The sequence below is a fragment of the Bacillus rossius genome, chromosome 8, assembly GCF_032445375.1.
Source record: "Bacillus rossius redtenbacheri isolate Brsri chromosome 8, Brsri_v3, whole genome shotgun sequence".
Classification (NCBI taxonomy): Eukaryota; Metazoa; Arthropoda; class Insecta; order Phasmatodea; family Bacillidae; genus Bacillus; species Bacillus rossius.
The window spans coordinates 36,688,241-36,915,830 of NC_086336.1; the positions used below are offsets into that span (position 1 = coordinate 36,688,241).

At 37.4% G+C, this 227,590-nt stretch overlaps 4 protein-coding genes across 9 annotated transcripts in view; 2 read left to right on the plus strand and 2 right to left on the minus strand.

The window, feature by feature from the left end:
- Positions 1-54,243, plus strand: part of LOC134534736 (amyloid-beta-like protein) — a 409,943-nt gene extending 355,700 nt beyond the window's left edge. The window contains exons 5-11 of the mRNA XM_063373237.1: positions 32,104-32,522; positions 34,862-35,116; positions 41,492-41,682; positions 42,901-43,061; positions 45,463-45,707; positions 49,316-49,462; positions 51,366-54,243. Coding sequence (XP_063229307.1) covers positions 32,104-32,522; positions 34,862-35,116; positions 41,492-41,682; positions 42,901-43,061; positions 45,463-45,707; positions 49,316-49,462; positions 51,366-51,476 — 1,529 coding nt within the window. The 3' untranslated portion in view covers positions 51,477-54,243. The remainder of the gene's footprint in view (positions 1-32,103; positions 32,523-34,861; positions 35,117-41,491; positions 41,683-42,900; positions 43,062-45,462; positions 45,708-49,315; positions 49,463-51,365) is intronic.
- Positions 54,244-68,520: 14,277 nt separating this feature from the next.
- LOC134534737 (uncharacterized) lies at positions 68,521-102,305 on the minus strand. 3 transcript variants are annotated; one of them, XM_063373240.1, is made up of 6 exons: positions 102,136-102,305; positions 90,171-90,709; positions 88,938-89,116; positions 86,439-88,779; positions 84,427-84,559; positions 68,521-82,109 (listed from the first exon to the last, which is right to left on the minus strand). In XM_063373240.1, exons 2-6 carry the CDS (start codon positions 90,341-90,343, stop codon positions 82,050-82,052), a joined length of 2,886 nt encoding a protein of 961 aa, XP_063229310.1. In that variant the 5' UTR covers positions 90,344-90,709; positions 102,136-102,305; the 3' UTR covers positions 68,521-82,049. The 3 variants fall into 3 exon arrangements, with proteins under 3 accessions (XP_063229310.1, XP_063229308.1, XP_063229309.1); XM_063373238.1 differs by lacking the exon at positions 102,136-102,305 and adding an exon at positions 101,787-102,043; XM_063373239.1 differs by lacking the exon at positions 102,136-102,305 and adding an exon at positions 101,486-101,887.
- A 177-nt stretch (positions 102,306-102,482) lies between these two features.
- LOC134534738 (integrator complex subunit 1) lies at positions 102,483-225,172 on the plus strand. 3 transcript variants are annotated; one of them, XM_063373241.1, is made up of 37 exons: positions 102,483-102,588; positions 105,797-105,972; positions 106,068-106,279; positions 107,646-107,915; positions 111,984-112,243; positions 122,020-122,155; positions 125,288-125,484; positions 126,902-127,064; positions 132,203-132,361; positions 136,637-136,762; positions 140,684-140,797; positions 144,904-145,050; positions 146,414-146,589; positions 148,117-148,269; positions 152,228-152,405; positions 153,207-153,418; positions 154,929-155,127; positions 158,546-158,622; positions 161,615-161,801; positions 166,927-167,058; positions 170,238-170,382; positions 182,001-182,232; positions 185,764-185,936; positions 193,501-193,682; positions 196,136-196,303; positions 202,510-202,699; positions 206,686-206,891; positions 208,376-208,509; positions 210,969-211,098; positions 212,494-212,651; positions 213,034-213,152; positions 215,012-215,162; positions 216,090-216,282; positions 217,038-217,162; positions 221,465-221,658; positions 223,360-223,638; positions 224,981-225,172. In XM_063373241.1, the coding sequence occupies exons 2-37, from the start codon at positions 105,807-105,809 to the stop codon at positions 225,094-225,096; spliced, it is 6,159 nt and encodes a 2,052-aa protein (XP_063229311.1). In that variant the 5' UTR covers positions 102,483-102,588; positions 105,797-105,806; the 3' UTR covers positions 225,097-225,172. The 3 variants fall into 3 exon arrangements, with proteins under 3 accessions (XP_063229311.1, XP_063229314.1, XP_063229313.1); XM_063373243.1 differs by having other exon boundaries at positions 102,489-102,563; XM_063373244.1 differs by lacking the exons at positions 223,360-223,638; positions 224,981-225,172 and adding an exon at positions 222,602-222,981.
- On the minus strand, positions 172,706-177,043 carry LOC134534739 (uncharacterized). Of its 2 annotated transcripts, XM_063373245.1 has the most exons (4): positions 176,842-177,043; positions 176,447-176,718; positions 175,118-175,254; positions 172,706-173,670 (listed from the first exon to the last, which is right to left on the minus strand). In XM_063373245.1, the coding sequence occupies exons 1-4, from the start codon at positions 176,951-176,953 to the stop codon at positions 173,445-173,447; spliced, it is 747 nt and encodes a 248-aa protein (XP_063229315.1). In that variant the 5' UTR covers positions 176,954-177,043; the 3' UTR covers positions 172,706-173,444. The 2 variants fall into 2 exon arrangements, 1 of the variants encoding a protein (XP_063229315.1); XR_010075531.1 differs by lacking the exon at positions 175,118-175,254 and having other exon boundaries at positions 176,447-177,043.
- Positions 225,173-227,590: the final 2,418 nt, after the last annotated feature.

Sequence of the window (227,590 nt, forward strand, 5' to 3'; positions counted from 1 at the left end):
CTTAGCAAAAAGTAACATTATTCAGTGGAGAGAAAAAATCCTGTGCATCAAGTTACTTTGCTACTGTTCTGGCACTGTGAAAATATATCAAACTTGTAGAGATTCTTTTATTTCTGGCTATGGTTGGTGAGATGTGCTTTTTCACGCTTCACTGGAGCAATGATAATGAAGCCAATGCTCTACCGAACGTCTATTATTCGCCACATAAACCGAAGTAAAATTGCTGTACCAAACATAAAGGTGAGAAAAATAGCTTGGCATAAAACATTTTTCTGCAAAATATGTGTGCCTCTACTCATAACCTATAGGAGCAAGTTACATAGTGGCATTAATTTTTTTTAAGTGGTCTTCATTAAAATGATGTGGCACAGTGATAACTTAAAATTTATAAATTCCTATATATCATATAAAATTAAAAATCACATGAATATGAACACTTAAAATGATTGTACAACGCTCATATTTCCTATTTTCAAATGAATAAATACATAAACATAAAAAAAATTAATTCTGAACAACACATGATTAATGTTTCTTTAAAACAATTTTTTTACTTTTACTCAATTCTGAAACATTCACTTTTATTCATACCTTACATGATATATGGTTACATAAATTCAAGTCTGTAAAACAAAGCAAAAGAAGCGTGAAAAACAAGTATAATTAAACGTTCTACTATTTTAAAGAAAAGAACTTGACTCATAAAGCTTCTTTTTAACAAGAAAGGTTGTAAAACCTTTCCATGGCCTTTTACCAAGTATTCGAGGTATACTATTTTATAGTATGAAATATTGAATCATATACGTTTTATTTCAGTTTTAATTATTCTTCACTTTAGCGGAATGTGTTAAGTTTCCTCGTAAGTTACATACTTACTAGAAGTATAAATATGTAGGCATGGCGAGATCATAAGTGTAGGCCTATTCAAAAAACTTAAATTTCTTAGGAAAATAGAGATGGCTACCTAGGAAAGATAGTCTTAACAATAAATCGTTAGCCAAGTTTTCATCGGTGTTATTTAAAAGGGCTAGTTAAAGTTATACAAATTAACACATCACTACACATGTAGTATTTTATTTTTAAAAAAGTAATAGCAGTTTCCTTATAAAAAGTAAAATGTATAAAGAGTTTTTCTGTTACATCTTTTGAAATAATAATGTTGCTTAAAATGTTATCAAAAGAAAATCGTTGTTCTTTTTTTTAAGGAAATAAATAGCTGACTTCCTTGCTAGGAGTGCGAATTTTAAATTTTTTACTTCATATTTCAGAACACTTTATGTTCTAAATCATACATTGGGTGTTCAGTGTCCCACACATGACATTGAAAAATAATCTGTAACTTCTCAAAAACCTTTTTACTTTGGTTTTTTTCGTACACTTCATGAAAAAGCAAACCATTTTGAAGATAATTGTAAAAATATCAGATGTTACCGATCTCTTTTAAAATTGCTTATTTATATCCGTTATAAGTTAGAATAAATTGTAGTTAATGCATGTCACGCACGAGATTATTTTTATTTTCCTTATAAAGAAAATAAGGTATTTTATAAAAATCCTTTTATGAAATTACTGCATTGTGAAATATTCCTGTTGGTATTTGATGCTCTAGATAAAATGTAACTAAAAATAGTTCGACTGTCAAAGACGTGACGGTGTCGTTACATTGGCGATTACTACTATCTTCAGTGAACAGTAAGATAATAGCAATAACATTATACTGCCTAAAGTTGTAAGCTAATCTTTTTTCTAATTCTTAATAATAGTTTTCCATTTCTTAAATAAATAGCATTTAAAAGCGAATGATGGAAATGGGCGTATAATAGAAACGTTGATTAATTTGATTAATAAAGATAACAATAATATATAGAGTTACATATAATTTTTTGACGTGACACCGTCTAATAAATCGATGAACGCTGGCTGCACGCACGAAATTGTCCCACTACGGATGTCCCTCCCGCCGCGCGCCGCTTGTCATCACTGGGGCGAAGCCCCTCAGCGCGGGGGAGGTACAAGTCCTGTGAGGGGCTCTTGTCCTCCCTTTTATTCATCTTACAAGTGCGTGAGGGGTTAGAGGAATATTCCCCCTCCCCCTCTCGTCAGTCAGTGGTTTTTCTGGGTAGCGAGCACACTCCCAGCAGTTATCTAACAGGAGAAAAGTGTTGGCAATTTTCCCCCGGGTTACTTTTTGTTTTTCTCCCCCCCCCCCCCCCCCCCCCCCCGCACAATGAGGATGAGGGAGAGTGCAGGATTACCCTCCTGCACATTTTCCCTAAAACAGTCGTAATTTGGAATATTGTGGGTCTTTCGTACGTGAGTTTAAGCATTTAGCCGAAATTATTTGTTGCAAGTTAGTCTGTGATCGTGGAATACGACCATGTCTCCTATATAATAATAAAATTTGGTTGTTAATTTTTAATTAAATAATATATGAATTAATTAATTTGTGTGGAATTTAATTAGTTATTAATGGCCGGACGTTTGTCGAAGTCGGTGCTTCGTCAGGTGTGAAAGGGAATTGGTTCTGGCCAATTATTTGCTCAGTTTTTCTGACTTAACATTAATTTAAACTGCGTGCGGATTTTTAATAAATTTTTAATTCCTGTGTATTTATTACTATAAGTATTAATATTGTGTATGCGAGAAGTACCGCGTGTTTTTGAGTTGAAAAAACTGGCTAGAATTCGTCGAAGTCGGTGCTTCGCTCTGATTGGCTGTGTGTATTTGGCTCCAGCCAATCACAGCTCAGTCCGCTCTGCGGGCTGGCCGCGGTGTTTTCCGTGGATTGATACGCGGTGCGGGATTCCCGTGGCGTAGGAGTAGGTATTTACGGTTATTTCAGGGAATTCACGACCTTACTCGCAGCCCGTGAAGGTTGCCAGGGCCTGAACCAGCAGGAGAGTTTTCATGGAAGGATCAGCGACAGTATTGGCGAGGAGCATGAATGGTTTTAGGTGTGCCATGAAGGAAGCAAAATTGGTTTCGCGAAGGAATTTTAGCAGGTCTTGGAGATCGGAGAGTGCGGACGGAATGCCACCACAGTCGCCGAGAGAGGATGGCCCGGGGGAGTGGCAGGGAGTTTGGGGGGGGGGGGGCGGTGTGATCGCCAGTTTTCGTACTATTGTTAGCCACCTGTGCGTAATAAACTGTGGGCCGAACTGGTTTTGTAGGTGGTACTGTTGCGAAAAGTGGGAAGCTGGCTGGCGTGATCTGAGGGACACTGCTTAAGTTTTTCAGCTCGCGAGTTCGCGGAATCCTGTCTGGCCTGGACATGTTTGAGGTACACTGGGCAAAGTTTACAGTTTCCCTCATGTATTCCTTTCCCTTTGCAATTGGCGCAATTTGGGTTTTTGTCAATATTTAGGCAGGCGGCGTGAGTGTGGGGCCCGGCGCAGTGTTTGCATCGTGTCGCCAGGCGGCAGAAGTGCAAAAACTGCCAGCATTTATTGCATTGGGCGACATCAGAAACTCGTTTTTTGTATTGTGTGACAACGACTTTCGTCATATTGATGACAGATAGTGTCGTGAGTGGCGGCAGTGTGTCATTTTTACTTGCAGTTACACAGAAGCGGGGAAGGGGCTCCTCCCAGGAGTGAGTGGGATCGACAGGGTGTGTGGTTCGAGCCTTGAACTGGTATACATCGAGGACTGAGTACCCGCCCGCCTCGAGGTCCTCTTTGATAGCAGCTGTGGGTGTTTGTTTGGCCATTTTTATTACCACTTTTTGTGGCAGCTCTGATGCCGTGCTGAACGTGTAGTACGGAATGGGGGCAGAGTCGAGAAATAGTTTGATCAGTTGGTAGGCCTGCTCGTGCTCGCAAGCGATCTGAAGTCCCTCCCGCACAAGAGCGATTTGTGCGCCGCCAGGGGCCAAGGCTCGCACGCGAGTGACGAGCTGGTTGTAGAGAATGGTATCGGGGATGACCAGCCTCAGAGCATGTTTGTTAATTTTCTTGGCGCGCGGGGTGGCAGGCTGTGCTGCAACGCCCTGTATGCCAGGGGAGGCTGCTGTGTTTTGTGTTGTCACTGTCTGGGTGGTCGATGCAGCTGACACAGGCTCGCGTGTGATAGCGCTGTGTGTGCGAGGCGCTGACTCAAGTACTGACCCTGTCGTGGGGAGGGGGGGGGGGCGCTGTGTCAGCAAGTGGCGCGTAGCGGTTCGAGTTCGAGACCGTGGTCGCCTGCGGAAGTTTCCGCTGCCTTTTTGTTTGCTGTTGCCAGTCTTGGGTTTTCTCGTGTTGCTCCCTCTCCCACCTTGCACGATCCCGCAAAGATGCGCTGTACGATTCAGCTGACACTGTGATGGATTTTACAGAGGACCTAGAAGACCTAGATGCAACAGATTCGCAGTCTGAGTCTGGGTAGTTTGCCGTATCCATGGTTGTATCTGTATTGTCCTGGGAGGAAACGAGTAGAGTCAATGTGCTGAGCTTGTCGGGCTGGAAACTGCCGCCAGGATAGGCTGCACCGGGCGGTATTTGTTCTGGCATGGACCTAGCTGGGAGTCCCTGCTCGTTCATTCCGCTGACCCCCCTCAGGGCCGGTCCAGAGGCTCGGTCGTGGGAGGGGTGGGAAGCCATGGGAGAGTCCTGTGTTCGGTGTTTGCTAGGGGCAGTCTGAAGTAAATGTTGTAGTGCTATCTCGGTGTAAGAGGACTCGCCGCTGATCTAAACGGGCTAGGCTCGAGGTGACCTTTTGGGATTTATAACCTCTTCAGGCCGGCTGTAACTCTTGTGTCCGCGGAGCTAACGAGGCGAAGCGACGCGCAGAGAGGAGGCAGGGCCGCACTCCGACGATGCTCACGACTCGGTAGCTAGGATGGAAGTGGGATGTCCCGCCCACGATTTTTTATTTTTTTTTATTTTTCCTAACCTAAATTAAATCTAAGTGTGTTGGGGAGGGTTCCGGGTTAGGGAGGGAGACAAAGTGCGTCTCAGGACGAAGCCCATACGCTCTAATCATGCAGGGTATTAGCCATGCAGGAGGGGTAGCATGCATCGTGTGCTAGGAGGGGATTGGCCAGCCATGGCAGCGATTGGCGCTATAGCTAACTCCCCTCACTGACTATACTAGGCTAAAACTAGATAAGTTGGGCCCAGGTAAAACCTGCATAGACACAGGGAAAACCCTGGGCTCTGACATGCGGGATGCAAAATTTCATGCATTAATATCAAGCAGGAGGCTTACGGGAAAACAGAAGGATGGATCTGGAAGATGAGTTGGACAGAGTATAAAAGAGTCTACCATGTGGGGGGGTTGGGGGCTTGGACATTGCTGTCCGCATTGTTTTGGGTGGCGCTGGTTGTTTCGGGGGCGACTTTAGTCGTTTCCCGCCAGGCTGCCAGCCAGCCCAAAAATTACGAAGAAGGAAAAATTTAAGTTAATTAATTAATTTAAGCTGTAATTCAAAATCTCATGCCTTTCAGAACACAGCCGGCACTGGAGGTGAGGCCTGCCAGGCGAGCTGTGCCATCAGACATGAGGGTCAGCACTAACACAACAGGTAGAGAACCCCAGGGGGTCAACCATTCACCTGTGTGCTTCGCACTGTTTTGAATTGGCACTGTGTGTCCTTATCGCTGGTGGTGTTGTGGTGTGTTGATTTCGCATGTTTAACGCAAAATGTTGTGTACTTAAAGCTAGATGCCAAAAAAACTAATTTTTTTTGACACCTATAATCTAGATTGTGTGTGTTGTTCAGGGGGCAGGGGAGGAGTTTCGCATGTTTAACGCGAAATTTTTAGTGTGATAAAAGCTAGTAACTAAATCTATCTATGACGAACAGCCAGCAATACAAGTGTATGTGCGAAATTTTCCCACCAGTCCGCACCCACGTAGTTGGGGTCCGGCCTCGGCCGCCGCAGGCAGCAGTGATTGGCCGGCTGCTCGGCCAATCGCGCATCGCTACGGGGGGCGATGCGCGAGGATTGATTTCGGACCGTTTGTATTTTTGTGTTATGTCTGGATCATAATTCCCAAGTGATGAAACATGCGGATTTAAACTGTTAAAACATTTATCGTAAAATGTTTGTGTTGTACGAATGTAAAAGTCTTGCAAAGTTTCCGTTTCCGTTTCGCGATGCAAAGCTTCTACAGGACAATACACTGGGGCGTCTGTAGCGATTCGAAAACATTTGTTTTGAATTCGCTGTAGTTTCGGCAAGTGTGTGCGAGCTGCGGTTGCCCAGACAGGGGCTGCATATGTTATGATGGGGCGGATAAGGGCTTTGTAAAGCAGCAAGCCATTTTTGACTGTGCTGCCGCGTCGCCTACTCATGACTGGGTATAGGGCACTGATTCTAGCCTGCGCTTGCGTTCGTTTGGCGTCTGTGATTGCGCCAAAGCAGTTTCCTGTCCATTTATACGCCTTAATATTTGACTACATCTTTGTGAGGGATGTTTTCGTCAAACAAACTAATGTGTGGCCTGTTTTCGACAGGAGTAATGCGTTTGCGGGTAAACACAATTGCTTCAGACTTAGTTGTATTTACTTTGATTCGCCAGGTCGTGCACCAGTGTTGGAACTCGGTCAGTGCGACTTGTAGTCTGTCTGTGGCTAGCTGGAGGTTGTGAGACCTGCTATACAGCACCGTATCGTCTGCGTAGCAGCCTAGTTTGACGAGGCGGTGTGTGGGGCGTGGCATATCGCTTACGTATATGTTAAATAAGACAGGGCCTAGGATGCTACCTTCTGGTACTCCTGCTCGTATTTGTTTGATGTCTGATAGAGCTCCTTCTGTGAATACTCTGAATGTTCTGTCTGCTAGGTAGGACGCGACTAGCTTGATGTAGCAGTCTGGAAATCCTGTTTGATAGAGTTTACAAATCAGCCCCGCATGAAAAACTCTGTCGAAGGCTTATTCTACATCTATAAACGTTGCGACTACATAATCGTGTGCGTTAAATGCACTTGTTATCTCTTCTGTGAGACGCACTAATTGGTGTACTGTTGAGTGAGTACTGCGGAAGCCGAACTGTTCATTAGGCAGTATGTTGTTATCGCAAATGTATCTGTTGAGACGATTTAGTATAATGCATTCTGCGACTTTCGACACAGTGCTTAAAAGGCTGATTGGTCTGTAGTTTTGTGGTAGTGTTTTGTCTTTACCCGGTTTGTGGAAGACTATAACTTGTGCTTCTTTCCACTGAGAGGGGAAAATATTTAATCGAAACATTGCATTTATGCATTCCGCTAAGTATTCAAGTGTTTCGTTTGTGAGTTTTTTAAGAACAACAGCTTGTATGCCATCGTTTCCAGGAGCTTTGCGCGGCTTCATTTTTCTGATTAGATTGCTCGCTTTATTTCTTGTGCTTGTGTTCGCAAGGGCTCAGAGACTGTGGGCTGTCGCAATTTAACACGAAGTTCGCGGTAAATTTGTGCGGTGAATTGCCTGTCGCAGGGCAGCATATTAGGCTGGAAAGCTGTTTCCAGTGTGTCGGCGAAGGCCTGTGCCTTGTGTTGGGGCTGAAAAACTACGCCGTTGTTTGTTTGTAGGGGCGGGATTTTATCCGTTTTGTTTAGAATTCGTTTAGTCAGGGCCCAGGCACTGTCGTCCTGGGTCTTGAGTTTTGATATTTTTGTTTCCCACTGGCTGCTGCGCCAGACTGAGATTTCGTCGGATATGACTGTTTTGAGTTCATTGATTCGGCGTTTCGTCTGTTGTGTACGGCGCCGCGTGTATTCGCGCCGCAGTCGATTCTTTTGTGCGATCAAGCTGCGGTTGTACTCTGGCAGTTCGTCATGCGCTAATCTAGCCTCCTTTTCAGGGATGCACTGGCTGATACCCTCCTGGATTTCTACAGTTAATTCAGTTATCGCAGAGTCTAGATTTTCACAATTTTCAATATTAATTTCGGCCGCGTCAGGGAGATTAATCATTAAGTAATGTTTAAATCGTTGCAATCTGCGTTCTTGTAATCCCTAACTTTGCGCGGTGGATTTTTATCTACAGTTGCGTCATCGAAGATTAAGTGAACAGGGAAATGATCTGATGACATGTCGTGTACAACCTCGAGTTCGAATCCCGTGTTGACACGCTTATTTAGGGCGATATCTAATATATCGGGTATGCTATTTAGTCTGCCAGAGTCATGTGTTGGCTCTGAGGGAGCATGTACATGATAGTTTTTACTAAGCTGGTGAGTGTAGAGTAATCTGCCGTTCGCTGTAGCGCGCCTGCAGTTCCACTCTATGTGTTTAGCGTTTATGTCGCCTACAGCGAGGAAGCTCGGGGCCGCACCATACAGAGCGTCCAGATCCGCCACGCTGAGGGACCTACCAGGGATCGCATACATTGAAATGAGGTTTATTTGTTGGCGGTTAATAGTCAAATTAATACCTATTGCTTCTAAATTTTGAAAATCGGGGAGCTGGCAGGCAGAGTGCCTGATACTGTTGTGTACTGCCAGGGCGACTCCGCCGCCTCTGGCATCGCGGTCGCGCCTGTAGATGACATAATTTAAAATGGTTAGCCTATCAGTCGGTTTTAAGTGCGTTTCACTTATCGCTGCTATTTTTATTTGATATGTATACAGGTGGTTTATTAATTCCGTTAATTTATTTTTAATGCCACGTGCATTCCAGAATAGGAGGGAATTTAACTTAAAATTACTGGCCGAGTTTGTGTTGTGAACCGGGGCCGCATTATTCATCGCCGCCATGGATGGTGTCGGCGAGCGCACACACGCAATCCATGGTTGCACGGATTTTATCGGCCATGGATTTCGCTGGGTCGAGCCAGATTGCCATCAGTTGGCAAAGTGGGCCGATGGCACCGCGCAATTGAGTGTTGGCCCTTAAGGACTTATTGTTCAGGAGGAAGGATTGGACATCCTCCAGGAGTGGCACCTGCGTGTCGGTGGCGGGTGAGGGTGGGGGAGGTGGTGACACAGGTGCTGTGTCAACAACCATGGTCTGGGCAGCTGCTGGTGGCGTCACTCGTCGCGGGGCCGCGGCGGGTTTTTCCTTGGCCGGGGCAGCTGGGGCAGCTGGGGCAGCTGGGGTCGGTTGTTGGTGTTGTTGTTTTTGCTGTTGTTTGCCATTGCCCTTCTTGTGGTCCGTCCAGTTTTTCGTTGGCTGCTTTTGTCGCGGCCTGCGCTGCCAGGGATTGTTGGCGACGACAGGGAAGTCCAGCTCGTTGTAGCTGGGTACACCGTGGTGTGTCAGTGCCTCGAACCTGTTGTTGGTGAACTGCGTGATGCCCGGAGGCGGGTGGTGCCTCGGGGGGCCCCATGGTTGGGGGCCTGGGGGACCGAAGAAGCCCGGTGGGGGTTGTTGCTGGGGCGCGGGCTGTGTCGCGGCTCGTCTGTTCTCGCGGATGTCGCGGCGAGACTGCTGTTCGCGCGCTTTGCGGACCTGGGGGGGAAGGTGCCTGCGGCTTTCCTCTTTGTAGGCACTGCAGCCCTTGTAGTTGGCGCAGTGCTGCTGCTGGCAGTGTGTTCCTGTTGCCCGGCCAGAGGGCAGTCGGGGGCGCGGTGCGGGCCACTGCACCACCTGCAGACTGGGGCGGCTCTACAGCCCTTGCCGACGTGGTTGAATCGCTGGCAAACACTGCATTGACTAGGGCCTGAGGGGCGGTGGTAGTCGTCGACGCGGATCTGCATGCCAGCAAATTCTGTCAGGGCGCGGATTTTCTCGGCGTCGTACGTCTGCGGCACCTCTATTACGAGCACGTCACATTTTTCGCGTTTCTGCCGGTTTTCAAGAAACCAGAAGTTTTGTACCGGCAAGTTGGCTGCAGCGAATTCCTGCTGTAGGGAGTCGTTGGGCGTGTGGCGGTGCACGCCACGCAACACGAACTTCTGGGGCGTCTCCTCCCGCTGGAGCAGGACGGAGTGCTGAGCGCCGATGACCTGAAGGGCCTTAATGGCGCGGTGGTACTCCGTGATATTGGCCGTATGGACCATGAGCTCATCGCGGCCGCGGTTCTGGCAGACAAACTTCTCTGCCAGGGCTGATTTCAGGGCGTGATAGACCCTCGGATATTGATGCCCGGCATCCAGGAACACAAATAATGGCTTCATTTTGGGAACCTTGGTCGCTGGCGCTGAAGGCGCTTGGGGGGCGGGAGTAGGGGCGGGGCCCTCCTCGTCGCTGTTGTCCGCACTTCTATCGCCGTGGGCACGCTTTGCCCTCTTGTTGGACACTGTGGTCCAGCCTGGCTGCTCGCCACTGCCTGAAGGGCCTTCGTCCATGTCGCTGATGTCACTCAGTCCTAATCGCTCAGTTGCACCCACTGACCACTGCCCGGGGCTAGTTAGCCGTGTTCGTGGCTAGGCTACAGGGGTTCTAACACCCCGTGTGTCGCTGAGTTCGTCGGTCGTCAATACCTTTACCTGTACAGCTACAACTGTTACCGCCTGTGCGCACTAGGCACACAGGCACCTTTCTAGACTGTCTGCTGTCGGCTGTGATAGCACTGAGAAGTGCTATCAACAACTAAACAAGCGAGACTGCAGGAGCTGCTCCGGGACACGTCCGTCCACCTCCGCAGCGCAGGTACGCATGCGTGGCATCTCTCTGGTATGTGGCGGACGGTACAGAGAACTCGGCCGGCACGTGGCGGCAAACCAAGGTTATTGTTGTACACCGCGCCTCGGGAGTATATTCGCAAGGAAATGACGTTGTTACAAGTACGTATTATTTTAATTACTAGTGTAAATCAGTATATTTAAACAATTTTGTATGAGTATTGTTTTAGCTGTGTAACTAAATATTTATTGCTGGTGTGATACTTTTCACGCTTTAGTTTGACATTGGTAATTATTTGTCATGAGTTATTATTTGATCAACTAAATCACACACCGTATTATAGTTATGAGCCCACGAGCGTGTAAATATTTCGAGTCCAACAGAGAATATGCTAGTTAAAAGAAATTCAAACAAATATCGTGCGTGGAATGATTTAAATTTATACTATCTGTAATCGATATCTCAACATGACTTCGTGGCCGTGAGGTTAGAATGGCTAATTTACAATCCAAATATTGTCGGTTCGAATCCCGGCAGCTGCGAATTTTTTTTTGTACTTGTAAAATAAATACGGCGCACGCAACATTTCAAAAGTAATAAATATATTTCAATTAATTAATGCAAAAAAGTTAATTTATTAATTAAATTGTAGATTTCATTTCACTCCTTTGTATCCATACAAAATAGTGATAATAGAATAAAAATGATTCAATTTTATTCATAAAAGGTATGCATAGGTAGATTTTATCATACAAAACATAGAAAAATTAAAAAAAATTCTTCCTCAAAGAATATAATATTTTTAATGCCTAAATGGTTTGGTTGCAAAAACCTATTACGGCTCAGTCTCAGGCCGAATATATTTCCTTTTCTTCTGGATCAATCATTTCATCAATGTTTTGTTATAACGTTGTCACGTTAAACTATCGTCCGTAAACCGACTTTACAGACAACCAATTTTTTTTTGGCGCGAAAATTTATAGTTCATACTTGTTCAGGTATTTTAGGCATCACGTAAAATATACGTTACACAAAAACTAACAAAATGTTGAAGTTTACTTCGCGTATGACGTCACATCACGACCACCGCCGTCCTACCCCCCCCCCCCCCCCCCTCTTACCTTCTCCTCCCTTGGTTCTCGCCGCCCTTCTCCTTTCTTCCCCCCTCCTGATCAATGCGCTTGCGCGGTGAACCGGGTGATAAGGTATTTAAGCCCCGGAGAGCTTCGAGTTGTCCATAAATAAATAACAAAAAATACTGGACGAGGGCATCTCTCTGCTCGAATAATAATAGAATAGGACGACATTCATTTATTAATTTCATTTTCTATTTTTCAGTTATAGAAGACAACAGCCTGGGGGCTAGCTACAGCAATACTGGTTTAGCCTAACTTTGACCGAACTATATTGGAACGCAATAGTTCGGTCCTTAAGGCGGCCAGTTGTTTACTAATCTATGTATTTTCTTTTACCGTATCACCAACACGACCACACGATGATATGCCTGTGCGAGTGACGGCCTGAACTACCTTGTTACATGCAATAATGGGCTAACTACCCTAGCATGTTTCTGTGTTCCCAGCTTTACACTACACGCCACACCCGAATTTAACTAGGTCACTTGAAATTACAGCACACAGACAAGCCTTATTGCACACCAACACGACACTACATCACGCCAGCTAGCCGATCTAACTGATGGGGAGCTTCTCTCCCCCGCCGAATTAGGTACACGTAACTTTTCTAGCATTACACAACATACCAGCGCACACACAGGCCCGTGGCCAAACTTATCCAACAAGACACGCACCCCGCCCGTTGATCCAAGTGATTCTATAAAAGTGTGGGGTGCACCTGATTTACAATGCACTAAGCGAGTTATAGAAACTTCGGTTTCTGGTCTCGCACACACTAACTGCCCCGGATGGCAATGTGATGGATCGGCGGCGAGTCGTCCATGTTAATATTTAAATTTCTTGGGTACGATGCAATATCTTAAAACAATTTGAACTAAAAGTTTCAAACTAGCAATAGTTATAATAAAGGAATAGCCCAGTCAAAATTTGCTAAAATTTCGCTCGTAGTCGAATTAAATCTGATATTTTTGTTACACTTTACACGTATTTAGTAGTGTCCAGGGGAATTAAAACAAAAAGTCCTGATGAATAGGAAGTGAGGTAGAGTCAGAAACTAGAAAGAATTATAGAAAAAAGGCATTTCTTTTTATTTTTAAAGAAATATCTCGTAAATGATTAACCTTAAAAGAAAACTTTATTAATAAAAAATGAAAGAGCATTAAAAATCCTATAAAAGATTATTTCACTTTTTTCATATCTCCAAAATTGTTTGAAATGGTCTCACTTAATTTTTTTTTTTTTTTTTAAATTTTATCTCAAACATTTTTCCTATAGCCACTGACCTATTTATTTCTGAACCGTGCCTCTCGTATGCCAAATGCTGTCACTTGACTTTATAAGACATGTTTAAGCTAGAGTCCATGATGACCCCAGAATTCAAAATTGTTGCATATCAGGGTCTTTTCTCAAAGAAAAGAACTGATAGTGTTTGGTCAGACAGACCAAAGAACCGACTTAAATTTGTAACATGAAAATTGTTGGGAGCCTCACACGAGGACGAGGATTCACTGATAATTTCTTGAGCGAGTGGACCTTGGGTATGACTGCAACTGCATCTGCTCATCATTGAAGAGTTATGCGGTATTCATTTTATATCTTTGAACAACTTGATTTCTGACAATCTCGAATAAGTAGGGATGCCACAGATCAATATAAGATCTCTGCTTAGCTAAATAATCACCCACCATTTCCTGGATCACAACAAATCATGTCTATAGCAACTGGACTAGTAGGGGATGCCACAGTTACCTTTTTCAATGCTATAGTAATTGGCAAGCAATCAATACAGAGTAATGTTGGAAAAATTCTAATCAAGTATTGTCACGAAAAGATCAAGCTCTCACTCTGGCGAATATTAGCTACACTATTACTTTCAATTGTAATAGCTCATTTATTTATAATTTGTTAGTTTTCCAGAGGATAACGATAAGTTAAGAAAAATAGGATAACTTGATCATGTATATGCAGTATGAGTTGGCTCCATTTCATTTAGCTCTCTTTGACGAAGCTGGGATACGCAAAACCAAGAAAGCAACCCCGTACATGTTTCATGTGACAAGGGAGAATTTGGACTTGGAGAACGCTGACTTTGTTCTTAATGGTGGATTCTTACTACACAGTCATAGCCGACAAGTGGTACTGATTCATCTATTTGCCCAAAATATGTCAATTACATTATCATTTCCTATTTATCATGACTGTTGATGTGACATTCCGTGCAGACCACTGAACAACTGTAACACAAAATCATAAACATCGGATTGAATTTGAGCACATGATTTACTTTGACTGGGCTAGTGTCTTCCATGCTAATTTTTTTTCTGTATACATAATAAAATATTTTGGAATTTAAATTGTTCATAACTTAGGTAACAACAGTAGAATTAAGCATTTTAAACAGTTTTAGCTACTTAAAAAAAGTACTATGGTGGTTGTGTCGACCAATTTTTACCACGTTTTTGTTTTTATTTTTGTATAAAACTAAAGTTCGAATTTATGTTTTTCTTACACTAATCCACTTACAAAGTACGTTCTGTGGTAAATAAACGCAAAATTTTTCACCTGACCTTTTTTAACAGCGATCATTAAGCTACTATAATCTTAATATTGTAAAGTAATAAACAAAAAAATACTAATGCAGCTGCAGTCTATCTACTCACAAATAATTATTGTTTAGTTATTTATTAAGTACATTTTGCAATCAATCTTAAAATTTTATTTGAAACGCTTGCCAAACAAATGCATTTTATGTGAAACAGACGACGTGTGTAATACTTGGCTAAAACTTTGCGCTTATTGAAATTTACATCGAAAATTAACTAGCGTTCACTCGGTTTTAGTCAAAATGATGAAATTAAAATTATGTGTTTGTTGTAATCTAATTAGTTTTTTTAAGTAATTAAAACGTGGATATTTTAAATATAAAAGAAAAGAAATCTATACTAATTCATATTAAATAATTAGGACCTTCCTCGCATACTCGCGTCAACTTTTTCTTTACACAGTATCTAACTGATACATAATGTAAAACAAAATTGGCAAGTTATAATTAACAACTTCCCTGTCCTTATTCTTAACTGGAAAACGGAACATTAATGTGCCTCGTGAACTGATCCTCGTATTCTGACAGCCCGTTTACGCACATTTCTTACCCGTCAAAATGTTTGGCACTATAAAATTATCAATGCGAAATAAAGTTAAAATAAGTATGTATTTAACTTTTTAATTAAATAATATTTTAAACTCAACACTGACTGTAGGCCTGATACAAAGTTCTTAGCAGCTAATTTTCATGTTACTAGGGTACACAATCCCTCCATACAGTGATCCCAGTAGTGATGGGTCGTTCGTGAACGATTCGTTCGAAAAGAACGAATCTTTGAGAGAACGAAATCTTGCGATTCGTTCGCGATGTAAAGAACCGGCTCACAGACTGGTATTTGAGCTGAAAAGCTGGTCAAAAGTCAAAAATGTCAACTTGAATGATTAGCTTTGGCCTTGGGTCCCAAAACAGGCAGATAAATATGACATCATGTGGCAGTGTCCCCAACTCAGTAGGACTAACCAGACTTCTGTACAAGCAGTTGGAACCCAGCACTCGCGTGGCATGGTTGTCTTTGTTCGCGGCATTACAGTATGCTAACGAAACTGTTTTGTGTTGTTTTCGTGTTATGAGTGGTTTTGGTGAAATAATTTACTATGGATGTGTTTGAGTAAGGTATTTACCTTTTTACTGACCATTTTTTATTTATTTAAAACTGTTATTTTTAATGTTCATGCCATTCTACAAACCTCACAAAAATTACGTAAATTTGTTTCGTGATTTTTACATAAGTGAATGTTTTTAAACATGTTGTACTCATTTATACTACTTCAAAGTTATACTTTATGATACTTCAGAATGTCTATTTTCAGATTGAGAAGTCAAAGTTGTCCCCAATTTTCACAAAAAATAATAATGACCATTAATAGATAAGATTGCGGTTATTCATTTATTTTTATTTTTTGATTATTTTCAGGTTCTCAGGCTTCAGTGATGTCTATGACTCGAAAACAACTACACGAGCTTATAAGAGGAAGTGCAGAAAGGCTCTTTGATGCAAAGCTCAAATAATTAGAAAAAAAATAGCTGAAATTATAAAGTGCCCTTCTGAGAAATTATCGGAATTGACAAACATCATTAACAGTTTTAAGATTGTTTACAGGCGAAAATGGACTGCATGTAACAGTACAGAAAGTCGTTTCTTGGAAAAGGATCGAGACTGGTTAAATGAAGAAGTTTATTTACCTACTGCCGCAGATCCTTTATTAAAAGGGCGACCGAATAAATAATTCGGGGAATCAAGTGATCGATCAAAGCGCCGAAAAACAATAGAACTTAGAAATAATGTTCCTGTAGATGAATTGACTTACGCAGCGCAAATGAGTAATCGTGCGGCAGGCAATAAAGATGTGGTTAAAGTACTTAAACACATAACAAAGTCTCCAACCAGAGCAACAAAGTTTCGTAAAGCAGTCGCTGCTGGTAGTCAATGTACTACTACCAAAAAACACTCGCCGGAAGAGGCTTTGGCAATATTTGTGGAAGCTAACTTATCAACGAGTCAGTACGAAGTTACACATCATGCTAACAAAGATGTGTACCCCTGTTATAAATATGTTCAAAAAGCAAAACAACATTGCTACCCGAAAAAAGATTGTCGGTGAAACGTGTGCTGAAGTAAAATTGCAAGATTTGGTGGATCACACAACAATTATTAGATGCCTAAAGTCATGAAGTAACTAAAGATTTTGTGCTAGTCTTTAAGTGGGGATGTGATGGATCTCAGCAAAGCCAATACAAACAAAAAATTAAACATAATGAAGACAGTTCCCTTGTGCCTTTAAGATTAATGTCTGGTAAAAAGGTCATCTGGCAGAATCCGTGTCCATCGTCACCTAGATTCTGCAGGCCTATTAGAATTAGATTTATTAAAGAGAACAAGGACATCACAAACGAAGAGATTGAATACATAGAAAATCAATCAAAAAATTTGATAGCAACAAATATCAGCAAAAAAATAAAAATAAAACTCTTGTTACTTCCCACAATGGTGGACGGAAAAGTGTGCAACGCAGCCACTCACACTGCTATATATGTGGTAGCACGTCAAAAACTTTTAATGATTTATCAATAAGAAGCACGGAAGATCCGGAGACTTTCAAATTCGGATTATCCATTTTGCACGCTAAGATTCGATTCTTTGAATTCCTTTTACATTTATCGTGTAAGATAAAAGCAGAAGTACACAAAGGTCACGTCACAACTAAAAATGACAAAGAAAAAATAAAAGTCGCCAAAGAATAAATCCAAAAACAATTTAAGGAAAAAATGGGATTGCTGGTTGACGTACTTCAAGTTGGTTATGGCAATACAAATGACGGCAATACATCCCGTAGATTTTTCGGTGACGTTAATGTAGCAGCTGCCATTACAGGGATAGATCTCGAAGTGATTCTCCGATTTAAAATAATATCGGAGGTGATATCTTCGGGTTACGACACAAATGTCGAAAAATTTGGTACATACACAATGGATACTGCAAAGCATTATGTATAATTTTATGCCTGGCAACCTATGACAGTCCACAAGATATTAACTCATGCTCCGAGTATTATATCGCATGCTTTGTTACCAATTGGTCAGTTGTCGGAAGAGGCTGCGAGGAACAAACATTTTCGCCAGTACAGAGAAAGCTTCTCCAGAAAATTTTCCAGAATAGATTGTAATGAGGACGTTTTAAATAGGCTCTTGTTAACTTCGGACCTATTTTTGAGTGGGATTAGATCTAACTTAAAAAGAAAAAGGCAGACAATATAAAAGGAAGCCTTCGTTTTTTTACAACCATCAGCCGGTTCTTTTGATGATAGTGATAATGATGATGAAATGTTGTAAGTTGTATTATTACTTTTGATAACCTGCGTCTGTTTAATATCTATTAATTTATGTACTTTAAAATTATTTCATTAATTTTTTTGGTATACACCCAATCAAACATGAAAGCAGTTTAATTTATATGGGTTTTGCTTGAGTAATCAGCCAAGAGTATCTATATAACTATAACTATCGTGAGTTTATTGATATACATAAAGTTGTATTGTAACTTTTGTTAACCCGTGTCTATTTAATATATATTAGTTTTGCACTTAAAAATTATTTCATTATATATTTTTGTTATACACCCAATCAAGACTGTAGCCAGTATAATTTATATGGTTTGCGCTTGAGTAAACAACTGGGCTATATGTATGTATATAACTATAACTTTATTGATATAAATCGTTTTTAATTGAATAATTAACACCTGGGCACAAAAACCCAAAAAAATATTTTTGGCCAGCTTTTTAGCTCAAATACCAGTCTGTGCGGCTCTTTGAGAGCCGGTACCTTGAAAGATTCGGAAGAAAGAAAACGCGGAGAGAACGAGAGAACGAGAGAACGAGATTAGAGAACCGGCCACGCGCCCGGTCTGATTCGTTCGTGAAATGATTCATGACGTCAAGAGTCTGAAGAATTAGTAATCACAACGTGCGCATGTTCACAAGAGCAAACGATAACTGATAAAATAAAACAGGGTAACATGAAAAGTATCTATACCTGAAAATGTCAACTGTTAAGTAGTGGTTTAAAATTGCTTTTTCATATTCACATACACAAGTTTGGAAATAAAAAACTAAAAAAAACCGTATGAATTAAAAAATAACAGGGAAAGTAACTACAAATGATCACACTTACCATTTTTGGGTTAATTAATGTACTTCATTTGTTTCTCTTCATACTGAATCGCAGTAGTAGTATTGAATTTTTATCTTTTTTCCCTAAATGTGTTGGTCTACATGTAAACACTTTACTGTCACTAGAGTGTAAATAGCCTATATATAAATATTTGTAACTTAAAAAGTAATAAAATATAAATAATCTTGTTTCATATACGCAACTGTGATTCACTGGCTACGGAAAGCAATGTTCAAATTCAAATACAAAAACACGTACGTAATACTCTAAAGGATGAACGAGTTACGACACCTGATAAAAGAGCCAGATCCCATACACAGAAAAGAACGAATTGACCGAGATGAACGAATCGTTCTGGACGAATCATTTCACGGAACTGATCCAAAAGAACCGATTCGGTCAAAAGATCCGTTCTGCCCATAACTAAAAGACAGTGGTAAGGAATACTTATCGTCAAGGTCGCCGAACTGTGCTGATACCAGCTTCCCGTATATGGGAGGGTGAATGGCTGGTTAACCTAGTACGCCCTAAGACCGCTAGGGGCGTGCGCTGTCGATACCCAGCGATTGAAGCGATCGCAGCGGTGGAGCTTGGAACTACAACAATTCTTCTGAGAAACCGGGCAGAAAAATTAACCTGGGCTCGCGACTTCTATACGTTACATATATTCAATGCTAAAGCTCAAATACCCCTATCAGCACAGAGTTGTTTCTTCTTCTCGTACCGACATAGAAAACATAATACCCAGCTGTTTTACTCGTGGGAAAATAATGGGAATATGGCCTTTATCAAATATACGCTTATTGTTTTTGCACAATAATTATAATTAAACTTATAATAATCTTGCTGTATATAAAGTTTACTTTAAGTTTAATTTTGGCTGTGATTAGCATTAATTGAGCACTAACTCGTTACATTGAATTTTTACAAAATAATTGATATTTTTAACGGGTGGTCCCAAATTGACGAACGTACTATACACTATAACGTTTTAAATAATGCAGCTGAAATTATGAAATTTTTGCTATTATCAGCAACGATTGAGCACTAATTCGAGATATAAAATTGATTTCAGAATATTGATATTTTTAAGAGTGCCGCCAAATTGAAGTTAAGTTGGATAGTTACATACTATATGCTATAACTTTTTATGTAGTGTTGCACAAATTCTGTTAATTACAGCACAAATTAACACAATTGAGCACTATTTTTTGACAAATTTTGAACATTTAATTCCAATGTGTGGTCGCCAACTAGACACATGTGCAAAACGAATTAAGGGCTATAACTTTTTAGTTTACGGTGATATAAGCTCATAATTATGGCATCTCGCAGCACAAATTCAGCACTAATTCGTGATATAAAATTCATTTAAAAAAATTGATATTTTCCTTGGGTGGTCGCCAACTTGACGTCAAGTTGGCGACCAACTTACTATATGCTATAACTTTTTACGTAATACAGCACAAACTCTGATTTCTACGGCAAAAATAAGCACAAATTGAGCACTAATTCGTGACAAATTTTGACCTTGAAATTCCAATGTGTGGTCGCCAGCTGTCAATTCGCTTCAAACATATCAAGGGCTATAACTTTTTAAATTACGTTGCGATAAGCTCGAAATTTTGGCATCTGGCAGAACAAATTGAGCACTAATTCGTGATATCAAATTCATTCCAAAATATTAATATTTTCCTTAAGTGGTCGCCAACTTGACGTCAAGTTGGCGACCAACTTACTATATGCTATAACTTTTTACGTAATGCAGCACAAACTCTGATTTCTACGGCACAAATTAGCACAAATTGAGCACTAATTCGTGACAAATTTTGACCTTGAAATTCCAATGTGTGGTCGCCAGCTGTCAATTCGCTTCAAACATATCAAGGGCTATAACTTTTTAAATTACGTTGCGATAAGCTCGAAATTTTGGCATCTGGCAGCACAAATTGAGCACTAATTCGTGATATCAAATTCATTCCAAAATATTAATATTTTCCTTAAGTGGTCGCCAACTTGACGTCAAGTTGGCGACCAACTTACTATATGCTATAACTTTTTACGTAATGCAGCACAAACTCTGATTTCTACGGCACAAATTAGCACAAATTGAGCACTAATTCGTGACAAATTTTGACCTTGAAATTCCAATGTGTGGTCGCCAGCTGTCAATTCGCTTCAAACATATCAAGGGCTATAACTTTTTAAATTACGTTGCGATAAGCTCGAAATTTTGGCATCTGGCAGCACAAATTGAGCACTAATTCGTGATAGCAAATTCATTCCAAAATATTAATATTTTCCTTAAGTGGTCGCCAACTTGACGTCAAGTTGGCGACCAACTTACTATATGCTATAACTTTTTACGTAATGCAGCACAAACTCTGATTTCTACGGCACAATTTAGCACAAATGGAGCACTAATTCGTGACAAATTTTGACCTTGAAATTCCAATGTGTGGTCGCCAGCTGTCAATTCGCTTCAAACATATCAAGGGCTATAACTTTTTAAATTACGTTGCGATAAGCTCGAAATTTTGGCATCTGGCAGCACAAATTGAGCACTAATTCGTGATATCAAATTCATTCCAAAATATTAATATTTTCCTTAAGTGGTCGCCAACTTGACGTCAAGTTGGCGACCAACTTACTATATGCTATAATTTTTTACGTAATGCAGCACAAACTCTGATTTCTACGGCACATATTAGCACAAATTGAGCACTAATTCGTGACAAATTTTGACCTTGAAATTCCAATGTGTGGTCGCCAGCTGTCAATTCGCTTCAAACATATCAAGGGCTATAACCTTTTAAATTACGTTGCGATAAGCTCGAAATTTTAGCATCTGGCAGCACAAATTGAGCACTAATTCGTGATATCAAATTCATTCCAAAATATTAATATTTTCCTTAAGTGGTCGCCAACTTGACGTCAAGTTGGCGACCAACTTACTATATGCTATAACTTTTTACGTAATGCAGCACAAACTCTGATTTCTACGGCACAAATTAGCACAAATTGAGCACTAATTCGTGACAAATTTTGACCTTGAAATTCCAAAGTGTGGTAGCCAGCTGTCAATTCGCTTCAAACATATCAAGGGCTATAACTTTTTAAATTACGTTGCGATAAGCTAGAAATTTTGGCATCTGGCAGCACAAATTGAGCACTAATTCGTGATATCAAATTCATTCCAAAATATTAATATTTTCCTTAAGTGGTTGCCAACTTGACGTCAAGTTGGCGACCAACTTACTATATGCTATAACTTTTTACGTAATGCAGCACAAACTCTGATTTCTACGGCACAAATTAGCACAAATTGAGCACTAATTCGTGACAAATTTTGACCTTGAAATTCCAAAGTGTGGTCGCCAGCTGTCAATTCGCTTCAAACATATCAAGGGCTATAACTTTTTAAATTACGTTGCGATAAGCTAGAAATTTTGGCATCTGGCAGCACAAATTGAGCACTAATTCGTGATATCAAATTCATTCCAAAATATTAATATTTTCCTTAAGTGGTCGCCAACTTGACGTCAAGTTGGCGACCAACTTACTATATGCTATAACTTTTTACGTAATGCAGCACAAACTCTGATTTCTACGGCACAAATTAGCACAAATGGAGCACTAATTCGTGACAAATTTTGACCTTGAAATTCCAATGTGTGGTCGCCAGCTGTCAATTCGCTTCAAACATATCAAGGGCTATAACTTTTTAAATTACGTTGCGATAAGCTCGAAATTTTGGCATCTGGCAGCAAAAATTGAGCACTAATTCGTGATATCAAATTCATTCCAAAATATTAATATTTTCCTTAAGTGGTCGCCAACTTGACGTCAAGTTGGCGACCAACTTACTATATGCTATAACTTTTTACATAATGCAGCACAAACTCTGATTTCTACGGCACAAATTAGCACAAATGGAGCACTCATTCGTGACAAATTTTGACCTTGAAATTCCAAAGTGTGGTCGCCAGCTGTCAATTCGCTTCAAACATATCAAGGGCTATAACTTTTTAAATTACGTTGCGATAAGCTCGAAATTTTGGCATCTGGTAGCACAAATTGAGCACTAATTCGTGATATCAAATTCATTCCAAAATATTAATATTTTCCTTAAGTGGTCGCCAACTTGACGTCAAGTTGGCGACCAACTTACTATATGCTATAACTTTTTACGTAATGCAGCACAAACTCTGATTTCTACGGCACAAATTAGCACAAATTGAGCACTAATTCGTGACAAATTTTGACCTTGAAATTCCAAAGTGTGGTCGCCAGCTGTCAATTCGCTTCAAACATATCAAGGGCTATAACTTTTTAAATTACGTTGCGATAAGCTAGAAATTTTGGCATCTCGCAGCACAAATTGAGCACTAATTCGTGATATCAAATTCATTCCAAAATATTAATATTTTCCTTAAGTGGTCGCCAAATTGACGTCAAGTTGGCGACCAACTTACTATATGCTATAACTTTTTACGTAATGCAGCACAAACTCTGATTTCTACGGCACAAATTAGCACAAATTGAGCACTAATTCGTGACAAATTTTGACCTTGAAATTCCAATGTGTGGTCGCCAGCTGTCAATTCGCTTCAAACATATCAAGGGCTATAACTTTTTAAATTACGTTGCGATAAGCTCGAAATTTTGGCATCTGGCAGCAAAAATTGAGCACTAATTCGTGATATCAAATTCATTCCAAAATATTAATATTTTCCTTAAGTGGTCGCCAACTTGACGTCAAGTTGGCGACCAACTTACTATATGCTATAACTTTTTACATAATGCAGCACAAACTCTGATTTCTACGGCACAAATTAGCACAAATGGAGCACTCATTCGTGACAAATTTTGACCTTGAAATTCCAAAGTGTGGTCGCCAGCTGTCAATTCGCTTCAAACATATCAAGGGCTATAACTTTTTAAATTACGTTGCGATAAGCTCGAAATTTTGGCATCTGGTAGCACAAATTGAGCACTAATTCGTGATATCAAATTCATTCCAAAATATTAATATTTTCCTTAAGTGGTCGCCAACTTGACGTCAAGTTGGCGACCAACTTACTATATGCTATAACTTTTTACGTAATGCAGCACAAACTCTGATTTCTACGGCACAAATTAGCACAAATTGAGCACTAATTCGTGACAAATTTTGACCTTGAAATTCCAAAGTGTGGTCGCCAGCTGTCAATTCGCTTCAAACATATCAAGGGCTATAACTTTTTAAATTACGTTGCGATAAGCTAGAAATTTTGGCATCTCGCAGCACAAATTGAGCACTAATTCGTGATATCAAATTCATTCCAAAATATTAATATTTTCCTTAAGTGGTCGCCAAATTGACGTCAAGTTGGCGACCAACTTACTATATGCTATAACTTTTTACGTAATGCAGCACAAACTCTGATTTCTACGGCACAAATTAGCACAAATTGAGCACTAATTCGTGACAAATTTTGACCTTGAAATTCCAATGTGTGGTCGCCAGCTGTCAATTCGCTTCAAACATATCAAGGGCTATAACTTTTTAAATTACGTTGCGATAAGCTCGAAATTTTGGCATCTGGCAACACAAATTGAGCACTAATTCGTGATATCAAATTCATTCCAAAATATTAATATTTTCCTTAAGTGGTCGCCAACTTGACGTCAAGTTGGCGACCAACTTACTATATGCTATAACTTTTTACGTAATGCAGCACAAACTCTGATTTCTACGGCACAAATTAGCACAAATTGAGCACTAATTCGTGACAAATTTTGACCTTGAAATTCCAATGTGTGGTCGCCAGCTGTCAATTCGCTTCAAACATATCAAGGGCTATAACTTTTTAAATTACGTTGCGATAAGCTCGAAATTTTGGCATCTGGCAACACAAATTGAGCACTAATTCGTGATATCAAATTCATTCCAAAATATTAATATTTTCCTTAAGTGGTCGCCAACTTGACGTCAAGTTGGCGACCAACTTACTATATGCTATAACTTTTTACGTAATGCAGCACAAACTCTGATTTCTACGGCACAAATTAGCACAAATGGAGCACTAATTCGTGACAAATTTTGACCTTGAAATTCCAATGTGTGGTCGCCAGCTGTCAATTCGCTTCAAACATATCAAGGGCTATAACTTTTTAAATTACGTTGCGATAAGCTCGAAATTTTGGCATCTGGCAGCACAAATTGAGCACTAATTCGTGATATCAAATTCATTCCAAAATATTAATATTTTCCTTAAGTGGTCGCCAACTTGACGTCAAGTTGGCGACCAACTTACTATATGCTATAACTTTTTACGTAATGCAGCACAAACTCTGATTTCTACGGCACAAATTAGCACAAATTGAGCACTAATTCGTGACAAATTTTGACCTTGAAATTCCAATGTGTGGTCGCCAGCTGTCAATTCGCTTCAAACATATCAAGTGCTATAACTTCTTAGTTTACGTTGCGATAAGCTCGAAATTTTGGCATCTGGCAGCACAAATTGAGCACTAATTCGTGATATCAAATTCATTCCAAAATATTAATATTTTCCTTAAGTGGTCGCCAACTTGACGTCAAGTTGGCGACCAACTTACTATATGCTATAACTTTTTACGTAATGCAGCACAAACTCTGATTTCTACGGCACAAATTAGCACAAATTGAGCACTAATTCGTGACAAATTTTGACCTTGAAATTCCAATGTGTGGTCGCCAGCTGTCAATTCGCTTCAAACATATCAAGGGCTATAACTTTTTAAATTACGTTGCGATAAGCTAGAAATTTTGGCATCTGGCAGCACAAATTGAGCACTAATTCGTGATATCAAATTCATTCCAAAATATTAATATTTTCCTTAAGTGGTCGCCAACTTGACGTCAAGTTGGCGACCAACTTACTATATGCTATAACTTTTTACGTAATGCAGAAAAAACTCTGATTTCTACGGCACAAATTAGCACAAATTGAGCACTAATTCGTGACTAATTTTGACCTTGAAATTCCAATGTGTGGTCGCCAGCTGTCAATTCGCTTCAAACATATCAAGGGTTATAACTTTTTAAATTACGTTGCGATAAGCTCGAAATTTTGGCATCTGGCAGCACAAATTGAGCACTAATTCGTGATATCAAATTCATTCCAAAATATTAATATTTTCCTTAAGTGGTCGCCAACTTGACGTCAAGTTGGCGACCAACTTACTATATGCTATAACTTTTTACGTAATGCAGCACAAACTCTGATTTCTACGGCACAAATTAGCACAAATTGAGCACTAATTCGTGACAAATTTTGACCTTGAAATTCCAAAGTGTGGTCGCCAGCTGTCAATTCGCTTCAATCATATCAAGGGCTATAACTTTTTAAATTACGTTGCGATAAGCTAGAAATTTTGGCATCTGGCAGCACAAATTGAGCACTAATTCGTGATATCAAATTCATTCCAAAATATTAATATTTTCCTTAAGTGGTCGCCAACTTGACGTCAAGTTGGCGACCAACTTACTATATGCTATAACTTTTTACGTAATGCAGCACAAACTCTGATTTCTACGGCACAAATTAGCACAAATTGAGCACTAATTCGTGACAAATTTTGACCTTGAAATTCCAATGTGTGGTCGCCAGCTGTCAATTCGCTTCAAACATATCAAGGGCTATAACTTTTTAAATTACGTTGCGATAAGCTCGAAATTTTGGCATCTGGCAGCACAAATTGAGCACTAATTCGTGATATCAAATTCATTCCAAAATATTAATATTTTCCTTAAGTGGTCGCCAACTTGACGTCAAGTTGGCGACCAACTTACTATATGCTATAACTTTTTACGTAATGCAGCACAAACTCTGATTTCTACGGCACAAATTAGCACAAATTGAGCACTAATTCGTGACAAATTTTGACCTTGAAATTCCAATGTGTGGTCGCCAGCTGTCAATTCGCTTCAAACATATCAAGTGCTATAACTTTTTAGTTTACGTTGCGATAAGCACGAAATTTTGGCATCTCGCAGCACAAATTGAGCACTAATTCGTGATATCAAATTCATTCCAAAAAATTGATATTTTCCTTGGGTGGTCGCCAACTTGACGTCAAGTTGGCGACCAACTTACTATATGCTATAACTTTTTACGTAATGCAGCACAAACTCTGATTTCTACGACACAAATTAGCACAAATTGAGCACTAATTCGTGACAAATTTTGACCTTGAAATTCCAATGTGTGGTCGCCAGCTGTCAATTCGCTTCAAACATATCAAGGGCTATAACTTTTTAAATTACGTTGCGATAAGCTCGAAATTTTGGCTTCTGGAAGCACAAATTGAGCACTAATTCGTGATATAAAATTCATTCCAAAAAATTCATATTTTCCTTGGGTGGTCGCCAACTTGACGTCAAGTTGGCGACCAACTTACTATATGCTATAACGTTTTACGTAATGCAGCACAAACTCTGATTTCTACGGCACAAATTAGCACAAATTGAGCACTAATTCGTGATATAAAATTCATTCCAAAAAATTGATATTTTCATTGGGTGGTCGCCAACTTGACGTCAAGTTGGCGACCACCTTAATATTTGCTATAACTTTTTACGTAATGCAGCACAAATTCTGATTTCGACGGCACAAATTAGCACAAATTGAGCTTTGATATTTTCTTTGGGTGGTCGCCAACTTGACGTCAAGTTGGCGACCACCTTAATATATGCTATAACTTTTTACGTAATGCAGCACAAACTCTGATTTCTACGGCACAAATTAGCACAAATGGAGCACTAATTTTTGACAAATTTTGACCTTGAAATTCCAATGTGTGGTCGCCAGCTGTCAATTCGCTTCAAACATATCAAGGGCTATAACTTTTTAGTTTACGTTGCGATAAGCTCGAATTTTTGGCTTCTGGCAGCACAAATTGAGCACTAATTCGTGACATAAAATTCATTTCAAAAAATTGATATTTTCTTTGGGTGGTCGCCAACTTGACGTCAAGTTGGCGACCACCTTAATAAATGCTATAACTTTTTACGTAATGCAGCACAAATTCTGATTTCTACGGCACAAATTAGCACAAATTGAGCACTAATTCGTGACAAATTTTGACCTTGAAATTCCAATGTGTGGTCGCCAACTTGACACACGTCCCGCCCGCGTCACTGGCAAAGGGATGGGGGGGGGGGGGGGGGGGGGTTATATTCGAGGGCCGTGATTTGTCGTGTAGCAACGCGCGCCCCCCTGTCGCCCTGCGCTCTCCCCGCGCGGGGGGAAGAGAGACGGAGAGACCGCCCCAGGCCTAGGTCGCGCGACCTGCGCATGCGCGGGCCGGAGCCTGTATTGATCGGCCCGCGTTGCTTCGGCGTGAGGGGACAAGGCGACAGGCCTTACTACGTTCCTTCTCGTGGACGTAGGCGAGAAGTGGCGGATAAGAAAAAAAAAAAAGAAGGTGGTCGAAGGCACTTGGCTTTTACCCTCTCTCCCCAAACCCCAAAGCTTTGATGGAAAAGTTACTCTTATGTTTTATTAACATTTTCACTTTGGTTTGGCAGGGATTTACGTCGCACAGTGACGTAAATTTATTTCTTCATTCCTGGTTAGTGATCATGACTAGAGACCCAAAAAATTCGCGGGTTCAATGACCTCCAGGATAGACTCCAGTATCCTCTACACACTCGGGCCAATGCCAACTGTTCATTGGCTGCTGACTTGTGAGTCGTCTCGACTGGGTGGCCTGTGATTCGACACTTCTATGAGTGAGGGTCTCTAATTGGCCCCCAGTCCTCCAGATTAACAGTGGACCAATGACAGAAGCAGCACTAAAGTATACTTATTTGAATTTTAGCATAACACGAAATTAACCCGCGAATTTTTCGGGTGTCTAATCATGACCACCGTGCTTATAGACACACGTTAAATATCATTGTTGACAGATATTCGTGTGTAAATGAAGTGTCGCGAAAGATCTCCTGACCAGATTTGCGTTACAACTTTGAATGTAGCAATGTGTGTGTTTCATGGTTGGCAGGGTTTGTTTCAGGCGCATGTCTACTGCCAGCACACCAATCACAGCCATCCAGTGCGGAAGCAAATACGTCCTGAATGTACGGCCAAACAGGGAAATGGCTTCTCTTGCAGACGGCCGTAATTTACAACACCGTAAAACATATTTTGTACTGTTACAAGGAAAACAATTGGAAATGCAGTTGCCAACGGTATCACTTGTAAAATTGTAAGGCAGAGCTTTGTACCATTTGCAATTTTACAAAGTTCTGCCTTGCAGTGTTACAAGTAATATTGTTGGCAAATGTGTTTCCAAGGATTTTCCTCGTAAAAAGTACAAACGTTTTTTTATTGTGAAGGTCGCAATCGCTAGCGCGGACATACCTAATTTTAATCTAGTGAGCCGTCAGATTATTTCGCGAAAATACATGCCCACTCATAAGGCAGAGCAACATTAAATATTTTTATTTTCATTCAACTGACCCCTTATATACTTATATTCCCTTATTGCTGGTCCGTCTATAATGTCCTCGACGAAACGTTAAGGGAGATTTTTTCAAATACCGTGCCACAGTTTTCTGTACAGAAAATGTCTACAGAGCCAATCAGTACAGCAGCTTCGGAGTTCAACCCTTCCAGCCTCTCATTGAGACCGGCCCAAGAAATATCGCGTGCCCCGGAAAATACGTGTTTTCTTAACATCCAATAAAATATTCAATAGCCATAGACCAAGCGAATGTTTTGCTTTAAAAAAAAATCGAGTAACAGTTATACGCCGGGGTCTAGTTACTCTGTAAATTAGTTTTTGTAAATAGAACAGAAATATTAATGTAAAATTACAGACATTTGTAAATTTTGTACATTTACATTTAAAAAAACGTATCACTGCATAATAGTGTTCGCAGTTAAACTGTGTTAGATTTTTTATTCTGGAAATTTATACTTTGTGTGGTCCCAGAAACTACAAAAGTTAAAGCTATTCGCAAACCGTTCCCTGAATAGCTTCCCAGTATTAACTGCGCACACAATAAGCATTACAACAAAGTAAAATAAATTTTTTGAATATTCGATTGTCTTTTCGATGGTTTAAAATAATTATGTTTGAATGAAACATAAATTGAAATATTTTGAGAAATATCTCTAAATACGTATTTCATATATGCAAAAATAACCACAGCCGTGTGTTGTACAAATTTGCAATATCTCTTTTATGTGGCATTACAAACTATTTCCTTGGCAACTGGTTTCCAGAGGATTCTTCTGTAAGAGTACAGATTGGTGACCGCAGGCGGGGGCTGGGAGTCGGTGCAAGTTTGAGTCAGACGAAGCGCTCATGACGAGGCTGCGTGTTGCCGCAGCGCGCCGCGCCCTCGAGGTATGGGGGGGGGGGGGGGGGGGGCAGGAGAGGGCTAGTGTTAACGCCCGCAGAGCCGCGTCACTAATTGGTCGGCCCCTCTGCCAGTGCTGGCGCGGGATTAGCAGCAGGGCCGCTCGCGCTAATGTCCCCCGCCCCCCCTTTCCGCTCCTGGTGGGGGACTCCCGCCGACAACTTTCTCAGTTCTCCGGAGATTCTCTAGCTTCCCCCCCTCCCCCTCCCCGTCTTTCGCCTCTTCGACACACTGTCAATTTTTTTTTTTTTTAATGGAACAGAAATATTCACGTTAACTTACACATATTTAAATTCGTACATGTAACACGAAAACAACTGTATCACTACAAAATAGTTTTCGCAGTAATACCGGGCTCGTATTCTCACCCGGGCATTTATGCTTTGCGTTATCCCAGCACCTCCGGTGGTTGAAGTTATTTCTTTATACAAAGTCATGAGAGGTCACCGGAACATGTGAAGGGCTACGCGGTTGCTTTCAATAGGAGGTTGAAAGCGATTGGGCGAGTTGATACTGAGCTGAAACAACAGGTCGAGCGTCTGGAGCATTATTGGAGATCAGTGTTGAAGCAAATAGTAAATGTTATTCAGTTTATTGCCGAGCGTGGCTTAGCATTTAGAGGAGATAACTAATTGGTTTGATCACCTAGAAATATAAACATTTGTGGGTGTCCTTGAACTAATCGCCCAGTATGGCGACTTTCTTGCACAGCATATCAAAACTCAAGCCAGTCTCTGCAAGGGTCACGCAAACTACCTGTCATCTACAATAATGGAAGAACTTACCAGTGTAATGGGTGAACAATTCTCCGGAAAAATTATTCCTATAGTTAAGAAATCAAAATACTGTTCCATATATTTGGACTCCACACCGTATGGCCTCGTGGAACGCTTTGTAACATTCATGGCAAACAAAGGCCATGGCGCTAAAGACATGTTCAATGGCTTGGTGGAATCTTTGAAGAGACATGACTTAGACCTGGGAAACTGCTTCGGTCAAAGTTATGACAATGCCTCTGCAATGAGTGGAAAGTACAATGGTCTACAAGCTAAAGTAAAAGAGAAGAATAATCTTGCATCTTGGATTCCTTGTACGGCACATTCTCTAAATCTGGTTGCTAAATATGCTGTAGAAAGCTGCTCGAGTGCTGTACATTTTTTTTGACTTCCTTGAAAAGCTGTTCCTCTTCTTCACAGTTTCAACGCATCGACATCAGCTTCTGACTGAGGCTTTGAAAAATAATGACTCAGCATTTACTCTCAAATATGTCACAACAATGCGTTTGTTCTGCAGAGCTGAAGCAACTGAAGTACTTAAGCATGACTATCAGCAGATTAAGGATGTACTTAAACAGATTGCTGATGACTTCGAAGAAAACGGCTGTGTACGGTGTGAAACAGCAGTTAACACAGATGGATCAGCTTGAAATTGGTATTTACATCATCTGCTGAAATGATATCTTTCAAAGAACAGATGCTACTAGCAAACATCTGCAACTTGCAAAACTCGATCTAAATACTGCTGTGGCGTCACTGACCAGCTTAAAAACTATGTCGCATCAAATCGTGACTCCTTCGAAACTTATGAGAAGCAAGGCGAAGAGATGTCTGGTTCAACAGAGAATGTTCAGACGAAAACTCGACACAAGCGCCGAAATGTACGTCTTAACCCATTGGATTATGGCCCTTCTGAAAAAAAAATACAGAACAGAAACTTTCTTGCCTGTTATTGATCAGTATATCGCTTCTATTGACCAACGTCTTCAAGCATATAAAGATTATGAAGCCATTTTAGCTTTTTTAGCCATCTGAAAGAACTGTCTTCAGACGAGCTTAAGGTAGCAGCAGAGCAACTCTTCAGGTGTTATTCAGATGACTTGAACATTACATTTATCGATGAAGTCTGTCGGTTTGTAACATTTGCCAATATATTCAATGACGAGGAGCCAAAATATATCAGCACTGACAATTTCATGTACAAGCTTATCATGGAAAGGGGTGTGCAGAACACTTTCCCAAACATTGAGATAACACTAAAGATGTATCTAGTTTTGATGGTAAAAATCTACAGTGGCGAGCGCTTCTCCTCAATTCCCCCTCCCCTCATCCAGCGGGACAAAACGATGCATTTTAAATTCCTACGCCCGGACCTTAGAGTAGAGCCATTGTTGCATTTAAACTAACTATACAAATTCATGTCGTCATGCTATTATAAGATTTAAAAAAATCGTGTATGTGACATTTGTACTAAAGGAAACAGCAATGTTGTGTTTTAATAGTTCTTTGTGCATGTGCCCGAATGTGGAGATGCGTGTGTGTATGTGCAGACAACGTGAAGCCTCGGAAGCCCATCGACCTGGCGGCGCTGAAGGGCAAGCAGACGGACCTGCTGGACGAGGCGGCGGCCGACGAGGAGGACGAGGACGAGGACGAGGACGAGGACGAGGACGAGGGCGACGAGGAGGACAGCTACGCGGACGAGGAGCAGGAGGACGGCGCCGAGGGCGAGCAGGAGGAGGATCAGCAGGAGGAGGATGAGGAGGAGGAGGGCAGGTCGGCGACCAGCACGAGCGCCCCGCCGCCGGCCGGCGCGCCCAGCCCCAGCCCCACGCAGGCGCCCGGCACGGCTGCGGCCTCGCCCACGCCCGACCCCTACTTCACGCACTTCGACGCGCGGCTCGAGCACCAGGCCTACAAGGACGCCCAGCAGCGCCTCGAGGAGATGCACCGGGAGAAGGTCACCAAGGTGCGTGTACACCCACACCGGACCCGTCATATCGGTTGTTAAAATGCAGGGGCGCAACAACTAAATTTCCAAAGGGGGAGGGGGTGCAATATACCTTTTTATAAAGAATCATCGATCCCCCCCATATTGAAGCGGTGGGGGGGGGGGGGGGGTCCGTGGGTCCTCCCCCGGAAAAAAAATTTGTATTTCAAGGTGGAAAATGGTGCTATTTAAGCAGTTTTATCATCTAAAAATTGATTACACAGCACTTTATTTGCCCCCGCTTGCCCCCACTTCATGGTTTCAGAGGGAGGTGGGGCAAAATACCCTTCCCCCCACCCCTTGTTGTTGCGCCCCTGTTAAAATGTATATTATAGCTACTGAACTGTCTTTTATTTCCATTAAAAATCATGTTAAATTTAAGTTTTTATTAACACTTTTCAAGGACTTTTATATATATTTTTTAAGATTTTGGCCAGAAATCCTCCGGACATCCGCCCTCTCCTAAATTCGAAACTGGTTCCGCCACTGCAAGCGACTATGTTCTTTGAATGATTCTTGCAGTGGGGAATATTGATTTAAATGATAATTTAGTATGGATAGCATAGAGATTTCCGTGGAAGAAGGAATTTAGTCAGATCAATATCACAGCACAGACCAACACAGCGGGCTGACGACGTGGTGTCATTTGCAACAATAAAAACAGTACCTACAGAGGGGAAAAGAAAACAACCTTTGACAGGCAGAGGAACACAACATTGATACTAAACAGATAATCTGGGCAATACAGTGACACATGCGAACCCAGCAAGGAAATTAAACATGCATTCTGACAACATGACAGATGAGCACAGTAGGCTTTTCAAGACAAGACAGTTGCAGACAGTCAGGTGTTCTGTATCACATACAGTGCAAATTAGCAAGGATATATGTCCAAAAATAATAATTTAAATCAGCCCTTGACTACGCTTGCTTTATCGAGTGCTTTACCACATCTCCTTTTTTTTTTTTTTTTCCACACCTCATTTGTGCAAATTTATATTTTTATTTTAAGGTATTGTCGACAGAAAGGTAATTAGAGTCGCACAAAACAGTCCAGGTATGTTGGGAAAGGAATCAACCCAGCATTTGCCTGGAGAAATTTTGAGAAAGCATGGGAAACTGAAATCACGATGGCCCGACTTGGGTCCTCTGGTATGCTAGTGCCACTATGCCACCTCGCTCCGTAATGACCTTGGCGTCGACGAATGGGCCCAACTGCGGCACAGCGGTAAGATCACTTGCCTCGCAGGGGTCGGACCCTGGATTCTTTGGGCGAATGTTGCCATGACGAGGCGGTGGGTGTTCTCAGTCATGGCATTCCCCCAGTATGTGAATGTGGTCCCTGCAACATTCTCATCTCATGTCCTATTACCAACTCTTAACAATACTGATTTCAATTAGACAATTAAGCACATATTTATTCATACAATGTTAACAAAACTTTTTACATTAATTAATTATTTTATTTTGAACTTCATAGGTCAGACCCACATCACCATTTTCCATATCCACTGTGTGAAAGGAACATAAAATTATATAATTTGTTTTTAATTAATTAAAATTTTTAACTGCTTTAAAAGATAAAATTACTTAGTAATTATCACTAATTTATTTTAAGCAGTCATTTATATGGTAGAGGTTAAAATACAACACAAATGCTTATTAAAATTGGCATACTTCTAATAATTTTTCTTGCATAACAATTTGTAAGCTTCATAACATATTTTTGATTCATCATAAATCTCCAAACGATTACAGTAAGTATAAGATAACTGTTTACATAATAATTATCTCTGTACTAAAAATTTTTCCAAATTGTTAAGCCTATCTGGTTAGAGCATTGTTTCATATCTATAGTTAGCTTTTCTGAGCATACTTTATTTGGCAAAAGACTGATAATATACTCTTAAAGTATAACATAATCTCTACATGTAAGAGTCGGATGATTTTAGCATTGATACAAATGTAAACATGCACTTGTATAGCTGTGTCTTTCAAAATTACTGGACTTTTAAAGTGGCTATGGTGACATTGGAAGATTTATCTATCTTTGTGTTGAAAGGAAAGAATAGGAACAGACATTGGCATCCATACAATCAGGGGCATACACAGTTTTGTGGGGTTATATATTCCCTCTCCCTCCCCCGTCGAACCCTAAAACCATTTATCATTGCCACCAAAATAAAAAAAATAGTTTGAAAGCAAACAGCGGACAATGTGGTTCTACCTCCTCCCGAAATTAAATTCTGCACATGTTCCCGCATGCAGCAGCAAGCGATGTTATCCCTGTAATGTGAGTGCTGCCGTTTGCCTCCCAGGTGATGAAAGACTGGTCAGACCTGGAGGAGCGGTACCAGGACATGCGCTCGAGCGACCCGAAGGCCGCCGAGGACTTCAAGAAGCGCATGACCCAGAGGTTCCAGAAGACGGTGCAGGCCCTGGAGGAGGAGGGGGACGCGGAGAAGCACCAGCTGGTGGCCATGCACCAGCAGAGGGTCATGGCGCACATCAACGAGCGCAAGAAGGAGGCCATGGGTTGCTACACGCAGGCCCTCAACGACAACCCACCCAACGTGAGTCCGGCTCTCTTCCGCTGCAGCATCTTGTTTCCCGAGGCACCTGCCTGCTTAGGGCGTCAACTGCTCGGCAGCAGGGGCGCAACAACTAAATTTCCAAAGGGGAGTGGGCAATATACCTTTTTATAAAGAATCATCGATCCCCCCTATTGAAGCGGGGGGCCCGGGGATCCTCCCCCGGGAAAATTTGTATTTCAAGGTGGAAAATGGTGCTATTTAAGCAGTTTTATCATCTAAAAATTGATTACACAGCACTTTCTTTGCCCCCGTTTGCCCCCACTTCAAGGTTTTCGGGGGGGGGGGGGGGGGAAAAATACCCTTGCCCCTCCCCCTCCCCCTCTGTTGTTCAAGAAAAAACACACAAGAGCGTTACTATTGTAAAAAAAAAGTTTTTTGATACTACATATCACACAGAGGCGTACGCAGGAGGGCTGATCGGGGGAATATCTGTCTTCCTCCTCCTAAAAAAAATCTATCGTTTGCACCAACTGATGGAAAGGATTTGAAAGCAAACAGCGGGGAAAAGTTGTTCTATCACCCCCTCCACCCTCGTAATGAAATTCAAATCTCCTTTTGTAAAATATTATAAAATAAACATCGAGAAAAGTTATACTGTTAAGACAGTGTGTCAGAAAACGTCCAAATCCACCCCAAACTATCAGTACATGCAGGGCTCCATGGTGCTGGGTGACAGAATATGTCAAATCTAAAGGGCACTGCTTATATACTATACGAATGTTAAGTATCTATAGAGAGAATGTTCTTTTTTTTTCAACTAAGAAAAATAAAATTTAATATATTTATTCATACTAGAAACACTAAGTTTTAGCCCTATCTTGTCTCAGACTACATTTTCATGTACTTGAATACCTAAACCTTCCTTACTCTATGCATCAATGGAAAAAAAAGGTTAGAAGATTGCATTTGACTTTGCTACAGATTTTCTGTATCCTACACAATAGTAGAAAGTTTTATAATTGCTTGGAACAAATTAATAGATGTAGAAGTGAAACCACTTTTTGCGCTATTAAACATCACCCTTCGTACTCCAAACATTCTTGAGCCTCACAGACAAATGAAGTGTCCATGCTGGTAGGGTCTTTATTATCTATATCGTAAGCTTTCATGGCCAGTCACCAACTACTTCTGGCTTCTGGGTTGAAGCCACATCGTTGTAAATGATGAAGTGCTCGATGTTTATGCTTGCCGTGGGGCAACCATCATCAAGGCCTGGTCTTGGGGGAGAAATCTAATTGCCAAGACTGAGGCCTAGTTTGTTGAAGCAGTTTTTGGCCCACCTGCTACATAGTAGATTTAATATTATATTACTAACATAGCTATATTGATTGTGAGAAGTGATGCATAAGTTATTATCAGGGAAACAAACATGTAAAATTTAATTAACTTTACTTTGGTAGCCACATATTTTGTGGTTTGGCATACCAGAAATTTTGTATCTCTTACTTATTTATTTTTAACATGATTTTTTATTACAAATCTTTACCTCACAGTTTAAATCTCTGTTACTAAGATATTAGTCATCAAGTATTTAAATAAACATAAACCTAACATTTTGGATTGGTCCCTCCTCTTAGAGTTTTTTGTAGTAGTTACGGGCCCACCCAACAGACAGGGTTACATGTTGCACAAAACATGGTTTCAGTTGCCACAGTAAGAGTCGCATTGCTATATCTCCCTCCTTGTTCTATGGGCCTGGTGTTCTGGCGCGGTATTTATGTAGGGCCAGATCACAACTGTGCCGTGATTGGTCCTTGAGCTCAGCTGCAATCTGCCTCCTTGCACCGGAACACCAGGCCTTAGTTGTTGATCATCCTTGTAGATAGCTCCAACAAGGCATGCCGAAACATTGGGCACATCATCATTCACAAGGATGTGACCTCCAACCAGAAGCCAACAAGTAGTTTAGGACCTTTAATGGCTGTCACTATTTTAACATGAAATACTTGTGACAAGGAAGCAGCTAAGAATTTGTTTTGGAATTTTTTTGCATTTAATGGTTTATCAAACAATTTTTTTTATTGGTAAGCCTAATAACTACTTTTATCTGTTGACTCTGAGGTAAAAAAAAATTACTTAATGTTGTTTGAATGCACCTTATTTTAACAAAGTGCTACAGGGTGGCCAACAGCCTTGAATTTAGGGAAAAGTGGGAAATAAACATGAATTTTCATTGTCTGGAAAAAACCTGGGATTATGCTTGAATTACTTATTTCTCCGGGAATTTCTTATATCACTCTCAAAGACAACATGCCTGCTAGTTTTAAAAGTTATGTTTAACCCAAAATTTTGATGATATTGGAATTGTATTTCAATATAACAAAAAACCAGAAATAGTTTTTTATTTTTCATTTGATAATTATTGGTGGCAGTTCTACATTAAAGTGGTTTCTTCAACTTTTATTTAATTTTAACAACCACGGCCATATTGAAAATTGGCGGCTGAATACCGAAACATTAAATACCCTACTGTGGGGTGTAAAAAATTACCCCGTGCGGGGGCAAACAGCCCACGTCCATCTCTACCTGCACTGCCAGTTACAAGCATTGTTTTTCAACCCCGCTAACCTTGACTTCGCCAAGGCTAGTTGCGTAAACGCGGTAGAGACGCAAAACTAAATTACAAGTTTGATTGTGTATGCAGTAGGTTATTGCAGCGTTCAGACCAATTACTTTATATACAAACATTTAAATTTATTCCGGATAAATTAGAATACATGAACTACAGACCAGTGGAATAAAATACATAAAAAACGACATAAAATTTACAAATGCTATACGTGACGCCCGGCCGTAGCTATCACGTTACCTGCAGCACAAAAACCTTGCCATCGCATAAGTCTAAGTCTGTCCTTCATCGCCGCGCGAGGGAGGGGGGGAGAGTCCACATGAAATCTTGGCTACTGTCCCAAAACAACCTCTTCTTCCACCATTAATAAATTAAAGTTTTACTTACATTGGTGCTCGCCGTGCAGTAGAAATTTACCAAACTGTAGCGCCTCGGGTACCCGGGCTGTAGACTGGGCGTAGATGACCAAGTTGCACAGTCAAATGGCGCTGGTCGACGCACTTCGGGGCGTGGTGGATTAACACTCGTGACTTGCGAAAAAGTTTAAAATCGTTGATGCGAAATATGTTGCCGTACATTCCAAATTATCAAAAATATAATGCAGCTGATGCGGGCCGCGGCAACGATAACTCCGCGTAGCAGTGTCCATGGTTAACCGTTCATACCGAAGTGTGGGTCGTGTCCCAACTCCCTTGCACGGAGTTACCCTGGGAACCCATATTCACAACTGACCCGCCGTCGGTCAACGCCCGCAAGCTTCTCCTGACTAGACTGGACTGCCCAGAGTCCAAACAGTCCGCTCGCCGCATACGTCACACTCCCGTGACGTCATACACCTCCCTCCGCTAATTTCCCCCTCTCTCATGCGTGGACAAGTCCATTCAGCAGGGGTCAATAGCCGCACGGTAAACCACAGTACTTGATTAAATATTAACTAAAACTAGTAAAGACGTATATAAAAATAAATATGGAAACATAACTTAAAAAAATTACGTTAAAATTATAATTAAACATAATAAACACTAAACATAATCACATGAGACACCTGAAGTGTCTCACTACCTTTATTGTCCTTGTGCATTCACAGCTGAGATGGCAGTGTTGTTATTTTACAGGAGGTTTAAGGCTTAGAAGAGTGTGATTTTAAAATTATACATAGGACACCGAACTTATTGAGATGTTGCTTATGAGATATTAATTTTACTTAATAATATTTTTTAAATTTTCTATTCATTGAATTTCGTGTACAGGTTTCCACCGATTTTATGGTATAAATGATTTCAAAATGCCCAAAATTTTCTTTCATATTTTAATTCGTACAGACGAGCAACTATAGTGGTAAATATTTGTAGTTTTTGAAAAATATATTTTGTCAAAATGCTGTTCAGAAGAGTTATAATTATTTCTGTGCATGATGGTTAAGTTGAGACATTTATCTTCTCTTGTGTGTCAATAATCTTATGTTACGGTTTTGCATGGGGAAAATGTAAGAAATTTATTTCCTATCACAAATCATTTATACATACTTAACTGGCTCTATTAATAGACGTAAAAAATATATATTCTCACCATTTACGTTTAAGAGTTCAAACTATTTTTTTGTTGGCGTAAAACAATTTAAAGCCCTTGTACGATAGGACGGTCCTCAGACATGATGCTTCCTGATTCTGAAAAAAATATTGGATGTGAGCTGGCTTGCTGTACGTGTCGAGATGGCCAACTTCAATCTTTGGGATCATAATGTGAAGAACCTGGCCTTCCACCCGCCCAACCTTTTTGATTTATATATAATAGTTATTTTTTATGTAGCCAGGATGCATTCTATTCGGACGAGCCGGGTGAAGTAAGCTGGCCTCTGTCAAAGGTATGTCAAGTGTCCATCCTCCCATATTTGTCTACAGAGGGATAGGTGCTAATGTGGATCCCTGCACTCTTATATTGTTTTAAATTGTGAATGTATTTTGGGTCATTATGCTTTTCCCTATGCACCAACAACAAGGATCTACAGCATCGTGTGTGAGTGATTTAAGGAGCATGTGATGGTGACATCATGGTGTTTGAATAAATAAATAAATAAATAAATAAATATATATATATATATATATAAAACAGATGGCGATCTGGTGTTACAATTTAAATAATCCACAATAAATAAGCTAGTAAGAACTTATGAGCATCTTCTACAATGCAACTGGAAGGACAAAAATGAGCTAATACCTTATGTTTATGGTTTTTCTTTCTCTGTTTGGACTATTAATTAAAACCAAATGCTGTAATAAAATTACTGTAAAATATGAATTTTCCCCTGGGTTACGGCAAAGGCCAATTTTATTATAATTTAACTAGTTAGCTGACTGCTCACGGTAACCATAATTGGAATATTTGTAATCTTTATTTTTTTTGTGTTTGATATTGTATTCCCTTAATTTGTGAACAAGAAACGTAATTTTATATGCTTCAATGTCTGTCACTTAATAGTTTAATAATTATAGAAAAGGATGTTAACCTGGTGTAACATGTGTTTGGTCCTTTGAGGTAACCGTCAGTAACATGGAAAATGGTGCTGGTACAGTTAAATTTCAAATTCCTATTGTCATTAAATTTAATATAATTTTAAATACTAAATATCACGGACTATTTAGGTACCATTGTGATCACTGATTTATTTCTGATCTTTTATGTCTGATAACCATTTTTATTCATTTTATATTTAACAAGTTTTTTTTGTTCTAGTTAACCTCCCTTATTTTAATAATTATGTAATTGTGGAGATGGTGCCTTTTTGCTCTCATGTGAATGTATTGCCGGAAGTTGCATTGGCGGCCCACTTTCGTTCTAGAATGTTATGGGTGAAGAACACTGTTCCATGTTGCTGTCGGGTACAGATCCCTCCGCGGGACTATTTCTTCATCCGCACGTAACTTTAATCTTTGTGGCTTATCATAATGTTTAATTGTCATAGGTGAGCAGTCCAAAGTTGGTTAATATATCTAGATGTGTTTTACAACCAGTATGAGGAACTGTGTAATATTTAATTGTGATTGTGGGTGGAGCCAATGGTGTCCGCCATGTTGGATTAAAAAAGTGCTGTTCATGGAAAGGGCAGGAAGGAACTAGGTAGAGAGGCAGTTGTGTTGTGTGAGGCGAGAGGAATGGCTGAGCGCCGCTGTGCTGTATAATAAGTGCTGGCCAGTGACCTGGGGCCTGTGAGCATATGATAATAAATTAATAGAAACACCAGTAGTTCGGCTTAAATTATTCGTCCGGCGGCTCTTCTTCGGCCGGACCACAAAACCCGATGAGTCGGCGGTAAAGCCGGTACCATCACAATAAGCAGGCTGGCAGGGTGTGTGGATTCCATTCGCCATTGTTTTGTGATGTCATGAATGTCGTATGCCAAATCAAATGTTTACCCGATGTACAAAGGTGCAATAAACACTATTCGGTTCATTGAAAATATACATCCATGAAATCAAACATACTAACAAGTAAAGTGTATTATGCGTGGCGGTGGGGGGGTTGATGGAAAAACTGCACTGCCTCGTCACTGTAAACTGTTCTTTTTTGCTGCCTGGGGTGATCTTTGCGAAGATATCCTACATTTATGTAACGAAAATATTATCCAGTGCATTACCACGTGCTAACTGTCGTTTGCTCGGATGAAGAATACAAGGGCCGGATGAACGAGGTTTTGCAGTACCTTCCCTCAGATGTCCTGATGTCCTCCTTGGCCATGCCCCTGGAAGGCCGTGAGCCGGTGAGCCACCGGGGTGTGGGTGTTGCAGACGCACCGCGTGCAGAAGTGCCTGCAGAAGCTGCTGCGGGCGCTGCACAAGGACCGCCACCACACCATCTCCCACTACCGCCACCTGCTCACGTCCAGCTTCGAGCAGGCGGAGAGGGAGAAGGCCATCACGCTCGAGCACCTCACCGACATCGACAAGATGGTCAATCAGTCGCTCCAGATGCTGGACAGGTACGCACGCCACACACGCCATGTACGCGTCAAGGAGCATCATTTTAATTTTAATAAAAATTATTTCACGTATTACGTAGTTCGACAATCAGTAGACCGTCGATGTTAATTTTGTGTAATTTTGGCAATAACATCTTTTGTGCAGCACACTTTCTTTTATTTTAAATGAATTTTTTTTTCTATGTTGAGATTTAATTTTTTTATATATTTTTTGTTTGCGATCAATATATTCATTCCATGTACTAAAAGCTCTTACAGCATCCAAAAAAAATGAATATAGTGTCACGAAAATAGTGTGGGGAAAAATCTGGGTTTGTACAATTGAGTACAGTTTTATTTATTACTAATGTCTACACCATAAATTTAATTACTGCACTCAAGATCTGCCCACAACAATTAGTCTTACACAGGTCATTGAAACATTAATACTTTCCAGTGGCTTGCTCTTCTGTCCGCCTCTGTCCGCTTCCTTCGCACTCTCACCCACACCGCGCCACAGTGCAGTCCTCAACTATCGCTCGTAGCACCCGACTGGCTCGCCAGGCCTTCTCGCAGGTATCGCCTCCCGATAGGTCCGGTTCGCTCACCAAGGGCCACTTGCCCTCTTCATATCCCGCTGATCGCACGGGTATTGCCAGTATCACTTCCCAAGGTAGAGACTCTCTCCCCTACTCTCAGAACTCTCTGAACTCCCGCGAAGGCCCGCATTGTCACTTACATACCCATGGCATCCTTTTCGTATGGATGAGACCGGCTGTGATATGTTGCGTCATCCCGGGCCAACCTGACGCCCGAAACATCGAGAATGGCCCTAAGTCACACTCCAAGCACGGCGGCATCATCTGTGGGCCCGCAGAATTCCCAGGCCGCTTAAAGGATCAGTGACAAAGCTCAAGGCGTCACGGTGCGCGGGGAGCAGAGAGGTGGGTAGCAAAGACCCTCGTAATCTGGCCAGATATGCGTGTCATGCCTTATGTCAAGGGACAGTGCATGACTTCAGTTGCATGTGTGGCTGCCAGCCTGCTCAGAACCTGGTGCGCATCATGCTGTATTAGTGTTGACTGGCAAAGGTGCTACCAATCTTTCGATTCCGAAACAGTTTTTAAAGACATTATTTTTGACCTTTGACCTTTGACTGTACTGTAACATGTAGCACGTAGTAAGCTGGACTGCAATCGATTGTGTGCAGTCTGACATTATTTGAGTGTGGTTTGGAAGGTTTCCCGAGCTGCGCACAAAAATTGGTCAGCTTATGGAAGACTACATCCAGGCTCTCCGCAGCAAAGATGAGACTCCCGGATCTCTGCTAGCCATGACGAGGGATGCTGAGGCAGCCATCTTGGAAAAGTATAGAGCTGATGTAGCTGCTAAACAGGAAGGTATGGTGATCAAAATCATTTGCTGTTTATTTCTTAATAATATTGAGTTTTGTCTAAAGATTAAGCAATTCAATGAGAGTTTATTACCCATCACTTCCTCTTCTCCTCAAATACTACATCCTTCAGCTACATTACTGAACTACGTGACTCATTATGAGTGTGGCCCAGGTATTTGAGGATTAAAACACTTTTCAAATACATCATGAAATGATAAAAATAAAACTTCTGCGATCAATGAATGGTGTAAATCACCTTGTCAGGATGCCAAAGAAACATGATAAGTAGTATTAGCATCATGTCTTTCTTATTTATACATAATCAAGAACAATAATCAATGCAGTACAGAAAATGCTCAATTATTCTGTTAATAAATTATTATATTTTTACAGAAAACATATATGATACTTGCATCCACAGACAATGCACAGTTAAAAGTAATTCTGCATACAAGGTACACAGTGACTCACATTTTCTCATGGCTAATTGATACTGTGATTTAAAATTATGAAAAAATTAAATCGCCTCTGGGTGTGTTGTTTGTGGTTATGGCTACGTTAAAAATTTTTCTTAATTGTATTATGTGATGTTACTAATCAACAATTTATTATGTATTTAAACTGGTGGCCATTTATATAGGTTTTCTATATGCATACAAATAAGGGTTAGTGTGACTGAAGCATGCCATGATCTTGAAAATTCTTCAGTTTCACTGGATTGAAATGATAAAATATATAGGCCCACAGTCCAACAAAAAAAATTTCCTCTTGTCAACTACAAGGTAATGAGACAGACGAACAGTTATATGTCAGGAAAATGGGGGATAATGGTCTTTTTGAAAAATCATCCTAGAATTTCATTAGAGTGACTTCAGGATGGACGTATCAGGATTTAAACCCAAGTCCTCCTGAAAGCAAGTCCAATGTTTTACTATTGCGCAGGGCTGTAAACAGGTTATTGTGAAGAAAGGGGGTATATTATTTCTTATTTGTTTGTCTATAACTGAGCTTACTTTATAGTAAAATCTAGAAAGATAAATGGTAACTACACCAAAATTGAGGGAATGAGTTTTGAACTTCACCAACTCAAAAAATATTTTAAAATATTATTTGAAGAAAAAAATTGAATATTTTATTTTTATTTAAGAATTTAAAATATTTTGTTCTTAATTCATGTGTTTGATGATTTCGTTAAAAAAAAGTCATAAATATGTTCAAATTAATGTTAAGTTTTAATGGAGAAACAATTTTATAGTAATAACTTTCCTTTCTCTTCCTATTACTATAAATGCTAAACACATAGTCTGCTTTCAAAGGTGCAGATTAATGTATAGACATTGTTCTTTGGTCCTTTTTTTTTATAATTTTTTAACTTTATTGTGTTCTGAAAAAAAAATTATTTCAGCTTTACACGTAGAGAGACTGGTGAAGTTGCCAGTGTTGAATGGTTTCGGGTAGAAATTTTTGTTCCACGAGAATCCAAAAATCAACATGATCTGAGAATAGCAAGAGATCTCTCTGTAATGTTTCGTAGCCGAGTTGGTGTCACTTTTTTACTTCTTTATTCAATTTATCTTAATCGTTGAAAGATTGTGGGAGGGGGTCGGAACTCGACAGTAAGGTAAGGGAGTGTGTCGGAACTCGACAGTAAGGTAAGGGAGGGTGTCGGAACTCGACAGTAAGGTAAGGGAGGGTGTCGGAACTCGACAGTAAGGTAAGGGAGGGTGTCTGAACTCGACAGTAAGGTAAGGGAGGGTGTCGGAACTCGACAGTAAGGTAAGGGAGGGTGTCGGAACTCGACAGTAAGGTAAGGGAGGGTGTCGGAACTCGACAGTAAGGTAAGGGAGGGTGTTGGAACTCGACAGTAAGGTAAGGGAGGGTGTCGGAACTCGACAGTAAGGTAAGGGAGGGTGTCGTAACTCGACAGTAAGGTAAGGGAGGGTGTCGGAACTCGACAGTAAGGTAAGGGAGGGTGTCGGAACTCGACAGTAAGGTAAGGGAGGGTGTCGGAACTCGACAGTAAGGTAAGGGAGGGTGTCGGAACTCGACAGTAAGGTAAGGGAGGGTGTCGGAACTCGACAGTAAGGTAAGGGAGGGTGTCGGAACTCGACAGTAAGGTAAGGGAGGGCGTCGGAACTCGACAGTAAGGTAAGGGAGGGCGTCGGAACTCGACAGTAAGGTAAGGGAGGGTGTCGGAACTCGACAGTAAGGTAAAGGAGGGTGTCTGAACTCGACAGTAAGGTAAGGGAGGGGGTCAGAACTCGACAGTAAGGTAAGGGAGGGTGTCGGAACTCGACAGTAAGGTAAGGGAGGGTGTCGGAACTCGACAGTAAGGTAAGGGAGGGTGTCGGAACTCGACAGTAAGGTAAGGGGAGGAACGTAACGGCGCCGGCGTGTGCGGGCAGAGCGCGAGCGGCAGAGGCAGCTGGAGAAGCAGCGCAAGGAGCAGCGCAAGAAGGAGCGGGTGGAGCTGGAGGAGGAGAAGCAGCACGTGGAGGCCACGCTGGGCGACAGCGAGAGGTTCGACCCGGAGACGATGGAGGACGAGCACTTGAGCAGCGCTGCCACGCCGGGCCCGGCCGTCCTGCACCACCAGGAGGTGGCCAAGGTGGCCCACGCTCAGACGCACGCCGTCAGTCACGGCGAGCCGGTGAGTCCCCGTCGTTCCCACGACTCTTTCACACCGACAATGTTCAACGTTTCGTAACGTTGATTTTAATTTTAAAAGTCATAAATACTCAGGGGCGTAGCGGGGGGGGGGGGGGTTAGGGGTTCAACCCCCCCCCCCCCCGCCCCCTCTTAGCACCAAATCTTTAATTAAATTTCTTATTCATCACTCAAACAAATTTCATATTAAAAAATTAATAAAATTGTTACCATTACAATAATTTAAATTCAAGTACCGAAAACTGCTAAAATAGCACTATTTTACACCTTAAAATCCAAATTTTCCCAGGGGAGGACCCCCGGACCCCCTGCTTTAATACGGGGGAGGGAGGGGGGGGCATTCTTCCTAACACCCCCCCCATACGCCACTGTAACTACTCAAACATAAAAGGACCTCAAACATAAAGACAACCAGGAACATTGCACACCATAGAAAATTAGATGAACATAAGACAACCTCGGAACAACCCAACCTCTCAGAACATAAGATGCTTTTGAACGTAAGACATCATTGAATGTAAGATGATCTAGAAAATAAGACGACATTGAACATAAGATAACCTAATCATTTTAAGAGCCTCTTGCTTAAAGTTCACCATTATTTAATATGATTTTGGAAGTTTTAAGGAAAGTGGCCATGTTAGCTTGGATGGTGCTTGCATGAGTAAGTCGGTACAAGCTTTTGTGGTGAATGTGCTTTACACTGATGGTCTGAATATCTACAGGTGAAATCCTTCTTCGTGCATTGTACAGCCTCCACTCATGAAGCCCACTAAATTTCTTCTGGTCATGTTTTTTTTTCTTTCGAACTTGTCGACACCGAGGTAACTGAAAACAGTTACACTCAGTGACTCAAGACCGGGATGTAGGGAAAGAAACGTGCGATGCTCGGTTGCCTGTGGTAAGAAACCATCCCAGCATTTCCTTGTAGTGATTTTGGGAAAACATTAAAAAAAAAATTGAGAAATACTGGATGTGAATTCGAAATCAGCATTCTCTGAAATGCAAGTTCAGAGTCTTACAGCTGCCCCACCTTGCTCTAAATATGCCATTATATTTATTGTTGAACCAATTTTTAAAACAACAGCTTCCAAAAAATTAATTTTTCATTATGCCAAACCTACTAATAACTAGAGCCAAGATTATATGGTTTTATGCGAAATCGCGAATTTTCACGCGAAATTCATCCCAAACCGCGAAAAATGCGAAATGTTTTCTAACCACAAATAAACACCTCAATATTGATTTAAATCGTTAACTACCGACTATTGGTTGATTGACAAAAATTCCGTATCTGTTTGTAGAAGAAATGGTCGTCATCCAACTGCAGTGTGGTGGTTATTTAATGTGTTAATTATTCATCTTAAAAAATTACAAGATATCACAAAAATTGACGATTTCACGAACAAAAAAAGATTGTTATCGGAGTTAGGTTAGGGTTTTTAAACGCATCTAGCCACTAGAGATCACGCAATATTAACAACTGACGATCGTAACTTAAAATTATCAAGTTAACAAACACAACAACGTGAAAAATCTCAGCGCCTTGTTTGCTGTATCCTTTGAAAAATACACGTGAAAAAAACTGCATTCATTAAATAAATACGTATGAAAATAAAATAAAAGCGAACATTGATATTTAATGATCACTTAATATTTAATGAAATTTCACTGTAACGCAATTTTGTGTGCTTGTTGAATAAGCAGTTTACCGTGAAGCCTTCATTTTCATTTCACACTTCACAGGCGAGAGTGCCAAAATCGTAACATAATCGAAGTTTTCCGATCGCTAATGAAAAAGCACCATATTGCAAGAATTTATTTATTTTACGGTCATTAAATATTTTAAATAACGCTTACCTACCCAACCCTCCCGGAAAATAAATAAAAACATTTATTTCACTGACCTGACATAACCTAACCTTTTACTTCGGGTTGAGTATATGGCTCTCTCGCCTGTAAAAAGTAGGCTTCCCGCGGTTTATTTTTTCGCTAAAACTTCAGTAAATACTAGTTTTTGGTACCTCCGGGCTTTGTTTACAAATGACGTGCATAAATGAAAGCTAAATTTCTTAATCATGCCGAAAAATAAAGCTACTGCGGCATCACGTGCTGACGAGTTTAAGAATGAGGGATTATATGTCAGTGACGGAAAAATACTTTTCTGTAAATATTGTAATTGCCGTTTGGAGCATGAACGTAAGGACACGGTAAACAAGCACATAATTAGCGACAAACATGTAAAAGCTAAACGATCCCCATGCACTTTGAAACGACAGCTTTCTATCCCAGAAGCAGGAGTGGCGCAAATAGTATGCGCAAAAAAAACAAAAGATTTTGTTCTCGAAACTGTTGAAGCCTTTGTAGCTGCAGGTATTCCTCTTGAGAAACTTGACAACAGCAAGCTGACTGCATGGATGCAGAAGCATGTAAGTGGTGCTGGTGATCTTCCAACAGCGGATTGGATGAGGAAAAAGTACATTCCCCTACTTAGAGAGAAAAAAGAAGTGGAAATCAAGCAGCAGCTCTTGGGGCAAGATGTGGTCATACTCGCAGATGAAACCACTGACAAGAGTAATAATTGTGTTTTCAACATCTTGTTTAAAATTCAGAAACCAGGTGCTGAACAAGATGTTATCTTAGGGGCTTCTTGTGTCCTTGATGCAGCAAATGCTGTTTGTTGTTCTCGGGCAGTGATTGATGTATGCTCCAAATATGAAGTCAAGGAAGAAAACATAATTGCGTATGTTACAGATAGTGCCAGGTACATGACAAAATCTGCTGGTACCCTTGAAGGTGTATTTGGTGACCACATGTACCACATACAATGTTGGGCCCATAAAGTAAACAAAATGAAAGTGGATTATCCTGAATTTGCAGCTGCTGCTTTAAAGTTAATATGGATACCTGCAACGAATGTGGACTCAGAAAGATCTTTTTCTAAGTATTCTGTAGTTGTAAGTGACAGAAGAAGATCTCTAAAACCAGAGAATGCTGAACTGCTGACAATGGTGGCTTTTTCCTGAGCTTAATTATATTGCATTTATAGAACAAACGTTTACCTGTAGTTTCTATTTTAATTAATTTAGACTCTCTCCTGAACTCAGGAACAGTACTTACCTGCATAAGAATACTAAATATTTTAGTTGTTAATTTTTTATGTACTCTCAACATAGTATTGTTTAATGTGCATATTTTAAGTCTCTAACCACGAATTATTGAAGCATTTGATCAAGGCAGCTCTGCTAGATGTGTACATGTTATTACATGTGTTTTAATTTTTTATGACGATAAAGACGAAATCCACAATTCTTAATGACGAAAAGTCCTTTTTCATAACACTATAAAATCTTGGCTCTACTAATAACCTCTAGTATCTACACTTCAACAGTACCAACTTTCCATGCCAAATATTTCTTCCATACAGCCTTTTGACTGGAGATACTCTAAAGTCTAAACAAAATGTCTTTAACTGTCAGTGTGCTGAAAACAATTTTCTTTATTAAACGATCTTTGTTGCTGAACTGTGCAGTTAAAACTATCGCAAGCACGGGGCGTGCGGGAACGTGATGTCGTCGCGGGTGCTTTCAGACGTTCTCAGTGAGGCGCGAGGTGTACCACCGCGAGAGCAAGAGCGTGTACTTCACCCTGGCGTTCGCCGGCATCGCCCTGATGGCGGCCGTCATCGTCGGCATAGCCGTGCTGCGCAGGAGAAGCGCTCGTTCTCCCCACAACCAGGCAAGTCTTTCCTGCCGTCGGCAAGCGTTCCTTCGTATCCCGAGGCTCTTGATCGAGGCTGCCAACATTAGTGGTGAACAAGTCACACAATTACCATCCAATTACAGTAAATTTCCCCTAACCTCTAAAACTGGGTTAATAGTCAATGAACTTACCAAGAAACGTGTTTTGTTTTGAAAATTCAACTGAGTCAGCCTGGTAACTATGTTTTGAAAATCTATAATTAAATTAACACACTAGAATCTACTGCTTTTGACTAACTTAAATCACAGAATGCTAGACTTTTTTTTAAAATGGGTTTAGACTTTTTGACGTGACAACGTCTAATAAATCGATGAACGTCGGCTGCACGCACGAAAAAGTGTCCCACTACGGATGTCCCACTACGGATGTTTCCTTTTTGCTGATTGTACGCATGCGTGGGATCTCTCTTCATGCTCATTGTACGCATGCGTGGCATCTCTCTTCCACTCGATTGGAACAACCATCGATTTGACTTTTCAATCATATTTTTTAATTATTAATATTATGTAATTTAACGATTGTCCACCGATTTTCAGCACAATCGGTACGGTTATTTAAAAGTAATGTTGAAAATTCAAATACGTTTTGAACCAACAATGGTGTTTTACAGTTACACATAATAATTCAAATTACACCCGGGATCTTTTACACATTGTTTTAAAAAATATTGTAATACATTATAAATAAGTTTGGTGTATTTGGAATGCGTATTTGTTATAAAATCGTGTTCATATTATTCCCCTACCATGAACAAAATTTTTATAAATATATATATAACATCTGAAACTACAGTTCTTTAGTATGGCTTTGTGGGCGTGTGGTTAGCGTACCTAAATCTTAAAGCAAAGGTTGTTAGTTCTAAATCCGGTAGCTGCAAAAATTTTTTTTTGTACTTGTAAAAATAAATACGGCGCACGCAACATTTCAAAAGTAATAAATATATTTGAATTAATGAATGCAAATAAAAGTAAATTTATTAATTCAATTGCACATTTCATTTCACTCCTTTGTATCCATACAAAATAGTGATAATTCAATAAAAATGATTCAATTTTATTCATAAAAGTATGCAGAGGTAGATTTTATCATGCAAAAGATAGAAAAATTAAAATAAAATTCTTCCTCAAAGAATATAATATTTTTAATGCCTAAATTGTTTGGTTGCAAAAACCTATTACGGCTCAGTCTCAGGCCGAATATGATATTTCCTTTTCTTCTGGATCAATCATTTCATCAATGTTTTGTTATGACGTTGTCACGTTAAACTATCGTCCGTAAACCGACTTTACAGACAACCAATTTTTTTTATTTAAATAACTTTTTTTCACACTTAAAATATTTACTATGTAATAAAAATCTTCAGAGTTTACACTTGTTATAATATTTAAATCATAATTTTATTATTATTTTATTTATGTATACATGTATTATTATAATAAACTAAGTTTTACATAAATAAAAAATCCTGTACACACTTTATGTTATTCGATATAATGAAAACTTTTTTAAAATCCAGTTCAGTTATTGTTTATCACATACTTCTGAATAATCACCTCAGTATACTCAAATAATTTTTAGTTTATGTTATGAAAATTTTGACTTTGTATGAAACTTTTGGAAGCAACTTGGCACATACAGAGTAAAACCACATTCTTTGCACCACCGAGCTTCTGTCTTCAGTTGTTTATCACAATTGGCTTTGCCCACATTTGAACATAGTTTCTAGTATCTTGTGGGGTTGTATTTTCCACTGGCAGAATTTTCTTCAGAAAATGGCAAGCAGAAAATGGATAGATGGGGATTATGATTGAACTTCTGCTTTAGTAGTGCCTTTCCATTAAGTGTGGGATTGTAAATGAAAAGCAATTCTGTGTTGCAGGGTTTTGTGGAAGTGGATCAAGCTGCAACGCCAGAAGAGCGACACGTAGCCAACATGCAAATCAATGGCTATGAAAATCCCACGTATAAATATTTTGAAGTGAAGGAGTAAATTTTTTAGGTGAACGTAAAAGCCATTCCTTCCACAATATAGCAGCTAGCCGCTAGAGTGACTTGAACGTGTGAAACCGTGTTGTTTTTACTGCTGTTTGTTTGTTTTAATGTACATAAAAGTGCTATCCATATCCAAATATTTACTATACTAAAAATATTTACAATTTGAAAACAAAAATCTGTTACTCTTATAGCATTATAATTTCTGTGTTTGGATAAGAAGTAACCCCAACCTTTACATGCAATCAAGATGTTAATAAGTCTTGAAAGGTGGGACTATCACAGTGTCATGTAATCCAAACGTACCGTAATAGTTGTTGTGAAGGTAATCATGTTACAGGGGAGTTAATGTCATTTGTTTAAAATAAAACTTTGTCGAAGTAAGAAGAATCTTGCTATGCTGTATGAGCCATTTAGCTATTAATTTCAGATGTTTACAGATGGTAGCAAAGAGATTATTTTAAACTCTACAGTTGTAGCAGCTCTTTATTCTTTTACCCACTCTTAAATTAAGAGGAGTCGTAGATCAACAAAATAATTTCCTTAGAAATTTCTAGTTCTAATGGTTGCTAGCACTACCTTAGGCAGCTATACTTAAATGGATGTTATCAATATATTTTCATATAATATAACATACATTTTTAGTTATCATACAAAATTTATGCCTTGCCTTACTAATTAATACAGGCAGAATACCAAAGTTATTAGTCTAATTTTGCCATTCTTTAAGCAAGAATAGTAACTAATTGATTTTACATGAAAAGCACGTTGAAACCAGCTGCTGGCATTGCTAAATGTGTTTTCCTTGCATAATGTATAGATGTGTGTACAGATTTACAGATTATAATTTTTTGATAATAAAAGTGAATGCAAGTGGAATGAATATTTTAGTGGTCCTATCATTGTAGGATAGGAAACAATTCAATAATATATAACATAATATTTTACTGTCCATTATCTGAAAAAAACTTTTTAATGCAGTGTTCAGAATCCGGAAATGCACAATAACATTCACAATTCTTTGGTAATGCAGACCAGATGTGATAAAACATTTGTGCTAACCCATTCATTTCATACACATGTATGCATTATTTATACTTTCACTTAATGATAGTAGCAATTCTGTGTGGCAGGACCGTATCTTGGTACTGTATTCTATAAGGTTCCCACCTATAGTTGAATGCACTCAACATGTGTTAACTGTTCCATGTTCTGCGTTCCTTGTGTTCACCCCCATGTGTTTTTGTCAAGTTTGTACTTTGTAGACATCAATCTGTAGTATGTGAATCAAAGGCATTTCTGTGGTATATGCTTTATGCTAATTAATAGTAGCGTAAAAAAAAGTAAATTATTTAGTTGGTAATGACATTAATATTTTGCACTTTAACTTTTAAAGTTACTTTGTTGTATGTACAGGTATATTATGATGTAATACTTAAGCAAAAGAGATACTAATTTTTTTTTGTAAAAATCATAACTTAACTACCACGTAAATTCAGATATAAAACTGAACATATTTGAAGAGTTACACATGCTTGTAATACTCAAATGTTGTAATTTTGTGATATGTTTTAAATGTTTTAGTGTTTTATGTAGTTGAGTTTTGTGGTACATGGACAACAAATATTGTATATGTATACAGTGAATATAGCTAACTAGAGATTAGGATAGGAATAAATATCTTATTGATTTTATGAATATGGAAAAAAGGGTGAAAATGCCATGCAAGATTTGTTTGCAAACTCTTAACTTGAAATACTTACATGTATGTGTGTTGTACAGTATGTAAGTAACCAGTATTTTCAACCTGATTCTAATGTTCTCTCTTGTGTCTTGCTCTGTCTGCGTATGTCTGGAAAAATTATCTTTAAAAATGTGCTTTTTGAATATTTAGACAGTCATTCCTTACCCAATTTAACATTAAATCACAAATGGATTTTAAGACAGAGAAGCAACGTTCAAAAATTGACTGAATAAAATAGAGCAACTACTTTTACAATGACCACAGAGAACAAGGATATGTCCAGCTGGCTTAAGATTGGGTGTGAAATTATCTTTCATCATCAATATTGCTTCTCTGTCTTTAAAACCAAAGAACCATATTGAATGCCAACCAAAATTGTTAAGATAATACATGCAAGGCAGCTTGATAAGTTTTTCTTTAAAACTATATTTAATTATATAGCTGGCACAAATGTAAGTGTATCCTGACTGGAAAGTGTACGAGATAATCCTAATAACTATTTTATAGTAATATAAAGGGATTTGTCAGAAAACAGGAAATAAGAATTATATTCAGTATTCAACAGTACAACTTATTAGAGTGTTACGGAAAATATGAATAAGTAACGTCATAAACCGGAAACTACAATATGATGCCTAGTTAAAATTCTGTATTCTGCGACTTTATGCTGAAGTATTCACGTGGAAAATACAGTTTATATGCAGCATTTAAAAAAAGTATTGTAAAGTTAACATAACTTGCCTGTTTCTCGAGATGTCTTCACGAGCTCCAGGGCATGGGAGTCGTTTGACCAGACGTCCCCAGGCAGGACGGACGTGCTGGGAAGATGGCGGAGATCGCGCGAGACTTGGTGACTCTCTGTGAGATGGCTGTCCTCTTGTGTGGTTGTCGCTCCAAGCTGTGGTTGGCATCCCGCACATGTTCACGGTGTATTTTTCTTTCCTCTCTTTTGCAGCACCCGCAGGATATATTGTGTTCCGTGGCCATTGTAACACTACTAACAATAAAATTAATTTAATAAGTTGGCTTTTTTTTTAAGGTACCGTGTACACCCTCTCACATTTAATAATAGGGACAATAATATGTCGTGAATGGCGATAAAAAAAACACTGAAAAGATTGTCAATATACCAAATAACAATGAAATGCTACACAAATTATGAAATTAAACAGCATTTTTGAACTAAAAAATTAATTTAAATCATGTAAACATTATTTTGTAAAAATAATTTTATTAAATAATGTAATTTATTTAGCAGAAAGTTTGTAGCAAAATGTATGTACTGAATATATTAGAAAAATTCTTACTTATTTAGATCTTGCACACACAAATATTTGCCAATTTATTATTGCTTCAAGAAGTCAGACATGCTTATTAGAAATTATGTATTATATTGTAAACGTTCATCAAATATCTGTCAAAATGAAACTGTTTGGTAAAAAAAGTAGGTATCCTGAAACATTTAAGTGTAATATTTGTTTAACATCTTTAGGAATAAACAGAATTCTTAAGAAATAAAAACAGTAACACCGAAATCTCATGTTTTAATACTGAAATTAGCTTAAAAATAGTCTGAAACGGTAGTCGCAAAAGTTTCCAACCTCAACATGAAAATGGCAGCACTCATCAACAAAAATTGGGGAATGTGTTTGCTCAGGCTTTGGAACATTCCCTCTGAAATTTCAGCGATTTTGGTCGCGCAGTTGCTTTTTTAAGAGCTCGGTTTACACCCGCACCAGCGAAATGGTGGGATAGCGGCATACATGTTAAACTTAAATGCACAAAATTTTGTCAGTTTTTATGATAGAACTTTTAAATAAAATGTATAATCGTAGATATTCTAAGTACACAGCTCGCTTCGTGAACAAACTTCAAGTTTTTAGGTTTTTTATGATTGATAATGCGATGTTTATTTTGTGTTTCGTCACAATTTTCAGGCAGTATGTTCTACCACCTAAAACATCATATAGCTATCTTGGTCATATCTTAATCTTAAGAAAAGTCAGTGGCGATGGCATTGTATCTCTTTAAGTATACAAGAAAAAACTAATTCTTAAAAAGTATATTTTGGCAGCACCTGATGTATAGGCTGCTCAGCACACTGGCTGCACACAGGAGCCCGGAGGCCGCGGGAAGGAACTGCCTTGTTGCCCCTTCGCCCAGCCCTCATCCTCCTATCTTCCAACTGTCAAGCGATGGTGAAAGTCCGTCTACAACAGTCCGGACATGGTGTCCTTATCCTGAAGTGATTGACCTCACATTGTCACACAGAAAACTGCCCTGTGTACAATTGTGATGTCTGATTACACTGATTTATAAAGCAGTTACCAGAGCGCAGTAAATGTATAGCGCCAGAATAAATGTTTTTAGATTGTTTTTGTTTGTTTCCATGCATTGTAAACAATGAATACACAGTTGTTTTGAATATTCATTTAAGTTGTGAATGTTTTGGGAGTTCAATAACATTTAATTATTCGGTAAAGCTAAAGTAAATGCTAAAACATAAATTCTAATTACACTGCCAAAAATGAATTTGTTTTTTTGCCTTTGAAAATTGCCGGTCGCGAACAGACAGCACTAATCTATATTTCATCTTGATCTTCTTGGTTTCCTATTCCTATTACATTGTCAGTTATTTCCTGTTTACTTTTTTGAAATAGGAACCGGAAACAGCAAATATAAAGAGTGTTGTTCTTCTATGCTACTAAAGGACACAGATTGGGACAACAAGTTGAAGTTTACCAATGTATTTGGTTCAGGGAGGTTCGGACCATCGCCCACACCTTCAATGATGTCAGAGGGTCACGTGAAACAATTAGCGATCAGTGTCCGTCGAGCACAATTTAGGACTTTGCAATTGTAGACTGGCCTTAAACCTCTCACCGCATTCAGATCAGTTCTTTAGTTGCTACACTACAGTTATTGGAAGAAATTGGCGTAAGTGTTCTAAGAAACTTACTCATCATAGAAAGTCCATGAAGGGCGAATGAAACTTGTACTAGCATCTAAACATCAAAATGAACTGTATTAATTTATATGATTTAACAATTATTTTAAATTTTCGGGTTGGAACATTTTTTCAGCCGATAAATTAGGTCGAGGCAATGACGTAATCAGTGCAACAACAGTGTAATGCTCAGAAGGTGATGGAAAGTGCAACAATCAGGAGTTTGGCACTCGAAGCCAAATGGATAGGGGAGTGAGGTGCTCGATGACATGTTTGCATTATAGCAAACTCGCTTACTTGAATACTTACACACTTGCTCACTCATATACTTGCACAGGCTCTTTAACATTATTATTCCTCTATCACATATATTTAAACTTCAATTCTAACGCGTATGGTGACCCACACTGGTGTTTTTTTTATGGTTTTAAAGGCGAGGGTACCTATGCTTTCGTATGTAAAAAAGTCATAATTAAATTTGGCAGTTGAATAACTGGCTTAGGGCTAAATTTTTCCAGTGGGAAATAAATGTATGTATATTTTGTTCATATAATGTTTTATTGGCCTTATAGATAGTGTGCAGTACATGTAAGCTTAACAAAAAATACCGTCAATATTTTAGTGATTAATTATTTTGCCTGACTATAAGTACAGAAAGCCTTTCCAAATGTGCAACATGAATTGACCACCCATGTGCGATATTTCCCAGAACTGCTTCAGGTGACCATAGATTAAGTTGCTAAGTGCCTTTGGATGGACTCTGATCAGAATTTGGGGTATGCCATGAATGTGAGTGCCTTTTTCTTGTAATGTTTTTGTATAGTTTAGTTGGTCACCTGCTTCAGGCTTGCAGGCATAAAGTGAGAGCGTTGAAAAGCAACAATTTCATAACATACTTTCTAAGCTTAATTAATGCTGAAAGTAACAATGCGATGAAACTATTTAAATTTTCATAAACCTAATGACCTGAGCAGGGGTGCAACAACAGGGGGGGGGGGGGGGGGCGCAAGGGTATTTTGCCCCCCCTCTGAAACCTTGAAGTGGGGGCAAACGGGGGCAAAGAAAGTGCTGTGTAATCAATTTTTAGATAATAAAACTGCTTAAATAGCATCATTTTCCACCTTGAAGTACAAATTTTCCCGGGGGAGGACCCCCGGACCCCCCACTTCAATAGGGGGGGATCGATGATTCTTTATAAAAAGGTATATTGCCCCCGTTTGGAAATATAGTTGTTGCGCCCCTGGACCTGAGGGAATGAGACAAACTTTAGGCATTGGTGTTCCTAAAATTAGTTTATACGCTGAACCCCAATGAGCCTGCCGGAACAAGATGAGAACGTTTAATAACCTATAAAATAAAATAAAAGTTAAAAAAAATTTAAAACAAAGTCGGCACTCTAATTAATGAAGATGAAATATTGGGTGTTTTAAAATTGAGATTACTGATAGAATATTAATTCATTTTAATAAACTTTAAAAATATCTATTTACAGGACAATGTTATTAACATGCCAATCACTGCAATTATAATATGCGGAATGTTATTATGCCACCCTTTTTAGAACATAGCTAGATTTGGCTCGAACCACATCAGAAAATTTTTCCTGTTCACTATGCAAATTAAATTTACGAAAGCGAGGTAGTTCATCAGTCCCTTAACAATTACTTTGATATGATAGACATAAGGCCTACATAAAAAAAATACATGTAAGTTATTTCATTTATCAGTTCAGCTAGCATCTGGCAAGTTCATGCGTAGCCAGTGATTGGGAAATGAGTTCACACCATTTTGATGGCTCACAAGGCTGGAATATGATTTATGTAGTGTAAGATTGTCACTACAAAAGTTATTCATAATCCACAGTATAGTTTGCGCCAAAATTCTTGGTGGGCAAAACTTAAAAATTTTGTAATACATCTGAGCATTTAAAACCCAAAAGTAATTTAAATCTTTTTGTACAGGATACTGTACTTTATCTCACAATTAAATAAAAAATTTACCAAAAGCAGTATGTAGAATTTCAATTTAGGTATACATATCAGTAAATTTTTTTAAAAGGAAACATGCTATGGAATATTTGAACACAGTAGTTTACATCTTACACATTATTACGATGCGGAGGTTTAAATTTAATTTTAATGCCCTAAGAATGAAGCATTCTGGTCTCAAGTGATTATTATGAGATGAACAAACATTTTATGAAGAATTTTAGTTTATATACAGAGAAGGTTCTCCGGGGTCATTTTCAAACACAGTAAAGGAATATTTGTGGTTTCAAAAGACACTGACTAGGATAAGTGTTTGTCAACACAAACTTTGACAGTATTTTCCATTTAAGAAGTGTCATTGTTTCCTACAGATTTGTTATTCAAAATTGGATCCCAGAAATACAGCAAAGTTCTATTCAGGACGTCACTGTGTCATGAAAAGTCTTGCACCGAACTGTGTTTGAGGTTCCATGAATAGAGGAACTCTCTTCTTGTTCTCCAAATTCAAGGGAAGTTTTTAATTAATGAGAGTCTTTGTTTGTGCAATTATAGATTTTTCCAATCATTTACTTTGAGTGTAATCGTGTTTGAACCATACTTAGCTCATTGAAATATTATCTTGTTGCGGTCGGGGGTTGTTCGGACGGCTTTAAGGCGGTATGTTAGTGGGCGCCACCACGTGGTACGGCACGTGGACCCGGTGAGACTCCTAACTCGGGGCGTGACGTCGCCCATGTGAGACGTGATATTCCCCCTTGAAAACATCTAGCACTAATTCCTGCCCGCTCTCAGCGTCGGGCACGCTATTCCCTACGCAGTGGGCTCTTAGGCGTCCCACACGCCGTCACACTCCATGTGGTCACTCATAGTTAAAAGAATGAAATAATACGGTTAGATTTACACACCTGATTTATTCGGCTAACACAACTCACACATGTACACAATTAAAACTGCATAAAACGCCCGCGGCACGAATCGGTTTAGGTGTAGTGACCCACCACGTGGTCACATCTCGAATTACGTATTGCATGAAAAAAAAACCGATACTGGTTGTAAGACAATTAATCAAACAGTCCCCCGACCGGAAGTAGCTCCGAGGACTAAAAGAAAACAATTTGGAAAGAATTAAAGTTAAACAGAATTACTAAGCAGAGATGAACAAGCGGTGAGGTCCCCGGAATGCTGAAGCGTCTGCTCTCGGTCGTTGATGGCGGAAGACTGGGCTGAGCTCATGGCTCGGCTCGACTAACATGGCGTCCTCCCGCCGAAACAATTGCCGTTAAAGATATTTATGAATTCGTGCCACGGTAAACTAAAGTAACATGACAAGGATGATTAAAAAATTACGTGACGTTTTCTGAATAATGAAAAAGAATAATACAAATTACAATTGTTAAGAATTCCATTTAATTATTGTCTGGCTTCGGCTTCCGTCGGGAATGTCTGGAAACGCTATTATATTTCAATACACTATGTTAAAATAAAAGTTCATAAAAACCCTCCCGGCCGATCTGCCGTCACGTTGCATTTGGGAAACATTAAAACAAATTACACAATTAAATTTAATTATATTTAGGGGTGCGGCGCACTGGCTCGACAGCGCCCTCTTGCCGGGCGAACACGCACGCACACGTACGCACGGGTAGGCGGAAGGTTTGAATGGAGGGTGGGTGGTGTTTGGGCGGTGGCATATCTGACTTAAAAGGGGCCGCAGGCCCGGACGATGTCAATCTCATAGCCTCATTATTTTTTAGAGATATTTTCGCTTGGACTATAAACATAAAATATATGACTTTTTTTTAGGCCTAACAACAACCAGTTGTCTTGAGATTAGGAAATTTAATTACCCTAAATGTCTCTTGCATTAGCTAGCGTAATTCTCATGTAAAACTTTCTAATCAAACTAGTAGTAATTGTTTAAATTTGTGTGATTAATTTGGTAATTCAGGATAAAAAATGTATTATTGGTGATCAATTGATATCGTAATTAATACTGAGTGTCCTGTAAAGATGTAAATTTGTATTGTGGTTGAATAATGTTTTTACATTTTCATATATTTATTAACCCTTTATCACCCAGCGTCCTATTTATAGGACACACTATCTTTGTCCTTGAATCTTAAACACCAGGAAACATGAGACAGCGTGCTGAGTCACATGAGTTCTAGAGACCTTAGTCATCATGTTTTCCACCCTTTGTTCCATATAGTTCGCAGTATTGTGCTGACAGTGAGGAAGTGAAGTCGCTCCTTTTTCTTATCGTGTACGCTCTTCTCTTAGGTATTATTTTTTTGCTGATGTATTGGAGGTAAGTTTATCTTTTTTATTACTGATGTACTTATTATTGATGTAACTGTTTAAGAAAATGTGTAATTAATTTTTATTGGTTTTTATTTTCTGTAGATTTGAATATAAATACCAGTGTCCTATAAATATGACGCTGGGCGTTGCACATATTTTACACTTCACGGTGTCAAAATGGAAAAAAATATATTTTTTTGTATTTTTTTGCAGGGCAAAGTTACGAAAATGAGTCGGCAACAGTTTCGATCTATTGAAGAAGCGCTAGAGTATTTCTATTCCGATAAAATAGAAGAGGATTTAGCCGCTCTTCCTCCAGATGTTGACGAACTGACAGACGAAGAGACAATTGATGATGAAAATCTAGAAGCACCTTTTATTCAGGATATTGCAGGTAATATAGAAGTAATTATTCCGGAGGTAGAAGGGGAAAATGACATACCAACTGCTTTTTCGCCACAAGAGTCAAAAACAAAAAAGAAAAAGTTTGACAACCTAAACATAACTTGGGAAAAAAAGATTCCAGAATACACAAAGCTGCCTGAAGCAGGAAATTCATTTTTCAGACTTATTGAGTTAGTGAAGACTGACTTAGCAAATGCAACACCTTTAGAAATTTTTGAAAAGTTTTTTACAGAGGAAATCTTTGATTTTATTGTCGAAGAAACAATAAGGTATGCCACTACCCAGAAAAATATGCATGATTTAAGTATATCAACACAGGATATAAAAATCTTTCTTGGGTTTCTTGTGTTGTCTGGGTACCATACGTTACCCAGTGAGCGGGATTACTGGCGTGAAGAAGAAGACTTAGGGTTAGATGTTGTTCGGAATGCTTTTAGCAGAAATGCATATTGCACAATCAAATCTCTCATTCACTTCCAGGATCATTCTAAAGCTGAGGACAACAAACATGATAAATCGTTCAAGGTAAAACCCCTTATTGATAAAATCAATGACAAATTCCGGCAGTATGGTATTTTCGAGAAATACTTGTCTATCGATGAAATGATAGTCAGATATTATGGCCACAATCCACTAAAGCAGTTTATAAGGTCAAAACCGATACGATTTGGTTACAAGTTATGGGCATTGTGTGGTGAAAATGGATACTGTTATAAGTTTAGCCTTTACTGTGGCAAAGAACCTTCGGAAACATCTTCTGTTGGTCCACTCGGAAGTAAAGTTGTTATGAGTTTGTTATCTGCAGTTGAAGATCCTTCAAGTCACGTAGTTTTCTTTGACAACTTTTTCACAAGCCATTCACTTTTGATAGAGCTGCGGGAGAAAGGCTTTAGAGCTACTGGCACAATACGTGACAACAGAACAGCAAAGTGCCCTATAAAATCTACAAAGGAAATAGAGAAATCAGTACGAGGCTCATACGATTACCGTTTTGATACCAGTAATGAAATACTAGTTCTTCGTTGGAATGATAACAGATCTGTGACCTTGGCAACCAACTATGACACAGTAGAACCAATTTCATCTGCTTTACGGTGGAGTCGAGAAGCCAAGGAACGACTGCCTATTCCACAGCCTCTCCTGATAAAGTCTTATAATAAATACATGGGGGGAGTTGATCACCATGACTGGCTGTTGGAAAAGCATGGAATTGCTATACGAGGCAAGAAGTGGTATTGGTGCCTTGTAACTCGAGTAATTGATATGACAATCGTCAATGCTTTCATACTTTACCGTCTCATACATGGATCAAAGTCAATCTCAATAAAAGACTTCAGAAGATCCATAGCAGTAAAGTATCTAAAGCTAGGCCATGGGCAAAATGTGATGAAAGGTAGGCCATACTCCTTTCCCTCTACATCTAAGCAAGCAGTATCAGAGGATATTCGATTTGACAGGGAAGACCACATTATAGGGAAGAGAGAAAAGCAAAGACGTTGCCAATTCAGGGGATGCAAAGGAAAACCACTTACATTTTGTACAAAATGTGATGTTACATTATGTACAAGATGTTTTCCAAAATTTCACAACAAAAAGGAAAGCAGTAAGCCTAATTGACATTTTTCAGTGTACATGAACACACATGTTTTTTATGAACTAATCTGATGCTATAGGTCCTATATCTTGGAACACATATCTGTATCCAGTTCAAAATATAAATGGTAAACTAATTCTGTCCAAACCAATTTTTGAAAAATTCATAAACAAATAAAAATTCTTATTTTTGGTACATTGTCACTCACTCTCTCTGTGTAATGCATTATTACTGTGATTCCATATTGTTGATGCACTTTTATTTATGTGAATTTGTACAAAATTATATGATTAGAATTTTTGTTATATTTTATATAGCTTAGTTTTTCGTATGTCGACTTTGTGTGCACAATGTGTATAAAATGTAATTTAAAACATTATTGTAGTTCCATAAAAGTGTAAAAAATATATATTTTTCACAGTTATCCATAATTAGACTTAGTACAGCAAATTTTATAATGGACACATAAATTATTTTCTTATAATGTACGTAAAATTGTGTGTTGAAATTGTTATTTAAAAAATTAAGTTATACAAATTAAATAAATAATTTAAATGTTATAAGATTATTTTGTGAAAAAAAAAAATTACTGTGACTCACTTAAACCCAGCGTCATATTTATAGGACACCACTTTTTTCAAAAACTATAGCATGTAATTTTTTTTTGTAAATTTATTCATGCTTAGGGGTGTCAATTATACCAGATATGTAAATTTTATAACTAATTTTCAAAAATAATTAATTTGGGCATTAATGGGTTAATCACACATTCAGCATTAGAATATTTCTTTCCTATTATTTTTAACTGATAATACTGTCTGCTTTATGTGATCTTTTCAAGTTAAACATAGATATTATTTACTATGTACATAGCTTCACAGAAATAATGGTAATGTGAAATAAAGTTATCACAGCCATGGTCCTTTTGTAGAACTGTACATTTTCACAGAAGTCTGGGTATTTCTTATTCAGACCCCCACTCCCAGCCTCCTGATGTAACTACAGCGACACAGTAGCAGCTTTCTGTTTACTCTCTAGTGCAGACCTATTCAGCACCTCTTTCGATACTTAGATAATTTATTAGACAATTCATATTACAACAACAATTTTATTTTTAAAGATGCCCTACCCGGATTTTCTTGTAAAGTGAGACTGTAAATTAATATTACATCAAATTCTGTAATTAAATTGAGGGTTTGTAATCATTCAAAGGCCTATAATTCTTTAACACTGAAAACTTTTGTCAGTGTACTTAATTTTGTCTATTTACTTACCTAAACATTGCAGCACGATGAATGTTTGTGTTTGTAATGTCTATTTTGTACTTAGCATAATGCTAAGGACAACACTAAACAATTAAGAAAGAATATTTTACATAAAGAGTACACAATATTGTGAGAGTACAAATAATCACTAACCAATATCACATTTTGGATGAATATTTTATTACTGTCTGAATTGTAACTCAACACGTTCATTTCGGGAATAAAATATAAGTTGTGCTTTAACAAATATAACAAAATCATTATAAACCTTTGGTTTTTGTAGCATTTGATTATTTGTATATAATTTAGTTACATTTATTTAGTAGATAAAAGCAATTTTCTTAATGAAGGAAGAAAGTGAAGGTACATAATGAAAACAAATCGTAACTGTGTGCGATCAAGTTTATATAAAACTATTATTGCAACTCAGTTTCGATGCGAGTGATAATGTCGCTGTTTTAAATGACTAGCATTCGTGATTTTCCTGAGGTTCGCTCTCAAGATCCCGAGGTAACACCTTGTACAAAATACAGGTGCTTTCGGGCGTAATATTTTCATTACAGAAATTATTTCGATAAATGCTAACTTTTTTACATGGAATTATTTTAATAAGCTGTCTCTGCATTAACAGGAGTCGAATAACCAGTTTCCTGCGGAATGACTGTGATAAAAAGGGAGGTATGTCTATAACAATGAAGGCAACATTTTTACATCCAAAAGTTATATGACGATACTTCAGAGTACAAGCAACCCACTTGGCTGAAATATATTAGGTAAAGCAAGGAATAAGAATAACATTTCTGAGCCCTTGAAACTGGAAACCACGAGATGGAAATAAACTAACTGAAGAAAAAATACTGAAAACTTAGTTAATTTTTTAATTTTATTATTTATTACTGCATGATCTGGTTACATAGTATTCAAGCCTAAACAAACCTCGAGTCAATAGGCTTCAGTGCGATTTGTTTTATATTGGTGGCAAAACATTTAACCTGGATATGTATATGTATGTTGCACTGAAGTACCTATTTTAATTTGTTGCACAACTAAACGTCTTCTTTCAATCCAATGATAGTTTAATACAGAAAAATTAAAAATGCATATAAATACAGCAACACTTGTTACAACCAAACTGCACGGATTCTGCTGAATGTAGCACATATTTATTACCAGGCAGATTGTAAGATATAATCGTAATATTAGGAAACTAAAAAATTAAGTTGAAGGTTATCAGAAAATTGTATGTCAAAAATTAAATCACTGCAAAAAAAGTTTTATCCTTTATGAAAATAACTTCAAATTGACTATTCTCTCAGTACAGATTTCACAGAAGATTCTATTTTAATTCTTGAATCACTATATTTAGATTTTTTCCCTGTGTTCTACTTTTTTATTTGAATATCATTTGGTATTTAAAGATGTAATTAATTTTTTTCTCAATCATAAAAGAACCCCTTTTCCACAGACTGCCAGACCCACCAGCCGGCCAGATGGTTCACAGACTGCTATTCAGTACAGGAATGGTCGCAGAAGGCACTGCTTGGCTGCCCTCAGATATCTCACAGAGCAGCTACAGAACTGCCAGTCTTCAGTAGCCCACATGCATCAGGCACATTATAGCCCACAGCCCGTGAGAGCAAGTCTTACCCCTCATGGAACAGCCCTAGGTGCGAGTGTCATACGTCAGATAACGCTTGGCAATGCCACGTATCGTATCGTGTTCCTCCTTCTCCACACCAGACGAAAGTGGCGCCTGGGAAGATGATGTGTCTGTGATGAGTGTTCGACCACGCACGACTACTAGCACTCTCCAGCCGGACAGAATCACAACCGTGACCTTGAACCGACCCCTCAACAATTGTTTGTGTGAGTCTCTGCAAAATAGTTGTTTGTAATGATGATGGCCTCCACATTAGACAAAAATCTCTGTCCACCGAGCGCAAATTCTAGTCCAGGGAACAAAAAAAAAGTCAATTGGGTTCAGATCTAGTGAGTTAGGAGGGTGGTCAAGCAGTTCAAACCGCAATTCCTAGATTTTCACCATGGCAATTGCTAAGGTGTGAGCTGGTGCATTATCTTGGCGAAACAAAATTGTTTGTTTATGCAAAAGTGACCTTTTTCTGCAATTACTACTGCCTTCAGCTTATCAAGTAATGATGTAGGTATAGTATGCACCTGTCATGTTTTTACTTTTTCAAGATAATTGATTAAGACAAATTCCATGACTATTACAGTAAACAGTCACCACCACTTTCCCGGCCAAAGGAACAGTCTTTGCCTTTTTTTGGAGTTGATTCCCCCTTCGCAGTTTTTGGTGTCTCTAAAGTTCATCATCACCCAAGCTGGTACAGCCATATTTGAATTCAACTGCCCAAAATATTACTGTGGTATATGATAGTGCAGTTTCCCAGTACGTTAATTTAGCATAGGCATATTGCCTTTCAAAAACAAATACTCAATGACAGCTTGATACTCAATTTTCCATTTTCACAAATACATGCGCATCAACTCATGTAAATGATTGTTAAAAAATAAATGCACATCAAAAGTGGCTGAAATTTCAGAAAGTACATTCCAAAGCATAAGCAAACACATTCCCCAATTTTTGTTGCCGAGTACTGCTATCTTCATGTTCTGGTCTGAAGCTTTTCAGACAACCCTCGTAAAACCATGAAATTTTGTACTTTTTTTTATTAAATATGAAGATAATCTTTTTTTGTGCATGGTGATGTTTAAAAGGAGTATGTTGTGTGTGGAACATGCATTTAGGAGCAAATTTGCTGCACACCTGAATAATGAATGAATTTTGAACAAGTTTAAGAACCATGAGATTTTCTGCTTGCCAAAAAAGCAAGGGGTACTTGCTTCTAGTAAGTAAACCTCACTGGAGTTTGTAAAAAAATACATTTACAGAGTTCTTGCATACTAACTTTAATTGGTTTGGTATTTTTATTTTTACTTATTAAAAAATACTACATATACTTTTCTAATTTACTAACACCAATTATTAAGAAACCTCTGCTGCTAATATTTATAGACAAATTACAGTAGAACCTCATTTTTTTGAAACATAATTACATCTACGGCTTGCAAAATTACTGAATACTAGTACAGTTACAACTTTGTGCACTGCAAACAACACAATTTTATGTCCTAAAATGTTTATTTGTAAGTTTTATCTCTGATCATAGTGCAAGGCTTCTTTATTTGTTCCTCTAAATCGGTCCGTGCTATCCAGATATGCCAGCTACTTAAGCCTGGCTAGGTGCACTATTGGTGCTGCCTTGATCGCTGTCAGGTCGTGTGGTTCCTGCTCTCACCGAGACTCTGCCTCCACACCACTCCCATCTGCTCCACAGCACTTGAGAGCTGTACGCTGCAGTGCATTTCAGTCAGCACTTACTCTCTCTTTCCAACGCACAATTTCTGCCACTAGTCCTTGTTTCAGTGTGCTCTGTTGCCAGATACACACCATAGAGCACAAAAGTTTTAGACACAAATTTGTAGTGTAAGAAAAATTTTTTAAATGCGTCTGAAACTACGTATACCAATCTCTCACTTAGCACGTCTTCAGATTGCGCTAATTCATTTAGTGTGACGTTAATTTTACTTCCCCAGACTTGAATAGCACGTCTGTAAATTTCAATAACACGTAATTGCCACAGGCAAAAAAAAGTCGGGCATGACGCTACAAAGTTTGTTTCAACTATCGTGGCATACAGTTAGCCGTACGAGGGAGGAAGAGAAGTGATAGATTGTTGTATTTGAAAAGTAAAATTTGGAATAAAAATAGGCAAATAAATTTTCTTGTATTTCATCAAGACCATCATCTGATTAGGTATATTAAATTTTATTTCTAAGAAGTCATAATTGAAAAATGCCATTTTTGTTTCAACTTTTTTGAACATATAACATAATTTAATGGAATGCATTGTTATTAATAGTGACAGACTGATTAAAATAGTTTCTCCTGTGATATAATAATTGGTGTTTAGAATCATATTGATTTTCCCTTCTGTCAGAATGTCTACAACTATAATAATAAACTTAATGTCTTAGAAAAATCATTAAATAGAAAACTTTAAATAAGAAATTAATACTTATTATAATTGAATCAGCAAATGCTAAAATGACCTGTCACAAAATTTGGCAAAGTGAGTTCAGCATGAAAATTGCATGTAATAGGATAGCTTCAACTATATATGCTAAAAGGGATGCTTAGAGACAGATTTATTCGTTTTTCTCAAAACTGGGTTGCTTGGACTGAGGCCCTATTAGCATGTGCCGATTCAATTAAAGATGATCGCCAAAAAGATTTTTAATGTTAACAAGCCGGGTAGTCTGAATCTGGCAACAGTGGTTGCCATTTACTCTGTACTGCAATCTAGCCTATGAAACTCAATGGCAGAATGAAGACAGTGCCTTGTGAAACAAGCCAATGTCAGTGGAAAAGCCTCAGGTTGATTGCACTGGGTTATGAGAAAGTGGCGAAACACAAATAAGAAACTTTTGCTTAATAACATCAATTATTTATTTGGAGAACAGCATAGGTTGTTTGATTGTATTCGTCAGTGAAAGACAATATTAGCCTTGTCAAAACACAATATGAACTATTCATATATATATACATAACAATCCAGAACATTTACATAGGACTGACTCAAAAATACAAGTGGGTAACTTACAAACAACAATACTTTTTGTTAAAGAACTCTGAGGAACATAAATATTTTTTTTTCTTCTGAAGTACAAAATTGTTGAGTTTAAATTTCATAATTTTTGGCAGTAAAGTTTTAAGTAACCAGAGAGAGAGAGAGAGAGAGAGAGAGAGCATTTACATCACCTGGACAGTAACATTGTTTTAAGATTCAGCACATTAAAACACATAATCATAGCACATAACAATAATCTAAGAAAACTACTATTCAAATGTGTGTTTTTAAGACTTATTACAAACAACATATGAAACATAATAAATTAAATTTCTATGTTCACTACACCATACATTTTTAGTAAAAAAGTATCTGAAAAATTCAAAAATTCTTTATTTTTACATTATTATTCAAAAGTAGTTCACTTCTTTTTATCCATCTTATAAATAGTCAATAATTAAAGCAGACAATCAACATTAAAAAAACAGTGACATCTATATACAACAAAACTTTTAAAGTCTATGTTTTCCTATGTTTCAAAATCTCAATGTTGTGTACAAAAATTTTAAAAACATTCTCATTTAGATTTCAAAACTTAAGGTAACCTTTAACAGCAAGGCTATACAACAGTAGACTACAATATTCTGCTTCCATGTCAACAAAAAAGAATATGTCCTTAAAAGGATTTATAATTTCATTACATGCAAATGTGTACATCTCACAGAATGTTTAACATTTATGTTTGCTAAGTGATAGGTGAATCATTTCCTAAATTTAACCTTTTTAAATACAATATTGGAACAATAAAAAATAAAACTAAAAATATATATGTACTCAAACCTTAGGAATGTTTTTAAAACAATAAATTAGAGGATTCTTCTTAACATCAATATAACTGTTTGTAGTAAATTAACAGTACAAATACAAAATTTTTATTGAAAAAAATATGTAAGTTAGTATATTTAAAAATGTCAAATCTAATCATACATAGTGTAAGTTCTTGTTGATTCAAAGATAATGCAATGACGACATTTCAGATGAAGACTCACTACTAAAGCCAAACAAATATTGGGAACTCATTGTTATCAAATTACACAAGGAGTCAATTTGCAGTAAAAAATTAGGAAAATAAAATTGAACATAAAGTGTACTAAAATATAAATCATTTTGAGTCTAATGTTAAGAATATAAATACAAAAAGAAAAAGTGCCAACCCTATTTTGTGGAAACAGGGGATGAAAATTTATTACCTAACACTGTTTTGGAAGTGTGAAATCATTTTTTGCCAAAAGACAATACACTGATTTTTGTATATTTTTTATGCTTAATCAAAAAATATGTTCTGTAAAATCCTACTGTTAAAAGCATTTTTAAACTTGATATTTAAGGGTGCCATAACATCCTTAGTAGGATAACATTTTAGGAAAAATGTCATGCCTTTTCAATTTTTTGTTCCGAATAACCCATTCAGTCGAGTTTGCAGCATAATATGGAAAAATAACTTTAAATTTCAAAATATATTTGTTAAATAGGAAAATATAAAAGAATAAAGAAAACTTTTTATGTGAAAGAAAAGAGTTCAGTGATGGACTAAAATTTTAATTTCTGCTTTATGTCATTTAGAATTGCCAAACTAGGAAATGAGAAGACATGTCAGATTTAAGTTATACATTTTATCAGTTTAAGTTTTCAAGTGTACATATGGTACATAAAGTAACAACTTAAAACATTCACACACATATAATTACAGTTTCTCACTACCTAATTCTTAACTTATGAGCAGCATTCAGTTTTGGCTTCTCTTCTTATGGCACATTGAACTTGCTACCATATTAATTTTAAAAGGAAAATGGTTTTAAACATACATATTTATGCTCTGAATATGTATAAAAGATTTTATTGTTAGTCATTTATTACTGCAAAGCAACTTCAAATCAACAGGATTGTCGACTTCCAAAATCTCTCATGTGTCTGAATTCTGCAAGCAAGTTTGCTAATTATTTGGGTGAGTATTTACTAGCATAAGCTATGCCATTGCATAATTTTTACATCCTCTTCAAACGTGTAACTTGGTTTTATTATATTAACCTCATAATATCTGGACTTTTATATGAACATTCAGAAACAATAGGATTCTGTAATTCGTAAATAAATTCAAATAAAGTCCACTGTTTGTCTTAAAAGTTTTTCGAAGAAATAATTTCATCTACATTTAAGATATGTTAAAAAAACCATCATCCCTATATATGCACATAAAACATACAACTGTGTCTAAACAACTATCTTGCATTGTGTACAGAACTACACACAAATATGTTATTTTCAAAGTGTTTTGATAAGAATGATATTTTGAAAATTATATTTTCACACACAACTGCAATAAAGATACTATTCTGTAAATCAATACAAAGTTTTAAAAAAAGTGGTTCAATTTTACAAATTGCTTCACAAAAATAAAGCAAATATATCATTAAATATGAGTTGCATGAAAACTACATCTACAATACTAAAAATGCACCAACACACTCATGTCACTCATGGTTTACTTGTTACAATCATATTTAATTCAAGCTATTGGAGATTAAACAATCAAATACCAAAAAAAAAAACTGAAAAATGGAAGACTTCTGAGAATTGATAAGCAACACAATCATAGGCATAAAACAGATTACACCTTGGACTCCTAAAGATGAGTGTAGTAAACTGGCATAATGTAAGAATATTTTATATTTTTTCAGGACCTTTCAAAAGCATTTTTACATCACAGAGTCAATTTTATATGCAATAAGCAAAATTAAACATAACACCTAAATAGATCTAACAGTCGCAGGAATGTACAGATTTCCTCGTAAAAAAGCTAAAAAATTTTCAGATATAATTTCCACATGATCAAGAGGACAGTTTCGAAATATTTATATTTAGCGTGCAACTATAAATTGAATTTAAGAAGAAGAAAAAAATGTATTTAGTAAAAGGCAACTGGAGATGAAATCTGACCTGTGGAAACCTTGGTCATTCTCCAACTGTCATTAGCAGGGACATAACTACAAGGGACAGATGGGGCTTGTACCATGGGCGCTGCATTTGGAGAGGGGGGGGGGGGGGAGGAAGTGCTGGCAGAGTAAATTTTACTATAGAAACTTACTAGAATATTACAACACAAAAAAAAATATTAGTGGGCAGATGAACTTAATTATTTGTACTGAAAGATACAAACATACATTCAGATACATGTATATCGTAAAATATTTAGAAACTGGTATTTTTCTTGTACTATCCAACTGGCGCTGTATTAAAATTTGAAAGACTGTAAATAAATCTATTAATTCACCCTCTAAGTTCAATAAAAAAATATTTGGAATTAATGGAATTAATATGTGGTGGAGATATGAGATGTTGTCGGGAGAGGTTTGGTTGATTTGGAAAATAAGGGTTCTTGCCCCGGGTAGAAACTAGTCTAGTGACATCTCTTGTCATTAGGATTTGAAATGTGAGAGCCTGACAGTATGTGATCTCTGCAGCAGGGCCAACATGTCTAAATGCAGGTGTCACTAACTATCCTTAGTTTGTTAGATAGTACAATGTAAGTAATATGTACATCAAGACAAAAATACAACATGTATTTGAACATCCGCTTGTTCTTTTTTTTTTGTTTTCAGTACTCATGAATATTTGTTTTAAAATAAAAATTTTTAGGGTTTTCACATTTATTCCAAAAGTTTTTTAAAAACTACAGAAACTAATATTTGAAAATGCTGCTCAAGAAAATAAAAGTTCAATTTTGCTAGCAGTAAGAAGTAGAAACCAAGAAATCTTTAACAGCATAGTTAAACTAACAAAAAAAAGAATTCAAATAGTACACAGGATTATGTTCAAAAATCCCTGACACAGAAATTATATTTTTTTAAGTTTAGACCATTGATACACACACTTGCTAATGTGCTCACTAACAAGATGATAGAATTTAGAGTCAAGTGAATTAAATGCACAGTTATTAATGTAACTTACTACTTATAACCACTGACTAATTGAAGAGTAGTAAAAAAGATGATATTTGTTTTCATGTCGTGTGTTAAGAAATGGTTTAGAGTAAAAAAATAGTACATAACTTAGTTTCATTTAAAAAAAAAATAAGAAAAATAATTTTAAGAAATGTAATTTTTAAAGTTTTTATGTGGCTCCCTTCAAATCGGGACATAGACTGCACCACCCAAGCTGCACAGAAAATTTTTTTGAGTCAATTTATATTAGCTGATTTACCAATAATTTTTTAAAAAAAATTGTGTGTTGTGATGGATGTAGCTGGTATGTTGTTTAGGTTATAAAAATCTTGTATCATTCTGTTTGTCCTAGTTTGAATGCAAATAGTGCTCAAAATTTCATTAAAGACAAATTTTGAACATTTATACATCTAATAACTTCATAGTCAATAATTCAAACAAACTGGTAAAGAAGTATTTTAAGAAGAAAAAGAAATAAATAAAAAGAAAAAAAAAACACACACACACATACACATGTAAATGTTTATATCATCTGACTTTAACAATTGTCATGGGAAATCATAAATCAATATTAGCCTTTTGGAATTGGTTTACGCTGTATCTTTAGTATCTATATTTTGAACAGAAATATAGAAACTCTGAGAAGAAGAAGAAGAAAAATCCAGCACTTTTTTTTTTATACTGCATGCAATATTAAAACCCTGCTACACAACCACAAACTTTTACGATAACCTCTTAGGAGCACTGGAAACAGCAATTTAACACAACTAAAAAATACTTTATGCCAACAACTATTTGTTACAAATCAGAATAGCATGACACGTGCAACGCATTCACAAAATAATGCATTTTACAAGCGTTTTTTACCCACACAAAAAAAGTTTATTGCCATTATACACACACACCAAACAAACGACAGCCATCAATGTTTATAGGTTTTTGGAACGACATAATTGAGAAAAATATGCCAAGTAAACACCACTGCGAGTGAGCACAAATAAATTTTTAAACTAAAGCCTTTAAAAAAATAAACATAATAACAGCATTACCAATGAAATAGTTTAAACACCTATCGAAAAATAAAATTCTGAAGCTCATTTCAGTTAAGTTTTGCCAACAAAATTTTTCTCGTAAATGTCACAGATGTGTCGAACATGGTTGGTTCAAAAATTATTTTATTCGCGTCCCATCCACCACATTCCCCCATTTGCACTACTGTGATTACACATTATAGTGGATATACATTTAAAACACAACTCAGTTTTCTCTTACTGCCACGCAGATGGGCATTTAACAAATTCAGATCCTACACAACACAATAAAAAATATGTGAAATAATCTATAAGAAAAAGAAAACACATGGAACCTAAGATACTACATTAAACAATTCATACATAAATCCAAAATAACATTATATATTTTGCATCTCAATTAGGCTGCAGGATATTTAAATACTACATAGTCAACTTTAATCAATAACTGCTCTTTTCCCAAATGACAAACTGGACACCTGAAAGAAAAAATATATAATTACTCTCTTATTTTATCATATTTTGTCCTTTATTACAATCAAGTTCCAAATTCTTGTGATGATTGCTTCTATAACAGAAAATAATAAACATAGTGTCCAACTGAACATAAAAACCAGATTTACTAAGATGTAATTTTTTTTTAATACCAAGGTAACTATGGGCAGCCAAAAATAAAATTTTTAAATGAATTAATTTCAAACTTCTTAAGATACTTGAAATTAGGCAAGCCTTTTTTTTAAAATTCTAATGAAAAGGAAAGTAAAAAAAAATTGTGGGACTTCTGTTAGTAAAATTTGTGCTGTTATCCATCTTAAAACATTTATTAACTCGCTTTCTTGTCTGTCTGTTTGGTACAAATTTTGCAATCAATTTTAAACTAATTTCCCGATGAGCTAGAGACTTGAAAATTTGAACAAGCTCTCAAATGGATAATAAAGCAATTTTAACTTGATTTCTTTTCAGTTTGTTTGTTTGTTTGTTACAAATTGTTTGCGTTTATTTAGCAAAATTCCTGGATTCGTGGCATTAGGCTACGAGCACAACAGTACAGAGTTGCAGGATACATAACGCAGCACTCGCAGATGGTGCCTGTATCAAGCATACAGGACTGGGAGAAATGTTTGCCACATGGTCATTTAGTAAGGTCTGGAAACTGCCTACTGATTGTGCTAAAAATTTATGAATATGAATATACGAATAAACTTGTAGATTAAAAAAAATAAAGTGCACGCAATAGACAACTGATGCATGAATAGTTCACTAACAATTTTATTGCACTGAATATGATATGAACTGTTATGTGAGTTTTCACGACAGATACTCCCTACACTCTAAATATGTTTTTATATGTTCCAACTATGTTTTTATACTCTAAATATGTTTTTATATGTTCCAACTATGTTTTTATATGTAAAGAAAATCTTTACATGCAATACGTTGCATGCCAAACTATTTCCAAAATGATTGCATGTGCACAGCCTACATAACATCCATGTGTCTGTCAAATATTTTTCAGAAGGGGCTATTGTACGAAGGAAGAATGCAGTTGCAAAACAGGCATTAAAATTGGCCTGGAATTGTCTCAGGTACTGAACTTCAATTGTTTCATAAATAAAATAAAATAATTACACCCCTCCCTCCCCCACTTCCCAAACCATGCTTGGTGACTATACTTACATGCTCTGACAAATACACATGTGAATCTGCCTACAGTGGCTTGGGCAGCAACTTAAAGAACATTCGCGTAGCAGGCATATATTATCTACTAAGATACATACGTTACAATTTTGTATAAAATATTCCAGGTGTCACAGTACAACTTTCAATGTGAAAGATGGAAAAGAGCAATTGCTTTTCTACGATTGTAGTGCATATATTTTTGAACCAGTCTTTATGACAGCATTTACATCAACTGTCAATCACATGTTGACATATTCAAAACTTTTCCAGCCATCTGATAAAATATTTCATAAAGAATTCAAAACATATAGTTGAGAACGTTAAACCTAAAACATGAATAAAGAACAAACACACACACACACAAACACTTAACAAAATTCAGTGCATTGATTACACAATTTCAACTGCCAGGCTACTTTGTACTTGATGAATACTTGTTTATTTACATGCAGCATAGTTCACGTGAACGCATGACTAACTTTTTTGCTGCCAATGCAATGTCTACAATAAAAATTTTAACAACCATGTTAACACTTAACTTTATATAAAATAAAATAATGCAAAAAAAAAAACAGGTACAATACATATATGCCTCTCCCTGATTAGCATATGTTAACAAAAAAGTTACCTAAAACTACACATATCCTTAGTAAAATAAGTGGGCCTAAAATGTTTAATTTATTTTGTTTTGGAATTGGAACAGTAAGTTGCAACAAATCACTTTCAATAACGGGCCAAACCCTGTAATTGCTATATATTTGAATAACATAATAGTCAAATCCTCTGAATTGGCACGACCTACCCCCCCCCCCCCCCTCCACAACAAACCAAAGCAACTGCCAGTTTTTCAAATTCCAGACCAGAGACAGATCTTGCTCGAGCAGATCTTTGAGCCTCACATCACTAAGCAATCCAGCAAGCAGCCTCACTAGCAACCACGTCCCACCTCAGGCAAGCAGGCTGGTCGGTACGCAGGAGGGATGCTCGCAACTCCACGAGCAACGTTGGAAGCTCTTCGCCCGCTAGTTACGACCCCCCTACACCGGTCTATCTGCAATGAGATCGTCAGATGCACGCATCGCTGCTACAAAGAAACGAGGAAATGCTACTTGATTCCGTACAGACTAGAGGTGGGTTGTTACAGCAATTTTTGGTATCTGTTCCAAACTGATACTGATACAGTAATGTACCTAGTTACAAGTCTCTGATACTTTTGTATCAGAGCAGTAGCGGTCCCAGGAAGCGACAAGGTATCAGCATTCTCGTTACAGGGTACACATCCTCCGTGCCGTCATCACCAGCGTAAAAAGGTATTGGTGTTTCTGATACATTATTCATCACGCCCGGTAATTCTCTACCTCTGTTACTCTCATGCCCGCCTGATACAGCCAGTATCAATCAGTTCAACATTCACTGCAGTTCGTCCTGGCCGTGTATTAATTACCACCATGTACATTGTTGCGGGCTGTCATGCTTTGTAGTTAGTATCTTTATAGTGAAATAAGGAATGGATAAGTGCAGGAAAAAGACTTCATTTGTGTGGAATTTTTTTACGGAAAATAATGAGTTTGCTAATTGTAATTTGTGTAAACAAAAACTGAGTTATAAATCATGATTGACTAATCTGAAGAAACATTTGAAACGTAAACATTGATATAGTATGCTCACTAATGTACGTATCTGTTTTTTTTAATTTTTATTTCTTGATAAAATCGTAATCTTTTAATGTATGAAAACACTAGTTACTAATTGTTTTCGAAAAAAAAAAGTCCATATGTTGATTACATCTGTTATTAGTGTCAACTGAGAATTTATTTGCATTTTCATAGCTGTTAGGTGCACAAATATAAATATTATATATTGTATTAATGTACTTTTTAATATTAAAATTTCATTAGTTTTATTATTGAACGAGACTGTGCACGCACTGCGCACTGAGCGTACTTTGATGTGGGACAATCAAGGCCGCAACTAGGGGGGATGGGGGGGGGGGGGGGGGGGGCAAGCGGGGCATACGCCCCGGGCGCAAATCTGTGGGGGCGCCGAAATCGCTTGCATTGTAATTCCTACTACAACTGGTAACTGGTAAAAAGTTTTTGCATGGAAGTTACAGTAGCACAGAAACTGTTACAGGTAGGTATGGAAAATGCTTAAATAGCACCATTTTTCCGTGTGAGAGCCCCCGACCCCCCGCTTTATTGGTGTGGTATGTGCAAAAAAAATAGGGGGGGGGGGGGGGGAAGAATCCATTCATGCCCCGGGTACCAGAGACTCTAGTTGCGGCCCTGGGGACAATAACCAAACGACTCGTAACAATTTCGCTTTGCGCCTCTCCTTCAACGCCTTCCCCTGCGCTTCCTTCCCTACATTATTTCCCTTCTTTATCCCTTATTCGTCGTTCCTGCTCCCTCCCCTTTCACAAGCTCCGCCCAAGTGACCGTCATCTGCGATCGGGTTCTGCGCACATTGGCCGTGGTGTTGTTCCAGGTGAATTCTGAACTGATACTAAAGTACTTGATACTTTTCAAGTGTACTCATTTGCCATTACTGATACAGGCACATATCAGTAACAAAGTATCAGGTTGATACTTTTCGACCCACCTCTAGTACAGACCCGCGCTGAGGATGTTCCTGTTACGGCCTCTCACCCCTGTTTGTCACGTCCCAAACTCACAATTGTGTGCACTATCGTTGACTGTCCCGAGATGATGCGGCCGAGCCCGTGGACAGAGGGTGGTCTCGGGACTGTCCAGGTGGTGGTTGGTACACGAGTAACTCAAGACTGTCATGTACGTCTGGCGCTTTGGGCGGCTGTTCCTCCCCGAGGGTCCCACATGGTCTAAGTCGCCCGTTACTAAACTTACTCCCAGCACAAGCCTCGAATCTTCTGGTTGCTCGCAGACACTGTATCTACAGTGTGGTAAAAAGAAAAGCTCATCCCTCTCTGGTCCGATTAAGACTCTGCTTCTTCCGCAATGTCAGGATACTGCTTTTTCATGTCATTATTTCTAACACACTTTCTTAAGACTGGGTAACATGTGATTTGATAATTCTATATTTCAGGGTCTATATAATTGGCTTAGCGTCCTCTAGATTAACAGCGAACCAATAGCAGAAGCAGCACAAAAAAAATAATTTTTTGAATTTTAGCACATCACTAAATGTATCTGTAAATATTTCCGGTCACTAGCAATTAGCGAAGAACTAAATAATCAGCACGGCAGAGGAAGCAGAACCTTAACTGTCGCAAGATCCTCATGCAGCAATGAAGTCCTGAATGCTGAACGTCTCGGGTGGGATTGTCGTCGGTGGGTTAGGGAGGCTGTTGCTATTACTTGCATGGTTAAATGAGTAAGCCACCATCAAGAACCTATCTGCATGCTGCCCACGACTCTCATTTGATAACCTTACTTCAGGGTAGTCCACCTTAAACCTAGCTATTACTCTGGGGCCATTTTTTCCATTCCTTTACCACCACATCCCTCTCAAACTACTGAAATAGCTAACGTATTTTAGTTCAACCCTGCACCAGACTAGCACGGGGAAGTTAAAGCACCCATGGATGCAATCGGCTAGCACCCAGCAATCGAAATGTACACCATAGACCCAGCGTGGCACCACAACCTTGAGGCAAACATGTCACCACTCCTTGAAAACATTAATCCCTGCTATGAAATGTAGTTTGTTACCAGTGTTTCCTACACTTGAACTTGTGACCCATGGTCAGCAGCATGCGCTGGACTGGTATGTACAAATTTTAGACTCTTAAAAGAAAGTAATTTTTAGTGCCAGTAAATTTTAAAGTTTATTATAAGCTAAGTGTTTTTGATATTCTGTAGTTGGAAAGTGAACTGAAGTTGGTAAATGTTTAAGTTATATTTTTATAATTGTATTCAAGATTTTTAAGTACATTAAAGCTATTTAAATATTAGTTTTATTTGGGACTTGTTTAAAGACTATTATAACACAAAAACGTAATTATAATTGCCATTAGAGGTGGGACATAAGGGAAACTGACGTCATTGGCGTAAAAGCTCTGGGTAAATTCACGTCAAGACGCGTGGCAGTAGAGTTGGGCTTTTGGCGAGGGTGCAGTTCATGAAAGTGTAGTCCACGGCTAAATACGAATATGTGCGAACTTCGGACAAGTGTTTGGAAGAACAGTCTTGATATTTTTGTGAAGAGAGTGGCGCAAGTTTGGGTGTGCGCCTGACTTCACACGCCTTTGGTTCGGTGCGTGCTCGGAATGGCACAACATTGGTTTAGTGTTCTAAAATGCACGAGAATTTGGCACCTGCCCTCTCATTGGACTACCAAGTAAGTCACCTTCGCCCTGACATTTCAGCCCCGCCAAAGAACTACCTCTGCACAAATTAGTTTTCAAGTTTTTTTATGGATACTTTTGCAAGCTGTGAATGAGTTAATCAGTAGTAAACTTTTAAAAGCAAAGAAACTGTTAAAGTCTTTGTATACCTGTTTTAATTTTTTTTTGCAGAACAAAGGTTTAGGCTGCAAAAATCAAGGAATGTTAATTGAAATTAAACTAAGCATGTGCCCTACAAAATTGGACTATGATAATGAACTTAAAGCCCCGGCGATAATGAAATTTTTTTCTAGTACCACTTGTAAATTCACATAGCCTAATGTTACAAGAATGTAATAGTAATTCCTTTTTTTCTGGCCTTTATACTACTATTTTGAACACCTTAATTTATAGCACTTTAGTCAGCGTGCATGTTATTTGATTTGGTAAGTAAAATTAATGTGACAAAGTTTAAAACTGCAGATCTAACATATTTGAAAAGATATACAGTGAAAGCATAGGAAATTAGTATGACTACAAACCACCCCCAGTTCTTTAACACTGACCTAAAATGTCCGTGTTGGACGCATAGAGAAAGCTGGGTCTATAACATCTAGTCAAACCTCAATAATACAAACCTGTAGGGACTATGATTTTGCCACTTTGCAGTAACAATGGTTTTTTTTTTTTTAAACAAAACTATTACATACAATTTTATACCACACCAAATTTACATATTTTTTTAAGGATTGCAAATTACAATTTTAAGATGGCTTCACTGTGGCTGAAAATTTTTTTTTTACTGTATCAGACTTTAAAGGATTCAAGATATAATAATAAAGCAAAGGTTTAGAAAAAACCAACAAAAAGACATACATACTATCATCATTTTGGAAGAATACAATTTCCAAGCCTCGTTTCCCAAACTACAACGAACCAAAGCAATGGCATCAGTATTATTTTAGGTGTAACTTCAAATTGTTTTTTTTTATTTATTTTAATCTCGGATATTTTTCACCCTTGGTACTAGAACAACTTTGCATTACAAATAAACATTCTTTTTTTTTATTAAACAATTATTTACTTAGCAATATAAACCTTATGTAATTTCTAGGGACTGTGAAAACGCTTTGTATTAATGAGTGTTCTGCATTAACAGGGTTTTCATTAGTGAGGTTTCACTATGTCATCGCTCCTACAACCTTCCCAAGAGGAGCTGTGACCTCTTCCACGCCACACAGGACTCTGCTGCGAGGTCTGGTGTGTGCGAGAACACCATTCGACAGCCCCGTCTGGGCGCCTGGGCACAAGGGGTCGGTTCGACTGTACTCAAAGCAAGAGAAGCAGCCGGCCAACCACGTGGACGGGCAACCCCAGCAACAAGCAACTCGGCATGGTAACTACTGCAGGAGATGACGTGAAGCACAACTCCTTTACTTCCCACATCTGACCCATACGAGCCTCTCTCAGGGTTACCACCATATACCCCCTGTTGCACACGAAAATGTCAAGCTACACAATGTTTAGGTCTCACAGACAGTTGAATTACAGGTACTTGTAAAATAACCTTACTATGAACGGAAACTGAAGTTATTTCACACGAGAAAACCTCAGACTAATTTTGATCAGGATTAAGAAATAATATGATATTTTCCTGAGTAGTTATAAAAAACAAAATAAAGATCACAAATATTATCACTAAATACAAATACTGTGTATAAATATTTATGCATACATATATATACATACCTACAGACACATATATACATATTTTATGTACATAAAATATAATAAAAATAATCTGAACCGCCCATAAATACTCCATATTTCAACTTAAGAAAAAGTCCACTTTATTACTTTAAAAAATAAATTGGTTAGTTTAATCTGCCACTATGCCTAAACTTTCTCAACATTGAAGACAAAGAGATTAAAGACATTATCATGCACAGCGTGCTTCGATGCATTTGTACTAAAAAAATACTGCTGCTAAACAAAAGTAAAATAACCCCAACATGAGGCTGGAAGAACCTTAATAGAATTTTATTCAACATAACCCTTAATACTCATATTCACAATCTATCCCTAAACCCTGCGTGTTTTCACGGCGGTGCACAAATGTTGAGAATGCCTGTGTGTGTGGAACGTTAGGTACCCCTGACTGCACAAAATGGCAGCATTTCCACTAACACATAGTCAACATGTCTATACAGTGCGTAATACAAATTTACATCAAGTATGTTGCACACACAACAATAACTTTTATTACTTTATTACATGCAAAATGAGTGATTTTTTTACATTTTTTTTTTAAAAACTCAAATGTGTACAAAAACCGCTTCGGAAGTCAACAGATATAAAACTACATTTTTTTCCCCTGTGGAATGTGGCTACACATGCACAGTGCCTAAATAAAACAAATACGTAACTTAAGTTTCTATCGTACAAAAACATTCTTAGGTAAAGAAATCTTCAAGCACTAAGTACAAACAGAATGAAGTTAGAAAACTAGAAATTTTGAGCGAAAAAAAAAATTACATAAGACACATCAGTGTAAGCTTAAAATTCCTTGAAATTGAAGTTTAAATACACTGAAGATAACTGTGATTTTTTTTTGATAAACTTGATTGCTTTATGAAAGCAAGATGATTGAGGCAGCTTCACTAGGGTTGAGCACGAGTCGCGAACATCGGCGAACTGGCTTCCGGAGACTGAGGTTCATCCTGCAATAGCGAGGTCAGGCAACACATGCAACTCAAACAAACACCGATACCAGCCAACTACCAGTTCATTCGTGTACTTAAAACCTAGAACATAGCAGCAGTGTGTTCAGGGCCCACAATAACTATCATGTAGCTTCATTCTTCTCAACATTCATCCTGCTATTAAAAACCACGTGAGTTAAATTACCTACCCACTTAAAATTTTTATAACCTTTTTGAAGATAAACTTAAAATTTACCAATTTTGCTCATAGCAAATCTCATGCATCTTTCTACATTCACTTATAAAGAGATAAAGGTTATATCAAGGATGTGTCGCTGAGCCTGTTAGTTTAATAATGTAAGCATTATTTGACCATTTTTTTTGTTATGCTCTCATTATTTACATTTTGTCTAGTTAATCATCACCACAAAAGTAGAAATTTGAGCTGCCATTATAGAATGCAACAACAGTGGAAGAATTCAAACAACACCAATTTATTGCATCCATTAATAATATCACATCTTTATGTTTATGCAGATTCGAGGGATGTATACAAACTTGTGAATTAGAAAATGTATCATCTGGACTAGGACCCCAAGTTATATAATTAGGTATATTTTTACCCATTATTCATGCAGATAAACTACACTAGTAATATGAGCATACTTAACTTTAACCTACATACTGCAATACCATTTCATATTGTACATAATACTTATTTTTAATGAATTTCTTTCTGACTAAGTGCAGTCATGCAATAAATTCCAGCAAAGCTAAAGTCAGATTAACAATAGTCTGTTGCCTCCATTCGTTCTTCATCCGGCCATCAATCACGTGACCTACAGCCAATAAGATGGGCTGAAAAATTTCATCCGCCTGTCTGTCTGTCCATCAAAAGTTTGGTAAATTTATAGTTTTAATGGACGGACAAATAAAATTACAACCTCCAAATATTGCAATGTTTGTTTCTTGTTAGATACCAATAATGTTTAGAAGTTTGTTTGATTCTTAAGCTGCTCCCATTATTATTTTTTAACTTACATTTAAATACATTTTAATTTTTTTTTTCAAATGAAAATTGTTAGTGTCACAGAAGTATAGTTAATTATGCATGGTAACTCTGAACATTTTAAAATAAATACTAGAGTGAAAAAATATTGAGTTTAAAGTGAATAACTTAAATTATTGTAAAAATAATCCTATTATACAACTTTATTTTTTTCCAAAATTTAAATGTCTCAACAGTTGGCAGCGTTGAAATGAAAAAAATATGATGGATGAGCGGAATCTTGTAAATCATTTGGAGGCTGACGGATGAATGGATGACGAATGCACGGGCGATGGGATATTGTAATTCCGGCCTAAGCGGTTACACATTGTACAAAAATCAGTAAAATATTACCTAATGAAATTATTATAACCTAAAAAGAATAATTTACACTATAAATCCCCCCCCCCCCCCCATGCAAACAAATAATGGGACATTCCATTTCTCTAGAATAACTACTTTAATTTTTTTTTTTTTACATTTTGAAAGTTTTTGACTATAAAACTGAAGAAGTAAAATGCAACAATACTGAGTGATTTAGTGAAATGCTTATGTTCATAAAAAAACATGCCCGATGCAAAATGCAGCATATACTAAAAAACAAATATTAAATAAATATTACATTTTATGTACAATCAAAAACCAGTTGTATGTACAGTCAATGTTTCTAAGGAACCAATATGGAAACTAGCAATGCAAGTTTGGCATGAAACTGTTCACTTTTATCAAAAACATAGGTCCACAAGCTGGTTTGGTTGAAATGTGTAGCTCAGTTTTACCAACAGCCTACTTAATGACAATATCACCATGTTAACAAACACGACTATGACACAGCTTCTTGCTACGTAACACAAAGTTAAAATTTTGAAAGATATCGATACAAAATCTACACGCGTCTCACTAATTGATAACTGCCTTTCCCACGGTAAGATGGACTAGCTTGCAACATGTAATTTCTAGTGCCCGATATTGTGTGAATGGTCTGGAGTTGCAAGATACCTATGTCGAGAATATCATTAAAATATTAAAATTTTTAGAACTCATAAATTTTTACTAGATGGGTTCTGATATTTATGCATTATGGTAATTGCATTAACATGTTACAAAAAAGCAATTTTATTTTTTTTTAATGTAAAAAAAAAACTTGGAATGCCCCACCAAATTTTTAAAAAGAAATTTTTAACAATTATTTTAGTATGTGCATATTATTTGCACTTAATCTTAAACTAATACAATGAATAGTTAAACATTCAGTATCATAAACAGCAGTCAGTATTTTTATCTTACCTGTGAAATAATACTGCTACGATTACTAGACACATCTAGATCCATTCCAAATGGTTTCATAGGCTTCAAACCTTCCGAGTAACCAACTCCAGGCTCCAGGTAGGGATGTGCGTAGTCATCGTACAACACGTCGCTGCAGTCAATTCATAACGAAGTAAAGGTATCAGTAAGAAATGGTAAAAAATTAAAAACATTCCACATTGTCAACATAAAGAATTAAAGCTGAATATCTCCAGCACTTCATATTTTCTTTAATAATACTCCACTGACGTAGCCAGGGGTGAGATTGTGAGGTCCACACTCCTCCCTTCCAGGATTTAAAAGAAAAGAAAAGAAAAAAAACAAGCCAAGATAGAACAAGAAAATTAGCTACATTAGGTTACAGACAGACAAAAAGGATTATTGTAATCCTTAGTGGGCCACAATACTGCAGTTCCTTCCCAGTATAGCCCTCACACACAGAAGCGGCAGGTGTTATTTCCGCATAGTCTACATTGAATGGCGGTTTGCAAACTTGATGTGTGTTTCACGTTAATACAAATGTATTCATAACTTGTGTCAACAAAATCAAACAAATGTCTTAAGAACAAAGTATTAAAAACAATCAAATAAAAACCAAAAAATAAAACGTTCAGTTTTCTATTCTCAAACAAAATCATTATTTAAATTCATATGTGTAAACATTGAAGTTCTAAAAGTCTACTATTCCCTGATATTTCAGTTTGACAATAAATTTTCTTATAAAATTCAGTTATAAAAAATTACTTATAAAAAAAATTAATATGACTATACAGCACTTCTCCACGAAACCCTGGCTATGCCCCTGACAGCGTAAGAACCACTGCAGTTGAGATGGCAGAGCACTTGCCTCCTGCCAGGTTTGATTGCTAGCAGAGTCTAACTAGAATGTTTCGCAAGTGGCAGACGTTGCCCTAAGCCAATGGCTTTTCTCAGGGTACTCCTGTTAACCCCATCATTTCATTCCGTCAATGCTCCATTCAAATCTCGTCATTACTTAAACTCCCTAATGACCTTACTGTCAACGAGACATCAGTATGGATGCTAGCTGTAAAGAAAAAAATGAATGTTTAGCCACCATGACCATTAGAAATGAAACTTCACATTTCAATAAACTACTTAAAAAAAGATAGAACAAAATATTCAATAATTTAACTAAACAATAAAATATGTTCACAATAGCATACTAAAAAAACACACTAACAATATTAAAAATTATAGGAATTGTGTAAGCAAATATTCCAAATTCTTATTTAAATTTTAAGAGAAAACTTTTTGTCTTTTCCAGCATAACAAAAAGTGCAGCACTGTAGTGTCGCTTCACTAAATCACACCCAAAAGTGAGGAGTAGGGCACTCAATTATCTCCTCTCCCCCCTCGCCTATCGAGTGCCCCACTTCTGAGCAGTGTATTTTTCGTAATGATCTGATGAGCCATTGCCTTGACTTATGCTGCTGACTGTTAAGAAGTTTCACTTAACAAAAAAACTCCAATTTAAGCTGTGGTTGCAAATGCCCACAATAAAGGCACTCCCTTTCGGACTTGTACTGTGACGCGCACATACAAATACCTACAGTAATTGTGGTTTGAGTTTGCATCTGTACACATTTCAACCTGTTGGTAGATTAGTATTGCTGCTGGGGTGTCAAAATAAACACACATCCATTCACGAAGACTCTATTATTATGTACTCATATAAAAAATAAGGAACATAATTATTCCATTGATACTATAATATAATATAAGAATATTTCTGGAATGTCTCTGGTATTTGAAATTCGTGTTTGAACACATGAAAACCGAAGAACTTGCACGATAGAATTACAGTTAAAAGATATTTAACATAAATCAACTTTTAATTTTACCCAAATTATTTGACATAGTATTATAAATTTTGAAAAGTTGTATTAGATTTTAAATGCAAACCATAAAATATCACATATATTAGACACTGAGAATTGGCCTTTTAATGTTCAGAATATTTCATTCATTACCTGTTTGAAGAATTCTGCTGAGTGACAGAAGTCCCCTGATGAGAGCACTGTACTGCAGAGCTGGCCCCCTTCAAACTACCCTCGGTTGTTTTGGTCGCAGCTGTAGCTTCATGGCACTCACACTTACAATCCTCCGGGTTCACGTAACTATACACAACAGACTTACTACTCTCTACTTGTACTTTTGACGCCTCAGGAAGATCAACACTACCCCGCGAGGGAATCGTCTGAATTCGTTTGGCGGGCTTGCGCTTTTCTGGGATCTCGTCGAAGTTGATCCAGGTGGAAGGCTTGGGGGGAGGGGTGATGGGTAGTGGCGGGGTGGGCTGTGCCCGGGGAGGTAGCGGTGGCGGGGGCGACGTGGGGGAGGTCTTGCGGAACTCCCGGGGACTCTGCAGGCCGTGCTCCGCGAACTCCACCCACGACTTGGCAGTGATGGTGCCCCTGCGCGACAGTTTGTTGCGACCGATGGAGTCTTCTCGCGGGAGGCTGATGCGAATCTTCTCGACACCTTTGTCGGACTCATCTGGGGCACTACTGCACTGCACGTACTCTTCTAACAGTGATGGGTTGATGGGGGTGGTGCTCCGTGGTCTCTCTGTGGGACACGTGCGGACGTCCGACACCCTCTGCTTGACGGGAACTATCGGCACTGCTACCGACCGTTCCTGCGGCAACGTGGTCGGAACGTAAGGAAGCTCGTCCTCGAATGAGTCCTGTTGGAAAACCAGTCTTTTTCTCTCATGATCATCTTCTTCTCCTTCGTCTTGTTCCTGTTTCTTCAACGCCTCCACCTTGGCTCTCAAATATTCAACTTCTGAGTCCCGCTCCGACTCTGAAGAGAGATGTTCCACGTCTTCGCTTGCTGAAGGGGTCGCCTGCATACTAGCTTCGTCAATGAGAGACAGGTGTTCCTGCATTACTGCATCTGTTGGCTGGTTTTCCAGCTTTAGAAACTCTTCTTCCACTGGGAAAGACAAGTTAACTGAATGTTCCACAGGTTCAGGTGTTCTCAACTCACTGATCAACTGACTGGGTGCTGGTAGCATGACAGACTCCGAAGGAAGCAAGTTCTCCTGAATACCATTTTGTGGTTCTTGGACATTTGATACATTCTTATGGTCTTCTTGAAAGCTTTCTTTTCTTATAATTCCGAATTCCGAAGGTTGAATGTTGTCCACGTCAAAGGTAAATTCTACATTGCTAATTGGATCAACTGCTGGAAGTTTAGACTCTGGAGATGAAATTTCATTGGGAGAAATATTTTCACTTTCAGATTTGGTCCCTTTTTTCTTTTCTTTCTTCTTGAACAGATTTGAAAACACCCCTTTGTTCTTATTGTCTTTCTTTCCTTTGACATCTACTTTCTGCTCGACCTGCACAACTCTTTCACGACTTTTGCTTCGAGACCGACTTCGATCCCTCAAACCCTCACCAGCTTCTTTCAAAATCGTCGTAAAACTTCCAGATTTCCGTTTTCCTGGCGGAACCGTGGGAGATTCCGGACTGGCCATTGTTTCGTTTTTCTTGAAAATGCTGAACGAGCTCTTGCGTGAAAGGGAAGGAGAAGGTGTTCGTGACCCACTCTCTTCTTTCTTCTTCAAGATAGCATGTTTGGCCAACTTGGGCGAGGCTGATGGTGTGATGCTTGTGCTGTCAGGAGCTCTAGGCGTCACTGGTCTACTCTGAACAAAATGCGTACTTACAGAGTCTGGTGCTTTACTAACCAATGGCTTATTTTGCACCAGTTGAGAAAAACTTTGCACATTCTTTGTTGACTTCCCTGTTTCAGAAAGATTCAGCGACAGTGGCTTCTGCAGTTCTTTGTCCTGAATGACAGCAGCGCGAGTCGGGTCTACGCTTCGGCTCAGCAGCACCTTTTCCAAGGACTCAGTCTCGTGTTTGCTGGGAGATGATTCCAAGTCCACACTCTGTGATGGGATGGGCTTGTTTCCACAGAAAGATGTCTCGAGCAACATCTTGTGAGGGGAAGGAGAGCGGCCGCTCGAAGCACGGGACAGTCCCGAGACAACAGAAAGATGGGAAATGTGGGAAGCGGCCGAACCTCCGGAAGCGGCAGATCCCACGGATGACAAACGGCTCGTCCGACCACTAATGGACAAGAATCCCACGTCACTGCATGCAGAATCCTTACGCTCTTTCGCTTCCTTCTCACTCTGGGCTTCCAGTTCATATTTAAGTAGTTTCTTGTTAGGCATCTTTTCTTGCTTAGTCTCAGGCTCGTGGTAGTCTAATTCCTCTGTGCTTGAGCGCAGATCTGCAGTACCTTCCTCTTTGAACCCAAGACCCAGCTTCGCTCCACCACTAGCTTCACCTGTCCCTGAAACACAAAAATATTTATAAATAATTCCCATAATTAATATGAACATCCAAGGACCAACAGCATGCGAAGATTTGGAAAAATCAGCCTGGGGGACATCTAAACTAAAGTCACAATCAGGCTCATCAATAAATATTTAAAGTCATACATCAGCTTGCCTGTAAAGAGTTCCCTTTCCGGCGAACTGTTGTTGCTGTCGTGATGCGAAGAGCTACTGGCTCGCGATATATCAATGCGAGGTGTGGATGGCGTCTGCAAGCTGCCTGTCCCACCGCCACCCACCAAACTCCCGCTTGCTGTCGACTCTGGCGACATCAATGTTCCGTCAGCCGCCATCCTGTCCACACAAGGATTTAACACAAAAACTAAATAAAGATTCTCTGATAATTTTTTTTTTTAAATTTCTGTTTCAACTTGAGAGTTTAGTAAACCATGACCATATTGTCTGCAAGTTCTTCCCCAAATAAGCAGATAGGAGCACATACACATTTTACACAACCATATGTGTATAGTTACTTAGTGTTTTGGAAACTTTTTATATCAATAGTAGTACTTTTACATTTTGAACCCTACTTTCAAGCAGAAAATGAAGCGGTATTGCCGGTAACTTACAACAAAAATCTAATAGTCTGATTTGAATTGATAAATCTGCAAAAAGTTTATGAAAAAATTTAATTAGGTATGTATGAATTATTGTAATCATAAATATAAGCCTAGTTATGGAAGCATTGTATTTAATCATAAAACGAGATTCGTAAAAAATTAGCAAGTTGCTTAAGGCTTTGTTACAGTTGCATGCTCTTACAAAGTTACAAGCACGCCTGACCACAATAATAACTATTTCTAATCTGCTCATAAAATAGCAAACATTGAAAATGCATTCAATTGTTTTGATACAGCAAACATAGCAGTCATCTGAATAGTATAAAGACAATTCCTTGGATGAAGAAAAGAACATTGATTGTATCAATAACCACATACCACACAAAAATAAAGTAGACATGTCACAAGTGGTTTCTTATGATTAAGACCTGATTTATTTATTGTGTCTAGACATTAACATAAATAAAACCAAATAGTTATTTTGCAGTACAAACAAACATGGCTAGTAATATTATTTACTGACCTAGTATAGCCAATAGAGAAAAACTGAATTATTTACTAACTATAGGGCTAATTTTTAGCACAAATTCAAGAAACTGTATGCCCAAAAAAAAAAAAAAAATGGAATGCTCTTAACTATATCAAAAAAGATAAAGCTAAATATGTATAAAGTCTACCTATACATATATGTAATGTCAGCAAAATGTAATGAAAGTGTGAGAAGTTACCAACAACCAACAAAAGAAACATGATGACTAAAGAAGTCACCACACACTCCCCCCTTTTACCTGACATCTTCCTTGATCCCTGGCAGTGGCTGTGGGGCGACCGACTTTTCCTCCGGGCTCTCCAAATCATCGCTCAAATCTTCAAACGATGCGAACGGTGCCGGTCCCAAACGTCTCTGGCCGTAGCCCCCACGCTTTGTCTTCACCGTGACCACGCTCGATGCAGAAGCCATGGCACATAACCCACTCCTTAATCACGTATGAAATGCCATACGTACTTGCCAAGGGAACGATGTTTCACTACATTGTTTCGTTCGGAGATGCTCCGCAACCAAGGGACTTTCATCAAACCTGTCTTGCTATTTTTTAAAAGAGAAAATATTGGCTGAATTATGTACAAGCCAATGCTATGCTGCTTGAATAAACAAATATATGGCACATGTTTTTCTTGTGATGTTATCTTTGGAAAATGCTACACGTATCATTACAAGTTATTTATTTTACCTACCAAATGATAACTTCAAATGGCTTATGAAAATATATTTAAACAAATTCAGTTCCCGCAACACATTTGCGGATTCAGTCTGAATCATCTCCATCTGAAAACAAATAGAAAAAAAAAATATTTTGAAGTTAGAAATGAAACTCTTGTTTCAAGATACAAATAGTGTTATCACAGTTATACATATACAAATAGGCACAGTAATTAACAACTTCATACAATTGCATTCAACTTGCCACCTTAAGTGATTCTTAGCTTACATGCATGTGCAAGCGCACTTACACACACACTACCAATTTTCTTTAATTACATTCACTCCAGTAAGTGTCACAAATGATAATTTCACTTGTATTACTCTGCCACACTTACAATAGTTGTATAATAAGTACAGTGAAAGTTATTTAATCCGGCACGTTCTGGCCACTGCCATGCGAAATTAACAATTTTGTCACATTAAACATCTTTATACTTTAAATGGGGAGACCAAATAAAAATTAATATATAGTGAAGTATTTAAAAATTTTTTAGTATGCTGCTCTGTAGAAAGAAAAAAAGACATGTATGTTGGTTTTTTCCAAAACATTATGAAAATGTATCAGTGAAATGTGAAATGTAACTCGCTAGAAAATAGGACCAACTGAATTGAAATGAAAAATTAGTAAGCATAAACATTTGAGCGAACTAAAAAGGCCAGCGGCCAGTAACGTGACCTGGCAGCCAAAGTCAACAGTCGGAATCCACCCAAACAAAAAATTTGAATTGAGCGGCAAAACTGATTTCCAATTACTGAATATGCTGAACCATAGAATGACGAACTGAAGACCTTTCATTTTAGTGCCAGAATCTATAGTGTATAACGCGTAACAAGTAGCCTATATTAGCTACTAAAATGTATCTGTACAATCACTAAGTGGCTGTATGTAACACATTATCAACTTCTACATCAGGAAATCACTTTTAGGTTATCATTTTATAATTTCCTAAAGTATAGCTTACCAGGGGTGTATTCAAGGGGGGGGGGGAATATATATCTATATATATCTATCATTGATTACCACCAACAAAAGGAAAGAATTTGAAAGCAACAGCCATACCTCTTCTTTAATTTAAGCCAGCTACTTTGACGATCACACACATAAATTTACGAATTATCAAGATGATAATCTCATAATGAATTATTTTAATTTTTCAGGAGTTGACAGGGTACAACATGCATACTTTTAATATTCTTCAAACCACTACAAAAAAAAATCTCAGGCCTTAGTTTTATTTCTAGTATAAGTCTCTCTTTATACAACTCATTACAACATACATAAAAATCTATTAGATCTCTGTTGTTTTACCAATTTTCAGTATTGTTCTGTTAAAAAGCCATGGATCTGCTAGTAACAGATGTACTACATTAATCTATTGTATAACCAAAAACTATATATTATAAGCAATAAGAACATAATTTACTCTAATATAGAAAATATAAAAAGGGTAACTATCTAGGTCTTTTCAATGCTATCATGGAAAATGATTGATCAGCTTTCTATAATCTCAAAAATGTCAACTTTATTTTATGGTTGATTACTTAACTGATCTAATCAATTATTACATAAATTGTTTATATATAACAATATCCTAAAAACTTCAACCAACTTTCCACATTGGTACTTTTCTAGTGTCTATATTCCTTCTAACAATATTCCCAATTTGTCAACTTGAATCATATCCAATTTTTTCATTCCCTTGTTTAATTTTAGTTAGAGCAATGTATTTCTGGGGATCAAATCATTAAAATCATCAATGTCTACTGGTCCAGATGCTATTCCAAACTTTATTATAAAACCTTGTTCAAACCTTCCTGTGCCTCACTTGCAGAATAATTTTAATTCAAGTATACAAAGGGGTGTAAATACTAACAAATGGAAAACTGCTAAAATGATACGGACGCATAAAAAAGGTAGCAAACTTTGTGTGTCCAACTATAGACCAATATAATTTCTGAATAGATTTACCACGTATTTGATATAATATTTAGGAATATTAACTTCAACTTAAAAAGCTTTCAGATAATCAAAATGGTTTCAGAAAATTGTAATAAATAAATAAATAAAAACACCTTTTTATATTTTCTTAATCCTATTTATGTGAAAGTAATAACGCTAGTTAAGGTTGATGCTGTTATTTTGATCTTGCAAAAGCTTGCTACATAATTAATCATAATAAATTACTTGAAAAACTATCAAATCTTGAATTGACAAGTAGAAACATACTTAATATGATTCTCTCTCTTTACCATACGGAACAAGTTTTTATGTTTCAATCAACAATGCAGATTCTGATTTACAAGTAGCTAGTTCTGATATTCCACACCGAGGTACTTTATCACTTTTATTATTTAATATTTCTAGCAATGATAATGAATAGGCATCATAGCCCAGGAATTTTAGTGTTTTACCTAAAAAAAAAAAATGTAGTTTTGAAATTTGGCACAGACGTTCCTTTGGGTGTAAAAAATTGATCCTAAAAAGTCCCCATCTCCCAGATGCCGGCTTCATTCTTTTTTAAGGCAATAAGGGCGTAAGTGCCGAAATATGCATATCACGACTGTTGCGCGAAAAATATTCATTCTAATATATCAAAATTTGGTCAAAATTTTAAAAATAAGGACCATTAGTCCTTAATCATTCGTTTTTATTACTTTATATAAAGCAAAAATTATCTTATAACCTAATTTATACTCAACTAATGGAAGTAAAATGTATCACTGCTCTATACAATCACCAGTTACATCAAATCGACCACTGATAGGCAAAAATACACCCTTATAAAAGTTTTCCGTTATTTTATTACCTATACATTGGTGGGTCAAACATGTGTATGCGATAATAATTGACTGACATATTAAGGATTACAAGGAACTACTGCACAACAATGGGTTTTTGAGCAATTTAGGTTAATATTGACTATAGCATTTTACCAAAAATAAAAATAATATACGTTTTAAATTTGGCACAGACGTTCCTTTGGGTGTTAAAAATTGATCCTAAAAAGTCCCCATCTCTCAGATGCCGGCTTCATACTTTTTTAAGGCAATAAGGGCGTAAGTGCTGAAATATGCATATCACGACTGTTGCGCGAAAAATATTCATTCGTTGTATCGTAACTTGTGTAGATGTGAAGTAAAAGGCACTTAGTTGTTTAACATCCATTATTAATGCATAATACATAGCAAAAAATGAAACCTGATCAAAAATCAATTAAAGGAAGTACACAATAAAAAAATTAACCAGTCTATTAAAGGTCCTCTTCATCTGAACCATCATTGATAACAACATTATTGCATGTTGCCCCACGACATTTGGCACACATAATACCACACTGCAGTCCAGCCCGCACACACTCGCATTTGTAGCTGCATTCACTTTTACAGTTACATGATATCAAATTCAGGAGCTGTTCTGGAGCTGGAGGAAGGGATGTTGTTATAGGAACAAGTGTGCCACTCACACTTTTCCATCCCCACTCAACAGGATCTAATGAATGGCCCAGCCACTCTTGCACCTGTAGGTAAATCCGAAGAGAATGCTGTTCACATGCGGCACTGGTTGGTGGAAGAGAAGCTAGCTGGAAAGAAGCACTAACAGGCATCTTTGCTATCTTGCAGGTATACATGTATACTATCATTTCATCCAGAGTGGAATAGTTATCATGTCCCTGATACATTGCAATTGCAAACTTTTCTCCAGCTGCAATAACGATCTTCTTGTCCGCATGTGGACATGTAAAAACATATACTGTTCTCCGAATGGAAACATGGGTCTTGATGATGTTCTATGCTTGCTTCTTTCCGTTACCGAAGAAAGCACTGGTTGTATCTGATCTGGTAATAGCATGACAAAACAAAATATAGTTTTTAATTTCACAAATGTCCTGCTGAGTAGCTGATATACTGTAAATCTTTCCTTTTGTCTTGCTTGAGGGTGGATGGACAATTTCAATGTGTGCATCTTCTTCTGACCTCGCAGTCAACATTGCAAGGATGTCTGTATCAGTAGCTATTACTTTTACACAACAGCTTGTTGAATACTGAAGAGCAATAGCTGCATTAGTGGTATCAGCATCTCCTGAGCACTGAATGGCGTGATGACATGAAGTTCGAAAATAAGTTACTAATCATTTGATTAGCCCATTTTTGTTATGGCCATTCCTCAGAAAGTCCATTTGCGTCGATGTAACAACATTGTTAGCAGCTATTGAAATATCGGTGGAAGACCTCCCTGCAGAACGCCGCCTTCGCTCTTCCTCTTTAGTGGTTAACTCATCATAACCATCAAACACTACAGTTGCTGTCACAGAAAAATGTTTTTGGACGAATGTAACATAAGCCTCACATATTTGACCAAATGTAGCAGGTCTTGGCCACACAAGCACATGCAAGGTAACCTCCATCGATTGCTGTGCAGTAGTTCCTTGTAATTCTTAATATGTCAGTCAATTATTATCCCATACACATGTTTGACCCACCAATTTAAAGCTAATAAAATAGCAGAAAACTTTTATACAGATATATTTTTGCCTATCAGTGGTGGATTTGATGTAACTGGTGATTGTATAGAGCAGTGATACATTTTACTTCCAATTGTTGAGCATAAATTAGGTTATAAGATAATTTTTGCGGTGTATAAAGTAATAAAAACGAATGATTAAGGACTAAGGGCCCTTAACTTTAAAATTTTGACCAAATTTTGATATATTAGAATGAATATTTTTCGCGTAACAGTAGTGATATGCATATTTCGGCACTTACGCCCTAATTGCCTTAAAAAAGTATGAAGCCGGCATCTGAGAGATGGGGACTTTTTAGGATCAATTTTTAACACCCAAAGGAACGTCTGTGCCAAATTTAAAACGTATATTATTTTTATTTTTGGTAAAATGCTATAGTCAATATTAACCTAAATTGCTCAAAAACCCATTGTTGTGCAGTAGTTCCGTGTAATCCTTAATATGTCAGTCAATTATAATCGCATACACATGTTTGACCCACCAATGTAAAGCTAATAAAATAACGGAAAACTTTTATAAGGGTATATTTTTGCCTATCAGTGGTCGATTTGATGTAACTGGTGATTGTATAGAGCAGTGATACATTTTACTTCCATTAGTTGAGTATAAATTAGGTTATAAGATAATTTTTGCTTTGTATAAAGTAATAAAAACGAATGATTAAGGACTAAAGGCCCTTAACTTTAAAATTTTGACCAAATTTTGATATATTAGAATGAATATTTTTCTCGTAACAGTCGTGATATGCATATTTCGGCACTTACGCCCTTAATGTCTTAAAAAAGTATGAAGCCGGCATCTGAGAGGTGGGGACTTTTTAGGATAAATTTTTAACACCCATAGGAATGTCTGTGCCAAATTTCAAAACTACATTATTTTTTTTAGGTTTGCTCAATTTTTCCCCTAAAATGCCTGGGCTATCAACCTACACTCATGGTCTACTGATTGCAAATGTCTTAAAAATACATAGGAAAAAAACTTCTTTTAGAACTATGTGTTATTCCAAAATGATCTATGTGCAATTGCTGAAAGGTGAAAAATAAATATAGTAATCTCACCACGGAAAAACTACTATAAAAACCTTCAAAAGAGAATTTCACACTATTCAATTTGGTTATGACATAAAATCAAATACTTGACACGAGCAAATAGGTCAAAGATTTAGGCCTCACACTTGATTCTAAATTACTTTTCAATTATCGCATCCATCATAACTAATACAAATAGAACACTTGTCCTCATTAAATATAATGTTTACTATGCCTCTATTACAGATTCAATTATATGTCATTATATAACCAAAAGTCCAAATGAGATACAAATTACAGTACACTTTCATTATCTGGGGTAATCTAAATAAATCTAACTGTTGTATACTGTTGTGGTAGTTTGTGTGTGTAAATCGTGTTAGTAGGTTGACAGGCCTGTTGTGATGTGCTGTGCAGTCATTATGGATGTGAACAAGTAGAAACCAGAGTAAAGGGGATGAAGTGAATGATGTGTAATCTGCTAGTAATGTATACAAGAGAAGGTAAAATATAACACTAACAGTGAACAAATACATAAAAAAAATACATATAATAAACAAAAAAATTACAAATTACAATATAGATGTACACTCTTTTCTAGACTCTTTAGTAATAAGAAGGAATATTTTAGATGCAAATTTTGTAAGCAACTGCTTAAATACAAATTGGATTTTAATTATTTAATTGAAAATCAAGTATTAATGTTCCTACATTTAATAGATGCTATCACCTTTTATGTTTAACATTGGTATAAAGAATGACATGTTATACAGACTAATTAATCATTTAAGTAAATTATATATCATCTTCCCATTATTAGAAAAAAAAATAGTGTTAGTTCCTTACTCGATTATAATAATCTTCTCAGATATTAATTTATCTTAAATTATAATATTATAAAACAAATAATTATATTAAGAAATATATATTTATGTAATAATTTCAGTCAATATTCTGTCGTATTTTTTTTCTTTTAAAAAGTATGTTATTTTTTTGTAATCTTATGTTTACTGTCCAGTATTTGTCCATTGTCGTTCAAATCATAGTATTGTATTCATGATAATTTTAATTCTTAACTTTATGCTGTATGTCTTGTTTGAGTATTTCTTGTTTTGTCATAGTTTTGTCATAATTGTTAATGTATTTTCTGTCTTTGTTTTTGTGTTGTTAATGTACTTTAGCTTTTCGGGTGTAGGTAGACATGTAACCACTTGATAAATAAACAAAAACAAAAAAAAAAAAAGAAATTCTGCGTACACTCCTGTAGCCTACATGAAACATGCAGCAAGAATGTTGCCAGAATGGGCTCTAATTATTTTGTACTTCTAACATCTGTGTTTGCAAGCAAGTGACAAAGTTATTAACTGCTACAACAGAGCAAGCTTAACTCCCAGCATCTAGTAAGGACTGATTAAAAACCATTAAAAGCATCTAAAACACACTTTTATATATTTAATTTTTTTTTTAAAAGTCTTAAAACTCTCAACTACTGCAATTGGGCCTCAAAACTTAGTAAAACCAGTCTAGATATTCAAATAGAGAAGTAAGTCATGGGGCCCACTGCTGCCATGACTGGCCAATCACTGAACTAAGCAACCGATGGATGCTAACTTTTTGGCTTGGTTGCATGCCTTCATGATTAGATGTATAGGCTTAGTCCTGAGGTGCACTTAGACCCCTTCCACACATCACTGTACTACAGTTTGAAGGAAGAGACACCACCACTTAGTCAAGAGATAACACGAGCATTTTCAATTATTCCAGGACAAGACACTGTCTTGAGCCAACAGCATTTGAAAGGGGTAAAACCATTCTGTTAAAGGGCAAGGTTTTACACTGCACATTTATGCACAGAAACGGTTTCACATCACGAGAATAGCAAAGAAAAGTTTATGGCTTGGCTTTCCCCTAATTTTTTTAACATCGCAAAAAGGCATGCAAATAGAGTAAAAGGTCTTTAATTCGGCAATAATTGAGCTTCTTGCGTCCAGATTTTTTTTGTGTGGATTCCTGTTTGTTGACCTTGGTGCTAGGTCATATTACTTCTCTGTCTGTGTTTGTAGTTAGCTCAGTGTCTACCTGTTTTAATTTCTGTAGAGTGTTTCCTGTTTTCTAGCTGGTTACATTTCTCATTTCATGGGTACATTTCAATAATGCTCTTGAAGACCAATGCTCATCTGTATTTTTTATTTCTACACAGCAGCTCATTACAAATAAATTGTTTTAAATACCATTAACTAATGATTAATTTTCTTTGATATTATAACCCAGCAAAATCATTAATCCAGCATTGCCGTAGTCCTGAACGTGCCAAATTAATAGTGGCTGGAATTTTTTTCCCAAAATTAACATAATTATTTTATAAATTAGGTCTATTGTTGTACAATAAGCATTTTAAATACAATTTATTTAAAACTTATTACTTATATTCCTCAATGTTTGCGAACTAAATATTCATAGGTCCAAATACCTACAAATACAATAACCCTGTCTTTCAGTTTGGTACAATTTTTTTTTTTTGCTTTTAGGTATAGATTAAAACCACAAAAAAAAAAAAAAATAAAAAAAAAATTAATGCTTATTTTACTTCAAAAATTGGCAGTGCAATATCCTAGCAGAGATGAGTTACAGTTTTAATTCATATAATGATACACTAATCAACTAGATTAATTGGGTGCATCACAGAGACACGGCAGTATTACAAATCAAGCTGGTCATGAAAACTAGTGCAGGGAACAATTTCCAGAAAATCAACAGATTATTCAAGTGCAACTTTTGGGGGAACACCAAGTACCTTTAGCAATGCTGTCGTCTACTTCACACTTTTGCTAATGCAAAATGCAAGAGAAAGCAGCCTATTTTGTTTACATCTTATTAGCCAACCATACACCTTTCGTCTGCACCTAGACAAAATGCAATGTACGAATATAAGGTGAGAAAACTGTCAAAAAATATGTAGCTGTCAAGCAACATTTTATTAAGGATAATTTTTACAATTGAATGGCATTTGACACCAATTTAACTGGGAAAAAAGGCATTTATTTAGAAATATAGCTAAAACAGCATTTATATTGGAAATGCCAGAGCAGTTGCTTTTAAACTGATATGAATCCGACAAGAATACAAAAACAAACCATTCACTTTTGCCTAATTACAAGAGCAAGATGTTTCAGCAATTACAGCCACTCTACCAACTTAATGATCAAACAAGTTATAGGTTAGTGTTACTGAACATTTAGGTACTTTCCCAAGTTTCTGTTAACTGTATTGTCACATTGGTTAAAGTTTCTGCATTTAATTTTGTTATATTACAGTGCTCAATGCTGATAAATTGTGCATCATTGTGCTTACACTATGTTTTGGTACATTGATGCATATGTACAATTACTAATGGTACACATCTTATGTCATGACTTTTCTGCAAAGTAAAACTAAAATTACTAAAATACCATTTTGTGACACTAGAGACGTTCCTGTATTTACCTTGAAAACACTGTTAATAAATTCCTACTAGTTTCTGAGAAATCACAGTTTTTATCTCACATTACAATACCTGCACTTTGTCACTACCGCAGCCGTTAATTGTTTACTCGTGTTGGTTTGTGTGTTTGTTTACTTTCAAACATTGTAGACGGCTGGTTGGGTTAGTATAGCAACATTTAAAAAAACTATAAAATATTTCTTATGGTTGCTTAGGATGCTTAGGTTGCTTAGATGTGGCTATACTAACCCAACCTACCATCCAAAATATTTTAAAGAATTTATAACGTTGCTAACCTAAAGTAACACAATTTCACAGTATTTTTTAATGTTGCTATACTAACCCAACCAACCATCCACAATATTTTAGAGTATTTAAGTCGCTAATGTAACCTATGAATCATTCGTTACTACATGATTCACTACACTACTTTAAATGAAATGTCCCAAAAAAAACTTTCTTAATTTAATGACATTTGGACAAAAAACCAACAAAATGAAAATATTTCCGTACAACTGCAACACGCTGTCATATTAACTACTTTGATTATAAAACACTACTCCGTTGACTTAAGTTTTCAAAAATAAACACAGAAGTCTGTATCGTAAACAATAAAAGGGGGCAGCACAATGTATGCATCCGTATTGTAATGTAAGTTGAAAGTCTGATTTCTCATAAACTATTAGGTATTTATTAACGCTGTTTTCAGGGTAAATACTCTAGTTGGAAAATAGTATTTTCGTAATTTTATATTCACCCTACGTATGGCAGTAAAGCCATAATGTAAGATATTTACCCTACAAACTATTAAATTTAGAGACATATAGCAATTTTTTAGGTGTTTATTTTGTAATGATAAATAAGACTATTTTTATTTAATTGATAATAGTACAGTCTGAAATTTATGAATGAATCATTGGTTTGTGTTAATTTTCAATAGTTTAAGTAATAAATGATGTGGTATACTGAAGGCCACCAGTGAAAGTAAGATAATTAACAGTTCAGTGATGCATATGCTATAAATACCTAGGGGTAGTGCTGCAAGGAAATCTGGGGTTGGCGGAATAAGTGGAGAAGGTAGTCAAGAAAAGCAGACAGACCCTGGGCATGCTAAGAAGAGTACTTACGGAAGGAAGTAGATTATTAAAAGAAAAGGCCTACACAACAATGGTTCGCCCCATGCTGGAGTATGCAGCAGCAGTATACAGCAGTGCTTGATAGGGAACTGGAGGGGGTGCAGAGGAGAGCAGCTAGGTGGGTGAAGGGTAAGTGGAGGAGAACTGAGGGTGATGAAAAGGGAGAGTCATGTCCAACAGAGATGATGAAGGAAATGGGGTAGGAGAGCCTAGAGGATAGAAGGCAAAGGGAGAGGCTAGTAAGGATGTACCAAGTGCTGAGCGGGGTGTGTGGGTGGGGAGAGCTGGGCAGAGGAGTTGCGATGGGGAAGCCTAGAAGTAGGAGGGAGAACACCAAGGTCTTTAAGGAACTAAGAAATACGGAAAGGGGTAAAAATGCTATGGTTGTAAGAACAATCGGCGATTGAAATGTGTAAGATGAGGAGTGTGTATTGACTAGTACTGTGAGTCAGTTCAGAAGAGTAAGTGGGAAGTAGGGGTAATGCTTGCCATCAGGATTTTTTACCCATTCGCAGCTATACTACTACTACTACTACTACTAATAATAATAATAATAATAATAATGCAGGTGCAAACCTTCCTCTGAATATATTTAATGATTTTTCAATTAAAAAAAACACAAAAGACCTGAAAAACTTAAACATGCATGACACCAACCATAAGAAAATTACATTAATAAAAGGCTCCAAAATGTTTGTTAATCTCTCTTTCTCAGCTCCAAGAGAACACGATGACAGTTCCGTACACCATGTAAAATTAACTTTTATTAAAAAAAAAATCAATTCTTATAAAAAGCAAACTTGTATCTATTCAACAAACATAAACAGTTTGAAAATATCAAGATTAACCGGTTGAAATAAAAATATATAATACACAAATCCTACATAATTAGAAGTAGTCTTAAGACTAATGAATGCTAAATAACATTTAACTATTTATAAAGCAAAACGTAAATCATGTTCGAAAACTCACAAGCACACCCTTCACAATTTCGATTTATTAACAACATTCTTCTGCTGATATAGTTTCAGTTTTGAACACAGTGCAGCAGTGCAAATCAACATTTGCCGATCAATGTGATTTACTCGCTGAGTGAGCTAGTTCCAACTACTGCCAATACGGTGCGCATTAACAGGTTTCAAAAGAATGTGCAAAACGAGTGCAATAATTTCAACATTTCCTCTAGAAGAATCACTGCAATCATGGCCGAGGGAAAATAAGACCCCGTTGGCAAATCATTTTTCTGGCCCCATCCTAATTACTTAATAATATAAAACTTTTTAAATTCTTAAAAAAAAAAACTTAAAACTGTAAACATTACCAGTCATAACTGTAAACTTGATCTGTGTGTATTGTACAACTTGTACATTTTCCGTTCTACTAACAATAGGCTTGTAACTATCGTTTAATTATCAGGATAAAATCACACATAACAAGGCCCCCCGAATCCACAGCACCTCCCTGCACCCACCACAATAAAGTCATGAATGCAATTATTTCGGTGCAATATGTCAAACGACAAACATAAACTAGTAAAAATAAACTTTCCTCAAAATAGCTTGAAATTGTTAAAGAGCATGTAAAGGCCAAGCAGTACAGTCAAACTTTTGTCTTCAACTAAATTTAACTAGAACCTGAAAAATCATCATTGTTGGTTACCATCTTTGTGGTGATGCACTATGCACTTCTATGGTGATAAACAAGATTGTCGTGCGTCTTTTGCACAAGTCCGATGTTTACTATTTATAAGTATAAACACATTTTACTTGATTTTGTGAGTAGAGTACATGCATTGTGGATTTTCACATTATAAATTCTATTGCTTCGTTTTAGAGATTATGTTTCAGATGACTGTATTGTTTGGAAATACTTGGGAGGGAGGGTTACACGTTGCAGTAGGATTTAAATAGGCTGGATGAGTGGGGGGAGAGGAACGGAATAATGATAAATATGGGAAAAGGGGGGGGGGGGGGACGACGACGACAGTGGATAGGTTTGTCTCCAAAAGAGCAATTTTGATTTAATGCTAAATTCTGTGTGTTCTTGAAAGGGGAAGTTAAATTAAGTTGTGGCATGATCAGGTGAAATATCTTCTCAAACCATCTTTAAAATCCTATTTTCATAGACCTTAGACCGATTTCTATGGAAAGTGTAGCGGAGTGACGGTGGGTGAGAAAGGGGAGTTTGGGGAGGTTCATAGGTTATCAGTGATGTTTATTAGGAACCTGGGATGGAACACTCTTTAGGAGAGATTGCGGATGGAGATACTGTTGAGTTTCTTTACAGTTGTGATGAAATAAACAGCAGAGATGGGTATAGAAAGTGTTCTCCAGAGTGAATAGGGGACCATGAGAGTTAGAGAAGTTGCAGCACAGGGCACCAAGATGAGTCATGTATATAGAAGGGTGGGAGAAGAGTATAAGATACAAAGACTAGCTGTAATCAAAGAGTTGGATTGGAGCACTTTACAGAGGAGGAGGGGGGTAGAAAGACTGGTAATGCTGTTCAAGGCGGTCAAGGGACAGAAGGTTGGGAAATTCAAGGAAATAGGTTGCACAAAGATGGATCTGCAGAGAATTTTGTAAGGTTTGGGAGAGAGAAGTAGAGGAAGGACTCATTGCAACTGGGTGAAAGTCCAGTTGCAGGTGCAAATTTAAATCCAAATCTTGGGAAAGTTGCATAAGGTGTAGAGGACAGCAGAGAGTGGAATTCTGGTGAGAACAGGGAGGGATTTTGATGAGTTAGAGGGATGTGATGTAGATTGGTAGCTATGGAAACAAGAGCATGTTGAAAGAGGTTGTGAGATTAAGTGGAGGAGGTTTGGGAGGTGTGGTGGGTTGAAGGCCCCTTGCCACTGGGCAGTAACCTAATAACTAGATATATAATAAGTATTAACACAGTTGTTTAAAATACTGTCAAAATTTTCCTTTTAATTTTATATAGTTGACACGTCCCTTTTAACGAACATCAGAAGGTGTATTTATAGATCAATGTTAAGCTAACATACACTGGACAGATGGATTAATCTAAGACTACTGAAGTGTCTTAAAAAATTCACATTAAAATTTTAGATGATCTACAGAAATTAATACTATAATGGTAAATTATATATTGGCATCTATAAGTTGTTGGCAACTACACATTTAAACATATAGGTACCATTAGTAAAATATAATTTTTTTTAGGAAGAAACATGACTAATTTAGTTTAGCCAATACAAAAAAGTTTGTTTACATAGAATTAGCCAGTTTTTTGAATAATTTATCAAATAACAGGGAGAAACAAGAGCTGAAATGCTGCAAGTAGGTAAATGTTTATACCCCCAAATGCTCCTTGGGAAATACTATGTTACTCCCCTTCCCCAGTAATCCTCTAATTTGTAATTAAAAATTTTCTATAATTGGGAGAATGATTATCAGTACAATTACTACACAGCAGAGTGAAAAATTACAAAATAAAAATTATCATATTAATTTAATGATCATTTAATTTTTTTTGTATTTTTGTATAATGGGAAGTGTTCAATATCTTCATGTAAACTGTATGGACCAAAAAAGGTCTAAGTAACTAGAGGCTATAAACAACACTTTAAAAACATATTTATCCATAGTTAAGTTTACTTTTATACAGGCATTTTGCTGCCTTATAGATAAAAGAAATTTGAGGACATTCATGTTAGCTTCTTACACTTCAAAAAAATTTCATTTACTGATTAAGGGCTTGGCCACTGAATGCGATGAGACGAGATACTTTGAAGTACAACAATGCTTTTTTTTATGAGGGTGGCTACACTGAGTGAGGAGCAATACGACACCTAGCGACAAATATTAGTGCGACCGTCTCAGTTTACTCAGGAGACAGTTTTTTTCCTTGCCCATCAAACATAGATGCAGAAAAGTTGATGAGTGCAGATTATGTGAAAAAATGCTTTTGAGACATGATCTGAAGTTTTTAAAATTATTAAATCAAGAAGGATAAAGATAAACAGAGATAAACCAAAACGTACCCTATTTTTACCCCCTTAAAAGATGGATTTTAATAAATTTAAAAAAAAAAAAAAAAAAAAAAAACCTAACTCTACATGTATGCAGTTTATTACCTCTAATTTCAATAGATCCTGAAATATTATATTGTCTTTTTAAAACCATACTTACCCGGGTTGAATATCCCTAAATGGTAAAATTGCGGTTGGTAGTTTTGATATGTTTATTATTAATACCCAGTATCTTTTCTAATGCTTAATTAGCTTCCTAGACTTCCACCCAGTTAGGGATAGAAAATATATTTATATATAGCCTATTATTTAAATAATCCAGAGACCTCACTAACAAAAATGTTTTTTTTTTTTTTTTTTTTTTTTCAAAATACATTAAGGAGTTTTTGGTTGATGCTAGAACAAATATACAAATAAAAAACAAAACAGACAAAATTTAAAAAAAAAAGAACTAAATTTTTGAGTTTTAAATAATGTCTAGTAATTTCCAAAAGTTTTTTCATCACTTCAGTCACTGTCAGTAATCCACATTCATTTTTCTTACTGTCTACAATTGCATTTTTGATTAATTTATGGGATTAAGTTAGCATTTACTTTCTCATCAACATCTTTAGCATGTGTCTTGTCTGACACTGCGACAGTTCTGTGTGGCCAGGCTATTGTAGACAGTCTCGTCTGGTCTGGTGGTGTGGCATCGCATTTAGTCTGGCCAAGCCCTAACTGTTCCAGTAACTTAGTGATGATCTGTACAGTCCAGTGCGAACAATTATTCTCAAAGGCCTTTTTTGCAGAGTGAAAGTTTTTGACTCACAAGAAGTAGTTTTTTAGTGACTGAAGACTGATGGTATTCCATTAGTTGGTAGGCTTATTAGAGACGCATATTTGAATGTGCAAAATGCTGTTCTAAGTTTGAGAACATTAGATTGTCATTATTATTGAAATAATTGTGAGTGAAGAGGCAATGAAATCTTGTGTTTGTATTTTTTAGGAAATAAATCATGGATAGGGGTAAGATAATTCAAGGTCGAGGAGGGAAAGCGAAGACGCAACAACACCCTGCAGACTTGTACGTTCTTGGGCCGAAATCTTCGCGCATTGAACCGACCGAAGTGAAGCGCCCAACGGTGGTCCATGGAAAACCGGGACCCTCTCTTACGTTACCAGGTAAACTCATAACGTGAAATGTAAAGGTTTGAGCAACTTCTGAAAATATTTAATGTTTTTCTTAGTGTGCTGATGTGAAAATGGTTAAAATGCAGGGGGCGAGAGGAAGCGGGAAGCGGTTCCTCTACCCACCGCTGTCCCTCCCAAGAAAACAAAGCTGGTTGGTGCTGCCATTCTTAGTCGCGTTGGCAGCAGCGGCAGCAGTGGTGGAGCGGAAGCGTGGGAGATGGTAGCACTGGAGTGTGAGCCGTGTGATCTGGTCCAGTCTGTGAAGGAAGCATCGGATTTGGATGAAGGAGATAGAGTGGTAAGAGAGGAATGGTTTCTGCCTGTGTTTTTTTGTTATTAGCTTGAAGTTCCATTTTTTTTATCTTAAAGAACCGCATGGTTCGGCCATCATGATTTTGTTTTTCCTTTCCTTCCTGAAATCAGTTCGATTACAATTTTTCAACAGATATTCACTTAGAATAATATCTTGGGTGTAAAAATCATCAATCGCACTAATTTTTACACCCAGGATGTTACACTGGAAAATTTTTGTGGCAGAACAACATAGGTACGCAAGGGCGGTATAGAGTTAAAATTTTTTGACATAGCACTTAAAAAAAGTAATAATGAAAAAAAAATTAAAATAATAACGTGACATGTAAGATCAATCTTAAGCAGGGCTCCTTAAAATGTTCAGTTTATGAGGATTAAAAAGGGCGCATCTTGCATGAATGACTTGACAAAATTCGATAGGGTCTGTTGTGTTGGCTAAATATTTTATATTACAGAGGCATAAATGTTCAGAAATAATCAATACAGTGTTTTTTTTTTTTAAGAAAAATTAAAAACTGTTTTTTCATAAAATGAGGGCTTTAAACCAATAAATAAAAAACAAATATGAAAATGTTTTGGCTGTATGGTTATTTAAATCACATAAAATAATTCTTTGGTAACCAAATCTTAGAACGAAAAATATATTACAATTCTAAGCTTCTTTTAACTTATTAAAATATATTATGCAATTATAAAAGAAAACCATTGAAATATATTTAATTGAAATATATTTATTTCTAAGTTTTGGTTACTGTAAAGATTTTTCTTACATAATTGTAATAATTTTATAGCCAATATTTTTCATATTTGTTTATATTTTGGTTTCAAGCCCTTATTTTATGAAAAAAATGTTAGAATTTTTTTTTTTGGAGAACTATTCTCTGTATTGATTATTTCTATGCATTCAGGTCTCTGTAGTAAAAATATCAAGCTGACAAAACAAACCCCATCGAATTCTGTCAAGTTTTTCAGATTCTATTATTGTTTCTATACTTTCATTATTCAAACATAATGTGACCTTTCCTATCTTCTTAATTTTGGCTCAGTCTCCATTTTGAATTTTTTTTTTGCTAATTTAAGATATTTATGAAAAAAAAAAACTTTTAATATGAAACTCTAGAAGCTATTTTGTATGCATTATGCAACTGTAAAAAAAAAAAAAAAACCTTATAGGCCTAATGAGTGATAATGACACAATTATTCAGACAAAATTTTATTTATGACTTTTTCAAAATAGTATCAATTTGATGACATGTAGTGTTGCTACAAAATGCAATGATTATGTACAGTGTAACATCTTTAGAACATGGCAGGTGAAGCGTCAACCAGATGTACGTGATGTCGCCACGCAGGTGGGTCTGCTGTGTGGTGCCATACGGTCGCTCCGCGGCCAGCGCTGGAAGCCCGACCCAGTGCTGTACATGGGGCTCATCTACCTGGGGCGGGTGTTGCCGTCGCTGTTCGCGTCGGACTGCGTGTGCAACGCCCTGTGCAGCTTGCTGCGCCGGGACACGTCCCACAGTTTCAAGAGCAAGGGCAACCCGCTGGTCCCGGTGCTGGCCGCAAACCTCCTGCTGCGCGGCTTCCAGGACAAGCTCGTCTGGCCGGAGTCCTTCATCAAGGTAGCTCCCGCGTTCTTTCATCGAGGTAGCTCCCACGTTCTTTCATCAAGGTAGCTCCCACGTACTTACATCAAGGTAGCTCCCACGTTCTTTCATCAAGATAGCTCCCACGTACTTACATCGAGGTAGCTCCCGCGTTCCTTCATCGAGGTAGCTCTCGCGTTCCTTCATCGAAGTAGCTTCCGCGTTCTTTCATCGAGGTAGCTCCCGCGTTCCTTCATCGAGGTAGCTCCCGCATTCTTTCATCGAGGTAGCTCCCGCGTTCCTTCATCGAGGTACCTCCTGCGTTCTTTCATCGAGGTAGCTCCCGCGTTCTTTCATCGAGGTAGCTCCTGCGTTCTTTCATCGAGGTACCTCCTGCGTTCTTTCATCGAAGTAGCTCCCACGTTCTTTCATCAAGGTAGCTCCCACGTACTTACATCAAGGTAGCTCCCACGTTCTTTCATCAAGGTAGCTCCGACGTACTTACATCGAGGTAGCTCCTGCGTTCCTTCATCGAGGTAGCTCCCGCGTTCCTTCATCGAGGTAGCTCTCGCGTTCCTTCATCGAGGTAGCTCCCGCGTTCTTTCATCGAGGTAGCTCCCGCGTTCTTTCATTGAGGTAGCTCCCATGTTCTTTCATCAAGGTAGCTCCCGCGTTCTTTTATCGAGGTAGCTCCCACGTTCTTTCATCAAGGTAGCTCCCACGTACTTACATCAAGGTAGCTCCCACGTTCTTTCATCAAGGTAGCTCCCACATACTTACATCAAGGTAGCTCCCGTGTTCTTTCATCGAGGTAGCTCCCACGTTCTTTCATCGAGGTAGCTCCCGCGTTCTTTCATCGAGGTAGCTCCTGCGTTCTTTCATCGAGGTAGCTCCCGCGTTCTTTCATCGAGGTAGCTCCCGCGTTCTTTCATTGAGGTAGCTCCCATGTTCTTTCATCAAGGTAGCTCCCGCGTTCTTTCATCGAGGTAGCTCCCACGTTCTTTCATCAAGGTAGCTCCCACGTACTTACATCAAGGTAGCTCCCACGTTCTTTCATCAAGGTAGCTCCCACGTACTTACATCGAGGTAGCTCCCGCGTTCCTTCATCGTGGTAGCTCCCGCGTTCCTTCATCAAGGTAGCTCTCGCGTTCCTTCATTGAGGTAGCTTCCGCGTTCTTTCATCGAGGTAGCTTCCGCGTTCTTTCATCGAGGTAGCTCCCGCGTTCTTTCATCGAGGTAGCTCCCGCATTCTTTCATCGAGGTAGCTCCCGCGTTCCTTCATCGAGGTACCTCCTGCGTTCTTTCATCGAGGTAGCTCCCGCGTTCTTTCATCGAGGTAGCTCCCACGTTCTTTCATCAAGGTAGCTCCCACGTACTTACATCAAGGTAGCTCCCACCTTCTTTCATCAAGGTAGCTCCCACGTACTTACATCAAGGTAGCTCCCACGTTCTTTCATCAAGGTAGCTCCCACGTACTTACATCGAGGTAGCTCCCGCGTTCCTTCATCGTGGTAGCTCCCGCGTTCCTTCATCAAGGTAGCTCTCGCGTTCCTTCATTGAGGTAGCTTCCGCGTTCTTTCATCGAGGTAGCTTCCGCGTTCTTTCATCGAGGTAGCTCCCGCGTTCCTTCATCGAGGTAGCTCCCGCATTCTTTCATCGAGGTAGCTCCCGCGTTCCTTCATCGAGGTACCTCCTGCGTTCTTTCATCGAGGTAGCTCCCGCGTTCTTTCATCGAGGTAGCTCCTGCGTTCTTTCATCGAGGTAGCTCCTGCGTTCTTTCATCAAGGTAGCTCCCACGTACTTACATCAAGGTAGCTCCCACGTTCTTTCATCAAGGTAGCTCCGACGTACTTACATCGAGGTAGCTCCTGCGTTCCTTCATCGAGGTAGCTCCCGCGTTCCTTCATCGAGGTAGCTCTCGCGTTCCTTCATCGAGGTAGCTTCCGCGTTCTTTCATCAAGGTAGCTCCCGCGTTCCTTCATCGAGGTAGCTCCCGCATTCTTTCATCGAGGTAGCTCCCGCGTTCTTTCATCGAGGTAGCTCCTGCGTTCTTTCATCGAGGTAGCTCCCGCGTTCTTACATTGAGGTAGCTCCCGCGTTCTTTCATTGAGGTAGCTCCCATGTTCTTTCATCAAGGTAGCTCCCGCGTTCTTTCATCGAGGTAGCTCCCACGTTCTTTCATTGAGGTAGCTCCCATGTTCTTTCATCAAGTTAGCTCCCGCGTTCTTTCATCGAGGTAGCTCCCACGTTCTTTCATCGAGGTAGCTCCTGCGTTCTTTCATCAAGGTAACTTTTGCATCCTGTAGCAACACAGGTTACTGCGGTCCTCTGTGGAGTGCAGAGACATGGCAGAAGTCTCTCGGTAATGTCGGGGTTAGATGTTGTTGCCTGGTGCCAGCGCTCTCAGTAAGAGCATCCTCCCACAGAAGGTCAGTCATGGACCATTTGGCCCATGTGGGGCTTGCCGAGGGACGTCACCCGCGCTGGAGAACGATGCTATGCAGCCTAGCCTGAACCTTCACTGACCCACATGTTGCAGAGCCGCGGGTACGCCCTCTTTGCTAGACTAGACACTCTGTGAACACTCACCGGGATAGGATAAAGATTGGGAGTAAACAGTAATTGCACGTTGGGTAGTAGTCACACTGCAACACCCACATGTACTTACAAGTACAACTGCACAAACATCACTCTCAAATAAAAGATTAATTTGCAGTCCATTTTATTTACATGCAATTAGAACCCAAGGAACTTGTGTTGTCTATATGAACATGTATATGTATTTATATTGTATATTTTTGATTGTTTTTAGGTTGACACCTTAAAAGTTTCCTAACTGTTGGTGGGAATGGTACAAATTGATGAATAAATAGATAAAAAGTTGGGTGAATGTTTCAGTACTCGCCAGTCACGTGTAAATATCTAGACCTGGTAACGAACAAATACGAGTGTTCTTATGTTGCAAATAAACATATAATGCAAATTTAATAACCAAATTTAATGTATAATTCTTTAAAATAATGCAGAGAATGATACATATGCTATAATTGTGTTATGAACTGCACTTCTTGACGCGAATCCACTCGTAGTTTCCACACCCGTAGTACGAATTCACTACTGGAAGCAGCTACGTCGACTATTGAATCATTTTATGTGCTGAGCGAAAGGTTAAACTATATAATGAAACAGCTTCAATGAAAGTGAGATAAATTTGAAAAAATACTAAATCACTGCTGTGGGTCTGGTTTTCGACAAGAACTTATATTATATGTAATACTGCCCATCTTGTAAAATTCATTAAACAGTTAATACTATAAAAATTTCCATTTTGGCTTTATGAAAACTTTTTGTTCATGCCATCCACCACAGATGGCAGCCCCATGGTTACACATTTCCGTTCGATGCTACTTCCATTCCATTCTTGAAATTACTCCTACGAAATGCCGTATACTGAGAGCTAAGATGTTACACATCAATAAATAAATAAAATTCTAATCCAGTGATGGCTTAGTACAAAAAAAAATTGGTTGTCTGTAAAGTTGGTTTACGGACGATAGTTTAACGTGACGTCATAACAAAACATTGATGAAATGATTGCATACATACTATTATGATTAAAATTCAATCAGTTTTATTGAATTATCACTATTTTGTATGGCTACAAAGAAGGAGTGAAATGAAATCTACAATTTAATTGATAAATTTTCTTTTATTTGCACTCATTAATTCAAATATGTTTATTACTTTAACGAAGAGATTATTTTAACTATAACTTAAATACATGTTTGCTATTTTAACTTCTTCCAATCTGTGTTATTCTGTTAAGGATAGGACGATGATAGGAAAAGTAGGAAACGAATGGGAGTGTTTCAAGTTTAATGTGCCTTGAAAAAGTCAAATCTATGGTTGTTCCAATCGAGTGGAAGAGAGATAGATACGGCGCAAGCGTACAATGAGCGTAACGGGACACAACGTAATGGGACAATGTGCGTAAAGGGAAACTTTTTCGTGCGTGCAGCCGGCGTTCATTGATTTATTAGACGTCACGTCAAAAAAAGAGGAATGGTTGATATGAAATGTTGAGTGTGTGGTTCGCCGGCGTAGCTGTACGTGGAGGACGCCCTGAGCGACCGCACATGGGTGGACAACGAGGAGTGCGTGGGCTTCGTCAGCAACATCATGACCTCCATCGAGAGCAGGAAGCCCTCCCGCTCGATGCTGCAGCCGGACTTTGTGGGGCTGTCCGCCTGCCCGTCGCCCTCCGCGCCCTCCACGCCGGACGACGACGGCCCGGCGGCGGGGAGCGACTCCGCCTCCGCCCCGGACAAGGCTGAGGACAAGACCGAAATCCCCGTCATCTGCAGGTACCGCCCGTCGCGTGTTTGGATCGCAGCATGTAGTATGGCTACTGTCCGAGGACAAGACCAAGATCCCCGTCATCTGCAGGTACCGCCCGTCTCGTGTTTTGATCGCAGCATGTAGTATGGCTACTGTCCGAGGACAAGACCAAGATCCCCGTCATCTGCAGGTACCGCCCGTCTCGTGTTTGGATCGCAGCATGTAGTATGGCTACTGTCCGAGGACAAGACCGAGATCCCCGTCATCTGCAGGTACCGCCCGTCTCGTGTTTGGATCGCAGCATGTAGTATGGCTACTGTCCGAGGACAAGACCAAGATCCCCGTCATCTGCAGGTACCGCCCGTCTCGTGTTTTGATCACAGTATGTAGTATGGCTACTGTCCGAGGACAAGACCGAGATCCCCGTCATCTGCAGGTACCGCCCGTCTCGTGTTTTGATCACAGTATGTAGTATGGCTACTGTCCGAGGACAAGACCGAGATCCCCGTCATCTGCAGGTACCGCCCGTCTCGTGTTTTGATCACAGTATGTAGTATGGCTACTGTCCGAGGACAAGACCGAGATCCCCGTCATCTGCAGGTACCGCCTGTCTCGTGTTTGGATCGCAGCATGTAGTATGGCTACTGTCCGAGGACAAGACCGAGATCCCCGTCATCTGCAGGTACCGCCCGTCTCGTGTTTTGATCACAGTATGTAGTATGGCTACTGTCCGAGGACAAGACCAAGATCCCCGTCATCTGCAGGTACCGCCCGTCTCGTGTTTGGATCGCAGCATGTAGTATGGCTACTGTCCGAGGACAAGACCGAGATCCCCGTCATCTGCAGGTACCGCCCGTCTCGTGTTTGGATCGCAGCATGTAGTATGGCTACTGTCTGAGGACAAGACCAAGATCCCCGTCATCTGCAGGTACCGCCCGTCTCGTGTTTTGATCACAGTATGTAGTATGGCTACTGTCCGAGGACAAGACCGAGATCCCCGTCATCTGCAGGTACCGCCCGTCTCGTGTTTTGATCACAGTATGTAGTATGGCTACTGTCCGAGGACAAGACCGAGATCCCCGTCATCTGCAGGTACCGCCCGTCTCGTGTTTTGATCACAGTATGTAGTATGGCTACTGTCCGAGGACAAGTCCGAGATCCCCGTCATCTGCAGGTACCGCCCGTCTCGTGTTTGGATCGCAGCATGTAGTATGGCTACTGTCCGAGGACAAGACCAAGATCCCCGTCATCTGCAGGTACCGCCCGTCTCGTGTTTGGATCGCAGCATGTAGTATGGCTACTGTCCGAGGACAAGACCGAGATCCCCGTCATCTGCAGGTACCGCCCGTCTCGTGTTTTGATCACAGTATGTAGTATGGCTACTGTCAGAGGACAAGACCGAGATCCCCGTCATCTGCAGGTACCGCCCGTCTCGTGTTTGGATCGCAGCATGTAGTATGGCTACTGTCCGAGGACAAGACCGAGATCCCCGTCATCTGCAGGTACCGCCCGTCTCGTGTTTGGATCGCAGCATGTAGTATGGCTACTGTCCGAGGACAAGACCAAGATCCCCGTCATCTGCAGGTACCGCCCGTCTCGTGTTTGGATCGCAGCATGTAGTATGGCTACTGTCCGAGGACAAGACAGAGATCCCCGTCATCTGCATGTACCGCCCGTCTCGTGTTTGGATCGCAGCATGTAGTATGGCTACTGTCCGAGGACAAGACCGAGATCCCCGTCATCTGCAGGTACCGCCCGTCTCGTGTTTTGATCACAGTATGTAGTATGGCTACTGTCCGAGGACAAGACCGAGATCCCCGTCATCTGCAGGTACCGCCCGTCTCGTGTTTTGATCACAGTATGTAGTATGGCTACTGTCCGAGGACAAGACCGAGATCCCCGTCATCTGCAGGTACCGCCCGTCTCGTGTTTGGATCGCAGCATGTAGTATGGCTACTGTCCGAGGACAAGACCGAGATCCCCGTCATCTGCAGGTACCGCCCGTCTCGTGTTTTGATCACAGCATGTAGTATGGCTACTGTCCGAGGACAAGACCGAGATCCCCGTCATCTGCAGGTACCGCCCGTCTCGTGTTTTGATCACAGCATGTAGTATGGCTACTGTCCGAGGACAAGACCGAGATCCCCGTCATCTGCAGGTACCGCCCGTCTCGTGTTTGGATCACAGCATGTAGTATGGCTACTGTTGTTGCCAGATTAATACTACCCAGATTTAGAACATTATAGATTTTTTGAACACCATAGTTAATTACAAAAAAGTTATTTTTAATTTAACTATTTGTTGATTTTCTGAGACCATAAAATAGAGTCTTTTGATAGCACAGTATTATTCCTGGTAATCCAAAATGTTAAATACAATTATCAACATGTTTAGTAATTTTGTGCTTTTAAAATAATTATACGCTGTGTTGCATGTTAGGTTAGTCTATATTACTACATGCTATTGTAATACAGCAATTATTTGGCTAATCAAAAAATTGGTAATATGAACGTGTCTTGGCCCCAATTAATTTGGATAAGCGGAACGCTTCTGTATTATTACTGTTGAATTCATTATGAAAGAAAAAATCATCATATTTGCCACCAATTATTATTTCACAGGATAAAACTATTTGTAGCATTCGGTCACTATTAGTAATACAGAATGCCATTACCGTATATACTCGTGTATAGCGCGCCCTTTTTTCCCCTCAAGTAAAGGAAGTAAATAAGGATGCGCGCTATACACGGGAAAAAAAAAGTGAGTAGATGCGGCGAGTCGTTAACTGCCGGTGACGGGTGACGTTTCTGGCCAGCCCCCCACACATACGCACAAGCAACAAGGCCTCTCTTTCACACACACACACACACACATGCACACAACCTGGTCTCTCTCACACACACACACACACACACACACACACGTGCGCGCGCAAGCTCGCAGGTCTCTTGTTTATTTTTAGACCTCCCCCTCTACAGAAAGCCAAAGCAGCTAGTAAAATAAAAGAGAGAGAGAGAGAGAATGTTGACACCAGTCCCCCCCTTCCACTTCCTTCGCTTTGTCGCAGCTGCTACCGGTGAGTCATCTAGTCGTCCGTGTCACATTCCTGCCTGCCTCCCTCCCTCCCTTCCTCTCCCTTCCTCCCGCCCACGTACCAGTTGTGACGATACAGCGCTTCATTATCTTCCGTCTACACAGCAGAGTTTAAGTATTTTCCTGACGCATCACCACACATCAATTTAAATTATCATTTGTTTCATACGTAATTACTTAACAGGTACCACAAAATGTTAGTACAATTTATTTACGGGAAAAACAATTTTTTTTTCTTTGGAATTTGTTGCAAAAATCGTGGTGCGCGCTATACACGAGGGCGCGCTATACACGAGTAAATACGGTACATCCTGTGACCAAACAGAGCCAAAACTTTAATATTAAAAAATTTTATTACAAAAAAAAAAGGTTGAAATCAAAAGGGTCTCATTTGGTTATGATCGTCAGAAGTAAGATTTGAATATCATCAGATTATGCTCTTGATGAAATACAACAAGAAAATATATTTCCAAAAGTCTGTCGTCATAATGGCTCACACCTGAGGGTGGAGAGACAGGTTGGTGGCCTTCTTTTAGTGCTGCCCCGCCATAGGGCAGTATGGGGGCGGGTGGATTCAGCTGGCTACTGCAGGACAGGGTCGGGCCTCACAGTGGCCTGGTGAGGGCGTGACTGCTGTGCTCGGTCGGGTACCACATTACGGTGATTGTCCCAAAACCTAGGTGGTAGGGTTCTCCTCAGCTAGCCAGGCTCCAATGGGCTTTCTTCTGTTTCACTCCCCCCCTCTTCCCATTGCGGTGAGGCATAAGGCCAGGCTAGGCAGAAGCAAGGAAGGGATGTTGAAAGAGCTTTTGGCTGCCGACGCCCGTCTGACCGGGCCCTCAGCGGTACAATGTTCCTGACCATCCGCCTGGTTTTCTGGTGCGACTATTTTCCCGGCAAGCCAATTTCGTGGGGTACTCCCAGTCTTGCCTAAGCGTTCGAGTCGCGGAAGCTATGAGTGGTGGATTTGCAGTGGAGTGTTTTCCTGCCGGACAAAATTTGCGGGATACTCCAGCAACTGAAAAACCACCCATTGATGTGTCATCAGGGAACAAGGCAGGAAGCGAGGGTCACCAAGCAGTGTTACCGGTCCCTGCCTCTCGGGATCGGCGGGGCCCTGGCAAAGGGTCTAGGCGGGAGAAAGACAGCTTACAGTCAGTGGTGAATTTCCCTATCAAACAGAGAACAGCGTGAAGCTAGTGATGAGGTTTTTTTTTTACAATACTTAATTCTACACATGCCCCTTGACTGGCGTTAGAGGTTTGCCCTATATTGCCAAGCTGTCGTGAATTTCCCTACCAAACAGAGAACAGCGTGAAGCTAGTGATGAGGGTTTTTTTTACATAACGTAATTCTACACATGCCCCTTGGCTGGTGCTAGAGGTTTGCCCTATATTGCCAAGCTGTCGTGAATTTCCCTACCAAACAGAGAACAGCGTGAAGCTAGTGATGAGGGTTTTTTTTACAATACGTAATTCTACACATGCCCCTTGGCTGACGTTAGAGGTTTTCCCTATACACCAATCCCTCGCATAGCACGTCTTCACTTAATGCGAATTCAGTTAGCACGATGTAAATTTTACTGCCCTAGTCTCGAATAGCACGTCTGTAAATTTCAGTTAGCACGAAATCGCCACAGGCTAAAAAAAATCTCGGAAACGACGCGACGTCAGGTATGGAATTCGAGGGGGGAAGAGTGGTTTGGAATGCGAGGGGAAAGAGATGCGCACGCAGATAAACAAACACCGGGCCGTACTGTTGATGCCCGGCCGCAGACCAGGCCGTACCGTACAGAAACCAAAGCAGATGAAATTGGACACGTTTTTTAAAAAAAAGCAAGATGATAGTGTTAATTTCACCCCAGAAAATATTTAACTAACTTTTATGTTTTGTATATGTACATATTGTACATACAGTAAACTCCCGGTATATCGCGCCCCGATTGATCGCAGAATCGGGTATATCGCGGGTCAAACCATGTCCCCCAGTCAGAAATGAATAATAATAATGGAATAAATGGTTGACAGCCGATTAGGATAATTTTGCGTTGTAACTAACAAACTAAGCATCGGGCAGAAAAAAGCCTAGGCGTAGAAAATGTCCGCAGTAAAATTCTAAACAAGATATCTCCGTACATTATTCCTCTATCTTGTAGGGTTTTCAAATTATGGTCCAATCCAGCCCAGTGATATTTTCTGAAACACTAGTTCTTAACGTCGCTTTATCTCACAAATGAAGCATCGGACAGGGGACCTGATAAAGCCCACCATCCAGCGACATTATCCAGCGTGACTCGGCTGGGGATTGATGTTGGATAGGCTTGGTTGTCGGCAAGCGCTGGGTAGGGAGAGGCTAGCCGAGAACATGGAGAGAGGTAGAGATTAGAGCGGGCAGAAACACCAGGGGGAGTGGGGGAGGGAATGTGTTCACGCAGCACACAGGCAGAGCATGAGTCACTTGACTGAGCAGCGTCGCTGCGTACAAGGCAAAATCAGGTAGTCCGGTGTTTAAAATTCCTCTCCAGAATCTTAATTGGTACTTTACTGGACATCTGTATATAAATGTTTTGTTAAACTTAAACCTACAGACGTAATATTATTGGGTAATTCATTGTATTATACAAGTTCATCTTTTTACTTTGGTATAATGTTTTAACATTAAATAGTAAAGTAAATCGGCTAGCGTATTTTTAATCTTTGCCCAGGAATTCCCAGTGGTCCAATATTTACGTGAACCATACTGTACCACTTTTGCCGTGAGGTAGTAAACAAGTCCCGGAAATGTTTATGTGTAGCGGTCTCCCGACCTTTAAACAGAGTCTGGGGAATATAACACTTGCCGATCCGAGCCACACGCACTCAGCAACTCGACACAGCGTTTGGTGAAATAAGTAAAGACAAAGTTTAACACGGTTTTTAATACGGCGTCACTGATTGCGCTAAAATTAAATTGGCGCAATTTTTGTTTCCCACATGTGACCATTTATAATTTACTGTAAGCATGGATAATAAAGTTTAACCACTTGACACGATATACGATTCTTTATTTTTTATTGTACGAATGCTAGAATCGTTTTTTTCCTGTATCTGCGGCCTGCTTCTACAAAAGACAAGCTATCTGTAAGTAAATCTAGAATTTTTATTTTGTCAATCAAACTCGGTACTTTGCGATTCATATTCGGTTTGAAGTATCACTACGGCCTTTCTTTTTAGAAGACTTTGTCCACAGAATCGTGTGTAACCGCACACACTGCACTTACTTTTTTACGGACACTGACGAAGCAGATACTGTGGCTGACACCACGAGACTGGCAGCAGCTTGTGTGCCGCACGTGTGTTTGGCGGCGTTTGGCGCGCTCGTAGGCCGTGCGACAAACTGTGCGCGGCACGCGGAAAAATAAAAACAATTCAACATTTAATATTTATCTTTAAAATTTATTATTTTTATTTTTTCACCCGTGTTTAGTGGAAACTGCGGATGCAAAGTCCGCACAAAGGCGGGCCGTCTATACTGTGCGTGCTTGCCGACCTATTAGAACACAGGCGGTGTTTTATGCCTTTTGACCTTGGTCACATCGAAACATCGCGGTTATGCAACAACGCGGGTAAAAGTTATGTCCCCCGACAACCCCGTTAAATAGGGAGTGTACCCGTATTTTAATGTTATGTTTGTGCTCTAGGGAAAATCTAAATCTGTTTATCTGTTAACTGATTTGTTTACATAGCCGCTTTTATAAGAGGTGTGCATTACAAATTAAATGTTTACATATGGCTGTGTGTTTTAAAGTTATATAAAACCGGTTCTTAATTTCATAAAAGTGTTTTAATTTTGTTAAGTTTTAAACGTAATAACAAAGGATCCAGCTGCTTGCAACAGCAGGCAGACAGACGCGCGCGCGTGTTGAAGGTCACGCCTGGGCGGGCAAGCCAACCTGCTGACTGACGGTAAATATGTTACCACTTATCTCCCGTTACACTGTGCCATGTTTTCTTTATCTAACGTATTCGGTGGTAGGCTTAAAAAGATAAATGATATGACATATGCATTTTCAAGTATTATTCTACGCATTTATATTATGTAAAGATTACTTCCCTACACATCTTGGAACACATTAAATAATTTAGCCTTATATTTATGGGGACTAATGCTTCAGAATACGCGATTTCGATTAACACGAACATTTTTAGGAACGAATTAGTCGTGCTAAGTGAGGGATTGGTGTATTGCCAAGCTGTCGTATCTCTCGACCGTAGCAGTGGCGGCATCTGGATGTGGTGTCAGATGCCTGGAGGCAGCATCAGACATCTGGAGGGGGCACAAGTCATCTGGAGGTTGCTGATGGTGGAGGTGGCATGAGGGCTCAGGCAGCAAGAGTGCAGGAGGCTTGTCAGGGCTTGCGGCTGTTCTGGCATGGTCTACTGTACCATCCTGGCTGAAGAGGGGTGGTTTAGAGCAAGCACTAAAGAGTGATGAAGGGCTTCAGTGGAGGTTGGTGCTCTATGGCTCAGCTCGTTCTACCTTTCTTTCCAAGACCCTGGAGGGGTGGCGAGCAGCTAGACATGCACCGTGTTGCTAGCCTTCATGCACCGGCAAGGTCTCGGGCACATTACTGACGTTACCGCAGAAAAACTGACGTCACCGCCCTTTAATTGTGGTGCGGGCATGCAGCAATTCTGATTCCAAAATTTAGTTTTAAAAATATAATTTTTTCATTGCATTATAAATATAGTTGTGTCTAAAATGTTTGTGCATCCCGTTAAAATGTAAACTGCAAACATAGGATTAGACAAGATACAGCATGGAGCGAGATGCCTCAGGGGCAGGACTTGCAGGTTCCAATCCCTGTCTGACTTCCCAGGATCACTCCACACAGACATTGGGATGGTTCCAAGGGTGATATCCTCCTCCCCCCCCCCCCCCCCCAATTCTTTTCTTTCCTGTGTCTTTGTGTGTTAAGGCCCCTGCACATGATCAGTTCAGACTTAACAGAACTAAACAGTTGGATCTGCCATGTGTGAGCAAGGATGGTGGCCTGATCAATCGGAACTGATGTACTGACGAACTGATGGCTTTCCATCAAATCGGAGTCTAAGCTCAAGTACCCTCAGTCAGAATGCTGTTTGTGGAACAGCTTCTCTCCATTCCAAACAATCAGTCCATCAGTCCATCAGCTGAGTGTTGTGTTAGACATCTTCTTTTATACTCTTTGGTTGTTTTGGTATTTTTTCCCTCTTTTTCTAATTAAAATTGCTACTGCAATTGCAACATCCAAAGTTTTTTTTTCCATATTCCACGATGAAACTATAGATCCAACAGTAACAGCAACCACAAGACTGATCGTGTCTGGTGAAGGCTTTTGTTCAGTCCAAACTGTCAGTTCGGGCTGAGCAGTCCGGACTGGGAGCTGGACTGATTGTGTGTGAGGGCCTTTACAAAACGCTAAAGATCTTGCTGTCAACAAGACAGTGTTTCCACATTCTGGAAAGTCGGGGGGGAAATCAGGGAACTTATAATTGATCGGAGAAAGTTAAGGAATTTACTTTAAATCCTGGATAAATAGTGGAAATTCCCCTGTGGTAGTATTTTGAGAGGTAAATGTTACAATCTGCCATCACCCAGAATGTGAAAGAATATTTTACTTTTAAGATAATGTTTAAGTGCATAGTCACACACTATAAAATTGCATATGCTAAGTACTTTTTGAAGTAAAATATTTTTCTCATATAAATCTAAGCCAGCATTGCTAATGATTGAGGCTGTATTTTCATAATTTCTTTCAGAAAATTACAAAATAGGTCAAATATTATTTTTTAAAAATAGTCAGGGAAATTTTAATTTGTGATCATGGAAAAGTCAGAGAGATTTCATTACAAATTTGCATGGACACCCTGATTAGTAATAAAATGTAATGATTGGTTTATTTTTAGGTCAAATAGAACTGGACCATGAGATTATTATGATATGCCAGAGATAGTTTTTTTTTTTTATATCAACAACACACAGCCATTTATTATTCACAGTTGTACATTACTGATGCAGTGATGTGGCAAATTTTAGCAATGGAAATGGGAAATGGAGGAAAGATACCTTTTTTTTGTCAGCATCAGAATTGAAATTGTATCACCAACTGATAATAAACAAGATTAAAAATCATGTACAAAAATTTAACCCACATTAATGCTACTTAAATCATGAACTTAATCAGCATTTTATCAAAACTTAACTAATATTAGAATAATTTAATGTACTTAATTCAAAGAATTTTATTTTTTCAGCATGAAGTTTATACCAAAGTATATTAACCAAAAAATACAAAAAAAAAGTTTGTTTAAGTAATTTTCACTTTTCTAACATTGGTAGTTTTTTAAAACACACATGCATTTGCTTGCAGATTATATTAGTGTTCTGAATAGTTTCATCCATGCTTATCACTAATTATTTTATTGAAAAAAAAAGTTTCATATATTTAAATCAATATTCAAAATTTTTGTTGAAATAAGTATTAGGAAATATTTTAATGTTGCAATAGCTGTAAAAAAATACTATATTTATAAATAAACTGAATTTATAAAAAAAGAAAACAATAACACCAAAATGACCGGTTGTAAAAACAACAATAGGTTTTAATATAGCACCATAAAATCTTGTCTTCACTTGTGATGGGCATGCTCATTTCTTGAAGAGCTTAATCTTTTGTTATTGCTTGCAGGTATCCCAGCTCTCAAGAAAACGTGGAAACGATTGTCATGGAAGCTGTACGGGAGCAGCTGAACCGCCGGCAGCCAGCTGAGAACATCACCCGCAACTTCCTTCGCTTGCTGTCAGCTACGTGTGGCCTTGTGGAGGTGATAATACCAGTACAGTGCACCCTTGCCGTGCATTTTCAGTTAGGTTCAGCAGAACAATAAAAAGATAACGTATATGACTTGCTTGCATACCAGCTGGTTAAGACAAGTGTCCATGTAACACTTTTATTTCATAGTGTATTTATGCAGTCTTAGTAGTGTGAGGCTATACAATTTCAAAAAATGGTAGTATGAAGGTATGTGTGTAAAATATGTTTTCCTTCGTAAAACTGATATTAGTTTAGAATAGGTTGCTCATTGAATATGTTAATATTGCATTTGTTTATTAACCATTTGGCACAATTTTTTTTTTAAGTACTTAGCTTTCGTTACATATTGTGAAAACAAAGTTGCTGTGTTGGAGTCAGTACATTTAATGCAGTTGTAGCCAGGGATGACTTTCGGAAATTGATTCCAAGTGATCAGATTTTATGGAATCCATAACATGTACACATTTATTATATCATTTAAATAGTATGCCAATGACTGTAATACCAAAATTACTTTGTATTTATTTGCTACAGTAGAACCTTATTTTTACATATTTCAAGGAACCAGAACAAAAATATGTTAAAACCAGGGGGGGATTGAAATGTTAAAAAATTTTTCTATTGTCTCACTATGATGGGAACAATAAGCAAATGTACACCACACTAAATAAAATGTCAGCAATGCTTATGTTTTTATATATTAACCACAGCTGTGCTGATACAGATCGACCAGAAGCCATTTTAGCTATTTTTAATGGAGTCTGCGTTCCTGCCGATTCACAATATGCTTGTTAATTTTCAGCCGATATTACTGAAAACGAAAAGCGTCTGCCGTAACCTAAAAATTCACGAGTACCCTTTTTACTTTTCATAGTACTCGCATCGTTTCTTAACTATGTGTGCCAGTCGTACATAACAAACTTAAACATACTGTGCTTTAATAACATTCTTGAGTCTAATACATCGTAAATAAATACATCACCATTACGTTAAAGTTATTTAGGAACAAAAACTTGATTTATTTAGAGCATAGCTGCCATTACAAACAATGAAAAATACCAACTGCTTGAACTGCAAAGAAATGTTCGTAATATTGTGACGGAGATCTTTTTCAATAACTTGAGACAAATTTTTAGAATCGAATTTAAAAAAATAACGCAGTAATATAAGGCTTTACATTTGTAATTTATTTTACTGTTTCCTGTGCAATGTGACCACATGAAACACATTTCCGTACAAATATTTGGTACCATGAATTTTTGCCGCTGCATGTGTTAGTTTGGTATTAGAATTGCAGTTCTTGAATTGTAAACATGTATAAAGTCTCGCAATCTTGCACATTTTAAATTCTCTTTTAAACTTCATATTTCTTGTATCAATATGTTTCATAGTTACCTATTATTAATTTATATTATATGATTACATGAGAGAAGTTTTTTTTCCATTTATAAACAGAAAACTGACAATGTTGTTTTGTGTCTAGACTAAACACAGCTTTGCAGTTGCAGATATCAGTTTTAGAATAGTTAATGCAAATGAGCAAGTAATTTCTGTAAAACAGAATTATGTCTTTCTGCTAAAAATTACCTGTGAGTACCTGTTACTAGTTGTTACATCTGAGAGACTTTTCAGTATATGGGGAATTTTTTATGTCACTAAAGACATTTATTGGAAAATTAGGAATGTTTTCATAATAAAAATCTAGGAATTCTACAATCTGTGGTAGTTTAGTTAAGTGTTTTCTATAGTGAGCCAATGTATGGCTATGTAAATTGTGTTGAATTGTTTATTGTAAAATGTTTGACAGCACACTTTAGGCAAGCACTCACTTGTTTTTGTATCTATATTACTGCTGGTTTTAAAAAATATCTCTTTCAGTTCATCTTAGATTATCTTTCATTGTAACTAACTTTTGCTTACCAAAACTAAAATAAATGTGCATTTGCATTGCATTCTTTTCTAAGAAATAGACATTTTGAGTGATTTAGTAATTTTTTAAAAAATGTTTCGGCCAAAATATGTTTTCGCCCATATCGGTTCGGAATCTGTGAATCTCAAACAGTTTTAATTGGCGTTTCAGCATAGTGGCCAAATTTTGTGAATTGGTATAGCTCTAATATTTACTAGAACTTCATAATCCCACACAGTGAAAACAAAAAATCTATCCAATCTTTCAGTTCTTCAAAATTGTTTAAAATCGAAAGTGAAGTTTTTGGTTATTGAGTAAGAATTGAGGATGTTGAAGCTACTCAGTATGTCCACTTGTTGTGGGGAGATTTTCTTACACAATTCATTTTTGGACTTTTTATGTAATCACATGTGAACATTTAATTAATTTAAAATTTTTTTATCTGAAATAATTCTATTCAATGAACACTACTACTTTCAAAACTATTGTTTACATTTAGGAACAGAAAAAGGTAATATTATTTCCATTGCGATTCTTCAAAATTTAGTGCTGCCAACTGTCTTTCCAAAATATTTCAAATGTAGAAAAATGAACATTGCCGAAAATGCACGAAGATACCAAATTTACAGGAATTTGGTACGTTGCTTTAAAAACATGCATTATTAATGGGACAGTAATCCACTGTTTGTTTATGTGAAAACCACATCTACAACTTTATTTTCATGGATAATTCATTATTGTTTATGTTTAAAGGGGAGAGATATCAAAATTACTTAATTACGCTTTCACATTACCAAAGTTTTGGTTAATGGCTGTATGGATGATGTGGCTAGTGGCACAAAAAATGAAGCTGCAGTAACCACACGCTCACGCAGTAATTAATAGTAAATAAACTTCACACTATTCACTTTAAACTTTATTTATTCTTCCATCTTAATTTATCTGATGGTTTGCTATTAAATGCGGTGCTGATTCAACCTAAATTTTGGGAAATGCTTTCACATAAAGTGGGAAAGTAATGCATTAATACTAAAGGTAAAATGATGGTACAATGAAAAAAATACATTAAACATGGAAATTTGTAAATCTTGGGTGCATAAAAAAGTGGTTCTGCTGAATTTTTGGTTTGGGGGTTAATTTGTTTTGCTGTTGTTTACCACAGTATTGCATATGTCTGGTTATAGTTTTCATTTTTGTAGGCCAAACTTGTTTCACGTGGTCTTTTTCTTTCAGGTTCGGTTGGCCGCTACGCCACGCCTGGAGATGTGGTTTCAGAATCCGAAGCTGATCCGGTCAGCACAGGAACTGCTGATGTCTGTGTGTGTGAATTGCAACACTCACACCCACAAAGACGTGGAGGTGATCAGTCACCTGGTGAAGATTCGGCTGAAGACTAAAGGTTTAATCAGCCTGTACCTCTCCTGCATCAGGTGAGTTTTGTGGGTGCTTGTGGTTTGTTAACAGTCGCTAAATGAGCTCGGTGAGCTTCTTTCCTTGTGAGAGCCAGTAACAGAAGAAATGCTGCAGGATATATGAACATAGTGTTTTAAAGCAGTCATATTAATCTATCATAAATAACAACCTCTCTATAATTAGTGATGCACGTCACACACGCAACTACCGACAGGCGTCAATACTCTCACCCCTCCCTCCTCCTCTTCTGCCGCAACGCCGGCCACCCATCTCTTTTATAGCCTTCCTGGCTCAGAGCTGCTGCATGACCTTGAACCACTGCATCTCGCATGCTACATGATGGGAGGGAGGCAGTTCCTCTCCCTTCCCTTCCCCGCCTTCTCAGATCTCAGATGCCTCTTCGCGGCATTGTGTGACAGGGAGCCTGGAAGATCATCGCATGCAGTTCCGCCTCCCGTCCAGTTACATCTCCTTAATCAGTTGGCACTGAAGGGGTGGCTGTCAATGTGTGTCAAGGGGGGCCTGATTCTGTGATTTGTGTTGGGCACAATAAACGACCTTGCACCGGAAATCGTCTCTATGAATCATTTTTAGACTGGAACCTTGTGTATGCTCTGGCGGGAACCCCCTGCCATGTTAATAACCTTAGAAGAGACTCGGTCGCGCCACTCGTGCCTATTGTGCAACCTGCACCTTCCGCATCTTGGCTTTACTTTTCGCGACTCGGCCGCCTTGAGGCGAAGTGCCCACCCCGTGTCACCACGCTTTTCCTGGAAGGAAGCTGTAGGGTAGAGGAGCCATCTTCAGAGAAGGCTCATCTCATAGTAGATAAAACTACTAGGGATGGGCCAGTAAAATCCTCAAATCCCACCACCTTAGTATTTTTCATTTCTTGTACATTATTTTATTGTTGACCTAGATTCGGATTCAAAGGGTGTATTAGAGAATCTCTTTGGGATTTAAATTGAAATTCATATTTCAGAAAATTGGGCTGTGACCCATCTGTAAAAAAAATACCTTAGATAATTTACAAATACATTTGGTCCCAAGGGTAAATTAAACTGTGCATATATTTTTTTGTACAGAATGAGATGGTGCAAAAGTGAAATGTTGGACTCATGCAAGTGAGGACCTGGGTTATAATTCCTGTACATTCATTTTGATTTTGGTAATCTGTGGTTTCCTGAAAATTTTCTAGAAAAATGATGGGATGATCCTTACTATATATGCCATGACTGATTCTTTCCATGGTTCGTAGGGTGTATGTCCGGCTAATAACCTCACTGTCGACCTTTACATGAGTATGTAAGAAGGGCATACTCATTTTGGTTTTACTAGCCCATGATTTGTATTAGATTTTTTCTCGTGAGTCATTTTATATTTTGTTTGAAACATGCATACATAGTTGAGCACTGTTGCGTGCTATGTTCGCAGGGAACTGATGTCCGCCCATCCCGACAACTTGGCAACGCTGCTGAAGCACACGATCTACAACGAGCTCTCCAACACCCGCAACCCCAACAACATGGCAATGCTGTCTGTCATGTTCCAGCCGTCGCCCGAGACCGCGGCCACGCTCCTCGCTGATGTCTTCCTGGTTGGTGACCCCGTCAAGCTGCAACGATTAATTGATGCTTCATGTTTGTTCTTGTTTGCAAATTTTTTCATGCAGTAAATGACTGAATAATTGGTAGTGCAATGTCCAAAAGAACCGAATGTTACGAAAAAGTAAGGAGGAAATTGAAGGACTGGTTACGAAAGTCACGTAAAAGTAAGAAGGAAACTGAAGGATTGGTTAAGAAAGTCATGAAAAACCCCCTTTATAAGCAGCAGTAGTACTATACGTCATGAAACTTTGATTTCCAGCAGCATGTTTGCTAACTTGCATTTCATTTTTTCCTGCCTCTCTTCAGTTTATAGGAGCATGGGATCATCATCTATAGGTTCTTGTGAATTCTAGAAAATTTCATATTGCATTTATTATAATTATTATGTTTAATATTGGATGTATACCCAGACCTCCAGCTAGATGACAATTAGTCTAGATTTCACATACATAAACACTTCGAAAATAGTTGTGTTCAAAAAATACTACTCAAACCACGCAAAAACATGATAAATGATTTATGCTGAAGAATGAAGTGTCTGTAAAAATATTATGATTTTTACTGTTTTTTATTTAATCCTTCATGAAAATTCACAACTCATAATTAGAGGCACTGGAAAATCGTAAAAACGATATAGGCGCGAATAAAAGCGACAAAATGGTTTATTGACGAATAAACGCTAAAATCCCGTTTTTAGAAGTAAGTATTAAAATTTTAAGTAATATTAAAATTTCCAGTAAATTTTAGGTTTACCTAATATTTTTAAATAAACCATTTCTTATTATTAATGGCCTAACTTCATACAATAAAGAACATTCTTTATTTTATGCATCTTCTTACCGTGTTTGAAGATAACCTAGTAAATAGTGATGATGGCGAGCCATGTAAACAATCAACACGATCTATGAATCTTGTAAATAACACGAAACACAATTTAAATACGCATAGGCTCGCGCGGAAACATGGTTAACGGCAAACGTAACGTACGACCCAAACAAATGTAAACGATTAAAGAGAGACGTTTGTTTACGTGCATGAATATTTTCACGGGAAAGAAAGTGAAAACATTGAAGCAGCCATGTTAGCAAACGTGTGCGTGCATGCATGTGTGATATTAACACAAGCAATCAAATTATTTACTGTTAAATGACAACTAAAATATAAAAATGCATTAATTTAAGTTTACAACACATGCAGCTTATATTTGGCAACTACAAAAAAAAATTACGAAAATCTACTTCAGTGTTCAGTCAAATTCGTTAGCACTTGAACGGGAAAAAAAGATGGCAGCAATGTAGCTCTATGCTTTTGTCGCTCATTTGTTGAACGTACCTAGTGTTTTCCTAATTTCCTAACCCGAAAAACAAACGGTAATCTGTGAAACTATAATATTGCGCTGCTATTCACAATAAAATTAAGGTTATAAAAGTCGGTTTTCTGTATTGCGTTCGCGTGCAATGCAGTTAGAACTATAATTATTTTTTTTACCGTCATGGGACAGACAAAATCTGTTACCGTGCATTCACGTGCAGAGCAATACAAATGCACCATTTCTATGCTAGTGACACTAACATACTTATTTGCAAAGCTTGCAACATCCGCATAAACTGGGAGAAGAATTAAAGTTAATGCTATATAAATGCTATGTGGCAAAATATAAATGCTACGAACACCCATTATAAACGCTATTTTCCAGTGCCTCTACTCATAATGGCTGTCATCTTCAGACCACAACACTATTCTCAGCTTCTTCACAAAACCATCGCAAAACCAAGTTTGCTGCCGTAAAAAAATTTACATTCACTGACATTTACATTCACATTTACCATTTACAGAACTGTCCATCAAAACCAAGTTATTAAATTCCAAAAATTGCCTCTCAATCTTTTAATCTTTAATTTTTGAGCCTTTGCCCGACTGCGATCTTCCGACCCCACGACCACACGACTTTAAAGAGGCTACGTGACCGCCTGCAACCACGCAGGGAACAAGCAGTCACGTGACCTCGACAACCAATCACAACATAACTCTCACAAGAACACAGTAGTATTCATATTTCCTGCCCCTTGCATTGAGGCTTTTCCTGCAAAAAATAAAATATGATAAATCCTAAATTCTTTTATGATTGGCTGATGCAATAAGGTGATATTTTGACCATCTCCCATGTGAGTGAAAACACTGCTGATTTTCCCTTCATAAGAATTACATACAGAATGCACCAGTAAGACTGTACTGAAAAAAAGTCTACAAAATTTACACTGCCATGGTGTGCAACTAACTGTCTCTCATCCTTCCTTTTACCAACATAATACACAATGATCTAGAAAAACAACTATAGCTTTCAAACAAATCCAAACGTGAAATATAGATATAAAAACAATATTGAAAATAGATAAAATACTGATAAATGCATATACACAAACAATAACCTAGTGAACAAAGTTAACACCAGGAAAAACATAGCTAGATGGCTTTTATGAATAATATAATTAAATATGTATCAAAGTTGCTTACAAGAATATTAAGAATGATAAGAAAACAACAAACAAGTATGAAAAACCAGGTCTCTATGACCTTGGTCCATATTAATCAGCTGCTACACTGTCTTACTAGAAAATATAATGGCATAGGAATACTCTGCCAAGCTGGGGAGGGCAGGGGTCTGCAATGCTATAAGATTTTAAAAAATCATCCTTTGCTAAAAAAAATTTGTAGGAAAATGTTAGTTAAACGTTTCTAAAAAGGTACTAAAATTGATACACTAGGTTCACTTTGGGACCAATTTTATATCTTAGGAGGGTAAAATCATGAGGGGTGTACTAAACTTTGGAAAGTCAAAAGCAAATCAAAGACTAATTTTTTAAAAAAATTTTTGTGTTTGGGAAATTGTTATAAATGTAGAAGATTGCAAAGACTTTTCTTAGAGCAAAATGCATTAGAAGCTGGTTTTAAATCCGATTTTCGAGGCCACAGATATTATCCATACTGTTGGCTAACTTGGATTTTACAAATATGAGAACCATTCAAGCCATTAAAAATGGATTAGAAATGTCAGCATGTTTTTCTGGTGAACAATATACACCATTCAACAGGGTGGTTTGTCTAGGCAATTATATTCTGCTTAGTTAACAAAAAAAAAGGGTTGACTCAAACAATCACACAACCATTGGAGGAAATCTGCTAAGCATCTGTCTAAAAAAACATTTCAGCTTATCGTGAACAGAGTGTATCTCTTTTTTTCCCGATGTATAAGTTAAATCAAATAAATAAACATAGGATATAATACCTAATTGCGTGATATATCTTCTTTTGTCTCACTTATACTTTTCATTAAATCACCTATAGAATACATTTTACTTATCTGAGACCCACTTATAGGAAAAAAGATGATAATGCACAAACAACTAAATCTACAGACTATAAATTTTTTTATATTTTACTTGATTTGTTAATCTAATGAATGATTATCAAGAAATGGCTATTTAATTTATTAATTTACAATATTAAGGGCTCCGCCTACCTGGTCACACATACGGTGCGCAGAGCTTCAGGGAAAACAATGAGATTTCAAAACTAAGATATCCGAGTGCGGTCTGCTTACGAAAAGCATTTAAGAGTTCGCTGAGGGCCTAAAAGTACTTTTAATTTTGGATCATGTTTTTAAACTGTATTTCTAGAAGAGTTAAAATGGCTAAAACGCATGTTTTCAGAGTAATTTTTAGGCGTAAAACAACCTGTACAGATTATTAAAAGCACTTAAGGGACTTGCATTACACCTTTATCTTCATTTATCGGCCATATAATGTTGCGGTCACCGCTCAAATTTCACAGTTATCCTGTGACGACGAGAAGACTACGCGTCAATTCAGAGCCTTGCGCTTAGAGGCTATACCGCGCTAGAAATACCATCGAGCGTCACACTTTTCATCCTGCCTAACTAACACACATACACCCCTGACGAGGCGGGCCCCTTAAAATATAAGACTTTGATAGTTGAAAAGCTTACTAAGAACACTTGAAAATCAAAGATCCAAAAAATAGATAAGAAATTAGATTGAAAGACAAACATTATCTTATACAAATTCATAGAGATAAAACCTGAAAGTACAAGGAAGAAAATCTGAATAAATATTGAAGCCTAAATGTTCATTTATTCTTCTACAATCAGTTGACTTGAGGAAGAATATTTCTCGCAACTTATCATTATATCTTATTATTTAGTATGCCTCGTGTATTTAGTATGCCATATGCCTCTTAACAAAGGGAATCCTTGCACAGCAACTATTTTGCTCTTTATAAGGTTTTTTTTTAACATTAACCTGTATTTGCTTGATGTATTTATAGAGTAAGATTCTACCAAGTGCCTGTTACTGTTAAAAATCCCCCCCCCCCCCCCCTTCACCTGAAATCCCAAAAAATTTTAATAGCAAACAGAAGGCAAAGAGGTTCTATTCACCCCCTCCCCCTTCTTCACCAAATGAAATTCTGGGAATGCTCTTGCTGACAGTGTTTCAGATTTTACTACACGCAGCTGTTTTTAAGATTTAAAAAAAAATATGCTTATCTAAAAGCAATAATTGTAATGTGTTCGCGTTTTAAGTGTAGGTACATAAGTTATCTTGCTATTAAATAAATAATTTTTTATTTTTAGAATTGTGTCTTTTTATTTGAAAACAGTAGCAATTAGGTAACTTGCTGAATGTTTTCCACATTGTTCTTAATTAGGGGGTTATGTGCTGAAAAAAACTTCTTGAGCTCTATAAGTTTGATCCATAAATTTTTCTTAGTATAGTAGATTATTTAAGTGATCTTCAACTTCATCTCTGTCAGAGACTTAGATCTTCATCTTTGACTTTGAATCAAATTGATCAAATTTTCTTCCCCCACTTCTAAAAATGACTAGTGTTATTAGCGTGAATAAATGCAACCAAAGTCTTTGTAGATAATAAAATTTTAAGAATGTGCCCTTTGTATTGACATCATGGAGAGGTAAACATAATATCCCAGTCTTCAAATCTTCAATTATTTATATAAGAAAAACATCTAAATATAAATCCTATCTGCATCAAAACACTAAATTTTAACTTATGTTTTAAGTGTTTGCCATCCCATAAGTTTTTTTTTCCAGGAAGTGTTGATGAACCGTGAGGATTATTTGCGGTCCCTACGTGCCGTGCTCCGTGAGATTGTTCGGGTTGTACGCCACGACGTCAATCTCCCAGTGCTCTGTCGAGGTCTCATGGACAAGCGCGAAGGCTCACTGCAGTTCAGAGATTTCGAATTCAAGGTATGTTACATTCAGAAAATACTAATGGTTAGTCTCTGTGGTTTTGATTTTCCTTGCCTGCTGTGAGAGAAGAGGTTATCGTAATATTCATTAGTTTTTCACAAAGTCTTATCTATCTACTAAGGTCGACCTAGGTTGGAAGGTGGAAGGTAGTTGGGACGAGATTAATGGTTGGAGTAGCATGTGGTGGCTAGAGGCCAATCAGAGTGAGGTTTTGAGGTCTGGAGCATGAGGTGTGGTTATTGGCATGGTTGGGAGGAGAGAAGCCTTTGAGACAATAGCATATGGACGCGCTTGAGTTTTGAGAATAAAACAGGTGTTTCACCCAGAGGCTAGAGTCGACGGGCAAAATGAGATAAGTGAAGTCGTGTTAATATCATTACAGTGCTCTTGCTTTTAAAAATGTTTTAGTCTGTCTTGGATGCAATTGATGGTAAAAAGTCAGTTGGTTATCAGGCAGTCCTAGAATAGTTAAGAGTGACCACGTTTTGAAGTAATAAGATGTAATTTCATGATAAGTTTTACTTATTCTGGGGTTCCAAAATCAGTCTTTAGGTATCCAGTTATAAATAAGATGTGAGATTTCGACCATTTTTTTTTCTTCACAATAGGCATCATTATTCCATACTGATATACTTTTGAAAGAATTAACAGGTATGTATTTATGTATTTTTCAAAAACTTTTTAAGGTATAAAAGATAGCAGTTAGTTCCTTATTGCATAGCTTCTTTTTGTGTGGGGAATATTTTATTGTTTCCAGTGTTTTAATTAATTGCATGTTGTTTTATTATTTGTACATCGGTGCTGAGGTGTGTCTGAATACATCATCCGCTTTTCTAAGGCCATTTCACTGACTGTGATTGCATGTGTGAATCACCTCTTCATCTAATATTCCAATGCACTTATCACTGTTGATAATTATAGCTTTGTGTGAGTATTCAATTTTGCATTAAATATTGGAAGGTTCAGAACATTCATTTTTGATTTTCAATAGAAATTCTTGTAATGGATGGAAATCAAATGTTATAACAATTTTGAGTTAAATGAATATTCATGTGCCTTACACATGTCCATTTGGCTTATATGAAATTACAAATTACTGTAGTAGTTTGGGTTCCATTATTTCTTGATTTATATCTTTGAAATTTTAGCATAAGCATAAAGCATTATATACATACAGTCATAAATCATGACATTGAATAAAAATGCCTTAAAATGTAAAATAATTAACTGTAGAGTGACATCAGATATTGTCGGCTTACTATCAAAACCTCCTAAATCTGAATTTGAGACTTTGGTGTTTTAGATGACTTGGGTTCATAAATTACTGACACACAGGCCTGTAAAACCTCCAAAGTCAAATTATGAATGCAAGGACATCTGTCGGACTTAACTGACTCCTGTAGTTTTTCTTCATTTTATTGTTCAATACCACCTATGTCTTAAAAAATTAATATATAATTAACACAATGTATTTTCTTTCTTTATAATTAAATATCACTTTATTTTGACTTTTTTTGTATTTATTACAGCAAATCTGTATTTTCCAATTCATCCCAAACAAAATGTTTTTTGCTTCTTCTGTAAAAACTTGTGTATTAGACTTAGGAGCTTTTAATATTAATAGTAAACCAACGATATAAGACTACCATGAACTTAATACCTTCTATCTTAATTGTAAGACCACATCAAATTTAAGACAATGTCCATTATATGTCAACTGTGAATATAAAACATCCCCAAAGGCATTTGGAATTACGGGGAAAGGGGGGGGGGGGTGGGGGGTGGGGGGTTGGACTCCAACATAAATTTCTTTCTAAATTGAATTGGAATTTGAATTGGAATTTGAATCATAAAATAAAATAATTATGGTAACATTTTTTTTGTGATTAAGAATTTCTTTCTGCCCCAGGATTTGCTTTTTCTTTTCAGGTTTTTTTTGGTACAATTTGTATTTGTCTCAGGTCTGTGTGCAATTGGCCCGTCGAGAAAGAGTCTAGCGGTCTTGGCCAAGCAAGATTTTTGTGGGTATATATGAAAAATGTTTGGGCACATTTTCTTTCGGCGTGGCTGCAAGAGGTAGTCTTCCAGTTACCAACCTTACCTGCTCTCTTTCCCTACTCACTCTTCTGAAGCAGATTAGCAGTTTTACTGCACAGTGGCACTACGATTGGCAGGAGGGAGAGTAGCGGGGAGAAACTGTATAACGGTTGGTTGGAAGGTGGCAGGTAGCTGGGATGGGATTGGTCGTTGGATTAGTCTATGGTGGCGAGCGGCCCAATCAGAGTGAGTTTTTGAAGGTCTGAAGCGTGTTGTGCAGTTATTGGCATTGTTGGGAGGAGAGAAGCCGGTGAGATAATGTTGCATAGGAACGCGCTTGAGTTTGGGAATAAAACCGGTTTTTCACCCAGAGGCTAGATTCGACAGGCGAAATAAGATAATTGAAGTTGTGTTATAGCATCTTGCTGCTCTTGCTTTTAAAAAGGTTTTAGTCTGTTTTTAATGTAATTGATGGTATAGATTTGGCTGGTTCTCAGGTAGAAGGTAAGAATCACCATGTTTTGAAATAATACTTTATTTCATAATAAATTTTACTTCTTACAGGGTTTCAAAATTGTGCTTTAGGTATCCAATTATAAATAAGTTGTTTGTTTTTAACCATGTTTATTTCTTGTGAAATGAAAATGAAGCTGAAAGATGTAAAGTACAATACTTTACTTCAAACTGTGTACTCTGAAATAGTTTTATTATTTTCTTACAATTGTTAAAATTACATTTATTTTATTTTATTTTTTAGCATGATATAGCATTCAGAATAGTAATGAAGCATGCTGGAGCAGAACATCATGAAAATTATTTTATTTATTATAAATTTAAGTATAATTCTCAGAAATCACATCTCGGAGAAAACCCTGCGGATAGTTTTAAGACGTGAACAGAATTCTTAAAGCTGTGTAAAATTTGTAATGCCAGTGACACATGCCAGAAAGAATGTTGAGGCCCCATACCACAAATAAATTAACAGAATTTTCAGATAAAACAAGATTTAGTCATAAGATATGTTTACTCATGTTAAGATGCTTTTTGAATTTTCTCAGTTTTACTTTTGTTTGTGAAATTAGTTTTCTCAGTATGTTAACTTCTGATCAAGAGCCTGTTATCAGTTCCTTTCTTTTCTTTATTAAGGATTTATTTTTACTTTTACTAATACGTAATTAGTTATTTGCATTAAGTAAAAAACAGGAACTTTTCTTTTTTTGTTATTAATGTTTTTAAAAGTTGTAGCCCATTGGCAATTTTGGTGTTTTAAGATTCTCGGGGCAGAATATTTCTTATTTACTTTGTTGGGAACTGTAATAAAAAGAATTTAGGTGTTGGGTAATTATAAATCTTATTTTATTATTTATTTATTTGCGTAGGTAGGTGTTCCGGCAAAATGGATGTTGTTGGTTGTTTCTGTGTAAGATTATTGGATGTTTTTATGACCTAAGTTTAACATTGTCTAGATTTATTTTGTTAGTTATGTTTAATTGGTTAATTGAAAACCTTCAACCTGGCACCGTTGCCCCCATCTGAAGGCATAGAAAGTTCTTAGACAGATAAGGAGGTCTAGGTATCTGAAAACAAATTTTTTATTTTTTAGTTGTTGAATATTTCTCAGCTAGTCTATTTAATTATGAGTAGTTGTAGTAGTTTTGTAATTCACAAGAAATCTTCATGATGGAGTTGTTCTTGTTTGATCGTTAATGGGGGAGTCTGCCATGGTTTCCAACACTATAAGGCAACTCACGACTCATAATGACTTCATAACTATCTAAAAAGTGGTCAACTCTGGGTGAAAATATATTTTTACCCTTTGTTTAAGGCTTCTGTAATTTTCATGATTTTTAAATTTTTAATTCAAAAAAGTTTCATCATAATTAATTTTGCTGATTACATTGCATTATTATAAAATTAAAATAAAAGTACTACAAGTGTTGGATCAGTTAGTTTACATGTGGGCTTAGTTAACATTCTGTATTCAAGTGAAGTTACTTCAACCTGTTTAATTTTTTTATTCCATATTCATATTACATAAGAAAAAATTACTATTTATAATTCTGGAAAATATTGCCATTTAGAGGTGAACATTAATGTAGGTTTTTTTTTATGAAAGTTATCAAACTATTTTTGTTTCATTAAAGAATTGCAGTATTCGCAGTGCACCTTCTTCTATTAAAAGTGAATAATCTATTGTATTTCATATGCATGTAACACAAAACATTTTGATTGCAGGAGCGAATGTTCGTATCGATTGTGGACCTCTTGACACTCTGCATATTCCTGGGTGCGACATCGCAGGTGAAGGAAGCCTCATCGCTCCTGGCCCGCGGCGATCGGAGGGAAATAGCTGTTTTACAGGCATGTTTCATGACGTTGGTCTTATACACCCACTCCTCAAACTAACACTATTCACTGTTTGCGGTTTTAAAGTAACAACAACAATAAATTACGACATGATTTGAAGTAGCGCATTCTCAGATTCGAATCAGCACTTTTCCTTTTACGTAAATTTTTTACTTCTGTGCGCACAGAATGGCCACGGCACTTATGGTAGCATTAAATACAATGCAACTTATTAATAATGTGATGAATCAACAAACAATATTTTGCTCTTTCTTTTATAGCTATTCGCCTCCTTCATTGTGTACTTATTCCCGACGACGCCCGAGTGTTCAGCCAACGTTTATATTCCGCTATCCCGCATGTCGGGTATGTCATCAGCAGCTCTGGAGAGTAAAGTCAGAAGCTTTCAGGACTAGTTTACCATGCGTCTACTAGGATGCACTAGAGGAAAATCATTGCTTGCGCACATTTAAAACAACAGTGTCGGGGAATTACACTAACCGGTGAAATAAAATTTCTAATAATACGAAACTTTGAGTTTATGCTTTTTTAAATTTTATTATAACTTAAATACTTTTATAGTAATAACATTATTTATCTCAGAAATGTTGTTAGCACCTACTTAGGAATGTTATACCCAGCCCCTATTATGTAAGCACTGTGGTATGGAAATTTTTAAAATTTAATTATTTTTTAATCCCAGAATTTTATTCAACACTTATTTAAATGTACTTCAATTTTATTTAGTACTATAAACAAATTTTAAAGGGAGTAGTGTCTTGATTAAAATGGTAGTCAGCAAGTATGCAGACCTGAATGAAAAACAAATTATCATACACTCTTATGGAAAAAATGTATTTGATTAGCGCTGTTTTGATGAGCCCTCTGTATTCTTGGAACAAATTAAACTTATGAACAGGGCCATAGTGAAGTAAGGGCAGCGGGGTGGGGGCAAAATCCCTGGTACCCGGTTGAGTTTCGACATTTTTTTTTAATGCTTAGGTTTACCCTGATAGTGACGTGTCACGTGACGTGCACGTCTATGACCACTAAGCTGTCAGCCCCTTCCTTCCTAAACACGTGTGCAGGCCGTGGCAGATGGGTAAGTTGACAAGCGCTGTTCACCCACAGTTGCATCGTCCCTTGCCAGGTTGACCACGCCTATGTCTTCAGCAGTCCTGGGTAACCACCCGTGGACCGACGAAGCGACCCGAACCCTCTCGATCGGCTACTACCCCCAGCCTACCCCCTCTCTCACCAGGCAGGCAGAGTGCCCACGGCACCAGTTGCCTGGAATTCCCAGAAGCGGCTGGCGATTTCCAGAAAAACACCCTTGCCTACGTCAGTCCCAGACCCTCTGTGAGGCCATCCCTTGGCCAGGGGACACCAGGGGAACAACGCCAAAAGCAGTCGAGTTTGCTTACTGCGCCAACCCCCACACTGCTGAGAGTGTTCTCGCAGTGCTGACAACCGAAATGTCTGGCTACCCCCACGCGGCATGAGATCGGAGGACTAGCAGCCGGGAGCCAGACTACCAAGTAGTATCTGCCTAACTAAAGGCCATAGTCAACTGCCCATTGCGAAACTGCACCACATGTGAGTAGTGCAAGTGTGTCGATTCTGGACCAGTATGTATGGAGAGGCTGTCTTAACAAAATGTCAACTTGTAACTAACTCTGTGCAACATCATCTGTGAGTGTTTCGACAAACTACGTACTTGGCAACCAGTTTAACTACCCTCTCATCTACGGACACTGTATATCCCTATTAAAAAGTTCTTGCTCTGTTATTTCTGGCTCTTAATAAAGAGTCAGTTAACCATAGTTAGCTCAATGCATGGTTCTAAATAAAGGCACCTGAAATCCCAAGTTGGCAGCCTAAACAATCAAAATGGGATTAAGATGCATTACACAATAATTATTACAAGTCTCTTATTAACATAATTCACAATTAGAAGTAATGTAATACACACAGATCATGTTTACAGTTATTGGAACAGTAATGTTTACAGACTTTAGATTTTTTTTTAATTGTGGGGTTTGAAAAGTTGTACATTAAATTGTAGCCCCTGTGCCCTTAGATTCTCTTGATGACCCTGCTTTTGAATTCTAGCTGTTATATGGTCTGTTTATAACACGTATAATACATGGTTTGTTTAAAGTATTTGTTATGCAGTACACCTATCCCTCACTTAGCACGACTAATTCATTCTTAAAAATGCTTGTGTTATTCGAAATCACGTATTTTGAAGCATTAGTTTCCATAAATAGCAAGGCTAATTTATTTAAGGTGTTCCAAAATTGTGTAGGAAAATAAACTTTACGTAATATAAATGCGTAAAATAACACTCAACTATAAATATGTCACATCATTTATATGCCTCCCATTGCACTTAGTGTGACAAATACGACACCGCATAACGGGCGATACATGGTTTTATGTACTTTATCGTCAGTCGACTGGCTGACTTGCCCGCCCGGGCGTGACCTTCAACTCACGTCGTGTACCTTTCCAAACCATCATTTACTGACAGTGAAACCGATATTACTGTCCGGATAATTACATTTCAATTTTTCAAAAATTAAAGAGCTTATTCGCGTATCACCATCTGGTTCACACCAATCCTGTCTGGCCAATAATTATTTTTTTCATTGCAACACTCATTTAGCAGCCTTTTCCATGTTAATCATGTGTTAATTTCTGTTCCGGTATCTAATGTCAAATATATTCCCGCTAGTACAACCAACAGCATCAGACTTATATAAACTTTTCATAAGAGTCCTTATTTCGTACGATTGTGCGCACAGTTGACTTGCTTAAAACTAAAGTGCGACCATCATAACCTTCATGACAATCTGCGTGCTGTAATACTTCTAGTTTTGTCTCAAATACTTGAACACAATGCATTATGATTTATGAGTGATCAAGCACGTACAGTTACCGGCAGCTGAATGGGCAGACGTTGCTTTTGTTTGTGTGAATTCCCTGCCACTGGCTAGACTGAGTTCACGGCTCGGTTTGTGGCCACGTGTCAACGATACGGCACGGTGGCATACGCATGGACGTAAAAACATTTGGTCCTTTACACTCCATAGCCGCAATTTAACTTGCCATAGCTGATGTTTGTACAACAGCCGATAGCGTAGATAGAACTGCACGCGCATCTCTTCCCCCCTTGTTTGGCTAACTGTATCTCACGGCACATCTGTTGTTTACAGAAGTTGAAACAGACTTTGTGGCATTTTGCTCGACTTTTTTTTTTTGCCTGACAATATTTCGTACTAACTGAAATTTACAGACGTGCTATTCAAGACTGGGGCAGTAAAATTCATATCGCGCTAAATGAATCTGCGCAATCTGAGGACGTGCTAAGTGAGGGATAGGTGTAATTGAACTATCAGAGGTTGATTTGAAGATCTTGATATGTACTGGAATTCAATATAGCAGAGTTGTGAGTTTTCCAACATACTGAACTGTTACTGTAATTTTTAATGATCTTCGAATCCACTTTTTTCTTAATCCGAATCATGAATTTGATTCTTAAAAGAGTACATAGAATCCAGTTCTAGATCTCTAGAATCAGGAATAGTTTAGTAAATGAGAAAATCAAAATTCAACATGTTACATTTTTATTTTTGAAATAAAACAAATACATGTGCAAGATACAAGCAATTATTTTTTTATAGTTTCTATAGGGATAAATAATGTAGTCTCTGTTAACTACACAAGTGATAGTGTTGGCATGTCGGTATTCCTCTTACTCATATATTTTTCTTGAAATGTAATACTTTCAAGTACTTAGGATTTAATGATATTGGAAGATTTGATTGATATAATTATAGTAATTTTGGAAGGAAAGTGTTCCTGCCAAAGTCAGCCTATCATGAGGCACAAAAATGGTGTTATGAAGAATTACCCAAGTTTTTGTGTGGCCAGAACTTTCAGATGCAAGTGTCCACAATACAGAAGGAGGCCGTTTGGTGGCTGTACGAGACTGTTCCACGGCTTTACAGGCCGAGTGCATCTGAATTCGTTCATGCTCTTCACAAGGTAACTGCATTGATTTTCACTTGATCTTGGTTATTGTGATGTAAGCAAAGAAATAAATCAGAGCATGGATCGTAAGCATCATTGGTGTTTTAGTAATCATTTTAATTCTATACAATTTTATATCAAAAAATTTTATTTCACAGAATAATATTTTTCTCTCATTGTGAACTGTGTATGTATAACATAAACTGTGTCCGGAAAGCACACTGGTGAAGTATTTCAATCTTATCTTTTGGGTCCTCTAATGTTGTAATGCATAAAAATTTTTAACTTCAAGGACTCACCAAAAATGTCATGAGCATAAAAACTTTTTATTTTTTATATATATATTTTTTATATTTTCTCATGCAAATAAACATTTATTCCAAGTAATAATGATAATATTTCATATAATTTAAAATTTGGCTGCATTATTGCTTATTAGTGATAAAGTAAAAGCTATAAAAAAAATCACTTTTTTATATTCAATTAAAACTTCTGCCTGCTTCTAGAGACAAAATAAATTTAAATTTTAAACTACAGTGTACCAAAAATTAATCAAAATCTCCAACCTATGTTTTGATATGAGTTAATATAAATATTAACAACCACTGTATGTCCATACCTCACTTAAGAGCACTTCAAATCTAGAAATTAGTAATGGATTAAAGACTGCCAGTAGGTTTTTTTTTTTTCAAAACTTCAACCTAAATGTTCTTTGTAAGCACTAGGCAATGTACGGTACTAACTGCACTATATACCTTATATACTCGTGTATAGCCCGCCCTTTTTTCCCCTCAAGGAAAGGAAAAAAATCAAGGATGCTTGCTATACACGGAAAAAAAAGTTAGGGGGGGGGGGGGGGTAGGCGGGAAGGAGGAGTGGTAGTCGTTAACTGCCGGGTGATTGTTGACGTTTCTGGCCAGCCCCCACACATAAGCACAAGCAACGCCTCTCTTTCACACGCACACACACACACACGCACACAAGCACAGGCGCACCCACAGGCGCACCCACAGGCAGACGCGTGCGCGGGCAAGCTCGCACATCATGGTCTCGTGTTTATTTTTAGACCGGAAAGCCAGCGCAGCAGCTACCTGTGAGTCATCCATCTAGTCCTCGGCGCCAGCTTAGCAACGTAGCGTGACGGGAGTGGTGGTGTTTAGTCCTGTCAACTGTCAAGTTACTTGATGGTCATAGTCCCTGCCTGCCTCCCTCTCTCCCGCCCTTGTACCAGTTGTGACGATACAGCGCTTCATTATCTTCCGTCTACACAGCAGAGTTTAGCTTGCCCGGTCGTTTCAGATGGTACAGTATGCCACAAAAGTTTCGCTTTCAGGTGGAAGAGTATTTAATTTAAGTATTTTCCTGACACATCACCACACATCAATTTAAATAATCATTTGTTTCATAAGTAATTACTTAACAGGTACCACAAAATGTTAGTAAAATTTATTTATGGGGGAAAAAATTTTTTTAATTTTTTTTTCTTTGGAATTTGTTGCAAAAATCGAGGTGCGCGCTATACACGAAGGCGCGCTATACACGAAGGCGCGCTATACACGAGTAAATACGGTACATAATGTCAAATCCACAATGATTGATGTTAAACATAATATTCAGTCTGCCCTTGTTGGCCATCGTCGTTCATCAGAATGACATGGTTCGTTCGTAGCTGATGTTTTGACTGCATGGCTGTATGCACATGCAGACTGTTAGAGAAGTATTTATTGAAGATCTCCTCTAAAGTTTCCTGCAGTGATGCACAATTAGCTCCACAAATTTTGACCTATGTATATAAATACATTTGGTTTGGGCAGTAGTGTGTTTTGTATCTGTGTACAAAGCTATATTAATATTTTTCATTTCAATACAAGGAAAAATCAAAATGTTGATTTTGGAGTGAGGCGGTGCACTCGACGCACATTCCAAAGGAACCTGGGTTCAAATGCTTGTAGTGCAATGTAAAAATATTTGTGAATTCTAAATGCTAAAAAAACTATTCATTGCTGGTGCCAAGCCGGTTAACTGTTGACTGCATTTATGGCTGAATAATTTAAATAAATTCCAGTTTGGTTGATCCAGTTCAGCTTATTAGGCAAGCTACAAAAAAATATTTTACCCCCAAGGAGATTCAAGAATCCAAACTTTTATTATTACTAATATAAATCGTAGTACTTATTATTATTTTTTTAAACCTAGTGATTCCTTAGATCTGTGTAGTTTTTAACTATTTAATGAAAGAATTAGCTTATTACTTCTCTATTATCTCAAATTATAGGGATATTGTTATAAAGCTACTCTTCACATAAAAATAATTATATGTTAACCAACCAACAGCTTTTACCAGGTAGTACCAAACGTCTACAAATGCTCAGAAATTATAGATTAACTCACTAAACAAAAAGGTCCAAGAAAGAGAGGAGAGATACTGGAAGTATCTGGAATTTTCCTAACGACCCATGGCAGATGCCAACAGGTGGAGCCGATGGTTATATTCATTGCATTGTCTCAACATGGTGGCATAGTGCCTCTACACTTATTAAAAAAAGAAAGAAAGGCGATATGAAAAATCCCAACACATACTAACATTTATTTGGCCGCACCATAACCAACAACTCCAAGTCAAAAATTAAAAAAAACAACAGTGAACCAAACTAGGAGTAGAAAATAACAGCCACATCTGCTTACAAAACAATATTGGAGTGTGCACTCCATTACCAAAAAAATCAGAAATTAAACGTCATGTAATACAAACTTCAAAAAATCAACATTAACAAAGCATCAGAAAGAATACTACCATAACTGAACTTTGTAAAGACCTAAGAACACTAAAATGCTCACGCGATTAGATAACTCACACGAGTTATAAACAAATCCAAATCAAAACCAACAAAATATTTTGCCATTCTAAAACCTATCAAGACATTCAAGTAGCCTACCCAACACATGAGAGACGCCTGCCATGAATAAACAATAATGAATTTGTACTTAACTATATTTCTGAAGAGTTAAATACAGAAGTACTGAAATACATCTCTACTTATCGCATCCTGGCTATCGACTGCCGCCTCCTCTGGGCAGATCACCATTTCTTCTCTCATAATAATGAAAAACCTCAAAACACATCTACCACCTCCATTGTCCGGCTGCTATCTTCCCAATCGCTAGCTCCAAAACCCACACCATGTTAAACTCTACAAACCCATGCCCTTATCGGTCCAACCCTACCATGCGCTACCAAACTGACCAGTCCTGTCCTATCTTCCTCCCGGCCTCCACGTGACCTTCGTACTGAGTTTCTCCCCCCTGCCTTCCCTTTCACTAAGGTGCATTGCCATCGCTGCATTTAAAAGTGCCATCTACCAGTAAAGGGGAGTGGTAGGTGAGGTGGGTACCTGTAAATCTGCGCTTCGCACCCACGCCAACTGATCACATGCCCCTAGCCTGACTTAATGCCACAGCTCATAGAAAACTTGTCTAGCCACACCCATCTGCTACCTACTTGGCGAGCCCAGCACACAGAACCACAGCAATTACACTCCAGTGTTAAAACTGTCCCACCAATTATAACAAACAAAGCTAAATAAGATAAAAAATCTAAACACACAAAGAACTTTTTCACAATATAAAGTAAATTATAACGTAACAACCTGAGTTTGGTTTTATATGATATACAAAATCCACTCTAGGCAAAAATGGGGATCGTTCCTTACTTTATGTAGGATTGTAAAAATTTACGCTTTCAATGACCAGGATAGACTCTACGATCCCATGCATATTTGAGCAAACTCCACTTGTTCACTGGCTGCTGACTTGTGATGCGTCTCACTGGTTAACTTGTGGTTCAATATGTCTTTGATTGAAGGTTTATAGTTGGCCCAGAGTCCTCTAGAGTAAAAGTGAACCAATAGCAGAAGCACCACAAAGGTATAATTATTTTAATTTTAGCGTATCACTAAACGTTTCCATGAAGTTTTCCAGTCTGTAACAATAGGGTATGAGTATGACCTACCAGTTCCTTTCTTAATATCTGTGGTATGTTTTGTTGTGTGACCATGCTGTCAAAATGATGTTAAAAGAAAATAATTTAATTAAAAATAATTTAATTGTTGTTTATGTTACAGGTTCTGTTCATGGAGCATTTAGAACAGTATTATAACAAAGACATGTGGCCCCCTGAAGGAGAAAGGGCTCTTTTGATGCGTCTCGCTTCTGAGGCACCCCTTCTTCAGAACAGTCTTACAAGAATCCTACTCATTGGTTTATCCAAGGTAATTAGAAGCCACATCTTACAACTTATAATGAACGACAAGAATTTATGGTTTTATTTTTAGGCTGATTACTTTTTTGAATCATCAGTTTTCAATATTATTGTTTTGTTTTTTTTTTACTAAATAAATTGTATAAATTCATAAATAGTGTATGACTTATACAAAAATAGTTTAATTTTTACTGTGATGTTTCATACTTATTAAAATTTTTGACTATCCAATAAGCTATATCATTTGATTTATTTAATGAACATAATAAAGGTTGATATGGACAGTTAAAGGAAGATTTTTAATTCCTGTATTTTCAAGAAGATAATTACGGGTTAGATTATTTTAATAAGATTTCTTTACAAATAAAGTATTTAAAATATCTCTTCTAGACGACAGGGTTTCAAGACGAGAGTAAATAATATTATTAAAATTCCTATTTTGACTTATAATTTTAATTTATTTTGAATTTTTTCACTATCAGTTTTGCCAATTTTATTCCATATAATTTATCCATATTCAAGTTTAGTTATTATTAATGATATATAAAGACTGAGACAGGAATCAACATTACAAGCATTAATGTAATAAATTTAATGAGAGCAAGAGTTCTAGTCACATCAGATAACAAATAGTATCGAATATGATAATGAATTTTGAAATTGAATTACATTCATTGCAATATTTGTTTGCATGGTTTCAGTCTGAGTGTTTTTAGATTAATAATATTTTTAAGCACATACAAAAATTTTGAAAATATAAAATATTGTAACTATAGTGAAACCCCATTAATAAAAACCTTGTTATTACTAAACTCAAAGCATTTTCATAGTCCCAAGAAATAACATAGGAGTTACAGTGCTAAGTAAATTGTTTAATACAAAAGTATTTTTTATTAGGTAATGTGTAGTAAAGAATGGTTACTATAAATATCCCAGAATAATGTACAGAAACGTTGTGAAGTTTCAACTGAAATAATACTGATGCCATTGCTTTGGTTCATTATAGGTTGAGGAAAATTCCTATAAAAAATTTTATTCTTCCAAAATTATGGTAGTATGTCTTTTTGTAGGTAATTTATAAAACTTTGCCTTATTTATTTCTTAAATCCTTTAAAGTTGAATACTGTAGAAAATATATTTTTGAGCCACAGGTGTAGCCATCCTAAAAAGTACTTTTGGTGTGGTATAATATTGTGTGCAAGTTTTAACTTATTTGAATTTAATTTACAAATTATATAAACATTGTGATTAAATTTTGTAAATGTTTGGTTAAAATAATTCTTGTTATTTTGAAGTTATTGCCCCTTCAGGTTTGCATTAATGAGGTTTGACTATAAGGTTCCTTCTAATGAGTGAACTTGTCATTTTTTCAGGAACATCCATTGCAAGCACCAGACACCCTAGAACTGGTGGATCAGCTGCTGAAACGAGCTGCAATCTTACCATCCGAAGGTTTTCCCATGTTGCAAGTGGACAAGGTTGACATTATTGACCTCGTGTTCAATCTGACTGCCTATCGTCATCCAGAAAATATAGACCTACCCCAAGGGTATGTGTCTGTTTGCAGTAATGTGTTATTTAAACAACTTTAGTTTAATGTAGCTCTATTTAAAAGTCTGCATTGATAATGTGTATGTATTTTAAAAATGTAATTCATTTGTTTCTTTTAAAATCAGATTTACTGATTAAATATATGAGTTTGTTAGAATAACAATTTTTTTTTGTAGTCTAGATCCTGATGTCATTATTTTTTTAACTTTTTAATAGACATAACTGTAAAATTTGGCATTTTTATTATGTTTACATTGCAGAATTAAAGTAAAATTGTCATGATTATGATTACTATTATCTAAAAAATTACTTTTAAGGTTTTCTGTAAATTCTATTAACAATAGACTTTCAATTTTTCATTTTATCAGTTAACCACGAGCATTGAAAAAAATTCTCGAAAGTTGAACCAGCCACCCTGGAGCTTGGGCACCGGGAACTTTGCCCCCTCTGTCCCCTGTCCCGTCCTCTCGATGGCCCTGCTGGTGGAGGAACGGTAAAACGTTGAGTAATTCTTGCAGTGGGTGAGATAGATTTAAAATAATTTCATGGACATATTTGTATACTATTGTTTTTTTTTTTTTACACTAGTTTCCATATAAAAACTTTTGAACACATTAACACACAGAACACAAGCCAGTATCAGCAGATGTCAAATGTTACCTGTCTAGGCAGCACAGATAATTCCATGAAAGGAATTGAGGTTATAATAGACCATGATTAAGTCGTCCTCCAATTTTACTGTGTAAAGTGTTTGTCCATCTCTAATAACCTCAAAGTCAACAAGATGAAAACCAAAATTAATATAAAATTAACACTTCATATTTGTGATATTGGTCATATCTCCCTCTCTCTCTCCCTCTCTCTCTCCCTTTCTCTCTCTCCTTCTCTCTCTCTCACTCTCTCTCTATATATATATCCGTGTGTGTGTGTTGTATGTGTGTGTGTGTCTCTCTCTCTCACTGTGTGTGTGTGTGTGTGTATATATATATATATATATATAGAGAGAGAGAGAGAGAGACTGAGACTGAGACTGAGACTGAGGCTGTCCCAGAACTTATCAAGCTGAGAACAGTTGGAAAAAGTTTAGTATTGTTTGAACTTTAGGCTGTTTTTCAAAAGTTTTATAATAGGTATCTACCCTACACTAAATTATTTGCTAATGTATCTACAAATTTAATCACCCTACTAATGATAACATTAAGAAGTAAGGTTAAACACTACTATACATTTGGAGAAAAAGAATCTTTGCACGACTTATGCAGCAAAAATTTTTAATTAGTTATTCACACTGTAAAAAAAATTTACTATACTAACTTAGCAAGGTATTTGGAAAATAAATAAGTCTCATTTAAGCAATACATATAAAAGCTTTTGAGATAACAAGGATCGTGGAGTCTAGACCAGGAAACAAAGAAGTATGTAAAAAATTTCCGGAAGTCACACCACTGTAAGGCCTACAATAGATGTCTTCTTTGAAATGTACCTAAATATTTTGTTGAGCTTTGTGTTGTAAATTTTATTTCAGGTACTGCCCACCTCATTTTGCGGTCACCAACTCATACTGGAAAGCATGGATAATGCTTCTTATCCTGTCCGCACACAACCCAACTACGTTTGGAAGCCTCGCGTGGGAGAAATACCCAACTCTACGTGTGTTCATGGAAATGTGCATCACTAAGTATGTACCTTTCATCTTTAAGCTTGCTGGTTACTAAGCAACCACTTTACCAGAACACAATATTATTTATTCTATTAAAGTCATCTTCCAGCACTTAAATGTGGAAAGAAGTGTAAGAGTTTAATTTTGTTTTAAGTTTTGTCACATTAACTTGGAGTTCATTAGATATGTAATCAATGATTTCTTGCACTTGCACAGCTGGATCAAATCTAGTTACAAAGAGTGCCTTTGTTTTTTTATAAGTAGGTTTGGGTATCATTTTTAGAGTGGATACATTTATAATATCCACTTGCATGGTGTTTTATTCTTTTCAGGTTTACGTTTTGTTTCAGGGTGACTTGTAGTCTTGGATGTGCGTGCGCCCTTGTTATGCTATCGCTGTCGTCACATTGGTTGTGGTCCTTTGTGCTCTTAACGCTGCGTGAATCGTGCCGATTGGAATGTAGGTCATGAGGCGAACTGCGGTTACCGTAGTCGTTCTGAGAATACGTGCAGTCACCTGACTTTGTGACGAAAGGCATCTTTCAGGGCTTGACTATATGAAGTTTCTTGATCTCTTTTGGAACATAGTTTTTCTTTGATATGAGTCATTTCTTGCCTGATTTCTGCAGTTTCCGCTCTAGAGTCCATGAGTAAGGTTTTCAGGATGAAATTCTCATTCTTCAACTTTTTCACGTACGTTCTTCATGATTTTGAATAAATCTTCCATATTCACTTGTTCCAGGTTGTTTATTTCAAATTTGCGGGTATTATTATCCTGAGTTATCGAAGATTTTGAAGTTGTTTTTTTCGTCGGTAACCAAAACATGATTATCCTCACATCGTTGTCTATATATGATATAGATACATCACTACGGGATAGACTAAAATCCGCAAAATCAGATTGATAAAGTCTGAGGAATTAATTGTTATTAATTATGAGCACTAACAAGGAAGTTAAAAAAGGTAATCACTTCGAAAACATCAAGACTGGTGATTGTGAGCGAATCATGTCCGTTAGCTCTAAACACTCGGCCACAACTGATTGATAAGGTTGAATGAGCGTTTTTTGTGGTTCATATGTATGTTTTACTGGAATAGATATGCATAATACAGTCGTGCTCTTGAATCTGGGTTTCTTCGGTTCAGCACATTCTGTAGTCTGGCACAGACTGAATCATTCACGTTCAGATTATTTAGGGTGGATCCAAACGTTCATAATTTTTGGTGGGTGGATCCGAGAAATTGTTGATCTTGACTGCCAGGTTGCACCACTGTGTTGCACCCATGTTTTTTAGTTCACTCTCCGGTCCTTTTAAGATTTTCCGAAGAAGAGATCCGAATAAGGGTGCAACCTAATATCTGAGACATTTTTTAAACAGTATAGCTCATGTGTATATTTTGTCTTGCCATAGAGCAGTTTATTACTAATTTTAAATAAAAATCATTGTACTATGTAATAATTTTCTTTTGTTATCTATGGTAAAAATATATTGACTTTCAATAATTCAGCAGAATCGCTATAGTAGGGCCGCGACGTCTTGGCGGGTCGACTCCCTAGAGCTCAGCGACCTTGTAATCGACACGTCCCTCCTTGTCTGCTCCGCAGATAACAACAGCCTGGAAGTCTTCATGCCGTTCCGAAAACATTGGTCGAGAACAATCTCACGTACGGTGCAACACAGCGCAGATCTTAATGATACAAAGATGCGATAATGCTTTACGGTAATTTATTATTTAAAGGTAGTGCACCATTTGCTCGACTGGGCAGCTTAGTTAAACATAGTTAAACATAGCTATTCAATTCTTTAAAGTTAAGAACTAAATTTGTAATTGTGGGTTGCTGTAGGAAACACAATTAATTAAGACTTGCATGTAACTCCCTCGCTGATGCTTTCTTTTCCATTTGGTTTGGCTGAAATGTGAAGACGATCGACATGACACTTTTACGCACTTCAAGAACCTTACCACTTTTATGCACACGGGTTGGTAATTTTTCCATAACAGCACTCTGAAAGAACCATTTTAGTCATTTTGAGGGGGCCAAAAACCATATTTATAACAAACCATCCTCGCGTATTTTATAGTCTCCTGTTGTTGTGCTTGCTTTATAAACAAGAGAGGCTCCGGGAAGGAAGCCCTGCCTAGAACTAACGCTTACAACTATCAGTCTGTGCGCAGCATTTCCTGTTGCCATTACCTACACCTTCAACGTCACCTTTCTTTTGCCAACATTTCTGAAAGGTTAAATTAGTGTCAACACAGGATTCATCCATGTCAAATATCTTCTTCCCAGCCTCCCTGCACTGTTTCATCTGAGTCAGGTACCGTGATCGCCAAGCAACAACGTCAGATCTTTCGAGAAGAAGCATTCGCTTATTTTGGCTTCTTCTCCACACAAAACCCATTTCTTTGAGTATTTTACGCAGTGATGTCTTTCCCCAACTCCATCCGATTTTTTCTTTCAAAACTGGCAGTAGTTTCCTTGTTGTGGAACCACTTTTTTTACTGCATAAAATTCGTAGCTAGTGTCTCTGATCACTCTTCCATCAAAGTCATCAACTGACAACAAATGTTTCCCAGTTTTTTTGGCTTGAAATTAATAATTAAACATGAGAGGCTGTTTCACGGTAAAATAAAGGAGTGTTATATATATGTAAATATAAACATATAAATTGTAAATAAATAATGTATTAATATAATATACATTAATATTTATAATAAAATCATATATATAATAAAATATATAATGCAATATATAATGTATATGTATGTATAATGTACCATGTAATGTAATATATCATGTAATATAATGCAATATAATGTGTAGCAATATCGGCTACACTTGTAGCTAACAAATATTCTAACAAGCGGTGCAGAAAGTTTGGAAAATTGCCAAATGCAAAACAAACAAACCGCGTCTCTCTGTTGTGTTTTCGGATGCGCGAAACTGATCTTTGGCTTATACCTGTGTATCGCGCAGCTCTTTCGGTTGCTTTTGCAAGAGGTACTAGCAGACATTTGTTGGCAGATTCTTCATCACAACACTGGATTACACTACTTATAATTCCCCTCTCCCCACTATGTATTACTTTATTGTATCTTGAATGTCCTGCGTCGGGCTCCATTATTCACTTCAAACTGATAGCGTGGCGCCTGATGTTTTTGCTATGAACCGCATAGCTGCTGATGTGCGCGCGCAGCTGCTTCCCCTCTCATTTACTCTTCCCCGCTTCCCCGCAAAACGACACGCCAAGACGTCGCGGCCCTACAGTAATTGGTAGGGACAGGTGTATATGGTGACTTGCAATGAAACTGAAATACCACCGCAAAGATTGTCAATACACCATATAATACCAAAATGCAATTTAATAGACCATTTAACACCCAAATGTAACTAAAAACATGAAATCAATCAGCGTTTTGACAAAACTAAACCTAAATTACAACATGTATATCATTTACTGTGGTAAATAACTTGAATGTAATATATTAATCATGTATTTTGTACAAAAACTAAATTGATTGAAAAAATATAATATTACATACATAGTTTGATCCTACATCTCTTATTTTTTGACATTAATGAAATTGGGACATTTTTCTATCACAAAAATTTGCGGAAATATTTTTATTTTTCTGAAGGGTTCTGTGCTAGACATTCTTATTTTATTACTAATGATTTTATTGTATAAGTGAATCATGAATCAGTCAAAATGAGACTATTTTGGTGTAATAAGTATATGTATAACAACATAAGTACATTTAAGTTCAATTAAGATCATAACATCTACATAACAATGTGAGTTTCATATTATATAAAAACAATATCTCAGAAATCTCAGGTTTTAAAAATGCAATTGACCTAAGAGTAAAACCATAAAAACTTCTCTCTGTTAATTGTACACTTGTACTTGACGGTGTAGTATTAAGGAGCAATTATTTCACTAGTTTTAACTGGCATGTGTAATGTGTCCAGCCACTTCTCGTACCCACCCCCCACCATGGATAACACCGAGCTTTCTGAAGACGCACAGGCTAAGGAACTTCAGATGGCAGCCCAGGAGAAGGAGCAGATTCTGGAGTTCGAGTCGTACTTGGCTGCGGCGTCCACCAAGCAGACCATTACGGAGCAGACCAGTCTCCTGCTCACGCAGGTGAGATACACCTGGATAACCTGGATAACTTGAATAACCTGATTAACCTGAATAACCCCTCATTTTTAATATCTTATAATGAAGGTATTCCAGAACTTCAGTAAGTCTTACTTGGATCTCCAGGTGAGCGACACCTATTTGGAGTAACTATTAAGAAAAAGTAATGTGTTTGTAAGCTGCAAATATTTTTCAAACGTGTTTTGTGCAATCTAAAGGATATATTTAGTAAGAACATATTGACTTTTCCCTAATTATCCTTTCACAATTTATCCAACCTGACAAGGTTCTTTTGTTTTTTATACGGAACTATTATTAAATGTAAACCGTGTTCTGATCATATATATATAAATGCAAAACTATTTTAGAGCACACATAACTTTTATTACCGACTTTAATAGCCGAGAAAGACAACACAAATCATGGTTTTGTAAGGATACAACCGACTTCACAAAAAAAAACACTTCTGTACCAACATGACAAACATTAACACAAACTAATATAAATGTTAGAACCATACCCATACATAATAACAATAATAATGTAAACTAAGTCATACATAATGAATTGTATCGTTTTCAACAAAACATCCTGTAGCGATTTTAAAAATATAAATTTAAAAGTGAGAAATACAGTGAATTTGAAGTACTTTATAGTATTGTAGTGAGATTTCATTGTACTACATTATTATTTTAATGGTCACATATGTCTGTGTTTCCTTTTCCTCCCCCGTAAATGTGTATTGACAAAAATAATTTCCTGTATCCTAATCAAAAACTTGTGATGAACGTGTTGTTGTCACAGCTCATCACCCTGGACCCACTGGGGCCTCCTCGAAAACCCCCGCAGTCGGTCCTGGACCAGCTGAAGGCTCTGAACGCATCTCATCGCATGGGGCACCTCCTCTGCCGCAGCAGGCATCCTGACTTCTTGCTCGACATCATCCAGAGGCAGGGAACGTCGCAGTCCATGCCCTGGCTCGCCGACCTGGTGGAGAACTCAGAAGGGGATTTCAGGTACGTTAGCAACATGTTTCCGCAGGTAATTTGGTTTTGATTGCTTTTGTGACGTCTGAGGGCTGGTTTGCCTCTTGGTACTAGCCCAGTGCTTTGTGTGACAGTATCCAGTTATGTATATTATTATAGATTGGGGCCTTTAGGTAGAGACTAGTTTTTAAGTATGTATTTTTATTCCAATTTCGTTTTTAAAACAGATTACGTATTTCTGTGTTATTGTCTTTATTGTTATAAATTTCATTTTGTAGTACTTACTCCACAAAAATAGTGTATTTGTATGCTGCATTTTTACGATAAAATTATTTGTAATAAATTGATCTATAACTGATACATTCAGAACAATGAAAATAAATTGGCAAGCATATTTTATTTAAAAAAGTGATTCAATTAAAAATGCAAAATTAAACAAATTACATTTTTTTTTCCTAATGTACAGTAGAACCTTAATTAACCGGGGAATGTCAGCACGGATAAGCTAAAATTATAGATAGTCGAATTTAAATATATTTAGGCTATACAACAATACAGCAAAGTTTAGTAAGTAATGTATACAAAACAAATGTACTAGTATTACTGACACTAATTATTAATTTTTAAAAATACGTATTAATGAAATTATTATTTATAATTACCTAAAGGACAGAATTTTACTCCTTTATTGTTCCTTCCTTAATGAATTAAACTTTGCGGATATGACCTCCCCTCCCCCCTCAAAAAAGATGCTTGATTTTTAATTGAGAACACAGTTAACCGAATGCCTGGTTAATCCGGTCACAGATAATTGAGGTTCTACCGTATGTACTTTGGTACACATTTGGTCTGGAAATAAAAATTCTTCCTAGAACCTTAAACTTTAAAAGATACTTTTTTTTTTGATTGAAATTAAGTTTTGGTTAAATGCTGCTTAATTCCATGATAATAACGTAGTTCGGTGTTATTATGGTATAGTAACTTGTATTCTGGTGTTATGCGATGTGTTGACATGCTTTTCGGTGTTATTTCGGTTTTATCGTGATTCGCCACATAATTTTGTCCCTACATAAATATGCAATCAGAGTTAAATTGCCAGTAGTGAAACACAGAATTTAATACAAGTAGGAAATGTGGTTGGGTACTGCCATGAGTTGGTGGATTTTCTGATGGTACTCTCACTTCTTTCATCCATTAATTCTTTCAATTTTACATTCTCTTCTCATCACTCATCATCAGTCATCATCATCATCTCACAGTTACAGTGGGCACAGGATATCTGAGAGCCTGTTGACAGCAGAATTTATTTTTGAACTAGGACAACAAATTATAGTTCAAATTAGTATTTTGTGCTAAATAGCTTTAAAATTCAAGCTTTTTAGAAATAAATAGTTGTTTGTTAAAAGGTAACACTTTGCTCGTATTTGAGGGTGGGGTTTTTATGATTCACAAATCTTCCTGACACCTTTCGCCTACCGTAATTCATCGACGAACGAACGGACGCGGGGGCGAGAGGTCGGGATGCTGGTGCTGGTTGCAGCCACCTGCCGGTGCAGTGCCTGTGCGAGTTCCTGCTGAGCTCGTCGGAGAAGCAGAACAAGCACCCCCAGCTGCTGTCGCACCTGCAGAAGGTGCTGGGGGACGCCGGCCAGGACCCGCAGGCGGCCTGCGAGGTCCTCGAGTACTTCCTGCGGCGCCTGGGCTCCCCGCAGGTCGCCAGCCGGCTGCAGGCCATCAAGGTGCGCTGCTGTTCGCGCCGTCCACCGTCATCTTGCCGTTTACCTTTAGAACAGTCGAAGCTCAGCTGGCGTAAACAATGCCAAATACTACTCCAACAGACACATGTTACTAAATTCTGTTCAGGAGATAAACTTTTATCACAGAGGTAATACAGTCTTACAGAAGTACTTTATATTTCACGTTATAATAGTGTTTGGTATTTAATATTAAATGGTTAGTTTGGTTTCAGCTTTGATGCAACCAGCATTGTTACCCTACTTTATCGCATAATGGTTGCACTCCCATAATCGTCGCACCCATATTTTAGGGCGTCAAAATTGGGATAAAAAAAACTTCTCGCGTAAACGTCGCATGATGTTTTTGGTCCCGCTATTAGATGCTGAGCGCTTTGTGTAGGTATCTTTTCCGTATAAAATGATGTATTTTAAAGTAGAAATCTAATATTTATTCAGACATTACCATTTACTTATTTAATTAACGGAAATACAAAGTTGTCTGACATGTAAATTTTCTTTTAAAGAAGTTTTTAAACGTTATAACCTTTATCTGATTGTCTGCATTGCCGCGGTGTACTGTTTATAAACATGTAGCCAGCGCTAGTTGGCATCATTCATGTTTGGTTATGTTGCTGTCCGTATAGAGCGCACGCACGTAGTCGAATATCGATATCTTACCGATTACATGCAACGCGCGCTCTCGGTCAGGTGCCGAGTTAACTACATTTGACGGCCCGCACTCTTTTATGGCAAACGTGTACTACGACATTTACGCGTTAGTTCACGTCACAGATTCAAGTGGCTTGCGTTTGCGTCACAGATTTTTTTATTTATTTAAAGTTGAATAAAGGTTTTTGTTGCATAAATTATTAATTTAAATTGTTTGGTGTGCTCTTTTAAACTTCACTTTTTAAATAAACGTACTTTCCATGAATGGGTTTTGTTTTTATGAATAACTTTACCCGACAAAAAATTTTCTCCCCATAATCGTCACACCCCTACTTTTTAAACTTGATTTTAGAATAAAATGTGCTACGATTATGCGAGAAAATATTGTATCTGAATTACATATATTTTTTATTAACATAATATAATTTCTTAGAAAACCTTTAAAGTCTTGGAAAAAATTTGGAATTTGGTTTTGCCAATAGTGGCCACTCTGTACAATAATTTAGCCAGACATAACAGAGACAGTCTCTTACTATGTTGCCAAACTATAATATCTTGGTAGTATAAAACAAAGTTATCTGCCACTGTCAGTCGAAGTACTTCTTCTGAAATATACATTGGATTTTGATATGTTACCAATGCTTAGAAAATTTCTTCCAGAAGGTTTATGTGTGAAATACATTCATAGTAAGTTCAAAGATTGATGTCGCCGGGGGTTGTTGGGGCGTTAGAGAGATGTTGAATAAGAAGGGTGCCACAGTGTCTAGGGGGCACGGAACCAGGTGAGACTCTATTAACTCTGGGTGTGACGTTGCCCGTGTGGTGACATGACTCGACCCCCGTGCACTGCCTGCAGAATAGTTGACCTGGACCCGCTCTCTGCGACGGGCACGCTACGTAGTAACGTCGTGGGCTCTTATAGCATCCCACATGCCAACCTGGAGTGCACACATGGTCAAGTGAAAAGAGACAAGTTCGATAACGCTGTGATTTATTGTAGACTACTCGGTACAATTTCCTCTTGAGCGGGTTACAGAAAGAACTTAAAATATGTTAAAACTGTTTAAAAGCCTTGCTGCGTGATCGTTTTACAGGCTGTCCGGCCACCACGTGGTCTGACATTACGTTCGTGGTGATTTCTGAACTTACGGATTACAATTTAATTAATGAAACAGCTGACCCCCGAGGTAGACTCCGAGGATAGCGAAAACGATTAAGAAGAATTACACAGAACAGAATTACCGGGTCAGTATAGCGAAGTTTAAGTCCTCGGAGTGCAGAACGCATCATACCTCGGATAGTGATGCGAAGCGACTGGGGCGAGCGATGGCCGTTATTCTGAACCGTATCGCGCCGTGGCATATTTAATAAAAACAATTAAATCACCAAACACCCTTTTATATTTTACCCTGGCGGTCCATGAACCGCAACCACGCAATAATTACGTTAAAGAATCTTTTCCAACCGGCTGCTACACCCACCTACCCCCTCTTCCACCAGGCCATCTGAGTGCGGATAGCACTACTGGCTGAAGTACCTGGAAGCAGCCGGCGATTCCTGGAATCCATCCTTTCTTGACGTTGTGCCCAGGCACTCAGGGAGGGTATAAAAGGCCGGCCCTTGGGCGAGCTCAGGCAGTTGGTGTTCTACAGGCACCACAGCTGCTGGGACCCTCTCACGGTGCTAGAAGAAGTGAACGCCGATTAGCCCGGACGTGCGGCAGGCACAAATGAGTTGCAGAGTTAGAGTCCGACGAGTAAGGCAGGACTGCCTCTCCTACGGGTAGTAGGAATTCACAGCAGGCAAAGCAGGAGAATAGAAGTAAACAGCCGATCCAGGATTAAGTGTGTAAGCGGGGGACTGTCGTGGGAACTAGAACCGAGACGGTAAATAAACACCATAAATCGCACATTTGTGTCTCTTGTCGGGGAAAAGGGACGTCCGGGGGAAACCTCCGACACCACTGCCCAGCTGTTGATCCAGCATCAAGGAGTACCAGTTCCCGTTCTCCCACAAGGGTGTGGAGGAAAGAGACCTCCCCACCCTATGCCAAGCGCGAGCAGCCCCCCTCCTACATCATACCGAGACCTATCCCAGTAGGGGACGACTCCCCTGACGAGGCCCCCTCGGTATACACAAAGGCCTGGGACCGAGCCACTGCTGAGAGGAGAAGAAGGAGGAGGTCAGCCATGCTCCTACCAACAGCAGTCTTCTTCCCGAAGCCCATCCAGAGTGCCCCCGCTCCGGTCCTCGCTGCCAAAGAACATCTCCCTCGTCAGCAGCCCCATCAAGTACACATGGACCCCCCCAGTGGGCTCTTGCAAGGCATTCTGCACTGGGAATTTCCATCTGGACTGATCAGGCCATTCCCACTGACTCCACCAAGACAGTTGCAGTGAGGCCAGTTAGAAACCTAACTAAGTACATGTAGGCAGCAACCATTTCAGATTGTAAGCGTAAAGTGTTCCCCAGCCAGTGGGAACATTTTAATTACAACGAAACGCAATAATATATTCAAATAATCTTTGGTTTAAAAAACTAATATTGCTATGTACAACACAAAACAATCTCTTGGGTAAACCACCTACCCATAAGAGGGAGTGAGGAAGTTGGGGTGGAGAAATTATGTCAAGTTTAAGTTTATAAAGCAGCTGTATTGATGTACATTATGTCTAGATTTTCTGTAGACCCATACCTCTTGTAACCTCACCTTTCTACTTGCCAACAGAGTACGTGGAGATTTTTTTTTCAGGGACTTCGCATGATATTATCATCTGTTGTAACTGAAGATGAACCAATGGATGTGGACTCAGGAGAGATCAATGACAAGTAAGTTTTTAATACCTAAATATAATTTTAAATAATATTTATTTCTTTAAAAGTCAAATCCCTGTTTTATAAGCCCTCATAGTTCCATGAAATGAACTCATAAATTACTATAGAGATTAGAAATTACTTAAAATAATCAATGCATTGATAATTTTTCTATAATTGATGTTTTGATGATGAAGTGAAAGAATAAAATCACCCCCACCCCCTCTGCCAACAAACAGCTGTTCCTCACAATAGTTTTACCATTCTGACTTACTGAATCTTTCGCCCTGAAATCATATTTTGTAAATGACATTTACCAATTAAGTATGAATCATTGCTTAAAGTTGAGAAGAAAATTATCTGGCCTCAAATGGATAATGTTGCAAAATTAAAAAAAAAAAAAAAGAATAAAATTTTATTTATTAAACTTTCACCGCAGAAATAAAAAAAAAATATTTCTATATTTTTAATGCTTTTGGCTGGTTTTTCAGGTGGGAATAAAAATTATTAAATCAAACCATATTTCCATTAGTCATTTCCACTCTACAGTAAAACACATTTAAGAAGTTCTCACTTAACACATTTTCCTACTTGGTAAGTTTAAGAAACTTTACACTTCAGTTTGTCAGTACAGTAAAAACTCTTTATTTCAACACGTTCGAGACCACATTTTTTCCGGATTATCCCACATCAATATACAGTAAGTCCTCGGTTTACGTCGGGGTTACGTTCCTGAAAACCGCGACGTAAATAGAAACAATGCAAAATGAGCCATGTTTCATGCCACCGGCCGGCCACGGCCCAAGGTCAGCCGGAAGCGCTGGCATACAGACGTGACAACGGGCAATTTTATCAGCAAATGACAACCGACAGCGTGGGAAACAAGTCCAACTAGTACTTCTCAGCTTTATAGAATGGTTATTTAACCAGCTGCTTTATTACTTTTATTGATTGAAATATAAAAACAGATATATAGTCGTTTGGAAGACATCTTATGAAGAAAAAATCATGAATTGCAGTGAGCTGATACTGTAGGCCTACTACAAACGCATTTAATCACGATAAAGTTAACAACGGCACGTTTAAAACTCCGGCCAACTCAATGATATCATAGCGACTGAAGTGTAGAGCTGTAGCAAACCGTATGTATTCGTTACTGAGTAATGGGTGCGGCATCTAGTAACGAGTAACGAAACGTTACACACGAATGCATTTCGTTACTCGCATTTTTCGTATGTTTTACGCATGCGCGCGCTTATTCGTTACAAAGAACGATGTTTGTTTATTAAGAAAAGTTAATTTGGAAATTCGTCGTCCAAGTTTTTTACTGTTTATTAAAGGTATTGTGTGTGTAGACAAAGTTTGAGATTGGAACAGAAACAACGTAAGAAAGTATTTTTTACAAATTATAAATATGTATGTTTTTGTTTTTTATTATCGCGTATTTTCACGTTTTTTGTTCTTATCTTAAAAGAGATATTATAATAAAGCTGCTCTAATGAGATTTTATTGTTTCTTGGTTAACAAAAGCTGTTAATTATCAAATACTTTTAATTGTTTATATTCAATTTATTATTATTTACGCGACGTCATACTGCACGCGTACGAAATACGACTCGATTCGTTGCTGTTACATAACATAGCATGTTATGCGGTATCAGAAGTAACGAGTACTAATTGTTATAGTAACGAATACATACGGGTACACTTTTTTTAGTTACTTTTACACCTCTACTGAAGTGCCAAGGAGTTGGACGAAAAGGGGTAGGAGAAAATGCTGTGTCGTTGCGGGAAGTAGATAACACTTCTACGTGGGTGGCCGAGCGGGCGGGCTGGTAGTATTGCATCACCGCGCGGAGAGCAGCGGAGAGCAGGAAGCGTCCCTCATGATGTATGATAAGATAAGGCGGTGAACGTGTAGCTTACGCTACATAGCATAAATTAACTACCGAAGGAAACAAAGAATTATAAATGAATTATATACGGTGTTTTGGTTAAAATAAAGATTTACGGTCATTGTAAACGACGTTATTGTGAATCGGCGACAACTTAAATTGAAACATGAGTACTCAAACATTAGCGACGTTAATCCGAAACGACGTAAATCGGTACGACGTAAATAGAGGACTTACTGTACTTTTAATAGGAACACAACAGATAATCCAAATTCATGGATGATCTGGAACGTAATTGTGCATGAAATGCATAAAGCCTAATGAAGTAATGAAGCAATAAAGTAATGAAGCATATAAAATCACACTGTTAAAATATTTATTAAAATCTTCAAGTGGTTTCTTACGGAAGCGTTGGATGATTTGTTACTGAAACATTAATTTATTCGAATACATTAGGACTTCAGGATAAATTGATACTTTGGAAGGGCTTATACAATGTTTCTCATCATTTAATTAAGCATAAACACCAAGATGTGTAGGACTTCTAGCAATTGGCAAGTAATAAATCCATTTTCAGTGTCTCGTTTCTAGAAAATAAAAATTTTTAACTATCAAAACAATAAATTATTTAGTTAGCGACATCTTATGAGACAAAATTTTTTACAAACTACACTTGAATATTGTGTGTTTTCATCATCATGAACACAGCTTCATTTTCTTTACCAAGAAATAAAATCACACCACAAAAAAAAGAGTGAGTAAAAATTTTTCAAGTTCATTTTCTGTAAAGTACCAAGACATATAAATTAAGGACAGCGACAGTACAACCCCTCGAAAGAACATTATCAATTAATTTTTTTTCATTTTCGGTGTGTTTTCAAACTCCCGAATCCTCGGAAAAATCTGATCACAAGCAGCACGATTTGTGGGGGTAGAGGGGGGGGGGGGGGGGGGGGGGGTTGCGGTTTGTCGCAGAATTTGCTCGAACAAAAAAAAGTTTGTTTATTAAGGACGTTTTATGTAATACTAAAGTTTTAAGTTCCTACAGAAATATCCTGACAGTGTTTTCCCGCAACAGTTAAGTGTTAACTGTGCGGTACGTGTCTGCCCAGCACCTCTTGGCTGCTGAGCCGCCTGCCTCGCCTCCCGCACTTCCCCGCGGCGCGGCCCCAAGTGGTGCAGGCCCTGCGACAGGCCTGCCAGGTGGAGAACGATCCCGCCATGGTCAGTGGCTACATCAGCTTCCTGGCCCTGCACGCCATAGACGACCCCCTGCCGGAACTCTTCGACCTGCTTCTGGTGAGCGCCGTCAGTTGTTACAGGGTGGCCACTCACCGGGAAAACCGGGATTTATCAGGGAAATCACGTTGATCTGGAATTATCAGGGAAATGTCAGGGAATTTTTTTAATAACCGGGAATTTTTTGTGTCATGTATATTTCCGCAGAGCTGCCAACCATTATGGATTTTCCGTAATTATTACGGATTTAACACCGAATTACGGAACATCGCTGGTTTATTACGGAAACGAGGCTTTGTGCTGCACGGTAACGGAAAAAAATTCAGTTTCTGGTGTGCGTGTTTCGTGAACGCAGTTTGAATACATCACGTGGTTGCGCAATTAACGGAACTAATAAATGTGCGCATGTACTGTCAAAATAATTAGATTAATTCTTGTGTTTTGTAATAGAAATGGTACGGTATTACGTCCGTTGTACGATACAACTAGTACATATTCTCGGACTTTTCGTTTGTTAGCTACGTACATCACGATAATTTTTGTACGGTACTTTGGCTAAACTGTGTTGTGTTAATTACTTTCTTGAAAGCCATTTTTTTTATCAAAGTGTTTTTGTCATGTCTACAGACGTGAAACCTTTTTATGTTGTTCGATAGTGTGGTGTTCTTCAGTGCCGGTTGTAGAAATGAAGCGTGTGACAGAACAATGTGTATCTGGGGCAAAAAAAAAAAAGAACATTATTCTTCAGATCTTTCGACCAAACTATTCAAAATAATGGCCATGCTTGTCATCTTCAAATGTTTTGGAACGCCACGCGTTTTGTAATGTATGCACATGTGACTTTTCGATTGCGCATGGTGAAAGGGCTGACTGTAGACGGCATATTGAATCAAATAAACATGCAGAACATTTTAAAGCAGTGACGAGCAAAAAATCTATGTAGGCATTTTTCGCTACATCTGAAGAAACGAAAGTAACAAACGCAGAGATATTGTTTACAAGTTTTTTGGTAGAACACAATTTACTGATAGCAGTATCCGATCATTCGGGTAATTTGTATAGAGCTATGTTTCCGGACTCAACATTTGCACAGAAATACAGCTGTGCGAGAACAAAAACATCTGCCTTAGTGGAGTATATGGCTGGTGAAACTAAATTGAAACCGTTGAATCTTTAGTAAGTGGACCATTTGCTTTAGCTACAGATGGGAGTACTGATTGTAATGCAGTGAAGATTTATCCATTAGTTGTTTCATTTTTAAATCAAACACAAGGTAAAATTTGCACTGTACTGTTATCCTTTTTTGAGAGTACTAAGACTAAGAATATTTCACAACTAGAAATGTTACACTTCAAAAATGAATGTAAGAACAGTTATCTAAAGTTGTGTGAAAAAATGTTTGAGTGCTCGCCACTGAAATACCCCATTACTAGGGACAGGAAAAATTTGCGGGTTCAATGACCTGTAGGATGAACTCTATAGTTCTGCATACTCTCGGTCAAATACCACCCACTCATTGGCTGCTGTCTTGTGAGACGTCCCAACGTAGCAGCCTGAGATTCGATAAAGCTTTGGTCGGGTATTTCTCATTGGCCCAGAGTCATCCAGGTGAGTTGTGAGCCAATAACAGAGGCAGCGCTGAGGTATAACTATTTGTGTTTTAGCCTATCGCGAAATGAATTTGCGAATTTTTCCGGTCTCTAGACATAAAACAAAACACAGACTGCAGGTCATTGAAAGGGACGCTATAATATAAAGTGACATATTTAAAATGTATTATGTTATTTAACGAACTTCTGTATTTATATAATGAAGAAAATACAGCAGGGTGCTAAAATGTAAGTAATCTCTTTCTATAATATTTAGGGATGGGCCGGTCGAATCCTCGAATCCTCGAATCCCACCGAATCTCTAGTATTCGAAATATTCGAAATTCGAGGGAAAAGATTCGGGATTTGAGGAAAAATATTGATGTAAATGTAGTACTTTAAAAACTAATGCTTACAATTTACTTGGCCTGTTTACGTTTTCCTTGGAACACATCCTATTGAGGTACAGTAGAGCCTCGTTAATACGTGATGGTCAGGACCGAGATAATCACGGACTAGTGATTAAAAGCCCGGAAGGTCTTGTCAAGCTTCTCGGACACCGGCGAGAAGCTGGCCGTCTTCGAACTAGTGTCTCGGCAAAAAAATACAGCACTGCCTAGCCATTAGTTCACGGTCATTTACAACAGCCGAAGAGATAAAGATAAGATCGTGCTGACCTTGTACCCCCCCCCCCCCCCCCCACCCCGTCGTACAGCCGAATGCCAGCCAGACACGTCAGTCTCGCCAGACACGTCACTCGCCAGGCGCCTGCCGTGCGTTGGCGTTGGCGGGCGGAAACAAACAAAGGGAGACGGGAAGCAGTCAGGACATCCCTCTCAAGTTTAAAGAGTGACAAATGTGACAGCTGAAAGGGTGGCGACACAAAGGGTCGGTACAAACAGCGTTGCAGAGTTTGGCGGCCCACGCGATGATTTGTAGTGTTTGCCGGCCGCCGGCCCTCGTGACGTTAATTTTAAGCGCTGACAATTTTTACTTCTCTTTTTTTTCTTCTCTTTTAAATCGTCCCGGATTATCCGATTCCCAAATTAGCGCATCACGGATTAACGAGGTTCTACTGTATTGTACTTTTAATTCGTTATTATATAAAAAAAATTATGAAGCATGTACTGATTTGGGAAACTTACTTTATATTCATGAACATGGATGCATTGTCGCTACATTGGCATTAAATAAGGCATAAATCACATATGTATTCTCAGAATATGCTAAAAAATAAAATAAAGCACATTTAGGATCTAGACTAAATATGAATCTTTTTTTTTTTTTTTTTAATAACTTTACCGAGAAATCTGTTACTTAGTAATACAACAATAATGCCGACTTTCATCACAAGTTACGGCATCACAAGTTACGGTCGCACATGTAGTAATAACAATGAAATAATGAATGACAAAAATTAATACATTATACAATTATTATCTCAATCTCAATTCAATTTTAAATATTCTGATACACATTCTATTTATGAATTTTTTTTAGGACCAAGTTTGGTTTGTGTAGACTACCAACGTTAAAATATGTATTATCTGAGAATTCCATGATGGCCAACCAATGAATTTGTTAGGCAATCATTTTGAGCAACATAAAAAATAACTAATATTAATATAAAAAATTTTAATGGGTAAACTAGAGAAAACACCCCGTCACTTTTAACTTCGGGCATATTAATCACTATGCTTTAGTGAGGCTTAATTTTAAAAGACGCACAATATTTCTTATGGCCTAAAACCATTGAAGCCAAGATGGCGTCTTTCAGTTTCCATTAAATATTTCAGGAAAGCGTTTTCTTTCATTTGGGACTTTAAACAAATGTCAAGTTGGTAACAACAAAATATTGTTCCGTCGAATGTTGAATTTTGTTTTCCGATTTCCGTGGATACATGAATCACTGTACTCACAGATAATGCCTGAATGCCTTAAATCCACCAAGTCGGATTCTACAGCAATTGATGAAGTGACCAGATTCTTACGTGATCCTACAGTTAACCCAGAAATAAACATTCTCGAATACTGGAAAACTCAGTCTGCGTGTTCACCCAGGCTACATAAACTGTCCAAACAATATTTGTGTTCACCACCTGCGACAGTGTTCTCTGAACGTTTGTTCAGCACTGCAGGAAACATATGAGACCAAAAAACGGAATCGTCTTGATCCAGACCGTGTCAAAATCCTTGTTTTTTTAAATAAAAATTTAAAGGGTTAAATAATTCTGCCTAATGTTTAAATTTTTCTCTTAACTTATAAATTATTTTATAATTAACCCTTGAGAACTGGATTCGGATTCGAGGTACTGTTTGGGATTCGGATTCGAGATTCGGATTCGAGAAAAATGGGATTCGAACCATCACTAATAATATTATATTATTTCATCAAAAGTATGATTTTTTTTAATTGTAAATATCAGGGAAATTTTGAATTTTTGATCAGGGAAATCAGGGAAAAATCAGGGAATATTTTTGATGACTGGTGGCCACCAAATGTTAGTTTTCTGAAAAACTATTTCTGAATAAAATTTTACAGTAATTTACCGGAAAATATTCTGTGGAACGGGACTGACGCCGACACCTGGGGTCAAATTTCATATTAAATATTGTCCGAAAATACCTTAATAAAATAAAATTGAAATTTGGTCTGGCCCTGACCAGGAGGCATTACATTGTACCTTCACGGAGTTCTCATGATATGTTCATAAGTTGTCGACAACAAGACTGCACTCGGCGACAATCGAGCAACAACTTGCTTAGACCATGCAGTTACATTCCTTTACAAAGTTCAAAACAAAGGGAGGCAATCCCGTGGTCACCCTGGCCACTCACAACACAAAACCAGATACAAGACCATATAGGGAAAGTGGGTTGCTGCAAATAGTTCTCAGAAAGTCTGGAAATTCACATAACACCACCCCATGGTTCGTTCTGATTGGGTGATAGAAAAGCGCCCAGCGAACCTTCTGGACTATTGCTGCGCAGTCATTCGCTTACGTGATGGGTTTTCCAGCGACGTATTTCTTAGATACAAAAAAAAAATCACTTCAGGGCACCGGTGTGTCCCATTTCTGTCGTCCTTTCTTTTTAAACATTCTGGAACTTGGAAGTTTGTCCAAACGCAAAACATAATTTTACGCATCAGAATAAAACCATAGACAATAAAATAACAAAGAAAATACCTCAAACTATATGTAATACATAACCAAAATTAATAATAATTAATATTTATTTTAGCACAATCTAAATACTTTAAATACCTATGGATAATACAAGAAACATGATTACAAATTAATTATGAACAAAAAAATGATGCAAATTAGTTAAAATATTATTAGAAGAGGACAGGAGTTATACTATGTCACGCATGCTAGGACTGACATGAAGATTTGCTTGACTAAATACATACTTCTTTAGTAGACAAAATCTTTCTGGAAACAAATTAAATATGGTAATATTTTGAATGTGAAAAAATAGGAAGTATCAGAAGCAAAATAATTTATGATTAAACCCTTAAAGCTGACTCATTCGTTCTACTCGGCGGCCGTGATTTTGCGGGTGATGTGTAGCATCGGAGCGTGAACTTCCAGGACATGGCACAGCTGATAGTGGAGCGCAGCTCGATCGTGGCCGCCATCTGTCCGGGTCCCGGCAACGACTTCCCTGGCGCCGTGGTCATCCAGCACTCCCTCATGCTCATGTTCTACTGCTACCTGCAGAAGGTAACTGCAGTGCTCGTCACTCTGTGTTGGTCGTGGGCCTTAACATTGTCCACTGTGCAGCGTACTTGAAGTAAATTACATGTTTTTTTATACTTTTTAATGAAAGTTATGAATATTATAAAGTTCTGAAATTAATACTTTTTTTTTTGTTTAAAGTGAGGTCCTTTTCATGAATTAGGTTCCACTGTAGTAAACGTGACTTCTTCATATTTTGTAGTTAAGTAGTTTTAAAATCATTGTTGCTGTGGTTTGTTGTTCTATTATTAATTTTTAAAATTTGTATTTTAATTAATTATTTTTTTAAATGTTTACTTAAATGTGTGTAGCAAAAATGATATTTTTTATTTTTTGTATTTTTTTTTTCAATAATTCAAAGCTAATTAGTATATTTTCATTAAATATTTTTGGGAATCATATCAGTACTACCTTTTGGAAATATTATTGCAGCTGGTTGTGAACATATATTGTGTGCAAAGTTTGTGACAATTCAAGATCTACTCCAGCTAGCTGTGGTCTGATTTGTGCATACAGGACAAAAATTTGTTAATTTTGTTAAATGCTGCAGATAGTGAGATGTAGTATTAGTAGATTATTATTGATTTACTGAACTTAATGATGAGCTAGGTTCAGAAAAATAATGACTTTTAAATTTATTATTCTTGTCAAACACAAAGCACAAGGGTGTTCAGTTCCTAACCTGACATTAGTACATGGAAATTTTACAAGATCAAATGTCAAGGTCTAGTTCATGCTCAATTACACTGGGAAAACAGGTTCAAAAGGATAGCACAATTATTTATATACAGTTTTTTTTTGTTACCAATATTTACTCTCTTAATTAAACTACAGCACTTTAAATGTCTGTTTACAAATAAATCAATATTTGGCTCAGTCCACAATTCACGCTCCCCACCACTGGAGTTCGGCTCGACAGTGGCTTTCCCTACTGCTAGCCTCTTACCACATGCCTCTGTCCAACACATTCTCGTGTTAATCAGTTGCCCTTGCACATGCAGTCCCAATATACCCATTGTTCGTCGTTACGTTTGCTCGCAAGGTCACTAGCCTCTTCACTGCACTGGCTCGGAGGCTGGCGTCGCCGTTTTTATACCCATCGGCCAGCCTTCTGTAATAGCCTCGCACGCCTTTGACATGTCGCGTCATCCGGGTTGGCCCGACGCCCAAAGCCCCTGAAACAGTGGTGTCCCAGTTACGCCACTCCACACAACTGCCTCTGGAGGCCTGCAGAATCCTCCTCTAGGCGCAGAGGAAGGAGGCTACGTGGGGAGAGGGGGGCAGCAAGGACCCTAGTAATCCAAAGACGTATGCATGACGGTGGCGTCAATGGCCACACGTCACCGCGTCCCACCTGGGGGCTAACTGCTCGGCTGACTTGGCCTGCCTCTAGTACGCTCGTAGCAATATTATTGGTGGTACTTACGGTACTGCCAAAGAAAACCAAGTTTTCTTGGGACGCCTGCAGATGTTACCAGTTACCATAGTGCCGTATATGGTGATTGCTGATTACCGATGAGTGTTCAAAAATAATTCTAAATTAAATGTTTAAAAAAAACTTAGATTGGCTCCACAAGGATCACAGATATTAAATTGTCTCTTCAAGTCTCCAAAGGTTAAATAATTGTTTTGCGGACAACCGCTTGACATATCCTCAAGGCAACATGAGCAAATAAACGACTAATGAACAACTAACAGACGGTGACGGATGGAGTTGGTCATTTTTTGTCCTCATCACCCAATCACAAAACAATCCTGGCACATGTTATAGTGCATGAAAACCATCTCTACACACATAATTTTGTAAACCTTCTCAGTCACTTTCTAATTCTTTTATCATGCCTACCTCATGGTGACGATAATTGTCCTTGAATTCCGAGGCCTGGTGGGAAACTCCCGTTCCTGTCTTTTACTCATTCATCAGGGCTTCACCTATCTCTCTGCAACAAGTATTACACCATACAAATGATGATACTACAAAAACTATCAAATGAAATACAATAAATAATAGTAGAAAATTATGTTCAGATATCTCTTATTCTAACCTACCTGCTGAAATGAGTAAAAATAACATTTAGGGCTTTCATCAGGTACATAAACAAATCATTTTAATGCATCTAAGTATCAATAAAATTAACCTGCAGTGGGTATAATTTTTTGCAGTGACTTTAAAATCATCTATTAACTATTATACATCTAAATTGATGGGCGGTGTAGCTTCTGTGCATGCATTTTACAGCTGTTTGAAGACATACATTTATTTAGGGACTTACAATGTCTGAGAATATGTTCCGTATATCTGCTTATCATCACAAGTCATTTGAACTGTTGGAACAAAATTAATGTTTCACATAAATAGCACGTACATAACATTTGCTGCATTTTTGTTATATTAAATAACATCAGTAATGTCGTATAAGTTTGAATTTTCACTTCTTCTGACAATCATACATTAGCATGATTCAACACAAATTTGAATATTTTTAAAATATGAAGACATACAAGTTTGCATACCATTAAATTGGTCGAAGTGTCTTTCAAAATAATTTAACACTTGCGTACATGACCTGCTCTTTATAAAGGCGTGTCCATTTGGAATGCCATATGGTGCAGACCACTGGAAACCTCTGAGCCAATGTTGCCTTTAGATCATTAAGTTCGAGGTTCAAATCCGATTTAACTCATGGATATATGTAAATGCCATTGTTAGTTTTACCATTAAGTTTTTTCTGTCATGAATTTAAATTATGCATTGGCGTGCCTCTCTTGATTAAATCTGAATAAAAAATGAAGTTAACTTATTAAAATAAAGTGCATTGCACAGTATACTGCTTATTGCCCTGAATGTGTGAGTAGAGATTATGCCTGTTGGGAGACTTACTGCATGCTGAATTATAGCCTAGTCATAGGTCACCTGGTGATGGTACCATTAATACTTTGATGTTAAGGACATATTAAGTATAGGAACTTAGGTATTCATGGGAAGAATCTAAATACGTATATATTGAAAGATAATTTTGGTGGTCACTGAAATGTCATGGGTACACACACGTAGACTTACTATTCAAAATTTTACTTTTAATTTTATGTTATGGCAGTGAAAGACTTGTAGCTATTTTTCTGTAGCTATGCCAAATGGTTTCATACTTTGTTTGTGTACGCAGGCTCGTGAGATGCCGAGAGAGCACATCTCGTGGATGGACAGTCAGGATCAGATACTGGTTACATGGTGCACTGGTGAAGTTTGTTCAATCCACATTCTGATGGTTCATGCCATAATCCTGCTACTTTGTTACGGTCCTGGCCACGGTAAGCAAAATGAGAAATAAGTATTTTGTGTACAAAATTATGAACGTTTGGTCATGCAGTCACTCTTTCTTTTTTACAACTCTCGTGCGGATTTATCAAATAGGTCTTAAGTGGCATTTATCACAAAGGTGTTTTGTTCATGTTGAACCTATCCTTTAGCATGCCTCATGAAATCGTTTACAAAGTGGTTTAGGAGCACAATGTAAATTGAAAGTTCCTTTATCTTTTTCCCTAGTTTGTGAAACTGTTAAATACATGTAAAACATTTGGTATCCACACGGTGCTGGGGTTAGAACTGATTGTACATCAGCGTAGTAAGTAGAGTAAAAAGTACAGCAGCTTACTTTGTCATGTCAGTTGTTAGAAGTGGTAGAATGACAACACTCATCTGGGATGTAACCAGGGGCGAAGTTCATGGGGTCCAAACCCTTACCTTCCAGGATTTTTTTAAATAATAATAAAAATAAAAATAAAGCTACTTAGCTACATATAGTTACAGAGAGATTATTTCGGAAGAATTACTATAATAATAAGCTACAATAATGTATTTCCTCTCCATTATAGCCCGACATGCCTCATACACAGTGTTGCCGTCCTGACTCCCTTCACGAGTGTGGCGGCTGTGATTTCAGGGGGAGGAGGCTCTCTCCTCATCCCGGTGGCCTGGGAGTGAGTGGTGGGTTGACTGTCTTTCTTCTGTGCTGCCCTGCAACAGGCGGATGGCTTGGTTGGATGCTGCGGGAGAGGCTTCTCAGAGTGTCAGGCCCTCAAAGTCACTGGTGTGGGCGCTCAGACATCTGCAATCTAAGTGGCAGGGTTCTCCTCTGCGAAACCAGGCTTGGAGGGCTTTCCACCTCTTTACCTCCCTCCTATTGAGGTAGGAAGAATTTTTTTTGAAAGGTAGCTGGTGGCTGCTGATGCCCAGCTGACCAGGTTCGTGTGGTGCAATGTGCTGTGGTTGCATTCCAGACCAACCACCCTGTCCTCTGTCATGACTGTTTTCCTGGTGGACCAGTGTCGCGGAGTACTTACAATCATGCCCAAGCGTTCAGAATGTGGCAGCTGTGTGCAGTGGAGCCGCGGTGCGTTGTTTGCCGGCAGCTTAATGTTGCGGGGTGCTTTGCTTGAACCACTAAAAAACCACCCCATGGCTGTGTCGGCAAAGACCGATGAAATGTGCGAGGGTGGAACCCAAGCCATTATGCTGTATTACTTGTCCTGTCCCTCAGTTGTCGGTGGGGTGCCGGCAAAGGGTCTAGGCGGGCAAGAGAGGTTATATATAGATAGTGCAAGAGGTAGTGCCCTACTGAACAGAGAAGGTGTGAATTCACTGGCAGTTGTTTATTACAATAAGAAATAGACCTGCCTCCCTCTGGTTTTCCTTAAAGGATTGCCCTAAAGTGCCCAAACTGGTTCTAACTCATGACCAGGTGACGTCGGTGGCGGCAGTGTCTAGAGGTGACAGCGTTCTGTGGCTGCAGTCATTGGTAGGTGACAGTGTCTGAAGGCGGCAGGCAACTGTAGGCGGCTGGTGTGTAGTAGTGCGGACGTGGCCAGCGAAAGCACAACAGGTGTTGTAGGGATCACTTTTACCGCCGCTGATCCATCATATTGCTAGCTGGGGCAGTTCGTGTATGCGCTGCCAGAAACCTAAGTTTCTATAAGTTGCTCTATGCGCTTTATTTCAAGATGCACCCCACACATTTCTTCAAATCATTTGGATCAGTGGGCAGGGTGTGCGTTTTGTGGGATAAGCTGGCCTGAAGTGTCCCTTAAGGTGTATTTTGTCGTGTAAATTATGTAAGTGTCGGTGGGGGAGAAAGAATACTCCATCTCCAGTTAGATCGGTTAACAGGTTTGATGTAGGGTCATGTTGTCTGATCTTGTGAGTGTGTTGTAATGTAAGTGTTCTAATTGATCTTGGGTGTGTCGTTTAGTGTAAAGCTGTGTGAGCTGTTCCGACAAAACCCTTTAGACACATGCATGGGTGGCTAGCCCATAAGTGCATCTCACAGGTGAATCAGACCTGACACTCTCGCAGGTATAGTCCATCCACGGTAACCTCCTACTTTTCTGAAGCCCTGCTTTTCACCGGATCTACTTTAATGTCACTATGTATCCTTCCGCCGTATGTAAACAAAAACATTGCCATGTGACAAATGTCAAATGGTTTGTTTACAATCACCAGCTGTCAAAACAATGTGTGTGTGTGTATGTATGTATGTATGTATGTATGTATATATATATATATATATATATATATATATATATATATATATATATATATATATATATATATAAGTAATTTGAATATGATCTAAGTATACATGTATATGTTCATAACATTTATGATACCCAATGGTAAAAATATTAAAAAATAAGTTTGTTAGCTAAAGAAATAACATATAATTTAAAGTAAATTTTTAGGAGAACATATAAATTTACAACATTTATGTAAGCAATAAATATCATCCTTTAGTACAGTTCAACACAGTTTTCTGCATCTGAAAAAAAAAGTATTGTAAATTATACATATGGCTGTCCATCTAAGCAATCTGGAAAAGACTAAGGATTGAAGGTTTAATAAAATTAACAAATTCAGATGAAAACATTTAAAAATGAATTTTCTTCTTTTATTTAATAAACCCCTACCATTTTGCCGGTTAAGGCCACAAATAAAAATATGGTTATATACATTTTCCTGAGTATACTTATTAGACAAAATCATAATTTTATGAACAGTAAAATTGTGGTAAAGAATTGACAGTAATTTCTATACCACTTATATGCATTATTTATTTGTGGCCCTGGATGGGGACTGGCTTTTTGTTTTCCAAGTAAGTTCACTGAAAAATGAAGACACACAACAAAATAAAATGTTTCACATACACCTATACGAATCCAGAAATGAAATTTATTATAAATTTATCATAATATGTGTAATATAAAGTTAATACATAAAGTTCCAGTAATCAACATACTTAATGGGAATGCATAAAAGAAAAAAAAATGTTTCAAACCCCAATACTTACAGTTGCCCAGGTGTTTATTACATACAGACCTCAATAAGAACACCCGGGTAAATCATCAAGAGGAACTGCCAGTACTTCACTGTCTCCATCTACTTGCTGTGTCGTAACCTCAAATTCTTCGCTGTCACTGTCTTCACTTGAACTATCCTTGCCGAGGTGGATGATGAGTGGAGGAATGGTGCCGCTGTCTATGTGGACTTCTCTCTCCCAGTCTGCTTGAATTAGCTTCTCCACGTGATCCACACACCTCGCCCATCTAAAAAAATTAATGTATACAGTAAAACCTCTATATAAATGACCTGTTTATAGCAAAAACCACTCTATAACAAAATATGTTTGTTTCTGTCAAAACGGCATAGTAAACAATGCATGGCATGCTCTTTATTACATACAATTTTGAACTCACTCCACAAGAAACTATTTTTAAACACAACAAAACTCATTTAATGTGTTTTCCTCAACTATCAAAGCTATTATTTAATACTTGAAGTAACATGTTTTGTTTTATGTTATCTGAAAAAAAAAAATTTATAGTGGTTTATTCAAGATATAATAAAGCTGTAAATATTTTCTATGTTATCAATAAAGGCTTAGATATATGATAAAATATTTATTTCATAAGTTTTGTGTTTGTTTTTGGTTAAAATTTGTCCCAGACAAAAACAGTGAGATATCGCGAAAATTTAATTTTTTGAATAGTTTTGATGATTTACTGTATATGTATTTCACTATAATAACATAACTTTTGAAAATACTAATGTGCAAGAACTACATGTGTAAATACCTATTCAAGTTCGCTAGATGAAAATATTTAAAATTCTCTACGTTGAAATTTTATCTGAATATTGAAATCTGCCTACAGCACTGAACCCGCCATAACTTTAAAGTCATTGACACAAGATTAAGCATAACAGAAAGTAATATCACAATTACTAATAAATACAAAACTATTTATGGAAATGAAACAATTGCAAATGGACTGCAATTACAAAAAAAAAAAACCTTGCAAATAAGTTACCACTGTTAGATCTAGAAACTACACAGATATGTATGAATCACATGGGAATAAAATTACAAACACAAACACAAACACGAACACAAACACATACATGCAACACATTTTCAAAACGACAACTACACAAATTCAAACCACTTATTTTTACCAATTGTTTTAAAACTGTATTACTGGTATATGAATATACACAAAATGATAATCACACTATACACACACTAGCACACAAAGTTATCAAAAGGAATGGTAGGACCAGGCTGCTAGGCAACAATACTTACGTATTATGTAAAAATGTATGGTAAGGGTTTTGCTGAAGCTTGAGGAATGTTCTACAGGAAAATAAAACAATTTCTACTTCAAAAGGAATACCCCATTGGTCATGCAACATGAAAATACCTCTATGGTGTGGAAGCATCAAGAGCCTCTTTCCAGATGGCTGCAACTGCATCATTGTCAAATCTCTTGGCCCGCCCCACGTTACTATTGTAATGGTGTTTACATTGAGCCCAAACTAGTTCGATTGCATTATAGTGGCAGTGATAGGGTGGGAGTCGTAGAATTTCGTGGCCATAGTTACGAGCCAACTCGTCTACCTCATATCTGAAAAGTGTGTTAGAACAAGGCGTATACGTAATTTTTTGCAACTATCTCACTTTTAAAGAAATGCTGTAAAAAAAATGAAATAATATACCGTATTCGGGGCTTGTTTTGTTTAGCTATTCTCAGCAGCTCCACTTTCAACAAATTATTTTCATGTTTTATCTCATTCTTCTCCAGCCACGCGATCAGTGCATCCTTGGTCCAGTTCGTTGTAGGTGTTTTCTCAACCTACGTTATGCCAACATTTAACTAAATACTCAAGTAGCTGATAAGAATTCATGACAGTAGAACCCTGTTACAATTTTACTGCTTATAAAGTTTTCCTGCCTATAATGTATTATTTTTCAAGTCCAATATTTTCCCTATAAGGACAATGTATTTAATTCCTGGATATAATGTTTCACAAATTATGCGTTTCGTGCTTGTAATGTTCACTTCATAAAATTTTAGAAGACGAAAAAAATTAAAAGCCTTTGTCTATACTGTCTATGTATATGTGTATGTTAGCAGTTAACTGCCTGTTGACACCCTTGGAAAACAAATAAATTCATAAATTTTTAGCCATTCTGTGTGTTTTCAAATGTATTCACTTAAATCACATGTTCAAGTGGCAAAAGAACTGGACTTAAGCATTACCACTGTAAACACTGTCGTGAATTATGACAATTATACAGAAATGAGACAATTTTACAGCAATGAGACAATGTGTAAGTAAAGACAAAGCAGATAGAAGCTGGAAGCACCATGATGTTAAAGAAAAATTGTTTTTGGCTTGCTACAAGCAAATTGGAGCATCAAATATATCTTTATGCAGCTTGTTGAGTCCATTGGCAATAAATCCACACTAAAAAGTACTAAATTGAATTTCCTGCTTATGTTTTTTTTTCTTGTAGCCCCTTAAAAACAAATTATAACAGGGTTCTACTGTACTTATGCAAAGCAAACATGTGTTTTGGCATATTGTCGTAATGAATTTCTAAATTTAACAAAGCATGTTAGTTTAGTGACTAGAAATTTTTTTGAAAATATTATTTTAATTTATTAAGTAGGGCAACAGAGCATTCATAAAGTGGGTCCTTTTACCAAACAAGTAATTATGTCATTTTCAAATGCTATTTGCAATAAAAAAATTTTATTTGGTATTTCAAACCCTCTACTAAATTAGTTTGCACTACGATGTAATTCAATTACATTATATATATATAATATATATATATATCTGTGTGTGTGTGTAATCAATTTCAGCTCAAACATTATAGTTTATAAAAATGTAGTGTAGGCATACTATTAAGATAACAATTATTGCTGGCAAAATGTATTAGTCTCGAATATTCGTACTTATACACAATAATAAACACATGTAAATTTTTCACATTACAATTTGAGCAATAAAAAGACACTGCTTTACCATTGCACATACCTGGGTGCTGTGATATGAAGCATTGTCCATTATGATGACACTGGGTTCCTCAAGATGCACCAACATGTCTTCAAACCACATCAAGAAAGTTTCCCCATTCATCTCGCCATGGTAGTCTGCAGTCTTCTGACCTGAAACAAAAAGTAATCCTGCTCCTGGCACAAAGCCAGTGCGCCCTCCAGCATTAACAACAATAAACCTTTTACCATCTCCAACAGTACGTCTCTTCGCAGATTGTAGACTCTTGTCCTGCCATGACTTTGATACAGTTCCTGAAAAATATATGAAATGGAAATGAAATACTTTGTATTGGACCACAGAACAAATTTTCAAATAAATTAATGCCTTGCCTCTCTGGAAAATCCATGTTTCATCAACAAATATGAAATTGGCACCTCTTTCTTTTTCTTCTTTATACTTTCTCAAGAAATCTATTCGCTGCAATACTATGTTTTCATTCTCTATCAAAGCTTTTCGTCCATCAACAGTTGTCCATGAAAATCCCATCTTCTTTAACAATTTATGAAGACTTGATCTTCCACCATAATAATCTATTTGTCTTTCCCTGATTTCTTTCAAAATGGTGTCGACTGTTACATTCAAACCTGTAAATTTATTGCATACATTAACAATACATGAAATAACAGAGGTACACAAAACTAAGCGAAACCACAACCCCGTAGAAGATAATTTAAGTGCACAATTTACATTTATTAAATAGTTTTAATAAACTTACATTTCAAAAATACTTTTAAATTAATTTAAATTTTGTAGTTTGCTTAGAGGAATTCTACATTGCAGTATTTTTGTCTGCAATGATATGACGATTATATTGCGCGTTTGTATTGAAGTTGTGTAAAATATTAGTATTTCAGCATTCAATTTAGCAATCAATAAGTTACAAGCTCTACACTGTGTTATAGGTAAATGTTTTGTATCGTGTATCCCATGTGATCCCTAGATCTTTATGCATGAACCTGTACATCCTATTGATCGTGTGGTGCATGTTTTTTTTCATTTATTCAGATCAAAGATCCTGAACATAATCAAATATTGTGGTATAGCAAGAATAATTATCATAAGTTTAATAAAACATATATATTTTCATTATTATTCAACTTTAAATCATAACTCATTACTATATCACAGGTTTTTAGTTTTGGTTTTGTACAGGATTTTTAAACGTAATAAATTAGAAAAGCAAGCATCATCAATCACAGGATCAATATTTGCAGGATCATGCGATCAGGATCAATGTATCGAATCGGATACGCGATACTAAACTTTTACTGTTTTATAACCTTCTGTTACTTCATACACTAACACACAGTTTGTCTGGCTAAGTTGTGTTTTCATATGATACTTCATTACAATTAAGTAGGCCTATTGTTTATAAAATAACAATACCCCTATATTTTCTAAAGGGTTAGGCGGGGCATGACACTATTTTGCAATAGAATATATATTGTACTGGACCCTGCCACACAGTACAATTTAGCCAATTAAGTATCCCAATTTTTTTTTAATAACCATGCTTGCTTAGACCACAACTCACTAATTTGTAACCAATTACTGCTAAAGCGCACAACTGGATATTATTGATACTGGAAATAGTCATTATTTAACCTTCTGATACATCATAAAAGTTGAGGTTATTTAATATGTATACTGTGTATAACGATATAAACATTACTTGTAGTTTTAGAATGTAACAATTTTCTTTCTATCTTTAACCTAACCTTAAAAGGACGTGTACCTATTTCATATGTTGCACAATATTCTATATATCAATACCATATCAATAAAGAAACCTAACAAACCACCCAAAAATGTTAAGTATTTTTAAAGGACAGATTATATCGGGAAAAAAACTGAACCGGTCAATCTGCATATGGATATATGAAATGAATACAATTAAGTAGGGCCTACCCCAGTGATATTGAAACTACTCTTCAGTATCAAATTTTTACCTTCAGCATACATCCTGTAAATTGCATTCCTGATTGCATTTACTGTGAAATCGTTGACTGTGTCAAGTGACTTTCCTTCCTGTGGCCTTTTTTTCCTCTTTTTTCCTGGTGTTGAAACTTCTTCAATGTCTTTCTTGTAGTACCTAACCAAAAAAAAAAAACATTTGTCATAACACTTTTCCGGGGACCCGTTCACAATACGCAGTTAGGCAGTGTTCCAAATATGGCATTTTGTCACAAATATTTGCTTTGTGGTCACTAAATGGAAACATGACAGACTTTGTCCACGAAATTAATGAAGTGTTTTTTTATTTATTTTGTGATCTCCCAAACAGATGAAAAACTAATTAAATGCAAATTATAAAATCACTCCCTTATGTTATAGTTAAACCTATCATAAAGTTTATAAACATCGTTATAAACAAACGTGTATCACACCCATAAAAATACTTGAAAGTGCCTATATTGTTATTGTTAGGACCTGAGTAGGCCTAATATGATTTTAGGTTAACTTTTCAACAGAGACGCCACATGGCGGTGTTGTCTCACACCAAAAATTATAAATTGGAAATAAAACACAAAAAACCTCGTGAATTAAAACACAGGCCGACAATACTTAGGACACAGTCGATATTTTTTTTACGTGCATGAAAACGAAAAAAGCCTACTTACTTGAGAACAGTTGACTTTGCGATGTTGAGAAGAAACGCGGTCGTCTGCGTAACGTCACATTTCTTCAAGTCGCCTTTCCTAATTAAAACATATAAGTTCTGAGCGACGTTAATGATGTCCATCTGACGCTGCGAAGAAGTAGCTTTCCCCATCCCGGAACCAATTACCATTACAGCAATCACAAGAACCACACAAAATATCAAAACGATAACAAATTCCATCATTACAATAGTAGATAATAAATAATATAACAAAGTTAAAATACACAATATTAACACAAATCCTGAAACACAAACTGTACGTTATTTCACGGTCAGTAATATATTAAAACACACTGCAATATGGCGTAACTGCAGACAAACGGCTGAAAGAGAAAACAAACAAGTGACTATTAACATTATTAATGCGCGACCACAGTTTCGGCACGTAATATTTTTTTACCGTTAACATAACGTTTTTATTTCACCAGAGATTTAAAAAAATGTTCAAACTTAACAAATACCCAAACAAATTCTTAAATACACGCGGAAAGTCAAAAAATATATATTTTGGCTATGGAACTATTTCGTTCTAATCATTGCCAACAAACCACTTCTCTCACTGTTTCATTTACACACATGCGAGATCATTAATATTAATAATATTGTACATAGATAGTTACTTTTTTTGTAAAATTTTATTTAACATCATTATACGGCAATTTAGTGTTAATGCATGTTTAATATGCATATGATGGAAAGTATTTTTGCAAACGAACCAAACATGCTGCATCCTGGTGTGTTTTTTCAAAGGTTCGTTTAAAAAAGTAGGAGGTTACCGTGGATGGACTATATATCATGGTGGGGTCGTGTTAGCTTGAAAAGAAATTTTCATGGGTTTCATATTTATTGCTGTAGGTACCGACAATACTGTGTTCCTAGGCAGTGAGTTAAAGATAGGGCGTCAGCAAGGTCCTGTGTGCAGGCAGCATGTTACAGTGCCCTCTGATTGTGGTGCATGCCCGTGCCACAGAAGCAGCAGGTTTTGCATTTCCAAGTAGTTTATATTTAATTCCGGTTTGTACACATGTTGCTGCAAGCATGTCTTTCTTACAAACTTGATATGTGTTCAATGTGTTTAATAATTATTACATATGTATTTATGACTTATTTTAATGCAATCATCAAACAATTGACTTCAGAACAAAATAAAAAATCAATTAATTAAAAACCAAAATATAAAATGTTCAGTTGAATTTTCTCAAGCAAAATCATTACTTAAATTTGTATGTGTGAACGTTGAAGTTCTAAAAGTATACCGTACCTTGGGCTTTTATTGTGAAAATCAATTTTATTTTTAAATTATTCTATTAAGAAAACTTCTCATTTAAAAATAAAGAGTGCATTTAACTCGGTACACATGATAGAAGTGAAACGTCTTTGGCATTTCAAATCTTGACTCGTATGAGTATTGTAAGAGGTAAAACGGCAGAGAAATAGGGAAATAAGACAATTTTTTAAATAAAATCAAACTAACAAAATTATTACTTACTTCAAAATAAGCTTAAAATCCGTTGTGTTGCCCTCAGCTCAAATACTCCGTTGCTAGATGCCAGCAAGTCAGGTGGCATCAGGCGCAGGCAGGTCCCTACCACCGCGACCCGCCTGTTCCTGCAGCTTGGCAGGGCTTAACGTTTTCACGAAAACGTTATATTAAAATTTGGCCCTGAAATTTTACCCCCATCATGCCCAAAGAAGTTTCACTTCAAAAATTTTATAATGCTACTCTGTACCCTTTTCTTCACAAAATCCTGGCTACAGCCCTAGATCCATTAAACTTAATATTTCATCATTACTAAATTATGCCATTATGTGACAGATTTCGTTCAGTGCTCACTTCGATAATTATATATTTCTTGTACGGGTAACCAGTAAGTTTATATTAATAATGTAAAGTGAAAGTGTGCACAGACTCTTACCATTCTCAGTAGATTGAGTGGTTAGATCACTCACCCTTCACCCAATACAATCTGGTCTGATTCTTGGAAATTCCTATGAAATCCAGATTTTTGCCGGTAGGAAAGGTGGCCAACGTTGCCATGAATCAATGCTTTTTTTTTTTTGAGGTACCCCTGTTTATCCCACCAAGTGCATTTTATTACTGCACCATCTCTTCTTAATTTCTATCATACATATACATATGGTGGATTGTGATAAAGCTGAAATAACATAGAAAACCATGTCAGTACACCATATAACATCAAATGCTAGTTAATACACCTTAAAGCATTGAAAGCAAGAAAAATCATGTAATTAAACAGAATAGTTCATCAAAACTCAACTCAGATTTAAAAAAAAAAAAAAAACATAATCTTTTAATATATTAAATTCAGTGAATGTAAATTATTTAGCATGGAGTTAGTACCTAACTATATGTACTAAATAGATTGGAACAAAATCTGTGTTTTTTTTTGTATTGCAACTGTTAATAGTCACTATTTTTTAAATTACAACATTGGTACATTGTTGAAAATGGTGCTATCTTTATGAATAAACAAATTCCATAAAAAAAATATTTAAAAAAAAATTACACAGAACTCTTCTGTTTTAAAAAATAAGTTGGCGTTAAAATAAAACAAAAAAATTTTGTCTCTCCTTATACATCATTAATGACCTTGATGTTGGCGAGAGAAAGACGGCCAGGGTCGGTAGGGGGAGGGGTAGTCACATGAAGCTCCACGAGGGGCACAGCCCCTGGACGATGCCTATATAAAAATTTTAAATCCTATCATTAGCCAAGTTTTTATTTTTCAATGTATAAGTTTCTTACTAAGGTTTTTTTTTTTTTTTTAAACTTTTATTTTAAAATCATGGAAAGGGAAAATCTTTACTGCAGTTATTTACATAATATTCTTTAAACTGTGTATGTTTCAGATCCCTGTTTGTTTGAGAATTTACTGGAAATTTGGTTTCCTGTGAGTAAGGAACCTCCGAAAGGCTACATTGCTGCTACCTCTCAAGAGGCCATCCTCATCCCAGACTGGCTGAAGTTGAAAATGATTCGTTCCACCGTCGACCGGCTTGTGGATGCAGCGCTTACAGATTTGGAGCCAAATCAGCTACTGCTTTTTATTCAGTCGTTTGGGATTCCTGTGAAATCCATGAGGTGAGTGAACTTTTTGTTTCATGTATTCAGGGTCGCTGCGGGTCTCTTAAACAATGAAAAACCTGTAAAAGTCAGGTAGTTCAAATGCGGTCTGGAAAACCTGGAAATTTTAAACAGTCAAGGAAAACAATCACGTAATTATGAATATTTTAGTCAAACATAGTGTCAGCTTAAAAACAATTTTTAATTGATTAAACAGAGTTCATGGGTGTGAGTAAAATAATTGGGATAATGAGAGTAATTGGTGTTAAATTAAATAAAAAAATGTACTACCCAAGAATAAATAAACATAACAACAATTTAATTTCAATTTCGGCTTAAGATAACTGAACATTTTGTATTTTGTTTGCACATTTGGTGGAAATAACAATCATTTAAATTTTAAGAATAACTAAAAATTAATTTTTTTACAAGGAAACATTAAAAAGTCAAAGAATATGATTCTGAAATTTTGTTGGAGCTGTAATATGGTAAACATTTTTTGATAAGTTTTTAATAAACTGACTTAAGTAGCATTTCTTAATAGTATTTCACAGTACTGCAGCAACAATGACTATATTACTTTATCAGCTATGCTACAATATGTCAGGTTATTGTCACAATAGAATGCTATTTCCATTAGAATGATAAGAGTCGAAAATAAAATTCTATGAGGCCCTACAAAGTGGCTAGTTTTTAATTAAGAAAATAAAAGATTTTGTTATTGGTACAATTTTGATTAACACTGTTTCATGAATATGATGCTGAATTCCACAAGTAAGACAAATAAATGTTCTTAATACTGTTTTGACAGAAAATAGTGTAATTAAATTCTATTTTTAAATAAAGATTATTTTTTAGTGAAATGATTTGTATACATGTGTGCGGAGCAGATTCACTTGGAACAAAAAATTGTTTGGCAAACATTAGTATGTTTTGTTTTAAGTATCTACCAGCATTAGTAAATGAAGAAAGGGGAGATTAAGAGGTGCATGATCTTTTGAGGAATATATTGTTTCTACCTATGTAGGGAGAACTGGGTTCATAAGGGATAGCCCAATTTAGTTTTATTACATTTTGACGTGACGTCTAATAAATCGATGAACGCCGGCTGCACGCAAAAAAAGTGTCCCGTTATGCACATTGTCCCATTTCGCTGTGTCCTGTTGCGCTCATTTTATATTGCTCTTTGCTAACCTGAACCTCCTAGCATTGTGACTGAGTCTGTTTTCATGCATTTCAATATAACATTTTCATTGCTCTTTGCTAACCCGTTCCTCCTAGCATTGCTGCAGAGTCCGTGGCGCAAATATATTATTTTTGACTGCATTTTGGTGTTGGGTAAGCCATATTCCTTCACATCATCCTTGAAACACTCCCATTTGTTTTCTACTTTTCCTATCATCGTCTTATCCTTAACAGAATAACACAGATTGGAAAAAGTTAAATAGCAAACATGTATAAAAGTTATAGTTAAAATAATCTCTTCGTTAAAGTAATAAACATATTTGAATTAATAAGTGCAAATAAAAGTAAATTTATCAATTAAATTGTAGATTTCATTTCACTCCTTCTTTGTATCCATACGAAATAGTGATAATTCAATATAAATTATTCAATTTTATTCATAAAAGTATGCAATCATGTCATCAGTGTTTTGTTATGACGTCACGTTAAACTATCGTCCGTAAACCGACTTTACAGACAACCAATTTTTTATTAATCACTAATATTTACTTTAATAATAAATTATTGTACTTTAAAAATGTCCGATCTTAAATCACTGGCAGTTAAAAATTTTATTCTCAAGTCACTCAATGTCTGTCAAATACCGCAGTTTGCACTTCTCACTGGAGCTAGCTCACCCCTTACCTTGTGCCTGTCCACACAATCAGTCTTGCGCCACTCAGTCGCAATCTCTCGATCCCGTCGCTCCGCGTTGCGCCACTCTCGAGGGGGTCTCTCACCCTGTTCGCCGATATCGCATTTCCCTTCACTCTGGAAACTCTCCGAACTCTCGGAACTCGCTCGAACTCCCGCAGAGACCGGTGTTGCTGCTTAAGTTCTAGAGGGTTGTCTTTCCAGAACCGATGAGAGTGGCTGTGACGAGTCGCGTCATCCCGGGCTGACCCGACGCCCGAACAGTCCAAAACGGTGCCTTTATTCATGCCACTCCGCGCAGCGGCCAGTGGAATTCCCAAGGCCACTCAGTGATAGATGGCAGCGTTGAGGCAGGACGATGCACGGGAAGGGGGAGGGGATGTAGTGACGACCCTTGTCATCCGGCCAGGCACGCGTGGCAGGCACGTCAGTGGACGGCACGTGACACGGCGCATGACTTCAGTGGCCTGGCAGGGCCGCGAGCCAGCTCCAAACCTGACGCGTGTCACGTTCCTGTCTGCATTCATAACAATACTTAACTAACAGAATTAACATTTTCATTCATGTTGTTAACAATATGTTAAGATAATGACATTCATCGAATTTAAGATGTTTTACAGTAAATTTTCTGTTTTTGAATTATGTTTATTTTTATTTTTGTTATATTTTTTTATGAGTTAAGATGCATTTTGGTATTAAATGCAGTGTTAAGTTCCATTTTGGTATTATTTGTTGCAATGACTCATGTGGATGTTAGTTCTGTTTTATCCCAGTACCCCCTAAAATCTTGAAATTCAATGGTAAAAAAATCTTTTATAGAATACATAAAATATATTATTTATTTTAATTTTATAAACTTTGTCACATGTCTATGGACGGTTTTGAAACCTTGGTAGTAAGAATGGAAACTTACATAGCAAATAAACATGGCAAACATAGCAATAATGATAGAAACAAAACCAAAATCAAAACGAAACCACCAACAACAACAACATCAACAGCAAATAACAAATAAGACATAATAAAGAAGTAATTTAAAAAATTAAAGATTTGATTGGTACTGCAAAGCAGTCAACTAGCAGATAATCAAAAAAATTGCAAACATGGTTTAAAATTATCTAAACAAAATAGACATACCATAACTATAAATAACAATTTAATTAACGTGAATTTTTGGAAAAAAAACTCAGAATTTTTAAATTTCATTAAAAAAAATTCTCTTTATCCATGAATAATTAAATATTCACTAAAAAAAAATTTGCATTTTGTGTATTTAGTGTGTCTGGAATGCACGCTACCATTTTCGAAGTACATATTATGTTTTGTACTGAAACTGTTACCAGATAACGTGAAAGCCAAAAACGATAGCTGAACAACGTCCGATGACGCCGGTACCAGATGAACCACCGAGTCTTTCCCCGGTGGCCACCAGGATCGCTTGAGTTGATGGCGGCGAAATGGAGTCCATGTTCGAATTTCGAAGCGTCGCAACACTCGGATCAGTTGATGTAAATCTAGGGGAAGCACTGTTTACAAATCCAACATGTTATTGAACATTTCGAAAGGCTGGAATAGTAGGCTGGGACACATCGAGCGGAGACATCCTGCCTGTGATGTGCAGACGACTGCAGGGGATGGATGTCTCCCAACGGAAGCGTATGTGCGTTGCAGCAAGCTCCTGCAGCACCTGGACGGCGCGGTGTCGGCGGACCACCTGGCCGTGGCGGGCGCCGTCATGGACAAGGGCTACATCTCCCAGCTGGTGGACGTGCAGCATCACCGAGGGGCCTCCGGGGGCCGGCAGCTGGCCGAGATGCTGCAGCTGGACCAGCCTGCCCTCGTGGGTGGGTGACCCTCCTCCTCGCCGGTCCCACCCTCCTCTCGTCCGTGGAGCAATGGTCGTGGGTCCTCTTCGTGACCACATAAGATCAGAAGATCAAAAATCAATTACAGTTGTGGAAAAAATCACAGTAGTAGTGATATTAAATGAAAACTACTGGTCGGACACGACTACAGTAAAACAACATACTAAATTGTTTGTTATTGTAGTCGGCAGTGTACCAAGTGTTTGAATCAGCATTTTAAAAATTTTACGACTCTGTCAATATTTTGTGAACACATTTTCTCTCTCTCTAAGTTACATAGACATTTTAGTTAGAATTAGTATGTTCCTTCAGTATCCAAGTCATGTAGGTAACTGCTAGATTCTTGAAACATTTTGTTTTCGACTCCTATTTCGAAGTACCAGAGTTCAAATCCCGGTCTGAGCCGTTGTGATTTCGGTTTTTCCACGGTTTTCTGAAAATTACTCTGGATGAATCCAGGAATGTTTCCTTACCGTGGGTCATAGCTGTTTTCCATCCGAATGTCCCTGTTTTATATCTTCGAGTGTTACCATCTTTAATGACCTTGCTGTCATCAAGACATTAAGTCCAAATACTCTTAACATTCTGATATTTTTTTGTTTTCTGATAATGGCCCGTGATGGCCTTTGAAGACTTTCGCTTTAGCTTTCATGAAGTACTTGATGAATTTTTCTTGTTACTGAATTTACAAGGTAAATCAGGTTACTTGTGGTGATGGTTGGATTAAGTGCAGGGCTTTTGTTGCTTAACTTGAAAGCTCTTTACAACAGCAGAAGAGTAGCGATGTTCCTTGTTTGTACTCTAGCAGGGAGGGCTATTTTGTACAGTTTCTGGGTTTGTAGATTTAACTTAATAGTCAAAAGACCTCAACTGGTGTTTAACTTGTAAATTTTTGTTAGTACAGTAAAACCCTGTTATAATGTTCCTGTTATAACGTCATATTCTTAAAGTCTCAACATTTTCCCCATTAGGATAATGTATTTATTTCCAGCGTACATTTCACAAATAATGCATTTCCTGCATATGATATTTTCTTTATAAATTTGAATAAATGCAACAAAAAAAAAGTTTTAAATACCTAACTATTCCAACACTTATCCAATCTCTGAAGTTTTAAAATGTTAAAAGGTTTACTTTTTTACTTTACATGTATTTTTGTTTACAATCCCTGCTGTACCATAGATGTAGATAGATTGTTCAGATAGGAATGTACGGAAAAACAAAATGTAAGTGTGCCAGAACACTAGCGCTACATGTTAGTGCCGGCTAACACTATGTGTTCACTATGTCAAAGTACATAATGTTGCAGTTATGTGTCTGTTGGCACTCTTGTCTTGAAGGGAAAAAATCTACAAATCCTTTCATTCCTTGCAATTCTAGTGTGTTTTCAGATGTACATACGTATTCCGACAATATTGTAGTCTGCCAACTTTTCCTCTATGACAAGAAAATTGTTTTCTATTGCTGATAAAAGGTTTTGAGTTATTTCGTTGTCATCGCCACAAATCGTGAATCGTTTTACAGAAATGTGGCAGTGTGTCTTTAAAGACAAATCAAATAGAAGCTGGAAGCATGATGAAGTTGAAAAATTGTTGGCTTGATTAAGCAAGTGTGTTATTAATGATTAAGAGTGTATCCATTGGTTTTAAATTTTAATTTGTTTTGTCGTGTAGGGGGGTTTTTCGGATAGCCTGAAACTGCGTAACTTGGGCGCCACCACGTGTAGGGGCACGTGGACCCGGCCGTAGACTCCTCGCTCGGGGCCGTGACGTGACCCGTGTGGGGACTAGGCTCGACTCCCCCTTTGCGCAGTAGCACTAGTCCCACACGCCTCGGGACTCAGAAGATTACGTACACGGCTGCTCAGTGAAACTCACAGAAGTCTAGGGAAATCTCTTTATTGATGTCGAGCGGCACAAGGAAATAAAATGTTACATAAGTAATTACGTGAAAAGAGTTATTCACTGATACATTGAAATAACATGGCAACAGGAATATTACACCGTCTTAAAGGCTGACCAGGTCACCTCGTGGCCTGGCCTCGAAAGTTCGTTACGTATTAAAAAATAAAATATCCAACTGGATTTAAATAATTACGTTAAAGAGCCATCCTCCCGGGGTAGACCTCGAGGAAAAGAAAAAAGGTTTAAGAAATATTTACGGAGCGACGGATGTTAACAGATCAGTGAAACTAAAATATTGAAGTCGACGAGTCGCGCGCAGGCCTTCTACCCCAGGCGGCGAACGGAAGCTGACTGACGAGGTCAGGGCATCATGGCCGCCGGGAAGCGTTAAGGTCCCGTTATGTTACCAGGTATCCATCTGGTAACATATTAACATGACAAACCCTCTTAAACACTAAGCAAAAACTGACCACAGTGATTTATCATTACCAAACTTAACTTATTTTTAATTTATTTGTTAAAGTTCAAGTTTATGCTGAATAAATTACTTTAACCCCTTAACATATATATTATGGCTAGATATATGTGTCTAAAAAAACCATTTTTTAAAATTGTTTTTTTTGCAGTAATCTATTGTTTTTAATATGCAAATAAACGTACCACATGTAAAACATACGTTTTTACATTTTTTACAAAATTATGTAATTTTTAATGCACACTGTTTTACTAACCCGAGTATACTCGTCATTGCTGAAATATATTTATGGAATACAATTAAATAGATAAATATTTAGATAAAAACATTTAACACAAATTGGAAGTTATTATTACAACATTAGTAATGTTCAGCATGGTTAGAATTATTTCTCAAAAGTAGTTATCTGAAAATCACATTTGTGCAGCAATATATTTTACCTATTCAATATGCAAATGGACATACCACACAAAATACATTAAAATTTCACATTTATCACACCATCATGTCATTTTGAATGGACACTGGTTTACTAACCCGTGTATACTCGTTAGTGCTAATATTCACTAAGATTACTAAAAATATTTATAACATTAGCCAGATATAGTATAAGCTTACATAGAAACCAATGAAATAACTTTTGCAACATACCATATTTCTTTTACAAAATTACATCTACTTTTATAAAATTGCCTGAATAACATGAAAAACAAAATATGTACATATGATATGTAAATGTTGTCAGTCCGAATAGATCTTCGTATAAAAATTTACGTCATAAGGTTTGTACAGTATACACAATTGCAATAGCTGAACATTCACAAATACAAAAAAAAAATCATTGTAATGTCAAGGATGTCATTCTTTACAAAAAACAAAGTTTTTATGTGAGACATTCAGTTTTTTTCACAGCACAATAAATAAAAGAATGTTTATTTGAATACAGTAGCTGAATAATGTCACGAGTCTGTATTGACATTTGTGAAGTTATTCTTGAATGCATTTCACTCTGACTGTAAGCCTAACTAATTTCTAGGCCTGTGCGAATAGTGTTTTTTTGGATGCGAAGCGAATATCGAATCGAATACTAAAAATATTCGCGAAGCCGAATCGAATTGCGAATATATTTCTTGACATTATTTCTCTTACTTCTTATATTAAGTATTTTTAATGTTGCTTACCTAACCTAACCAACCGTTCACAATCCACACCAATTCACAGTATTTTTTATGTAGCTCACCTAACCTAGGCAATTATTTATGGGAGGGGTGAAAACTGAAAATAAAATATTTAAAAAAAAATAATTTATCTAGTGTTCCTTCATTGTCCCACAAAACATATTAAATGCTACAAACCAAACTCAAACATTCTTATGACTTTACATGTTAAATGTCAAAAACTTAACCTAACAAACATTTCAGACAAATTTACAGTTTTAAATGTAGCTAAGTAACCTAGCCATCCCTAAAATTTTACATTATTTTTACTGTAGCCACACTAACCTAACCAACCATTCACATGATGTTACAATGGTATTTTAAATATAGTTAACCTAACCAAAAATTATAAATTACCAGGAAACTACTTAAACTATTGCAATTCCATTTTACAGAATTAGAAAAAATGTAAGAAAAAAATGCACTTGAAAATTTTTGATTACTGTTGTTTTGATGTGCCCCTCTCATCAGTAACTATCCTAACATAATCTTATCATTCTAATAATTGAAACCATTTTATTCTATTATAAATAAAACTAACCTAACTGTTAAAATGGTTAACTGTAAGTATTGCAGTGTTGTTTCACAGAATCATCAAATATGTTGAGAGGTATTTAACAATACCTTTTTTTTTATTTATATTTAATTGCTTTCAGAAGAACATATTATCCATTTTAAATTAAACGAAACGTCTCTGTATGTTATGATGATATACTATAAAATGTTTCATTATATATTTGCATTTCTTAGTCGCAAATGCTAACAAACACAAAAAAAAAGTTTTTTTTGGGCAGAATCTTTGTTTTGAAAGGCAGAAGGATTATTGAAACCTCTAAATAAAGTGTGGTCATTTCGTCACAATATCATTTGCGTCTTTAATCCTAAAATTAAACAAGTTAATTTTATAGTTAGGTTCTAACAGATATTTACATATAAAAAGAAAGATTATATAATTTCAAAAGTATTGAATACTTAGTATACTGTAGGGCAATACTTCCGAGAAAAACAAAAAGCAAATGTATGCTAATAGACATAATTTTCTTTATACAATTTGTTTGGCCTTGGGTAGTGTGAATAAAACTTGCCTCGTGGCGTCGAGAAAATTTTATTGCATTTGTTACACATTGCCGCCGAACTTCCCGATTTAATGAATTAATCCCAAATAAGACTTGTTCTTTTACCCTTTAAACAAAAAACCCAGTGATTCATCAGAACTTCCGCTTGAACTAGCCATTTTACGTGGTAAAGAGAATGTTTACTCTTTGTCGTCATAACCTCACACCTCACGACCACGACTAAAAACAAAGTAGCAACTACGGCCGTGGTTGCAACTGGAGATTGTTGATGTTCATTTATTCAATAAAATCGATTTACGTGGCCATTAATATTCGTATTCGTAGCGTGTTTGATGATTTGCAGGGAAAACTAAGGCTGTATTGGAACTCACTGAGGTAGCACTTTCTCGCACGACGGTATTTTCCGACGTTTTGTTTTTAAAAGCTTCGCAATACACGCGAAGCTTCGCATCACGTTCGAAGCTTCAAATGAAACGAATAGCAAATTACTGGCGAAGCCGAATCGAATATCAAAACAAGCTTCGATTCGATTCGCAAAGTCGAAGCTTCGCACAGGCCTACTAATTTCTGCCTAAATGTCTGCTGTTGTATGATAAACTCTGAAGCACGGCACTACACACAGTGGCACACCACATTCTTCACACATGTACCGTGTTTCACGCCGTATTTTTTCCCCCCGTGCATCTGTCACCCTGCTGCACATTGCACACTGGCGTGTAGGATTGCTTTTTTTGTCAGTTGGCGGGATCGTAGCTGGAAAGTGACGTTCAGTCATTCTCAGTGGATTCGTTGATTTTCCAGGCCTACCTCGTCCTGGCGACATTGTTGGCTTGTGAAACTGTTCAATCAAATTTTTGACAACAGCCTCTCTGTACTCCAAATGTGACTGCTTCCCTCCCAACTTTGAATATAACAAAAATGAATTCCATATTGCTAGGTCCACTAAATGGAAATAATCTTCTTATAGTATTTTTTCCCCCTCTTCCTGGGTACTGCATAGTCTGTTGTGCGCTGGTCAACAATGTCCACACCTCCCATTGTACTGTTGTAATCTAACACAACTTGTGGTTTTATGTGCTGTTGTCCATAGATTGTAACACTTTTCATTTCAGAATTGTGGATTGTAGACAACATTGTGACTGGTTTTTTGTCCATCCACTTCAATGCCAATAGTTTCCCTCTTTGGAAAGCCATGACACTGCCTTTCGGCAATTTTTGTTTCCGCAATTCTGGTGGCATTTCTTTTCTTGTCGTTTTCACAGTCCCATAAGAATCGGTTCGATGTGATAGCAACATATCTGATAGCTGTGGTGAGGTATAAAAATTGTCAGTAATGACACAATAACCTTTCCCAAGAAGAGGTTTCACTAATGACATAACTACTTGTGACGACATTGGCAAGCCTTTGTATTCATCATCAAAATTGGTTCCTCGTCCGGTGTAAATTACGAAGGAATATACATATCCACTTGACGATTCACATAACATGAATGACTTTATTCCGAACCGCGCCCTTTTGAGAGGTAAGTACTGTTTCCAACCTAGACGCCCTTTATATAACATAAGGCTTTCATCTACTGTGACATCTTTTTCTGGAGTGTAAAGTTCAGAAAATTTATTTTGCTAATGAATATATATAGGCCATATTTTGTTCAGTTTAGGGTTTGGATGGGTGGCTGCATCATATGACTCATTATCCACAAAATGAAGAAACTGTTTCAGCTGAACAAATCTGCGAAATGGCATGGTTTTCCTAAAAAATGGTGTGTCAAATATTGGGTTCTTAGCCCAGTACATTTGATATGTAGGTTTTTTGACTATGCTTTGAGCCACAACTAGTGCAAGAAAAACATAGATTTCCTCTTTGTTTGTTGGTTTCCATTTTGTTTGAGGATGTGTTTGAATGTACTGTGATGCAAAACGGTTTGTTTCTGTAGCTATGAGTTCAGCCAAATCATTATCAAAAAATAAGAGAAAATAACGAAGAAAATTATCGTCAACATTTACATTTACATTGACGCCTGGTTTACCTGTAAATGGGTATCTTGGAGGAGAGATAGTTGGCACACTACAGTTTATCTCACACCACATTCTGCCAGATATCTCTTCACTACCTGATTCTTCTGAGCTTGAAATGTCATTATAATTGTCGCTACTATCAGATCCCAATTTATCAAGATCACTCACGTCGCTTCCTTCACTGTCGGAATCACTCATTTTGAACAATTTCTATTATTCACATTACAGTAATGTTGACACCTCAGCTAAAATATATAAACATTGGCGGGAACATCATAAATTCATAATAGTACTATTAGAGACATCTAATGTACAATTTTTCAAACACAAACGGCGAACGCGTGTAAGTAGGCTACCGTGATGGATCGAATCTGCCCTGACATCTAGTGGGTATCATAAAACTACTGGAAGTCTGTTTCAAAGGCTGAAAATACCTACCACGACATCTAGCGAGAGCTCATGTAACTCATTCGAGAAAACTCGAAATAATATAATCAGACGCACGTTTCTGTTAGTCGAACGAGTAAACTCGGGTTAATAATTACGTGCCAAATGTAAAAAAACGAATATACTCGGGTTAATATGTTAAGGGGTTAATTGAATTGGATACATTAAAAAAAATACTTTTTTTTTGTGAGTTGAGTTAGGTTTTATTAAAAAAAATAATTATAATTTCATTTATTTTGTGGCATTTTGATGATTTATGGTGTATTTACTTTCATTTCTGTGTTTTATGTTGCAGTGACGTACTTTCTGGTGTTGTTTTAGTTTTTTTCGCTGATAACCATATTATGTTGTCCTAGTCATTCGTCACGTGGTGAGTTGATTGTTTTTTTGGTCTGTGTGCTGCAGACTCACCTCTTGCACCAAGTGTCAACCTGCGACCTTGCCTCACTGGATCCGTGCAGTCTGCCAGCATGCCGGTCAGAGATGAAGTCACGCCATCCACTGTCGGCTCCATTCTGCACATCCTCTTTGGCACGAAGGAGTGCGCCAGCAATGCCAGGCAACCCGTCTTCCGTAGCCTTCAGCAGGTGCGCTCCAGTGTGTGAACTTGGGAAAGAGAGCTAGTTTTAAAGGAAACCTATTTCAATATTTTAGTATTTAAAAATAATACTGTCATCGAATGATTTGATTTATGTTTCATCGCAAAGTTTTATGGTTCATTTGAATTCGTCTTTATCGTTGGTGCTGCGAAAATAACTGATACTTGCAGTATCATCAATAGAGAGTAGTAAAAAAGATGTGTGTACTTATGTATGCACATTATATTTCTTTGACATTATTAAATAAAGTATATAGTTAGCATCAGAATGAAGAGTTAGGGTAGTGTTAGTCATATTTAAGAGAAAATGTATATTCTAACACAATTTTCTCGAGATAAGTAAACCTGAAGAAAACATAAATTGCTGATAAAATGTTTGCTTGTTTCCATTTAAGAAAATAGTTACTATAGTATTTGTAGCTGTTGGTTGAATTTTAAAAAATGTATATGTGCATATGTTTTTCATTATTTGATTGTTACATTAACTATTTTTCATTCATTTGAAAACAAGCCATGTGCTACTGTGTATACAGTATATTGTTTTTGAACAAAACTGGACCAAACGCACATGTGTATTGAAATTAATCCTTTTAAATTTCCTTTGCACTGTGCATGTACATTTTGTGAAAATAGTGCTATTTTAGCATATAATCATGGAAATTGAATTTTTTGTGCTTAAATATTACTACATTTCTTTCCTTTCAAGCAACTACAGCATAACCTTAAGGCTTCAAGTGTTTTGCTGGGTGGAGGTTGAGAAAGGCATGCCCTCATTATTAATTTATAATTCAAACCAAATGTCTTAATCTATAATTTTTTTTAATTATAAAATTGAATATCCCTTTTTTTCACACCTTTAAATGTAAAATTTTGTGATAAATTACAGCCTATGTGTTAACACCTCTGTTCCAGATTTCATCAAAATTAGTTCAGTTGTAAAAATGTGATTGAGTAAGAACCATGCAAACATTAAAAATATTCACATTTATATATTGTAGGATTAAGTGGAATGTTAGTACATATTAGTTAGGATAATATGTATTGATTTGCTTGCGAACTGAATATCGTATCTACCTGCTTACGGTTCGCATATTTTGTGGCGATTTCTAGTTTTAAAAAAAAAAATGTAGTGCGATTCTTTTGTGAATTTATAACTTCAGGTACAAAAACTTTTATGATTGCAGTCAAGGGCGTCGCCAGCCGAATACTCAGGGGGGGGGGGGGGGGGGGGGGGCAAGTTGTGGGAAAAGTATGTATTTTTTTGCATTTGGCTACATTTTTTTGAATTTCTAGGGCTCCCCTCCTTCCCCCCGGCGACACCCTTGATTGCAGTGTCTTTTGAGTGTGTGTGTGTAGATAACTCGCCTGTGTTGGTTTTTAATAGTAATTTACGAGTAAGTATAAATTGTTCAGTTATCTGAGCAGTACTGTATGTGAAAAGCACCGTTGTGCTACGTCAGACCAGCCACTGCGCCTGTCACCCAGCCACAGCTCAGCTGGCACCAGCGAGTGGTGTGACTTGCTGGGCTGGCATTCGGCTGGAGGAGGGTAATCTAAAAATAAACCCGCGAGTTTGTGTCTGTTGTGGTGTTGACTGTTCTTCCTCCTACCCTACCCCACACTTGTCAATGTCCTTGAACCACCGGCACAATCTCCATGTGTCTATTTCGACACGTTTTTAAAATGCAAATTTGACCTGATATAATTGTTTTATGTGTGTGATTACTCAGCTTTCAAATGCAACATTCCGTGAAAAAACTACAGCCATTGTTGGTGGTTGGTGCTTCGAAAGCTGCACTTCAAAGACATGGCTTTTTATGTTCTTCAGCTTCACTGTAACATGTTATGTGCTAGTTTTTTTATAAAAGAAACTCACAAGAAAGGATAGCTGGCTGCTTTTTTTTTTCTGTTCTCGAAGAGGACTGGTTTAAAAAATACGATAGGATAGCTGGGAAGAGATACACAATTGTCTTTTGTTATTAGGAGGGGTCGTAAATCAGTAGGGGAGAGGCAGAGAAAAGTGAACTGGCCTCACTGCCTTCTATACAGTAATAAAGTAGAACACAAAGCAGACAAATTAGAGGATCAAGGGTTAACAGTTAACACCAGTGCTGTGTTTCTTATGCACCAATAAGTAGAGACACGGAACAAAGACTTCACTTGTAGACAGATAGGTGCGACTCTTACTTGAGGGTGACCGTTGCGGTGAAAAAGTTGTATTTTTATGCCTCAGATTATAGCTGTGACCCATACGGAGGGGCCACTCTTCTACAGGTAAATATGGTATTCCTTCGTATCATGAACAATGTGACATCTCTTCAATCTTCATTGAAGAGCACAAAAATCACACAGCTAATATTAAAATTTAATTTTAGTTGCTGGTAGACTAGACAATAAAAAATTTTAGTGGCATTTATTTAGTTTGTACGTACCTTGTTACAGACACTTGCATCTGAACTACAGAAGTCCAAAGCTACTCCTGTTACAAGTGCTGTGGTCAAACATCTCGAACAGCAGTGTATGTCAGCTGATGGTAATTCGTGGATTCATAACATGTTGACAAGACCCGAGACATCTTGTCCTTTGTTACGGCTGATTACGCAAGCTGTGGTGAGTGATCTCAGTTAACATAAGTGTCGTCTTAACACTGAGTTATTTATTGCATTTTTTTTTGTTTTTAATATTAATTAAGGGGTTTTTCCGTTAGTTTAATACTGATAGTTTGCTTGCATTTGTTGTTGGTCACAATTTCCTCAACAGATATTTACTTAAAATTTATTTTTGATGTGTAAAAGGTCATGCAAGTGATCATAATTTATTAGTGTTGGGCCGATTCCTAAAATATACCGATTCCGATTCCATTTTCGATTCTTAAATTACAGGGTTGATTCTTCGAATCCGATTCCGATTCCTTAATTTTTATCTGACAATGTTCAACAGAGTAATATACTAAGAAAAAAAAAGGTTGCTTATGATTTTAAAAATGTAATTATGTTGTGTTTGATTTTCTGTGCAGAAATTAACATTATATACAGCTTATATAATGTTAAAAAGTATGTTCATTACCATCAAGTTACGCTACCTTGTATTTCTAGCACAATTTGGCCTTTTAACCTTGCATATAGTTAGACGAAACACGTGTTCAAACACTTCCAATAATCAAAGATGTCTAATGACTTAAATTGTAAATAATGTTATAACTTAACAAACTTTAGATACCTTACATTATCAACTCAATTAATTAATTGTAAAAAAAGAGGGTTTGTACGGTTAGGTTAAGAATTTTATTTTCAAGCACAACTAAATAATGATCCAAATAAAATGTCAATATAACCTCGTTTATACATATTTCAAGGGACCATGGCGAAAAAAAATAAAAAAGGGAAATGTAAAAATAAAACTTTATTATCTCATTATGATGGAAATGACAAAGAAATATGCACCACACTAAAATAAAATGTCAGAGATGCTTACGTTTTAATATATTACCTAGAACTTAATTATCTCACTTGGTGAAAAGAATAAATCCATCCAGTCTTGCAGTTCCTCACAATCGTAAAGAGAAAATAAATTTTCGGTTCTTGAGTAAGAAAGTTCTGTGCAATTTTTAGCATCTCAAAATTTTCACATTTTATGGTGAGATTTTCTTACACAAAATATTTAAACTCTTCAAATAATCGCGTGTTAACATTTAATTCATTTCAGAAATTTATCGGAAACAATTCTGTTAAACTAACACAACTACTTTCAAAAGATTGTTTATGTTTGCCGTTTGGTAATAAAAATTTACGAACGTTTCCGCAGCAATGTTTGGAACTTCAGTCTTGCCAACTGCCTTTCCAAAATATATCTAACGTAAAACGAGCATCGCTGAACACGCACAAGAACGCCGATTTAAAGCAATTTGGTTATGTTGCTTTTAAACTTATTTTAATATGGTTGCAATAATCCACTGTGAATTTGGGTAAAATTTCATTCAAAAATTATTTCATTTTAATTCTTTAAAGGTTAATGTGTAGAGATGTTCACGTTCACGTCACCAAAGATTTTGTTCATGGCCGTATGGTTTACCATGGCAGGTAGCACAAAAAAAAATTAGGTTGTTTACAATGGCAAATGTAGCTGCCATGATCAAATAGTTAACGTTTACATTATTTGCCGTTTACATTGACATAATTTTCTTTAAACATTTATGGTTTTGTCTAATTATTTTTGAAGGTTTGCTATTAAATGCAGTGCTGCTGCAACGTAATTTCCTAAAAATGCTTTCGCTTAAAGTGGGAAAGTAGATACTGCATTTGTACAGTAGGGAAAATGGCGGTGCAAGTAAATAAATACGTTAATCACCGTAATTCGTAAATCAGTTCCGTAAAAAAAGATTGTATTATGTAGTTTTAAAAATTATATTTGCATGCATTTTAATATTTTCTTACGTTGCGTAGATTATGTATTTTGCTAACTTAAAAACAATGCAGGAATCGGTCATGGTCGATTCCAAAACCATTGTATTCTGAATCCCACGATTCCAGTGGAATCGGTGGAACCGACCGATTCCGGAATCGGAATCGACCCATCACTATAATTTATATTTATATATATATATATATATATATATATATATATATATATATATATATATATATATATATATATATATAATTATTATGATTAGTGACGGGTTCAATCTCTAATTTCTATAATATGTATCTTGAATCCGAATCTCAAAGGGTGCATCGAATCCACCCCTTAAATCCAATTTCAAGAGTCAAAAATGAAATAATGTACAAGAAATAAAAATTTTAACAATCATAAAATGCTTCTTCATGGCACTTGTTTGTGTCTTAAGATTGTTAACTACATTTTAACTTGGTAAATCGTAATGATTTTACAGTATTTTAAATGTCGCCAACCTATATCAACAAACCCATTTGATAAAATAAACAACTACTTGAAGTAACACAATGCCATCTTGCAGAATGATTTGAAAACATGCCATTAAAAAATATCTTGGCCTAAACTATAAGGTTTCTAAAATTTTAAGTGTAAGCAAATGAGAGGATCGGTTAATACAGTATTATTTTTCAATTTTGTTCAGACATTTACCAGGAAACCATGTTTTTCTCCATTTGAAAATTGAAATTTTTGTGTCACATTAAGTAATGAAAGTTATATGCGTAAAACCAGGTATAAACACAAAAAGGGTGGCTGCTTTTACCATAAACAAGGCCATCCTTTGTTATTTACCCACTAAATAACCAAAGATATGACGATTCAAGATGAAAAAACCAGCACAAAGAGCAACTTAACGTGTTTGTAGTGTTCAGAAATAAAATTAATGGGTTCTATAGTAAAAAATATAAATTTGAGAGACATTGAAATACTTCGTTATTGAAATTAGTTTTCTATGTTAAAGATCTATGACCTTCCGCGTGATGTTTTTAGAAATGGCATCTATCAACTCACATAAAAAGCTGTGTTCCGCATCAAACTTTGTTTTTACAAAAAAAAAAAAGTTGAATCATTTTCGGAAATACTTAAAAAACAGCAGAATATTGTCGTTTTGCGCAAAGTTTTCTGTTCAATGTATTTTTGGATCCCGAAATGTGGCAACCTAAATATTTATTTTCATTTCAAGAACTAACTTTTCCAGATGACTCGCCTACATGATATACACAGTAAATTCTCAATCATCTGGATGTGGGTTATCTGGTTTGCTAATTAACCATGCCATATTTCACTTTCATAAACCATAAAAATAAAACAATAATATTTTACTTTTAATTTCCGTGCACGCACAATGGCAACAGCACTTGTTTAGCATTAGATACAATGCAATGAATTAGTAATGCAACAAATTAATAATGTGATGAATCAACAAACAATATTTTGTTTTTCCTCAATAGCTATTCGCTTCCTTCATTGCATAATTATTTCCGACGCCGCCCGAGTGTTCAGCAAACATTTATATTCCGCCATCCTGCATGTCAACATAGCTCTGGAGAGAAAAACCAGAAGCTTTCAAGGCTAGTTTACCTTGCGCCACTAGGATACGCTAGTGGCAAATGCACTAGTGGCAAATCATGACAGATACGCATTTAGTAAACAACATAATTGGGAATTGAATTATGTTAACAGGTCAAATAATGTTTATAATAATAGAGAATATTCAGTTTATGCTTTTTAAATTCTTATTAGAACTGAAATATATCTCCTCTATCAATACCATTATTATTTTGTAACTCAAAAATGTTTGTAGTGTCTACATAGGGAAAAGAATGCAGAAGTCCTATTATGTCAACATGGCAGTAGGTGAATTTAAAAATTTAATTTTAGGTTCTTTAATCTCTAAATTTTATTCAAAATTTATTAAAGTGTGCTTTAAATGTATTTAGATACGTATTAATACTGTAAATTAATCTTAACGAGAGTGGTTCTTAATTAAAATGGTTGTCATCAATCACACTTAACTATTTGGAGAACAAATGATTTTGATTAAAATACTCTCTTATGGAAAAAATGTATGTGACTAGTGCTATTTTGATTAGCGTTCTGTTTTACAGGAACGAATTACGTTGAGAGACGTTTGTTACAGTGTTTGTATAGAGTCAAGATAAAATAATTTCAATCAGGTTTTTTTGACTTTGCTTTAGTCGTATTTTTCGATTATCCGTAGACCCCTTGCCAGATTATCCCAGATAATCGGGAGTCTACTGTACTTAATTTACTTAATACACATGTATATATATGTATATATATATGTATATATATATATATATATATATATATATATATATATATATATATATATATATATATATATATATTTAAAAGAATAATATTTTGGGGAACACAGTTACAATAAGTACAAAAATAAACATAAATAAGCGTAGTAAACTTTTGCCAGTAATGAATTTTTTAATTTACTGTTTTTACTCCTATATTTTTCTTAGAATATTTTTCCTTGAATCCAGAATCTTTTTCCACAAATTCTGATCCTTTCATACTATTGATTTGGTGGCATTCGAAGATTCGAAGATTCGGCTGGCTCATCCCTAATTATGATAATAATTAGTAAATATCTGTTTAGAAAATTTCAAATGTAACATAAAATGCTAGAGAGCTGTCATTATAAATTTATATAAATAACCCTTAAAGTAGTTAAGAAGTTTCTCAAAGTTCTAGAAATCTAGTTTTATTAAAATGGAAAACTTATTAAAGGTGTAAAATTGTATTTATTACCGGTAATAGTTCATGTGCTAAATTTTTCTATTTAATATGCAGGAAATGTTCTAAATTGGGATTTTTTTAAGATGGTTTTACTGTACTTGTACCAAAAAAAAATGTGCGTAACTGAGCTTTAATTTTCAGTGTAACCACTGAGTGCACATTTTCAGCTAGTTCTGGTCTTGCAAGTACTCGGCCCAATCTTAAATTGTATAATTAAGAAAATGATTGCACCCAGGCATATACCAGGCGGGAGTGGAGGGTGGTCAGTTTCGTGGTGTTACTATTGTGCTATTACTATTGCTTATTAAAGCAACATAATATTAGGTACATAATAATACAAAATACAAGCTTTACATTAATCTTTGCATGGGACATAAATCTACTAACTTTTCAGTAAGCGAAAATGCATTGAAAATAAATTCAAAGTAAATTTATGTCCCTTATATAAAATGACAATGTATTGTTGATCCCAGAAATTGCTAATTTGTGACATACCTAAGTCAACCAACACTATAATTTTCTCACAGTGCCTACTATCACGTATAATAAAAGAATAGGTATACTGTATTTTTTCTATAGCTGGCCCGATTCTGATTTATGATCGATCAATCGGCCGATATTGTCATCTTAACAATTGTTGCAATAGGAATCATGCTCGCTGATATTTCACGCTGATCAGCTGTTGTGTTTATCCGCAGAAGATTCTTCCTTGCTTATGGGTTGCATATATCTTTTGGGCATAAAAATCAAACATTTTCACCCTAAGGGTTGCCCTCGAATATTGGTTGCACCATATATTTGTCATCAGTAGAGTTCCATAGATTCAAGTGAAGTCTTTGTGCTTCAGTGATGCCCAACTTTACATTTTTTTAGGGTCAGATACCATTTTTGAAACTTATCTGAGAACCAGACATATGTGAATTAATTGTTTAATGTTGTATTAATCAGTAAAATAACCAATGGATACAATATTTGGCATGTAATGAAATAGAAAAAAATAATTTCTAAAAAATAGTTTTTATGGGGAAAAAAATTACATCTAAGTATTACCTTAAAACAATATATAGATTCCAAAAAAATTAGTATAATTCAGTATTTCTGTGAGAATGTTGAGACTTCTGAAAAGTGTTTGCTAACCTATTTTACTTTAATGCCAAAACTGATAATATGTGGCAATGTACTTGATAGTTCTTTGTTAAAACGGGTGGCATGAAAGGATGTTGCGGGCCGAATGCAACCAGAGGGCTGCCGTATACACATAGTTAGGTTGGCAACATATTAAGAAAAGTGGCCCCCTGACTTTGTCTAGTAAAAATTGAAAATTTTTTGTACTTGGAATTAATAGATTCTCAGATTGGTTCTTATTCATTTCTGTTCTTTGGAATGATTTAGTGTTATAGAAACATTTTTATATTTCCCAGAAGTAACAGTCTTGCCTTGCTTGACACATGCCTATGGGCCACTTAAGCTCCCGAAAATGCCCCTGAGTGTGTAGTGATTGGATACTGCACGTGATCTTAAACAGAACTCTCAATATAGTTTATTTATTAAGTGAAGTAATTTCTTATCTCTGTGCATTATGTTCGTAGGTGAAGTACAAAATGCCGGGCAATACAGATGCACTGGTCAACACCTGCCACAGGGTACTTAAGCACCAGTCAGCCAGCTCGAAATCTCCCCTTGTGGCAATTTTCAAGAAATTCCTACATGACGTGAACAAGCTCAAAGGCGACAGCAGGCATAAAAGTATTTCCTCAGGAAAACAAGACCCTATCACTGGTAGGTAACACTATGTCTTCTAACATGCTGTAACCACCCATTGTGTTGTATTGTTGCTGCAAAACCATGGACAAGTAGGCATCTTAAAATGTGTCAAATGAATATTGTTCAGTATTAAGCACTTTGTGTGTTATCCTGTAATTTATTTATTATACATCAGCCATATGTATGATGCAATGACTCTAATCTGAACTCTGATGAAATGTACTTTTGTATTAAATCATTGACTATTAGCCTACTTTTGCACAAAGGGCTAAACTTCTTCATGCTATCTAGTTTGACAAAGCATGTTCAATCAAACACTTTCATTTGTCAACTGGTTTGTAAAGATACACGAGAAACAAAACTAATTATGTAGGTATAGTTAGTTATTTTTTCTGTTAAATACTTAAATGTTTTATAAACAATTTTATTTACATTATAATAATAGCACAGGTGTTTTTAACAATAAATGTTATTTTGGTACTTACTTGGCATACTGCCACATTTTTTATATATGTTACTAATATATAATTAGACCAATATTATTTCTATATTGTTATTGTTTCATGTTAAAAAATCAGTCAGTCAGAGAATAGGGCAGCCGACATGTTGTTTGAAACTTCACCCATAACTTTTTCAGTTAAATGGGCATTGATTTTGACAGACATGTTGTGATTGCATATTGCTAGGGAAATATTATATTGTGAATTGCGATAAAACCGAAATATCACCAAAATGCAAGTTAATACACCATACCATATAGCACTGAAATGCAAGTTATATCATGTAAGCAAGTAGCATTTAACCAAAATTTAATTTAAATCATAAAAAAAGTATTCATTAAAGTTTTGGAAGTCAAGGAATGTTTCTGGATAAAAAAAATTGTACCAATGTGTGTGGATCAGAAAATTTAATTTAATTTGTTTCAATGTGCATCTCTTATTGAATTAGATTATACCACAAATTATTGCTAGTTAATTTTTATTGTTTTAAATGTATCTGTTTCATACTAATTTATTATAATTTATTTTATTCTAAAAAATGCAGCATATAAATTTTACTACTATTTTGGTGGAGTATTACAAAACAGCATAATAAAAATAAAAACAATAATAATGAAATCTTCTGTTTTAAAAATGAAAGTGAACTAAAAAAAAACAATAAAATCTTGTCTCTACATATTACTAAATACCTGGATTGATTGTGTACTAGAAACTGTAACGTGCCGCTGTGATCAATATGAAATTTCGTCTAAAGAACAAATATAGATTGGCCGTGGAAGCGCCAGGCAGAAACAGTACTAAACACATTACCCATAGGGGCACAGCGCACGCACAACAAAATTTATGATTAACCTCCTTAAAACTTGGTAAGGTTATGTGGATCGTGATCAAGGATAAGAAAATAATATCTGGTTTGGTTTACATTGGCATTTACTTAATGATTTCGTTGCTGTTATTTCTACTTTACAAACCTTATTCCACTGAAGATAACCCATGGCATTACAGCCGAAACAAAATACCAAGAAAATTGTTGACCTTATTTGCTATACTTAATACATTAAATCTTGTTAAACAATAAACCAAATGGGAGGCCCCGGGGCGAGATATTATAATAAGTAACCATGGTTATATATGACTGAATTTAAGGTCATTTGGTTTCTTAACTTTACAGGCCATTGAATATTGAGCGCGCAGGCTCTTTTTAAGACAAATTATAAAAAAAATTACATTTACTCATTAAATGAATAAAAGTGTCCTGAAACTGGTTGTTCAGAATGATAAATTATTTTGTGGTTTTTCCACTCAGGGAAAAATATGTTGAAAGCTGGAACTCTTGAGAAATTCTCCGATTGCAGGAGGCGATGAATTTCGGTGAACTAACTCATGAACTGCATGGGAGTTGAATTTGGAGCGGAATCTCTCATCCTAGTTCTTGATCCCCGCCTGCAACCAGTATTCCCATCAAATTAGGTTGGTTAACAGGTGGCTGATGTTGGGCGAAGTTAAGCCCACGAGAACAGGAAAAGAAAAGTGTGTGTGGGGCGACGAAATAACTTACCTAAGCTGCGGGGTGGAGTAGATCAGGTCAGTCCCTGGAGATGGCCAGGTGATGCGTGACGCGGAAGATTGCTGTCGCCATGAAGAATAATAAGTAAAGACAAAAAACTATTTCAAAAAATAAACTATTTCGGGCAGCAAAAAAATTAAAAATTGAGTGCTAAGGCACATGGCCTTGTCGATAACCAACTACATGCTTTATAGAAAGCCGTTCACGACTTTTCAGAAGCGCGTTGTCTCGGGCTGCGAAGAGAGATCCGCCCTTACCGCGTGCTGCCTGCCGAATCTTTTTGAAAAAGCGTCGGGGCGCCTAATTAAAGTAAGCAACTACCCCCAGCCAAAGAAGGGGGTGGTGGTGATTGCCCGAAGGTGTCCGGAGATGTCCGAAGGGGCGAAGCAGACTGCAACCTGTTCGCTGCGCTCTCACGCGAGTCGTAGGCGAACTAAAATCGCAATCGCACTGCGACTGCTGCCAAGGTCGATTGTGACAAGCTGTCTCTTATGGGAGGGGTGAGTATTGCACTCTGGTGGCCAAGACGAGAACCTGTCTGGAGGGTCACAGAAACGTCCGCTAGAGTGCAGTGGGCGCGCTCGCGACCAGCGCTCAGAGCAAGGTTAGGGATTTTTCCCGCCGCTAGACTTCGCTGAGGGCTCCGTTTGACAAGTGGGAATGTCCTCGGGGAGGCAATGTCCCCGCCTGGGTTCACTGGGGGTCGATGCTCCGGGTTGTAGTTCCCGTGAAGCCACCGGTGGTTGATGAGGGGAGGGGGGTTTAAATTTGCTAAGTCGCCTGGGAAAGGCGTCATGTGGACTGTCTCGAGGCGTCGCCGCTGGCTGTAACTTGGTCCAGAGGCGTGCTTGCAAAACCCTTACGTATGCTTGCCTCCGAGAAATGAAAGTTGCTAGCAGTGGGGTTGGGGTAGCGTTCGCTAACGCGAAAGTCGTTCCGTTACATAGGGAAGGCGTGACGCGAACCGCGGCCGGGATGCTGCGATCGCAAATCGTCAGCAAACAGTATCTGTTTGAAGCCTGCGAACAAGCGCAGGTGCACTGGGTTGCACAAGATTACGTCGGAGTGTACAGTAATGGAAACAAAATTTAATAAAATAAAAATTACAAATTTATTATTTGGTATTCTTCTTTAAAAAATAAAAAATAATATTTAAATTCGTACATTTGTGCCTGAAAGTGGCACTGAAACGGCACAAAACGAAGAACAACAAATTTTAAATAACACTACTGAAGTACTATTTTTTTTATAGTGAAAGCATTGAAAACAGCACTATCTATTACTAAACGTCTTTGGTTGGATTTGAAATTATTTATCATCTAGGAAAATTCTATTAGCTTGAACATTAATTATGAGGGTATCATCCAGCAGTTTTATTACAACAGAGGTGTGGTCAGTTTTAACATTTTTAACTACTCTAAATAACGTGCTTTTGAATTCTGCAGCGTAGTAAAGCAAACACATGCATTCTGACTCCTTGCAACAGCAGCATAAGTACTGCTGTGTGTGTGTGTGTGTTTATTAAGCATGTGTGTGTGTGTGCATTAGAGTTAGTGAGTGAGTGAGTGAGTGATATATGAATATATGTGTGTTGGTGTGCATACATGGGTGTGTGTGAGCGTGTGTTTATTGAGCATGTGCATGCATGAGAGTTAATGAGTGATATACATGTGTGTGTGTGTGTGTGTGCATGTAGATAGAGGAATAGATAGAGAGTGATACACATACGTATATGTATATATAATGAGAGACATATTCATACAACAGTAGCGTTAAGTACCGTTACCTGAGATGGCCTATCATTTAAGATGACTTTCAGCTCTTTAACTTGCCTGAACTGAAGTTTGGGTCTTTTTACGCAGAATGTTTGGTTGTGTGTTTGTAAGGTATGTATGTAGTTTGCGAAGTGTGCTGGAGACTGTGTTGGTGCTCAGTGCTGGAGAACACGGGGCTGGAGCAGCTGGAGAGAACGGGCAACCACATCCTGCGGCAGTGCCTGGAACTGCACAGCACGGAGCAGCTGGTGCAAGCCTTGGCCCACCTCCTGGTCAACGAGACCCCGCAGGAGCGCATCGGCCTGCTCATCGACTGGCTGGACTCCCTGGAGCTGGAGCTCATCGGGTCGTGCCCTTCCTTGCAGGTACTTCGTCTGTTCCAGCGAGACCAGTCATTCAAGTCAATTACCTTTGTCTATAAATAATTATCATCCTCAAAACTACATTACTGTAGTTTGAGTGCTGCACTAAAAACTACAAACTTCTATATTAAAATTAAAATTATCGGTATTAAATTGCTGAGCTTTTGGGAACAAAATGTAAAATTCAACCCCTATTTGAGCTTTCATTTATTTATACTTTAGTTACCATAAATTAAAACTGCTGAAACTTAACTGAAGTTGGGGGTCGCATTACGATTGCAAACTTTTATCTTTCCATTGGGAACAGTTAAGTTGAAAAACTACACTCACTCTGCCTCCTAACTGTGTCACTTATTACACTTTAGACAGCTGTTAATTACCACCTCTTGGACCTTGTTGACAAACTACTCACACTGCCCGTGAACTGCATCAATTATGCCACTTCATTCCGGAGCTTCCTGAACCTCTGCACAGGCGTGACAGATGAGCGATGCAGGATGAAGGCGAGGGTGCACATGGAGTTTGTCACTGGGTTTCTTCTGCTTCTCTTCACTGTGGCTGCTGGGGGAGGCATCCAGCCCTCCTCTTTCACCCTCCCAGATGACCACCAATGTAGAACCAATTTTTTTTTTTGTTTTCTGAATAACCCACCATTTTTGAACTACTGTCATAAAAAAAAAAACAATTTCTATTTCTAGCTACGCCTTGGTGTTTCAAAAGTGGCCATGAAATTACTGTACTGATGAAATGGGCATCAGAAAGGGTCTAGTAAATATGGAATAAATTTACTGAATTAAATAATAGTCAGTTGCTGTCTACTTGAATTTCGATTTTCAGTTCATAAAATCTTTTTTATAAACTCATAATCAAAAAGTTTGGGATCACATTATATTCTGAAAAGCATTATTTTTTGGATAAATAAGTAATAATGGTAAGATTTGAAATAATAAAGTGCTTTTTTAGCATCAAAATTGTTTATTGTGCTTTACGATTTTACTTGCTCTTCTGGAATCAGCATGGATAATTGGTTACATTCAGTTAAACTAGACAGTCGTTAGCTGTGTTTGGTAATGGCTAATGGGTATTTTAATATTAGTGCACCACTTCTACAAAGAGAGTAAAATACTAATGTTTATCATTTTACCGCCTTGGAAAAAGTCTTTTAAAAACCTGAAATGCGTATAGATGCTGTGTTGTTGAATCTGTCCATCCTGATTCTTGTTTTCCTGTGGTTCCCGTAAATGCCACAGCCAATTCCTATCCTGACATCTCTGATTTGTGTTGTGTTTTACCAACGCAGATGAACTCTGTTAAAAACATAAACATAGAATAAAATAAGAAATAAGAGGAATTGTAGGTCATTTTAAAAATTTTCTCAAGTGGCAATTTTAAAAAAAAAAATTTTCTTTATGAAATTTCAACTATAGTTACATTATTCTGCCCATAACACGAGTTAATTGTTTATAACTAACATACTTTTGCTGTAGATGAAGCTGCTGTTCGGCAAGTTACCCACCAAGCAGTCTTGTCGTCCGTATCTCCTCACTTTGCTGACGCACCGTGCTGGTTGGCCCACGCTCAGCTCTTGTATCGATCACCTTCTGCAGGCGGGCGATGTCCAGTAAGTATCGTGTGCCCAGTATTTACAGAATCCCTTTCATCTTACTCCAATAGAATTCTTGGTCTCATCAAATTTATTACTTGAATGCTTCATTTTTAGATTCCACCATGCCCCTCTATACAGCAGTGATTAGGTCCGAAATTGAATATGGTTCTGTTATTTGGAACAGTATCAATAATTCCGATATCGAAAAACTTGATAAAGTACAAATCAAATTATCTAACTTCATAACCCAAAAAATGAACAATGGTAACAAGAGTAGATCTAAATTCCATATTAGGTTCTCTTTCTGATAGAAGAAATATTTTAGATGTAGAGTTGTTCCGATACTTAACCTTTTTTTAATGTACTTGTATCGGGCATGGTATTGGGCTGATACATTAGTACCGTGTTACAAAAAATAAAAACGGCCTTTTAAGCATTATCAATACATTATCCGCAATATTTTTCAACCAGTTGGTCCGATAAGAAATAAAACTGGAGCTATGTTTGCTTACGTAATAGACCATTGCCGGCAGTGAATACCTCATGTTATCATTATCTTATATTATTTTTATAGCCTGCTTGTCTGGCGCTAGCGCTGCACAACACAGTTGTAATAATAAACAAAAGCAACTGCTACGACTCACCAATGATAATATCAACAGGTACGGAAATGCTGACGCATACAAGTTTCGACATCTCGCATCTGCACGGAGAAGTTTACGTCAAAAACACGTGATACGATCGATATTGTTCCGCTCACCAGTTACGGTACTGCGACATCTCGTGACTAGGCAAAGAACTATTCCGTGAACATTTCTGCATGCCAACAAAAACGTTGGGTGCGATTGATATATTTCATTAGACTGACATCTTTGCAATGCTTGAAAAACAAGTACTGTTTTGTTTACGTTACTATATGGTTTCACGAGTGTTTAGTGTTTTCGACTAGTACCGTTTTTAGGATTGCAATCACGTGTCTTGCGTTTTTTTTACTAAGCAGCTATGAGTTATTATTAACTGGTAAAAAAAATATCTAGTGTGTGAAAATACTTCTCTAAAGACTTGACAGACATAAGTAAAGCAAAATGCAACAACTGTGGTAAAATCGTGTCTCGGGGTGGTAAAGATAAAAGTTGTTTCACAATATCAAATCTTTCCAAGCATTTTAAACATTGTGATGCACATCAAAATGTGTTGAAACTGAAAGCTGAAAGCTTGGAGTCAAAAAACTTGAAAGTGTTTCATTTGCATCTACCAGTCAGAGTATTCCTGAACAAAGTAGCAGTAGGAAACCTACTTATTTTGGAGAAAGTAAACAACTTACCTTAATATATACTTACAATAAAAATTGTAAGTATGAGAAAAATGACAAACGGGCGAAAGAAATAAGCAGAGCAGAGTATTGGGGTATCGGAATGGTATTGGCAATGGTATCGGGGTATCGGTATCGGAAAATATGGTATCGGAACAACTCTAATTAGATGCTTTATTTATTTACAATTTTTGTAGTAACCACAACCTTAACTGTCCCTACATTTTTGAAACTACTGGCATTGAAATTCCGTTCTTTGATAGCCATAAGCTACCTTTTCTGTGTACCTTTAAAAAATAATAATAATATTTTGTATGCAGACTAATAAATCTGAACAATAAATATGAGAGCTACTTACAGTTAATTCACTTTAAAAAAATTATATTTATTAATTTATACTATTTTAATTTTTTTCTATATTTAAATAATTGTTTTCTACATTAATTTTTTTCCTGTTAGTATTTGTTTTAATATTGTAGAACTTTTGGTTGTAATTATAGCTGTTTCACTGTATTATTATATGGTGTTTTTTGTTGTTTTGTTAGTGTTTGTTAATTTTGTGTTCAGTTCATTTGTAATGTTGTTGTCAGTAGGTACATTTCTCGAATTAACTTGCCAGCGGACGAGTTCAGTGCATTTACCCCACCTTCTGTTGCTATGCAGCAAACAGTTAATTGATGGTTTATTCAAAGAGTCAAGCAGAAACATTGCCCAACAAGATTCTAATGCTAAAGCGGATGCGAGATCATGTTGCTCGTAAGCGATACACAAAACTGAGGCAGCAAAAGCTCACTGCCTTTTTTACTACTGACTAGTTTGTACCTATATTGTGTACAGTGTAAATACATATTACGTATGTGGTTTTAAGTGAAAATGTGCCGATAATAATTTTTAAACTCCATTAAAAATATTTTTGGTAAGTAGTAAGTACATACATGTTCTTTTTTATCTTTTCGCCCCACTCTGGATAACCTGAATTTTCATTAACTCGGATTGGCCCTGGTCCCATATGATCCAGGTTAATGAGGTTCTATTGTAAGAATAACTTACAACGCATGTACATAGTACATAAGTACACACCCATTGTTTTTAACTTGTGTGTATGGGAATAAATAATAGATGATTACAATTAGATTAAACTGGTACTCTTATTGCATTACAGATACGATCCCACTGCAGTACTTGACTTTTTGTGGGCCATGACCCACAACCCAAAACTGTGGCAAGGTCGGGAGAAGTTTACCCCCAAGAACCAAGCGTTGGAGAATGTGTTGCAGCTGACTCCCAACCAGGTGTGTGAACTGACCTGATTTATTTTTAAAATCTGGTTTCAAATCTGTCAATTACCAAGTTTGAAATCACTGTTAAGGCTTGGTCTCAATCGCCATGTTTTTTCTTCTTCTTCTTTCTCTCTCTCTCTCTCTCAAAAAAAAATTGAATTTGATTTGCTCCATATCTTTGTCTTCAGTAGAATTCTTAGCACAAGTTAAGAGTTTGTGAACGGTGTCTCATCTGATTGGGACGTAAACAACATGACCCTGTGTTGCTATGCTATATTTCTCTGTCTGCTGTAGAGGTGGCAGTCTCCCACTCCACATCTCCCCCTCTGCTTCTTGCTTGTATATAATTTTTCTACCCCTCAGCAGCAAGTTATTCTTTCCAGCTCGTTGTCCTTTTATAAAACTAGCACGCAGAAAAACTTGTGCCAGGCTGGTGGAATATATAAGTAGCACTTCAATTTACCAAGTGTCGGAAGCATGCTTTTCACAGACCTTACTCAGGAAAGTTTCTATAAATCAAAAGAAGGATGCAGCAGTAAGTACGCATCTTGTGAGCCAAAAAATCAATATGGACTATGCCACAAAGCCTAAGTTTACACGATTACATGCTAAACCATTGGTAAAGCATACACACTTATGATCAATGAATATAATTTAAGAGAATTTGCCAATTATAAAAGTCCAGATTTAAAAAAAAATGTACTTTTCTTGTGAAAATATATTGTTATTTGCTGAAATATGAAGACTGATAAGTGTCTTGTATTCCAAATACAGCGAAGAGTATGTTGGGAACTACAGCCATGCCGCATCAGTGATTGCAATAGATTATTGATCTTCATTATAGTAGTTTTAACAGGAATACCATGTGTGAAAATTCAAAATGTAACAGGAAACACTGTGTTGAAAATGGTAACCAACAGTAAGGATAAACTCCGAGCGAAACTGAAATCACCGGCCGTGCGGTGATGCGACTTTGTGGTCAAGGTAGGGGCGTAGCGCGGGGGGGAGGGGGGGGGGGTTAGAGGTTCAAACACCCCCCCCCCCCCCCCCCCTTCTTTAGCACCAAATCTTTAATTAATTTCTTATTCCTCACTCAAACAAATTTCATATTAAAATTAATAAAAAATTTTACCTTTACAATACTGTATTTGAATTTAAGTACCGGAAACTGCTAAAATAGCACTATTTTACACCTTAAAATCCAAATTTTCCCGGGGGAGGACGACCCCCGGACCCCCCCGCTTTAATACCCGGGGGGGGGTTGGGGGGGGCATGCTTCCTCAAACACCCCCCCATACACTAATATCCTGGGCTACGCCACTGGTCGAGGTGATCGGTGGGGATCAGAGTTGGTGCCGGAGTATGGAATGTGCCGAGCCATATGTGGTAACGTGCGTGCTGCTGCAGCTGCTGACCCTGGTGGACTACATGCTGGACGAGGCCCACGGCTGCGACGCGGGCGACGCGCTGGGCGGCCTGGAGTCCCGCCTGCCCCTCCTGCTGCAGTGCCTGGAGGGGGACGCCGAGGTGGGGCTGGTCGCCCGGCACCTGCTCCGGCGCACCGGGTACGTGCCCTCGCCCCGGGCTGCCACGTCGGGGACAACTGGAAGTGTCAAACATTTCGATGGTAGTCAGGAAAAATGGGGAAAAGTTAAGGAACTTACAAAAGTAGACAGGGAAAACTGGACAAGTTAGGGAATATAAAAAATGGTCAGGGAAAAACTTTCACAGAATTGAAAATTAGGGAGAACAATCACCCAGATTTTAAAATTTTTTATTCATATCACCATGTTTTGCAAAATAATTTTTAAATAATAAGTAATGAAATAACTAAATGTTTTTGGTTAAAATAGAATATGCTAGATTGATGTTATGTAAGCGAAATATTATGTTTTTAACAAGTTTCTTGTTTGTTTATTTTTTTAGTTTTGTGTCGTGTGTCAACAGGGACAAGGCAACTACAGCTCGACAATTTTTGTTACATCTGTACCTTCACATTCCAGCGGTGAAACACCACCTCAATGACTCGGAAAATGACATTCTGGTGCAAGATTCGTTCTTGAAAGGTCAGTGTTGCTTTAGACATGCAGGTCAAGCTTAGTTAAAAAAATAAATCTACAAAATAAATTGAAAACTATAAATTCTTGGTTTGTGAGTGGTACTGTACATTGGAACGAGGATAGTTGGGTAACATTTAGAGTCCTGCCTACCAGGGCCACACATACAGTGTGCAGAGCTTCAGTAGAAACCACGCAGTTTGAAGACTGTTCAAGATATTCAAGTGTTATCTGTGTTTGGAAAACATTTAAGAATGCACTGAGGATGGATGAGTAGTTTTATTTCTGTATTTTGTTTTGAAAACACTCAATGTGGGCCTTGCAGGAGAACTTTATCTTCACATCTCTATCATATGTTATGGTTATGACTCAGATATCATAGTTGACCTATGCACAATGAGAAGACTGCGTTCTAGTTCAGTCTCTCATGCTTAGAGGCGATACCATGCTAGAAGCACCAGCAAACATCACACTTATCATCCCGCCTCACTAACACAAATACACCCACGACTAGGTGAGCTTCTTGACATATACAGTAGAACCCGTTTATAGTGAACCCGCCTATAATGAATTCCCGTTTATTGTGAATTTCCGTCTCAGTCCCGGCAAAATGATGTGAGGTTATGTATTAATTTATTGGATATAGCGCACAACTTTTGTCAATGTTGATACGTTTTCCCGTGTACCACGAACAAATTTTGCCGACATAATGCACGTTTATCTCAAATATTTTCATTTAATTACAAGTTTTTTCACAAAACGTCTATTCTGAATCACATTGAAGTTTTTCTCCGCAATACGCTACTCGATTGTCCACTGTTCATATTATAAACAAGTCGTATTCGAGTGGCCTCGGTAGGATACGTGTAGCCAAAGATGGTGATCAGTTTGGTGAAAATAAAAAATAGTTTTCCCTTCATAGTTAAAGAATGGGCGAACGCGTGTACATTTAATATGTTATCAAAATTAAGCATAAATTACCGCCACACAAATACGTATGTACATTATAGCAGCAAATTCAATATTTTTAAGTCTCATTTTTATTGTTAACGTTTCAGACATTTTGATCGAGTAAGGTTCGTAAGACTACCACTAGATAGAACTCTGTGGACTAAATTTTTCCATAGAAAGTGAGAAAAATTTGTTCCAGCTTTAGCAACTGCAATACTAAATGATACGTAGTGATCTTTGATGCGCCAAACTCGTTACTTATCGTTTATTTACTTTTGACGGTAAAAAGAATTTCGTGTTAAGCTGCAAATGTGCTTCAATAAGAAATATGTACATAAAAAGGGATGAAAAACGCGGTAAAAAACATAAGGCATTATCTGTGCGAGATAAACTGGACATTATTGAAAAGATATACTCCAACCCCACTGTCCCGCACGTGTTAATAGCAAAGGAACTGGGAATTGCAACATCCACATTAAGTACAATATTAAACAAGCTGAACAAACTTCTTTCTCAAGCTGTGAATACGTCACAGAGTATTAAATGCCTGAAAAATGGAAAATACGCCGATTTCGAAGAACCATTAATAGAAAGTTTGTACATGTGTAGTGCATTAAAAATATCTGCATTTGCTCATAAAACTGTTGCTTTGAGTATTTTCATTCGTTCTTTTCTTGGCTTAGGCCAATGTGTAATTAAGATTTTGCTTTTGAGTATGTATTGTCAATATAAAAGTTTTCCCAGATATAAAGTTTCCCCTCTATAGTGAACATATAAACTACTCCCTTCAGATTCGTTATAACAGGGTTCTACTGTAATTAAAAAATATTCTTCTACTGAGTGTTTGTTATCCTTAACTTCCTATTGTGATTTTATTTCCATAACATGTGTAGAATATCAAGACGTGTTTGGTGCAGGGTGGAGTCGAAGCAGCTTGGACCATATGTCCCACAATGTGCTGTCAGCATTGACTGCCACGCTGCAGAGCAAAGACTGGAACCGACGTTCTCAGGAGTATGAACTGATGGCTCGCAAAATGGCATCCACCCATCCCTTACTAGTGCTCAGGTAATTGTAAAACTTAACATTATGAAAATCAATAAGTATAAATAAATTAAAGAGAAATGTAGTTGTTATGAAACATAAATTAGAAAAGGTAACTGGAGTGTAAGGTAAAAAGCAAAATGAGTTAAGATTGTCTGATATTATGGTTTTAGTTCAGTTTGACTCTTTAACTGTGTGTATTTTTTTTTTTTTTTTTTTTTTTTTTACTTATCTCGAATTTATGAATTATTGCTTACTTGAGGCATGCAACTTTTGTCAAATGGGGTGTTTTCCTTTGCTGCAATGCGTGTTTGTGGTCGAAGAAGTTTTTATTTGGTGCTACCATTAATAAAATTGAAAACTCAAAGTGCCATGTATTTTTTTATTCTCATAAAAACAAATATTTACAAATTGTCTGTTATTTCTCTGTGTCGTTATTTTTGCCAGCAACCCTTGACTGCTTGGAGCTGACTGCTACACTTTCTGTATTGTAATTTTTTTTTTTCAGTAGCAAAAGAGATCAAGTATTTTTGTTATTAAGTTTTTTATTTTTTTATGTTTAAGGTTTTATTTAATTATATTTCACTATCATTTATGTGACGATCCAGATACAAACACAAACAATTGCTATTTTAACATCACAATGATGTAACCACACAGGTTGTTCTTGACAGGGGCGCAACAACTAAATTTCCAAAGGGGGGGTCAATATACCTTTTTATAAAGAATCAATGATCCCTCCTATTGAAGCGGGGGGTCCGGGTGGAAAATGGTGCTATTTAAGCAGTTTTATTATCTAAAAATTGATCACACAGCACTTTCTTTGCCTCCGTTTGCCCCCGCTTCAAGGTTTCAGAGGGGGGGCAAAATACCCCCCCCCCCCCTGTTGTTGCTACCCCTGGTTGTTGACGAAGCACAGGTTGTTGAAGTCGCGCGTTGTGACGGTTGCAGGCAGCTGCCCATGCTGGCAGCGTCGCTGAGGGGGCGGGCGCACCTGGACGTTTCGGTGCTGCGCTCCAGGAACCACCTGAACCTGTTCCAGCAGGTGATGGGCATCCTGGAGCTACTCCAGCCACACGTCTTCCTCCCGGAGCACGAGACCGGGCTCGAGGACGTCTTGAACTGCTTCTTCTCCCTCTACAAGGTGCGTGTGTCTAGGGCAGTGATGGCCAGAGCCAGATTATCATTTTTGGTACTAATCCGAGGGCCCGAATTAATAACCTATTTTTCACCATTTTTTTTTATCTTACCGTATTTACCCATGCAAGGGTCACACATTCTATACTGATTTTTAGTTTTTAAAAAAAAAAAAGGTTGTGCAACTCTTGTGTGAGTTTTTCACTTTGGATATATAAAAACTGCACTGTGTGGTTCAGTATGTGCATAAATTACTAAGCCATGTTGGTTTTTAATAAATGTAATTCCAGGAGTGAGTTTGATTTGTTTAATCAAAATATCTTGGCAGTGGTGTGAAGCTCCCTGAGCAGCGTAGTTATTGTACATCTGCTGCCTGCCCGGTTGGTGCTGGAAATGACGTATATCTGCTGCGCTGCGATGGCGCGAGGAAGGAGGGGGAAATCTAAAAATAAACCAACCTGAGTGAGAGCAAGAATATGCTTTAATAATATTATGTGCAAGAGATGTATTTGTTTATAAGGATGGTAAGAATTTTGCTGAAACAGACATGAAAAATAATGTTTACATCTTATTTTCAAATGTACCTTTTAAGATTTTAAACAAAATCTCATAGTTGCCTTTACAGAAAACTGTGTAGTATTAACTTTTTTTTAGTATAGATGACAATGTATGTATAATTGTATTTGACCATGCTATATTTTTCAGAATCTTAAAATTCAAAAGGGTTGACCTTATTGGTTCCTTTTTTTTTTTTTTTTTCAGTACCATTGTCCATCCAAGGATCTCATTCCATTGCTGAATCGTCTTGTAGCCTTTCTTCAAGCATACATTTGTCATGATGCACACCGTGCGCCCCGATTTCTCCAAAAATATTCTAATGTACTGAAGTGAGTATATTAGTGTAGAACTGTAGAGTGCAAGATTTTTAACAGAAGCAGAACAGCATTTAAATTTTGATGATACCAAAATAATAAAAACCTGTCTGCATAGTCCTTAAATAATAAATCACACATGATTTATGTTTCTCTTTACTGAGGGAATAAGACTTTCACATTAATTAAGTGAAACTATTTCTACAATTAGATGCCTTCACTTAAAAATTATATCCCATGAATTAGTGATGTGTCGATTCTACTTTTCTCGGTTCTTGGTTCTCAGTTTTAGGTTAACCTCCACACAATTTCAAGTCACACCAAAGATACAGTATGCCCTAATAAATGGTGTGTTTGTTTAACATGACTCATCAGCACCCCACTTAACCATAATTAGACCACAAACAAGCCACTTAGCCCCAAGTAGCACAGTTGTTTCTTGTGTCACTAGGTGCAATTATATATATGTATAAAAAAAATAATCCCACTCATAACCTACTTGCACAAAATATTTTCAGATCAGCTAATTTTAATACTTATTTTTGAAAGCGAGTAGATATTTATATTCATGAAATAATGAAAAAAAACCTAACCCCTCAGAATATTATTGTCATTGAGTCATTTTGTTTGGCTTGAAAATCTGTGGCTGTAAAAAATTTGGTTGACGGGATGGAAGTGCTGAGGCTGTCTAGCATGTTATATGAAGGTAAAATCATCCTATTGGAGAAGGGGGTGGGAGTGAGGAAAAAACTCAGCCACTCAGTGCTGGAGGAATGAGAGAGACTGTGATGTAAAGTACCAGTCTTGTGGCCGTGAAGGCTTTTAGTGCGAGAGCAAGTAGACAGAACAAAGGATGTTTTTGTTTTGAATGCTGAATCAGCAGATACGTACTTGGTTGTCTTTTTTCTTCCTGCTTGATTGCAGCTTCTGCCATTCACCAGTGACGGGAGTTCATTTTGATACACTTTAATAATGTCTTGTTGACAATCTAACGAGTTTAATAACAATAAAACATAGTGGCCAATTAAAATGTATAATTTTTTTAGAGCTGTACTGATACGAATCGGCAGAAGCAGATTTTGCTGATATTTAGTTGAATCGGCATTTCTGCCAATTCATGATACGCTAGTTAATTTTTGGCCAGTATTATTTAAAAATGAAAGTGCCTGTTATAACCTAAAATTCCACCAGTACCCTTTTCACTTTTCTTACTACTACATACTTTTATCATTATTTCTTAGCTACGTGTGCCAACTGTACATATCTAACTTAAAAATCCTATATTTTAGTAACGTTCTTGAATATAATACATCGTAAGTAAATATATCACCAATACGGTAAAATTAGATACAAACAAAAACTTGCTTTATTTGGAGCATGGTTACCACTAAAAACAACGGAAAATACTATCTGCTTGAACTGCAATGACATGTTTGTAATATTGTGATGGAGACATTTTTTAATTAACTTACGTAAAGTTTTTAAAATTTAATAAAGAAAATAATAACCAAATAATATAGGACTTCATATAACATAAATTACTTTTACTGTTTCACATGCAAAGCAACCACATGGCATGCATTTCTGTATAAATTATTGGTACCGTAAATTTTTGCAGCCGCATGCTTTAAGATGGTATTGGAATTCCCTTTCTTGAATTATAAACATGTACAAAATGTCGCAAATTTTTATATTTAAATTTTTGTTTTTTAACTTTGTATTTCATTAAGAATATATTTTTGAGTTACCTATTATTAAATATCTTATTTTATATAATTACATATTAAATAATTAAATTTTCCAGCCTCCATTAGTAAATTCATGTTTTAGTAAGCAATTGACAGGTATTCAAGAATCAAATGAAAACATGCTATAGATACACGTTAAAAGAAAGAGGGGTTATGTTTCGTTTATAAACTAAAATGCATTCAGTTAATTAGTATTAGACAACTGTTGTTAGTAACTCAGTGTTACATTATGACGGTACAATTTCTTAACACACAAATACTTGCCAATTTAGTTTTATTGTTCCGAATGGTTAAACATGCTTATTAATAATTATTATATTGTAAAAATACAATATATTAGTCAAAATCATTTAAGAGCCATATTTGTTTGATAATATGTTATAGCTATGAATAAACAGAATACATAAAAATAAAACCATATAATCTTGTTCCTGTCTGTTAACTACTGTATTGCGAGCTCATCTCTTGCTAGAATCACAATAGAATGATAGCGGCGAAGCAAAGATTTTTAACTAATCAAGTTTGACGCATATATGACGTCAGCGTGACAAAAATTAAGGATGCGACAGGCTTCCCGATTAAAAATAGTTTTTAAATCCATTGCGACACTGTTGCGGCGTTACTGAAATGTGTTTCAGAATTTCTTTTTGAAAGATGGTTAAACAGGCGCATTGGTAATTCTATTATTATTATTGTATTTTAAGGTTTTGTTTACTAAATTCAGCTGTCAAATCTCTGAAATGGTTTGCGCACAGTAATTTTTACAATTGAATGTTAAATTTGAATTAAACAAATTTCTCTCAAAAATATCTATTAAAAGAAACCTGCAAGCATTGATGGCTGTCATATGTTTGGTGTATGTATAACAGTAAGACTAATTTAATATGCAATTGTTTATTTTTGGCTGTCGCATGGGTAAAAACGTATGGTTACAATCACGTGATATTTTGTAGGACCATTCCGATACCCAATATTGGTGTAGGATATCTGCTGGTATTCAGCTCGGCACAGGTATTGAAGATATCAGAAAAAATAAAAAATATACTCAGAATTTTGAATTTTTAAAAAATAATTTCTATGTATGTATATTTGTTATAGTTTGGTTTATTCAATAATTTTAACTACATTTTTGAACGCAAATCATACAAATTAATAACTTAGGCATTGTTTCACTACAACTAAATATAAATAAAGATGTTTACCTAATAAATAAGTGCTGCACAGTTTGAAAAAAACTTGCTTTGAATTTACTTTTAGATAAAATAATGATATTCTCAAACATATTTAAAAAACAAAAGTTCCAATAACTATTCATATAGTGCAAGATGTGTTTCTTCCCCAATGCCGGCTGCTCTACTCTGCAGCTCTCTTCCTCAGAAAGGGAATGACGAGGTTTGAGATGTTCATCCAGGTCTCAATGGCCAATTCACCACAAGGCGGTGGAATTTCAGGAGGTACGGCCAAGTCACGAGAAGCGTGGGTGTTGCGACGAAGCCCCTTCCAGGGTTATTGACATGGCAGGGGTTTTCCTCCAAAGTATTCACAAGGTTCCACTCTGCAGATGGTTCTTTGAGACAATGTCCGGTGCAAGGCAATTTATTGTACCCAACACAAATCACAAAATCTGGCCCCCGTAATGTATACTGACATCTGCCTCTATAGTACCAACTGTTAAAAGGACACGTAACTGACTGGAGGCAGAACTGCCTGCGATTATCTTGAAGACTTACTGCTGCGCCGGCCACACAATGCCACAAAGAGGCATCTGTAGACAGACGAGTCGACACGTCTGGATATTGTCGGGTACCAGCAGTTCCCTTTCAATGACAGGCATGACACGTCCATAAACTGATGGTCAGAAGCTCAGAACCTTTGCCTTTCAAGACAGGGCACCATTATAATCAGTGACAGGCAGGTGGCAGCAGCAGCAGCAGCGACGGGCAGGCTCTCTTAGCTGAAGGTCGCCTTTGTGTATCGGGAGGCCAGAACTCGCTGGGTTGTTGTAACAGTAACCCTGACAAGTTTCGAATCATTGGATTTTGCTGCTGCGCCAGGAGGGTAACATATGGAAAGGGAGAGCAGTGCTGATTGGGTAGGCGGGGAAGGGAGAGGAAGAGGTGCTGCCTCCCTCCCCAGGTGAGTCCCAGGTCACACGCAGCAGCACTGAGCCAGGCATGTATTGGGATGGTGACCATGCAGCTGCCCACACCCGGGCGCTGATAGAGATGGGCAGCCGGCGCCACAGCCACGAACAGCACGTATGGGGGAAGGGGAGGGCCGATGAGAACTGACGTCTGTCAGTACTTGTGTACATGGCACGCATCAAGTGTGGCCAGTGATTGTAAATGTTGATAGCAGCATCAGATATTGGGAATCGGTATCGGGAAACAAGTTGTCGTAACAGCCCTGATATTTCGCTGTAGTTTCGCCGTCTTCGCGTGGTGCCGTTGCGCTATCGTGATTTCAGCATTTAAGTGTCCGATGGCACCGCTGTTGAGGAGACGTCAAGCCGTGATTTCATTCGTTCTAATGACCTTTGAGAAGAACCTTGTGACCGCTGTGCCGGCAGTGAGTTGCAGATCCACCACCCCAACATGGCCAGTGTGAGGAACCTGCTGTCGGGGATCTCCCTGCCGCGCACCTCGCTGGAGGAAGGGGGCGACGTCACGGTGACAGCGGCGATAGCGCCGGCGCCCCCCCAGCCAGAGCCGCCACTGCACTGGACCTCCCTGCACGCCGCGCTCGGCAAGATGCAGGGCGAAGGTGAGTCAGCTCTCGGTCCATCCGTCCTGCGACACCACATGCTAGTACTGAGATGAGATGGTACCTACAATCAGGGTGTCCACAGTTAGTACTTTCGTACCAGATCTAGTACTTTTATAAGTTTTTTAGTGGTCTAGTACATTAACGCTCAGATTTAGTTTCTAATGACCAAGCTGTCGATAAGATGAAAAAAAGAAAACAAATAAAATAAAATGATCCTTAAGCTCTTGCTTATTGGACACTTCTTTTCTTATAAGCTAAACATCATGATTTACTAATCTTTACTGAAAGAAATCAATTTATTTTTTATTTCTGGTGTGATCTCAATTTACTTGTAATAAATACATGCACTAAATTTTTTTTTAATATTCTTATCTTTTTTATTAGCAGCAATTCAGAAAATGCTTAAAACATCCTGTATAACATTGTATAGCAGGCTGCTGTGGGCAGTCACCGAAACTATGAAAGCGAATCAGTGATGGCAATTAAACAAAATTGCATCCATAAGTTTTTTTTTTGTTTTTTAATTTTTGATCTATATATCTTTAAAACTTATACATTGAAACCCTTTCATTACACTTATGAAAAGACTGGACGAAAAGATGCAAAAGGACGAAATTTTAAACAAGAAGAAAATTTTTACTGCATTATTCTATTTGGTGATTTCCATTTCGTAGCTTAACTCAAGGAATTTTAAATTGCATCCATATTTGTTTCTTTATATGCACTGAAAACTGCTTCTTTCAAGAATGTCTTCTCAGATTGTTGCCAGGATGTGGTTTTTTTGATTAACAATTACTAATTTCAGAGTGTTGTAGTGCAGTTATAAAATAAAGGACTCTTGTTCAGGAGGAGGTTGAGATTGAACCCACAGCATGAAATCACTCCCTGCGCCTTATTCCTTACTGTAGGCTACAACCAATTTCCTCTCCAATTTCCATAGATTACGCTTGTGCGAGTCCATCTCTAATGATGTCGCAGTCAGCAAATATGTGAAATTCCAATAAAACGAAACAGATAAGTAAATGTACTATTTATTTTGATTTTACTACTTATCGACAAAGATGTCATTAGCATAAACCATCCAGGAAATTGAGGATGAAATCAGCCATTGCTTGGCATGATTTCAAGAAACATGATAATATTGAAATCAGTATTTATAGTTTGGGGTTTTACCATTGCAACAGATGAATAAAGGGTTATTTTAATATTAATTTTTTTGTTGTGGTTAAAAAAAATTTTCAAATTAGTAAACCACGTGAGTTTTATACACAAATGAACTAACCTACTGTAAAACTTTTTTTATATGTAGTATGGAACCAGGGGCGCAACAACTAAATTTCCTAAAGGGGGGGGGGGGGGGCAATATACCTTTTTATAAAGAATCATCGATCCCCTCCTATTATTGAAGCGGGGGGGGGGGGGGGTCATACCCCGGGGAAATTTTGTATTTCAAGGTGGGAAAATGGTGCTATTTAAGCAGTTTTACTATCTAAAAAATTGATTACACAGCACTTTCTTTGCCCCCCGTTTGCCCCCACTTCAAGGTTTCTGAGGGAGGGGGGGACAAAATACCCTTGCCCCCCCCCCCCCCCAACCTGTTGTTGCGCCGCTGGTAAGAACATAATACAACAGTGAGAGAATGATAATTGAACCCACGTCACATGACTGTGTCGCCGTGACGGGCGTGCGGGCCCCCAGACGTGCTGGCGGCGCTGCAGGAGCTGGACCACCTGTCGGTGCGCAAGCCGGCCGCGCTGGACGCCTTCGTGGAGGGCGTGGCGGGGCTCTTGCTGTCGCCGGCCGGCGGCGTGCGCTCCCTGGCCCACACGCTGGTGGCGCGCCACTTCAGGCACAGTCCCGTGGCCGCGGCCGCCGGCCCCGCGCTGGCCGCCTACCTGCGCTGCCTGGGCTCGGACCAGCCCGACGTGCTCAACACCGCCCTCGACCGCCTGCCCGACATAGTCCTCTGCGCACAAGGTGCAGTACAGTCGCCGTGTTCTGTATCATCCCAGCCGTTACCAGCAACCACTGCTGGAAATTTTTTTTGAAGACCTAGCAAATGATCTAACCATTGTCAAAAGCCTTAAAAAAAAAAAAATTTCAAGATATAATTTACTGGTTAGTTGAACCATAGTGTGGTGTGAAACCATCTACACTGGGAAAAAAAGCTGGAAAAACATAACCCCCCCCCCCTTCCCCCCCCCCCCCGAAAAAACGGTACCAGTAGGTAGGGGTCTGTGAGTACCCAGAAATAGGGAATTTGAATAGGATAATTGTATATTCAATTTCAAATTTTTGAATCGGAACAATTTTTTTTTTTTTTTTCAATTATTCGTTTCTGATGGGAAGTTTTAGTTTCATTAGCTGTCTCAACCTGTCCGGAACATCGCATCATAAATCTTTGGCTTTTGTGTAATTAAAAAGTGCAAATTAACAGTGTTGTATCGTTGACATTTTTCCATGTCAAGATCGTATCGCTGTGATCAATAGTTCATGACGTCATGATCACTCTGTCAGCCACATGAAGTACAGCGCAAACAGTTTTACACACGAGAGTAAAAAGTCTACACGACTGAAACTTTTAACATGCTACTTAATGATTTTTCAAGGGGTGTACGGTATGCGGACTTTCGGGAAAAATTTCAGGAAGGCATTAATTTTTTTTTTCTGTCGGAGGGAATAATAGCAAAAAATTGGGTAGATTCCAGTTGATAGACTTTATTGAACATATGAGTAAAATCTCCTTGCAACCCTTCATAATAAAGTTGAGAATGCCATCTACTTGGGTTGTTTTTGTTGGTTTTAGACATTTGATTGCCCAAAGAATATGGCTGATGGTAATGGTGTGTCATAGGTGGCATCAAAAGAGTTTCATATTTATGCATCTGTGGTTGCAACTGCTTATCATTTAGCTGGTCATAAAAGTGTTTACCAAAGGAATTAATCACAGCAGCTGGATCTCTTATTACTACATTATTTTTTTGATGGGGAGGATTTAATCTTGTTATTTACATTTTCAATTCATATGTTTATTATTTTAACTAATTTCTTAAAATATGAAAACTTCTCATAATTATATACTTTTTTATATACTGCCTAAAGAAGTGTTCGTTGCATAAGATAAATAAGATTCTTTGAAAACCAATGTTGGTATTTAATTTTAATTATTTAATAATAATAATTATTATTATTATTCTACGGTGTTAATTATCTGAAAAATGCCACCAAGCAGTATTTTTATTTTAATAATGCATACAAGCCACTAATTAGAGAATTAAACGTGCTGTAGCGGACTGCTTGTGTTCTGTTGGTTTTGCAGAACAAGCGCTGCCGCTGCTTGAGAAAGTGTTCTCTCTGGGAGTCAGCTCCAGGATATGCACAGCTTCGCACATCAGTAAAACAGTCGCTCTGCTGAACACCCAGACCGGCTGCTGAACTTTGTACTTTCCATTCAGTATTTTGTATGAAAATTCATATTTATAAGTGACAGTAAATAGTACAGAGCTTTTTACTTTGTTTCGTTGTGATTTCTGTAACCTAATTAAAATCACTATTATTGAAATCAAAAATCTCATTATAGCAACTAACAAACAAGGAATCATTTTTGGTGAATTGTAGTGATATTTATTTTCTTGATAATGAGTTAATGACCAGTGGTTCACTAACATCAGTTTAGGATGTTAACAGTGGTGTAAAGTAAACTACAACCCCTCAATTTCTAAGTAATGCTTAATTAATGTAAGTATTAAAAAAAAAATTGAGATTATTCTCATATATAAAAATATGTTTGTTTTTACAGTGTTAAAGTAATATTTTATAACTTTTCACTTAAAAGTATGGCTTGAGTCATTGAAATTTGCGTTAGCGATCTAAGCGCGAGTAAACTTGTTATAAGTCATTTCTAGCGATAAAATACTTGGTACCCTACACATTGTATTAGTTGACATACAGTTGCTGAATGCATGGAGTAAAAAAAAATAAAAGGCAGCCTGATGCATAGTCAAGTAAATAGCACTCTCTCCTTCCCCTCCCCCCAACCTTTCATCAACTTGTTTTAATGACTATGACTCTCTACTCATACTCTTTAAGACTCCTGGGAGTAACTACCCTCTTGATGTAACAACCTGTTTTTTGGTTTTGGGGGGCCGTGGGAAATTTGGTGGTTAAAAAGCGTGTCTACAAGTCACTAGAAAGTTAAGAAAAAGTAATGAAACTAAATGCCACAAAGTCCCAAAATGAACAGTAACAGTGTTGGAAGTCAAGAATTTCCAGCAGCTGTTTGCTAATATACATGTTATTATTTGACACCTCATTACAGTTCATCATCTCGCAATGAATACAAATAGTTGATATCTGTCGAGATAAATTATGGAAATTATCTCTAAAGGTTTTAGCTTTACAACATAAAACTAAAATTTCCTATGAAGTCACCAAGTTGGTTCTGTATGTACCGTATTTACCTGCGTAAGGGTTGCATATTTTATTCCGATTTTTAATTAAATAAAGTGTTGTGCGATTCTTACGCAAATTTATACCTTTAAGTACAAAGATTTTTATTATTGCAATGTCTCTTGAGTATGTGTGTAAATAACTCTGCTGTGTTGGTTTTTAATAAGTATGTTACGAGTAAGTATACAGTAAATTGTTTAGTTAAAATATCCGAGCAGTGCTTGAAAAGCACCATTGTGCTAAGTCAGTCCGGCCGCCCGCCAGTCACCCAGTCGCAGCTGGCACCGGCGAGTGATGTGACTTGCTGGGCTGGCATTCGGCTGGAGGAGGGGGAATATAAAATATACGCAGGGGCGACTCTTGTGCCGTGGGAGGGGGGGGGGGGTTGAATACGTTATTTGCATTGCGGACACTCTGTTTAAATAAACAAGAAAATAGGCTGACAGGTAACTAGTTACATTTATTTTAAATGCTGTGTGTTTTGATTTACTTTGCAAGCATTGTACTACCTGCTGCTAAGGTGGGGTCACACATGCCATGTTATTTTCTCATTATAACTACTTCTATTTCTATAAATTAAACCTAAAACTAGTTTGCAATTGTTGTCATCATATATATTTCTAAGTTTTATATAGTTGATGTAAAAGTTGATACCAATTACAAACACTTGCGCAAGTTAAACTTGTTACATGTCACATGTGTTATCAGTTATCACCCATGTAGTTCTCAGCATTTATACATGTTTACACCCTCGCCACTTTAAGGCATCATTAACGTGGTTGGGCAAGCAGTCCTGCTGTCAGAAGGGCATCTGGGCGCTGTCGTGTCGTGACCGTTGTAACACCCCTCGTGCCTCAAAATAGAATTATTTGGAATTAATTAAAAAAGAGCCTTGGAAACATGTTGGATAAAAAAAAGTTAAATAAATTGATTTACCAGAGGCGACACGAGGTGGGGAACAAACAAAATTTAGGAACTTCCTGTAACAAGCAAGGAGGAAGTTGGGGGATCATTAAAATAAATAAATAAAAACTACACGATTAACTTGCTCTATAGTTTCCCTGTTTTATTTGCCCTGATGAATTTTCTTGTTTCCATTATTTTACATACAAAAGGTTTTAACAATTTTCAAAGATTAACAAAAGAAAAACGAAAATGGGCCGGCCCGCGCTTACTGAAAACAATTTACATTCTTAGTTTGAAATATTTACATTTGCATTATGAGTTTCACACCCAAAGTTGGATGGATCCGATGATTACATTGATAATTAGTTCTATTCGTTTTACATTTTCTTGAGAAAAACACTGGTCGCTGGTGGGTTGGTCATCCGCTTAAGATAGTTCGTAGCTAGGTAAGGGGGAAATGTTGAATTTACATTACCACCCGGGGTCTTCAAAACGATCACGTCGGGTAGTAGAAATGTTTCTTCTAATGTGACCCACGGAACAGGAAAGGGGGGGGGGGGGGGGGGGGCCACGA

What these genes read in the sequence shown, in the direction of transcription:
- LOC134534737 (XM_063373240.1), bottom strand. Translation starts at nt 90,343, where the DNA reads ATGGCTTCTGCATCGAGCGTGGTCACGGTGAAGACAAAGCGTGGGGGC. An exon ending in GGAAAGGGAACTCTTTACAG is followed by an intron (nt 88,780 to 88,937) that starts GCAAGCTGATGT and finishes TTTGTGTTTCAG; the next exon opens with GGACAGGTGAAGCTAGTGGT. An exon ending in CAGCAGAATTCTTCAAACAG is followed by an intron (nt 84,560 to 86,438) that starts GTAATGAATGAA and finishes AATTGACTGCAG; the next exon opens with CGACGTGTTGTACGATGACT.
- LOC134534738 (XM_063373241.1), top strand. Translation starts at nt 105,807, where the DNA reads ATGGATAGGGGTAAGATAATTCAAGGTCGAGGAGGGAAAGCGAAGACG. An exon ending in ATGGAAATGTGCATCACTAA is followed by an intron (nt 148,270 to 152,227) that starts GTATGTACCTTT and finishes TAATGTGTCCAG; the next exon opens with CCACTTCTCGTACCCACCCC. An exon ending in TCTTCCGTAGCCTTCAGCAG is followed by an intron (nt 193,683 to 196,135) that starts GTGCGCTCCAGT and finishes ACCTTGTTACAG; the next exon opens with ACACTTGCATCTGAACTACA.
- LOC134534739 (XM_063373245.1), bottom strand. Translation starts at nt 176,953, where the DNA reads ATGGGATTTTCATGGACAACTGTTGATGGACGAAAAGCTTTGATAGAG. An exon ending in CTTCATATCACAGCACCCAG is followed by an intron (nt 175,255 to 176,446) that starts GTATGTGCAATG and finishes GGCATAACGTAG; the next exon opens with GTTGAGAAAACACCTACAAC. An exon ending in CAAAACAAGCCCCGAATACG is followed by an intron (nt 173,671 to 175,117) that starts GTATATTATTTC and finishes TAATTTTTTTAG; the next exon opens with ATGGGCGAGGTGTGTGGATC.